This window comes from Beta vulgaris, chromosome 9, assembly GCF_026745355.1.
Source record: "Beta vulgaris subsp. vulgaris cultivar EL10 chromosome 9, EL10.2, whole genome shotgun sequence".
Taxonomy (NCBI): Eukaryota; Viridiplantae; Streptophyta; class Magnoliopsida; order Caryophyllales; family Amaranthaceae; genus Beta; species Beta vulgaris.
This window is the reverse complement of record NC_079210.1, coordinates 227,238-498,696: the sequence shown is the minus strand read 5'-3', so window position 1 is coordinate 498,696 and position 271,459 is coordinate 227,238. Positions and strand designations below refer to the sequence as shown.

Below are 271,459 nucleotides of genomic sequence, written 5' to 3'. Positions count from 1 at the left end.
CGATTGGAGATTATTACCAAACTCAACAACTCGGAGACGATGATGATGCTTATGATGATGATGATGAAGATGAAGCGGACCAAGGTGGAAAAGGTAAAAATAAGATACTAAAAGAAAGGTGGGGACATGATGAGGATATAGCATTGGTCTCCGGATACCTTAATTGTGGTGGTGATCCATTAGTGGGAACAGATCAGTCAAAGGCAAAGCTTTGGATAGAAATCAAGCGCATCTACGATGTTGAAGTGGTAAAAAAACCATCACTCATCCACCCAAGGACCATGAAGTCAATTAAAGCGCACTGGAGAACCATCAACCGACTCGTGACTTTGTGGGTATCGCAACTCGGTGAAGCCGAGCGAATGAAATCAAGTGGAATGGCTATTACGGATGTAGAGGCTAAAGCTCATGAACTATACCAACAAAAACAAAATAATAAAGCTTTCAAATTGTACCATTGTTGGATGGGAATGAGACACCTTTCAAGATGGCAACCCGGATACGATTCAACTGTTGTGAGTCAATCAAGTTCAAAAAGGTCAAGTGATGAAGTTGTATCAGTTCGCCCGGATGGTCAGAAGGCTAAGGCACAAAGAAAGATGAAAGGAGTAGCTACAAGTTTAGATGATTTCAACAACACTTTAAGTGAAATGCAAGGTGAACGAATTACAATAAGGAAAAATATAGAAGAAATGATGGATTACCAAAAGCAGCGAGATGAAAAGAAAATGAGGTTCAAGATGTATCAATTGTTGATGACCAAACCATCTCTTGATGCGGTTGAGTTCGAATACTATGAGAAGCTAAGAGAAGAGTTTATGAAGTAGTTTAGTTATAAGGTTGTTTTATTTAGTATCCTTAATTCTTTCGTAATTCTAGTATTTACTATCCTAGTTTGTATTGTTTTAATATTTTTATCTATTGAGAATCTTATCTTCTGAAAAGTGGATTACAATCTTATCTATTGAGAATCTTATCTTCTGAAAAGTGGATTACAATCTTATCTTTTGAAAATCTTTTTTTTGGGATTGTGTAGTCCTTTCTTATCTTCAGAGATTGCACTCTTATCATCAAATGTCTATAAAAGATGAATTGGTTGAATGATAACATCACACCATAACACCATCCTTCTTTCTACAAAAAATATCATTCTTCTTCCTTCAAACCACTTCATTCTTCTTCTCTTCTTGCAACAAAAGGAAACATGAACTTGGATTACAATTCTTCAAGTTCAAGTGATGACCAGTTTGATGATATGGTCAATAACATGATTTTATACAACGCGTATCTTGAAGAACAAGAAGACTACGTAATTCAACAAGCTGTTCAAACAATTGTCGCTCCAATCATAGAAGCCACTCAAAGAACATCTCCCAAAAAAAAAAAATTATTATTCCAAGAGACCGTGCTGATGCAAATCAAAGGTTAATGAACGATTACTTTGTTGATCGTCCTCTATATACCGAAGACATGTTCCGACGCAGATTTCGTATGCGTCGTCCTCTTTTCTTTCGAATTATGAACGCAGTCGCTGCGAAAGACAAATTTTTTCAACAACTACCAGACGCAACTGGGAAGCTAGGTGCATCCATTCATCAGAAATGCACAGCAGCATTGAGGTGTCTAGCATATGGATCAGCATCTGACGCAGTCGACGAGTACATCAAAATTGCTGAATCAACAGCAAAGGAGTGCCTTGTGCACTTTGTGCAAGGAATTCGAAAAGTTTTTACGACCGAGTACTTAAGGAGGCCTACAGTAACCGACTTGCAACGCCTCTTACGTGACGGGGAAAGGCGGGGTTTTCCTGGAATGATGGGCAGCATAGATTGCATGCATTGGCAATGGAAAAATTCCCACGAGCATGGAAAGGGTTGTATCAAGGTAGGTCCAAATCTGCAACGGTAATTCTAGAAGCCGTGGCCTCCGGAGACTTGTGGATATGGCATGCATTTTTCGGAACACCGGGAACTTGCAATGATATCAATGTATTGGCACGCTCTCCGGTGTTTGATGATCTTTATCAAGGAAGAGCTCCTGAGGTCACATTTAATGTGAATGGTAATACCTATAATAGGGGATATTACCTAACAGATGGGATCTACCCTAAATGGGCAGTGTTCATGCCAGCAATTCGACTCCCACTATCTCCCGTCGATGAGTTGTTCACCAAACGTCAAGAATCAGGTTCGGAAAGACGTCGAACGTGCGTTTGGGGTTTTACAAGCACGCTTTGCAATAATACAAAGGCCATCATCATTTGGGATGAACACTTAATGTGGGAAATAATGCTGGCGTGTATCATTCTTCACAATATGATTGTCGAGGATGAACGGGATACATATCTAAATTATCAAGACGCATCAGACTTCGAGCAAGAAAATGCCTCGATTGCTAGTACTTCGTCTAGCCATAGGCTTGAAACATTCTCTGTTCAACTGGTCGCTACAATGATATAGGGATGCAACAATATTTGCAAAATAGAGCTGATGCGTGGGATAGAGATGTTCACAACTCCTTACAAAAGGACTTGGCTCAACACATTTGGCACAATTGTCGCCAATCAACCAATGATGAGTGAATTATTGTTTGTAATATTAAGTGTAGCCATTGTTGTAAGAAATCTCAATTAAGTAGCTTAATTAAAAGATGAGCATAAATTAACGATTTATCGTTTTAATAGCGTGATTACCAATTTACATAGCGTAATTAGCAACTACCGAATTTAATTAGTGTTCAATTATTTATTGATTAATTATGAAATTAATGAGGATAATTACGATTTTTTTATTTAATTACAAAGAAATCATGTTAAATATGGAATATATAATCAATAGATAAAATATTGGTGGGTATGGGAAAGTAGGAGAGAGAAAAGGTGGTGGGGTATAGGAAATAAGAGAGAGAAGATAAATGGGGAGGTAGATGAGTGGAGGTATGTGTTTCAAATTTGAGTAAGGTAAAATGGGGAGGTAGTGGAAAATGAGGTGGACAAATAAGGTGAGGAGAGAGAAAAAATGAGGTGCCCCATGAATGGAGGTGCTCTCAATGTTGAATCTGAGTTGAAAGCTGAGACTCAGGGAGTAGTAATCAATAATCAATATCAGGATGTGTTTGGACATTTGGTTTATCGATAGTGGCTTTTTAGGAAAACCATTTGCCAAAAGAAAATTTGAATCTAGATTGTTATTCCATTGTTTGGTAGCGAGGAAAGTATGGAAAATGAGTGAGCCCATAGTAAAGCTATAGCTAACCCTACTAAGAAAAGAGGCATCGTAAGTTCCACTAGTAGTTTTGTATTTAATACACATTTTATAATTCTATTTAATATTTTTCCGATTCTAATATATGTAAGAAAATTTGGTGTAGTGTGCTCAACAATGGGGAGGAGATGAATGCGGCTATTTCGTGATAAGATACATGTTTCTAATTGTTCGCTTTCTCTTTAAGTCAAATGATTTGAATGAGGTATATAATATATATGTGTGTATATATATAATTTATATTATAATATTTAATAATATATATATATAATATAATATATATATATATATATATATATATTATATATATATATATACGTGCGTGCGTGCGCGCGCGCGCGTGCGTTGTATACTTTTAAAGGTTATTAACTAAGTTAACATATTTATAGGATTTTCCTTCAAGTCTTGAGTCATACTCTATAGATGATATGGACGAACTCAAAGACTTTTTTGCGCATCACTTTATACGGCTCGTTGAAGAAGAAAGGGTCAAGTAACTTCTTTTGGCGAATGGTTTCTTGTCAAAAAAAAAAAAAAACTTCTTATGTTAGTGTTTGTAGTAGTTGTACATTATTGGTTAAATTGGTTGAGTATTGCAACATTGGTTGCTTGCTTCAGATGGTTTGAGATGTATTCAAACAGGTTTGTTTATATAATATAATATATATATATATATATATATATATATAATATATTATATTATATATATATAGGGGCGAGATCACATGAGAATGCTACTTACATGAGAAATGAGAATAAATCTCAACCACACGATTGGATTAGAGTTACAACACTTGTTCATTAGAGTTATACCTCCCTAAAAAATTTTGAGCCCAAAAATAAAAAAAAATTTTTGAACTTTTTTTTTCTTATATTCATTTTTTGGAGTTACATCACTTTTTCGTTAGAGTTACATCACTTATTCATAAGAGTTATATCGAATAAACTTTATTCTCATTTCTCACATAAGTATGCATTCTCATAGGAACTCATTTCTATATATATATATATATATATAACTTTTTCCCAATAATTTTTTAGGTTATCCAGATTACAAAGGAGACTCTGTCGAATTTTTCGCTCCAATTGTTAATATAAATGTTTGTTTAGTTTTGAATCTTCGGATTTAGTAAGGGACATTCCTTTATCCTGTTATCGTGCTCACCACACTTGAAACAACCGGAATTAGTAGCACTTTTCTTAAAGTTAGAGTAGTGCTCTTATCTTTTTCAATTTCATCTTTTCTAGGATTGTTTTTTTGTTCTTTTTGAGAAAATTTTTAAATCTCCTTGTAAGAAAATCAATATCATAATCACTATCACTATTTTCAATTAATTTCCAATTCAATTATCAAGGCTATACCTTTACTTTTTGGTTCATTAGTTTTAGAATCTAAGACAAGTCCATGAGTCATTAATGATCCAATAAGTTGTTCTAGTGAAAGTTTAGTCAAACTTTTAGCTTCTTGAATAGCGGTTATTTTTGGGAGCCATCGATTTGTTAAACTTCTTAACACCTTTCTCACTAAATCTTCAGAATTTTGCCTAGAGAACGTAATTCATTAGTGATTAGTGTAAATCTAGTGAACATCTCTTTAATAGATTCGTCCTTATTCATAGTAAACAATTCATATTATTGGACAAGCAAATCTATTCTTGATTGTTTTACCTCATTCGTACCTTGGTGGGCCAATTTCAGCGTGTCCCATATTTCTTTTGTTGTAGTACAGCTGAGATCCTTGAGTATTAATTAGGTCCAATTCCATATTGGAGAATACTCATAGCTTTGAAAATTTTTTCGGCTTTTGCATAGTCAACTGAGTTGTAGTCATCTTCATCTTTGTCGAGCATCTCTCCTTCAGCATCTTTGGTTTGGATAAGGATCGGTCCTTTCCTTATGATTTTCCAGCATTCATAGTCCAATCCTTGAATTAGATCCTCATCCTAGCCTTCCACCATCCATAGTCTTTTCCATCGAAAACTGGACACTTGGAGTGTCTTTCTCGAGAGTCGTCTTGCATGTTCATGATTTCTATACTCTACAGATTAATCTTATGAGAATAGTCTGCTCTGATACCACTTGTTGGAACACAATGTGATATTCAAGAAGGGAATAGTTGAATTGAGTGACTAAATTTAATCGTTTTCCGCAAAAACTCGGTTATGGCACTCTGCCTGGCACTGTGCTATTCGCTCATAATTCTCCGATTCGTATTTTTGTGAAAACTATAACGTAACAAAGTATGAAATTAAAGATCAAACACAAGATATAATGTGGTTCAATCTCACTTCTCAGATCTACATCCACACAAACCAAACTCTTTTATTATTTGAATCCAAGAATATCAACCTCTTGATACAATAAGATTCCTTCACTACTAACCCTAGTAGTGCTCCCCAACACGTAACAGATCTAAGTGTTGCCACTCTCTATAATAATGAAATTACAGAAAGAAAAGATCCTCAAAAGCGTGCTTGCTTCTTATTCAAGCAAATTAGAGGACAATTACAGACTTCGAATAGTTACTCAATCTGACTAGGACTATGTTATACTCTGTGCCTTATGAAATTGTTTTCAGCTCTTGAAATCTCCGATTTTTATATCTGAAAACGTGAGTTATGAAACTAAGTTTTTATCCCTTATATAGTCTATGTTGTGTACAAAAATCCTTCTCTAAGTGATGATTATCTTTCACTCCTAAGGATAAAACCTTTTCTTTTTAGAAAACAAACTTTATCCGTTTCATCTTTATCCTTATTTCTAAAAAGATAAGTTTTCATTAAATCAATGTTTATCCATAATCTTGATAACTAATTTGATTTCCTTTTCATCTCATATTCCTCATTTATTTCGAAATCCTTTTTATCAAAACAGTTTATGAAAATCTTATTTTCATAAAACTATTTTATCTCAGTTTATTTTATTAAACCCGATTTTTCGAAAACTCTTTAAATCCGGTTTTTATAAAATCTTTTTATAAATTGGTTTTTCTTTATCAATTTTTTTTTAAAATTCCAAATCACAATCTAAGGTGTCGTCTGGTTCACTGCTTTTGGGTTTTAAGAAACGGAATCAATTACCGATTTCCTTTCTTCTTGTTTGGTTCAACCCCTCATCAATCCCTTACCATTACTTGATGGTAATGGATTCTCCCAATTTGTTACCTTCCCTCCCCCTCAAGTAACAAAATCCATTACTTAAATTAATGGTTACCCTTTATTTTCATTCCTTGGCTTGAACCAAACACTCAATAAAGGTAACCATTTTTGTTGTCCATAACTGCCTTAATTGCCCAAAAATATGGTCGGTTCGAGCGTGTGTCGAAATATTATGTCCAAAACTCGCTATTTCGAGTTGGATCGGTTTGATGTTGATCACCTCTAACCCTAATTAGCAAGTTTGAGCTGGCTTTCTACTATCTCTTGTTGGGTTATTGACTCATTGTCCTTTATCTAATCCATTTTTGTGGCATGGAATGAAACGAGTACTAATAAATGATTGCATTAATGTAAACATAAGTCTTAATAAATATTACAATTAGTATATTATATCATTGGAAATTAGATTTCTATTGATTAATGTTTTTTTACAAAATTCGTGTTTTTTTTTACATAATTGTATTGTAAATAGATACTTAATACGTAAATCAATCTTCATACTAAATAACTCATAAAAAAATTAATTTACAAAGAAAAAGCATTGCTCGAAAATTACCTTAATTTGTTAATGATTCTAAGTTTTTTTTTAAAAAAAACATTTCATTTTGTGTCAATGCCACACGATATTGACTTAAGTGTGTGCCAATTTGGCAATATTGAGATGGCCTACTAGAGGTTTTCCCCTTATCGTTTCCATTTCCATGGTCTGCTAGTAATCTTTCCTTTATCGTCTCCATTTCAAAGCATGTCCGTCTCTAGCTATGGGGTTATTTTTTGGAATTATATATCCCCGAACTAGCTAGCTAAAACAATTTTCTTTTGCAACTAATGTTGCCATGATTGGAAGGATAGGGCACATAAATAAAATTACCTAAATATCCTCCCTCTCTATTGTTTGGTATGGTAATAAACAGTTTGTCATACAACATTATTTTACAGAAGACCATTTTTTCTCCTTAATCAGTGAGAAATAACTCTAAAGATTTCAAAAGATCGATGTAAACTAAAAACATATTTTGTACTGAAGAAACCACACTTGATTCCTACGAGGATACAAATAGGCTATTTATAGTACATGATTTTTGGTTGTTTGTGAAATGCATGTGATAAGTTTTGCCGCTTGTAAACAGAAGCAGTTTTCCATTTGAGTTGTTCTGATAACTTGAACTTTGTAACTATTCCTTTGCTGATAACTTTAATTTTTGGATTTTGCTTAAATGGAGCCTTGGATTCATGTGACCTCATGTGGAGTGATATATTTTTGCATGCTCGTGGCTTTTTTTGTATATTTTGGAGAATGATCCATTTGTCTTCTTGTGATATTGTCCTTTTGTGCCTTTGGGTGGTATCTGGTGGACTCGTGTCTGCCACGCAGCTTAATGTACATCAAATGTTCTCCAATGAACATGTGAAACTAATGTACATCAATTGTTCTCCAATGAATATCGAGATCTCGACGATTCTCCTTTGTTAACCTTTATCTTTATGTTTCTTAGTTTGTTTATTGCAAATATTTATTTGTTCATTGTGGTTTCTTTGTCTGTTCATTAAGTTGAGTTGTTATTCATCAGATATTTCCTCGTATTTTCATCTTTTTTTTCTTGTTGGTCATTGCTGATTTAGATGTTCATTGAGTCTCATGTGTTGTTTTTTTGTTCTCTTGTTAAGTTTGTTCATTGCGGAGATTATTTTCTTCATTGTGTTAAATGGTGCACACCATGTATATGATAAACTTGTGTCTACCATCTCATTCACGTTATTCACGACATATGCACGAGGTAACTTGGCACTTATATGTGGGCAGTGGGGCTAAACGTAAACTTCACGTCCATTAATTTTCAAACACGGCAACAAAACAAGAAGACAATTAGACATTGAAGATAGGCCGTTGTCAAAACGTTTAAGGCCAACCTCGTCATCACTTTGAGTGGGGCTACGGGCTGCTAACAGCAAATCGAAAATAATTCAACCAAATATCTTTGTGATTTGAGATATAAATATAAAAATTGTTATTAAGACTTTTAAAGTTTTCAGTCGAATCTGGTTTATTATCAAATTAAAGTGGAAGAGACTTTTAAAGAGTTGGGCACAAGAGCACTATATATCTAACAATTATAGTTGTCTTATCACTAACTCAAATTAATTACATAAGTTACATGATAATGAAGGTCTAAACATCATCATGTACACTCAAATATAATGATTAAGGCTTTCGCACGGGGCGAGAAACTTAAGTACCCTTTTTGTTACACTAACTGAAATAAGTACCCCTTTCAGGTGTTTAGAGGTTAATTAATGTTATAGACTTGAAGCTACTCTAATTTTACAATGTACAAGCTACCCTTTTTAAGTGCCCTTTTTGCCAAAAAAAAAGAGAGGATATTTTATGTAACATGTTATTTAAGTCCTCAACCCTAGCTCTGAAATTCTACTTTTGAAACTCTCGGTTCATATAATAATAAGAATTCACAAAGTTCAGGTCCTTATTGAATACGAGGAGTGATAAACTACCGTTAATTTCTAGTCCTTCTGCCCACTAACAATTAAAAAAATGTTACCAAGTAATATTTAGTTTAGTGGTTTGGTTTGTTGTCTGTTGAGGTTGTGGGATTAAATCTCTTTAAAGGTACTTTGGGAGTGGAGATTTTCCCTTATTACCATTCCCCCTTACTCCCAACAGGCCTTGCCCGCAAACCCGGGCCATTCTGATCAGGACGTCTTCTACCTACCTTAAAAAAAATTAAAAAATATTATAAAATTAAATTTTATAATTAAAAAAGGTTAATTTGGTAATTATTATCACAATGAAAAGACGTTTCATATACATTCGTTATCTAAAAAACTCGATATGGCACAAGTTTGTTTTTAAAGAACACTACTAGATAACAAGGACACTATCTTACAAACATGTGACAATATTCATTAATTCGTAGCTATTCATTACATGGACCATGGTACTGGTTTGCGGGTCACGCGGAAACTGATTCCTTTATCTGAGAGACAATCACCAAAATTGTGGCATATGTAGTCGCTTATTTAAACCCAACGATGGTGTTGGCTAAGGTATACTTTCACATCTAGCTTGTTAAAGATAATATCTCATTGATTTTCTTTCTTGTCGTCATATACTGCAGCTTGTAGCTTGTTGAGTTGGCACAAAGGTTTGTGTTAACCTTATAATTTTTGTTAAGGTTCTAAGAATTTCATCTTACACTGTTTTTTAGAAAGTAGAGAAAGTAATATCATAATCTTTAGCTTGCATTACTTCTATAATTTGAACTCCCATAAGATAAATCTTTTTAAATTTCAGCGTGGGCCAGTTCTCTATCAATTATAAGCATTTTACCCTATCTATCTCCTTCATTTCATTCCCTAGTCATTATAAGTTATAACCTTTTTAATATCTTGATAATATAATTATTTCTTTTAGATTCATTAAGTGTTCTCTAATATCTGATCTCAGTATCATCTTCAAGGTTTAATTCAGAAAGAAATTGATGAAAGGCATCAATAAACTAGCATGCATATGCCTAATTTACTGACCAATAATACACAGAATTCAAAATATTCCGGTCAAGATTAATATATGAATAGTGCAAAATCCGAAGTGTTGTAACAAGTCGACAGTAGAACTAGATCGTAGAAATATTTGATGGGTTGATATTAATTTTTTCGCTTCAAATAAACTATACAACGATTGCATTGAACATGATTCCAAATGTTATACGCAGATTGAAAATATGAAGGCGCGGTGGCTTGTGTTAGCAATATCAATAATATGGGTTGTTCTTCAAGGAGTAGTTTATGCAGCAGATGTAACTTTTGACCTTGAAACAGCTTCAAAGACAAAATATGGCACTTTTCTAAGCAATCTACGCAACATTGTGAAGGATTCAAAGCTAGTGTACGAAGGAATTCCAATGCTCCCTGCACCCATAAAACCAGCAAAATACCTTTTAGCCGAGCTAAAAGCTAAAAAAGCCGGTACTGACATAACCATCACACTTGCTGTTAGTAAAAATGACTTATATGTAGTGGCTTTTACTGATCAAGTAGCAGGTAAATTACGAGCTCATTACTTTCCTGATATTAGTCTTGCTACTGCAAAGGCCATTTTTCCTACAGCAACGCAGTACATACAAATAGGTTACACTAGTAATTATGTATCAATTGAAGGTGCTGCTGGTTCTAATAGAGTGAACTTTCAGTTGGGATTTGTGAAACTTAAAGAATATATGCTGAATGTCTATGGGAAAAATGTTCAGGACTCAGATTATAGGAGAAGTGAAGCAAGGTTCCTTTCGCCGCGATTCAAATGGTTGCTGAGGCAGCGCGATTCAAGTATGTTGAGAGCAAAGCAATCAATAATGTTGTACCAGATTATAAGGTGCCTAGTTTAGAGAACAATTGGAGTAAAATTTCTGAAGGTATACGAAAAGCAGTTAAGAAGGTCATCAGTCCACCAATTGAATTAGTGAATGCTTCGAATGGGAAATGGACTGTGAATCAAGTGAGTGATATTAAACCTGACATGGGAATCCTAAGCTATGTACCTTAATTACTTGTGCTGTTACTTCTTTTCAAGTGATGTTATGTACGTGTGTAATCTTGTGATGAGGATATATTGGGATTTCTACAACCCAATTATCCCCTAATAATAGAGTTTCATTGTATTATTATGGAAGATGTCAAGTAAATAAAAGCACAGCTTTCTATGGCTATCAGGCCATATGCATGTTTGGTAACATTAGCTGAATTATAGCCTAATTGATAACTTACCTGAAATTAAAGAATGTGATGTAGCTAAAACTAACAAGTTGCTAAAATGAATGAAGTTGTCAATTGCATGAGTGGTTTTGGTCTGATATTTGGAAAGTAGTATTGGATGATAAAATTAAATTGTGTCTTTACGTGATAAATATTGAAATGCATGTGCGTCTAAAGATTACGCAGGAAAAAAAATCCAGTAGATAAAAATAAACCACCAATAAAGGGAAAAAAACAAGATGAGGGTGATTCTTGGATGTTGATGGAAGACGGACAGATCAGATAGCTTATATTATGGGAATTGGGGATAAAAGATCTCCGACATTAATTTTATGAGATTTATTTACAACAACCTCATGAGAATAATGAGATTATGATAGTAATTACGAATGGACTCATCAGGGGCGGACCTATTAAGGGTCCTGGGTGGCACGTGCCCCACCAAAAAAAATCGGATTCTTTTTACTTTTAAAGGTCAAATAGATTTTTACAATAGGTTAAAATTAAAACGCGCGTAGAAAATAACATATAATGCAACTTGGTCCAGTGGTTCTCTTAGTAACATATTGCTGCCCCCAGGTTCGACTTCCTGTACTTGCTGCATTGTCTGCTTTTTTTTTTTTTCTTCTTTCGACATTATTCAAATATATTAATTATGACCAATATTTATTTACAAATGCTTCAAAATAAATTTTACTATTTTATTTTATTTTTTATTTCTATTTACATTAAATAAATTTATATCAGCTCCTTATAAAGTTTAGTAACAAATTGAAATAAAAGTTGCATCTGTTGATGAATGTGAAAGTCAATATGTTAAATATACTAAAAATGGAGATAGTATTGAATACTTAATATTATTTATTAAGGTTGTGAAAATTAAAGTGTTGCATTGTTTTAAAATATGATATAATGATTTTTCTTTTGTAATTTAATGCCCCACCAAATTCGAAATCCTGGATCCGGCCCTGGAACTCATCATTTCTGCTACATATTGGTAAGGCTTTCACGACTCGTAAGTCTGAAAAATAAATAAAAAATACAAATTCTCGTATAATGTAATAGTAAATCAAGGTCGATCCTTACAAAGAGAAGATTGTTCTATTAAAAAGTAACATGCGTAGTAAAACTAAACAAGAGGATATTGTATGATAGTTGGTGAAGCTAAATTAAGTAATTACACTAATATAACATATATATAAGGCTAAGTACTCTCACTAGCATGAACTTTTGACCTCATCGATCAACCAGTACTGGTTACAAATACCCCTCTCTCAAGGCATTATTGCTTCTCTAATATGCAACCAAAGTGAATGGAAACATGGCTAGAGTTCAACATAAGCTAACCCTAGATAATAAACTACTCGTTTATATTATAAGAAATAATAGATCAATTAATAGAAGTTATAAAACACATAATGATAACTAAATAGAAAAGAGGGTATCAAAGGTTCAACTCAGCAAAAAGTTTAAATTGGTGGTTGAAGTCCCATAAATAATTTATACTCTATCATGCCCCCTCACGGGATAACACATTAGGCTTGAAGTGTGATATATCACAGACCTTCCTCATACCTAGTGTTAAATATCCCATTTAAAAGAAAGGATGGATGAGATTTGAACTTGTAACCATCATGTCAATCTGATTCTAATATCATGTTAAAGGATCAACTCAACCAAAAGCCTAACCTGATGGTTGAAGTCCCTTGAATAGTTTCATATTCCATGAGAGGTAACAAACATAAAAATAATGCATAAATTGATAATGGTTGATGAATTTTTGAAGAACTAATGATGGATCTAGGTGTTTCCCTATTAAAAAAAAATAAAGTAAAACAATACTTAAATTGAATATTATTGTAGATGTATGCATAATGAGCAAATATTATATAGTATTTGCTCATTATGCATACATCTACAATAATATATTCCATCACAAGGGCCACATACATATGAACTATACAACACTTCATCAGCTAAAACTCGAGGAGTTTCGTTTACTAACAACTCGTACAATTGAAGTTCAGCATGGGTAACATAATGTTGAACAAGGATACAACCCCGCCAATCATCATTGTTGTTATAGTAGTTTTTCAGATGTTCTGATATGAAATTAGGACTTGAAATTATAGCATACCATGATTTGCAAACACTCTTGTATTGTAACAGATCTTTCACTGACAGCCATGACAGAATCTCAATAATCAGATTTTCAGGCAAATGATCCAACTTGTTGATTGCAATTAACATTGACCTCTCTTTTTCATTTCTAATTCTGAAAAATACCCAAAAACAAAATCAGCTATTCTATAGAAATTACAATCACATACTAATATGTAAGAAGCAAACCCCACATAATCTTTGATTTAAAACAAAAAGCCCACAAATATAAATCCAGAAAAAAGAAGAAAATCAAAGTAGAAATTCAAATTCCCACAAAAAGTATTGAAAGTTCTGACCTTCGTTTCAACAATTGGGTGAAAAAACTGTCGTTATATGCCCAAGTGAAACGTTGCAAGGAGAGAGCCATTGCTGCAAAACAAACAAAATAAAACAACACTAAGGCTCCGTTTGATAGGGCGTAAAACGTTTTCCCGGAAAACTGTTTTCCTCTATTTTCAGTTTTACATTGTTTGGTTGGCAAAAGAGTGTAAAACCATTTTCCCTTGGGGTAAAATTACTCTCCCAAGGATGGAAAACTATTTTCCTTTCAAAATGAAGGGAAAACTATTTTCCTTCTCTCTCTTGTACACTCCTCTCACTACCTCCTTACTTTCCCTTTCATTTTCCTTTCATTTCATCATTTTTTTTACATCGAACCAAACAACGGAAAACTAATTTTGGAATTGTGTTTTCCATTGTAAATTGTTTTCCATGAAAATCATTTTACACTGAAAATATTTTACGCCCTACCAAATGGAGCCTAAGTAATATTCGATTACTTGGCAGCAGAGGATAGTGAATAAAATTTAAAATCAAAGTAAAAATTAAAATTAGAAATCAAAAGCAGAAAAATGAGTGAAAATAGTACGGTTCAAAGTTGAAGGAATAATCAAAGAATGTGCTTAAAAGTGACTAGTGTTTGTCTGTTTTTCAGTTTTTAGATTAAGAGGTGGTTTTCACAAGATCCCATTCCTATATATATGTTGTAAATTCGTTACTTTACTTGTATACTTTTAAAGGTTATTAACTAAGTTAACATATTTATAGGTTTTTCCTTCAAGTCTTGAGTCATACTCTATAGATGAAATAAACGAACTCAAAGACTTTTTTGCGCATCACTTTATACGGCTCGTTGAAGAAGAAAGGGCCAAGTAACTTCTTATGTTAGTGTTTGTAGTAGTTGTACATTATTGGTTAAATTGGTTGAGTATTGCAACATTGGTTGCTTGCTTGAGATGGTTTGAGATGTATTGAAACAGGTTTTGATATATATAACTTTTTCCCAATAATTTTTTGGGTTATCCAAATTACAAAGGAGATTCTGTCGAATTTTTCGCTTCAATTGTAATATAAATGTTTGTTTAGTTTTGAATCTTCGGATTTATTAAGGGACATTCCTTTATCCTGTTATCGTGCTCACCACACTTGAAACAACCGGAATTAGTAGCACTTTTCTTAAAGTTATAGTAGTGCTCTTAATCTTTTCTAGGATTGTTGTTTTTGTTCTTTTTGAGAAAATTTTTAAATCTCCTTGTAAGAAAATCAATATCATAATCACTATCACTATTTTCAATTAATTTCCAATTCAATTATCAAGGTTATACCTTTACTTTTTGGTTCATTAGTTTTAGAATCTAAGACAAGTTCATGAGTCATTAATGATCCAATAAGTTGTTCTAGTGAAAGTTTAGTCAAATTTTTAGCTTCTTGAATAGCGGTTATTTTTGGGAGCCATCGATTTGTTAAACTTCTTAACACCTTTCTCACTAAATCTTCAGAAAGATATGTTTTGCCTAGAGAATGTAATTCATTAGTGATTAGTGTAAATCTAGTGAACATATCTTTAATAGATTCGTCCTTATTCATAGTAAACAATTCATATTATTGGACAAGCAAATCTATTCTAGGTTGTTTTACCTCATTCGTACCTTCGTGGGCTAATTTCAGCGTGTCCCATATAACATTCCATTGTATAGTTCATATGTATGTGGCCCTTGTGATGGAATATATTATCTGTATCAGTACGACTCTAGTGATCGTGCCTTGTGGAATCCGGCCATCAATGAGTTCAAAACCTTACCTAAATTGATCTGTAAGGCCGATCTTCCGTCTAGTTTGACTTATGCAGCTAATGAAGTTTATGGTTTCGGGTTAGATCCTATAACTAGAGACTATAAGGTGGTTGTTATTAAAGGTTATTGGAGTAACAATGATGAAGAAACTGATGTTAAGCATCCTTTATCGGTCCTTGTATACTCATTAAGTACTAATTCGTGGCGATATTGTGGAGATCTTGCTAAGGCTTATGATTTAGAAAGCAATAAATGTTACTTGAATGTGAATGGATGTTGTTACTGGTTTGGATCATTTGAGTATACTTCTGAAGTGATTGTTTTCTTTTGACATGTCTACTGATGAATTTAAAGACATTCATGTTCCTGATTATGCTCAGCCAAGTTCTAAGTGTTTAGGAATATATGATGATTGTCTTGCATTTTTATCACTTCATGAGAGTGAGAAAAATCTTGAAATATGGACTTGGAATGAGGGGTCTTGGACCAAAAAAGCAACTGTGGGACCGTTTCCTGATGTTAGGGGTCCTATTGGTCATTGGAAAGATAATAGACTCATATTACAATGTGAAGATGGTGAGCTAGTCGTCCTTGATCGAGGTTCGCAAGAAGTACGGGATCTTTCATTTCAGAATGAAAGGTGGTGTGGAGGAGTTTTTGCATACATGGAAAGTTTGGTTTCGATTAGAGATAAGACTGAGTCACGGCAGGCCGAGGAAGTTGAAGCATAAGATAACCAAGCTCAAGTCTTTCCTTATTTTCTCCACAAGCTTCCTAGTGTGTAAGTATCTGTGCTTTTAGTGGAATAACACCAGCCTATATGTTTGAGTGAGTAAAGGAATTTCTTGTCTTGTATGATCAGTGTTGCATTTTATGTTTTACATGCAGTTTGTTTGTCTATAATTATTCTCCTTCAACATGCATACTCTAACTCAATAATGTTAAATCTAAGTTGAAAGCTGAGACTCAGGGAGTAGTAATCAATAATTAATATCAGGATGTGTTTGGACATTTGGTTAGATGCAAAACATTTTTTTTATCGATAGTGGCTTTTTAGGAAAACCATTTGCCAAAAGAAAATTTGAATCTAGATTGTTATTCCATTGTATGGTAGCAAGGAAAGTATGCAAAATGAGTGAGCGCATAGTAAAGCTATAGCTAACCCTACTAAGAAAAGAGGCATCGGAAGTTCCACTAGTAGTTTTGTGTTTAATACACATTTTATAATTCTATTTAGTATTTTTTCCGATTCTAATATATGTAAGAAAATTTGGTGTAGTGTGCTCAACAATGGGGAGGAGATGAATGCCGCTATTTCGTGAATAAGATACATGTTTCTAATTGTCCGCTTTCTCTTTAAGTCAAATGATTTGAATGAGGTATATATATATATATATATATATATATATATATATATATATATATATATATATATATATATATATATATATATATATATATATAGGATCTGCTGAAAACCACTCTTAGGCTGAAAACTGAAAACAAAGTAACTTTTAAGCCCTTTAGGGTAACTTTTAACCCTTTTAGGGTAACTTTTGTCCGTTTTGGGGTAACTTTATTATATTAAGGATAGTTCTATGTATTTTAAGGGTAATTTTATTTATTATAAGAGTAACTATTACCACTTTTAAGGTAACTTTTTACCTTGAAATATATGTTAGTGAGAGGGGGTAATAAATAGCTTTAAAACAGCAACTAATCACAATACTTTGGCAACTAATAACAATACTTTGTATGAATTTCGCCAAATATATGTTAGTGAGAGGGGGTAACAAATAGCTTTAAAACAGCAACTAATCACAATACTTTGGCAACTAAATCACCTACAACTTCCCATTTTCATCACTCTCAGTTTGCATTCTTCGTTTTCTCTGTTTCCGAACTACGATTTTTTCTTCGTTGTAATTGTCTTCGCTTTCAGTTGTCGATCTTGCGGTCTTCGAACTATTGCTGTGCTGTGGTTGCCTTTCATTATCGATTAAAGAAGTTGCAATGAGGTAACTATAATATAACTTAGTTGTAATTCAGGCTTATTGTTTTTGCAGTTGACAAATAATTAGGGTTCCATACCGTTACAGTCGGTATTACTTCTGAATTGCGGCGAGCTGCCATTCCAACGCCACCAATCCCCGCAACTCCAACACAAACCCTACTCGCCACAATTCTCGACGCATTCGAAACAACAACATCCGCGAACAAAACTACAGCAAACTCGTCGGAACTCAGCGTTCCTTTCGCCGGAGAACTCTTTCGAAGTGATTGATACGCGCCGTCGACTTGCGCGCGTGAGGCGGTGAGGGACGCCACGTTTTGAGGATAGGGAGGAGAGAGAATTTCGGAGGGAGGTGTGGAGGCGGATGGAAGCGTCGGAGAGTTGGTAGGCGAAGATGTTGTTGTGGGAAGTTTGTTGAGTTAAGGATTGGAGATCGGAAAAGATGGTGTTGCAGGAAGAGGTGAAGTCTTTCACTGTAGAGAAAAGAGAAGGAGGAGAGAGAGAAGAGAGTAGAGAAGGAGCGACATTTCAATTGTTTACCTATAAGAATAGATCGCGTCCGTTAGATGTAATCCAATGGTTAGGATTGTCTGTTTTCAGTTTTTAGATTAAGAGGTGGTTTTCACAAGATCCCATTCCTATATATATATATATATATATGTTGTAAATTCGTTACTTTACTTGTATACTTTTAAAGGTTATTAACTAAGTTAACATATTTATAGGTTTTTCCTTCAAGTCTTGAGTCATACTCTATAGATGAAATAAACGAACTCAAAGACTTTTTTGCGCATCACTTTATACGGCTCGTTGAAGAAGAAAGGGCCAAGTAACTTCTTATGTTAGTGTTTGTAGTAGTTGTACATTATTGGTTAAATTGGTTGAGTATTGCAACATTGGTTGCTTGCTTGAGATGGTTTGAGATGTATTGAAACAGGTTTTGATATATATAACTTTTTCCCAATAATTTTTTGGGTTATCCAAATTACAAAGGAGATTCTGTCGAATTTTTCGCTTCAATTGTAATATAAATGTTTGTTTAGTTTTGAATCTTCGGATTTATTAAGGGACATTCCTTTATCCTGTTATCGTGCTCACCACACTTGAAACAACCGGAATTAGTAGCACTTTTCTTAAAGTTATAGTAGTGCTCTTAATCTTTTCTAGGATTGTTGTTTTTGTTCTTTTTGAGAAAATTTTTAAATCTCCTTGTAAGAAAATCAATATCATAATCACTATCACTATTTTCAATTAATTTCCAATTCAATTATCAAGGTTATACCTTTACTTTTTGGTTCATTAGTTTTAGAATCTAAGACAAGTTCATGAGTCATTAATGATCCAATAAGTTGTTCTAGTGAAAGTTTAGTCAAATTTTTAGCTTCTTGAATAGCGGTTATTTTTGGGAGCCATCGATTTGTTAAACTTCTTAACACCTTTCTCACTAAATCTTCAGAAAGATATGTTTTGCCTAGAGAATGTAATTCATTAGTGATTAGTGTAAATCTAGTGAACATATCTTTAATAGATTCGTCCTTATTCATAGTAAACAATTCATATTATTGGACAAGCAAATCTATTCTAGGTTGTTTTACCTCATTCGTACCTTCGTGGGCTAATTTCAGCGTGTCCCATATTTCTTTTGTTGTAGTACAAGCTGAGATCCTTGAGTATTCATTAGGTCCGATTCCATATTGGAGAATACTCATAGCTTTGAAAATTTTTTCGGCTTTTGCATAGTCAATTGAGTTGTAGTCATCTTCATCGTCTTTGTCGAGCATCTCTCCTTCAGCATCTTTGGTTTGGATAGGATTGGTCCTTTCCTTATGATTTTCCAGCATTCATAGTCCAATCCGTGAATTAGATCCTCATCCTAGCCTTCCACCATCCATAGTCTTTTCTATTGAAAACTGAACACTTGGAGTGTCTTTCTCAAGAGTCGTCTTGCATGTTCATGATTTCTATACTCTAGAGATTAATCTTATGAGAATAGTCTGCTCTGATACCACTTGTTGGAACACAATGTGATATTCAAGAAGAGGGTAGTTGAATTGAGTGACTAAATTTAATCATTTTCTGCAAAAACTCGGTTATGGCACTGTGCCCCTGTGCTATTCGCTCATAATTCTCCGATTCGTATTTTTGCGAAAACTAAAACGTAACAAAGTATGAAATTAAAGATCAAACACAAGATATAATGTGGTTCAATCTCACTTCTCAGATCTACATCCACACAAGCCAAACTCTTTTATTATTTGAATCCTAGAATATCAACCTCTTGATACAATAAGATTCCTTCACTACTAACCCTAATAGTGCTCCCCAACACGTAATTCTAAGTGTTGTCACTCTCTATAATAATGAAGTTACAGAAAGAAAAGATCCTCAAAAGCGTGCTTGCTTCTTATTCAAGCAAATTAGAGGACAATTACAAACTTCGAATAGTTACTCAATCTTACTAGGACTATGCTATACTCTGTGCTTTGTGAAATTGTTTTCAACTCTTGAAATCTCCGATTTTTATCTCTGAATACGTGAGTTATGAAACTAAGTTTCTATCCCTTATATAGTCTATGTTGTATACGAAAATCCTTCTCTAAGTGATGATAATCTTTCACTCCTAAGGATAAAACCTTTTCTTTTTAGAAAACAAATTTTATCCTTTTCATCTTTATCCTTATTTCTAAAAAGATAAGTTTTCATTAAATCAATGTTTATCCATAATCTTGATAACCAATTTGATTTCCTTTTCATCTCATATTCCTCATTTATTTCGAAATCCTTTTTATCAAAACAGTTTATAAAATCTTATTTTTATAAAACTATTTTATCTCAGTTTATTTTATTAAACCCGTTTTTTCGAAAACTCTTTAAATCCGGTTTTTATAAAATCTTTTTATAAATTGATTTTTCTTTATCAAATTTTTTTTCTAAATTCCGAATCACAATCTAAGGGGTCGCTTGGTTCACTACTTTTAGGTTTTAAGAAACGGCAATTACCGATTTCCTTTCTTCTTGTTTGGTTCAACCCCTCATCAATCCCTTACCATTACTTGATGGTAATGGATTCTCCCAATTTATTACCTTCCCTCCCCCTCAAGTAACAAAATCCATTACTTAAATTAATGGTTACCCTTTATTTTCATTCCTTGGCTTGAATCAAACACTCAATAAAGGTAACCATTTTTGTTGTCCATAACCGCCTTAATTGCCCAAAAATATGGTCGGTTCGAGCGTGTGTCGAAATATTATGTCCAAAACTCGCTATTTCGAGTTGGATCGGTTTGATGTTGATCACCTCTAACCCTAATTAGCAAGTTTGAGCTGGCTTTCGACTATCTCTTGTTGGGTCATTGACTCATTGTCCTTTATCTAATCCATTTTTGTGGCATGGAATGAAGCGAGTACTAAAAAATTAAAAATTGCATTAATGTAAACATAAGTCTTAATAAATATTAAAGTTAGTATATTATATCATTGGAAATTAGATTTCTATTGATTAATGTTTTTTTACAAAATTCGTGTTTTTTTACATAATTGTATTGTAAATAAATACTTAATACGTAAATCTTCATACTAAATAACTCATAAAAAATTTAATTTACAAAGAAAAAGCATTGCTCGAAAATTACCTTAATTTGTTAATGATTCTAAGTTTTTTTTAAAAAAAAACATTTCATTTTGTGTCAATGCCACACGATATTGACTTAAGTGTGTGCCAATTTGGCAATATTGAGAGGGCCTACTAGAGGTCTTCCCTTTATCGTTTCCATTTCCATGGCCTGCTAGTAAGCTTCCCTTTATCGTCTCCATTTCAAAGCATATCCGTCTCTAGCTATGGGGTTATTTTTGGGAATTATATATCCCCGAACTAGCTAGCTAAAACAATTTTCTTTTGCAACTAATGTTGCCATGATTGGAAGGATAGGGCACATAAATATATCCTCCCTCTCTATTGTTTGGTATGGTAATAAACAGTTTGTCATACAACATTATTTTGCAGAAGACCATTTTTTCTCCTTAAGCAGCGAGAAATAACTCTAAAGATTTCAAAAGATCGATGTAAACTAAAAACATATTGTGTACTGAAGAAAACACACTTGATTCCAACGAGGATACAAATAGGCTATTTATAGTACATGATTTTTGGTTGTTTGTGAAATGCATGTGATAAGTTTTGCCGCTTGTAAACAGAAGCAGTTTTCCATTTGAGTTGTTCTGATAACTTGAACTTTGTAACTATTCCTTTGCTGATAACTTTAATTTTTGGATTTTGCTTAAATGGAGCCTTGGATTCATGTGACCTCATGTGGAGTGATATATTTTGCATGCTCGTGGCTTTTTTTGTATATTTTGGAGAATGATCCATTTGTCTTCTTGTGATATTGTCCTTTTGTGCCTCTGGCCTCTGGGTGGTATCTGGTGGACTCGTGTCTGCCACGCAGCCCAAAAAACTATGACGCATGAAACTAATGTACATCAAATGTTCTCCAATGAACATGTAAAACTAATGTACATCAATTGTTCTCCAATGAACATCGAGATCTCGACGATTCTCCTTTATTAACCTTTATCTTTATGTTTCTTAGTTTGTTTATTGCAAATATTTCTTTGTTCATTGTGTTTTCTTTGTCTGTTCATTAAGTTGAGTTGTTATATCAGATATTTCCTCGTATTTTCATCTTTTTTTTCTTGTTGGTCATTGCTGATTTAGATGTTCATTGAGTCTCATGTGTTGTTTTTTTGTTCTCTTGTTAAGTTTGTTCATTACGGAGATTGTTTTATTCATTGTGTTAAATGGTACGCACCATGTATATGATAAAGTTGTGTCTACCATCTAATTCACGCTATTCACGACATATGCACGAGGTAACTTGGCACTTATATGTGGGCACTTGGGCAGTGGGGCTAAACGTAAACTTCACGTCCATTAATTTTCAAACACGGCAACAAACACAAGAAGACAATTAGACATTGAAGATAGGCCGTTGTCAAAACGTTGCCAACCTCGTCATCACTTTGAGTGGGGCTACGGGCTGCTAACAGCAAATCGAAAATAATTCAACCAAATATCTTTGTGACGATTTGAGATATAAATATAAAAATTGTTATTAAGACTTTTAAAGTTTTCAGTCGAATCTGGTTTATTATCAAATTAAAGTGGAAAAGACTTTTAAAGAGTTGGGCACAAGAGCACTATATATCTAACAATTATAGATGTCTTATCACTAACTCAAATTAATTACATAAGTTACATGATAATGAAGGTCTAAACATCATCATGTACACTCAAATATAATGATTAAGGCTTTCGCGCGGGGCGAGAGCCTTAAGTACCCTTTTTGTTACACTAACCGAAATAAGTACCCCTTTCAGGTGTTTAGAGGTTAATTAATGTTATAGACTTGAAGCTACTCTAATTTTACAATGTACAAGCTACCCTTTTTAAGTGCCCTTTTTGCCAAAAAAAAAAAAGAGAGGTTATTTTATGTAACATGTTATTTAAGTCCTCAACCCTAACTCTGAAATTCTACTTTTGAAACTCTCGATTCATATAATAATAAGAATTCACAAAGTTTAGGTCCTTATTGAATACGAGGAGTGATAAACTACTGTTAATTTCTAGTCCTTCTGCCCACTAACAAATTAAAAAATGTTACCAAGTAATATTTATTAGTTTAGTGGTTTAGTTTGTTGTCTGTTGAGGTTGTGGGATTAAATCTCTTTAAAGGTACTTTGGGAGTGGAGATTTCTCCTTACCATTCTCCCTTACTCCCAACAGATCTTGCCCGCAAATCCGGACCAGTCCGATCAGGACGTCTTCTACCTACCTTAAAAAAAATTATAAAATATTATAAAATAATTTTATAATTAAAAAAGGTTAATTTGGTAATTATTATCACGACGAAAAGATGTTTCATATACATTCGTTATCTAAAAAACTCGATATGGCACGAGTTTGTTTTTAAAGAACACTACTAGATAATAAGGACACTATCTTACAAACAGGCCCGTCTCAAATTATATAGGGACCCTGTGCGAACTCATATTTAAAGAATTCAATAATGTAATAACTCATCATCATTCATGATTTTTAACTTCATATAATCATATTATGAAAGAAGAGTAGTCCAAATAAGTAGATAAACATTTTCTTTTTACTACTTGACTTTGTCTATGTTGTGGCCCTCACAATTAAGGGGTTCTGTTCCATAGAACATGTTGAACATGGTAAAAACCGGCCTTGCTTACAAACATGTGACAATATTATTATTCACTTTGATATCATTACATGGACCATGGTACTGGTTTGCGGGTCACGCGGAAACTAATTCCTTTATCTGAGAGACAATCACCAAAATTGTGGCATATGTAGTCGCTTATTTAAACCCAACGATGGTGTTGGCTAAGGTAGACTTTCACTGTTTCACATCTAGCTTGTTAGAGATAATATCTCATTGATTTTCTTTCTTGTCGTCATATACTGCAGTTTGTAGCTTGTTGAGTTGGCACAAAGGTTTGTCTTAACCTTATAATTTTTGTTAAGGTTCTAAGAATTTCATCTTACACTGTTTTTTAGAAAGTACAGAAAGTAATATCATAATCTTTAGCTTGCATTACTTCTATAATTTGAACTCCCATAAGATAAATCTTTTTAAGTTTCAGCGTGGGCCAGTTCTCTATAAGTTATAACCTTTTTAATATCTTGATAATATAATTATTTCTTTTAGATTCATTAAGTGTTCTCTAATATCTGATCTTAGTATCATCTTCAAGGTTTAATTCAGAAAGAAATTGATGAAAGGCATCAATAAACTAGCATGCATGCCTAATTTACTGACCTATAACACACAGAATTCAAAATATTCCGGTCAAGATTAATATATGAATAGTGCAAAATCCAAAGTGTTGTAACAAGTCGACAGTAGAAGTAGGTCGTAGAAATATTTGATGGGTTGATATTTTATTTTTCGCTTCAAATAAACTATACAACGATTGCATTGAACATGATTCCAAATGTTATACGCAGATTGAAAATATGAAGGCGCGGTGGCTTGTGTTAGCAATATCAATAATATGGGTTGTTCTTCAAGGAGTAGTTTATGCAGCAGATGTAACTTTTGACCTTGAAACAGCTTCAAAGACAAAATATGGCACTTTTCTAAGCAATCTACGCAACATTGTGAAGGATTCAAAGCTAGTGTACGAAGGAATTCCAATGCTCCCTGCACCCATAAAACCAGCAAAATACCTTTTAGCCGAGCTAAAAGCTAAAAAAGCCGGTACTGACATAACCATCACACTTGCTGTTAGTAAAAATGACTTATATGTAGTGGCTTTTACTGATCAAGTAGCAGGTAAATTACGAGCTCATTACTTTCCTGATATTAGTCTTGCTACTGCAAAGGCCATTTTTCCTACAGCAACGCAGTACATACAAATAGGTTACACTAGTAATTATGTATCAATTGAAGGTGCTGCTGGTTCTAATAGAGTGAACTTTCAGTTGGGATTTGTGAAACTTAAAGAATATATGCTGAATGTCTATGGGAAAAATGTTCAGGACTCAGATTATAGGAGAAGTGAAGCAAGGTTCCTTCTCGCCGCGATTCAAATGGTTGCTGAGGCAGCGCGATTCAAGTATGTTGAGAGCAAAGCAATCAATAATGTTGTACCAGATTATAAGGTGCCTAGTTTAGAGAACAATTGGAGTAAAATTTCTGAAGGTATACGAAAAGCAGTTAAGAAGGTCATCAGTCCACCAATTGAATTAGTGAATGCTTCGAATGGGAAATGGACTGTGAATCAAGTGAGTGATATTAAACCTGACATGGGAATCCTAAGCTATGTACCTTAATTACTTGTGCTGTTACTTCTTTTCAAGTGATGTTATGTAGTGTGTAATCTTGTGATGAGGATATATTGGGATTTCTACAACCCAATTATCCCCTAATAATAGAGTTTCATTGTATTATTATGGAAGATGTCAAGTAAATAAAAGCACAGCTTTCTATGGCTATCAGGCCATATGCATGTTTGGTAACATTAGCTGAATTATAGCCTAATTGATAACTTACCTGAAATTAAAGAATGTGATGTAGCTAAAACTAACAAGTTGCTAAAATGAATGAAGTTGTCAATTGCATGAGTTTTGGTCTGATATTTGGAAAGTAGTATTGGATGATAAAATTAAATTGTGTCTTTACGTGATAAATATTGAAATGCATGTGCGTCTAAAGATTACGCAGGAAAAAAAATCCAGTAGATAAAAATAAACCACCAATAAAGGGAAAAAAACAAGATGAGGGTGATTCTTGGATGTTGATGGAAGACGGACAGATCAGATAGCTTATATTATGGGAATTGGGGATAAAAGATCTCCGACATTAATTTTATGAGATTTATTTACAACAACCTCATGAGAATAATGAGATTATGATAGTAATTACGAATGGACTCATCAGGGGCGGACCTATTAAGGGTCCTGGGTGGCACGTGCCCCACCAAAAAAAATTGGATTCTTTTTACTTTTAAAGGTCAAACAGATTTTTACAATAGGTTAAAATTAAAACGCGCGTAGAAAATAACATATAATGCAACTTGGTCCAGTGGTTCTCTTAGTAACATATTGTTGCCCCCAGGTTCGACTTCCTGTACTTGCTGCATTGTCTGCTTTTTTTTTTTTTCTTCTTTCGACATTATTCAAATATATTAATTATGACCAATATTTATTTACAAATACTTCAAAATAAATTTTACTATTTTATTTTATTTTTTATTTCTATTTACATTAAATAAATTTATATCAGCTCCTTATAAAGTTTAGTAACAAATTGAAATAAAAGTTGCATCTGTTGATGAATGTGAAAGTCAATATGTTAAATATACTAAAAATGGAGATAGTATTGAATACTTAATATTATTTATTAAGGTTGTGAAAATTAAAGTGTTGCATTGTTTTAAAATATGATATAATGATTTTTCTTTTGTAATTTAATGCCCCACCAAATTCGAAATCCTGGATCCGGCCCTGGAACTCATCATTTCTGCTACATATTGGTAAGGCTTTCACGACTCGTAAGTCTGAAAAATAAATAAAAATACAAATTCTCGTATAATGTAATAGTAAATCAAGGTCGATCCTTACAAAGAGAAGATTGTTCTATTAAAAAGTAACATGCGTAGTAAAACTAAACAAGAGGATATTGTATGATAGTTGGTGAAGCTAAATTAAGTAATTACACTAATATAACATATATATAAGGCTAAGTACTCTCACTAGCATGAACTTTTGACCTCATCGATCAATCAGTACTGGTTACAAATACCCCTCTCTCAAGGCATTATTGCTTCTCTAATATGCAACCAAAGTGAATGGAAACATGGCTAGAGTTCAACATAAGCTAACCCTAGATAATAAACTACTCGTTTATATTATAAGAAATAATAGATCAATTAATAGAAGTTATAAAACACATAATGATAACTAAATAGAAAAGAGGGTATCAAAGGTTCAACTCAACAAAAAGTTTAAATTGGTGGTTGAAGTCCCATAAATAATTTATACTCTATCATGCCCCCTCATGGGATAACACATTAGGCTTGAAGTGTGATATATCACAGACCTTCCTCATACCTAGTGTTAAATATCCCATTTAAAAGAAGGGATGGATGAGATTTGAACTTGTAACCATCATGTCAATCTGATTCTAATATCATGTTAAAGGATCAACTCAACCAAAAGCCTAACCTGATGGTTGAAGTCCCTTGAATAGTTTCATATTCCATGAGAGGTAACAAACATAAAAATAATGCATAAATTGATAATGGTTGATGAATTTTTGAAGAACTAATGATGGATCTAGGTGTTTCCCTATTAAAAAAAAATAAAGTAAAACAATACTTAAATTGAATATTATTGTAGATGTATGCATAATGAGCAAATACTAGATCTAAGCTTTTCTCCATAAAATGAAAATCACGAGAAGTAGAGATGAAAAAGATGGATTTTATATATGGATCGGCCATACCTATAAATATAAGTGTCATTTACTAACTTGTCACACATACTTCCTTTGTTATGAAATAAATGAAACACTTTTCTCTTCTATATGAGAGATTTTTGAGAGAAACGATTCATTATTTCAAAATGAAGGAAAGATAAGAATTGTGCATAGTTAAACATAATTGTATACCAACACATGCTTAGATCAACTGGTAAGGGAGTTGTTCTAGCTTAACCAGAGGTCTCGAGTTCGAGCCCTGGGAACGCAGCAGAGTGTGTTGGGAGAGCTTTCCCCCCAATTGGGGCCTGACCCGGCTCGAATCCGGATTAGTCGGGATCCAAAAATGGATTTCGGAAACCGGGTATGGTTCACCAAAAAAAAAAAAAAAACATAATTGTATTGTATTGGAAATTTCAAAATGTAATAATTAGATATTCATCCTATATTTAAATAGAAAACAATCGAGCATAGCTTATAAATTAACTAGTATGATTGCAAATCTAAAAAAAAAAAAATTGGTTACCTGCCATAACCACGCAAAATTGGCATTGGCTAGTTAGTAGCTAGGCTCCAAATCGCAAGTTTGAGGTGGCTTTGCTAATTTTCCAAGGGTTGGGCCTTCATTATGGCTTTATCCAATAATCCATTTCTGGAACGAATGACGACCATCCTTAGCTAAAGACAATTTCTCTTTACAACTATTTTTTGTCTATTTACCCCCTCACATTTATGAAGTATTTGTCTATTTGTATATTGATGCTTATCTCGTTCTTCACTTTTCCTTGAAGTAGGGAGCAAAAACTGTAAAGATTAATTGCAACGGAGGCAGAAACTCCCAACCACTAAACGAGCAAACGTGGGAGTCCAAAATTGACTCCCAATAAACAAATATTATCTTGTTTATCTTTTATGCGTTTATTATTTCTAATAATATGGTTGTTATTTCTTAAAAAAGGAAATTCATTCATGAATGTCAAATGGCATCTACGATAGTCTACAGTTATTGAGAACAACAAAATACAATCAAATAAGATCAAATAGGTCCTTTATAATGCTGTCTCAAGCAGTTATTAATGAAATTGTTAATCATTTTGATATAGTTTGGAAAAGAATATTCTTAATCTAACCATGTTGATTGCATCCGATCTTCCAATACATTCATATTGAACTTCAACCAATGAGAACAATTTTTAAAATCTATAAAGAAACAAACTAAACTCACAACTTACATAGGAGAGAAGGAGATCTCCACAATAGAGAAGACCAAATTTTTCATATCTGGGCACGAGAAACTCTCATAAAAGAGACGAACTTATTCAAGAAAATAATAGGACAAACTAAAAACTGAAAATAAGAGAGAAGTACGTACACACCATGAATGAAAGTATCCATGACAACTCCTAACTGATGAAGGAAAAGGAGAAAAGAGGGGTTGCTAGAGAGAAAAGTGGGTTTATATCATTAATTGTTGGGTGTTCGGAAGAGGTCATTTTAACACAAAAAGTGCTTTAATTGATATTTTTGGTTTTATAAAAAAAAATGATCTTACAATACTAAGGGCCACCTTGAAGTACAATTCCTACCGAGCGGCGGGTTGAATCCTTTGCAGACGACTTAAATACGCGACGGGGTATTGTAAGTGGCAGAGTGGCCTTGCTGCCACGAGCCACTGAAATTCAGCCCTATGTCGCTTCGATTCGTTTCTTTAAAAAATATATATATATATATATATATTGGTACAAATTCTATAATCTTCTAAATTTTTTTAGAAAGTGTTTAATTGATAATCACATGATACCAAATACTCACGTGGTTCCAAAATAAGCTCTCATATCTCCTAAAAAAACTCTTGTGTGTTTAATATTTTAAAAGACCAGAATGCCCCCTCGCAAAATTCACTAACCTCTCGCAACTACTCCCTCCGTCCCATTATATAGTGCTTGTTTCTTTTTTACACGGTCTCTAAGACGTAACTTTGACCTTTAATATCTTCAATTTCGTTTTAATAAAAAAATATAAAAAGTTGATATTATGAAACTACATATTGAGACGAATATAACAAGATCTCACATGAATATGTTTTTTTATACTTCCTCCGTTTCAAATTAGATGTTACACTTTCTATTTTAAGAAGTTTCAAATTAGATGTTGACTTTCATTTTAGGTAATAATTTCTCTCTATCTCTCTCCTATCACATGGGACCCTTTTGTTTTCTTTCTCTATCTCTCTCCTCTCCAAAAATTGTCCAGGAGTCCGTGATTTTAAAAGTGTAACATCTAAATTGAAACGGAAGAAGTATATACAAATGAGAATATTCGGTCAAAGATTTTAAAAGTTTGACCCACCAAAAATAAAGTAGACACTATATTAAGAGATGGAGGGAATAGTTGCTAAGACAAAGGGGGTGCTGGGCCTGGGTTCATGACTTTTGGTGGCTTTTTTATTGCCTTTTGACTTTTTTATATGGTCAAAGAATCGAAAAATTGTATGATGAATGGCTTTTGGACTTACCAGCTTCAAAATGGTTTTATTACCTATTTAATCAACTTTTGACTTTTGCATTTATTTTGCATTTAACTTCCAATAACGTATTTTACCAAAACACTTTTATTTTTTTTTGATAAGGAAAAGGTCAATAGTCCAACAACCATCGTACAAAAAAATACTCCATAATCATAAAAGAATTTAAAACAAAAAATATGTTCTAATCTTCCCCCAGCGAAAATAAATCTAGTACTTCCTCTATTTTCTTCTATTATATCATATGAGTTTTTATTACACAACTTTTAACATTAATATCAGGCTCGGCCTTGGGCGAGAGAGCCCGTCTAGGGCCCAAAAATTCTGAAAGTTTGGCCTTTTAAATTTTTTTTTATATAAAAAGGAGAGAAATAGAAGAAAAACGCACAGCAAGTTTTAGGTGTTCTATTCTTCCTTTTTTCTTCTAGTTTTCAGCGTGCTGTGCGTTTTTCTTCTATTTCTCTCCTTTTTATATAAAAAAAAATTCTCAAGACTTTGCCGATAACAGCATGGTTAGATTTTTATCAAATCGGTTGGAGGCTCTCCTTCTACTATTGTGGACCACAAAGAGGTTGTTTTCAATGGTTCGAAATAGTGCCCCTTTGGAAATCGCCCAAACCTGATTTAGAGTACGTTTAAGCGCTTCGAAATTGAACGACCTTACTGTCACAACCTTTCCAATCAACGCTAGGGCAAAGTCTTGAGAGTTTTCATTATCCGGTATATCATCAAAGATTATGGATTGGTTCTCCTCCGCTGTTATTGTATAAAACTCTTTTCACAATAGTAGAAGGAGAGCCTCCAACCGATTAGGTCAATCTTGATTTTTATCTAAAAGCAAATTAGTACTACATAAACGGTAAACCTATCTATATCTATATCTAAAGCTCAAAGTAAAAATATGTCATGTTGCTACATGTACTCTCTCTCTCCCAATTAATCAAATGAGACATCAAACCATAAAAATGTGTGGTTCAAGACTCGAAACATGACATCTCATTTGAGTTACTAACTCACTCACCAAATATTCTATAATCTCATGTTGGTCTTTGTTGGGAAAAAAATTATTTAAAGACAATATAATATTTCTAGTTTTAGAACAATTATATACAAATGAGTATATATTAATATGCATTATGCTAATGCTAATAATAGCGTCTTCTACCTCTCAGTACTCTAATTTTTTTTAAAAAAAAAAGCTCTTCGAATTTTATAAGCTTTGTAGTTAACACTATCATACCATTGAATTGTATCGGTTATATTCTTACACAATAACATAAATTTCAAAAATAAGATTGTATTATATTCTTTGTAATTATATATATATATATATATATATATATATATATATATATATATATATATATATAATTATATATATATATATATATATATATATATATATATATATATATATATATATATATATATATAATATATATATATGTTTAAGTTCATATGAGAACCACCCTTATGGTGAGAACCACTCATTTTTTCCTCATTTTACGAAGATTTTGATCATTTCATAACATTTTTGCTCATTTTTTGTTTCACTTATTTTATGGTTTTGCTCATTTAACAATTTTGTGCTCATTTATCAACGTTTTTGCTCATTTTACATTTTGCTCATTTTACTTTTTTTTCTCATTGAACATTTTTATGCTCATTTTACGTTTTTCTTCTTTTACATTTTTGTACATTTTACGTTTTTTATAACTTAATGTTTTCTACTCATTTTATGTTTTTTGCTCATTTGTTAATTTTTTTGCTCATTTTAGGAAGTTTTTGCTCTTTTTAAGTGATTCTCACGGTTCTCTCCATAAGAGGGTTCTCACTAGAACCCAACCTTTGTTCCACTTCACTCAAGTTTTTGCTTTAAAACTTCAAATACACATTGGTAAATGATTTGAGGTGTATCACCCAGGACAAGAACTAGTATTTATCTGAAAGTGAAACACGTTATACTCCTTTTCTTGCCCCAACAACCCCATCTCTTCTCGTCCATCTTTTTTTGGTGACTAAAAACAATGTTTTTTTTTACAATGACCACCTTATAAAACTGTATAACCAACTAATTATATCAACTTTTGTTTAGATAACCATATATCACCTAAAGCAATTTAACCACTTAAAAGTTTACGTCCATCAAAACATTAGTGGAAAGAAGTAGGGGGTGAAGGATATTCACTTATATTTGGTTTTTTGTACTTTTTACTCTATATAATGGTTGTACAACAAAAAAATAATTGCATAGTATAGGCTTTGATCCCATGACTTTAATTTCATATAGTAAAGTCTTAACCACGCACCAGACCAAATAGTGTTTCGATTTTAGTGTTATCATTAATAAATGAAAATTTTTCTTACTCGGGGCTAGAGCTGTCGATTTATTTACTCGAGTCGGGTTCAGGTTTGGCCATCTCAGGTTTCAAGTAGTCATGTTCGGCGAGGTCGTGCCAAGTCATTAAATCAAACATGTTGGTGCAGGTCGAGTAATTCAATCGGGTCTGCCTCGGTTTGTTTCTTCTTTCAGATTCGGTAGGGTTCGACAAGATCAATTTCGGGACAGGTCATCTTTTGTGGTCATGTGATGTAAGGTCGGGTTTGTTGCATGTATGTAGCGGGTGCATTCAAGTTCAGGTCATGTATGGGTTGGATACTCATCAGGTCAAGAGAATAATGCTTTGGGTAGAGTTCGAGTCAAGTTCAGGTTGATAGTTATCGGGTTGTGTTATAATTGGGTTTGCCATACTTGGCTTCGGGTTGTGTGGCACTACTTCAAAATTCTATCATTATTTAAGATTTCATTGAAAATCAATGCTTAAATAGTTCATCTGATTATATGCCTTTTTGCAGTAGTGTTAGTTTATAATTTATGTTACTATGTGGTGAAGTTAATAACAAGTCGAGTTATCAAAATCTAACAAGTCGGGTAAAATCAAGTAACATATAACAACAAGTCGGGTAAACCCATGTACCAGGTCGCAACAGGTCTGAATCAAGTAATTGTTCGCAACAGGTCGGGACATAACAGGTTGTGTCGAGTTATAACCGGTTTCAGGTTCTAATCATGTCAAGTGTCGAATTGGGTTCAGATCATTGTCAGGTCAAATCACTTCGGTTATCGGTCTTTTTTGAATGGGTGTCGGTTCACTTCAGGCCATAGAGTATTGAGTTAAGATCAAGTATCAGTTGTTATCAGGTTGGGTACAGGTCAAGTTACAGAAGACCTGATTTACCAAATTTCAGGTGCAAGTCAATTACAAGTCATTACAAATTCAAGTCGAATTGTCGAATCAAATCATTTTTTTACAACTCTATCCGATACATAACGCGGACCCAATAACTACTTTAATACCAAATCAGGAAATATGCGCGAAGGCTTTCCCCTAATATCACGTCTTTTTAATACTCAACCAATGGACAGCTAGCCATTAAGGATACGGCAGTACTAATAAGTCATAAATTTAGTTTTTGTTATTTTTCTTAAAAGAGGGTCATAATAACATTAATTAAGATGGGCCTATGGAATTATTTGGTTATATCACTATATATATTATTGTATTCATTTCACTGATCCACTAGAGCGAGGCTAGCGGCTGCTAACAGCAAATCAGCAATAATTAGACGAATTATGATATCAATAATCTATCCCTCGTGGGAGTTGGTGTAAAGAAATATAATTCGGATATTATTTTCTGTACTTCTCATTAATGTGCCAAAGCAATATTTATATTACTAGTTTTGAAGCCCGTGCGTTGCACGGGTTGTTTTATATATATTTTTTTGTTATTTTTTCTTAACATTATTGATTTTGTGTGACTGTAAAATGAGATTTTTCAACACGATTTGATTTACATACTTCATCTGTTCTTTTTCCATTGCAATAATCACCACTTTTTTTTTTTTTTTTTTTTTTGAGCGGAAATTAGACTGGATTTCATTGCAAATCATATTCCGCCAAAGTAATAATACTTTGCGGAAGGGGATCCATACAAATAAGTTCAGAGACACCATGTGTATCCCATCTTGCCACCAAATGGGCTACAGTATTTCCGGTCCTTTTCACATGTGAAAAAAGACTACTAGAGAAAGAACGTAACATCATTTTAATATCATTATAAATCAGCCATAGAGGGGAGCAACCATCATCATCTTTATGGATTGCCTGAACCACAGCCAGAGCGTCACTCTCCAGCCACACCTTGTCATAGCCCACTCTTCGTGCAACAAGCAGCCCGTACCGGGCAGCTTCCGCATCCGCCATCGTGGAGTCTTCCCCACTCGCAAGTCGCTTGGTAGCCATCATTTGTACACTACCTGAAGCATCACGCACCACAACACCCATACTCACATATTGCCCAGCCAGTATATGAGCATCCACGTTAATTTTTGTAACTCCAGGAGGTGGTTTTTGCCACATAGCAGCTGACAAACCTGCATTCATGCGAGGGAGAGTAGGCGAAAATACTTTCTGGGCATAAGTGTTGTAATCCTCAACGAGCCGTAAAAAATTCGTGGCCATCACTTGTTTGTCCATAGCTTCGTGAGCATAGATGAGCTTATTTCGACAGAACCACATTGCCCAGGCTACCGTCATCACTTCACGTACTGCTGACCTGCTCATATGATTCATCCACCACACTAGTTTGGACGCAAACGAACCTTCGGGTGCCGCTAGTATCAACCGGCGATGCTTATGGTTCTCCCACACCTCACTCATGGTCTCACATTCGAAGAGAACATGATTAATAGACTCAGCCTCGATACCGCAGCATTGACATAATTCATCCTGTGCTATATGGCGCTTGAAAAGAATTTCTTTCACTGCCATGTTATTCCTGCAGGCTTGCCAAACAAAGTGAGATAGTTTTGGAGGACCTCCCAGACTCCATACATAGCGCCACAAGTCGTGGGAAGTATCATGAGCTGCGTGTGTACCCAATAACCCCAACCAATAACCGGATTTCACCGTGTACATTCCGTCTTTCGTCAAGCTCCAGTACCGCTTATCTTGTGCGTGGAACAAAGATAACGGAGTTTTAAGGATGGCCTTACCATCTTCCTCCGAAAAACACAAGGATATAATGTGAGTGTTCCATGATTTCCCATCCTCATTAATACAATCTGCCACACAACTTATTCTTTCTTTTGCGTCTATTGAGACGGGGGCAGGGGCTACATCCACATTACAAATCCAAGAATCCTCCCATACATCTATATTACGGCCATCACCAACACGCCATTTGAGGCCTTCGCACAGCAGCGATTTTGCACCCCATAAACTTCGCCACGAGAAACTTGGGTCGAAACCTCTATTGGCATGAAGGATATCAGAATGTTTGAAGTAGCGGGCTTTTAAAATTTTGTGAAGGAGCGACGAAGTGTTTGCCTGGAGCCGCCATATTTGTTTTGCTAACAAGGCCTGATTAAAAATGTGGAGATTTCTAAAGCCCATTCCACCCATAGCTTTAGGCTTGCATAACGCCTCCCACGTACACCAATGCATTTTTCTTTGTTCACCATTTGAGCCCCACCAAAACCGAGCTAACATGGAATGTATCTCATCGATGACCCCTGCCGGAATCATAAAAATACCCATCATGTAAGTAGGGATGGCCTGCAACACTGCTTTTATCAAAACTTCTTTGCCGGGCTTCGATAGTAAACTCCCATTCCACCCTTGAACTTTCTTCCAGATTCTTTCTTTTAGAGAGGCGAAAATAGTCTTCTTCGACCTTCCAACAATTGTAGGGAGCCCCAAATATTTTTCATGCTTCGGTACTTCTTTTACTCCTAAAATGTGCACAATTTCGTGTCTGCGAGTAGTAGTCACACATTTGCTAAAAACCACATCTGTTTTATCAAGATTTACACATTGTCCAGATGCTCTTTCATACTTTCTGATAATATCAGTTAACACAGAACATTCGTTAACAGAAGCTTTAGCAAAAAGAAGGCTATCATCAGCAAAGAAAAGATGAGAGACCCTCGGAGCTCCATTGCAAATTTTTGCCCCATGAATAAGGTTCCGATGAGCAGCTAGATTAATAAGAGCAGAAAAAGCATCAGCCACCATGAGAAATAAATACGGAGATATAGGGTCCCCCTGTCTGAGACCTCTAGAGGGAATAACATGCCCAGACACCTTTCCATTAATCTTAAAAGCAAAAGACACACTAGAAAGGCAGCACATTATTTTCGACACCCATGATTCACTGAATCCCAATTTGAGCATTACTCTTTCCAGAAAACACCATTCCACTCTGTCATATGCTTTTTTCATATCCAATTTCAGAGCAAAAGACCCATCTTTACCTTCTCCTTTCCGTTTCATAGCATGAAAAATCTCAAAAGCAACTAGAGCATTGTCAGTAATTAATCTCTTCGGGATAAACGCACTTTGATTCTCAGAAATAATGTCACCCAACAGCGGTTTCAGTTTGTTAGCAAGAGTTTTAGAGAGAATTTTATAGATTACATTACAACAACTAATGGGTCTAAATTCCGTGATGCGCTTTGGGTTTGCACATTTCGGAATTAGAGCCACACAAGTTTTATTCACCTCCTCCAAACCTACAGAGCCCCTCCACCAATTTTTCACAAAAGCAATAACATCATGCCCAATAATATGCCAAAATTTCTGAAAAAATAAAGCATGCATACCGTCGGGACCAGGGGCTTTATTTGGATGCATTTGAAATAACGCATTTGTGATCTCCTCGTTTGTAGGCTCCATATTCAGCATGGTGTTCATCTCTCCCGTAACCCGCGTACCAAGTCCCTCGAGGGCTTGCTCTACATTCACAGGACTATCAGTAGAGAAAAGGTTTCTAAAATAGCTAGTAACAATTTCCTCTAAGTCCTTCTCTGACTCTCTCCAGATATTATTGTCATCAAATAACCCCGAAATCGCATTATATTTCTTCCTCTGACTTGCTTTCTGGTGGAAGTATGTTGTATTTTTATCGCCATCCCGTAGCTCATTTGCATGTGCCCTGGCAAACCAAAACGACTCTTCTTGTCTATGGAGTTCATCCAGTTCATGAGAGAGATCTGAGCAGGAACGTAACATAACCGCATCCGGGACACGAGTTTGGGCCTCCTTTAGCTTCTTTTCAGTATCCCGAATCTTTTTCTTAATGTTGCCAAAACTCCCTGCTGCCCATTGAGATAATTTTTCCGCACATTTCCCTATACGAGTGTCCATATGCTCACCCCTACTATGCTCCCAAGCCTGTGACACCACTTCACCACACTCTGGCTTCGACAACCACAAAGCCTCGAAACGGAATTGCTTACAGTTTCGGCCTCTATCATGAGGGCTCCATGTCGACAGTAGGATCGGGGCGTGATCCGATCTATACTGGGCCAGATGTCGAACCATATAGTTTAGGAAGAGATTGCACCAGTTGATATCCGCAAGAAAACGGTCTAGTCTTTCTCTCACCAAGGTTGTGAGATTATTCCCTCGCTTCCAAGTAAAAGGGCTCCCCTGATAACCCAAATCACAAACCCGACATCTATCTACTGCATCCCGAAAAGCATCCATCTCACGCTCTCCTCTTGGAACCCCGCCTTCCTTCTCACATTGAGCCAGAATTTCGTTGAAATCCCCAAACATTATACATGGGACATCGCTCATCATTTTTATTCTCACTAGCATTTCCCAAGTTCTATGTTTGTTTTCACGCTCGGGCCAACCATAAATGCCTACCGCTCTCCAACTTAGGTTATTACTGTTATCACAGACATCCGCAATGAAATGATGAGTCGAAAAAGAAAAAGGAATAACATTAATATCCCTCCACCAAAAACCCATACCACCAGCCCTGCCATTACTACTTAAACACACACCGTTCGCAAAACCACACATGTTACGAACTCGTTCCAATTTAGTTGCACTAATCATAGTTTCCATCAAAAAAACAATATGCGGCCTCTCCCTCCAACACCACTCGCGGAGGGCATTAACTGTCCAAGGATTGCCAAGCCCTTGGCAGTTCCAGCTCAGAATTTTCATTGGTCTTCGCGGGGTTGGTGCTGTCCAACCTCCGCTACTGTCAAGGAACATAAATTCCCGTCAAAAATATCGCTACTCAGTTTCTGTTTCTTCCCATGTATATCCATCTCATCCATCCTAGTATCATCACCATCCATCTCACTTTCCAGCCAACTGGATTTTCTTTTACAAAACTCCATGCCATTCGCAGGTTGAGCAACAGTACGTGGCACTACCTGCCGAGGTTTTTTAGCACCCTTCTTCACCTTCTTTGGAGCTTCACCTGCCCCTATGGAGAAAGTAATGGGTGGAAAATGATTTTCCACCTCTGCTACTGCATCAGATCCTAGCGGAGCGCTAACCTCCTCACCCAAAGCACCCTGCTCCCTCGCGCACTTTGGGCAGTTTTACTTATCTATTTGGACCAATCAACTTTTAGTAAAAAAAAAACAACTTTAATTGTCAATATTACCTTTACTTTATGTTAATAGTTAGATGGATTATTGGCTATGAAATTGCATAAGAGATTCTGATTTGCATAGTTGATTCATAAAGCTAGTAAAATTCATACCATTATAGGTATGAAAGAGTATAATCTTGAATAAATTATGGGTTAATTATCGTTCGACGTCTTTTTCTTGCTTCTCGTGATAAGTATGGATCAGAATATTGGTGAGCCATTGTTGTAAGTTGTAGTGTTGTAAGTATATGAAAATGGTCAATTGTTAGCTAAACATGCATATTTATAGTAGAGTGAATCATAGCCGTTAGAGTGATAAACTCTTATCTCAAACTCTAACTTTTATTATCTCTCAAACTCTAAATTTTATTATCTCTAAATTAATAAGATGACTGTGCAATTAGATAATTTATTTGGGATATGACCATGAGATATTTTTGATGAGGTTTCCTTTGATTTTTTTTCCAGTTGAAACAAATGATAATTTGATTCTCATCATTTGAATTTATTGTTGTGTAGATATTTCTTTAGCAATTGAAACGCAAACAGAAAAAAATAATTGAAATAATATGAAAATATGTTTATATTTCTAATAAAACTAAAAAATATTGAAATAGATAAAGTCTTATCTCTCAAACTTATCTCAAATTTTATTATCTCTCAAACTCTAAATTTTATTATCTCTAGATTTTTATCATCTCTAAATTTTATTATCTATAAATTAATAAGATGACGTCATTATCTCTAAATTTTATTATCTCTCTAAATTTTTATTATCTCTAATTTTATTATCTACATTATCTCTAAATTTTATTATCTATAAATTAATAAGATGACGTCTCTAAATTTTATTATTTGTAAATTAATAAGATGACGTCTCTAAATTTTATTATTTGTAAATTAATAAGATGACGTGGCAATAAAGTTTTATTATCTCTAAATTTTATTATCTATATTATCTCTATATTTTATTATCTATATTTTATTATTTGTAAATTAATAAGATGACGTGGCAATCCTAGGTGGCGCGCTCTATGCTCCCGAAAAGTTCCTCCTTTATATATATATATTGATTAGGAGGTTTCCTGAATATCTTTTTCGTGATTATAGGCATAGGTTAAGGAACTTGTTATTATAAATATTGCTTTGGCACATTAATGAGAAGTACAGAAAATAATATCCGAACTAGTTATTAGGCCCGGGCTATGTCCCGGGTAAGAAAAAAATCATTTATTAATATATAACACTTTATGATAATAACACTAAATATAACTTAGTCTAGTGGTTAAGACTTTAGTATATGTACTTGAGGTCTTGGAATCAAATTCTATACTATGCAATTTCTAAATTTTTTTAATGTACATGGATTACATGAACTAAAACTCCCTAGGGAGAGCGTCACGTGGCACATAGACATTCTTTCGCACGCCTTTTAATATATTTGTATAGATTATATTTCTTAACAGTTGGGGCTATGGGTTTGACTTTGTTTGTTGTGTATTTACTTATCTTATGAGTCTACCATACACACTAAAGAAGAATATGTATCACGCCTCCAACCAGCTAATTAGATTGGATTACTTTCCTGTGAGCTTCACTTCAAGTCCCCTAATGGCTAGTACATCGCATGATTGAACCCCGACACAATGACAACTTTATTTTGGAGTATTATTTATTAGAAAAATATTTTGGTTTAGTGCACGGTAATTGGTGGTGAACCACCATAAGGAAATTCCTGGATCCGCCATTGCACGCTTAACTGTAGAGTAACTAAGGAAACGAGCTCTCTAAAATTAAAGAAAGACACATCTTGTTGGAATGAGTAGTCTGCTAAAACCTTTTAAAGCAATCATGAGGAGTATTACATATACCCCCCACTTGAGAACACCAACACCCTCATTGCGCCAAAGGACTCCACATATTCGGCATAAAGCATATCCCGCCCTGAAGACTGATCGTTGGAGACTCCAGATATTTGGTCTGACGACCTCTAGGTCACTCATTATGACAATACAGCCCCAGGATCCTCCCCTACTAGACGCCTAAGGACTCATAATATTCGACCTTACGGGCATAGGGTCTCCTCAACACGCGGTTGCAGGATTGCTCTGATACCATTTGTAACACTCCAACTCTTCCGGAGACGAGTATATCGTCACCAATGCGCATCCAGGGCCAACAAGTGTCCTTAGTAACAAACACAAGTTCTCCCGACATATTTTGTCCTCACTCATGCGTACCCCGAGAAATTTTCTAGGAGGTCACTCATCCTTGGACTACTCCCAGCCAAGCACGTTTAACTGTGGAGTAACTAAGGAAATGAACCCCCTTAAAGAAAGATGCATCTTGTTGGAATGAGTAGCCTGCTAAATCCTTTTAAAGCAATCATGAAGGATATTACAGATTTTGATTGTCCTACGAATCGCTACTACGACTGCAGTAATCGAGGAGGAGGCGAAGGTGAATTTGAAGGGAGAGAGATAGATTATAACAAGCATATTCGAGGGCTTAGCAATAGTCTACCTCCTCATGCACCTCCGTGTTGCGGAATTCTAAATCTAATTGAGGCAACATAGGTAAGAGTCAATGCATATCAGCAAGCTTCTCGTAGTGGTAATAGTCGATGCATAGCAACGAGCCTCCGGAAGGCTGGAGGAAGGGATGCTGGTGGTCGAAAGATGGAAGAAGTCGGCGGTGCAACAACGCAGTATTTTGTGGTGGTGCTTAGTGGATGACGAAATAGATCAGGAGATAGAAAGGTGTTAGTTGATTTAATTGAAGTTGGATCTGTTTTTTTTTTTGGATGTGGTGTGAAATGTGAAAAGTTTCATTGATATTATTATGGAATTGATGACTTTAGGGAAAATGATACAAGTTTGTTGAAAAATGACATAAAAATAACTAATATTGATATCATTTATTTTATCAAATGATAACAGTTTATGTAATAATGATAATACGTATATAAAGATTTGACACATAAATAGGTGAAAATGATACAAGTTTGATATAAAAATGAGTAATAATAATATCATTTCTCTTATATATGATATTAGTTTGTGTAATAATGATAAGGTATATAAATAGTTGAAATAGGGGAAATGATAAAAGTTTGGTGAAAAATGACATAAAACAAATCCAAAATAATATGAAGCACTCCAATGATGACATGAAACAGTTATAGTATTTCTCAACTTCTCACATATGAACATACACACTAATTTATGGTGTAACATGTTACACTCAAAACGCATTCCTCTTCTTATTATGCATTTATTCATTATTTGCAACCCATACCTTTTGCATTTATTCATTATTCATTATTCATTATTCATTATTTGCTACCCAATTTTAGTTTTTAGTGATGTAGTGTACATTGTACAATAATATTCTCAAGGGTACAATAATTTTTTGCGTTTATTCATTATTTGCAACCCAACATTTAGTTGTACACTCGACCAAACTAGTGATAAAGGTTTGGCCTCATGACTTCAAGGTCATGAGATCAAACCCCACTAGGGGTTTTTGGAGGGTGAAATTTACCTTATTATCCCTCCTCCCCCTCTCAAGGAGTTCGACCTGCAAGTCTGATTGGTTAAACTTGAGCAAAGTACCCACTAAGTAGGGTTCTTCATCTTACCTACCTAAAAAAATAATTTAGGCGTACACTCGGTCAATCTAAAAAAGGAGAAAGCGAAAGATGTTTGTATACGAACTTCAATACTTCCTACATACTATTATAATTGTATGTTTTCTATATTTTGCAAAGTTTCACATAAATTAGTTTGGTTTAGTGTATCTCTCTTCTATTACATGTGTTTTTCTTTTCATCTTTTTAAATCAAAAGGGAGAGAGCATATGATAGGAAATATATGTAAAATTAAGGTGTTAAATACAGGTGAAAATTCACTTAATATAGGATTCATCAAATATCCAAATAATATTAATATCATCAAAAATGTTTTTGCCATTGTTTCAATGTATCACCCCGTTTTCTTTTACTTGCAACTTTTGAGACTTCAAGTTTTTTAATGCATAACTTTAAGCCTTTATATCTCTAACTATAGATTTGACAAAATTATAAATATTAGATATTTTGAAAATATACATTGAGAAGAATTCAACAAAATTTCACATGGCTATGTTTTGCCTTACATATAAATCACCAAAGGTAGTCAAATGCAAGCAAGTGAATATTGCAAATTCTTAAAAGATGCAAGTACTCTCTCAATTCCGCAATTGACTTCCCAATTCAAAATTGACACTATTCATTTGCAAAAAAAAATTCCAATATATAAGAAAAAACTTATTCATATAGATTCTTATTTGATTTGTCTTATTATGTACATTATGAAAATAAAACTTTTACTCCCTCCATAACGTCGTAACAAAATACTATCAATAATTAAATATTTTACTTCTTACAAATAATACCAAATGTTACTAGTAATTCATTTAAGATGGAGTGTAAGTTTTACTACTCCCTCCGTCCCATATTATAGTGCTTCTTTCCTTTTAAGGTGTCCCAAAATATAATTCTTGTTTCCATTTTTTATTCCACACATTTCCATGATTTTCCTAGAAAAATTGTGCCACCATTATTTATTTGCTTCTTGGAAATAGTTTTTTTGCTTTGTTTATTCAACTCAGGCTATGTTCAGTTCACCTTATTTTTGCTTATTTCAGATCTAATCAGATCAGATCAAAAAAAATAAGTTCAGATCAGATCAGTTCAGATCATGCTTACATTTAAAAATCATTATATCTTTCATTACATATTAGTAAAAATTATAATAATTGAATATTAATAAAGTACTCATTGAGACGAATCAAACAAGACCCCACATGATTATATTTTTTCTTATATATTGAGCAAAATCTAAAAGATAAGATCTTGTAATCAGAAAAAATAAGTTCAGATCAGATCAGATCAGAAAAAATAAGTTCAGATCAGATCAGATAAGTTCAGATCAGAAAATTTCAGGTGAACTAAACATAGCCTCAAGGGTTGAATGAGTCATGCATTTAATGCTCTTTCACCACATATGGTCACTTCTCTCTCCTAAAATCAGCTTTTCCCCATACATTTATTTTCAATACACAAACACTCTTTACCTTTCTCTTAGATTCTATTTACCTTAATAAACGTGAAAAAATAGAATCAGGCACTATAATATGGGACGGAGGGAGTAATATATAACTAATGATACAGAATATATATTGGCAAACGTGAAAATGAAAAACAGAAAGTTTATTAAGGAATAGAGGGAATGATTGAAAACAAAGGAAGTATATTCTCCTCCATCGTAAACTACTCCCTCCGTCCCAAAATATAGTTCCCATTTCATTTTGCACAGTCTCCAAGACGTACCTTTGACCTACGATATTTTCTATTTCTTATTATAAAAAAATAGAAAAAGTTGATATTACAAATTTATACATTGAGACGAATCTAACAAGACCCCTCATGAATATGTTTTTTTGTATACATTAGTAAGAATATTTGGTCAAAGTTTTTAAAATTTGACTCCCAAAATAGAAATGGGAACTATATTTTGGGACGGAGGGAGTATAATATTAGCTATCTTGGGAAAAAGTAGAAAGAAAGTTAGCAAAAGTAGAAAATTAACCATAACGTCAAGTAGATTTTTAGTGTTATCATTATGCATTAAATAGGGTGAAATATGGAAATTTGTTTTATGCATATGGTCGCTTATTTATAGCCAGCGATGGTGTTGCATAGCCTATCGCTTTTTCTCAAAAACATATCCAATTTTTCTCTTTCTTGTCGTCATATCCTGCAGGCTGCAGGCTGCAGCAGTGCAACTAGTAGATTATTGAGCGGTGGGCTGGTGGCGCAAAGGTTTGTTGAGCTAACTTTAAGCTTCTCGTTTTTTCTTACACTGTTAAGCTTTTCATTAGTTTTATTCTACTCTGTTTTGTAGTGACTAGAAAAGAGTGTTCCCAGTAGTCTCGTAATTAAGGTTTTTAATAGTTGTGTTCTATTTTCCTATATCTTCTTATAAATTGGATTTTTTTTGGCGTGTTTTAGTGTAAATTAGTAGGTGCACACGTTCGTATGGTGAAAAAGGTATGCACGATGAACACAAACACTAGGTTATGAACATAAAGAATAACACCAATGAAAATATATACTAACAGAGATTACATATGTTTATTTGGCTTGTTAGTCATATACATGTATTCATTTGACTTGTTATTGATGTACTTTTGGCTTGTTAGCTATGTACATATGCGCATCTTGCTTACCATACAGACGTGTACACCATCTATGCATTGGTGTTTTAGCTAGGATGAAAGGTCTCAATAATCAATATCTTTACCAAATAGGCATTATTTTATTTACTTTGTTACGGGTTATTCTCTCTGCAAATAAGGTGGCATCACATGATTTACATCACTTGGCCCTCACTTCTTCATGACTAATGTGGGAGTATGAGATGTTCATGTTCACGTTATTTTTTTATTAAAAAAATAGTCACACCAAAAACTCGTAACTGAAATTTAATAGTTATAACATTTCTTCTCCTTTTTAAGATAGCCTAATTAATTATCTCCTTTCTATTGGTAAAATAGTAGATCTAGAATTTCATCTTTTATTTCTTTTGGTGGGAGAAGAAATTTATCATAAGAAATTTCTTATATTTTAAGATTCAATCTAATACTCAGCCATCACACAATACAATGAAGATACTCGTACAACTTATATAAGAATCCCCCAATTAAACTTTTAAAACAATAAATAGATTTAGGTAAGCTATTACTCCTGAATAACAAGTAATATTATGCGATTTTTTTGTTGTTGATCCGTATGAGCCACGAAGGCAGTGCAAAGTACAAAGAAGGGGAGGGGGATTTGAACTTATGAGTTATGACCTAACGTTAACAACACCTTAATCTTAACCATTAGGGCGAAGACATCCTTGATAGTAATATTATGTGATTTGAATTGACATATTTTATTCTATAGGTGAAAGCAAGGCAAGAACATGACGATGTTACTTAGGCTAGCATTATGGGTATGGTGCATTATGATGGTGTTGCTGGTGAGGCCATCAAGAATGGAAGAAGAAGAAGTAGGCTCGAGCTTGCAGAGTACATCCACGGTAGGCTTCAGAACAGAATTCGGTAATAGTGGCTACAAGGCTTTTATGAGAAGACTGCGCAACAAGATGGCAGCTCCAGTAAGCCCTTGTGGTATACAATCAGCTCGAAAGAGTCCACTCCCAGGAGCAAAATACATTGAAGTTGAGCTCAGGAACAGCAACACTGAATGGGTGACACTAGGAGTGGATACCATCGACTTGTATGTGTGGGGTTATCAAGATAGAATTACTCGCCGCCAATTTCGTGCAAACTTCCTGCAGGGTACTCCTCAGGAAGCCAAGGACAGTCTCTTCAGAGGGCGAAAACTTGAAAGGACAACTTCTTTTGGAGGCAGCTATACTGAGCTTTCTAGAGCTGCTAACATTGGTAGAGATCACCTTGAATTGAGCGTTAATAAACTGCAATTTGCAATCACATCAGTGTATGGCAAGGACAATGTGGAGGGAAGAATCGAGGCTAGGTTCTTCCTTATTGCTATTCAAATGGTTGCGGAGGCAGCACGATTCAAATACATTGAGAATTTGATCGCTGATAGTGCTGGTGTGATACCGCCACCATTAATGTTAGAGTATGAGAATAGGTGGAGTACAATCTCTGAACGCATACATAAAGCAGATGCTGAAACAGGGTGTACAACTTTAAGCCCACCGCTTGTATTTTTACAATCTACTGGACACCCGACAACGGTGAATCAGGTGTCTCAGATAAGGAATCACTTAGGCCTTATCAAGGCAAAAAAGTAACAGGCTCAACGATCAGCATTGTTACGTTGTTATTTCATATTCATGGCCTCTGTTGTTTGATGCTTGGCTCATCATCGATGGAAACCTTGCCGTTACTTATAGTACCTTCCCTTATGTGGGCAGTTGCGCACCAATCAATCCATTAGGTGCATCATATAATAATTAAGTACCACTGTTAGTATTACTACTATCTTATTGGCCTTGTTTGGTAATTGGCGGTTGGCGGTTGGTTGTTGGCTGTTTTGTGTGGCTGGTTTGACTGGCTGTTTGTATTGGATGTTTGTGTTGGCAGTTTGACTATTTTTATTTTATAAACATGTTTGGTAAAATTGTATTTGGTTGTTAAACTATGAAATGACCATTATGGGCATTGATTTTTTTCATCCAACTTATGCCATAAGGGTATATTTGTAATTTTATTATTAAAAAGCCAACAACCAAGGAAGAAAAACTACTTGGAGTAGCTTTTGGCTTTTGGCTGAAAAGCCAACAAAAAAGCCACAAACCAAACATATTTTTGGCTGTTTGACCAAACTAAAAAGCTAAAAGCCAAAAGCCAAGCAAAAAGCCATTTACCAAACACCCCCAATTGTCTCTCACTTTGCTGTGAAGATATCCATGTACCTTTAAGTGGCCTAAATAAATGTATCAACTGTAAAATTTATGGTTATTGCATCTCGTACTCTACTTTGGTAAGTAAAAATATCATCATGAAAGGAGCCCTTTTTAGTAACTAGACGACTTTTATGAAACACCCTAGTATAAACAATTAGGTCAACTATGTCTATATAAGACCAAGTACTAAAACAAAAAAAGATCCCCATAGATGCCTTATCCACATCATATCAAATCACTAATTTTCTTCTTAACAAGTTGTTAAACTCTAGCTCTAACTAGTGCTAACTTCGTTCCGATTTGCTTGCAACACTAAGATTTCCACGTATTTCAATATAAAAGTTTAATCAGTGATATCTTTTGGTATCTATAAATAAAATTTATAAAAAGTTAACATTTTGAAAGTATACATTTGTTGGTGCAAAATCAATTCGTTGACTTTGCAAACAAGCCAATGGACATCCAATAATTTAGTATTGAATGTCTTGAGAGACTTAGTCCATGGCTGTTACCGGTTTTAATTAAATAAAACCTTGCTAACATACTCTATCGCAATTTAATTAATGATCAAACTACGACAAATGAAATTCAGGCAAAATGTAATAAGTAGAGCAAACAATGATCACACTTTTAATTAAAGTGTAGAATTCCCATACATGCCATAAACTCAGAGATTGATTTTACAACACACATAGGAATATAGGATTAGCCAGGTTGGACAACTAGAGGGGAAACACGAAGGCTTTTACCTCCATGATTTCTTGCTTCAATCGGAGAATTTGAGATCTTGACTAATGACGCCAGAACATGCTCGGATGTCAAAGCTAAATATAAAGAAACTAAACTATAACCCCATAAGGGGGTTGGACTAAGGATAGGAGCTAGCTCAAGTGGGTAGAGCGCTCCCCCTTGGCCCTTGAGGTTAAGGGTTCGATCCTTACCCCCAGCATTATGTTGGGGTATTTCCTTAACATGCTATGCATGCCTTACCAGCCAATGTGTTGGTAGTTCCTACAGGCTAGTAGCCTGGTAGGGGTTAGCTCTTGGGCTAACTTAATTTCCTAATCAAAAAAAAAAAGGGGGGGGGGGGTTGGATTATGCTAACGCTAAGATACGCTAAGGAAAGAAATGCTAGTGTTTTGATGAGTTGTTCTTGTTCTTTTCTTGATGGTTGTTTCTCTATTTATAGAGAAACTGACATATAACTTCCATGCATGCTTAGGAGGGAAAACATTTGAATCGTATGTAATTCAAATCTCAACCGTTTTCTGCACTGAATAACTGTTATTCTCTAGTGCACGTTTATCTTTATGTAAAACCATCTTTTGATTATCTTCCTTTGATTACTGTTCTCTTATTGCCTTTGACTTTCATCTCTTGATAACCTTGACGATCTTCCTTTGATGACTTTGACCTTTGTTGAATTCGCTTAATGGGGGTTATGTTTATGTTGGCTATATTGGGCCATCATGTTAAAGCGTAAATCAAATCTTTTAAGGTTTAATTTAATATACCATAATAAATGTTACTTGATATCCGAAAGTGGTAGTAATAACATCAAATATATTCAATAACATCTGACATGACTATCTTTAACCTTTGGTATTTTGAGAGTATTTATAAATAAAATTTATAAAAAGATATCGCGTATCCTGTACAGAAAAGAACTTCTCACCCTGCACAACAATGTCTTGGTTTAACAATTAAGTTCTATTTCTGTAAATGTGTCCCCTTCCCATCAGTTATATACTAATTTACTTTATGTGATGGATCTCATGCATCCATGGAGCATGTGTCTAAGTATGAACGATTACTTCTCTTTTTTTGTTCTTCCTACTTTCTCCATTGAGATATTTTAGAAAATTCTTCCTATAGGAGAAAATTACTTTATTTGAACGAGTAAGAGAAAAGTGCAAATAGTACGAGAAAAGTTCCAAAATAAGAGAGAAGTTCAAAAAAGTACAAGAGAAATACAAAAAGCATATTTACCTTTGTTTTTTCTTATATTCCATATACGAAAAAAGATAAGAACCGACGGATTATTATAAACCTCATACAATATAGTCTATCATAAATGTGATATCCTCCAACTTTCAAAGGGTCTCATTATGAGTCACAAACTCATAATCATACAATTACAAATATGACCTAAAGTGAAAATAAAAGTAACTTATCCAACAATATGCTATGATTTTATTGTTATTGTCACTAATAAAAGTAACATTAATAGTTTGAATTACGGCTGACGACCTTAAAAATATTCGGCAAATTAAAATTTGGACTTGTTTAAACATTGAACTTAGCACGCCACTTTAGTTTGAGGCCAAGTCCAACATAAATAATTATTGGGATATTCCATTTGGTACCATTGTACTTTTGGTTTTTCTATTTGGTACCACTACTTTTCAGATATTCTACATGGTACCACTATAATTTGATTTTATTCTCTATTGTAGAATTCAACTAAGTAAAGTGTTAATTTAAGTTAGAATAGGCTAGAGTTTTACTTTGATTCACATGTTTTAATTTGCGTTAAGGTTTCAGTAATCGTTTTAGTCGTTAAGGTCAAAGTTGAGGTCATATTTGACAATAAAAAGACATAGAATATTATGATCATTTTTATGAAATTTTGACTGAAAAATAGAGCTTTAAGGGTTAAAACGACACCCTAAAATCTTAATTTATTAAATTTTTGCAACTGCAAATAGAGACATGCAAACCCAAACAAAATCGTATTCTTGTTCAACCATTAACTAACATTTTACTTAAAAAATGGTATGATAAAGATTAATATTAAATTAGAGTGGTATCATGTGGAATTTTAAAATAACAGTGATACCAAATGGAAAAGCCAAAAATTCAATGGTACCAAATGAAATAAACACCAATTAAACTTGGACCGGTTTGGGCAGTTCATCTACCGTACCCTTTACTTTTGAAAAATAAACACCCATTAAACTCGTGTTCGTGTACATTACTTACTGCTGCTTCTTTTTGGAATGCAAAGCAAATTAGAAGCAGTTTTAGCAGTTGTGTTGCTAAATTGAAAAAAAGAGTGAGAGAGAGTGAGAGTGCGAAGTAGAAGAAAAGAATCGATGTTGGCGAGTTCAAGTGGCGGCGACTGCAATGGCCACTCTACGACCACCAGTCTCTCTCACCGAGACAGGCTCAGAAAGGCGCGTCGAAGATCACGCGACGCCGACGACGCCGCTGCTGCCGCCGAACCAGAAGCCGACGCTCCTCCTTGCACCGACTTCGATGTCGCCTACTTTCAGTCTTATTCTCACCTCGGCATTCATGAGGAGATGATTAAGGTCTCTTTCTTTCATTTCTGTTTTCTTCTGCTTTTTATTTTTTATTTTTGAAGATTGTATTTTTATATTATTTTTGAAGATTGTATTTTTGTTCATGATCATCTAATTCAGCTTAGATATGACTATATCAGTATCGTTTTCAAATTGGAGCTTTGAGAAATTAATTAATGGTAATGTTATAGGCAACTAACCTAAGCCTCAAATGTGATAATTTGCACTGAAACAAAGTTGTAGTTGGTCTTCTTGAGCGGTTATGTTGATATTATTGATGGTTTTGTTTGATAACCTAGCGAATTCGCGTAGAATGTTAGCAATTTGTTCACTACACTTGGGGTGTTATGTACCCTCTCCTAGCTTTTTGAATGTAATTTCGAGTTTAAAGTATAATGGAGGGTCTAAGGGTTAGTGACTTGCACATTGTAAATTCCAGGCAACTCTACAAGATTTGTTTTGTTCGTATTCGAGATTCTCAGCTTTTGGTTATGCCCTAGGCGATAGAGGAAGCTTAATTTATGTTTTGAATCTGTTAACACAAAAGAAATGTAGCATATTTGAAAGAACATTACTGTTTGTTTGGGAGTTGGACCTCTATTTTTGTGTTATTATACTTTTTGGTTGTCATTTGGATGTGAATGAGTTCTTCACTGTTCACCAATCTAGGCTTTTTGGTGAGAATAATTTTTGGATGATTCCTGTAGAGGTCAGGGTGATCAAGGATGTTAGGAAGAAGGTTAGAAATTGATTCAATGTTGGAAAAGTGCATCACCATGTGTTATTATGTTAGTTAGAGGTTTAAAACCACTGGTGTTGAGGAGATGTTGTTAGTTGTTGAGTTCACTTCATATATCTGTAAGATGGGATAAGAACTACAAATTAGAGTTGGGGACTAAGATGAATCTCTTATGTCGAGTGCTTGTAGATTAAATGTCTTCAAACAGGGGATTGGAGGTAGATTTGGCCATATGGTGTCTGAAAGTTACTTTGGAGAATAAAGTGATGCATTCTTCTGTGAAATGTGATGTTGTATTAGGTGTTTGTGAATACAAGGATGTTTGCATAGCTCTTCAAAGTCTGCGCAGGCTTATTATCCAAGCGTCTCGTCACTCTCATGTACACGTAGAGCTGGAGTTACACACTATTTTGGGAGGGCAATGTTATTTTCACTTTTCAGTAGTGACATTCATCTGGTTATAGTGGGTATAGCTTCCTTTATTCTGGTGAAAAGCTCCTATATGAAAAAGAAATAGTAAAATTGTGATTCATGAATAAGTGATAAAGTGAAAATGCCATCCACCTTTCTCATGCTTCACAGCTGTCAGGCCCTAAAATGAGGCATACCGCACTATTAGGATCTTTGATATTTCATCACAAAATTCCGAGGAAAATCCGTCGACTTTAAAAATCGTGAGGGTTCAAGTCCCTCTATCCGCAAAATATCATTTAAAAAACCATTTGACATTTTAACATGTCTTTTTCATTTGATGAAGACTATGTGGAATTAAATTTGTGCAATTATATCTTACTTATTGCTGTATTACTTATTATAAATATTCTCGATTCTGTTTTATCTATGCCCAGGATCATGTGAGGACTGACACTTACAGGAATGCAATTTTCCACCACCAACATCTAATTGCAGGCAAAGTAAGGCTTCTATTGTTGGCTTTTGTTTATTACTGTCTGTGTGGTGTGATCTTTGATAATTAATGCTAAAATGGATTATGATTATTAACCTTGCAAATGATGTTCATGGTCTGATACTTGAATTTCATAGCATAGATTAAGGAATCTTCTTTTCAAAGTCATATTAGGTTTTAACTGCTTGCCTCTGTAACTGTAATGACAATAAGCTTCTATGGCCTATGCATTCACAGGGAAAAGGAGCTTATGCAGGTTTCCTGTTGATGTTCTTTTATTATTTATTTATTCATTTTTATTTCATTTACTTTTTTCACTTTTTTTGCAGGTTGTTGTGGATGTCGGCTGTGGGACAGGCATTCTATCCATATTTTGTGCACAAGCTGGAGCTAAAAGGGTAATTTTCTTCGAGATTCGTACTTATGCTTTATATTACTTCCTCCGTTCCATAATAAGTGAAACATAGGGATTGGGCACAAGATTTAATAAACATCACTTTCAAAAGCCAAAAAGTCATAAAATAACTTTTTATTATCAAAAAGAGGAGAGAGAAAAGCAAACCACTCAAGTTTGTGATGGGCACTCTTGTCATTTTATCACTTTCTTTTATCCATTTAAGGTATGTTTCACTTATTTTCAAACGTTCTAAAATAGTAAGTGTTTCACTTATTATGGAACGGAGGAAGTATCTTGGATTCATGCCCAGGATTTTTCAGCTGACGGGAGGATTGATATGAAGTGCAGAGTAAAGGGTTTCTTGAAGTACTCTTTAATGTTAAACATCATAGTGTATGTCAATTGTCATTATAATTTTTGAGGCTTATGAAGAGTTGCTGTATAGAACTTTCCCTTTATTGCTTCTGATGTATGGAGCCATACTTGGAGAAGTCTTTGAACTCCATGCAACCCGATACTTCATTAATCAGGAAAACGCCATTACTAACAGTCAATTGGAGTATACCTTCAGGCTCCGAATTAAATTTTGAAGGAAAGTGCTGCAAACTGAGGATAGCATCCTTTTTTCTGTCCTCTTGTAGTCTTAAGAGGGATTAATTTTGATGTACAAGTCAGTATCGAGCTCTGACTCAGATTTAAAGGAGATAGGATTGGGTTACACTAGTTGTTTATGTGCTTATGTTTACTTCGTGAAGGGGTCGTACTAGTTTTACATACTAAAAGAAGCCGACAGGTTTATGTTTTGTCCTCGTCTTAAGATTCTAAAATTCTTCAAACACATTAACAGCTTTGATTACTCCCTCCTTTTGCAGAAATTCTAAAGCTTATATAGAGTATAGGATATATGTAGTATACTTCCTCCGTTCTAAAGTAAATAAAAACTTACCGTTGTAGCCGTTTTAAATAAATAAAATGTTACTCTATGTGGCATTTACTTATCTCTATCTCTCTCTTCATCACATGGGTCCCTCTTTTTATTTCTCTCTATCTCTCTCCTCCACTTACTCCCCGTGTCTCCACCCTACATTTCATTTATTTTAGAATGAAGTAAGTATTATTTATTGTATCTTCTGATTCTTTTTCTTTTGTCAGGTTTATGCAGTAGATGCCAGTGACATTGCAGTACAGGTACTTTGTTTAGGTTATGCTTCCTATTTGTAGTCAGTTGATTTTGATATTTAAAATTTGGTTTTCTTATGTTTATTTTTTGTGGTTCTTGGCTGCTTGCTTAGTTAATTTGCTCTCTGGAAATTATAATCCTCCAATTTTTTTTCCTGGCATCAACTAATAATCTTTGATTAATGAAACTGAAAAGATTTAGCATGTCAAATTTTGAGCATTCTATGACCATTGTTAAATCAAATTTCTCACCAACCTATCCTCTTAACACTTTTTCCATCCTGAACTTCTCCAAAAGGTCATGATCCGTCATGTATCTCTGTTGCCTGGTTTTCTATGTGTTCTGGCAGACATACTTTTCGAACATTATTTATAATCACTCCATATTGTGATTCTTCAGTGTTAATTAGTCTGTATTTTTTTTGATATGTAATAAAATATCAATTTTTTAGTTTGATAATTAAAATTTTGCATATCTTAATAGAATACAAGTAAACAGTGAAGGCACTTTACAACGGATTTCCCACCTAAATAGCAAAGTTTTTTTTCGTTTCATCAGAAAAGACAAAGCTATAAAGTCGAGTTATTGTTCTCCTCAATTATATGGTTTCACATGATTCTCCCCAATTTAAAACTGCGTAAGGAAAACAGAATGTCAGAGAGGGGGCAAGAAAACATCATAAGGAGCTAAGGAAAAGGAATGATTTTCATCTGACTTTTTTATTTTTCAGCCTCCCATCTGTTTTCTCCAATAGAAAGAGGGAAAAGAGAAAGAGAAGCAAAGGAGAAAACTATAGTAGGAATAGTTATTGGTGGTAAGCAATGAGAAAATCTTGTAGCCATATCATATGGAAGAAAGTCCCTAGACATTGCATCTTCAAGATAGTAGATTAAATTTTCAATTTGCAGATTTAGGGCTATACCATACAAACCTAGATGTGAGGGTATGCCTTGCTCTTATGTACTGGATTTGTCGCATGTGTCCCAACACATCTAACATTCCATTTATTTTGGCAAACCAATATGGCAATACTCTTACTTGTGATTACATGATGTGAAGGTGACTCAGGGCTGAAGAGTAAGTCACCTCAATCACCTGCTATAGCAATTGTTTTAGATACCAATCTACAGGCACTTGACCTCCTTTAATATTAGGCTGTCACACCAAACGACACTGTATAAGATGGTCCTTTCTCTCACCACTAGTCTAGGCACAAAAAGATCCTACGATCATTTCTATTTCTTATTGCTGAAAGCGATCGGAACCTTAAGAGGTGAAAGATGTTAGGGAGGAATACGAGATAGAAAGGGTTGCGACAAGGTTTTTGTTTACCACTTGAGGCGAAACAAGTCTTCTTCTACCTGTCTAGGCTCCTCAAAATTAATAGTCATTGGTTTCTGAAGTCTTTCCTGGTCAAACCTCATTGAGCAACAAACTTTCTAAGAGCATTGTGATCATAATCAATCTCTGCTAAGCTGCATTGTGAGAGTTAAAGACCTTTCAAATCGTGAGAAATTTTGTAAACTGTAATAGTTAACAACCAATAACAACATAGTATTGTCAATTTATGTAAAAGGGAAATCTGGACCTCCTCTGTCCTCATTTTAACTTGAATTGCTCTCTAAAACACATCTCTGTCTAGCATTTTACCAACCACATCAACGACTGTGGATAAGCCTCCGTTCATCTATACTATATATGTAAAGGTGTTCCTATCAAAGGAACGGTGCCACGTGGTACTATTCACTATATATGTGCCACGCAGCTTCGCCACGTCATCTTATGTGCCAGGTAGATCGTTACGTCATCTTACAAAATAAATATTGTTTGCTATTAGATTTGAATGTGCGACCTCTTGCAAAGAGAAGTTTGTCCTTACCATCTCAACCAACTTTTTTTAGTGCTTCATAAATCTACATAATGTTATATATTCATTGCAAACATAAAGTAAACTAAATGTTAGATTTTTTTAAATTAATTTTTCCAAGAGTGGAAAAAATACATATTAATTGTGAAGAAGAAAAAAGGTAACACCCGGGTCAACGCCTGGGCCAACATAGTATTAGAACCAGAAAAGTAGTATCATCAATTTATGTAAAAGAGAAACCTGGGACCTCCTCTCTCCTCACCTTAACTTGAATTCCTCTGTCGAATACACTAACATGTTACCAAGCATATTAACTAATGTGGATAAGCCTCTGCTCATCAACATCGGAAACAAGCATGAGACAAGCAGCACTTGATCCAAAATCTTGCCGTCTGTTCATTGATTTAATTTATACTGTCATAGATTTGAGCCATGTTTTAATCAATGGTGGATATGTCCCCAACCGATGGGAATGAATTTCATAATGACGTTGGATATGACCGTAGAAAGAGTTGAAAAATATTTTTTCATTTATCCAATTTGTAGAATTTTCCCTCATAGGTTGAGCACTAGTGCGATCCACAACCTTATTAGAGGTGAATATTGCAACGCGTTTTGATATGCAAACCGAGCCAACAACACACACCGTCAAGGTGGTTCTTTCTGTGCTCTGAATTTGTTCTGCGGTTACTGGCCTTGTTTGTTAAAGAGAGTTTTGGGGCAAAATTAGAGGTTTGAACTGATATTAGAGGATTTGACTAGTCAATCCTATTGAGTGTTTGGTAAAGAGAGGTTTCAATTAACTGATTGTCCTCAAAAAGCTCTTTTTGAAAAAGTTAGGGGGAGGAGCTTTTTGACATTAGAGGTTTGAGAATGAGTGGGTCACTTACATTTATGTCCTAAAGTTGTTGAAAATTACATTTATAAACAATAAAAGGTACAACAATAAATTATGCACATGTCCTTATTGGTCATTTTACACAATTATGTAACAATTAGCTATCATCAACTTACCAAACACTTTTATATAAAGAACTAATACAATCAGCTAGTCAAATTAGCTAATGCAATCAGCTATCAGCTATCAGCTAATACAGCTAACAACTATTCGCTAATTGCGAAACATGGCCATTATTTAAGTAGGCATCATCAAGGATGTATGAATTAGATTTGTGGGTTGGAATAGTAGATTTACTTGCTTTTTCATGGACAATTATACGATAGTTTTTGTAAACAATCTTTGTAAGCTAGATGGCCTTGATAATGTCGAACCTTGGTGGTGTATTTATTGGAGATGAGAAATATCCATGTTTTTTGTGTGCTGCATTGCCCATGATTCTATAAAAAAGGGCATGCTCTAAGCTACAAAGTTAAGACATCCAAAGTAGTGACATCTAACATCCCATTTATTTTGTCTCCATAATTCCAACTTACTTTACACTCCTTCTTTTGTTCCATCAATCAGCACAATATCATCTCCAAACATCATGCACCAAGGTATACCGTCTTGAATTAACCTCGTCAAGTCGTCCATGAGACCATGACTATAGCAAAAAGAAATGGGCTAAGTATGGAACCTTGATTTACTCCAATCGTAATGGGGAACTCTTCTGTCTTTCCAACACTAGCTCGCACACTCGTGCTAACTCCCTCATACATGTCTTTAATGATGTCAATATATTTCAGCGAAATTTCTTTCCTACTCAAAGCCCACCAAAAAATTGTCCTCGATTCCTTATCATACGACTTCTCCAAATCAATGAAAACCATGCGTAAATCCTTCTTCTTATCTTGATACTTCTCCATTAGTTGTCTTATAAGATACATGGCCTCCATAGTCGATCTCTCGGGCATTAATCCTAAGTGGTTCTCTGAGCCCTTCACACTACTCCTTCATCTTTGCTCAATAACTCGCTCCCGATAGTATGGCTTATTAGTTTGGTTCCTTGATAGTTGGCACAATCTTGGACGCCACCCTTGTTCTTGTACAAGGAGATGATAGTACTTCTCCACTCTAATGACATCCTATTACTTCCCCAAATCTTGTTGAAAAGAGTTGTTAACCATTCGACCCCTCTCTCCCCGAAAGCATCTCCAGGACCTTGATAGGTATGCCCTCGGGGTTCACTGCCCTCTTCAATCCCATTTCTTTCAACGCCATTTTGAATTCTTTGCATAAACTCATATCCACAGGGATACTTGTATGTCGAATATCGTGCCCTTGATCTCCATTCAATAGGTTACCTTTCCTGACACCAATGTGGGAATTAATTCTGCGTGGACTTTAAACTGGGATTTTTTTAAGGTCCTATTTAAGAAAAATGTTAAGGATGCAGCCGCCCTAGAGAAATCAATAGCAGGAGATGCTACACCATAAAATAAGGTGTCATTGTATTCTTGATTTTACTTTATTCGCATGGCTTGACAGCACTGTCCTGCTCTGGAAGAGTGTCACTTCTGTTGGCTGGGTTGTATATAAGCTAGGATTGAATCAATTGACAGCTTCTCTGAGACTTGGTTCCTTTCCCAGCAAATCTCTATTTGTTTCTCTGTAATTAAGACCAGATCTGAATATTGTTTCCTATATTATTTATCTAAACAGCAACGTATTTGAGAACTCACCGCTTTTCTTCATCTTTAGATCAATATGATCTTATTCAGGGTATGTGCTTGGTTTTTCCCTGTTTGGCGATATTTTGTTTGATGCAAAATTGTTAGGCATCTTTGTTATTTTGTCTCTTTATCTAGTTTTAAGCAACTGCTAACTATTTATACATTTTTAACAGGCAAATGAAGTTGTCAATGCAAATAACCTATCTGATATTGTGAAAGTATTGCATGGACGAGTGGAGGTATGATTCTGAAATAAACGCTCTCTTTTATCTTCTAAAGCTATGAAACTCTTAAGTCTGTAGGGTTGCATTGCTTGTAGTATAACAGAGTTTCTTTTCCAGAGGGTAATTCTGTTCTAGGTCATGAATGTTATCCATGTTGAATTAGTTTGAAACTTAGGCCCATGCAACACATCTGTAAGTTTTGTTACAGTTATAATGAAAATATGTGATATGGCAGCAAAAACTCAACTTAGTTTGGATTTTTGGGAAGGGCGGGATGTATGTGCTTTACAACATTCAGTGATATCTGGTCTTCCTAGCTTATCTTCGAGTGTCTGTTAGTAGAATTCTTGATGTGGTGACTTTATCTCCAATCAGAAAGCGATATTTGCATGCAAATTATTGTAAAATTACATAGAAACTGGTCCTTCGACCACAATACTAGTGGTATACAGGTAATAACCTTGCAAATGCCAGCTGCATGTGCCTTAGAGAAGCCATTCTGTCTCACAAATCTGTAGCTCTGGTTGTTCAAGGTACTCACTGTACTGTCCTTATGGGAAACAACCATGGCTGGTGAAGGTGGGTTGGTGGTGTTAATTTTGGTGTGTGAAGGGTCAAAGGAAAGGGTGTTTTGAGGAGATGCGGCTCGGTGTTCTGGAGTGTTTTGGTGATGGATTGGATTGGGTTAAATAAGAGGTTTCCTGATTTGGTGTTAAAAGGGGAGGTTCCATAACCAGATTTTGGGGTTTGTGACTTTGTGTTGGTTGACCTTAAGTCAAACATAGATTTATCCTCAATTTTGAGGGCTAGATCCATTGCCACGTCCAAGTTAGGAGGCTCATGGAGCCTGATCTCAGCTTCAATATGCCCTGTGAGTCCATTTATGAATTGACTAAGAACCATCTCCTCTGAGTTATCATCCGAGGGAGCTGAGAGTTCGATGAAGCTTTTGTGATGCTCCACCACTGATGCAAGTTCACCTCACAAGCTCACTACTCTTTTTGTCTTTTTATATTTAAGAAACAATAATGAAAGAAAGCAATAAAGATAGGCTCCCAAATCTGGGTTTGGAGAGGTTCTCTTGAAGTCGCGGCTCAAGATTTACACACAGGATCGCAGTCTAGTGCATTTCGAGTTGACGACTCTATAACAAGCTCAAAGCTCACTATTTCATTCAACAACAATACTACCTTACATATGAATACCTTAAGAGTATTTATAGAGTTCCTAAACCTACTAAACTAATAAACAAAGCAAAGAAATACAAAGATCTTCATAGCTAAGTAACCAGGAAAAACCGGCTGGACCATGCTTCAAAGAACGAGGCTCTTCTTCTATTGGATGCTTGAAATCAACTTGCAACCAGTAGAAACGTTTCCTACAGTTGAAGATTGATCAAACCAAGGTAGAAATACACCAATTGGATGCAAAAAGGCTGCTGCCCAGAAGTATACAAAAGCAGCTCTGTACAATCAAGCTATGCCAAAACCGTAAAAAATGACGTCTCAATTGGAAGCCTACTGTGACTTCGTTTTTTCATGAAATCTTACCAATTGGTAGGATTAAACTTCCAGATGTTACCAATCCAAAAAAAAAAAAAAAATCACGGGAAAATGATTTGTGGATTGCTCAAAATAACCAAAAAGATTTCGCTGCGCCAGATTCTCTGGATGAACGTGAACATCTTCACTTCTCTTCTACTTTCTACTTAACTTAAACAGCTCTAATCAACCCTAATTACTTAAATAAGGAGGTTTACATACTACTTACGAGTCTAATTGTATACAACTCAATATAATACAAAACAAACAAAAAACAGAAGAAGAAATGCGAAACCATTTCGCATCAACCACACTATCCTCCTGGATGAGAACCAACCATTGCTCGTGAAGAGAGACGGTCTGGGTGGTGCAAAATTGACGATGCAAAGTCTTCAAATTCTCCCACCTCTTAATAGATTTCCGCCTTTTTTTTTTGCCCACGGGCTTCCCCTTCCAAAGCAACCACCACTTTCTCTACTTTTTCCTCCTCCAACAGTCGATAAATATCAAAGTCCTGTTTTGCCCTAAGAATCCAGCCATCTTGGTTCATCCCCTCAAATAGTGGCGTATCCAAGTTTTTTAATCCTCCAATTAGATCCCCAGTTCCAAATCCCCCTCGTCGTGGATGAGGCGGTCAATTTTATGAACTTATGAATCGGAAAAGTTTAATCAAACCTGATTTTGGAATTAGGTTTGATCCTCAATGAACTTCGCCATCCTTGTGTTCATATGAGTGATTTCATCAAGGAATCGTTGCGGAGTTTGTTATGTGCTCGATTCGACCTGCTCCGTTGAACTCCGACTCTCAGCAAGTTCCTGTTCCATTGAACTCCGACTCTCAGCAAGTTCCTGCTCCATTGAACTCCGACTCTCAGCAAATTCCTGCTCCACCTTTTCCACCCTTTGAGATACATTACTAGGAGCCATTAAATCAGCCAGGTTACTGCTCAATGCAGTTGATTAATACTAGACAGAAGGAAAAGAGAAAAAGATAGGTAAGATTCGTAGTGTGGTTGTATTCATAGACTGTAAATTGAGTGTCTAATGAACTTCTGCTTTCGGGAGTCTGATCTTCTCCTAATACAAAAGACTTCACAATATTTCTCAATGCCTTCCTCTCTCTACTATTCTGCTATTTATACTTATTACAACTATAAGATGCTCTACTTCTCTCTAAATCATTTGCGTGTTTCGCTTGCTATCACTAACTTCCCATACATCACCTTCTGCTCTCCAAATCCAACTGAAAACCCCAGCAGTAATTACTTAAGTGCCTTTTCCTTCTGCTACAGGTTAAGCATATAGGACGGTGCACCTGTGGTTGCATTGCAATTTTCCTTAGATGGCACCTGAAAATATATAACTGTTTTGACATTTGATACTTTAAAGTTTTCTTGTTTAATTTACCAGTAGCTGTTCTGAATTTTCTGCATTATATGATTATATTGTCCAATTTGAAGCCAAAGTTCGAATGCCAGAAATTTAAATAACTTGTTTCTTAATATACACTTATCGCGATGATCCTAATACGAGTATATTAATATTCTTGTCTCAGTGTCTGAAATCTGAATATACTTTTGCCCTTTTAGTTCTGCAAACAGGTACTTCTTAAGTAATGCCTCGCATTGTATGTTATTGCAGGATGTGGAGATTGAGGAAGAGGTTGATGTTATAATATCTGAATGGATGGGGTACATGCTTCTTTATGAGGTTAAGATTTGTACATGCATGTAACAGCTATGATATTCTTGGTTACATGTGTAAATTTTGTATTGAGACGTTCAGTTCAGATGTTTAACCTCCAGGTTTCAGATCTCCAGGTTTTGGTGTCATTCACTGTGAATTAAATGTTGTATTTCTTTCTGTAGAGCATGCTGGGAAGTGTACTTACTGCTCGAGATCGCTGGCTGAAGCCTGGAGGTCTTATTCTTCCTTCACATGCAACTGTAGGCTCTTTTCTGTTCTCTATATCTCTAAATTTCCATCATCGAACATTCTACGCTACTACATGAGTTTCCATTGTTGGAGTATGAATCTTTCACGACTGTATCCAACATCTGTTTTGCAATGTGATTTTGTTGCAGCTGTATATGGCACCTGTTACAAATCCTGATCGATACAGTCAAAGCATCGAGTTTTGGCGAGATGTATATGGAATCAATAGTTAGTACTCATTAAAAACCCCTTCTCCTGACTGAATATTTCAGACTTATTGCATTTTCGTGGAAAAAGAATGGTGCTTTAGTATGTCCGTTGGTCATTGGTTGCTTCTTTTTTGGAGATATTTTCTTTTGTTCTGTATCTCATGTTCGAACCGCATCATGGAAGATTTATGGTAAATGTGTATCTTGAATTTCATCTACATTTGATCTGATGACTTTAGCTTGTAGCATAGACATGCAATAATGAGTAATTTTAAGTTGGATCATTCTTGTAACTCTTGTTGCTTCTGCTTTGTGGACATATCTTACTTCTGATTTGGGGACATTTCAGCTAGATTGGTGTGGGAATACATAAAGCTTTCAAGGAAGTTTGTCGAGTAATATTATTCCTCTTTCGGAATGTGGACTGTCACACCTGTAGGAGTGGAATCCCTGGACCTTATTCAGCTGAATCTTACAGCCTGTCTCTTAAGTCTTAACTGTTGGAAAATCAGTCAATTATGTGGCTATCATACATTTACATTTGCACCAACTCATACTCCTTGATTTGGAGGCCCTTATCCAAAACATACTTTGACTACTCATCACTCATTTCTCTTGGATATGCAATTTGCAAACACATGTCCCTCATATGAACCTTACATACTTTGACTACTCATCACTCATTCTTTTTTGTGGGAATGGATAAAGGGAACAGTTTCGATGGCACGTATTAACCCTGTTTGTGAAGCTATATCTTTTGCTCACTCCATGCGGTACACAGCTTCCTGTTTACTTTAACACTTGGTTGAAAATAGGGTTCAGCATTGAGTTGCTTAAATAAGATTCTAAGCAATAGTTCCCTTTCACATAAAAAAAGGTGGTCCAATTGATTGCATGTTCTATGTGGACACTGTTAAGGGAATTAATCTGCAGTAACTTCTTTTTGTGAAGATATTTTTTTAAATGTACAGTGTCAATTAGGCATTAATTACTATATACTTGTATTTGCTTTATCTCATATCATATTGCTGGGTAAACGTTATAAATAATTAGAATTTCCTTGACGTCCCATTTGGTAGTTGTTAATAATTTGGGATAATGGGAATGAATTTCAAGTGTGATATTACAAACGAAGCACCCTTAAAATCTCTATGGAGAGACAATTTCAATACCCAAGTTTGTGTTTTTTTCTCCATGGGAAAACAATCTCACCCCTAAGTTGTGCTTTCTTCTCCAAGAGGAAGTAATTTTCGTTACCACTCATTACCACCTACAAGGTGGTATTGGATGGGAATGAAAATTTAAGAAGAAAAGTAGACGCTTTAGGATAAATTAGCATTACCATGGGAATGAACAATGATTTTCTTACAAATTTACATACAAATTCATTTCCATTACCACTATTTATAACCAACTACCAAACGAGCAGTGAAAGTATCCCATTTGGAATGCTAGGAGAGCTTTCTGCAGTGCAAATGTTTTTCAGATCTTTTGAATTATGTCTATTCTCCTCATTAACTCATCTCTAACTGTTTGTTTTGAAGAAAGTAAGTTTCCTTGAAAATTTGTACATCCAGTGATGCTGTACAGAAGGAGAACAATTTGAATTTGTATTCTAATTTTTTTTGCACCATACATGTCTTTACTACTTGATTGATTTGCTATGAGACTGTTGGTCGTGCAACTGGGAACATATTTCTTGCTTGATCTGTAAACCTTTTCTTGTCTGTTGATCCTGCATCTCTTGCTATATATTTGTTAATTCAGTTATAATCTCAATCAATTGAAGTATCAAACGTGCAAGGATCTCCGCGTGCACAAATTTTAAACAATGGCTTCATGTACAAGGTCAAATTGACAGATAGGGAGCTATGCTGCAAGTTATCCAAAAATATCAATCATATTGTCAGTTTGTGGACCATTAGGGGGCGTTTGATTGGCGGTCACAAGAAAAGGGAATCAAGTAGGCTGACCCCCTTGTTTGTTTGATCCATTCAATCGTTCTCTTTACCCTTGGTTACCCCCAAACTCCTCTATATTGGTTCCCCCTCCCCCCAAGGGTTTCACTTACCCTTTCTCTCCTCTTACTCCATGGTCACCGTGACCACCACCGCTTTGCCACCGGAACCACCTCTACAGCACCTTTACCACCACCATCAACCCTAAACGCCACCCCACGAGGCCACCACCACACAAAGTGATGAAATTACCCCCACCACCACACGAAGTAACCCCACCATTACTCCACCACTACCTAAACAACCTCACCGCCACCTGAGGGCTGAAGCAAGCCCACTGGCCGCCACAACCAACAATCGAAACAACTCCGCCACCACCTGAGATAGCCCCACACGCTCAAAACCTCAACCAGAAACATCCCCACCCCACCCGAAACCACAACCCTACCACAAGAAATTACCCCTCCACCCAAAAAACGACCACCTTCCACCCAGAAAAAACCACCAACCACCCGAAAATCACCACCATCCACCGAAAACTCCTTCCTCCAAAAACCACTAGATCTACAAAAAGAGAGAAGGGGAGAAATTTTGATCAGTCGATGAAGGAAAGGGGAAGGGGGCAGCGGTGGGGAAGGGAAAGGGGGCTGCGATGGGGGAGGAGAGGGGAGAGGATAGGGGCGGTGGCAGAGGAGAGGAAGGGCGGCGCCAAAGTAGGTGCAATTTCGTATTAAGGGTGTGGTGGTTTTAGGGGAGAATTTATGGTGATGGTAGTATTAGGGTTTCTCTTTGATAAATTTAAACAAACTTAGAAAATCAATGGTTAAACCTTTCCATTCTCCTTGTAACCCTTTCTCAAACCTTTTCCGTTTCCTCTTAAAAAACCGAACGCCCGCTTAGTTGTTCATTGAAGCTATTAATATAACTGCTTGTTTGTTACGCAATAGCATATGTTGAAAATATTCATGAATTGTGGTCCATGATAATGCTTGTCCATCTTCTAATACCTCATTTTCATCACTACTTTTTATTACTATCCATTACCACTTTAGGTTGGTATCAAGTAGTAATGTTGTGAAGAAAATCACATGTCTGTGGATGAAGTCATTTATCACATGCATTAACATATACTTTCTTTACAAAATTCCATGTTATTTTATTAGCATTACCACCATATGTAACCATTACCAAATGGTTCGTAATAAACCATATGGTTAGACAATGGACAATTAGTCACTGCTTTGATTACCCCCTATTTTTTCAGGCCTTTCTGTTTAATATATACTCTCTTTCTGTACCACCAGTGTCAGCCATGGTGCCACTGGCCAAACAATGTGCATTTGAAGAGCCAAGTGTGGAGACTATATCGGGTGAGAATGTCTTGACATGGCCCCAGGTGGTGAGTACTTTCTCTCTCCAATCATCATGCTGTTTGATGTTAAATGTTATCAAATCTGTTTTTAGGGAAGAGTCTCAGCATGAATTTATATCACAGCTTGACACCCATTATTATTACTACATTATAGTATTGGCGGGCCAAACTACCAAATTGGTATAGATTTAGGTGGGTGTTTGCCAAATTGATATAAAAGAAGTCACCATTGACATGGTATAAAAAATAAAGGCACCTTGACAAATTGGTATTAAAAACAACTAAGGCGTCATATAAGCCTAAATTTTTACTGGATTTAACTTTTTTCATCCAGATTTGACGTAACTCAAATGTAACATTAATACATTATTATAAAATTGTATTTTTACCTTTTTTGCATCTTAAATCCCTTATTATTGTTTTTCTTAAATACTCCCTCCGTTTCCTAAAGATCTTCCCTCTTTCCGTTTAAGTGCGTTTCCAAAAGATCTTTCCTCTTTTACTTTATTCCTTATTTGGAATTTTTTTTCACCTTTTTACCCTCTCATTCCCTATCATATGGTCCACTATTACATTATTAATTCAATTTTACTCCCTTTCTCTCTCCTACTTTAACCCCTTTTTATTTGTTTATTTATTTTCACCCATTTCTCTCTCCTACTTTACCCACCCCACACAAGTGGATCCTCCTTGCTATCTGTAGGAACGGTAACAAGGAAGATCTTAGGAAACGGAGGGAGTACGCTTTATCATTATGGTTATTGTTATTATGTCATATAAAAGGAGAAAGAGGGGGGAAATATAGGGAAATGCGGTTTGCAATAGCTTTTTTTATTGTTTAATTAAATGAAGCAGCAAAAAGTTATATCCGGCAAAAATTTAGGGCAATATGATGCCAGAGCTGTTAATACCAATATGTCGCTGGTCATTTTTTTTTAATACCAATCCCTCAAAAATCCCTCTTTTTTTCTATACCAATTTGGCATAGTATTATTGAAATTTTGCGATTACGCGTAGTTGTACTATTGAAGTTTATATATAACAAAACTCCTCACGTATTGATTTTATGGTTTGTGGTTTATACTTGATTGAAATCTCTCATTTCAAGAAAACAAATGGTATAAATGTATGTTTTCAAAACTTCAACTATTAGAATAGGAAAATTAACATCAAATAATCTTAACTTTGAAATTTTCAAGAGTAATCCCTAATCTTTTTTTTTTTTTGGGGGGGGGGGGAGGGGAGGTTCTCAAATTATCTAATTGATTTTCAGTCTCTGGTATATATGAAATTTAATAGTTCATATTATTTGAGAAGCCACCCCTAAACTTTGGATTGGTTTTAAAAGTTGGGATTATTTATGTCAGTATTTCCAAAATTATACTTCATTCGTTGTATACTAATTGCAACATCTCCCTTATTTGGAATTTTTACATTAATTGCGATGTTCCCCTTATTTGGTAATATCTTCTCTCAATCTCTCACTTATCACATGGGTCCCACTTCTTATCGTTCTTTATCTCTCTCCTCTCATGTAGCTTTTTTGATACCATGGGGTGATGTTGCAATTATCTATCTCTCTCCTCTTCACATGGGTTTCTTAATACCATGGGGAGATGTTGCAGTAACTATTGAACAGAGGAAGTATGAGCCAAACCTCTTGAATTAACCTCCTCTCAACTGTCAATGCCTTCTTCTTTTGACACTTCTCGAATATCGTTTATTATCTATTACCCGTAGGCTATATATTTATTTGTCTATTATATGCTCTATATAGATAATGAAGTTGTTTATATCTTTCCAGTATGTTATATTGCGTCGCATAACACTCACCACTGCAACTTTTGCGACACTGCAGCCGTTATTGCGATTGTGTCCACGACTGCAACCTTTTTTAAGGTCTTAGCAAGTGATTTATTTTTTAAAAATTCAATATTTACTCTTACGTTTTTTTGGTCAAGTTGCTTCTCCTTTCAATGATTTTTATTCTGAAATCATGCGTGCCTAAGCAGTATTTCCTTGTCTTATAGCTCTTCAGAAACTTTTTCAGTGTGTTTGCTTTGTCGGCTAAGATGTACTTCCAAGCTGGAAGTTATCATCTCTTTTACCCAAAAGTCTCAATGATACTGGGAAGACATATGAAAGATAATGGAAGCAGAGAAAGTGGAGACTAGAGAGAAATCAATGCCAACGAGGACCCCAGTGATGCTTTAAGGTTTTCTTAAACAGTGCCTAGGTGAATTTTCTCAACAGTGAGACAGGGAAGGGGAGAGAGAGAGAGAGTGACTGAGGATGGTCCACATGGTAGAATCTCCGTCAGATCTGACCTCATCTTTTTATTTCTTTTTCCTTCTAACTTCTGGGCAAGGAACTGAACGCATGAGGTTGACACCCAGTTCGAAACATGACTTAATGCTTCACTTGCCAGCTTGGCGTTCTTTGTATGTTTCGTATTTGTTGTTGCCTGTTTACGAAATGGAAGCACTTCATGCTGAAACTCCAGGGTCTTTGCCTTTCCATGATTCATAGGTATACTATAACGTTTGCTGGGTAATCTATACTGAATCCAAAGAAAGATCCAACTTTCAGAAATCTTGATGGCTGATCCCACATATATTTCAAATACTGGTTAACACTTATCAGTGGACACTCTCATTAGCAGCAACTGATGTGGAAAATCTATGATATTTCTTGTCGAATTGGTCAAATGTCTTGGGAAACGTAATGAATAGGGAATTTGGAGTTTTATTAATGCTCGTGTCATTTCTGAGTCTTCAGTTTTCAAGCTTTCCTTTAGGGTTGTTTTGAAACTAAAGTCTGTTTTAGAAACGACTTTTTATGTGATGCATAATTTGTTGCTTCATATGAGTAGGAAACTGCAGATAAGCAGCTTATCTACATGTAATTTTCATTATTTAAAGCAGCCCATAACATGTCATTGTGTATCCCCCCCCCCCCTGCTGGTTTCTTATATTTGAAAGTGTCAGTACTGTCAGATGAATGAACAGTAAATCTCTGCTGTGTCATTAATTACCGATTGCTGATAAGCTTCACTTTTCCAGGTTAAGCAAGTAGATTGTTATACTGTTACATTGACAGAGCTGGAAACTGTTGCAACAAAGTTCAGATTGCAGTCTATGATGCGTGGTAAGCAATGGTGGTTTGTCATCCATACATTATTCAAGTCTTTACCTGTGAAGATCATGTCTTATCTATATAAAATAATCTATATGTATATACTGAAATAGTTCTTCGGTTCTTCCTCCACGTGACGCTCTCCTTCATCCAATAAACTCACTCCATGTGATCCACATACGCACAGGAGAAAAACATGTTCATCAAAAGACTTGATTCTCAAGTATGAATATCGGTAACTAGTCCATTGATCCAATGTATTCTTATGGCTTTCCTCTTAAAACCATATATAGATATAATTGAAAATTAAGGACCTATCAATTTTCATAATTTTAGCTTGCAACTTTACTGGTAAGGTTAGGTCTTAAGTCTTAACCATTGTCCATCTACCAACCAGGACCAGCCCAAGCCCATGAATTATGGTGCTCTCTTCATCTTAAAAAATAAAGTTTCAGGTTTAATAAGTTCAGATAAGTTCATATTAGTTTTAACACCTTACAAAATAAACTTCAATAAGTTAAGATTAATTCATGAGAATTCAGGTGATAAGAACACAACCTCAGTTTTCCTGGAATTAGATGTTAAGATCTTGTCAATCATTAACTTAGTTTGCAAGGCTTTCATGTCTCAAATTTTGCTCTTAGTTAGAACCTTATTATTGTACTTGCAAAATGATGTACCCTTCAGATTATTTGGTAGGCAGCATATGGGCTAGGTCTTGGTTAATGAGAAACCCCAATCACCATATAGGAAGAGACCAGATAATAAGGATCGGAATATGGGAAATTTACACAAGTTTGTAATAGATTTTTTGTTCACTTGTCGTCTATAGTGGACAGATCATATCAACAGATTATTTGAAGAAATGGACTGTTTAATTTTGAACTCTTAGACAAAGTCACAAGAGCAATTCCTTGAAGAGAGCTTAGAAAAAAGGCTGGATCATTAATTTTGTTAAAATTCCCAGTTATCTGGTTATCTATGCCCGTAAATGGAGAAATAGGTCACTGTCGTTAATTCATCATTGAAATTCTTAGTCAGCAAACATGTTTTCGGACTTTGGAGATTTTGGCATCTCTCTCCAAGAAACGAACTTCCATGAATATATAGCAGAGCAGTCATGAAAGAAGCTTCTTTTCCACATTTCTCATCCTGTGGCTAGATGTAGTGTAAGAGACCCCGTGCTGTGGCCTGTGGGCACACCCAACCTTTCCCGCTGCTTTAATTAAAAGGCCTTTCTTTTTACTCAAGCATCAACTTCATATTGTAGACTAAGGTGGTTATATCTGCTGTCAATACTTCTTTTTTTTTTGGAAATATATGCTTTTAGTCATAGTAAGCAAGAAACATTATGCAGTTAATTTTTGTCATTTCTTCTATTTTCCTGTGCATCAAAAGAGAAGTAAAAGTTTGAAATATGGTGCCTAACATTTTTCAATTAGAAGGTATCTCCTAGATTCCTGTTTATACAGGTAACTAATTAGATGAGGGCCTTGAAGGCATGAACTGCTGCTTTGCTACGCCATTGAACTTAAGTTAAGGGAATAGTACTATAATGCTCAGTATTGGGTTTGGGTGTCAGACTCGGGTATAATCCAAGTGTCGGACTTCTGAAATTTAAAATCAAGGAGTCAAGGACATGTTTTGCATGGATCCAAAACTTGGATACAGACTTGGTAGTACAGGCTCTTTATATCTTATTTTAGCATGGGCAGGGCTTCTTTTTCACATATGCAGGGACTCTATAGGTCCACCATGGTATGATAGGAATTTTCACTAAAAATTATGACCATTTGAAAAGTCAATGAGGCAAAGTAAAAAAAATAACTCAGTAGTTTATTACAGCTTACCTATCAAAAAGCCTAGCTGATTACAGCTCTTTAGGTTACAGTACGTGTGGGAGGTAGTCTATTATGTTACTGGGAACATGATATTCTCTTTTTTATATAATAGGCCACGTCATGTGCTAATCACATGACCTTATGTGAGAGGAAAACACAATGTTTCCAGAGAACACCTAATAAATATTGGCAAGGAAGGAGAGGTTAAAAAAAATCGATACAAACGTCAAACCACAAAAAGGAAAAAAGAACAAAAATAAAACAAGGAAAAGTCAGAACATTTGTTTGGTATTTTTTTAGTAAAGGAAGGGAAAAGAAAGGAAAAGAAGAGAAAAGAAGGTGGTTGTAGTTTTTCAATGTTTGGTATAATTGGTGGATTTAAGAGGAATCACATGTTTGGTTGTCATTAGTAAAGGAAAAGAAAGGAAGGAAATAAAGAAAACATAGGTAAAAAGCTTGTTAGTTTTCTTTCCTGTCAAATTCCTCCGATTTTGGGAGGAAAGGAAAGCAAGGATTTAAGAGTATTCTTTTCCTTCCACTTCCTTTCCTCTCCAATCAAACCCCTCTTATTTTCTTTTACCAAACATGAGAAAGTTTGTTTTTACCTTTCCTTTCTTTTCTATCCAAATCCTTCCTACCAAACATAGCCTCAGTTGCTTCTACTTATCCAGTCAGGTAGAGAAACTTTCGAGTTTTCTTCCATGGAGCATGCCTGAGCTTTTTCCCATGGTGGAATCCTAAGCTTTCTCTCATTTTTCAGATGAACAGATCTGTATGGGAACAGGATCTTCCAGCAATAGCAACGATTCCACTTATTCCCTCAGGGTTCAAATCTGTATTCTGTATTCGCTCTGGGTTGGATCAGGTGGAAAGTATTACGTCAAGGTGATTAGGAGAGTCTGAGTGTATCAGCTTTAAAATCATACTAAAAATAACTGTAATTGAGTTTTGCTTAGAACATGCTTTGAGAATTGCAAAATGTGTTTTGTCAGCAATTGAGCTATGACCCTAAACCAGCTGTTATGTCTCTATGGATCCAGCTCCTCTTCATGGGTTTGCCTTCTGGTTTGATGTTGAATTTGGAGGACCTGCCAATTTACTAACCAACAATGGTACTCCCTCCGATGATAAAACTATCAACCGTAATTGTGAAAATGGTGGACAGAGAAAGAGGCGCACAAATCCTAGTGAAGGACTTATCTTATCTACTGCCCCTGAGAATCCACCAACACATTGGCAGCAGGTATTTTCTTTCTCTATTTTACCTCTATTTTTTTTCTGGGCATGGTGGAGGGTGTATAGGCTGGAAGCTGGCGTTTAAATTGTTGAGCAAAAGTTGCAATGTAGAGTAGTTAACCCGAGGAAATTTAGACACCAAGGATCCTTATACGTTGATCCTATTACCAATTATCCCTGAATTTGTATTTATGTACAATGATATCTGGTGTCTATGTTTGATTAATCTCAAGTATAAATCCAGTGACCTAGCTCTTAATACACTCTTTGTATTTGGTTTTGAGATCCAGATTCCTTCTTGCTTGTTTGTGGGTTCCCTTATGAATTTAGATACTCTTCTTTGGAAGGTTCTAACATTCATTATTTTCTTCTTACTCATTTATGTTCCCTTAAACAAGCATTTCTAAAAGGTTTGATGGAAGAGGGCTTATTTCTCATCAGGCAGTCATGCTATGCTGATTATTTCTCTCTCTCTCTAGCGTCTTATCCTTTCTTAAGATCCCTAGGGTTATAAAGATGAAAGTTATGAGCGACTTATATTGTTAGGAATGGAAAGGGATAGGAGATTATTTAGTAGGTTAGGAGCTTGTGCGAAAGCCAGGAATGAACGAGGTATGGATTTGGGGAATATGTTATGATGTCATAAACATCTTTCTGTAGTGGGAAAACGGTGTTGGTGGTTTATGTTAACTCTCTTTGGCACAAAAGTGACTAAAAGCAAGTATAGACTTTTTAACGAATGGATGGATGTGATGGCAACCTCGCAGTAATCATCTTTTTTTTTTTTGTGCATTTCCTTTTTTCTCTTTTTTATTTTACAGGTTTCTCCGCTGTCCTTTCTCTTTTTTATTTGTTAGGTATGAGGGGGGCGGTAAGAACCAAATATTTCTTGCGCGAGGGAACCTCTTAGTCTAACATACCTTTCTTTCCCCTTTTACCTCAACTTATCAGCTCTCTCTGTTGCATCCCCATAGTCTTAGTTACATGGACTCTTCAATTCACCTCAAGTACCTGTGTCAGATCCTTGACACTCGGACGTGGACACGGTTGTAAGCAAGATATAACTCAAGAAGGGGGGGTTGAATTGAGTTATGAAAATTTCGAAAAAAATCGAACTTTTAAGATCTATGGCACTGCACTGTGTTTCAACTGAAAAATTCAGTTTTAGTTAATGTTGAAACACACTGCATATACAAATCACTTATGAATGAATGAGACATATATTTTAACGTGGCTCGATCTCCAAGAGATCTACATCCACCAAATCCACTATAAGCGAATTCCTTATACCTCACTCAATGTACAATCAACCCCACTACTAACTCTAGTAGTGCACCCTAACACTTAGCTATAAGTGTTGCTAGATCAAATACACATAAATGTACCCAACCCAACTCTCTCTATGATTGTAATAATTACAGAAATGTTCCTCGAAATGTGCTTCTTATACAAGCAAATGGAGGTCTGAATAATATCTTAGTTAACACCTTTAACACTCTCAGATCTACTGTGTTATTATCAGTGGTATATGTCTTTCAATCTTTCTCTCACAAAAGCTTCGATGTTTAAAAGGAAAAACTGTATATTTTCTTATCATCAGAGATAAATCTTTTATAGAGCAAAAATCTTTTTGGTCAAACTTTGTAGTTAAGAGATAATTTAGGATCAGTTACGATTGAATTGTATCTCTAAATTATAGGAACAATCTTAATCAAATACCATATCATTCATTTAATTCTATCCTTCCAAAAAGGATAAGATATCTAGATGATATGTTATTTGAATAAGATATTTTCCTCAAATATTCTTTTTGAAAAACTCAAAAAGGATAAGATATCTAGATGATATGTTATTTGAATAAGATATTTTCCTCAAATATTCTTTTTGAAAAACTCTTTTTTTTTCGAATAGCAGATTTCATTTTAATTGCTATTCTATGAAAATTTTAATTATGAAAATTTTAAATATTTATACTGTTAACTCTATACTCATAATAAATACTCCCTCCGTTTTTTTTTTTTAATTGTTACACTTTGATTTTTTACACTATTCACAAATTTCACTTTGATCATCATTTGTGATTTATACGCGGATGAAAATATAGTCATGTGGGATCTTGGTTAGATTCATCATAACATGTATTTTATTAATATATACTTTTTATAATTTTACAAATACAAAACTAAAAAATATATGCTCTCAAAGTTTTGCATTGGCATGCGTGAAAAGTGTAAGTATTTAGATTAAAATGAAACGGAGGGAGTAGTTTACTCATAGCACATGATTTGATATTGTTAAGAATGATTACTTTTACAACTCTTCTACTAAAAAATTTAGCTACCCTTGAACTTGATAATAGTAACTCTTGAACATGAAATTTTCAACTTCGAGTCTTCAAGAATTTCTTGGACTAATTTGTACCATTAGCATTTATACATCGAGAAACAAGATGTGATGCAGGATAACAGATCCTGCTAAGATAGAATAGAAATAGAAGAGGTAGAATAGACTTTGAGAGAGAAGAGAGATTAAGAATCCAGAATTCAGAATGAAAGAGAAAGGAAGAGAGAGATAGAAAATAACAGGAGAGAAGAAGAGTGAGTTTATATTTCTGAATAAATCCTCATACCAGATTTTACAGCTATTTATACAGCAATTAACAAACCCAGCAAGCTAACAGAATAACAGAAAGAGAGTTAACAGAATAACAGAATTCTGTTATTCTGTTACTTAACAACTTTTGGCTCCTAACATTCTTTATTAAAAATGCATTAAATTCTACCCTTATCATACTTTCCCCCTTAAAAAGACTTGTCCCAAGTCTTAAGTAACCACAAATGTAGGGTAAGCCTTTTCAAAGACTTCAGCAATTTCCCAAGTAGCTTCACTGGTAGAGTATCCTTCCCATTGCACCAAGTACTGAACTTGGGGTTTATTCTGAAATTTAATCACCTTCCTATCTAAGAGATGACAGTATCATGTTGTCCTTGAAACCACTCTGGTATATGTGCAGCAACTGGAAGAATACCATGGAACCTTTTGAGTTGAGATACATGAAAAACATCATGTATCTGGGCAGTACTTGGGAGCTTCAATTTATAGGCAACCTTGCCAACTATAGTGAGCACTTGGAAAGGACCATAATACTTCTGAGAGAGTTTATTATTGCTGCGTTTCTGTACTGAAGTCTGTCTATAAGCCTGTAGCTTTAACCATACCCAATCCCCAACAAGAAAAGACCTCTCTGACCTGTGTTTGTCAGCTTGCATTTTCATTCTGTTCTGAGCTTTGAGTAAGTGACCCTTAAGCTCTGTAATCATAGCTTCTCTTCTTTGCAAACTCCTATCAACAGTAGCAACAGCAGATTCTCCAGCCAAATAAGGGAGATGTAGGGGAGGTGGTTGATTATACACCACTTCATAGGGAGTTAAATGAGTGGAGGAATGGACGTGGTGTTGTACCACCACTCAGCCAGAGGTAGCCACAAACACCAGTCTTTAGGCTGATTGCCACACATGCACCTTAAGTAACACTCCAAACATCTATTTACTACCTCTGTCTGACCATCAGTTTCAGGATGGTAGGAAGAAGATAGTAAAAATTCAGTGCCTTGTAATGAAAATAACCCTTTCCAAAAGTTGCTAAGGAATATAGCATCCCTATCACTCACTATACTTCTTGGCCATCCATGAAGCTTGAAGATATTATCTAAGTAAGCTTGAGCAACTTGAAGGGCTGTAAATGGATGAGCCAAAGGAACAAAATGAGCATATTTGCTCAATCTGTCCACAACAACAAAGATTACTTCATACCCCATAGATTTGGGTAGACCTGTGATGAAATCCATGGATATGTCTACCCATACCTCCTCTGGTACTGGAAGAGGTTGTAATAACCCAGGATAAGCAGAAGAGTCATACTTAGCAGCTTGACAAATCACACAATTTCTGACAAACTGCCTAACAGTTTTGGTCATCCCTTTCCAATAGAAGACACTTTTGATTCTTTTGAGAGTTAAATCTCTCCCTGCATGTCCTCCCTCAGGAGAGGAGTGATGCCATTGGATCAATTTGAGCCTCAAATCTACATTATGGCCCACTACAATCTTGCCATGTCGTCTTAATAGACCATCCTTGAAAGTGAAAGAAGGATGAGTTTGTTGTTGTTGTAGTTGTTGAATCATATTTTGCAAAGCTGCATCATCTTGATAACTATCCTTGATTTGTTCTTCTAAGTTAGAAGAAACAATTGAGATAACCATACATAAAATCTCAGAACCTTGCACTCTTGAAAGAGCATCTGCTACAACATTCTCTTGCCCACTTCTATACTGTATTTCATAATCAAAACCCATGAGTTTTGAAAGCCAAAACTGCTGAAAGGGTGTTGAAATCTTCTGTTGCAAAAGCCATTTTAAGCTTTTCTGATCAGTCTTGATAATGAAATGGCTACCAATAAGGTATTGTTCCATTTCTGAACTGCAAAGACGATAGCTAGGAGCTCCTTCTCATAAACAGACAATTTTTGCCATTTTGGACCCAAAGTTCTACTAATAATGGCAAGAGGATGGCCTGATTGCATGAGAACAGCCCCAATACCAGCATTGGAAGCATCTGTTTCCACAATGAACACATCAGAAAAATTAGGTACAGCAAGAACTGGAGCAGATACTAAGGCTGTTTTTAAAGCTTCAAAAGCGAGTTGAGCTTCTGTATCCCAACAAAAACTACCATGCTTGAGCAGTCCATGAAGAGGTTTACAAATAGCAGCATAGTTTTTGACAAATTTTCTATAGTAACCCGTCAAACCCAAATAACTTCTAAGCTCTTTCACTGTTTTAGGAGAAGGCCATTTAGCAACTGCTTCCACCTTCTTAGGATCAGTCTCCACCCCTGCTGCTGAAATGAAGTGACCCAAGTATTCAACCCTATCAATGACAAAACTACATTTACTAGCTTTGGCATACATTGAATTATTCTTCATGAGCTGAAAAACAGCTTCAAGGTGTTGAATATGCTCCTGTTTATTCTTACTATAGACTAAAATATCATCAAAAAATACAAGCACACATCTTCTCAAAAGAGGTCTGAAAACATTGTTCATCCAACTTTGGAAGGAAGCTGGGGCATTAGTTAAGCCAAAAGGCATAACTAAAAACTCATAGTGGCCTGTATGAGTTTTGAAAGCAGTTTTATATACATCATCTGAATGAACTCTAAGTTGATGATAACCTGCCCTTAGATCCAGTTTACTGAACACAGTTGCTCCTGCCAACTCATCTATAAGTTCTTCCACAACTGGAATAGGAAATTTGTCTTTTACTGTCTTGTTATTAGCTCCCTATAGTCCACACAGAGCCTCCATGTACCATCTTTCTTCCCAACAAAACACAGGAGAAGCAAAGGGACTGTTACTAGCTTGAATTATGCCTCTATCATACATTTCTTGCACCAATTGTTCAATCACATCTCTTTGCTTTAAAGGGTATCTATAAGGCCTAATGTTAACAGGAGAAACATTAGGGAGCAAAGGAATTTTGTGATCAAATACCCCTCTATGAGGTGGAAGGTCTGTTGGGTCCTCAAATACTAAGCTATACTTCTTTTTGAGTTGCTCTAGCTCAACATCTTCACACTGTAGTTGATTAAATTCATGGAAAGAAGACTGAACAGAACAGTCCATAAGTTGAAGAAAACAAAGTTGAGCAGCTGTATTAATAGCTTTCCCAGATGATTTACCTTCCAAGATCTTCACTCTACTGGGTGGAGTACCTTTTAACACAAATGATTCTCCATTCAAAGCAAAACTCATCACCAATTTCTGAAAATCCCAACTAATCTGCCCCAAAGTGCTCAACCACTGCACACCTAACACCATATCACACCCTCCTAAAGGTATCAACATCACCTCAGCCACAAAATCTTTCTTATTCATTGTCCAAGCAAAATCTACACACCGATGATGACACACAAGTTGATTGCCATCAGCTACTGTAATAGATTGAATGGGTATAGTTTCCAGCGTACACCCTATCTTTTGAGCTAAAGATAGGTCCAAGAAATTGTGTGTGCTTCCAGAGTCAATCAAGATATGCAAAGGCTTATTGTTCACAACTCCTACCACCCTCATAGTGTGAAAATTCTGATTGCCAGCCAAAGCACTAACAGATATCACAGGTTCTGTCAACTGCTTATCTTTCTCAACCATTTCTTCATCTCCCCATCATCTGATTCATCAGAATCTCCAAGAATTCAACTGTAAATAACTGAGGTTCCTTAAACTGACATTTATGACCTCTCACAAATTTTTCATCACAGTAAAAGCATAATCCCTTGGCTATCTTTTCAGCTCTCACATCATGGGGAACATGTGTTTTGGTTATAGCTTGAGATGGTTTAGTTTGTGGAGTGGGTAAAAGAGGTGGTTTATTGGCATTGTTGTTGTAAGGAATGGCTTGTAAAGGTTTTGGATTATAAATTGCTTGTGGGTGAGTGTGTTTATAGGTTTTAAGGAAATTTTGAGATGATGCTGAAGCTTGTTCTTCTGCCAATCTAGCATATTCTACAGCTTTGGCAATATTATCAGGTCTGAAAGCCCTCACAAAAGGCTTGATGGATGGTTTAAGACCTCCTATAAAGCTGTCTAGAATATATGAATCAGGTAAAACATGGCTACTTTGCATCATAATGGATCTCAGGTTCTCAAATTCATCAAGATACACCTCCAAATCACCTAATTGTTGCAGTTTATTGAACTGTTCTACAACATTTATACTCCTAGTATCTTGAAATCTAGCAGACAAATCAATAATGAAATCATCCCAATCTACATGTTTTCTTACAGACAAATAACTAGAGACCCAATTCTCAGCTTTATTTGTCATATAAAGGGAAGCCAAATCTACTCTTTGATCATCCGGAACTTTGCACAGATTAAAGTACCTCATGCATTTTTTTATCCAATTCCTAGGATTAACTCCATCAAACTTAGGAAACTCAAGTTTGGGATTAATACCTTGAATATGATTTCTGGGTCTTGGACTAAACTCAGAACCATCATTAGATGCAGAAGTTGAAGCAGCAGAATCTTTTAATTCCTTCACCATCTGCAACAAGTTTTGCATCGTTTTGGCTTGATCTTCCAACTTTTTCTCCAATGATTTCACTTGTTCTTCCATAACTACAGACTTCCTAGTAGCAGGCGCCAGAATGAAGAGTTTTCACCACAATTCTTCTAATCTTCACTTATGCATTTCATCAAACACTGAATATGCATTTAAGAAATAACAATGGCTCATTGAATCGAATTTTGCTCTGATACCAATGATGCAGGATAACAGATCCTGCTAAGATAGAATAGAAATAGAAGAGGTAGAATAGACTTTGAGAGAGAAGAGAGATTAAGAATCCAGAATTCAGAATGAAAGAGAAAGGAAGAGAGAGATAGAAATAACAGGAGAGAAGAAGAGTGAGTTTATATTTCTGAATAAAATCCTCATACCAGATTTTACAGCTATTTATACAGCAATTAACAAACCCAGCAAGCTAACAGAATAACAGAAAGAGAGTTAACAGAATAACAGAATTCTGTTATTCTGTTACTTAACAACTTTTGGCTCCTAACATTCTTTATTAAAAATGCATTAAATTCTACCCTTATCAAGATGTCACTTTTATTTGTGTTTATTATCATCAAAAGCCATAGGGTCATAACACACGGATACTTGGACACTTCATTTTGGGCCAAAATCATTTAAAATTTTCATAGAATAGCAGAGTTAGACATGTACCCATATCAAACATGGGTATACGAGTCCGGGTAACATAGTCCATAGTAGTGTGGAAATTAGTGATAAGTTGTGTATCCGGTACTTCAGTGGCCATATAAGGTGCTATCCCTTCTTTTATGGTATCCAGGCTTTTCTAGTGAAGAGACAGGTATTCACCTCTTCTCGCATTGTGCACGGGCTACAGACTTTTGGCAGAAGATACTTAGCATGTTTAGGGTGAAGTGACCATTTTGTGAACTTTTGGAGTCATTTGGCCTGTAGAATTTTGTGTCAATTAGCCCTTTTTTGCTATTTTGTGTATTTGTTTGGAGAGAAATGATTGGATTTTCCGATATCGAATATCAAATTAAGTGTTTTGTTAAAAGGGTAGTGATTTTCAAAAATGACTATGGAACTTATAAGTGTTTTTTCTTTTGAAATAAAATTGATTTCATTGAAATTTTTAAGGTGGAATTGTAATTTAGGTCCTTTACTCCTTTAGTACCTTTTTGGCCTCTCTTTGTTGTTAATGTGATTGGTTCTTAGCATGTTCCCCGTACCCTACTTGGATGGAGGATCACTTGTATTTATTGGTATTAATCTATTTTCATTCATTAATGGATTTTTTTTTGTAAAAATAGTAGTACCCTACTACATATTTGATTTCTCCTTGCTTATGATTTAGTTAAGAAGGCCACCACTACATATTTCATTGCCCCACTCATTTCCTGTAATTGTCTTGCTTGGGTTTGTGGTTTGCCTTCAAGTTCTTCCCCCACTCTAGAGGGTTTCGATCAAACTTTACACTGGCCCATCACAGGAAGTGGTCATTATTATATCTGAGCTTTTGTGTTCTAGTTCTTTCTTCATCTATTATATTCCGCCCTTCCTGTTGTAGCTTCCCAGGCTAAGAAACATGCTTTTAGAGGAGCCTTGGACCTCTAAATGGTCTTAAGAAGATGTAACACTCCGTCCTTATGCAACTAAGCTATTAATAATTAGATATTTAGACGTTAGTGGAAATAATGTCAGGACGGAAATGCTACTCTAGTAGGACATAATCTGTAACAAAAATGACAAATAAAGATAATTCCCAAACTTATATTTAAATATCCTCGAAACACCTGAAAACATTATAAGTTTCCAATAATCCAAAGAAACACCAAATTCATAATTATCCAACATTTATAAGCATTTCATGAGACATGCAAGTCTCCAAACCAAAAGTGGTCTAAAAATCCTTAAGTCCTAGCATAATATAGGACTTCCTAACATTGTCCTAAAACTCATCCACTAAGAACACAATAAGAAGCTTCCTCACACCACTAACTCACTTCCCATGGTTCAACTTTCAAACAATTTGCTTGGCTGTATTCTCTTCAACTTCCCCTTTGAAAGAAGTCATTATGGTGGTTGAAACTCAAGTCCTTCCTTGTCTTTATTATGTGGCCTGTTTTAGCTCACATGAAAAGACAAGGTGGATTTTGAGTGGATGGCCACCCCTTCCCATGGTTCAAAAAAACGGTTTCGTTCACGGTTGCGGAAAAGTGCTGCAGTTTCTCGGGAATGAAATGGATACGTTCAATGCAGATCGTGTTGCGATTTCGCCCACAAATTTGGTATTATTGTCCTTTTTAGGTGTTTTGTATGGTTATACTCCAATATTATAATAGTATAGTAATAAATTGTATGCAAAATTTAGTAGAATCTTTTATATCTCCTAGTTCATCATACTCTTATTTTCACTATTATATTATAATATAAACTTAAATAGCATTTTTTTTTTCCGCGCAATACCACCATAGAGGTTGTGGTTATTTCTTTGCCTCTTCTTCTCTCGTATCTATTTCTTTTTATGTTGATTTATGCATCCTTGGAGGGAGGTCTAGGGGGCAGTGTGTAGGAATAGTGCATAGTGAAAATATCTATGGAAAAGAATCTGAAAGGTAGCGTCTTGATACGGAAAATGTGGACGAAATTGTCTTTTCACAGTTGTTGGGCCAGAATTTCAGCTTATTTAAATCCACCAATTTGAAACGGTCAAATTCAGTTCGTCTAAATTGAAAACTATTCCACTACAGGCGAACCGAATTAAGTTGGCCTCTTTTTTCTAACCATGCTCCTTTCTCTTCTGGATGACCTGGATTTTTCAAGCTGATTTGAGTTTGCATGGCTGCTAGATATGATAGGTTGCCTTGTCGACTTCGATCAAGTTCTCAACACAAGAATAGACCCGAACAGTTCCATACTGGCATTTTAGGTGGTGAAGATGCCAACACTGCATAATTTGACCTAAGACAACCAAGCACAATATTCACTAGGCTGCACAAAGCCGGTTTGGGCCAGATGGAACTATATCTATGTTCTTCAGGGTTTCAGGCTGTCACCCTTCCCAAGCCTTGCTTTGAATATGCTGAGTATTTTAATTTTTGAAGCAACTAATCCTTTTGTCCAATGGAAAGTCCAGAGTTTGCAAGGAATCACATCACTTTTCACATTACCACTTGCAATGTTGCCTGATGAATGTGAGGTTTTAAATGGAGTTGAACATTATTAGGTTTAGTGTTAAAATACACCGCAAACCCTCTACAAGTTAGTTGGGAGGTTTGAAGAGAAGCATAATTATGAGTAACACTATTTTGCTGTAAAATTTTTGGAATTCACTAATCTTGAGGCACTGTGAAAACAGTAATGTCCCAAACTTGGATCATTGCATTAAGCAAAAATCACTTCTATGGAGGAAGCTAATCGTGAGCAAAGGGAGAGACCTAATTATTGGTTTCTTGCTGAATAGTATGGCTTACTTCTTCAAATGGGGTAGCGACCTGTGTGCACCATTCACTAGAATTTATTACTTTGCTATTGAAAAGGCATCTTCTTTTTTCTTGATGATGTATATATATATATATTTGGATGGTTTTCAGGCATTGATTTACTTTTATGAGCCAATAGAAGTTGAGCAAGATCAACTCATCGAAGGATCTGTGACCCTAACGCAGAGCAAGGAAAACCGCCGGTTCATGAATATTCATCTTGAATACACGTGAGTTACTTGATGAAACCCTTTAATTGGATTTAGTTTTTAGTGACAAGATATTAGTGTGACTTTATATTCTTCTTTTGCAGATCTGGCGGCCGGACATTAGTGAAAGAGTCTGTCATGCGTTGAGCTTATGTTGAAGACTTGTAGCTCTCCGTGTGTTGGTAATGTAAGTGCACTGCTACTTCTTACTATGCTCAACTATGGCGGCCCATGATATTCACTTTACAATTTAACTCCACACCTTATGACAAATATCAAAGGCAAATCTATTTAAATGACATCAGCTCTCTATCCTACCACAGCTCTGAAAGATAAGAAACAAAAATGTACTGGGTATGGATTGTGGAGCTGATGATCTCGAGTTTTTGATCGTAGAACTATTAATTGTCACCAGGCGATCATATTCTTTCAAACCAGAGAGCCCTGTATTAGAATGATAGTTTTTCATTTTGTATTAGAATGATAGTTTATATTTGTACATTTTCTAGTAAACTATCTTATCTTGGGTTCCGCTTTGATGTTGTTTTGTCCATTCTTGCATTCTTTTTCTTTTTAGAAGAGGAGGGTTGATACCAAAAAATACTAAATCAATTAATTTAAAAATAAGTGTCAGTCCCCTTTCCTTAATTAATACTCATATATGCTTCTTATCCTATGTTTGTGGCAAAGGACAGACACATCCTACATATTGAGACAGTTTTTCAACATTTCAAACTTTATTCATCACTAATATTACGGGATCAACTCCTAAATCTTTAGCTCAAAGCTTATTAATTGCATGACCAAAACATTTATGGTGTATCTAAAATTCATCAGATAAGTTGACTTGAAGTCCATGATGTATCTGTTCCCTTTCCTCCGTTCTAATATAACCTTTCTTGTGTTGCTATAAGTAATGAGGCATTCTTTATTTCGCAAAATTGTGAAATCCTAAAGAAATTGTGGTTTAAATCTTTCACATCGAATTGTGCTCTAACCATTTCAATACTATACACTGTCAGTAGAATACAACTTTGACTTGTTCATTTTACCAAATGTAGCATTTTACCTTACTTGGACGGTGGGTTTAAGAGAATTAGATGAGTTTTCTATTTTAGTTTCGTATGATGATTAGGTGGCATTAATATGAGAGGTGAGAGAATATAAGGTCTAAGCCTCTAAAGAAGTGGAGTGGAATTTGGGATGATTGATGATGTTAGGCGTAGGTTTTGGGATTGGTGGAGAATTATAAGATGAAGATGACGTAAGTAGTGTTAATGAGAAAAAAAAAAAGTGAAGATGATGTGGCGTGAGATGAGTATTTAGATGTTAAGGATGAATGTGTGTAGCCATTTTGGAGGTAGGATATTCGTATTAGCAGGTGAAAATTAATATTAGGCGGTGGAGAGAGCTTCTTCTTTTTTTGTAAGGAAACAACGTAGGCTTAAATTAGATTAAACCACCAAGCATACAAGTATTCTGATAGACAAAATACATCCAACAAGAACTAAGCATATTACACAAACTACACAATCAAGCATCCACCACCAACTAGATTGAGGCGAAGGTGGAAGGGACATTCTCTAGATCCCTGGCATAGGCCTCCCTCACATACTCGGGACTGGAGCCATGGATTGACCACTCTTTCGTCACTCTAGAACTCTGCTTGCGCAGTCGTAAAAGGTGAGCCACCTAGTTTGCGTCATGTTTAATATGGAAAAGTTCCACCTCCCAATTCCTACCAAGCAGCATGCAGATGTCATGCACAGCCACACACATGGCATGCTTCTCAACGCGCTCTAAATTTTTCAGCAAATTAACCACAATCCAGAACAAGAGCATCACATTCAACTTCCAACTTGAGACAGCTACAATCTCAGGCAATTTGAAGGCCCTCCCTGATTGCCATCAGCTCAGCAGCTTCACAGGAAGGAGCATCAATCTTTTTGGAGAAGCCAAATTCCCCTGAAATCCTTAAAAGCCCCACCAATCCCAGCAACAAAAGGATTATTATGCCAAGCTACATCAGTATTAAGCTTCAGAAAGTCCATCTTCGGGGGCCTCCAGCTAGCCCGACCTATCGTTTTTAGAAGTTTCTTAGTTGGACCTGAAATACACTTAGGTTAGTATAATAATCAGCCACCACACTATGATAGTGAACATGGTGGTGGTGATGGCCTGCTGAAAAACAGCTTTGTTTTGCTGCACCAAATGGGCCAAATGGAAGTAGAATATTGAGGTTTCCAGAGATCATCTTGGCCAAGATTAAAACCAAACCAATGTTGCCAATTTGACTTGAAAAAATTCAGGAAATTAGGAGAAACGAAGCCTTGAAATGTCGGTTTCAAATGATGGAGGCTGAAGGGAAATCCCTAAAAAGATGGAGCAAATCCCCCCTAGTCCCATGGCACATAACACACACAGCAGAGAAGGAAAAAAAATAAGGACAGAATGATGGTGGGCAGAGGGAAGAATTTTGTGTTTGTAGTCTCAAAGCAACATCTTATATTTATAGGGAGCTTTAAGCTTCCCAGTGATTTTCCTGCCTTCAGAAGAGAAACTTGGGTTGTAGCTAGAAGTGGCAAGAGCGTAAGCAGATTTAACAATAAAAGTGTCATCTTCGGACTGGTGTCTGATATAATCATCCTTAGCAATTAGCACCAACACAACAAGGACGGGCTGTAGCAAGAATTTGTTCAATTAGCTGCTCTCGAAGGAACTCAATAATAGCTTGGACATCCAACTTTCCCTGCCTAATCATATTAGCCACACGTCAATGAGAAAGGTACTTAGGATCCTCCTTTATGACAGAATTCAGGAGAGAAAGAGCGCTAATAGGGTGAATTAGTTTATACTTGCGAGGAGAAAAAAATCCATTGCCCAAGCCGTAATATATATGCCCGTTTTAAGACATGAGAGTCCTTCAAAATGATCTACAATGTCCATAAGAGGCATCTCATAGCCTTCGGTTACCTTCAATTTTGGCTACCTCCCATTGCCCAAGCCTCCGGTTAATAATAAATAACTTTGAAAATATAACTTAATCAACCAAAAGTTAAACCAACACGAAGTCAAAACTCAACTATAAAAGTAAAGGTCAAATAATATAATAAAGTTAACACAAGCTCTCCACGAAAATTCGAGCCCATGATGCATCATCTTCAAACCTGAAATAGATTGTGCTCTATTGATCTTGAGAGACTGCTCACCAAAAGGGTCATCACGAGATCATATGGCATAGCATGATCAACACATACACACGAAACACGTAATCAGCAAAGTTGAGTACTACATACTAAATAAATATAAAATCTATCATGATACTAATAAACATTAATCAGTGATAAATAATAATATAGTAACATAGCAGACTACTATTACTGAACTTGACTCCACAACCATTAAGTTAATTAATTTATATGGAATAGACAATGGAAAGAGTTGTCCAAACCAAATCAATATTCAATTTAGAAGACGAAGTACGGGTGCAACTTTGTACTCCCCTATCCTACGATACGAGGAACTTTTTAAACAAAAATATGACACTGTGATCAATCCGCTCCGAAGAAAAGCCATGGGCTACCACCATGTACTCCATCTTGTACTAGTTCGTGCACAAATCTAAAGCTATTGCTATTAACTTCCCACTTTAAGTGATTAATAAATTATATACTTGCTATGAATCACAAAGTAAGACAAACAATATAATCATCAAGGATACACAAACTTTCATTTTTATTTTAGGATTAAATAAGGTGATTATCAACTTAACAACCCAAGAATAATTCCAATATGCAACTTATTTTTTGATCCAAGTCAACAACCAACCAACCTTTCATAGGAGAATACCAACTTACCAAATAAGGTCATCGGTGCTCATAAAATAATTAAATAATTCAAAGGGAACAACATGATCCAATTTATGATCCAATAACAATATAATTATTAATCCCTCACTTGAATTAATAAAATAAAGTTCTCGATCATATGCTTGCATCAATCATCCATAGAAACATAATATAATCATTATAATCAACATGTTTCACACAACGGCATAATACATGCAATTTCACTTGAATGTAAATCACATATGGACTATAAATAGTTCCCTATACATAACACTACATAAATCCCATCTTTAAGACATTAACTAGTCCAACACACACATAGTATGTACGTACCTTGTGTAGACAAAATGCGAGTTCACTTTAACAAGCTTAGAAGTGGCTTAAAGAGAATTCTCCACCTATCAAATATCAACATAACCACAAATCAATATTCTAATAAATTTCCAACAACTTTAAAATACTTTACACCCTCTTTAAAAGTGTTTAAAAATATTTCTAATCATTAAAACTTTAATTATTAATACTTCTCAATATAGTAATATCATACTAGCTAAGTCATTAGAACCCTCAAAAACTCATACTTCGAAAATTAAAACTCTATCATACTCTAATAAATAATTTCAGCAATTTATAATGTATTTAAAACTCTTTAAAACATACTTAAATATAATCATAATCATAATCATAATAGTACACAATTACATAAACTATAATATAATACTATGATTTTTCAACTCATAAAACCCTAAAAATTCATGCTTTGATACTTAAAACCTTAATTTAAACATAATAAATAAATTTAAAATTTTAATTACTTCACTATATAAATTACATAATCGGAAATTTATATTTAAACTATCAAACTATAACTTTAATCATAAAAACATTAAATCAATCCTTAAAAAGTGGCTTAAAGAGAATTCTCCACCTATCAAATATCAACATAACCACAAATCAATATTCTAATAAATTTCCAACAACTTTAAAATACTTTACACCCTCTTTAAAAGTGTTTAAAAATATTTCTAATCATTAAAACTTCAATTATTAATACTTCTCAATATAGTAATATCATACTAGCTAAGTCATTAAAACCCTCAAAAACTCATACTTCGAAAATTAAAACTCTATCATACTCTAATAAATAATTTCAGCAATTTATAATGTATTTAAAACTCTTTAAAACATACTTAAATATAATCATAATCATAATAGTACACAATTACATAAACTATAATATAATACTATGATTTTTCAACTCATAAAACCCTAAAAATTCATGCTTTGATACTTAAAACCTTAATTTAAACATAATAAATAAATTTAAAATTTTAATTACTTCACTATATAAATTACATAATCTGAAATTTATATTTAAACTATCAAACTATAACTTTAATCATAAAAACATTAAATCAATCCTTAAAAATATAAATTTAACATTAAATAAAAAAATATAGGAATAAAATAACCAAAAGAGAGCAAGGAGGGAGAAACACGGCACAAGGGGGAGGAAGCGCGGCGATGGCGCCGGTTGCTGCTGTCGTCGGTGGTGGCGGCTCCGATCGACGAACGAGGAGGAGCCGAGAGAAGAAAACGAGAGAGAGAAAGAGAGAGGAGGAAGGGCAAAAAAAAAGAGGGAGAAGGAAGCGAGAAAAAATAAGTGTGGAAAGAATTTAGTGGTTTATGGGGTTTATATAATTAACCCTTTTTGCGCTTAGAAAATTGTGTTTGGGCTTTATAATATTTAATAATTGGGTATTTGGGCATAGTTGTGTTCCTCTAACCCATTTTAAAATCTTTTTTACTAAACTCAAAAATGTTTAAGCTATTTAAATAATTTTCAAAGTATTATTAAATAAATATTTGATTACTTAAAATCATTTAATAATTCTTTTGACTTTCAAATAGTCAATATTTTAAGAAATAAATCATTTAAACATTAAAATATATATAATATACATTAAAATGCATTTATAAAATTAATAAATTATAAGGGATTACATTTTCGGACTTATACTGCCCGGTCATATTTTTCCCTAGAATCTTCTAAGGTGATTTGATATGCGTTGTTATGTAACCCAGGTCCTTGCATTGGGACCCTTTCCATTGCCTCAGAATGCCTCTAAATACCCTATTTATGTTTTTGCGATACAACCCCGAAATAATCCTGGAATGACCGTGAAAGTCGTTATATGTCCGTTCTAAGCAATGGGAGTCCTTTAAAATGACCTACCATGTGTGTAGGACGCATCTTATGGCTTCCGATTACCGAGCCCCTGGATCATCAAAAAGCGTGTATTATAACCTACAATTTGGGTTGTTTTAGGGACGTTTTTGGACTTCTACAGACTTGTCATATTTTTTTCGTAAATATTCCTAGGGTTCTGATCTGCCTTGTAATGTATCCCGTGTGCGTAGGACCCTTTGCATTGCCTCGGAATGCCTCTAAATATCATATATATTATGCTTTTCTGGTGTGCCCTAGAATGGTCGTGAAAGTCGGTATATGCTCGTTCTAAGATGTTGGAGTCCTTTAACATGAACTCCCATGTCCACAGGATGCATCCCGTGGCCTCCAGTTCCCGGGCCCACGGAACGTCTTGAAGCGTGTATTTATAATCTTCAAATTTAATTGTTTTCGTCGTTTTTCTGAATTCTACAAGCTCAGTCATATATATCACCATAAATCTTCTTAGGGATTCAGTATGCCGTCTAATGTATATCGGGTGCTTGGTACCTTTTGCTTTGCCATAAAATAATATCCTGTTTATGTTTTGAGGTGAGACACCGGAATGGAACAAGAATGGCCGTAAAAGCTGTCATATGCTCGTTCTAAACCTTGGCAGTCCTTTGGAATGAATTTCATGTCACTAGGAGGCATCCCATGTCCATTGCGTGCCCGACCCTGGGAACGTTCGAAAGCGTGTATTATAACCTTCAATTTTAACTGTTTTGGGGCCAATTTCGGACTTCTTCGGGCTTGATCATATTTTTCCCTCAGAATTATATCAAGGGAATTCGGTATGAGTTGTCATTGTCGTTGCATTGCCATAAAATGCTTCTAGATACCCCCATTTAAGCTTTTTCGGTGCAACCCGAAAATGGCCCAAGAATGGCCATATAAGTCGTTACATACTCGCTGAAATAATTCAAGGGAAAACAGTATGCATTATCATGTATACCGAGTGCTTGTGACCCTTTGCATTACCACAGAATGTCTATAAATACCCCATTTATCCTTTTCTGGTGCAACTCAAAAATGGCCCCGGGATGGCCGTAAAAAGTGTTATATGTCAGCTCTTAGCCATTATAGTCCTTTAAAATGACCTCTTATGTCCATATGAGGCATCTTATGGCATCCGAATCTGACCTCGGGAACGTCCCAAAGTGTGTGTCCTTCAATTTTGGTTGTTTTGGGGCCGTTTTTCTACTTGCCTGTCGTATTTTTTCCAAAAATTTTCTAAGGAATTCAGTATTTGTGCTTGTTTTACATTTTGTATCGCTATAGAATGCCTCTTAATACCCCATTTATGCTTTTTCGATGTAACCTAAAATAGCTGTGAAAACTGTTGTATATCCGTTTTAAGCATTTGAGTCCTTTAAAATGACATGTCATGTTCGTAGAAGGTAACCCATGGCCACTGCGTGTGCCCAGTTTTCGAGAACATTCAAAAGCGTGTGTTATAACCTTTAATTTTGGCTGTTTTGGGGTCATTTTCGGACTTCAGTCTGGACATATATATTTCTCCCCGAAAATATTCCTAGGGGCTTTGGTATGGCTTGTTATGTATTTCGAGAGCTTAGCACCCTTTGCATTGCCTCAGAATGCCTCTAAATACCCTATATATGCTTTTCTGGTGCGACCTGAAATGGCCCTAGAATGGCCACGAAAGTCGGTATATGCCCGTTCTAAGCCATAATAGAATTTTAAAATAGCTTCTCTTGTCTCCAGGAGGCATCCCATGGATTTCGTGCTCCCGGGCTTTGGGAACGTCCTAGAGCGTATATTATGACCTTTAATTTTTATTGTTTTGGGGCTATTTTCGGACTTTTATGGGGCCTTTCATATTTTTCTACGGAATCTTAGGGGATTCGATATCCTTGGTTCTTGTGGCCCTTTCCATTGCCTCAAAATGCCTCTAAATACCCCATTTATGTTTTTCTAGTGTAACCCCGAATGGTTGTGATAGTCCTTAAATGCCCGTTTTGAGCCACGGATGTAACACTGAAGGATCTCGCTAATAGATATTGTCCTCTCTGTGCCCTAGTTTGTAATGATTTGCTTTGGTGCATAACCAAAGTCCTATCTAAAAGGCTTCTATAGGTTGATATGTTCAACCCTATATGAAGAAGACTTCGTTCTCCTCAACTTTCGATGCGGGATATATAGCTAAGATCTTCCGCACCTTCTTCACTCCTTTAAAGAGTTTGTGTTTTTGTACGCACTACTGAACACCATAATGGTCCCTAGCTCTAATACAATCTGTAAAACCTTAGGAACCAATTCACGAATCCCAACTGCCCATTTGGGTGTCGTTAATATGATCTCATAATATGAATTGAAATATTTATGAAGTAGGACAGTTTGGATTCGTGAATTGGTTCCTAGAGGTAATGTTAACTGGTGTCCTTTCGTCCTCCGCAATGGAGTTTGGATTCTCGAGGTGTTAGGTTATGTGTTGGTAAGAAGGATATATTAGTTAGAGGTCTTGGAGGTTATTTTGTGAGTGTCATGTCAAGAAATAGAGATCTTGAGGATTCATAGCATACTTATCTAGTCACTTTTAGCGACTCATGTTTCTCGTAAGCAATTCACAAGTCCTTCGCGACCGCATTATTACTATTCTTCCGTTTCTCTTCTTATTTTCCAAGTTCTACAGGTTTTCAAGGGCCTTCATCGTTTACCCTCCCGAATGGAATCACTACTAGTGGCTTTGGCACTCACGCTTGAATTTTGTAAACAAAATAATATCAACAATCAAGGATCCAACAGAGAAGAGCTTCCTTCCCTTTTTGTTTTTAATAGGTTGTTTTTAGTTTATTTTGTAAGTGTTGCAAGGGTCTCTACTGTGAATATATAATGGCGGTCATAGTATATGACCTTTCTTTGTTTATTTATGCAAATTAAGCCAATGTCAAAAAAAGTGTCATGAGATCATCATGAGGTATAACATTTGTGGTTTATTTGGGTTAGGTTAAGAATTTGTTGGAAAAATAATACTCCTTTCTTTTTATTTATTTGGTTTTGTTGTTTTGAATTGCACTTTTCTTATGCATAAATTTGACCATTTATATCTTTAAATATCTATGATATGGTCAAAAATCATAAAAAAATTACTACTTTTAATATATGCATACAATAAATCCTACATATCAAAATTTGTTCTTAACCATTAGTCAAAATCTTTTGAACAAAATTCGTTTATAAATAATATGGGAGCATAAGTTTTTGGTGGCCTTTGCTAGTTAGTAGTTACCTAGGGACTCTTTTTCTTTCCTTTCCATTTTAGCTGAGAGTTCTTTAGAATCAAACTTATCACTCCAATTAAGACAGACGTACACAAAGATTAGACGAAAAGCATAAGAAGTAAAATAATGTGAATGGTGGTCATAGCATCCAAGACAACAAATAAAAAGAAACCTTGGGTCACTTTTCTGAACCGAAGATGATATTGTATTAAATTATGAGCAAACTTTTAGGTGCTAATAATGACTCAATTATTGATATAACTTTGTGTATGCCAATTGTATTCTCAACTTCAGTTCAAGTATGTGTCATTCTTTTATAAACCCTCAGTCCTTGGTGACATTCCCACTTAATTATATAATATAATAACAAAATAATATAATCCTACCGTTTGGTAAGTTCTTGTCGTATTTCCATGCAAATTGATCAAGAATTTATATGATATTGGTTCCTATCGTAATCACTAATCACAATTCAATTGCTTGCTTTAATTTGGTTGTTTTATTAGCCTTATACTGATCTCACCATATCATGCATATTATATGAAAAATTCTAAGTGGAAGTTTTAGTAATATAATTAATGGAGGCATGCATGCGCAAGCTGCATTATTAATAATTAGCTTTATGAGATCATATGTGTTGTAATGGAAGACACTCCTTTGCCAATTATCATACTGCTTATCTTTGCAGTTTCTGATTTTTTTTGATGTGCATATATGTATGTATATATGCATGAACTAACGTCTAGGAGTTAAATGTGAAGAAGTAACGCGATTTATGGATTGGATGTTGATGGACATACATAGTATTATTTCATCTGTGAATCACTTCAAGTTTGCAAGGAGTACCCTGCTCATGTCATACTATACAGTATACATGCACACACACCAGCCAAAGGAAACGCCTTCTTCCCTGTCCATATGTAGATCATGTGTGTAGTGCACTTGTGTACTGTGTGTGTGTAGATATAGATGGCTTACCTACAGTGTACTAATACACCCCCAATCCGACCTTCTATCAAAAAAAAAAAATGCGGATTATGTTTATGAAACTTAAGTTGTCCAATATGTAATTTGTAGGATACGTTTAAACAAAGGTTGAAAATATTATATGCTATAGACATCTGATCTGAACTCTATTTTTATTAGGTCAATTGTGATCGTTGGAAATATCTCTACTAGCATGATCTTATTTTGTCGTAAAACCAAAAACATTTTATACATTACTTTGTTCAACGTAGTCCAGAGATGTAGTAATTAATTAATAGATCCTCAATTCAAATAAGAGCACACCTCGTATTTGTATGATTTTTTTTGTGTTAGAAAATATTAGGAATATTAGAGTATAGTAAAGATATGATAACATCTTTAGGTTATAATATTATTTTATGGAAATATTATCTTACCCTGATATTCCTAATAGAAAGTGACTAAGAGTGGTAATATTGACGGAATTTGATAGATACTGCCTCCATTCCTCCATAAAAATTTTTAACTAAATTAAATGCATTAATACTTTATATTTAACTTGTATGTAATATAATTCTTTTAAATTGAAAATATTTTGTTAGTTGTTTTAGCTGGCTAGCTAGTTCTTGAGAGAATTTTAAAGTACAAAAAGAAAGGGAAAAAAGCAAAAGAGAAAAAAACAAAAGGAAGACTGATTGATAAGAAGTTGGGTCAGGCAAGTAGCATTTTAGTTAGGGTTATAAAGTATTGGATTGTTCAAGCCATATCAGCTTCTACAAACTAACTAACCCCCTACATTGATTGAGAGGCCAAAAAAAGGTGGTGTAAATAGAAAAACATACCTTGATCCATTATTTTACTTGGACTTGGCAGCCATTTTGTCAACAAAAGATTTCCAACTTTTCATTTTAGATAACAACCCGTTTATTTATTAGTAAGGGGAACAATAAAGTTGGAATGTGATCAACTTTCACTTGGAACATTTATCTAATGGTGCGAAGTGTCTTTATCAACTCTGCCAAGCAATTGTTCAGCACGTACATGTACAAAGATCATGCAACTACTAAAGTAAGTAGCTATATTTCAATCATCATCTCGCCTAGCTCGTTGTAGACTGTAGGTGGTGCGTAAAATATTGGTAATATATTACATTCGCAAACTATCTAGATTTCTTACTTAGTTACTTCGTGGTAGCTATCTAGGGGCGTGAATATATAAAGGGTCTTAGGCCGGGGTAGCTATCGGGTGTAAATGAGACAAGATAGTTCGCGCACTACTTGAGATCGACACATCAAAACTCGACTGGTGTAAAATCAATTCGTACTTGAGCTCGACTCGTGATGTTGGCGAGTCGAGTTGAGAAATTCAAGACTCGTGACAAATTCGAATACTCGATTTTTAAAAACTATCAAAAGCAATATTTAGATCCAATATATCGTCTACCTTAAGGATGCTAATGAATAAGGCATACATTTGCAAGCTACTCAAAATCGACTCGAGTCTCAGTTCAACTTGAGTTTGACTTGTAATGCTAACGGGTAGAGACAATAGAGTCGACCTACCTCAAATTCAAACTTGACTTGTATCATTTACAAGCCTAGTTATAACAGTTCATTTTCAGAGTTGAGTACATTGAATTTTTGGATTTTTGTAAATAATGTAATACGGATATTCACACCAAATTGGTAGCATAAACAATTTAGTTCCCTTAAATTAAGTTGGTATTATTAGATCATATGTATCAACATACAAATATTTGTCTCATACCCTGGCCAAACGTACAGGAGCCACTTTTGAAGAGTTGGAATTAGGCATAGAATCCCTCTGAAGAACAATATATACTCAAAGCTCGGCCTTGCGAAAGGCTCACTACTCACTAGGCAAGCTGGTAGTTTCGTCATCGAACGTGCAACTGGGCTAAGAGACAAACATGAACGTGTAGGTAACCAGTATCTGAACAACATCTTTTATCATACACCCAGCCGTAAAATCTAAATTATTAATTCCCGTATCTAATCTCAATTGAGTTGACACAAATCATTTAGGTATAACTCGTAACAGGAGTGGAAAAACAGAGAGAAAGAAGTAAATGGACGAGTGTAAAGCCAGAGAAGAAGTCGAAAAAATCGTCTTTGAAAAATAATATGTTACAACTGAATTAGGCCAACCCAAAATAAATGACATTATTCCAACTAATTTGAGACAGTTGATCGAGTACGTGAAACATATATATATATATGTGTCTCTCATAATATGTGCATGAAGAAATTACATGTAAATTTCGTGTGTTATCCTTTTGTTGCTTTTCCTTATGCATGTAGAATTTGAAAAAAAGGCCAAAGCCAATTTGAGATGAGTGAGTGGCTTTGTGTTGTAACCCACTCAAATAAAAGAGTAGTGTACTACTGTAGAGTAGATGAGGGAAAGTGAGAGCAATACAGCGGTATTTCGTCTTCATCCCCAGACCCCAGGTTTAGGTTGGGTAAATAATGGACCACATTGCATACTTCATCAAGTGCCAATTTCTCAAAACTACTGACTATATATCATATATGTCGTCTTATGCGTACAACTACGTCGTCTTAATTCTTTTTTGGGTTTATATATTGCTTTTACCTAACTCCATCCATACCCACTTTCACATCTTCTTGTCCTCCGCTTATTTTTCAAAACAAAGATTAAATTTCAGATGTATCTACTTAATTTGCTTTGGCTTTTTTTAGGGAGAAAACTTATTTGCAACAATGATTTTTTTGTCATAAACAGAACTTCCAATTTCATTGAGTTCAAAAGATCTATTTAAGCACTCCAACTATAGTTACTACTTAGTACTAGGGATGGCAATGGGTCCTGGACCCGACCCAGACCCGCCAGGACCCGACCCATTTATAAGGGTCTGGGTCTAGAAATTTTAGACCCAATGGGTCCGGGTCGGGTCTGGGTCCCGAAGAGCGCGGGTCGGGTCTGGGTCCGGGTCCACATATGCTAGACCCAGACCCACCCCGCGGACCCATTTACATATTAGAAATTTTTTTTTTACCTAAACTCTAAAATTTTATGAGAGACATTAACTTTATAAATCGTAACATTTTAATATTTTATCAGTTAATTCTTAAAATTTTATTTAGAGAAATCTTTAACCATGGATACAAGAACCTATATATATTAGGGGGAAAATTTTTAATTACATATATTTAAAAATGTGATGAAAACTTAAAATTAAGAAGGACCCAGTAAGGACTCATGGACCCGCTAGACCCAGCGGGTTTGGGTCTGGGTCTGAAAAATCTAGACCCAACGGGTCTGGGGCGGGTCTGGGTCTGTGAAAAATAAACGGGTCTGGGTCTGGGTCTAGGTGGACCCGACCCAGACCCGCCCCATTACCATCGCTACTACTTACTATATTGGTTTATAATCACTTAGCTTGTTACAGTAATTGACCACTTTGATTAAAAAAAATGTAATGTCCCTCAAACTCATTTACCCTTTAACTCATGACCTAAAGCCAATTCATCCAAAACTCGTATAATGTTAACCCTACTCGACAACCACCAGACTCTATATTAATTTAAATTGATATCATACATGCCCAATCCAAGAAACAAAGAAAAATGTATATATGACCAGTTCCATATCTTATTATTAATCTTCGATGGGTCCTACTAAGTATTTTCAGGTGTCTAAGTGGTTTTAAAGGTGGGTTTTATGAGGAATACCAGTTATTCTCGTATTGAGAAAGTTTATATGGTAGTATATGTACTTAACATACGTCTTACGTTATTATATCTCCTATGTTAATTAGTTGCCTATATCATAAAAAAAAGTGTGTTAGTTATTTATTCCTATTAGAAATAGTTTAGTGATAATTATTTACTAATAGGTCTAATTATGTTTCCTTTAACCATGTATATTTGTCATGTACGTCACATTATTCCTCAAGAATCAAGATTATTAATATTTCTCCATCTTTAATCAGATTTCTTTCAAGTTGCAAGTGTGAAGAAGATTGTCAACTTGCATCTCAGGTTTTGAAAATTGTTTTGAAGCTGGAAAAAAAATCTCAATAGAGTCGCCGCAACTCGAGCATCAATAAACTTGATAATAGTTTATTGGATCAGAATAATCCAACCCAAATAATGTCCAAAATTATAGGACTCGGTACAGGTTAAATTATATTGAGGAATCTCAAAAAAAGATGTGGCTTACATTGAATTTTTTTATTATTATTATTGCAGTAGCTACACGCTATTCATAAATGCCGCAAATTTGTAATTTAGATATATCTATACTAATATATTAAAAGGCGTTCCTAAGAACGTATATGTGCCACGTGTCACCATCCCTCATTCAATAACATTTTATCTACGTCTTTCTCATATAATAAAGAGATCCAACCATTACTCCACCATACCATTATTATTGTTTTTTCAATCAAAATTAATAATAATGATATATGAATGGAAAACTTTTAAAATCTATACAATGAATGAGATAACTTTTTCAAATGAAAATGATATGACTTATTTAACTACTACTAATTGTAGCATAGAGAAAACCCGGAGCATCGCCCGGGCCCATATACTAGTAATGAAGCTAAAAACAAAACATTTGTACCTATCGTAAAGAAACTATTGTTGTAACATAGTAAAATTTGGTATGTGAAACAATTTTGAAAGTGGTCATCTTTTTTTTTTTTTTTGGTGAAAAGGGGGATTACATTAATAATTAAGCACTAGAGTCATACATCTCATAAGAACTAGCCATACTTGGCTCCCTAATAATACATTCCGCTAAATATTTGTTCATACAATAGGAAGGTGGTGAAGTGAAAAACTCGGCTGCTCCGCTATATGGCGCCAATTCCGATGATTTACTACGATGTTTGGCCATCATGTCCGCAAGCTGGTTGTGCTCCCTGCTGCAGTGAAGGACCTTGAGATTATCAAATTTCGTGCTTAGCTCCCTGCATTTACCAATCACATTAGCATATATGTTAGCATGGGTTACTACTTGGTCTAGAAGTTGGGTGGCCTTTTTGCAGTCGGAAAACAACACCAGATTTTTAAAGCCGTGATCAAGGGCGGTTGATAGCCCCGCCTGGATACCCTTTAATTCAGCCAATAGGGCGTCCCTAGCATATGTATTTTTTGTATAGCCTAATAACCATTCTCCAATATTGTTGCGAAAAACTCCCCCCATCCCCGAAGGTTTCAGATGGCTATGAAATGATGCGTCGACATTGAGCATGGTCCAGGAATTAGGCGTGTGGTCCATTAAACTTGGTCCTCGGGTTTCCTTTTTTCGTTGGCGACTAGAAGAAGTCGCGTGTACAAAGTCTCTTGCATTTCGGCAAGCCTGAGCAACCACTGTCGCGGCCACTAGTGGTGGTACATTCGGATTAAAGACCCTATGGTTTCGGCTTTTCCAAATCTCATAACACAAGAAGGGGAAGAGGATGGGCCAAGCTATGTTTCGGAATTCCAAGTTTCCTCCCAGGTTTGATTTTATCCATTGGGATGAATTCATATCCCTTTGATTAGTACAGGGTGGCACGAGCGCCCATACCTCAAGAGAGTGAGGGCATGTGCGAAGAATATGGTGAGAGTTTTCGATCTCTTGGGTGCACCTAGTGCATTGATTTGAGATGTTAATGTGACGATCACTGAGGAGTTGGCCATGTGGTAGCCGGTCTTGGCAAACAAGCCAGAAGAAGAACTGAATTTTCGGGGATGTATGGATGTCCCATACCCAGTCAATGTCCGGGGTACCGCTGCCAAGGATTTGAGCTTTATAGGCGGTGGAAAGAGAGAAACCTTCTGGAGATAGGAAGAGGGGGGTGAGGGTATCTTGTTGATCTTGCTCCTTTGGGGCCTCTAAGTCTAGGATCCTATTAATAATACTATCGGGGAGTTTAATAGATAACTTCTGTAAATTCCAGTTCCCGTCAATACTTACGTCTTTCACTTTGAACTCACTTTCATGCTTGTTTAGTGGTCCCTCACATACCTCTCTAATGGGACCTATCCCTAGCCAATCATCCCCCCAAAAGTTAATACTCTCTCCATTTCCTAGGATCCATTGGCTATTATTCGCTAGTAACTCCCATCCTTTCCCAACACTCTGCCATACTGGCGAACCTTTCCTGAAGGAAGTGACATAGTTTTTATGGACATACTTAGATGTAATGCACTTCTGTGCAAGATTGTCCGGACCTTGGGACAGCTTCCATCCTAGTTTGGCCATGTAGGCTTTGTTCATTAACGTTTGGTTACGGATTCCTAAACCTCCATGCTCTTTCGGTGTGAAGGTTTTCTCCTTCCCCACTAAGTGAATCTTATTCTCGCCATCCTGACCCCCCCAAAGAAAGTTGTTGCACACTCTATCTAAATCTTGAAGTGTCGTTGCAGGAAGGAACGTGGCTTGCATGTAATATGCTGGAATGGTGGCAAGCGTAGAGGTAATCAAACATAGGCGCCCCGCCCTAGACAGAAACTTGGTTTTCCAATTTGCGAGTTTCTTTTTAACTTTATCTACCACAAACTGGACTTGACTACGTGACGGCCTTTTGTGTGATAGCGGGAGACCTAAATAAGTCCCCAGGTCCTCATTCTCCTCGATGTTCAAGGTGTGCTGGAATAATTCTTTGTGGTCCCTTGGTGTGTTGGGAGAAAAAATGAGGCGACTCTTACTTTCATTGATTTTTTGTCCCGAAATACGGCAGAATTCTTGTAATATTTTCCTGACTTCAAAGGCCGTATCCTCATCAACTCTCCCAAATATCAGCAGATCATCAGCGAACATTAGGTGGGAAACGGGGACTTTGTCTTTACCTACCCAAAACGGAGTCCATTTCTTGTCTAATGTTGCTTGATTAATCATTTGGGAAAGAGCCTCCAGACATATATTAAAAAGGTATGGTGACATGGGGTCACCTTGTCTGAGCCCTCGCGAATGGTTGAAACTTTCAGTTTTCCTACCATTAATTAAGATAGAGGACGAGGATTGTGACACACAGCTCATGATTAATTCAATGGAAGCATCACTGAGGTCCAGGTTCTGAAGACACTTCCTAACAAAGCTCCATTCAATTCTATCGTATGCCTTTTCGAGATCGATTTTTAGGGCAAACCACCCCATTTTACCTTTTTTCCTTTTCAGTGAATGAAGGATTTCCGATGCTACCACAATGTTAACCTCCGGCCCCCTCCCTTTTATAAAGCTGTTTTGATTTGGTGAAATCCAGTAGGGAATTAGTGGTTTCAGTCGGTTAACTAAAACTTTCGTGGCCAGTTTATAGAGGGTATTACAAAGACTAATAGGTCTCAGGTGTTTCACTGTTTCAGGTGGGTGTTGTTTAGGAATCAGGCAAATGACAGCATGGCACATCTCCTTAGGTAACTTCCTTTGACTAAACCACGACCTAATGTTTTGACACACGTCCTCCCCCACAATATCCCACATTTTTTGGAAGAAAACCGGATGGTATCCATCAGGCCCCGGGGCTTTCATGGGTTTCATTTGATTCAGGGCCTTTTTTAACCAACCAATTGACCCTTCCAGCATCTAAAGTTCTGGGCCAATTACTTATGTTGTTTGTACTTGTTCTCACAGCATGAGCTATGGCTAATTTGCAAAATAGTTAGCCAACATAATCTTACAATATGGAGAATTGGAGATAGTTCTTTTTTTATACTTCTACTAAAGTTTGGCTTCTTTCTCTTGCCAAATGTTAATTGTTGATCACAAATTTTGTAGTCTACTTGCGTTATTTATCAAGCAAGTTAGTAGATTTTGTCAAGTTCATGCGGTGTTGTATATCTAATAGGTTAGTCGTCTGGTTTAATTTTACATTTTAAACTCCATTGTAATATTCTTATTGACTTTCTAATTGAGATATTTTTCATTAAAAATCATAGTGCACTCACTTAAAAAGCTTTATTCATAGTGGAGATGTGTGATTCATACTTGTGAATTGTGATTAATTCTTGTGTGCGTAACTTCTCTTTGTACCTTTCTATAGACCAAAACAAATGTTCCAACCTTACTATTAATCAAACACGTACAAATAACATTTTATGAATATTTCCTCTCTTTTTATTCACAATACCTGGAATCAGACTTGCTAACACGCAATTGTAGAATTGTGATGGATAAGGTACTAACTACTAAGGTAAACAATTAATTTGTTGAAATAATTTTAACACTTGATGACCCAATCAAATCTCTTGGCTCTTAGCAGTGTTTGAATTGTATTGACTAATTCGTCCAATTACCATCTCCTACTCGATCATTCAACCCAATTATACTTCTTTTCGCTCAACAATGATAAATGTGATATCTCACAACTTATTCAAAAAAAAATTATTTTTATCGAGTTTGACTATATAATGTAAAAAGTCTTTTTTACCCCTACAGCCTTCCTTCACGTCACCGTCCCTAGCAAAAACTAAAAATCTTCTTAAATTGGACCCATCATCAACAAAATTAACAGAGAGAAAGGGAGCCCATCAAAGTCAATAATGATTTTCCCTCCTCTTTTGCTTTTTACTGTTACCAATCTATCGAAATCCAATACCAATAAATTCTCACTCCTTCCTCAATTTATCTCCTCAATCCTCATCCCCAAAACTGAAGTTGAAACCAAATGACACTCCACAAAAGAAGACCATTATTTATAAAGACTATAATATCATGTTTATCCTTCAACCCTTTTTCTCTCCAACTCCAGGTATTGGCCACACTACTGGTGTTTCTCCACCTCTCACATGCTTACGCCACCCATAAAACCATCAATCATGTGACCACCTACCCAAATTTCCAACATTTGAATGTTCCTAAAGAACTTAAATCCATTAAACTCCACAGTAAACATTATTCTCATCTTACCAGCAACTTAGATTCTGATGATCATCATCCTCCAAAATTCAATGAACAAAAAACCATCACATTATCTAACAATAACAGCAATAATAGTAATAATAATACTAATAAGTCCTTAAGCTTTAACCTTAAGTTCAACCTCATACACAGGGATAAACTATCACTATCATCAGCTAGATCTCACAAGTACAACCATGACCATAGCCACCGATTCTCGCAGCGGATACAACGTGATATCAAGCGTGTTGGCGGCATCATTCACCGTGTATCGAACACTAGTAGTAGTACTAGTGTGGATGATTATAAGGTTGTGGAGTCATTCGGGTCAGATGTGGTGTCAGGTATGGATCAAGGGAGTGGAGAGTATTTTATTAGAATAGGTGTAGGGAGCCCTCAAAGGAAACAATACATGGTGATTGACTCAGGAAGTGACATAGTATGGGTCCAATGTCAGCCTTGTAAACAGTGCTACAAACAAACAGACCCTGTTTTCAATCCTGCTGAATCAGGCAGTTACTCTGCTGTTTCATGCTCATCGTCGGTGTGTAATCGTGTGGAGAATTCCGGGTGCAGCCACTCAGAGAGATGTAAATACGAGGTACTTTACAGTGATGGATCCTACACGAAGGGGAACCTTGCCTTTGAGACAATTACAGTTGGTGGGACAGTTATAAGGAACGTTGCAATGGGTTGTGGACATAGCAACCAAGGGATGTTTGTTGGTGCAGCAGGTTTGTTGGGGTTAGGTGGTGGATCAATGTCATTTGTTGGACAATTGGGTGGTCAGACAGGAGGTGCTTTTAGTTACTGTCTAGTGAGCCGCGGATCAGGGTCCAGCGGCTCACTAGTATTTGGACGGGAAGCAATGCCTGTAGGGGCTGCTTGGATCAATTTAGTCCACAGTCCCCGAGCCCCAAGTTTCTATTACATAGGACTAATGGGGCTCGGGGTAGGCGGAGTTCGGGTACCAATCCCTGCTGGTGTATTTAGTTTCACTGAATCAGGGGATGGTGGAGTAGTCATGGACACAGGTACAGCTGTGACAAGACTACCCAACTCCGCCTACCAGCCATTTAGGGACTCTTTTATCACCCAAACTGCCAACCTCCCACGAGCCTCAGGTGTTTCGATATTCGATACGTGTTATAATCTAGCTGGGTTTGGGTCGGTTCGAGTCCCTACTGTTTCTTTTTACTTTACTGATGGGCCAATACTGACCCTGCCAGCTCGGAACTTCTTGATTCCGGTTGATCAGTCAGGTACATTCTGCTTCGCCTTTGCACCTTCACCATCAGGATTGTCCATCATAGGAAATATACAACAAGAAGGTATTCAAATATCTGTTGATGGTGCAAATGGATTTGTTGGATTTGGCCCAAATATCTGCTGATTGATTCTTTATCAAATCATCAACCAACAAACACCACTCTTTTTAAATTACCATTTTTTTAGTTTAATTGTATACTACTACTAGCTAGTAATAAATAGTACAAATAGTAGTAATCTGTAAAAAAAAGCGGCTTTCTTTCACCTTGTCTTTTTGAATTTTGGCTTATATTTTCTACCCTTTTTAGTCACTTTTAGTAACTGCTATGATTGTATTGATAAATGTAAAATGTGATTGATAAATAAAATGTTATGTAATATAGTAGCATGATTTGATACGTACACACGTGAGATTTTAGTAATATCAGAAAACTTAAACTTTGTTAAGTAATTCAGAGGGAAGGTTTTCTATCAGTAGGTCAGAAAAAAATTGCAATGTGAAAGGAAAGGGAGGGTTCAAGGAAAAAGGAATGATAATTGACATCTCTTGTGTGTTGTGTTGATGTGTTCCCTTTATTTTCACCTCTAGGAAATGGTAGGGACGATGGACTAGGTAGGAACTAGGAAGTTGCACATTTGAGAGAACATGTTATAATTTGTGGGGCCTTTAATAACTTTCCATGCTAAAAAGAGTAAGTGGTGACTTGTTGTGATGTTTAGAAGGGAGAAAGGAATGAGTAACACTCAGTAACTGAGCAAGATTAAAAGATTGATGTGGGAAAAGTTTACTGTTAGTCTACTAGACAGTCAAAGAAAAGAAGATGCAAGGCAATAATTAAACGAGGCTCTTTTTGAATTTGTACAACTGTGAGAATCCAAAGGTTATAATTACAATAAGATAGAATTCAGAACCATATGTTAATATGTAAACTAGTTATATTCATGTGCATCTAAATATGCAAAGTACCATTCTCATATAACTTGAAATGTGAATGATATGGATGTAATTCTGATATATAAATAATAGTGTGGCAAGAACATTTTTACCATTCTCCAAGTACATTAATGAAAATATGAAATTTATAAATACGCAAGAATATTATAAATTGGAGGATTAAGAAAAATTTTACTTTAGGATCATACATTTTTTCTTTTTCTAAATTTTTCCCCTTTTCTAGTTTAATAACGGAACAATGTAATAATTAGAGAGGAACCTTATTGCATGCAATAATCCATGCAATTAGTACTAATTGATAAAATTGCTAGTACTAGTAGGAGTAGACTTACATGGGTTTATACTATAATGTTAAACTGACGGTGAAAATGAGTTGGATATCTTAATCTAAATCTATAGATCATTGTCTGAACGCACTACCTTTCTCTCTTGGCACTTTTTCTATTGAAATGCATATACATGAAAGACATAAAAGGGAAGGTTGTGTATAGATTGGTTTGAAAAGGATGGGTTTAAGGGAAGCCACAATTTTATTTGCTCCATGTGTGTCTACTGTCTAGTACACATGTGAAAGAATAAGTGCATGATATTTGGGGGGTAACTTCACGGTCTTCTGCTGCATACTTGGAGTAGAGTCCCTTCAACCAATGTCTTTCTGCAAAGGTACCACTGACTTTGGCTTCTCTTCAATGACTTTCACACTAGAGATTTTTAGACATACCTATTCTTCTACTAGCATGCCTCTCATGTGTCACGATACACGCTTAGATGATGGTGCGATATTCAAGTAACCATATTTATATCAACAGAATCTCCCTTATACCCTTAATAATATTTGCCATCAACGCTTAGATTATGGTGTGACATTCAAGTAATTATATTTATATCAACAATATCTCCATTATACCCTTAATAATATTTGACATCGACTTTATATTTGCATTGCCGATAACTTATCAATGAATAAGCCATATAAAAATATCTAAATATACAAATAACCCTATTTATACATGTATGAGGAACATGGGGGCACTAACATCTATTGTTTTTCATAATAATGCGACCATTTTAGATACATGAAAACAACATTAATTTCTACTACATCTTAATACTTGCAACATATATAAAATAAATGAGACAAAGATCAAAGAGAATGAGAAAGAGTGTTATAGTCCGTGGAATTAAATAAAGGTTTTGCTATGTATAAAAACCTATCGAAAATAGAAATGTCGAAAACAGGAGTATGAAACTTGTTGAAAAGATATTTGTTGCAATATAAGTATACAAGCATCAAAATATAGAGAGTACATTTTAGAGGTGGTTATGATCCGAATGGGGGTGGATTGTAGCATCACAAGCCACACAGGAGCCCCTCGGCCCACGGAATGCAAGGATATTTTATGTTTGAGTTGGACAGAAACAAGTCATAATGACTTTTGCGGCCCTGTGTCGATGCTTTATCAAGCTTCAAGTATTTATCTGTCATGTTTGTGAGGAAACTTGTAGTACAAAAGTAAATAAATAAATTACAATGTAGCCATAAGATTGTCACAAATTTCTGCAGTTTACCTTTTCCATTATCGTCTCTCCGAATTACCAAACATGGTAAAATTATTTATCCATAAAATGGTAAATCTATTGCTAAAAATATGCAGGAGTAGGACTATCTTCTAAGTTGAGCAATAATAAAAGAAACAGAGCAGCCCTAAATATTTTTTACTAACACTAAAATTAATTAAAAATAAATATGCAATATTTACATATAAGTATGCTAGCCTTCCCACTCCCATGAATCTAGTGGCTAGTGACTACCAACAAAAAAAAATCTGTTCAAAAGATGAAAGAAACTAACCTAAAAAGTTGCCACCAGAACACCTGAAGACCATTGCTAGAGCCACCATTGCCAAGGCTCAAAAGAGGCCCCAGAAGCCACCTATTCACACAAACTACCAAAAGATGGGAGGGGAACAATTGAAAAATGAATCGATACAGTTTTGCTACATGGATCGACTCCCCAGAAATATATATTTGAGATCGTCAATGGTTAGACGAACTCCAGAACCAGCTACATGGTCTTCACCAAACGCAGATGCCACAATCTTCCTCTTCTCCTCCTGTACCACAACAATTCATCAGATTGTCTGTAGCTTTTCTGCAGGATGGGGGTGGGGGGGTGGGGGGATAAACAGTCTGATGTTGTCATAGCGTCAAACTCATAATATAGTGTTTGGGTTGTACAATATACGGTCCATGTAATTTGATAGTGTTTGTAGGGGTGAGATGGGCAAAAATTGGTCGATTCCGAGAGTTGTACAGCATCATCACTCAGACTCCCTCAATACACTCCATATTTCAGAGCATTCACACCCATATTTTATGCCATGACATTTTTTTTAATAGGTAAAAACAAATCCTCCCTCACACAAGACCCCACCCAGAGGCCCATTACAAGTCAACAACTCCCAAACATCTCTCTTCCTTACATACGCTCAGCTGTTTAGTGCAGTTTTTCAGGTCAAGTATTTCCATGAAAATACACTAGATCTATAAATAGAGGTATTGAATGAGAGCCAGCTAAATGCAAAGCTTTTTACCACTTTAGAGAGTCAACTGCAGATGTAGATTCTCTTAATCTGGTAGTGATAGGTTTGTAAATGTATACATTTTTACTACTATTTTGTAATTTTGTCTATAGGAAGATGAAATTCGTAACAATAGTGAATTTCACCACCACTCGGTAATACGGAATTAAAGTCCAAAAGTTTGGGTCTTCTCACATGTGCATCCCACAGATACTTTCAGCAAAACGGATACTTTCTGGACACGAGTTATTTCTATTTTGTCATTTTGTCTATAGGAAGACGAAATTCGTAACTGAAATGAATTTCACCACAACTCGGTAATATGGAATCAAAGTCCAAAAGTTCGGGTCTTCTCACATGTGCAGCTCAAGGATACTTATGTTTGTCCAAGCCTAATATTGGCTCTATAGTGAAATCAGACACATAAACCTTGAAGGTTAGCAATCCACAGTTAAGAGCAGCCCAATGTTCATCTCCGTGGAAGATTTATAACAGCAAAAGCAGAGTTCAGTTGGAGCTTGGAATTCAAACTTCAAAGGAATCAAGGAAGCAAGAGGGATCACAAATTTTAATTTAAGGTTTTTATTTTAGTACCGATAGAACCAAATGAAAGAAGTGGACTAGAAGAGCAGCAGTTATAGCAGTGAACATAGAAGAGATCCAGAGCAAGTGTAACACAATCTTTCCCGTGATGAAGTCTGCTCGTCAATTCATCTGGATTTTGGTAGTTAAGAGTTTAGTTTAAATTATATGTTACTAAGGATTTACTTTTCTCTGATTCGTTACTTCAGTAGAATATTCAATTGCATATTATCAGTTATTTCCACCTTGTCATGAATTTTTTACTAGCTATTATTATTAACAAAATTCTTAATATACTTAGCTAATTCTTATTAGCATAGGGAGATATATTCAGCATTGGATTATTCAATTGTCAGGATGTGAAAGTTTTGATTTTTCTTATTAGATGATTAATTTTATACATTGATTGGATTAAAAGTTTCTTGTTATTGCCTTAAACTAGTTGAATAATATTTTTGACAGCCATCTTTACTGTAATTCGCTAGTATGATTGCTAGGATTCAACTTGTGATGTGAATCACTCTTGTTAATTCCAATATAGCAATTAGGTGTTTGATTGGTGACTTAAACATGTCATAATACCTTTGGCTATTATCTTTTGAGTTGCATAATTCAAGCTTGTTTAATTATGGCTCAAGTTAACTGATCCCGAATCGTTAATTTTGCTAATTAGTCGCGTCAAGCGAGCTTATTCTATGTTGTTAGTTAGCTAGTTAGACAATATTCCTAGAGCTTCTTTGTTTTATTTGCAACTAAGGGAAGTTTAGAGTGTTCTATTTGTGTTCATTGGTTAACATTAAGGTGTATGTGTGATCTATCTAATTTATGTTCATGACTTGTGAATTTGATAATCAACTAATTTTCCAGCGTCAGCATATATCTTCAGATCCACATATTATTAGTTGATGTTGTCTCCTAGATTTAGTTAGTAGTTTATTTTCTTTTACACAAGTAGTTCTCGAAACTCTCAAGTATAGGGGTTTCTAACTTACTCAGAAAAGCATAAGATAAATGTAGTTTTCTGTAGGACTGACCCTGACTTTACCTACTACATTGTTATAAGATTAGAGTTAGGTTATTTTTGATAGGCCTAGAACAGGTAGTTGACATGGATCACCAGAAAAAGACAAGACAAGAATGCATTGAGGAAATGCATACCCCCAAAAAAAAGTAGTCTAGTAAAGCAATTTTTATCTTTCATCGTAGTTGTAACCCCCCCCCCCCCTCTTTCCCATCCCCAAAAAGAAAAATGCAAGGAAGTTGTCCCTTAGACTCCCTCCATCTCTTATAGTACGCAAACAATTTCCAGTTCTATGCCCTTATTTGAAGTTAATTGCAAGATTTCCCTACTTGGTAATATCTTCTCTACATCTCTCTCCTTTCACATGGGAGGCCTCCTTTTACCCATTTCTATCTCTCTCCACTTCACATAACTTTCTTGAGAAATGTGGCAAGTGGTGATGTTGCAATAATAAATTAACGGAGGAAGTATATAACATGTGGTTCCACCATTTCACTTTTGCGCCAACTCCACCCAACCAATTAATAGAAGTTATACCAAATCCACATGGAGTATACTTATTCTCTTAATCTGGCAAAATCTAAAAATTTATGAAAATAACTCTCAAAATAACATTCTAAATAACTAAATTCTCAGCTCCCTAGTCCCTAGTCCCTAGTCCCTATATCCCAACTTTTTAGGAAAATTGACAATTTATCATTTCCATTTTTATATCAATATCCATTTAAATGATACCAGAAATATTAGTACACACAATTTGTCCTAGACACTAAAGCAGTGGTAAACACATAAAAGCATAGATTGAAAAATAAAACAGAATTGTATAGGGCACCAGCCACCGAACCTGAAGAGCCAAAATACGATCTTCAACAGTGTCTTTGATTGTAATCCTCGACACTGTAACAGGCCGAGTTTGACCAATACGATGTGCTCGATCAATCGCTTGGTCTTCTGTAGCCGGGTTCCACCAAAGATCCAAAAGGATAACATGGCAAGCTGCAACCATGTTCAAACCAAGGTTTCCAGCTTTAAGGGACATCAGCATGACAGTGACCTACATAGAAGCCCAAAATTTAAGTCTACAGTCACAGCTAAACACAAGAGCGCAACAAGGTAAACCATCTCGAAAGCTGCAACAATAAACACTTCAACAGCATATAACTAAGTGTAGGATTATAATCTGCAGAACGCATAAATCTCAGGCGACTGCACAAAACAGCACTATTTGTGATGTAAAACAGAACACTTACACCACAGAGATTTGGAAGCAAATTTTTAATAATACACTTTTCTAATAGATTTAGATATTATAAACCCATAGATTTATACATGAATACTTAATAGATCTTTTGGAAGACTAAAAAGAAACTTCAGCAGCAGCCACAGTGTTTATTATTTTATTAAGGGTAACTCAAATACTTCGTAAGAGACAAAAGGAGAAGTGGAAAAGACCAGTATATTCAACTAATCCACACCATCCTCTCCCACCCCCAAAAAATACAGAGGGTACAGAGAAATGCTTAGTCCAAGTGTGCAACAGTAAAAGGTCATATCACAATATCTTCCATCATAGCATATTATTCTAGATCATTGCCAATAGTGAATATATACTTAAAGACGAGCATCAACTTTAAACCAATACCTCAAAAGAGGCTACTGACTGAGAGGGATATTGGGGGTCGGATGTACACAACCATTGCCTTGCAGTGACAAAGACGTCTTTTCCGAAAAAATTCCTCAACCCAACACACAATAATCATCCGCTAATTTACAATAAATAATAATTGTCGACAATTTAATAAGTATAATGTGATCTTATGGGACGCCTTCTCACCATCATTATGGCTCCAAAAACCATTAAACTCTAAATCACCTGTATAGAGTACTTGATGCACATCATTGCTAAGTGAAGCCATCAATTTGAGAGGCAAACTGTGAACGCGATGTGGAGGTCCGGAAGATTTTCAACTATTTTAGAGAAAAAAGGACAATCACAATGAAGATTGCAAGTCTTGTATCAGATTACTTGGACTTGGAAACAGGAATTGTGTAGCTCTGCCCATAAAAAAGCCTAAAGAGCCACTCATTTCCATGGTAGATACCCAGCACCATAATTTTACTTCACTCTTAGCATACAGACATTAGCTAAGGCCTAAGAACAAGAACCAAAGCAAATGGGTGTGGGGAAGGTACTTAAAAAGAAACAAGAGAGGGAGAGAGAGAGAGACAAAGAAATATCGTGAAGCTTTTAATCTCTTTAAATCTAACAAAATAACTCAATGACAGGAATTTACTTGGAAAAAAACTAGGATTTATAGATAAACTGCAAAATAGAGGAAAGCAAACCTCGGGATCAGTATTGAACTCTCTGACAGCCCGATCTCTTGCAGCCAGAGACATACTACCATCAAGCCTCCGATACTGGATGCAATACAGATTTAAAGAATACTCGAACAAATCCAGCATACGAGTCCACTGAGAGAAAATAATGGTTTTTATTGGTCCTTCTGACGACGAATTCTCCACTTTCTCAGTTCTCACTTGTGCAGGCATAGAACTTTCTTTACTTGTCTCCCCTAACTCATCGACCTCTTCACATGGACTGTTGGATTTACAATTTGAAAACAAAATCTCTAATGCCGCCTTAATTTTAGAGGAGCTATACTCATTACTGAGAATTGATGAACTCTTGGAGCTACCATTGTCGTTAGAAAAATTCCCATCAACATCACCAGAAACACAATTTAATAGAGTAGCTTCTGAAAAAAGGACGTCATCAGTTAGGTGTTCTTTGCATCTTTGAGCAGGACACATGGTGTCATCGCCATTAAGATAGTCTGCCACACACTGGTAGCAGAAAACATGCCCACAAATGGTCACAACAGCATCCTCAGCTGGATCCTGCAAAAATCACCGCAGAAGATAGAAATATTACTCCTCATTTTGGACCAACGAAAGCTTCGAAAAAAAAGGCTAAGAAAATGTATTCTTCTTCCTGTTTCCTTTATTGATCCATGTTTATATTTACTTGCAGTGCTTGAAGAACATCATGCACAACTCGTGACTCAGATAATTAGATGATTATGAGTCCGTCATCCAACAATGACATTTGGAGATACGTGCGGACGGTTGGAAATTAGAAGTTGTTTCCACGGAGAAGAAAAGGTGACCAAGAGTAGGAAACATGAGCAAAGACAATTAGTGATGGCAATATAGCCAAGGCACTAAAGAACTTCACGCTATGTTCCATTCAAACCTTAAAGGCATTACATTGTCAAACCAATTAAGATGGTCACTGTTCAAAATCATGTATTTCTTATCCTTGTTTATTCTTTAATTCAAAATTGAGACAAACAAAGCAGATAACACTATACAAGTCAGGGGAGTCCTGAGAGTCAATCAACTGTACAAAATGAAAGATTAACGAAATACTGAAAGGTGCATTCAGGGAAAGCAACTTTGGCAAAATGCAAGGTGACAGAAACAATAACCACAACCAAAAGCATCCCTGAACACATTTCTGGCTCTAGAATATTCTCAAGTTAGCCAAATAACCCATATTGTGACAAGCACTACGTTCCTCCAAGACCATTCCATCCGTCATGAAACAAAAGCCCACTAAACACTTACTAGTTTCAAGTTTGCAATGGACACAATTCACAACAACTCCAAAACAGACTCTCAAAAGAATTAAGCTCAGCAAAGAGTGGATTCTCAGCTGTTTTACAACTAACCACAAGGAGCAATGTTCAAGGATTGCGCCTTTCTCCTGTCATTGTCACTCTTAAACTGACAGACATTAGTTAGAGCTCTCTCCAAAAAAAAAAAAAGTCGCCAGTTTCCCTCTTTACAACCATCACCCTTCAATTATTTTTTACAACATTTCTACCCACCTAAAACAACCTTTGGACGGAGGTTAATCCCCAAAACCACCCTTAAGAAGAGATTTACATCTTATAGGGAGTTGATCGTCAATTCATCCAAGCTCCCAAGTCCCAACTCCAAATCAGAATCCAAAAATCGCATAACACAACACCATTTGAACCAAATTCCAAAAGGGGTTTTTACCAGAGGTGAAGTTCTATCTCCACCAAACACCATTTGAACAAATCATTTCTATCTCCACCACTTGGTGAAGTTCCTCATAGCGGTTACTTTCAAATTCTGCCAACATTTTCACACCCCACTGGTGTTTTGCAATTACTCTTGTTATAATAAAGCAATACAAATTCACTTCAAGGATGAGTAGCCAAAAGCCCAAAGCCCTCTCAACTCAGAAAAAGGATCAAATTAACGGGCTCGGCATGTCCCTCACCCCCCCCCCTTCCTCACCATAGAGCACAGGGAATGGCACTTTGCCTATCATGTCGAGGGCAGGCGAAGAGAGAAGAGACAAATATGATAGAAAATGGGTGGACCACATAAAAGTTGAGGAGACTTAAGTAGGATTAAGTCCATTAGTATTCAATTTGAAAATCATGGATCCCAACAGATCCGGAGTAAAGAAAAACGGTAAGCTGGAAAAAATCGGTACAATATTTACTAAGGGTCTGTCCAGCTGTTTAGCCCTTCTTCATACTCCGCGTGGCTTATTAAACCAGATAAGAACTGTAATGTACCGTGCAACTTTCTAAACCTTGGTCCCACGTGATTTCACAAATCTACAGACCCCTTCCTTTCTCAACTTCCCTGAAATTTCACCTACACTTAACATAACTAGGGATTATACTCAAACCTCAGATCTCGAAATAAGTTAATAAGTTTAATAACTATCTATCGATGCAATTGATCTCCCGATTGGATGAAATTGATGGTGTTTGGAGAGAAGGTAATTGATTTTCTCTCTATCTTCTATGGTTACTCTCTTCCCAGATCTACCAGTATCTTCTATTGAAGTATCTGGCCCGCATGCTCCACCTGGATCCACGTAGGGTCGTATCGACACTCTCGTACACCAGAAAATATGTGAGTAACATAGCACATACTATCAACATCGTATATTGCAACTTTATTTATACACAACAGAAACAATAGGAACACAATTCACAGATTAATTATTGAATAGGATGAAGCAACATATACATCGAGTTCAAAAGCAAATAAGATTTAAAAAATAAAGTATTCCCGATTCCGGGCAGAACATACACTGCAAATTAGACAGATTGCAGAAGCTGCTTCCAAATGATTCAATAATTGCATCAAGACACGCCTAGGCAGTTCCCTGGCCTTCTCCAGATTAGTTCTTCTACCAGAACCTGAACTAAATCCTTTAACGAGAAGTGGGTGATCACAAGCCTGGCGAAGCCGCAATATCATCAACAGAATGTTGGCATAGTTTTGATTAACTGTACCAGCAGCAGCGTAAGCCTGCAAGACAGATGTTCCACTTCAGAGCCTAACATAAAAGAAAAAGGACCATGTTTCCCTCAAAGATTAAGATCACGCATGATTCTATAAATTAAGGGCTGAAATTCCTTATCTGTAAGCTTTATATGTCTTCTTATATCCTAATACTATCATGTGTTAGCTATCAAATAGAAGGAACATACTCACATGTCCCTCGATTCGCTTCAAAAAGGAAAAAAAAAATGGTGCAAGTAGTAGAATGAAGAAACTAGGTGTTCCTAGCATTGTAATTCCATCTATGAGGTCAGAGAGAGCTCGGAAGATTTCATCCATGATAAGATATCATATCACTGTCAGATACAGCATGTTGTTGGGGTGTATTATTTGCAGCAATAAGTTTGTCTTTTGATTAATTAACGTAAGAGGAGCATTGAAAGATATACAAAGCCAATTAAGAAGGAATTTCCCAGTTGTCGACGACATGCAAAAATGAGAAATAGAAAGTGCATCTCTCCCTTCATTAAAGTATTGGGGATACAATGGTAGTAAAGTCACAACACTAACTAGGCACTATACTAGCAAAAATACTGCTGATAATAAAAAGGGTAGAACTCCATGATTTCTCCAAGCTCCATCCTAATCACTAGATTCTAGACAAGGTAATGACACTGAAACCATGATAGAGTTGGAAACTTGGAATAATTATGAAGTCTACAACTAGTGACCAAAAATTATGGAAATCATGATCTAATGCAGGTGCAAAAACAGCAATTAGTACAGATGCTCCGACATATTTAAGAGAAAAGGAAACTGCAAAACTCAAAGACGCTGCCACATATTCAGTTTTAAAATCAGTGGTGTTGATTTTGTAATTATGTCTTCTTCATACACTATGTGTAATAGGAGGCCTACAAAGCATTTAGTCTCCTACATCCCCACCACTGAGACCACTGCAGCATCACTCGGAGCAGCCGCCAGATTGGTGGCAGACAATGTCCCCTTGATACCTTACAGGAAAAACCCTCAGTGAGGTTGGCATCATTATTCTCCGTCAACAAGTGGCTCGTGCTCAGATCTAACCAGAAAAGAAATAAATGATTCCCCCAATCATGCATGCCTAACCATAGGTGCTCTGAAATTATCACCTATCAAGGGTCGCGAAAGGCAGAATCTGGGAGACAGTATGGAGAAAGGTTAAGGGAGTGTTCGGCAACAGCAATTATGGTAGTAGCTTTTACATGTGAGAGTAACTCTTAGCTGGTATTTGTTAGTGATTGGTATGTAGTTGTTAGCTGTTAGATGTCAAATAGATGTAAAACAAGCTATCAAAATAGTTGTTTACAAAAAACTTGATAAAAACTCAAACAAAACTTCAATGTATAATTTATACACCACTAAGAGCTACCCAAAAGCTACAAATTGTAGCTTTTGACAGACACTACTAAAACACTATTTATACCACTAAAAGCTACTTATACCACTATTTAACCAAACACTACTATTATCTTAATTAGTGTTTTGACCTAAAAGCTACTTCAAAAGCTTGTGCCGAACACGTCAATACGCCCTAAGTCTGCAAGATACTATTGCTATTGTTAAAGAGGCTTCGAAAGGTGGCAAGAGTGCAGGAGAAAGAAAACAAATTAAAGGGAGTACAAAGTAGATTCACATAATACACAAATCAATCTGGAACGCAGAACGAATTCAGGATTAGAATTCACTACCCCTAGGTAGATTTTGTTTGATTTTGGTTCGTAGTAACTACTAACTTTAAGAATTAGTAAATTGAGAATTAGGGATAATTAATTATATAAGTATAATATTTGTTGATCAATTGTTGACTTATATTTTATAATTATTTTTTCAGCTGCCAACTTTAGAATTATTATTTTCTCTTTTTACTTTCTTACTTTCTTGCAAGTAGGTAGTAGCAAGTAAAATTATTTTTTCTAACAATGAGAATTGGCATCTTCGCATCAAAGGACGTCATGATTAAACTTTTAAGCATTCACCTAGTGCTACACTTTCTTGAGAATAAGCAAATAACTATTGGAAAAAGTTAGTAAGGGACAAAAGTCAAAAAGGCAAGATATTGGAAGTTGAAAAAAAACTGCCAACCAGCAGGCAGCAGGTACCGCCTGCTCTCACCGGAAAAGGTTGCTAGCAATGAGCACTCATCAATCATACCCAAATGACTCGCCTCACCCTTCTTAATAAAAGCCCCAACAATTAAGTTATTAACATCTACATTAAGTGAATTACGTCTTCAATGTGAAGATCTAGCCATCTACGCTTTACCATTTAAACCCTAGATCTTAAACTTTCGTTAGTTCTTGCATTTCTCCTTGCAATTGATCTTTCAACCATAGACAAAAGATGACGTCTACGAGTAAAGTATGCAAATTTAGCCATTCCAAACTTCCAGCTCGTAAACCATGTCGATGTGGCATGCAAATGAACCGCGAATGCAATCGAAGTTCGTCAGGGTCCTGTAGGGAGTAATTTTATATTTCTCTTGACATGACTATAATTGACAATTGATATTAAAGGACACATCATGATTCAATGAGGACACAAAACCCACCTACTATTCCAATAGACACTAGCAGAGCCCAAGGTTCACCACCAGAGTTTCAAAAACGGCAAGATACTTTCTCTGCTAGATGCCCAGAAGCATTAACCAGCCTATCTTGCTGTTAGATTGACAAGTGATTAAGTCCAGCAACACAATTTAATTTCGTCAATCCTGAATAGAAATTTGTTCTATCTAAACAAGTAATTAGCAACGCATTTGATGTAACCATTCAATGACTCAATTGACTCATAATTAACTGGCATGAAATAATTGTGAATCTTTAACGATGTCAGCAAACATGCTCTGCTTGATTAATATATAAGAGACTTGATTTTATAAGTCAGTTATTAAAATTTGTTGTTTTCTGAATAAATATTATTCCACTTCTATAATAACTTTAGCAGTACACCAAGTTATTGCTGGTGGGTCACAAAAAAAAGTTAAAAAATACTTGCTTGTGGGTCACACTGTCATCTATGATGATGAAGGAATAAGGATGCCATAGAACTTATGCTTGCTTCCAATGATAGAATAAATCAAAGTATTAACTAAGGAATAAGAATGCCACAGAGTGTATACATATACTTGCTCCGAAGATTGAATAGATCAAAGTATCAACATCAAATTCCTTGCACCACAAAAAATAACATCTAGGAAGCATGAAAATATAAGCTTATGAATGGAACAACACCTTGAATTGTGAACGCGATTCAGCTTCCAGTTGAGCATAAAAGGCCCGCTCCTCAACACTGAAATTCACAGTGTTCATCTTTATGGTTTTCGGAGGTAAGCTTATAATAGGCTCTCCATCAAGTAATGTCTCTGTACTATGTAAAAAACATACTCAGGAAGCATTCTACAAAAACATAACACAAAGTACAAAATCCAAGAAATAGAAGAACTGAAGACATCATCTGACAAAATTCATTACACACTACAACTCTAAAGAATGCGGGTATAAGCAGAAAGCTATTTGATGGAGAGAAAAATTACCCCCATCCATGAAACGAAATTCCATGGAAAGAATTGATTTCCTAATTTTTTCTTTGTATTGCATGCAGTCTATATATATGTATGTATATATATATATATATATATATATATATATATATATATATACATACATACATACATACATACATACATACATATAGACTGCATGCAATACAAAGAAAAAATTAGGAAATCAATTCAACTTTCCTGAAGTCCCACTATTTATTTCATACCACAATTAAAATATCGATAGTCCATATTTCCTTCTGATTTCAATTTTTCATATAAAAAAAAATGGATGATTACTGCACAGTGAGGATATATATTACTCCCTCCGTCCCATTTTATTGTTCCCGTATTCCATTTTGGGTGTCCTAAAATGTTGTTCCCGTTTCTCTTATTTCCATTTCTGAACATCACTTTTTACCCTCTCTCTCCACCTTTTCACATGGATTTTTGACACCCTCAGTTAATGTTCCTTAACTCTCATTGATTGGGTATAACAAAAAAAAATTATTCTCTCTCCTCTTTTCACATGCCCACTCATTTAACGTTCTCATTATTTTCATTTTTTTTTACAACAATTCCAAAAGGAACAACTCCCCATGCAAGTACGTAAAAATCATTGTTTCCTTAATTCCCGTGCCCAAAATAAAAGGGGAACTATAAAATGGGACGGAGGGAGTAGTAATGTTCTCATTATGTTATGTTGTAGTTTAAACTCTAGGCTGCTCTATGCCTCTTTCTCACTACATTTCTACAAGAACAAGCCTTCAGTGCAAAAAATTTGGGGTCGGCTAACATAATGAATCATAAGAAATATTTTTTGTGACAAAAGAAACAATAATAGTAATAAAAGGAAGTTCAAACAAAAAAAAGAGATAGTGAAAGCAAAAGGAAAGAAGAGAGAAAACATAAGGAAGCAAAATAAATCTGACAAAATTGATCACCCAAAATACAAATATCATCAGTTTTGTACACTACATAAAAGCTATATCGAGGCACATACAGATGCAGGGAAGCAAGCATGTCAGGGGTTACAAGATGCACAGAAGCAAGTGAGTCAGCAGTTAAAAGATGCGGACAACTTACAGACAAATCATGTAACTAAGAGTACAATGCTTAAAAGCCAATGCAATCTCGTCAAACAAATCACCTTTTGTACGTCGCAGCAATAAAGTCCTCAGTACTGCTTGAAGCTTCTTGTAGCCTATATTTGGGTCTCTGGAAATTGGGTTTTTTATTCCATCATAAAAGTTTTTGTAACTAGAATAAAAGTGATGACGAAGAAACCTGAAGTAACTGTACATTTCATCCACTGAATTCTGTATGGGGGTTCCAGATAAACACCACCTTCTTTTTGCTCTCAATCCACAGCAAGCTCTAGCTGTTTGTGTTCTATGGTTTTTTATGGTTTGCGCTTCATCTAGTACCACCCTAAACCAATTCACTCTGGCAAGAGCACCAGCCTGACTATATAATGCGCTATCAGCTAATTTCTTGCCTTTCTTTCCTTTTTTATTGGTGGTAGATGGATGCTTCCTCTTCTTACTACCAGAAAAATCAGATGATAACCCGTATCTATCCCCAGGTTTTTGCTCACCATCATCTTCATCCACTATAGGTTGCTTAGGCACCTCGTTAGTAACTATAGCATAAGTGGTAAGAACCACATCACAATCCGCCAGTACAGAAGGATCCTTGGTCCTATTGCCCCCATGGTACACCAAAGTTTTGAGTTTTGCTTTCCAAGCAACTTTTTCATTTAACTCTCTATGCCACTGCCTCAAAACAGTTGCTGGACACACAATCAATGTACCTGCAGATGGCCTCTGCTTCTGAATTGTGTGGTGTGAAGAAGTTGACCCTGAATTACATTTTAAACCATCACCATTTTCCATTTTCTTGACAGTTTCAGCAGTGGCACATCCATTATCATCATCATCATCATCATCCAAATTCAACGTCTCATATTTATTCTTACCGGCCTCCTCTGATTTGCACTTCTCAACATTAGGAACTTCTGTATTATTTCCTTTGTTGTCATCATCATCATCATCCAAATCTAAAGCTTCAGCATTGTAATTTTCGTGTTTCTTTGATTGTGACTTTATCTGTGCAGGCCACTGTTTTAATATCAGGGCTATAGTTGAAATTGTCTTACCCAGTCCCTGAAAATTTCATAAGTTACCATACTCAATGCTAAATTGGATAGAGATCATGAAATAATTACAGCAAAAGGACCCTCAAGGGAATTTACCAGAAGGGAAGATGTTAAAAAGACATGCATGCAAAATACTGATATATAAAGTACATATACAAATGCATTTTGCATCCAATGTCAATATACAATTAAGCATCACACCACAAGACATAAGCACATAGAAGTGCAGGGAGGGAAAAGACGAGACACATACCTGATCATCTGCAAGAATTCCACCCAAGCAATGCATAGTTCTTGATTCCTTCTCAACCATCCATGCTAGAGCAATTTTCTGTAGAAACAAAAAGGATCCTTTAAGGCAGATAGCATATTCTTAATACAAGAGACATATATTAGGAAGACGGCGAAAGGGGTGTCACCCATGTCCAAATGACAGAAAGCATTGTTTGTATAACTGAATACAGGAGGACACAGTGACCAAATGATAAATTTTCAAAAAAGCCCTTACCCTTTACTATCAAAATTAGGAATTACAAAAATGGCATTTGAAAATCCTCCACAAGGTGTGACATATATTAGGAAGACAGCGAAAGGGGTGTCACCCATGTCCAAATGACAGAAAGCATTGTTTGTATAACTGAATACAGGAGGACACAGTGACCAAATGATAAATTTTCAAAAAAGCCCTTACCCTTTACTATCAAAATTAGGAATTACAAAAATGGCATTTGAAAATCCTCCACAAGGTGTGACATCTCTCCAAACCCCCCTCCCCCCTCTCTGTCTCTCCCCCTCTCTCCACCCCCCACCCCCCCTCTGTCTCTCCCCCTCTCTTACAAAGAGTAGACGTTCTAAAGGAAATTTTGTCATAACAAAATCTTTATATGTCACTTTTTGCGAGAAACAACCTTCTAATTTTTTTTGGTAACTTAAGACCTTCCTTAGACCACTTTAGGCATCATTCCACTGAAGGAATTCAATGAACAACCATCTTAAACTGCAAGCATTCATTATTCTTCTTTAAATTCTGTTATGAATATTTCCTCTTTTGTGAAATAATTGCCTTAAAAAGGATTGGTTAATATCTGAAAGCGGCCTGACAGCATAAGGTTGTTTCTTGCAAACAATTTCCTTTATACGGTCTTAAGTTGCCAGAATAAATTTAAAAGGTTGTTTCTCACAAAAAGTAACACATAAAAGGTTTGTTGTGACAAAAGGTTTTCCTACTTTATATAAACACATAGAGATGGATTAAACAAGATCACAAACGACCATATTTTAACTTTTTATCGTTAATACAAAATGCTCAAAATGTAGTATGTGAATAAGGGTAAAATGTCCCTGTTAAAGAAAGCAAAGGGAGTAATAGTTAGATATATATGAATAAGTGTTCTTTTATTACTCACATAACATAAATGTTTGAGATATGCTCTAAACGTATCAAGATGGACTTGGGTTAAAAATTTTGACACGACAGACGGTTTATGGTAAATTCCATTTGGTACCCAAATTTTTTTTAAATTCTATATTGTACCACTGTAGTTTAGACTTATTCTCTACCATAACATTCAATTACATAAAAATTAGTTTTGGGTTAAATAGGGTTAGTAGTTTGCCTCGTCTACGTGCCTTGGCATCGAGAATAGTTCAGCTAAGGTTTAGTAGTCAAAATTGAAGTCGAAATTAGAGAAAAACGACTAGAACCTCGTGTTGCGTATCAGGAAATGCCTACTTTTTGTTTACCAAATTGGACCTCAAATTTGGTCGTTGAGGACAAAAATGACTCCCAAAACCTTAATTACACAAAATTAGACAAACTCCTAACCCTATTTAACCCCCCAAACTAATATTTTGTTTAACACAATGGTACCATATAGAATCCAAAAAAAAATTGGGTACCAAATGGAAAAGCTCAAAGTACACTAGTACCAAGTGGAGTTCAAGAATAATAATTGCCTCAAGAGTTGCCATAAGATCATTCAAACATATCATCAAGGATTTGTCGCTCTAAATGAGTGCATTTGTGGTTGTCTTCTGTTACGTGTTTGAATTCCAAAATATAGGCCTTCCACATATTCGCTCATATGCTACTTTTCTCGACAACATGACAAGTTAACCACTAACAAATGACTATGGTCTACTGTTATTTTTTAAAATCAGTACTAATTATGATCAAAATGGCCTTTGTTACTCAAGGATTTGATCAATGAACCATGGGGACAGCACCAAAGTAACATACCTTGTCTCCAATTCAGATAGAGTACGGGATTATTGTTTGGTTGACAGGATTTACTCATATTTCAGTGCTTGTTTGCTTGATCATTGACAGTTGACTGTTGACCATAAATAATGGTGAAATGTGACTTCATGGGAATTTATAGACGGGAACAGGATTATTGTTGTTTGGTTTGGCACCAAAAGGTAAAAATTGACAAAATGGAAATTCATGGGAAATTAAGTAAGCACTCTCCCCTTGGTCTATTGAACCTGTGTTATTCAAACTCGACTACAAGTGTCCACTAGGAGCGTTTTCGGTATCGACCATTTCGTAGAGAGATGTCAAGTTTTTGATTTGAAATAAAGTATTAAGGTGTCACGTCAGTGTCCCAAGTCCAACATGAGTACATAAGGAAATAAAAAGAGTTGGAGTCACATAGAAATATATATTCAAACTTCTAATAAACTGATCAACAAATGGTATACAGATAAAGATATTATTTCCTTACCTCTAAAACCGAGATCGATGATACGACCATCCTGTCTAGATATTAAAAAAATCGAACAAATTCAAACAAATAGTTTTTGTGTTAAAGCAGTTTTGGATAGAGATGGTTCTACCTCGTCGGATATTTATTTTGGTATCTATTTGAACTATGATTCATATTTAAATTCAGAACTCAAGATCGGATACTCATTTCTTCTTCTTTTTTCTACTGCTCTTACTTTATCTTTGTTAATGACATCTATAATGTAATAGTTAACAAATCAAAAACTTCAGATTGAAAATATTCTTAAATCAAATTCATTTATGCTAATCAAACAAATGAAAAAAAATTTCCTAAAAAATGTATGCAAGAAATAATTTCCCATGAAAACAACTTCCCTTAGGAATATATTTCCAATCTTAACTAAGAGAACACTTAGATTTTCTTGCAATGTACATAAGATTTTGATGATGTCAATTCCCCTAAATACATTGGTAAAAGTACACTTTATAATAGGAAAAATTGTCAAGAATAAGTTAATCTTTGAGCCCTCTTCTTAAAATAAGTCGAGAATTGGATGAACTTAGAATAAATAAAGCTTGTGAGGTGTCTACTATTAATGGGTCCAACAGGTAGTTTACCTCTTGTTATAGATTACCTGTCCATGTGTCATTTGTATATTGATTTAATTTTATTATTATTATTAATAATTCTACACAAATTATTAGAATAGGCGATCTAATTTTAACATAAAATTAAACGATTCAAAGCTACATTCTCCAACAAGCTTATTCTATCTCACTCTAACCCAATATTAACCCAAGACATCTTGCACCAATTTAGTCATCCCTTCTCTTCTCCTTAGCTCCTTTGTTTCCCTTTGAAGCTCGAACTACAAGTCTACAACATACAATTTAAAAAAATTACCCGACAATTTTACCGAATGGATTAAACTAATCACTAAATAGATTAAATTAGTCACTAAATGGATTAGAGAATGTGATAATTGAATAGATTAAACTGACAACTAAACAGATTAAAATGGTCACTAGTCACTAAATTCATAATGATGGTATGTTCTCTTCTTAATATTGGGCTTGGGATGTTGCCTAATTTTAAACTAAAAGTAGGTGGTCTCTTACAAGACCAGCGGTTAATTCTAAACCTCCCTCATGGCCCCATCCCATATTCCCATCCCATACCCTCGTGATGCCCAACTCTAGCGCCCCAGCTCCATCTGTCATCAACCTTACCTGCCTTCAAACTCCCCTCCCCACCCTCTTCTACCCCCGCCCCCTCCCCTCACCTCCACTGACCCAGCTATGGCGATCACGGCTCTTGAAAAGAATCCCAAAACCCCTCTTTTTCCTGAAATGAATCCGATCACGGCTTCACAAATTCCCCCGCCATTCTCCCCACCTGCAACCCCAAAACCCCGACAAATTATATAGTACCAAACAAAAATGCAAAACAATCAATGAGAATCGAAATGGCATCTTGACAACGGGGACCTGGCCACCGTACATCAATTTGCAACAAAAAAAGAATGAAACATTGCATAACTCAATAATTCAGCCTTATAGTACCAAACAAAAAAAAAAAACTTTAATTAAAAATTGAAGTAACCTAAACGGCTCTTGTTAGAGCCATAAAGTGGGTTCTGAAGAACAAGATGTAGGGGCGAATTATTGAGACTCAAATCAGTAGAAAAGAAACTGGGTTGGTGAAGGATGGGAATGGGAAAGAAGATGGGAAAGTGGGTCCTCTTCATTTGGGTTTCTATGCAAGGAGGGAGTGTGAGAGAAGAGAGAGAAAGAGTTTTCAGTATAACTGGCAGCCAGCAGGAGATGGGCGGGGTTTAACCGGGAGGAGAGGGAAACTGGGTTGGTGAAAGACTGAAATGGGAAAGAAGATGGGGTTGCTGTGAAGATGGTTATGAGGTGGTGTAGGATTAGTGAAGATGTGGTGTAGATTAAAACGCATAAACACTTTCCGTTATTTGACCATAAAAAAAAATTACCTATTGTTCAAGTCAGTGGTCATCTGAACTCATTTAAACTGCGGACACCTTCACAAGCATTACTTATTCTAAGTTAATCCAAAGGCGGACTTATTTTAAGAAGACGACCCAAAGGTTGACATATTTTTAACAATTTTTCCTTTATGATATTAGCTTACACTTCTAGGGTTACACATAACCACACTTTATAAGCATTCATACAAGAAATTGACTCTGCAGTCTGTATATCGCACATTTAAGCTAGTAATCAAAAATACTTGTGCAAGTAATTAAAAATACTTGTGCACGTAATCAAATTTAATTATGACTTTGGGCTATAAGATCAATAGAAACAAACCTGGTGTCTCAAAAGAGAGACAGATAAGACCCCTTGAGGAACATCAAGTTCAGCTAGTGGCTGGCTAAGATCCTACATATAATTACAAACAACTATGAGATACAGAATCAACTGATATGCAAGAATTACTAAAACAAATAAAAATATGTGATACAAGTATAGATCATAGCAGATAATATTTACAACAACCTTCCTCCAATTCTCAGACAGAAGATCTTATCCATAATAAAACCCAACGAAAAAGTGAGTTTACAACACTTTAACTCCTTGCAAATCCCGTAAATAGATGAAGAAAGAAAATCATATACTAGCTTAGATTACAACCCAGTACAACATGAATTATAGGCAATAATTAAACAATGAGAAATTTAAGCCTCGACAGTAGGGAAAGCATTTGAAAACAATAAATATTTTTTTCAAAATTAACTGAATCCTCAAAAAGAAACGCCAAAGAAAGCAATCAAGCAGACAGAAAGCCAGCTTCAAGCCTCTAACAAACAAAACTCATACAGAATGCAGATCAACATACAACAGAAAAAAACCTTACTTTTCCAACTATGTACAATCCAACTAATACATCTCTAGTAAACTATTAACACAATCAAAAAGATTCATGATAAAATCCTTTATACAGAAGATGTGACCAAACATCCGGAAAAAGAAAAATCTCTTAGTGCTAACAGAGCTTTGATAAACTAGAGGTAAAAACTGATAGCAATTGTCACAGTTCCACTCTGAAATAAAATCCACCATTTTTAATTCACTCGAAGTAATACCAAACTTTGGAGAATGTCTTCCCAAATTGGTGCTTAGCGATCTTTGATTTCAGCAAGTAATTTCTATTTACCAAATGACCAATATTCCACCAAGTAATTATATGCCACTGTGTGTGCGTAGAGAGAGAGAGATAATTTTAGGTTCAGGTGAGCAAGTTGCTTAAAACGAGAAGAATGAGAAAAATACATAAACGGATATAAAATTGAATTTGAATCTATTTTGAGCTAGGTGCAACCATTTTTAAATGCGATATTATATGCACCTTTTTAGTTACTGAGTTACTTATTAGAAGTTGTTTCAGTTTGAAGAAAAGAATGGACATTAAGTTTGTAAACAAGCCGAGATATAGTTGCAAAACAGCTTGAATCAATATTCAAATTGACTTCTTCCACCAAACCAAAAAAAAACAGAAATTCTACCACACAAATATATCATTTAATGTACCAATCCTCACAGTTCCAAATTTTTATATTAGAAGTTTCCTGTCTACTACTGATAGAAAATGTTCACGTATATACATGCATAGTTTTGATAATTTATTTTACTTCCTCCGTTCCATTATTAATGCAAACATCACCCTTGGCATATTTTTTAAGAGCGTCATGCGAAGAAGAGAGGGATAGAGAGAGGGGGGAAATGTGGGACCCATGTGTTACGGGAGAGAAAGAGAGAAGGTACTATCAAATAAGGAAATGTTGCAATTGAAGTAAAACTTCCAAATAGAGGTAAAGTTGCAATTAGAAAAAGAGCGAGGTATTTGGTAAGGAACACAATGGGCACCCTGCTGGAGTCCCATCTGGGTTCGCCATCAAGGGATTAATGCCTGAAGGGAGGTGTTAGGTACTGAGAAGTTGAGCCAAGGTGGAAAGGTGGAGGAAAAAGCCAAACCCATTTTAGTGCCTTGGATGAGGCGTGCTAGATAACATGAATCTAAAAACTTGGCGAAGCAACCTACAATATGACTCGGGAATGGTGCCTCGCGCTGCCTCTGGCGAGGCATTGGGCACATCACTACGGAAATCTGAGTAAAAACATAAGTCTAGGCATTGGGAACATCACCGTGGGAAATCTAGTAAAAACATAAATTTGACTCAAATATTCTCAAATAAAGGATTAATCAAGCCATTAAAATAGCATCTATTTGCTTTAAACTTGGCCCCAATCGAAACCCCTATGTTGATTAGAACCCTACTTTGCGAACTTGTCAAAATTGGGTGTCATTTGTCGTGTAAAGTTGTAAAGTATCACTGAAATCCTTGATCGCAATCAGCGATTATCTGGTGGTCGTCAGCTTATCGCTGGTATATCTTTTCCAAATTTGACGATTTCTCCTCTTGGTTTTCTCTTTCTTCTTGCTTCAATTTTTTTTGTTTACTTGCCTTTCTCTCACTAGGTGCCACAGAAAACGAGTTTAAACGCTCGCCGCTTTTAGTTACTCACTAGGCCCTCTGACCTCTGCCAACTTTTGAGTGTCACTTTACTTTTTTGTTGTCACTTTACTTTTTTGTTGTCACAGTGTCACTTATGTATGCTTTTCCCACTTAACTAAATCGGAGGCTCGTTTGAGTTTTGACTGAAATGTCATACCACAAAATCAAAAAGAGAAAAAGTAGAGGTGTGGCTTGCGGTATCATACAAAATTGAGTTCCACATAACATTTGACTCCAACTTCAGGGTTAGGACCTTCAAGTCACGGGTTGGACAAAAGCCTTGCAAGTAAAATTTTCAAATTTGTTTTATGCGAAATCTATAATGCCACGTATATATACAACAGCTGCATAGGATATTTATTATATTCTATGCCACATAATCTACAATTAAAGGTATGAACATATGGCCTTGTGCAAAACAATTAGGGAAATGACCGCATTGCAATTCAACTCTCAATATTAAATCCTATCCATTTGATCAAATTCAATTCATATAGTGTTTCGCGCTCCAATTGTAATATGAAGTAATTAACTAAAAATTTTAAGCAAAACCATATATCTGTATAGGATATATAAAAGAATAAATAAAACAAAGAGGTAATATTAAAAGAAGATGATGATTACTATTCTTTAAAAAAGATGACTCTTCCCACTGGATCCTATAACTGCAAAACACTATTAGCTTTTATTTTTCATTTGCTTTCTTGGAGATGTTATCACGGTATATTAATGATCCTTCCCATGCATCAAATAAAACTAATAGCTAGCAAGGCAGTGAAATAGGAGGCTACATCTATTCTATTATAAGACAGGCTTAATTTGCATGACAATCTCTCTTTGCTCTACATTTACTCCATCGAAAGCAAATCAAATAAAGAACCAGAATCCAATGATCAATGAATTCTGAAAAGAGCGAACTTGAGAACAAAAATGGTGATAGCTTTTACGGAAAAAGCTCACCAGGACAATTTCATCCATAATACCACTATACAAAATAATTTAACAAGTCTAGAGACCCTTAAAGAGTATCAAGAGTACCATTTTATAAGGCACTTTCTATGAGCTATATAAATGATGGCCAAATCATATAGGAGGCTGTCTCAATATAACTTATTGCAAGGGTAGGTGATTTTCGCTATTTGAAGAGGAGACTTTTTTCTTTCACTTTTGACGTCTTACAATAAGTTAGTGAAATACTACCTCGCCCAAGACTTACTCCAACATGAATATGTGAAAGGCAAATACAAATGTCAAGGAACTAGAACACACACCTGTAGTGCCGCTTGATAGATCAATCTTTCGTCTCCTAAAACCCTCTCTTCCCCAAACCCCACATTCTGGTAAGGATCACTTGCATAATCTCCGGAGGAACCAGGTTTGCCACGTGCCATAGTATGAGGAAGAATACGCGGAAAATTATGGTCATACATATAAGCATCGTCAGCGCTACCTTTACTTAAATACCCCCGATTGTTGCCTAAATGATCCCAAGGGTTTTGATTAGTACGTGACCCAGACCCAGACGGCTGAAAAGAGGACGGAATAGCCCTCTTATTGAGGTGTTGTTCAGAGTTATTCCAGTTAAACTTTTCATCATTCCTCCTTGAGTGAAAATTAGTTCCATTGGATGGTTGATTGGCATTGGCATTGCCAATGCCAATGCCATAGCTAGTGCTAGGAGAGGATTCAGCCTGAAAGCGACGGGCACCACGTGAAGATGATGTCCCTCTGCTAGAAGATGGCTTTGGAGGTTGCATATGAAAACCTACAACATAAATTAATATCCAGATAAAAAAAAAAAAGTAGTGCAAATACAAAATATAGCTCCTCTGAGTTGAGTACTGACCATCACTTCTCCTGAGTGAATCTGGTAGAATCCTGCCACTAGCATTTGATGGACCTGGTTGAGATACTTCCACGGGGTCATCATCACCATCCGAGCTCAATCCAGAGTCACTGACTGATGATGTAATGTCAATAGTTTCCATTTTATTCAAGAAATTGGAACTACAATACCCTTGTTCCGAAAGGCTAGACGGAGATTTAACCTACAATGTCATGCACAACATAATTGTCAACAAAAATGTTATAAAAAAACAGAAAGATTAAAGGTTGATCAAGGATTGAAAGTAACCAGAGAAGCAAGGTGTTTAAAAGTTAAGCTGCATATCCATCCACTAAAGAGGGAATAAAATTGCCGAGTTGAATCAACAATTCCACGTTTAGAGTCCGAGTCTTCATCCTCAGGCATCTAATAAGCTCATTGATACTTGCAAACGACGCCGTTTCCGCATGCAGTGCCGTATCCAACCACAAGGGGTTTTCCTTTCCCTCTAAATCTGCAAAAAAGAATGAAAACTCAAATGATCAACTACAAAATTTGTATCTTGAAAACTTACGACATATGGTAGAGTTAGTCCTAAACAAACCTTCGTTTTTTTGGAAATCGTCGTCAATTTCTTTTAAGTTGAATTGATGCTGGAAATTTCGAAATCGAACTTTTTAGATGGAAACAAAATCTGGAAAGTGTGGATGAATATGAATGTAGAGCGCAATCTGTAATCTTTTAAAGAGATGGAATTTGCCTTGTAATTGCAGGGAAAGTTTACAGATTGCAATTTGGAGGGTTAGGGTTTACAAACTTCTTTTAGTAGAAGAACGTTATAGAGAAGACAGAAGAGTGATGTGATGAGAGTATGTTTCTTCTTTTTCGTTTATTTCTTCTTTTTTCCTTTTTTTCTCTATCCTAAATCCCAAATTCCTCTTTGTTAAAATTGAGGCCTTGGGGTAGACTGGACAAACTCTTGGTAGTAGGGAAAGAAAAATCTCCATGTAGTGTTCGTGATATATTTATTTCATTTCAAATAAACATCTGAGAATTATCCAGCTTATTAAGAAAATGTGCACAAATAGAGAGATGCAACACATGAGGGAATTAGTAGGAGCAGAGGGGTAGATGAGGGTGTGCAAGGAGCTCAACAGCACAGGGCCCTCAAAATTATAAAGGCCCCAAAATATATTATTTTGAAAATTTTACTTTATATTTGAAGAAATCTCCCTTGTTTTCCATCCTTAATAAATTTATTAATGATTTATCTTTAGATTTTCAACTTTTCATCTTTAGAACTTTAACCTTCCATCTTTATTTTCTATAAATTTAGGGGCCCAATTTTCATGTTAGAACCGGGGCCCCAAAATCTTCAAGACGGCCCTGAGTAGGAGAGATGATAAACCTACTTATATGCTGCCACATAGATGTTAGATGTTTGGCAAATATTTAGTAAAAAAAGGTTTATCATTTCTGAATTAGTAATGGGATACACCCACTCAATCAATCAAAGTAAATTTTTAGTGTCTACAGTGAGTATACCTTGAATTGGTTGGATGGGTGCAACATATGGACCTTTAGTGCTTTCGAAAAAACTCGAGAAGATTTAAGTTTAGCATATACTATTTATGGTTAGTTCTACTAAAACATATGTTAACAAGTTTCAAATTATTTAAGTTAAAATATGTTTAACATAAATTCCTAATCTAACTTAAAAGTCAAAATTATTTATAATTTTAGTAATTAGCTCACTTAAATAAGTTTAATTGATAATTCTAATACTATAATATGGTTATATGACCAAACTATAGACAGTACCTCTAATTTGATTTATAAGTAATATCTATGAATTTTCAAGAGTTAAGTATTCAAAGGTTCCATATAAATTGTTATAGTACTACAATATTAAGTATAAGTTATTCACACTAATAAAATCAATTATATTTCAACAAATATACATAACTAATTTGTAAACTATAAATCGTACATTGAACAACATTACGAATGTATACTTAATCGGATATAACTTATTACAAAATGCTCGTATTGGAAACTACAAGAACTCGTTATTCGGAGCTTAGTAAGGACGGTCTCAATCAAGGACCTAAAAGAGGCCAGGTTTATATTATACTAAAATCGAGGTAACAACTATTGATAGTATCTGAAATTTCCTTCAAATATGTTTATGAAAATATGAGTATATAGTGAAATGGTAAATATGTTTACGAATATGATTAATTATTCTGAATAGTGGGATGATACTTATTACTTTGATGCTATTTATGAACTATCATGAGTTGTGGAATCAAGATATGATTTTGCTTCCTCGGTTATCGAGGCAGAGTTGAGATGAATGATTGATGATCATTTATCACATATGAATATTAAAAGTTATGAAATATAATAAAGTCAAAGTGTAAGAACTAGTTTGTTGAGTTGAGTGGCGGTCGCGCACGAACCGAGTTGTTTATCAGGGCACTGGCTAGTTACTTATTACTAGGTTACTAACCCTCTATTAGTGTAGGATACTGGCCCATTACTTATTACTAGGACACTTGCCTATTCCTTATTACTAGGGCACTGGTCCTTTGTTAGTACAGGGCAACGCCCGAACAATAGGCCCTTGCACAATTGTGCATACATATGGCTGGGAGATGTCCCAGAGTTGACTGTTTTTGCAGCAACCAGAGTTAAATGGATGTAAGGATTAATCGATGATAGAAGTGATATTAAATATATGTTGTTTTCATAAATGTTTGAATTATTCTTTCCATATGTTTGCAAATAAAATGAATTCAAATGAATTTACGTTGCTAGAGTAGCTTGTTACTGAGCTTTGGCTCATAACGTTTTGTATTTGTGTTTTAGATAATGTTGGGGACGACGGTACTGCCTAGTGTAACACCCCAAAACTTTGGTTCTAAAACTTTATAAAACATTCATTTTTCATTAAAATATCTGACCAAACCTTTAGGGTGTTACCGCCACATCTATTGTTAAAAATAAATGCAAGGCTAATTATTAAGAATAAAAATTTAACTCACAAACCAAAGTATCAAAATAACCAAACTAAGTTGTCTAAAACCAAAACTAAACAATCTCGAATGACAGTTACTGTAATGTTTATTAAACTAGGTGAACTTAAAAACTATAGGTTCGCTCATTCCTGCAACGTAGTCCCTTTCACCAACATGCACAACATAAATAGGAAGAAAACAAAGGAAAACAAAAACACAAAAATTAGCGAAAGCTAAGTAATTACAACTCCATCCCGTAAATAATAATAGTTTTTATAACATACATACAAATATAATACAATGCAGACAAGTATAACATAAAACAAACATGTATAACGTAATACAAACAAATATATAACACACTTAATCAATTTAAATACTCCAAGTTTATATGATCCACACAACATCAAATTTAATTATTAGAGGGGAATCGAACGTCAGTAGGCCGGGACTAATCCCAGTAACCACCTACTTCAACATGGGTCGTCACCCAATTATTTAAGAGCAATGGCCAATATCGTTTTGCAGAACGTCCCTAGTGTGCACACCCCTCACTAATCTAATGGGTATCCGCAATGCGCACCAATAGTATTAGGAGGAAGACAGTAACGAGTTGTAACAGAATAAAAATCAAGTACTGTTCATTATCTACGGAGGATCCAAGTCCACAGGATAATTCCCTCAATAATATTTCCACTTTACGTGATTAATAGATTTTAAAAGTTATGACACATCAAATATCACATTAACATTAACATGAACGTCTTTAGTTCAAATAATATTTTCACAACTTAGCCACTTAATAAAATTATAATAATAATAACGTCCATAATTTATAGTAACCAATATATCCATCACTAGAGCCTCATAGAGTCACAATATATATCAACTTATAATACCGTTTGTTACATCATTAACATACTAGTTATACCCATTAAGTACATTACCAATATTAGTATAATTTTAATACGATGGTATAATTAGGTACATAAAAAAAATCCAAGTTCATAACAACAATACTAGTAGATACATATATATTGTACGCAGGGATAATAGTACTATATATAGTAATAATAATAATTTTAGTCGTAGAAAGTACTATACTATTCTTGTCACATAATATACATATAACATAAACATAGAATCACATAACCACATGTATTACACATAGCACATACAATTCCTAACGGGATTCTAGTTGTTGATGGACATTGTGAATTACCTCGCTCGCGTCCCAAGTATAGCAATATCAACTAAAAATCGCCTTCTACGAAGTTTCCCTCTACAACAAGTAATATTACCTAATGTTAGTCACTTAATATAATATCCCGAAAGAAAAATTAATCAAAGCTTACAAGGTTAATAGTTGACAAAATTAAATAACCAAGGTTGAAAAGAAAAAAAAAATTAAAAAGCTTTTACTTGAAAAAAAACGTGACAGCATCGTCACAGTTTAAAAGGAAATTTTTTTTCTTGAAAATTGTTTCAACTTTCATGTGACAGCAAGTCACGAATCTCTCGTGGACTTTGCTGCACATGTAATCCTGTTCTTTTTTTTTTATATATAGAAGTAACTGAATAAGATAGTATGGGAATTGGGAACTTCAAGTTCCTGTAGACAAAGAAAACAAAGCATGGAACTACAGAGGAAAATAAAAGAAAGCAGCGCACACGAAGAAAGAGGGCAACGAAGAAGGAAGAAGAAGAAGATCGGCGCCGGACTCCGGCCAAGTCGTCGGAGTCGCGGTGTCGGGTTTTTAAAAATTTATTAGTTTATATTATTTTTCTGTTTAAAAACCTTCGAAAATAACAATGGTGGGTGTAGATCTGAAATTTAGAACTTACCAAAGAGATGAAGAAAGTGAATTACGTGGGAATTTATGGGTATTTGGGTATATATATATATATATATATATATATATATATATTATATAATAATTATATATATATATATATATATATGTAAATCTAGGGTTTCACCAAAAGATAAGTATTTACAAAAATCTAATCATTTTCCAAAACCAACTAAAATTATAATTTCAGAATTTTCTTTCCTCTCTATATTTCTATTTGAACGAAAAAAAATCTGATTTCGAATGTTTTTTTTTTAAAGATAAAAATCTGATTTAATAAATAAAACAGTTTCATAAAAATCTGATTTATTATGATTTTACTTATTTTTCAAAATTTTATATTTATAAAATCTTATTATAACAAAATAAATTTTATAAAATAGTTATAAAAATTTGGGATATTACACCTAGTGGCAAGGACCACCACCTCATTAAATCATCTAGTAGTAGTGCTACTAATTTGTAAGGTTAACTTAACTAAGATATAAGACCATATACTTGAATGTAAGCTATTGATGTTATATAAAGTAACGTTAACATTGTTCTACTTTAATATAATATAAGTTGTTTAAGTTATCGCTATTATGTCTCACAATGTTTAAATATGTTATATGTTTGTAGCCTTGTACCTTCTTTACCGAAGGTGCGACAATAATATTTCGACCAAATAGGCATTCCGCTGCTAGTTAGGCCATCTTAAATAGTTAATTAGTGGTTGGGGCACTACAAAAGCAAATGTTGAAAAAATACAAAAAAAAAATTATGGATGGTACTTACATGAAATAAACATTGATCTCAAACTATACGTAGCAATCAAAACATTATTGATGTTGTAACTTCTTTTTTTTTACAAAAAAATGTGTGTCTCGTGGTAAATATTAGTCGATTATTAAAATATTTTTGAATTATCATGAGAAATGTACATTACTCTTAATTAAAAGTAACAATCAAGTCGTCAAAATCGTGTAATTTTGAGTTTACCTTCCTTTTACATAAAAAATGTTCATTCGGCATACAAGGAAGTACATGTTTATGGAGTTTTAGTCAAAGTCATTTGGGAACTTTAGGTCCAATTTATTCAGATAAGGTCGAGTACATTTCGAGTTAGTACATTCACACGTGTTCTCATAATTGTGGAATATCTCTACATATGTTGAGGTTCATAAGTAATTTGACGTGTCATTTAACTGACTGATGATAACGTCGCCACTACATACATATTCGTCCACTCGATTTGACTTGATCATGTCTATAAAATCGAGTCTCTAATTAAGATATTTGCTACTTGAGTTCAACTATTTAAGTTCACTCAATTGTTTTTTCTTTTTCTTTACACAGGAAATATGTGAATTTATAATTTGCAACTTTGATTACTATGATTACTTATTTGGAAAAATCATAAAATGTGCATATTTTTTTAAAGTCGTATATTGTGAATAAACAAATCAAATGGACTATGTTTAAAATTTAAAATACGTGGTCTCTTACAAGACCAATTAATCAAAGTTCGACTTTGCTTCCAATCGTTATTTTTATGGTTTAAATTAGATCCCAAATGTGATTAGTTTTGCTTGGTGTTTTTGAAATGAAGAAGTTACTCTCCGTAATTTTGGACTGAATTGAATTTATCTTAATTTGAACTAAATCTCCATTATGCTTGAACATCATTTGTTAAGAAAATGACCCAAAGGAATAAGTCCAATATACATGGTTGGTTGGACTTTGTAGTGTGGGCTTCTATGTTAGCCCATCTATCTATATAATATTTCTAGGCTCCGTTTGGTACGGCGTAAAACGTTTTCCCGAAAAACTGTTTTCCTCTATTTTCAATTTTACATTGTTTGGTTGGCAAAAGAGTGTAAAACCATTTTCCCTTGGGATAAAATTACTCTCCCAAGGATGGAAAGCCATCTTCCTTTCAAAATGAAGGGAAAACTATTTTCCTTCTCTCTCTTGTACACTCCTCTCACTACCTCCTTACTTTCCCTTTCATTTTCCTTTGATTTCATCTTTTTTTTTACATCGAACCAAACAACGGAAAACTAATTTTGGAATTGTGTTTTCCATTGTAAATTGTTTTCCATGAAAATCATTTTACACTGAAAATATTTTACGCCCTACCAAACGGAGCCCTAACTTCTAAGACAGCCCGCAAGTTGCAATGCCGTTTTTTGTGTTTGAAAAGAGAGAGAGACAATTTACAATATTAACCAATCTTAGGCGTTGATTTTAGGGGAGCATAAATCTAACGGCAGAAAATAACGCCAACTCATAAATCCATGTATTACGAAGCGGGAGATATAATTTCAATCGAGCGCCAAATTCACAAAAAGAAGAAAGAAAACGAAACTTGAAATTGCAATTTTGGCTCTTTGGAATTCACTGGGAAACTCAAAAACACTCTTTTTCTTTTCCCCGCCCATTATAATTCACTCATTTATAAACCAAATCAACCCTTTCAAAAACTTCAATCACAAAATCCAATTACTGAAACATTTTTCTCTCTCTACTTTTCTCTCTCTTCAGTTTGAGTTTGAGTTTGAGCAGTAAAAATGGCAGGAGGAGCGACGAGCAGCAATCCGCCAAAGCAGAGGAAGAGAGTAGAAGCTGATACTCCTACTGAGGCTTCGTCTTCTGCTGCGATGCTTTCGCTTAAGCGTGCTAAGGATGGAAGTGCTTTTGCTCGTTGGTATATTATTCTCTTTCTCTCTCATCGCTAGGGTTTATGCCTTTCTTATTGTGTTTTCCTACTTTTTCTCGTTGTTGAATCCTAATTTCTTTCAAATCTACGGAGATTTGTTGATTTCATTTGATTTCTGAAATCTGATTTATCGTATTATAGTCTCTTGTTTGCAGTAATATCTAGCTGTACATTTTTAGTTTGAGAAATTCGGACAAAAAAAATTGTTTCGTGAGAGATCCAGTGTTTTTCTCTACTTTTCTTTTTTCAGAAAACATTTTGATTGATTGGACAAAATCAATTTTATTTGATTTGTTTTGAAAGTTTAAATGGATGTCTAGTGATTTTGTTATAGTTTCGAGGAAAAGTGAAATTTAATGATGCTATTTAGCTGATAGAGAGATTGCTGAATTTCTTGTGGTAATTGTGTGTTTTCTTAGCTTACGTGTGTGAGTACGGCTGTGATGATGTATGTATTACAGTATTAGTGATAGTTTTTTTTAGTATGTTGATGAGAAAATGGTATGATTTAAAGTCTGCTTGATATTGACAGTGAGGAATGCAAGAGCAGTGTGCCAGTAGCTCTCATTGACATGCACAGCTGCAGTCTTGAAGCTAAAATCAAGATGTCTCTTGGTAAAATTTTTGTTTGCGACTGATCGAATATAATATCTTCTATTCATAGATATATTTCATGTTTATGATGATTGTAGTGTTGATATTATGGTATATTTCTGATTATTAGATGCAACTGTTGTGGAAAAACCAGCTGAGGTTAAGAAGAAAGCTGAGAGGTTCGTTCAATTATCATTGCTCTTTTTCAATTTTAGTTTTAAGAAATTATGCTTGTATTGATAAGTTTATATGCACTTGATTACAGGAAGAAACCAGCTTCATCATCTGAAGCAGGTTCCGAGTCAAAGAAAAGAAAGCTAAGCAAAGTGAAGGATCCTAACATGCCTAAGCGCCCTATGACTGCTTACTTTGTCTTCATGTATACTCTCTAATTTATTGTGTATGTAAATGTTTGGTAATACTATAAACTTGTAAACTTGTGCTTAAATGCTACTGTATTCTGATGCTGCAGGGAGGAGTTCCGAAAGGTGTACAAGGAGGAGCATCCTGAATCCAAGGGTGTGAAGGAGGTATAGTTTTGTTCCCTTTCCATTTTCTCTTACGGTACTGAATGTCTTCTGTATCTGCATTTCTTACAGTTTTCTTATCTGTAAACTATATGTAGTTTGCCAAGGAGGCGGGAGCAAAATGGAAGGCCTTGACTGACGAGGTTAGTTTTGGTGTAATTTGAAGTTTGAGGGTGCCTTTTTTGGGCTCCTTGCTTAGTCTTGTTTGACGGCACTGAACTGTGTTTTCTGGTGACTGTGCAGGAGAAGAAGCCATATCAGGAGAAAGCTGCAGAGCTCAAGGTGGAGTATGAGAAAGCCATGGAGACTTACAATGCTCAGAATGAGGAGGTAAAAGATAACAGCGATAAATGTTACATTATTTGTGTGGTTAACTTATTGTGCTGTCTCTCCATTTTAACACTTTGCATCTTTGCTGTTATTCAGGAATCTAATGATCATCAAGCTGAAGAACTCTGTGACGAAGATGCTTAGTTGATAGGACATGATGTTTAGAAGCTTTTGGAAGTAGGATTTACTTTGGGGGATGGTAATGGTTAGCTTGTAAATTTTGTCTCTTGTTTCTGTCTAGGAAGTATAGAAGTGTTTATGAAGCTTGTTAGAATCATTATTTGTTACTTTTAATGGATGTGCTACTAAATGCCTTGCTAAAAATGAAATGCACATCCTTCTTAGTTTGTGATCTATCTTTATCCTTTTGCCCTTTATGCATTATCTCCAATTTTAGGTTTAGTACCATTAGCTATTGTTTAGGCTAAAGGTACCAAATATGCACATCATTTTGTGCAATACAATGAATTGAATTTGACATATCATGGCCATTAGAATAAAGTACAATATAGTTTTCTTTTCATAAGGAAAGCATCAAGAAAGAATGTGGGAGAAAAACTCAAAATGTATGTGCTGAAGGAACATATCAAAGTCTACCTTATGGTATTTATCTACACACTCTGTTTGCCCTAAAGCTTGCGTGTCTGAGACTTGTTTGCAATTCCAAGCAAGCTGTTTGGAATGTCTCCTATGAGGCTGTCACAAGTCCACCCATTGCAGCTTCATCACCAGGCTTGCCTATACTTCTCAGAATGATCCTGCCTATGGTAATGGTTATATTGTTTTCACAATTTAAACCATTTCCATGCTACATAGTTGGCCATAGACTCGTAACTTTTACGCAATAAAAAGAATGTTTGCACATTCAAACTAGAACATTTAGATATATTACTATTTTCTAAAGCAGAAGTGATAGTTACAAATCTTAAAGCATTTAACACCTGTTCATTGCTAGATAAATACCTCTATAATAAGATAATTTGACACACCTTGGAGCATCCACACGCTAGCAAGATGAGAAGCTTTGATCCACAATCTAAAGATTGTATTAGTTTAATCTCCTTTTATTCAAGTACTAGCAAACATCAAACTGACCCAACTTAGTTGTTCTAAATATGCCAGTGATCGGAATTCATATGACGAGACCCAAGTTAAGGATACCAAAAGAAGTCTGAGGCCAAGACCTTTCCTTTGCTTTCATCAGCAGAACTCTTGTCCAAGCAACCCAACCTTCCCAGGACATCCTCTTATCCCATGGACTTCCCCATTCCAGCAACAAAGTTAGCCCTCGTTCTGCCTCTCTTTCGGCTTCCTCAAACCTTCCCTTGCTTAAATACAATTGAGCTAGAACCACATGAGGCTCCCCAACAAATGGGTTCTTCTCAATACTCTCTAAAAGCAACTCCTCTGCTTTCTCTGACCCTGCCTTTTCATAGTCACATACAGCTTCCCAGTACAAGTCCCTTGCTTTTCTTTGCTCTTCCGCGTCCAAAACTCTAGTGCAATTGCTAAAAGTTGGCGGTACCACCAGCTGTATATCTTCATCTCTCCCTTCTACCTTTGTTTCTCCTCCTGCCCTTTTCCTCTCTTCTATTATGATCTCTTCCTCTCTAACAAGGAGCATATAAACTGCCGCCATCTTCGACAGCGAGTTCATCCAAAGTCCTGGCTTCCCATCTCCAGGCCACAAATAATGAATATTACTTCCAGAAAACTCAAGTCGACCGTTGGAGTTATCAAACAATACATCTTGGAAGTTAAAGAGCTGATCACTGAAATCAGCTATAGTCATCAAAACAAAAATGGCAACAATCCTCCTCGAAACCCGAACATCTTCTCCTGTCTTAATGTGCTTCACTACTAACCCATCTTCAGGAACCAAAGAGTTAATCTTTTGTCTCCATTCTTCATCTCTGCTCGATAATCCTTTGTCTTTGATGTTTTGAAGCGAATTCTCCGACATTTTCAACTGTTGAATAAGCTCAGACTCCGAGTAACGAAAAATGAGTTGATCATGGATTAAAGGTTGCCTTGGGACAATGCAGAAGAGATGGATAAGGCTCTCGGCTGCATCACCAACATAAGCACGAACAGTATCACGTCCAGTTGAAGGATCAAAGATGGCAAGATTGACATAAGAGTTAGAGTAAGCAGAGTGAAAGAGGCCACAAAGACAGACAGCATCAGGAGCACCCCAGAGTTTGAGTATACGGTAGATATCGACGAGGTGATCAAGGAAGCTGCCGTGCTTATGCCAGCACTCCCCTGCACCAACTGATCTGAGCACCGCCACGAGGGAAGGGAGTTTAGGATCAACCTTCTCGAGTTCTCCTCGGAGAAATGGTCTGGCTGATTGTAAGAGGGTATGAAGGTAGGAGTTAGTGCTGCTGCTGTAGGTGTTGCTTTGGTCTGATGAAGGTGACATCTCTAGTTTTGGGAAGGGAACAGAAGACAAGAGAAGAGAAGAGAGAGAGTTGAATTGTAGAGATGAAGATAAAAAGAAGGGGGAAAAACAAAACAATTTTGAGATTTTGATTCCTCCTTTTCTGTATTCGATTTGCTTTTTGCAAATATTGTTGGGAAGTGATAAGGTTGATACCTTTCAGATTAATTCTGGCCAGTCGCATCACAAGTGAGTAGGACAGCATAACAAGAAAACATATACTAGTAATTCTGCGAGTTTGCCTGTGGGTCCAATGTATCACGTTTTCATGCACTTGGAAGATATTTAGAATATGAGTTACTTTATTTGCTACTTTCAGCTCTTAGGTCATTAGGTGTTGCTATAGATTTAAAAAATAAGGAAGAATAGTTTCTGACTCAATCAGCGAAGTGGCCGGTGTCAAATTGACTTGAGAAAACAAGTGTCTCTGTCCAAACCTATGTACTTACTAGTTACTGTATCCACAACAAAGCTGGTCCTCACCTCCTCTTTTTTGCAACATACAAATTCACAAATCACAACAAACATATTGGAGATATCAACACATCAAGCAAACCTTGGAAGACAGGAAATGAGATCTTTGATGATAGCAATCTCAAAAAAGTCTTAGTTTCTTAATAATGTAAAGTATGTTTAAATTGCAGTTGATCATCTTCAACAGAAATCCTAATCCTATTTAATAAATATTTTAATAAAAGATGCATCCTTTGTTCATCAAAAATTGACAGGTCTTAAATAACTTGCAAAAAAATTAAAGATCCTAGTCCCTAGAACTCCGTTGGAGCAATGCTGAGCCCTAAAGCTTGGGAGCTTTGCTGCTAAATAAGTAGTTATGTCGAGCCAGCAATCATCATTTTCGAGAGCAGGGAAGACGATCACCTCCAGAGACATACTAGACAGCATGGATGCCCTTCTGCAGACAAGCCACACAAGAGCAACTAGCACCCATGGTCATCATTAAGCCGTTTTCGGGGCAGGAATCATGTTTAAAATCTTGAACAGGAATGTGAATGTGAAGGCATCTTCCTGGAGTTTCTCAAATCTGAAAGAACAGTTGTGTATTGGATCAGAAAAATTCATATGTATTCGTGATATCCATGACTGAGATCATAATGGCTAAAAGTAAATAAGAAACTAATGACACCGTTCTTACATGCTCTACGATTTTATAACTGCCGCCTTTGCTATATAATAAACCACATCTCTTATTCAGATCGTCCCAAAATTACAAGCTAGTTCTAAATTTAGTAAAAGTTAAAACTTCGTACTTTCCCCATATTAACTTGTACCTCAATTCCACCCTTAGTTAAGATTCCCAAAGGAAATATTATGGTTTAGTGTCCAGGCAGAGGTTTATCAATGATTATAGTGTAGAAGATTTGAAGTTGTCAATAGAAAATCATTAGGTACCTACGTTAGACCTAAAATGGCTGGCCCAGGTGATATAAACGGGTCTCCAGGAATACAACGAACTCACTATTATATAATTGCTGTCTGCTGAGGTAATTCTCCACAATAAGTCCAGTTCGTTCCTAATTCTGACATTTTAAGTAATATCCAATCTGTAAAAAGAATAACTAGTCCTAAAGTAAAACAGATGGAGATCTGGTGATGAGTGTAAACCTAATCTAAATTTTAGCTTACAGACATTCATCTAGAAAATACGCAAGATTACCTTCCCGATTTTGCGAAGTGCCCTGCGCCAAATTCGCATTTAAACAAGAGCGTGTTATCATCAGTCTTTAATTCCCTCAGTTTTGCGACAAATTTAGCAGGTTCTGAATACATCACACGTGGATCTGCAGGAGACACAATATGAATTAGATTTGGGAGTGGGGCAAGCAAACTCTGCCTAAGAAAAAAAACGAGAGAGGGATGTTATGGCTGTCGATGATATTTTGAAATCAAGCCTCCCACTCTTTGAAAGACAGGCCTCGGAGAGGAATATATTTTAACAACAAACTCCAGAAGCAGAAAGATGTTTAAACATATAAGCATGAGAAATGGCAAATTGTCTGCACAAGTGATTGGTGAAAGGGAAGTTAAAAAGATCATAATTCATACACTATAAGAAACAGAAAATAGGTCATTTTTTTTGCTCTCTCTTAAGGTACTCTAGCCGAAACAAAGAATAAAAAAAAAACCCAGAAAGCTTTGAAAACAATCGAAGCTCTTTCACAAACAGTAGTCAAATACAGTAAGACACCATAGGAAGCTGGCGAAGTTCTGTCCATCACACATTTGTATAATGGACTGACCTCCACAAGAGGATGAACAAATGGCTCTTACACACACTCGTGAAACAAAAGGCCATTGACAAACCACAAGTCTTGAAACTTACCATGTAAGCCAGCTGTAACCAGTATATGGGGATAGTTTTGCGCTTTAACCTGTTCAAAAAACAAAACAATCAGAGACAACACCCAGGAATCAAATCGACTTGCCAGTAAATCAAAATGGTACTCCTATAAAAAAATATACAGAACTCACATTATCCACAGGAGAATATGATTTCATGTAGTAATAGAACTCCTTTTCCCGAGGATCACCCCATTCCTATAACAACATATAGAATGCTACAGTTACTTAAAACCTTTAAGAACTAGGAAGAACTAAACGATAAGAACAAGGATATGGAAGACAACTACTGAGTACATAATCAAAATTAGAAAAATAGATCAAAAACTTCTTAGTATCGATCTGGATGTATAAAATAGCATTATTTCGCAGAAGCTTAAAATCAATTCTGACATGCAGGCCATAGATTTGCATATCTTAAGTGATTTAAATTCAGAACATAATTCAGACCTGAGTTTATTTCAGATCTCAGTGACATTTGATCAGAAGGCAGTCCTTTGACTTTATTCCAAACAGTGATAAGCCCAACTGCCTCTAGAACTTTAACGATGAACAAGCAAAAAATGATTTTTTATCCAGTTCAATCAATAAGGACAGAAAAATTCAATTGGTAATCATACAGTATAGGCCTACACTGTCCGTTATATTAGCTAGAAGGCAAAAACAAGGGACCAGTAGACACGCGTGCATGTGTCAATTCAAATGTAGCGGAGAAGGTCTTGTTTTCTTATATGGTATGTAATGTTAAGAAAGAAAATATTAACATTACCTCCCACTCTGCAGTTGTCAGAGGAATTGTTGGATCAAGCATGGTTGTTACAACATCAACAAAAGGTACACCGAGTACGGCAGCCTTAAATAAATCAGGTCGCATATTTAAGACGCTACCGATTAGTAATCCTCCCGCACTTCTTCCATGTATGCAGAGCTTTTCCTTTGAGCAGTACTTATTTTCTATAAGATACTCGGCACATGTTATAAAATCAGTGAAAGTGTTCAGCTTCTTTAAAAATTTTCCATTCTCATACCATTTCCTCCCCATTTCTCCACCACCACGGATATGAGCTATGACAAATATGAAACCACGGTCCAACAAAGATAACCTTGATGCCTTGAAGGTAGGATCTATGCATATCTGCCAAGAGCATATTCAACAAATGTCAACAAAGAACTTTTCCAACTTAAAATATATTAATGCAAATCTGTCAAACATTAGCGCGTATCCAACAACTATCTGGACAGAAACTCTCCCTGCAGGAGGTCTTCATGATAATATATGATGTCTCATATATGCAAGAATATGCTATGAATTGGCATAGCTTTGACACCATTAATGTCAGAAATTAAGGAAGAAAAAGAAGATTTGATTTATAAACTGAAATTACAGCAAAATAAAGTGATAATTACAAGCTATCGAGAGGCTTTTTCTCTCCCATTGGACTCCTAAAAGCTAACTCACATACTCATCAATACTCAACATGTTTTTCCTCTATCCAACTTTCACTATATATACTAATTTTCCTCTAATATACTCCCTAGCTTATTTCCCAAGCTACCTAAGCTAATTTACAAGATAATGTCTATAGCACCTCTTCCCCTAATATCAGTTCAATGCAAAATATCCCAGAGAACAAACAGCAGCAATAACTATATATTCCCTCCTTCAACATAGTTGTAACATTGTGACTGCTACGCTTGCCAACACACAACTTTGACCAATAATATCTTTAATTTATCATTTACTAAACATTCTGAAAATTTGAAATATACATTGAGATGCATCTAATATCTCACATAATAAAATATGATTCTATATACTAGTAAAACTAAAGGTCAAGGTTAGTATATGAATAGTGCAAAACTAAAAGTGTCAGCAAATATGGGAATGGGACACAGCCACACAGTGCATATTGGAGGATAAATAGAACAAAAAGACTATGTTACAGTTCAATATATCTCTGTGATTAATAATATATCCAAAAGGAGATGGTAATAAAAGCAGCTGATTAAAGATTTCCAGTGAATAAAAAAATAAGAAATAAAAATGGCTACATCATAGCAAAATCTTACCTCATATGATCCATAGCCATACAGTAACAATGGGTCAGAACCATCAAGCTTCACAAGATCCTTCCGATAGACAACTGATAATGGAATCTGAGTACCATCTGAGGCAGTGGCCCACTTTCTTTCTGTCACATAGTTTGATGCATCAAAACCACCTAATACCTGAAGAACAAGTGAAATACTTGGAATGATAAATACCATCTCATTTGGAAAAACAAAGTGAAAACAGGTATATTTCATAAGAGGAAGAAAAGTAAAAAAAGACAATGAGAATGAAATGGAACAAATTCCCCTCATCCCAAACATTGGACATGCTATAGGTTCTAGTATACAGAAGAGCCAGAGAAGAACAATCTTCCTGCTTCAAGATTTGCTCAACTCTTAGACAGATGGCTGAAAAGTGAGGACACAGAGTTTGGATTCTGAGGTACATGTATATAAAATCTTGTGTCAGATACTACCTTAAAAAATAGAGCAATCAGAAAACTTACTGTATCAGATTTCTTCAAGACGCACTCGCTACTGTCCATGTCATAGTCATATACAGAATGTGGGGTCCTCAAAGAGCTGTATGAGAACCTTAGTACATTGGAGGAAAATTGTGATTCCAAAGAATGGACATCATATACAGGATCAACGAAGTCAACATTGCGGCCCCCAGAAAGGTGTTCAAGTGGCTGATCAATGGCAGGAAGACGATAAACAACTACTTTAGCGAGACCGCCTTCACGCTCAAACACGACAAGATGATTCTGAAAAAGCTGGAAATTTCTAAGTTTTACACTGCATAGAAGTGCACCAACCGTCAGGCTCAGACAAACAAGATATATACTTGTAAGGATAGATAACATCAGAGGTACCAAGATCTAAACAATGCTATCCTTTGCCTTTCATTTATTTCCAAAAAAAGCAGAAAATATAATTTTTACAAACACAGCACCAGGATAACCATACAAAACCAACATAAACATCAGATTACTTTTTTTCTCTATCTATGAATCACACGAGGAGTAGCATAATCAATTGATAAATACCTGAGTTGTCAGACCCTCAATTTTACTCGAAAAAGAGCTGTAACTGGCTAGTGCTCCACTAACTATGAAGTACAACAGTCATCACTCGACAAACACAAAGCAAATAGGTGTTTGATTTCTCTCTAATCATATATAAGAGCCCTTGTTTCTCAAGGAAGCATATCTTGACAGTACTAATGCAGGACAAAGCTGTTAAGACTTAAGAACCGCTATTCTTAGCAAGACCAAAACAGTAAGAAATTGCAAAATAGAATTAGGAATAATAGGATAGATGTATTTGGATAAAATCAATGTAATCTCACAAATAGAACTCTCATCTTCGGAGAGGTCAAGGTCTCTCCCACCATGATTTCCTTTAGCTCACTTTTCTGGATAATCACATTCCTTGTACATCAGTCCTTTTTTATCACAATGCATTCTACTTTCTCATCAATCTCACTTCATTGCTACTAACTCCAATGCAACTAACTTTCTGTTATGACTCAGAATATTCCCTTCCACAAATCATATCTTCTCTGCTGCTATTGTCTGTTGGTGAATGACTGCTTTGCCCTTGGTGCCTAGATGCCTTTTCTTTCTAGTATACGCATACAACAGTGGGTAGTGTAGGTGATGTTTTAGCAGAAGCAATCATTGCTTTCGGGTAGATATAAAGCATGCAGAGTGAGTAGTCCAGTAGTTAGGTAATGATGTATAATTACAAACTGATCCTCTGAAATTGAATAAAACCAAAAATGTCATGCTTTTTGCCTATTATCCATTTATATCTTATAAGCACACTAGAAGAAATAAGAATGATAGAACATTATGAATAAATGGAAAGAACATGCTGTAGCCTACAACTAGATGAGGTGTCAGCTTAAGTCCAGTGAAACCACAAAAGTCGTGCCTACAACCAAGCACAAGACACTATAATACTTTCCCGGAAAAATAACAACAAAGAAAAAGACAAAAGGGAGCCTTGCCTTTCCCTATGTGGGAGAAGAAGTGTCATAGCTGATGGATTTTCCACTGGACAAGCTAGCAATTCCGAATTGAAGCACACATCAGTCCTCCTTCTAATAAAGAAATGGTCACCACGATGACTGGCATACGTGGATACACCTTCTGTCCGAGGAGTCAAAACTTTGAGTCCTTCTTCAGGTTTGGATGTGTCAAGATAGAAGATAAACCTTGTAGTTTTACTTCCAGGTGCAACAAACAAATATTTTTCGCTCTCAGATACATTAAGATGAAGAAAGAACTTTTCATCCTTCTCATGGTAAAGACAAGAGTCACTTGATTGTTCCGTTCCCAACTTATGTAACCACACCTGTCAATTTATTTTGCAAGTTGCACAAAAGAGGCTCATTAGCTTATTCTACAACAAAACAAAATTTGGTTAAAATCAGAATAAACGAATGGCAATCATAAAGTACTGAATGACCAATAAACACTACAACAAATCCTAAATATATTATAAGGATAACATACAATGTCCACATATGAAAACCTAGCAACATATCCATCCCAAAGATTATGTAATAGACCCAGCCAATCAGCCAGCCCAAACAAGGCCACCAGTGAGAATTACCTATTCTAGGCGCCACATCAGCAAGAAGAAATCTGAAGGAATACCTAATCCTGTCACATGACAGCTAGGTAGCTAGGTGGGATGCTGTGAGTCGGAAGGAGCAGAGAAACTTCTTGGGAGGAAAGAATAGTACTACTGCAGTAGTACAAATATAGAAATAGTAATTAAGAGGAAATCATCCAGAAATTAATTGTCATTATATCATTAGGAGTGTGAGGTCACTCGAAGATCTCTTTGTATTTATTTTCCTCTGTTGAGTGATACAAGAAAACCTGTCTCTCTCTTCTGCTCATATTTTCTCCATTCTTCTCTCTTACATACTGTTATTTTCTGTGCTACTGTGAGAAATCTGGTGGAGCAGGGGATTCCTTTACAGATTCTAGTTCTGGTCTGCAACAGACCAACAGTACCCAGCATACATGAGAATTCCTAATCCCAAATATCTTAGTTAAGTATCATCAACAGAATCACGAATTTTTTTTTGCTCCCTGATATAAAAGTGTTAGTGAAGGCATGCTTCACTTTTTTACTACTACTCCTACACGACACATACTCAATAAGCAGCTTTGATGGCTCTTCAACCTAGCGATGTCAATAGGTTGTGCCGGTGGACTGGTGAAGCATGATGGCCCCTTGCTATGTCGCAACGTTCAAGAGTCAGGCTCACGTGCCAGGAAACGCTGTGCCGCCGGTCCTAGGCTTAAATACATGATTTTTCCATGTTGGTTCATGTCGTGCTGATTGCTTAACCCAATGCCAAACTTACCTCTAATCAACAAGCACCCAAATGGATCTTGTTCGGAGAAAACAACGAAAAACAACCTTTTAAGTTTTGCCTATTAGGAATATTTCGCCTTCCAAATGTAAGTGAATATCAAAAGATTGAGTTCTCAAGGCCATACTGGATGATAAAAAAGGGCTTTGTTATCAACCTCCAATATTTTACTAAAACCGCCTGTATTTTTAACGTATTATGTACTTTTTATTCTTTAATTTTTTTTTTAAAAAAATTATAAATATTTTGGCATGGAACCTCTCGTTTATTTCGATTCCACCAGAATGACGATTTTTTTGGGTTAGTGGTGGCGACGGACTGGCGGTAGTGGACAAGGAAGGAGAAGAAAGGAGGAGAAGAGAGAAGAAAGGAAGAGGAGGAAGGAGGAGAAGGGAGGAAGGAGGTGATGGTGCTAGTGGTGGCGACGAACTGGCGGTATTGGTGCCGGTGGTTGTCATTGTGGTTAGAAGGAGAAGGGGAAGGAGAAAAAATAATACAGTATTAAAAAAACACGGGAGGCAAATAGTGTCACATTAAAAAAAAGGGCGGGGGTTCTTGGACATTAGTTGTCTGGATTTAACATACCCATGAAAAGAGGACAATGGATTCCGCAAATCCAGGTGGCTAATATTATTGTTATGATATGTCCACTAAATTCATGATGTACAGATGTAGTATACTAGTATGGATCCATTCATTGTTCTTAGATCAAATCGACCACATTCCCTTACATGATAGAAAAATGACTATATAATGTCTACTACATTCATAATGTAATATAATAGTATGGATCCACTCATTTTTCTTAGATGAAATTCACCACACTCCTTTACAAGATAACTTGATAAGAAACTGACCATCTCCAAAATTGTTGCCCTAGACAAGAAGATTCCAAAGCTCTCACAGTTCACATGAGGGCACATTAAGATGCTACTAACTCGCGTTAAGACTTAGAATAGAACCAGAAGCGGTTGTAACGAATACTTAAACGCTAAAAGGAAACGTAATTAAGCTCAACTAAAAATGTTGATACCTTGTCTGGTCGAAGGATCTCATCCATTGTAACGTACAACAAGGCCCCATCGCCTGCCCATTCAACATCACATGTCACACCCACTAGAGGCTTTTCAACGGGTTCTAGAGTGTCAGCATCGATGATGTGAATAGTATAAATCTCATCCCCTTTAGTATCTTCCGCATATGCTACCAGCTTATTGTTTGGACTTACCTAGAGAAACAAGAGCAAATAATATGTTACCCTTATCCAAGTGTGTGGCCAAAAGCCCAAACTAACAATGGACGAGTGTGAGAGCAACAATATGCAAGCTTACCTTTAAAGCATCAACGCAATAGTACGCATGCTGCTTAGCCTTAACATTCTCGTCCAGTATTACATGTTCAGGAGGAGCGTCAGGTCCAGTTGGCATAGTATCATGCACAGACAGTTGGACTCCACTGTCTGGAGCAGCACGCCTGCAGTGTCGCACATACTCCTCCCCTTCTAGGGTCCTTTCATAGTAGTAGTAGTTCCCTTTCCGTAAAGGTACAGACATATCATCCTCCTTTATTCGTCCTCTAATCTCTGCATACAGCTTTTCTTCAAATTGCTTGGTCCCTGTATAAAAATAATGTCTGTGGTGAGAACTATTAAATACTAACTGGGGAGCCCACAACCACATGTTGAATAGTGTCTTCAAGAACCTTAAACTAGAGTAATTTCTGAAACCAAGTGAAAGTTCAATAATCACTGAATTTTCAAAATCTACCACCATTTTTTTAGTGAGAGAGAAAACATTTAGAAAAGTAAAATTGAAAAGATAACTCCAAACGTATTCGGACAATTTACTTCTCCACAGCTAGGAATGGTAGTTCGTTGTGGAAGTAGAAGTATCAACTTTAATCTTATGAAGTAATAAGCTTGCACATATTTTTCTTCTTTTACAAACTAAAAGAAGTAAATCTGTTTTTTCTACAGCTTTAATTTTTCTTTTCTTTTCCTACTTTCTCATTGATAAGCTTTCCAAATCCAACCAAACCATACTCCATCTATAGATGATTCATGGTAGCCTCTTAAATTGACAACCTCTTACATCTTTCTTTGACTTAAAAATCGCCGTATTCAACTTTTAACAAGCAAACAATACTAAAATTTCATTCTAAAATTCTAAACCTCAAATCAATTCCACAACTTTTTAGAGAGAAAAAGGAATACACTTTAAGTTCCGACTTCTGATGGCGATAGGCCAAGAAAACAAAAAGAATCAACTTTCACGCAGTAATATTCAACCTATTTAACCAGCAACAACTAAAATATGCAAAATCAGCATCAATACTGAAGATGAATCATTCTTTTAGACTTTTAAAAAGATGAATCATTCCAGATTTAGCAAAACAGCAACTGATTTGAGCTTCCAGAAACATAATACATTCCCTAAACGAAAAAGCGAAACAATTGACAGATATAGTAAAAGCTAATTTGACGAATCCAATACAAAATTGACAGATTGAGTATAATTGCAGTAATAATAATGAGAGAGAAATAATCACCGGACATGATGAAATCAGTGTAGGAATTTTCAGCACGAAGATGAGAGAGAATATCGGCTTTAGAGCGAGAATCATCCCGAAGCCAATAGTAATTATCAGTTCTGATGTCGCCGAACATCTCTATCTCATGTTTCTCTTTCTTTGCTATCGGCGGCACAACCGTCTTCTCTCCTGTTTCCGACGCCATTGATGAACAACAACAATGGAAGTTGGAATTCGATGTGAGAGAGTAGATGTAGCAGTGATTGAAGTAGTGTTTGAGTTTAGTGTTGACACTACTACTGATTCCAACACAAACACCACGAAAGTTGGGAGTCAAGCAATTGCAATTGTGGGAAACTGAAACTCCTACTAATGATAATAATGGGGATTGAATTACTCGTGTCAGCATCATAAACAACTTACAAATAATAATTTACAATCTCTTCAACTTAATTACTTTTTATTTTTAATATTATCATCAGCTTCAAATCCGTAAATTCGTTCTTGCATAGTTGCATACAGTACCAGGATAATTTTTTTTTTTTTTTTTGGTGAGGAGGATAATTTTTTTTTATATGTATGTATTTATGGTTAAGATTAAAGTGCTGTCAACGATTGGCCACAGGTTCGAATCTTCCTTCTCTTTTTTGTCCGGCCTTCGTTGCTTATTTGAATAAGAAAAAAAATATATATATAATTATTCTTTAACTTCAACCCTATGTTTTTTCAACAGTTACGTATTGTTTGTCAATATATGTTTAAATTTAGTGAAAGTCGTGTCATTACTATTGCGTTGGATAGTGACGGATCCGATCTTTGTGCTTTTATAATTTTAATCACAATGATACTTAATTGTTCTTTTTCTATATAAAAAAAAAACATATAAAAATGTTGCAATTAACTTGGAACAAAGAAGGTATATTGCAATCTTTTTATTTATATATATTCAACACCTTTTATCTCTATTACATAAGGGAAGGGGGGAGCCACGGTGTCCTCTTTTGAACTGACTATTCTACCTCCCCTTCCCTTTCTAAATTACAAAAGGAATCTTAACAATACCAACATGGGGCAAACAAAGCCATCGGAAATTAATTTTCAACAATCACTCAGAAATCACTTATATGAGGAAACTTTACAAATCACTCATAGAACGTATTGAGAAAATCACGTCGTAAAAATCACGCAAATCACTCATAGAACGTATTGAGAAAATCACGTCGTAAAAATCACGCAAATCACTCAAATGATCAGGAAACTTTACAAAAAACTAAAAATTTAACTTACAAGCAAAACTAATATACTATGACGTCAATACATACAAACATTCACAAAATTCACTTACTAATCATTGTTCTCAATAACCATTCACAATTACATGCTCACAAAAATTACCTATAAACACAAATCTGAGAAAAACATAAGATTTTGACAGTGATATCACACATTCGTCCATCGGCGATTTGGAAACTTTCAAACAGGTACATAATTCTTTTAATCTTCAAAGTTATTTCACATTAGTCGACTATTATGTAGTTGAAAAAATGGAGATAATAGCAATTAGTTGAAGAGGGATTTTATATAATTAAACTTAAATTTGATTCATTTTCATATAAAATCAGAAAACAAGATGTGTATGAAATTTGATTCATTTATGACACATTTAGTTCTTTTTTTAAAAACTTTCAATGTAAAATTTTTGCCCAAAACTTTTGCAAAATATCCATGTTCAGAAATAAATTTTGAAAAACAAAACAATATCAAATCTTTTTGCGAACAACTTTTCAGGAAAAAAAAATTACATTAATTTGCGAAAATCATTTCATGCGAAATCAGATTGTGTATGAAAATTTTAAATTTTCATTTCACATATAATTGAACTCAAAGTGTTAAAATTTAGAAAAGGAGAAAAATTAAAAATGCATATTTCATGCGAAATCATATTGTGTGTGAAAAACTTAAAATTTCATTTCAATTATAATTGAAACTCAAAGTGTTAAAATTTAGAAAAGGAGAAAAATTAAAATGACCATTTCATGCAAAATCAGATTGTGTATGTAAAATTTAAAATTTCAATATAATTGAAACTCAAAGTGTGAACATTTAGAAAAGGAGAAAAATTACTCTACACCGATTTAAGTGGCAAATCTCAATTATATAAGGGAAGGGGTGAGCAATGGTGTCCTCTTTTGAAATGCCTATTTTGCCCCCCTTCTCTTTCTAAATTACAAAAGGAATGTCAAAAATCAAAATCGACACTCAAATAAAACTATCGAAATTAATTTACAACACTCACTCACAAATCACTTAAAAGAAGAAACTTTACAAATCACTTATACAATTGAGAAAATCACGTTATAAAAATCACGCAAATCACTCAAATAATCGGGAAACTTTATTAAAACTTAAAATTAACATACAAACTAAAACTAATAACCTAGAACGTCAATACATACAAACACATTTACAAAATTTTACTTACAAATCACTATTCTCAAGAACCATTCAAAATTAATGGTGGGTCATGATAAAAAATAGAGGTGTTTTTGTAGTGAAATCAGAATTTAGAAGTTAGACAAGGAAAAAATTTATTTACTTTTTTTTATAGTGTTTAGAATTTAGTATTATACTTAATTCAAAAATCAACTAAAAAATTATAATATTATAAATCATAAATAAATTCAATAAAATTCTATTTTGTTCATAGAATTTAACTTTGAAAAGTAAAAAAAAAAAAGACAAAAATAATGGTGAGAGACTTAAGTGACAGAAACTAAACCAATTAAATTTGCAACTAAAAACAATTATATTTCATACGTCTAATGTTCAAATTTTGACTCTTATGCCGAAAAAATCGAGTTTCTGTTTCGAAAAAAATTCAAGCACGCATCGCGTGCAAAAAATTCTAGTAACATATTATAAGAAGTAAAGAACATTGGATACATTAAAAACTAAGTCTCAGTAGTCCCATCAAAATTTAAACTGTATAATACTAAATTGACTTCCATTTCCAAATTCTCCCACAAACAAAATGGTTCCCCTTCAAAATGTATAGACTTGAACAAATACACTAGGAGCATCAGAAATATAAGTAGAAATCTTAATACTTATTCGACAAGCATTACAATGCGCGAATTGAAAAATTCAACATTATTTAATTAGTGGTCATATGGCCAATATCTACATCATTTAATTAGAAGTTAGATAATTTGATCAATAAATTAAACGAATCGAACATTGTATATATATCACCTAGTACGGTTATAAACTAAAAACAATAAATCATAACTAAGACCCTGTTCTTTTAATCTTTGAAAAAACTAAACTGAATTGAAAGAAAGCTGAATATGACAAAGTGTCTGAACTGAAATAAAAGTAACTCCAAAAGAGCAAGACCTAACTAATCACAAATAGGAATACTACAATTTACATCAAATATTAGAATAGTACGAAAAGTCTCAAAGTTGCAACTCCTAAAACACTTTCAAAAGAATATGCTGCTTGCTCAAGAATCTTAACAAACAAGTACACCCATGATTTATGCACCAAGCATATGAAAATTTCACTTGCACCACAACTAATAACATGACAGTTTCCAGTTAACCTAAGCTTCCTATCAAGTAAAAATTATGCTCCATAAGAGAAACAAGAGCGCAAATAACCTGTAATAGTTAAAGAATAGTTGACGGATCTTTAAAATAACGAAAATCATGCAAATATACGACTAGGAACAACCAAAAAAACGTCAAATACATTATGATCTGAGTAATCACAAAGCAAGACTGAACAAGAGGGCTTTTTTCTGGCGTAGCAAAAGCAGATATGACATAAATGAGCCAGCAGGTAATTACCAAGAATTCATTCCCCCTCACCTAAAAATTTAAAATATGATAAATCACGTCAATTAATAATTATACAAGTCTTTTCAACTTCTGAGAGACAATGTCTATAAGAAATATGGAACCCCTGTTCTTGGCCCCCTCATTTGATTGTTTTCTTCAGTCTCTGTGAAGAACTTCACTTCCCTCTCCTGTTACACATGACAAAATACCACTTTTTAAACCGTGATAGCGTGAGAAGAGAAAGACGTTACATAAACTTTAGTTAAGCCTTTCTTGTATCACCACAATTGGGCATACAGAAAAGAGTGAATATTTAGCTAGATCTTAGTAGTTAGCTTTTCCTGAAAAAAAGCTTAGTAGTTAGCTAAATTTTGTCTCATGAGTCTAGTGGAGGTTTGTAATTCACTTTTTGCAGGGCCCATAACCCTCTATTTGATTATAAGCTAACTAAAATTAGCCAAATAGAGTGTTTCTACAAAAAAAAGCTCAAATATCACCCTCAGCTTGCAATCAGAAAACTAAATCACCTAGGTTTTCCAAGAATCAAGCTACTAGCATGACTTTTTGCACCTTTTTGGATCCTGGTTGCTAAATTGCCCTGTATGAAACAGGCAAGTGCATGTGTGTTTTGAAGATCCAGAGTCCCATTTCATCAAAACTTTATAAAAGGCCCAGGGAATCATTTGCAGATTATTTGGCATGGCTTACAGAATTGAAATTTAGCTTTGTTTGTTGGGAGGTAAAGTCTGCAAGATGAGTTCCAATTTGTAGTGCAACGCGAAAAACTCTTTCTTTTAAGTCATGATCCACAGAGGAAGCATCAGGTATAGAGGCCCATGGCAGAAGCACCATAAGTATGAGATACAAAGAGACGAGGTTTAATCCTTTATGGTAGGCAATGGAGTAAACATGAAACTATACATATAGAGAGGAAATCTTGAACTAAATCATAATGCATGGACATGATTGCGGCTGTAGTGACTGTATACAGGTTTCCATGACAACGCATATCCAAGTGCAGTCACCAAAGTAAAAAACACTAATATTTAAGGATATGTGGTTTTAATGGCTTCATTTACAATCAGAGGTTGGTTAAGAAGCTGGAACAATTGAAAAATCTGCAAGCAGCCAGATGTTCTGTATTTCCTTTGTATCTGAATGGAAGGTTCATCCTTGAATTTGGCCCAACTTCCATAGTATGACTATTAGGTTGTTTAAAATCAAATCAAGTATAAAGTTTGGCCCAACATAAGAGATGAGGGTTAGCCAAGGCAAACACAATGCTACAAGTCAATACAATCAAGCAGTCAAGTTATTTTGCCACTCAAGATAGTGAAACAAGGTAAAGTATAGAAAGGGAACTGCAGTGAATAACCACATCGAGTCAGTTAATTCACATATATGAGTACTAACTTACCATATTGTCATTGAAACTCAAAATAGAAGCGACATTCCCACAACGGTAACAGTAATTTGGTGCCGACCACACCTATAAAGCCAGGACAAATTAATTATGAATTTATGATAAAATATCAAAAGAAATAGGCAATCCAAACAGCAATTTTACCGTCACAAGGCCTTTATCTTGAAACATGTACTTGAGACCTTCTTGTACAAGCTGATGAGCCCGACAAACTAAATCAAGATTGTTTATGTGGTTGAACTGCATACACAAATTCACAGGGGCTTAGTCCAAATATCAAACATCCTATTCAGTTCATGTCACATCACAAACTGATACCTCAGAAGTCACTCTTGATCCAAAAAGCCACCCTGCACCACGAGGACTGACAGCCCATGTTTCAATATCTTCAGGATCACTCCACATAAGGTCACAAAATGGCCCTTCGTGAGGAATTTCACAATTTCTTTCTATAACCCTTATCTGCTAGATGAAAAGTCAAAGAACAGAAATGAAAATGGAGTTCAATAGAACAAAATTAAGGTACATGTACTCATGCATCTACACAGCAAAGAATATAACCAAAGATGGAAAAAAAAATTGTATGTGTTTCTCCACCAATTTGGTAAACTGTGAACCTAGATTCCTTAAAATATTGGTTAAAGAAATTTGATCAGGAAAAGGAAGCTGGAACTCTCACATGCTACAAAAAATAAAAAGTGCAGGCATCACATTAAGCTTTCCAGTCCTATCCAGAAAATGTTTAGCATTAAAATAATGCATATGAAACTAGGCTATCACAAATGACATTGAAACTATAAGTACAACAAACAGAACCTGATCAATTGTCCGAATATCAGGAGAAAGACCACCATGAACACATAGCACCTGCACGATTAAACAGAGATGAACAAGGTAGGCAGGGAGGAGAAACACAGATATTCAGTGTTATAATTAGTATCAAATGATAGACTATTCTGGGATCAATAATTCATTGGCAACAATAATTTCAATACAGAGGAGTAAATACAAAGAAAAACCAGTGTGATGCTCCTGTCAAAAGAGGGATATGAGCAATATTTTCATGACTTAATGCTATTTCCTTTTTTACCGAAAAAGGAAGAAAGAGTGGATATGGGCAGCATCAGATACATGCAAATTCACCCTTTTAACAGAGACCACTTTCTGCAACTTAAACCCTTCACCACCTGGCCAAAATGAACTTAACGTAACATTGCACCAAGATTGTGAAGCAGAAAAAGAAGCTTACAGTTCCATTTATGATTGCTGAGAGAGTTAGATAATCAAAAACATCTGTGCAGTATCTCCATGCATTGGCATTTCCATACTTCCTCTGGCATTCATCATAGAACCCATATACCTGAGAAAACAATGTCAGTATAGCCTAAATCAGGACCAACCTACATCCAAAAAAACATGTGATAATAAAAGGAACACTGACCCAGGCTCTAACTACCCGTTTGGTTAGTGGTCATAAATGGTGGTAATGTAATTAAGTGTAAATTTGTAAAGAAGTTCTCAGGTCAATGACCATGGTAAGGAAACTTCATCACAAAATATGAGTTTTCCTATATAAATTCCCATTACCACCCAATACCACCTTCCCAATTGGTAATGGATAGTAATGAGATTTTAGGAAGAAAATGGATGTTCTCGGATCAAGTAGCATTACCATAGGTGGTAATGATGTGGGATTTCCTTTACAAATTTATACTATAATGCATTACCATTACCATCATTTATGACATCTAACCAAACGGACTGTTATAAGTGATAGCTTGCATCAAATCCACATCAAAAGTACAGTATTAGAAGACAAGTTATAAGCAACCCAAACAGTTAAAAGGCAAACAGGCTAAAAACTTAACTCAAAAATATTCTTAGAATACAATCTCATTCTATGAGAATAAAGTTCCAGCACATAAACCACCATGATAAACTTAGGGTCTGGGGATTTTCAAATTAGATAAAATTCAACTCCACAACCTTAAAAGTCCTATACATTGAAAGAGCAAAGAATGTATTGCATATAGACTTTCAGCCAAAAGAACACAATAAATTTCTCCAGACCATGTAGAGCAACTTATTCAAAAAACTCTGGTTCCCCCACCTAAAACAGCATATGTCCTTCAGCTTCCTCGGATTTCAAAGCTTTTAGTTTTAATTTTCAAGTTTTATATTTGAAAGAAAATAAGTTTCTTAATATTTTGAATCTCAGATTGTATTTGATTTAAGTCGAATGATAGATGACCGAGTAAAAGCAAATTTCGAAATACTGAAGCTGTACTGTTGTTCTTTGGTATTAGTTTGGTCCTTTCATGCGCAGCTTAGGTGGAAGGCGAAAAGGCCCCCTTCCCCGATCGGATGGGGGTAAATCCTACGAAAAGATAACTTAGATTAATGAAGGCTTATTTGGATTTAACCAAGTACCCGATCGGCCAGAAGTTCGATTCTGTCTGTTTCTTGTACAGTACACAGCCCAATTTACAGTTGCACAAAAAGATTATTCATCTCATACAGGTCTACTAAAAATGCTAAAATAATCCGTCAATAGAAGCCTAAGCAGATGAATAGGGAGAGAGATGTAGATAGCAAGTCTGATTAGATGGAATGGAATGATACGGGGATCCGTATAGAAACATAGTTTGGCGAGTTGCATAATAGCATTTATATAAGACTCATGAAATCTGAAGGAAGAAGCCCAATAATAAAAAAGGAAGGCACCTAATAAACAGAACCCCAATTATTTCTATCATCACCTTAAAATGAAAAATAATAAAAATTAGATGAGAAAGGTAACATGTGATATATCATAAAGCTACAAAGAGACAGATGGAGAATGCGCCTTATCTAGTCAGTTTCCAAAAGTATGGCTACATCACTAACAGTGTGTTTGGTCGGGAGGAACTAAATAGAAAAGAAGAAAGGATATAAATTAAACGACTTTCTTGTATTTGGTTTTAAAATTATAAGGGATTCGACAGGAATGGAAGTGATGGGAAGAGAATTTTAGGACTTCTCCAATTCCCATTCCTTCCATTAGCCAAACATTAGAAATTTTGGTTCCTCTAAAAACAAGATGTAAATATTACAACTGATGAATATCCTTCTTCAGGTCACAATATATTTTACCAAAGAAATCAGAAAACTAAATATAGAACATACAAAATCATGGCAAAAGCACTTGCCAACCTAGCTCCATGGCCATACACCCATATTCTACATGACATGGAGGTAGGGGAAGATGCTAAAATATGAAAGTGTCTTTAACAACATCCATCTCTTCAAATAAAGTACTCGTCGACATACTAAACATTTAGAACTATGGCTTCTCAATCACAAGCACAACTTACTCCAACGGTATCATTGAACCAAAGTAATTGATGCGCTAAACTTTGTTTGACTCAATATCTTGCATTAATATCATCTGATATAGAGGTCTCAAAAAGTCCAATACAAACCAGTGACCAAATTGGAGGGTCATTCAAAAGGATATCTTAGGAAAAATCATCGAACACTGAGAAATTTAGCACATACTTCAAGCAACCATATCCTCAGTCCTCACAAACTCAAGAGGGAAGAAAGCAAGATCACATGAGGCCATTAAAGAGATAAACACAGACAAAAGCTGCATTTAGTCATCTGTATATACACAGATGATGAAGACCAACATATATGCTACCCAATTTCATCCTCATATAAGTCAGACCGTACTTCCTGTGAAACAACAGAAATCAGCAGCGTTCTAAATGTTCTGTCTCTTTCCTCAAGAGATGAGAGTCTATGTCGCCAACTAACCTTCTCTCAAGCACAACAACTCCCTCACTTAAAAGAAACATGAACAATTGCTTCATAAAACAAAAATCTATATTGTCACCTGAAAATCCTTAAACTAATGCGATCTAAACTTTTTCAAATTTGAAAATAATCTAAACTAATTATTTTAGTTGTAAAATTGAACTAATTAGCCCCTTTCTAAATTTATTAGGCACTTAACTAAGCCTATAAGGCCTAAAATATTTATTTTAAAGTGAAAGGAAAGGGGCCTGAATTCATATCAACTATCACACTAAGATAGACACATGGTAACACGCTGTACAGTGGGATATAGACCAATCAAGGCAAGAGTTGCATTAAGCCTTTTACAGCGTACATAATTCTTTCATAAATAAGTGCTCCAAAAGCAACACTGTCACAAGTTCTCATGTTACTTTCTAAACTACAAGAAGGCCATAACTTCAACAACTTTTGCCTCCTCAAGACATCGCAAGAGAGAACAAGAAAAGCCGAAGGTTGAAATAAGAAAGAAGAAGAAATAGACCGTTGGGCAAATGAGAGACATAAACAAAGAAGACATATAAGCAAGAAGAACTGATAATTGAAAGGAGAACAAGACATTTAAACAAAAATATGAGAAACCTACCTGAGTAAGCTGCCTGCTTTCATGATTCCCACGCAAAAGAGTGATGTGGGCAGGATACCTGACCAAAGAGAAAAGTAAATAGTTGCTGAAAAATGATTAAATCAATAAAGATGCCTTTACAAATAGTTCACCAAAAATAACCACAAAACATTACAATATCCTGCTGAAATTAGTCACTCAAGAAAAAGGGAGTTAGTATAAATATCAAAAAAGATTTTTTCCAAGGTTGTAAATTCATAGCCATTGATTGGAGAAGTAAATAAATTCTAGGGAGAGCAATGCATCAAGGGCATAAAGATTAAAGATAGCAAAGTTGCTCATTCACTCCCAGGCAGAATCTTAATTGCATTGCAATATCAGGATGAAATGATACAAGGTGCAAACTTTATCTCTATGCCAAAAACAGAGATGTTTAGAAAATTTGATCACTTTCTTCCACAATTGCAAAACTTTCCTTACAAGTACTAGTTCTGATATAAAAGTATTTGTTCGAACTCTTTCTTAGTGCCAAAAATAATGATTGGATACATTAATAACTACAAAAATATTTTCATACTCTCTCTTTAAGCAAGTTCACAAGACAATGGATATACAAAAACATCATGAATATGATACCAACGGCCCAATGCATCATAATATCTTCTCCATAGTTCTGTTAGCCACATTTTATTCCTGATAAAAGTGATTCATCCTGAATTATGAACGTGTCATACTGGTTCATACACAAAGCACTTGAACTGTTTTATGAGTTATAGAACTAAGTCTTAATTGTGCGAGGAAGGTATATCAGAAGTTCAGAACCTCAATAAGAATGCACAGAGCCACAGACCAATCACATGATTATAAAACTCAATTCGTAATTAATTACTGAACAATGGAAGTTAGGATCGGATATTTGTCCAAGAAATCGGCACCTCAAGCTACATTATAAATTCAGGCACCTCTTCAAAACACACTATAAATTTCTGTCAGCAGCAAACAGACTTGCGACCATCCAATTTAATATGTTGGCCCAAGGGTTCTCTGCATTCATAAGATATTATATGGTTTTGAAACCACAGGGTGGTCTAAGTTGACATGTCAACTGTCATAACAGTTATCTTATCCTCAGACAACAAATAGTGTCATTCACAAAGTCTTCATATTTGCCTTTCCAGCGACAATTGAAGTACAACCAGTCCATCTCCATCAAACACCAACTTCTCATTCTATGATAAAGCACCATATATATTAAAAGTTCCTCAAAAGAAAAAAAAAAACTTGAAGCAATCACTGTCAGTATATTTATCATCAGTTACCTAGAAATCCAATAATAAAGGGCATCCATATTATTCGCCTACTCTTCCATATATTCCAGGATAATTTCCTCCAAAGGCGTGAACAACCAAAAGCTATTGTGACAAAAGGATCGCATATTTATGCATATGATCACCACGACTTCAGTCCATTCAAGTTCTACACTTCTACCATTAAGTTGCTTCTATATACTTCCTCAACACGTTTTCCTTCACCACAAATGCTAAAAAGCTCAAGTACATACTTGTTACTGACAATTGGCAAGACCTTTATCCATTTCAAAACCGACAAATCATACATAATATATACCACAGTTCAACACTCTTGGGACCCTTACAGTCTCTTCAAACTACAAATATTCAGGAGCCTAAAAGAATTGGTCATTTAAAGTACAAGGATTGAAAGAGCCTTTAACTTTTCTGGATACTGCAGATGACGCCACTACTACTCCTAAATTGATGATTCTGCTCCATAATACCACAATGACTCATATTATCTGATAAATCTGATCTCTGTCTTAATATATGTCAATCTTCAGCACTAATGTCTGTTGGAGTGCTTTTCAGCCTGACAGGTTATCTTCGATCGCTCACACGAAAATGACAGAAAGCTGAAGTGAACAGCAAAGGCAACAAAATGCATAAAGCCTCCAACACAGAATAATAATAATAACTTGCTCTCAATACCCTTAAACACATAATCGAGCATAAATGGGAGTTGACAAAAGAATGATGAAGGTGAATTCTTTAATAATATGGAGATGGAAGTAGCTATAAACAGCAAAGAGGAGTGCCAAAACTGGAGTGTAAAAGTCTGAAACCTATTACTTAGACAGAGACAAAGCCATCAAAAAGAGTGTCATAACAAAGAGGATAGCAACATGGAAAATTGTGGTCTAGAGCATCAATCTTACAATTAGTCAATTATGATTGTCTTTCTCAGGAATAGGACTGCATCCGAAACCTGCTGGTTTTACCACAATTTTTGAATCAGCACAATGCTGCACGCACATCATTTATCCAAACCACTATGACTGTCTTACTCACATAGATTAGAAAACAGAAATCGCTAATAAACAACTGAAACAATAGTTCAGTGGCAGGAATGACATGCATTCATTTGTTTTCAATTAAAGATGGAAAAATGCAATAACACACAAGCAAAATTACAAGGATCTAAGCCAAAGTTAATAGGCAAATCTGTCTACATTATAGATGAAAGGCATACCTAGCTTTAAGAAGCAAAAGGATTGTGAAGACTTCAAGACTATTGTAGCCTCGGTCAACAAAATCTCCCTGACAAAAGATTTCAAAAATTATAGGTCAATGGAGCTAAACATAAGAGAATGAACGTAAAATCCATTGAGCCATATCAGCAGTTGTAGAGTATTATTACCATGAATATGTAATTGGTCTCTGGCACGTGACCTCCTGTTTGAAAGAGCTTCATTAAATCATGAAATTGACCATGGATGTCACCACAGACAGTGACTGGACTATTGACAGGCTGCACATTTGACTCCTCAATAAGTATCTCTTTCACCTGAAAGATTCCAATTATGCATTTACGAAGATATATGATCAGTATGAACATAGAATTGACAATATAATGAGCAGTTACAGAAGGGAACAACTTAAAAGAGACAAATAAGAATAGAAAACATGTAGGGTTAAATCCAGCTAAAACAAAGTGAGAAAGTAGATGTTCTAATGGAAACACCCCCAAAAAAGAAAACTAGAACAGCAATATTAGATGGAAAATCATCAAAATAACACCAGCTTTGAACAAAAGAAACTTGTACACACTCTCAATTGGGATTTGCAAGCTAGTAGATTCATTCTTGATCTAAGAAACAATGACTACAAATTTCATACTCCACATAATTACAAAATCCAACAAAGCCTAGATAAAGCACAAAAACTGCATTAGACCTTTCTCAAGCAAAATAACCATTACAAACATGTCCGAAATACAAACACTTGAAATTCGAACCAAAACTTCTCAGCAGACTTCACCTGATATCAAATCAACCCTCCTGGCTGGTAGACTGACCATCATTACCCAAAGTGCTAATTCTTTTTAACAAATTTGCGGATTTAGCGCTAGACGAGCTGCTCCCAAAAGTGAAAATGGAAATATCAAATGATGAGCTAGGTTTTTTCTTAGGAATTCTAGAAATTGCCAAAAAGATTGTACCAACCACTTTGTAGACGTCAACTCATTAAACAGATAACAATTACTTGAATACAATGGGAAAATAATCTTTAGCATACAAACAGCATTTGTCATCAATTCCCTTTCCCTTTTCTCTTCCACCTAAGAATTTTACTAACTATCCGATCGAGAAATCCAAAGTGACAAACAATAACCCTGTCACTGCCAAACCCTTAAAATTACTCAATCACCAATAGCTATAACTACAAACAGGTCTGCTTGCAATTTCGGAAAACCAGTTATGTGGAGCGATATTGTCATTTTCTTAAAATGAGTCTTGACCTGATTTCAGTAACATTAACCTCAAAGTGCTAATCCTTTCAAGCAAAACCTCGAATATTGGAGCTCGACAGTGTATTTGCAAAAGTAAAAGATGGAAGTACTAAATTCAGGAAAACTTTCTACTAGAACATGTATTATTATCATAAACACAAATGCCATTATTAGTTCTCATGATTACCTCAAAATGTTACTCGATAAATATCCCTATTGCATAAAAGCAGACTCTTGAGATTCCAAATAACTACACTAATATCATATCCAGGTCTTCTTGCTCCACTAATTTGAAATAAATAACACATGTTGGCAATTGAAGCAAATCTAGAATAGAGGTAAACCTTAAATGAAAATTGACAAAAAGGATGTTTACGACAGAACAATTAACGATTGGCAAATAAATACATATTCACAAAAGAGATACAAAAAAATGGAAGTAGAAAGAGTGAGAGAAGGAAGATAATTACATATTCGCAAAGAAGTTGAAGCTCATCTTCGGCTAAATGCTGGCCTTCTTTAACCTTAGCGATCCATTTGTCCAAATCCATTTGTGATTTGATGTATTGTTGCCTAATTTTATCCCTATAAATCTTGCTCAAACACACTCTCTCTCAATCAAATCTTGTTTTTAGGGTTTTCGTGTTGGTTCACCCAAATCACCAAATTGAAAGAGAGAGAGAGAGAAAGAAAAACAGAAGAGTAGCCCTTCGGAGATAATCAGGAGATCTTGTAGATTGTAAATTGTATTTTGTAAATTGTGTGTGAGAATAGAATGTGAGATGGTTTGGGTGAAAATTAAAACTTCAAATTGGGTTTTTGCCGGCACTCGTCTCTCACGCCGTAAATGGGCTGACAAACCACCACGCACTTGGCAAACCCCCCTGCACCCTACATTATGTCATCTTATTCTTATGTTATTATTGTCACAAACTTACCAATTGGTAGATAATTGTAGACACGGACCAAAACACAACCCAAAAAACATAAAACGCGTAAAATTAATGTAGATCAATTTTTCTCCAATGAACTAGAGCTGATCATTTTGGCTCGGCCCAGCCTGGCCCGATTTAGGGTAGATTTTTTCGGACCGACCCGAATTTTTTTTTTGGCTTTGGACAAGCCAAAACGACTTCTTAGTCTATTTTTTTGACCCCGTCCGATTTTGACCCGAAATAGCGGGCTTTGGGCACAAAAATTCGATCCGGCCAATGAGCAATGTATTTGTCGCGACCCGGCCCGACCCCGGCCCATGATCACCTCTACAATGAACAGGTGAAACTAATGTACATCAACTATTCTCCAATGAACATCAATCTCGATGATTCTTCTTTGTTGACCTTTATCTTTATGTTTCTTAGTTTGTTTATTGCAAATATTTATTAGTTCATTAGGTTGAGTGGTTGTTCATTAGATATTTCCTCTTATGTTCATCTTTTTGTTTCATAGTTTGTTTATTGCAAATATTTATTTGTTCATTGTGTTTTCTTTGTTTGTTCATTAGATTGAGTGGTTGTTCATTAGATATTCCCTCTTATGTTCATCTTTTTGTTTTCATTGCTGATTCAGATGTTCATTGAGTCTCGTGCATTGTTCTTTTGTTCCACTTTCATCTTCATGTTGCTTAGTTTGTTCATTGAGAATGTTATTTTGTTCATTGTATTATAATACAAAACTGTATAAAATGGTGCACACCATTTAAATGGTAGACTCGTATCTACCATCTAATTTGCGCAAACTTACTCCTCCAACTCCCAATTTTTATGTATTGAGTGATGAGATATTGATGCCAATATTTGGACAATAATTCACCTCATCCATCTTTGTGGGTAAAGGTTCCTAATTTATGTATTCATCTTACCTATTATGCATATATTTTATGTCATATCATGATATTATTGCTTCTATTAGATTGGGTTTACATGAGTTTAAATTAAATCTGCAAAAATAAGTTCACAAAAGGCCGAAAGAAAAAGGGAAAGAGTCCAAGGCTGTAATACTCCGTATTTTTAATACTAATTTCGTACTAATTAAGAAAATATAAAAGAATTAATAAAAAGGTATTTTAATTTATTTACAAATTGATAGGAATAAATTATTGTTAGTATGAATTTGTTAGGAATTTTCGGAGTTTTAAAAGAATAACCTAATCTTCACTTGACCTAGGGTGACTATCTTTTGAAGGGAGTATAAAAAGAAAAGGAAGGGAATTTCAGAAAACCCTAAACCCTCTTCTTCTCCCTCTCCTCAGCCGACTTTCTTCCTCTCTCTCTCTCCTTGGCCGACTTTCCTTCCCTTCTCTCTCTCAGATTTTCTTTCTCTCTCTCTCGGATCATCTCTCAATCGATCGCTGCTCTTCCTCTCGTCTCTTCCCTCTCGTCGTCGGTATTGTGCGTGGTGTCGCGCGCGAGGGTTGGTGCTGCAAGTGGTGTCGCGCGCGAGGGTTGGTGCTGCGAGTGATTCTGCTCGAGGTTCGTGCGCCAGGCTACGGTGAGGGTGCGCGAGGGATCGAGGTCGTGCGAGTGTGGCTGCACGACGTTGCGGGAAGGCTTCGCGGGTTTCGTGCGAGTGTGGTTGCGCGACAGATCTGGTCGCATAAAAGGGTTTGGGCGACGAAACGAAGAGGGGTGCGAAGGGGTTCGTCGTGTGTGCGCGAAGGTGTACGAGCGTCGGTCGAGTGTCGTGGCCGCGCGTAGGAGACGGGAAGTGTGCGCCGTCGCCGGAATTCTTGTGCCGGCGAAAGTCAGTGGTATAATCTTTGTACTTTAACTTAGTATGACAGTTTATTTGTTAGGTTTATATTTACAGTTTTCATAATTTCGTAAGGTTTGTATTTAATAATTGATAATTAGAGTGGTTAGTAAATTAGCAGATTGTTTAACTAGTTAAAGTTATTATTCTGTGGTTAAGTTAAAACTATGGTTAGGTTTGTAATTGGAATAAGATAAAAGCAGGAGATGTGTGTATTATTATTAGTTACAATTATTATCGTTTCATGGGTGACTTGTTTCACGGAACCTAACTTTGGGACTTATGATTACCTTTTGGACATGGAACTTACCTTTTTGGACATGGAACTTACTTTTGGACATGGAACTTACCTTTTGGACATATGACTTACTCTTGGACATATGACTTACTTTGGACATATGACTTGACTTTTGGACATAAGACAGGCTGGACTTATGACATTTTGGATGGTAAAACAGTGGACTAATGTTACTAATAACTTAGTTACTCACTAACTCTGACTTCTAAAAGACGTTAAATTCACTAGATTAGAATTATAACGAAAGTTCTGGAATAAGGTTTTAACTATTGCGTAATTCGAATCTTAGATCGTTATGGTCTTAGTACGTAGTAGTTGTTAGTGTTATCAAGGACGTAACACTAAAGCTTTGTTTTAACGATTTAGGTCCCAATTTCATAAGCGGCTCGTTCTATTAAGTCAGCGAAAATTCTCCGCTACAAGGTACGTACGCGTACCAGTTTACTTTCAAAGCTTAGTATCATGTTTAGGTTGCAGTTCATGTTATTGGAACCTAGTACCATGATAGGGAACATTTGATTGTGATTGTTTGGTTAGACGTTTATAACGTGAAATCAATATGATGCATTGAAATATGTTGCATTGAAATGCGAAGTTCTATCGTAGTGTAACATCAGCATTATTAATCTGATCTATAGAGTAACAAGAGTGTTACTAGGGATAAGATTGAGTTTGGTAATTAAGAGAGTATGTAAATGACTCCTTAAAGTTATAAAAGAATGATTGGTAATAAAAGAAGATTATGGCGATACTTGTAGTTGGACTCCCTACAAGTATAGAACAATGGGGGGAGTGTGGACTTGTTCTACACTCCTACGCAGGCCTACTGTGACGACAGTAGTGTCCTTATATTTTGATAACTCAAGTAGGCGGAAGGTTCCGTTCGATCTTGGGGTATGCATACTAAGGTGATGGGTGTGAGACGGAACAAAACCGTATTTGCATTTCATCTAATAGACCAAGTTGTCTATTAAGGATTCAGTAGCCCGTATGATTCTAGTAAGATGACGGTGCCCGTTCGATGCCAAATAATGAAAGATTAAAGGATGTGAGATAACGTAGGTTACATATAGCAGTTGTAATGTATGCATCATTTATGTTCATATAGTTTCAATGGTTCATTACGTACTCAGCATAGCTGACTCTGTGTGTTATTATGTGTTTGTTGTCCTGTGATGAACTATTGATACTTCAATGGGGAGCAGACTAGGTGAGCTGGTGCTGCTGCATGAATCAAGCATAAGGGGGCTAGACTGTAGTTTGAAGTTAACTTTGGTTTGATTATTACTGAATTTTATAGAACATTGTTACATGGTTTGAGTTTGAATAAAGAGGGGTCAACTATGATTCCCGAGTTGTATTTACATTTTCTATTCCGCTGCAATTTGGTTTTGAGACAATGAATTTGAGTTACCGTATTTCTAATTATGCCGTGCGTTCCATCGCGGCGGTAACACTCCCAAAGTCGATGCGACGTAGCATTAGACGTGTATGGATTTTGGGGGTGTTACAAAGGCCACTAATAAGGCTGGAATGATAATCATTCACACAACATTACCTATAATTAGTTCATTCATGCTTATTAGATAATCTTTGAAGATAGTTGAGACGACGATAAACTACCAAAAACATACACTTAGCATAATCTCCTAAGACCAAGTATTACAGTACACTTAGATATTGTTTGGTTGACAAAAATATCGTGGAAAATAGAAAATCCTAATGCAAGTTGTTTGGCTAACATAGAATTCGCCACTTCTTAGGGACTTCTACTTTCCACAAAATTGACAAAATTATTACTCCCTAGATTCTGCTAGGTAAATGGAACTTCACTTGAAAGTGTTAGTTCATATGATCAATTAGACACAATTTTGCACTTTCTAGGAAATGTTATTACATGTAAGCCGCCTACAGTGCACTCCCCTTCTCCGTGTGCAGCCTATAGCGCAATCTCCTCCTCATTATTCCTTGACATTCAGCGACACTCGATGGGGGAGTTTAGCAAAGGGTCGTCACGTTGACATACATATCCTGGATTTTCACTGCTTTTCTTTCACGTGATTATTGGTGGGAAATTTGGCTAGCCAGAACTGTTGTTGGAGTTTATCTAGGCATCTATTAGCAAAGCCTCTATAGTACTCCTAGAAGCACCTGAAACTAGATGTTTTCTTCCATATTTTTTGCATGTTTATGTTTGCAAATTTTACCTATTGCTAATTTGAGCAAAATACATGACAAATGTGCAAAAAAATATGCCTGATAACATAGCTGATAGTTATAACTTATAGGTGCTCTCTAGAGCACCTAAAAATTTGCAATCTATTAGTTAGATGTAGATTGGAATCAATCCCTTCAAATAGGTACCATGGAAGCTACATAATGTCTTAATACGATACCATGAAAGCTACATAATAGTTTGAAAATGGTACCATGTGGAAAAGGGTTGAATATCAATCTCAGTTTCATTGGTATCTAAAATCCTTCCAAATGGAAAATAGTACCATTTTAATGATGTTTTAGTACCATTACATTGTAGGTCTGTAGTATTGATTTCTTTACCTTATTTTTCTCGTTAATGGGTAATGGCTGATTTCGTTCCTTGCAGCGTGACTTTTGCTACTTGATTTGTTAATCATGTGATTTCCTGCCATAACATGACTGATCGCTTTATTTGCATTGGTTGCTTTAGTTATGTGATTTGCTTTATTCACATGATTTATTTGATTTCTAAATATTAAGTTTTTTTTGCCTATATTTACCATAATTCTTGACATAATTGCTACAATAATTCGGATATTTGATAAAATCATATTTTTATATGGGCAATTCATTGTTTCACTATTTATTTGAAACGTTTGAGCTAATTGTGATATTAAAGTATTATGGGTTCTTTCCATTTAACATCCATGAAATATTGATGGAGAATCAACCAAATGAGGCGCCATTAGATAAAATTGTAACAATTATTTCTTAAACATAAAAATAAGTAGTTTTTATTGTGGACACTAAAATAGAGAGACAAATATAAGTATCTACACCAAATCTTTTTGCTTTGCATGCATGCATGCAAAAAAGAGAAACAACATGAAATTTTTATGAGGAAGGATATCCTAGAAAAATCCTTAACTTTTGAACTTTGAAGGTACTAAAACACAACATGATCCTCTAGATTCATCATTTCCACAACCATAACAATAAATTAAGATAAACGTAGATCAAATATTAAGCTATGAATAAACGTAGATCAAATCCCTTTGATCATGTACAACCATTTAGTCAGAGTAGATACATAATTCGAAGAACGATTGATATATAATTTACTTCTTTCCACAACACTTCAAATTCCTTGAAACCAAAAGCTATTCCTTTTCTTTCTTCATTCTACATGTGACCGGGTATGGTATTTATATAAGTATTGTCTGATCACTTGCACAAAAAAAAAACCACGACCTTGATGAGCCAATCAAGGACATGGTTGTTTTAATCTTCTTCTTAACTAGGAATGGCCCACCGCTGTAAAAAAAACTTATTTTGCTTTATTCATAAGAGGTAAAAATCGAACTCCTAATCTCTTTCTTAAGAATGAGAATTTCAAACCATTGACGCTAACCATGGGTTTGGTGCCAATTGATGACATTAACAAAGAGCCAATTGGTGGAAAAATAACATACCCTTAGCCAAAAGGAGCTACCTAGCTAGGACCAAAATACTGAGCCTAAGCCATTGAAGCCATTCATATATGAAGTCAATGATTCAATAAATGGCTACCTTATTTGTTTTGAATAGTTGACTTCATGAGATCTACCTTCTGTTTAACTTTTCTGTAAAATTACACAACCCATTGCTTGGGAAGCCAACAAAAAGTGGCTAAAGGTGCGCATGGACCTAACGCACATACAATTGCCAATTTGCCATTTTTAATCCAGCTCATTAAGTTTTGTATTTACAGATATCAACTTCTTTTTTATATTGTTGGATCAAATTCCATTAATAAATAATACTCCCTCCGTTTTTTTTAAATGTAACATATTGACTTTTGACACTATTCATCTAAATCACTTTGACTGCGAATTGTTATTTATACGTAAAGAAAAATATAGTCATGTGGGATCTTGTTTGATTCGTCTCGGAATACACTTTTCAAATATATAATTTTTATAATTTTTGTACTTATGTATTTTAAGATATTATTGATCAAAGTTGTGCCTCGACAAGTGTGAAAAAAGAAGTGTTACATCTATTAAAAAACGAAGGGAGTAATACCTTGGTATGGATATTTCCCTTACCCTTCTCCCATATCTTAATTACATGGGGTTTGCTTTTATAGTTAGGCCAAGTTGACCTTAGAGATTTTGGCCCAAGAACTCTTCATCTTTCCAACTTTTTTTTTTGACACGTACTTGTTGTGGTTATGTGCCTACTTATGGGAGGATTAGAGTGGAGAAGCTTATATTACACAAAGTGTAGGTTGCTTAAGATCTGGTTCACACAATACGAGACTCTTTAATTTGGCCTGTTACACTATTTATTGCATTACAAGTCTATTTTTTCTGCTTTTACGGAGCAATTTAAGACTTTATCAACATGTTCATAACTCATAACCTCAAGAATAACATTCCTACTCATGCTTTTTAGTTTTTAGTTAAGAATTAAGAATTTCTCTTCAATACTTTCGCTCTTCCTTATTAGCTTCTATGGTAATCGCTTTTGTTGATTAATTTCATTCATTCATTCATTCATTCATATGGTTGTTTAATTAATTTGGGAAATAATACAATGGGATTTCAACAACAGCAACAGCACAAAACATCAGCAAGCTCTATGTCCAAATTTGTCTTCTTTTTAGTTGGTTTATCTGTAGGAATAACATCCTGTTTTTACATCCTGAGTTTTTATTACGTTACCAACCAGAATCAGTTACTAGCATGCACAACATCATCATCATCATCCTCACCTGTAAGTGTAACTCATGTGTTGGCCTCACTGTCTACACCCTCGCCGCCTTCATCACAACTTCCTTCGCCACCACCACCGCCACCACCTCCTCCTCCATCCTTGCCTCCGCCAGACGATGTGGAGTCAGGGGAGACGCTACTACATCATATAGAGGATGATACAGAGTTGTTATGGCGTGCATCATTGGTGCCTCAAATTCCGGAGTATCCATTCCAACGTGTTCCAAAGATTGCCTTCTTGTTCTTGACAAGAGGACCCCTGCCTTTAGCTCCCCTATGGGAGATGTTCTTTTTAGGACATGAAGATAAATACTCCATTTATATTCATACTCATCCTAATTACACTGACCCTATGCCCAAGGATTCCGTCTTCCATGGTAGAAGGATTCCTAGCAAGGTATGTTTCATGTTTGTTTGTCAATTAGTGATATCAATGATTAGTTATTGTTTGAAATTTCTAATGTTAACTTGTTATATATATATATATATATATATATATATATATATATATATATATATATATGGAATTCAGCAGTTGTAACTTTGTAAGTGTTGCACATATCATTTTCCTTAATCTAGTAATTCCTACAATTAAGTGCAGACTGTGGAGTGGGCAAACATATCGATGATCGATGCTGAAAGACGGTTACTAGCATCAGCACTCCTAGACTACTCAAATGAAAAATTCATCCTCCTCTCCGAAGCTTGCATCCCTTTATACAACTTCACAACAATATACGACTATCTAGTCATCAAGACCAATCTGAGCTTTGTCGGAGTCGAGCCGGATCCAAAGAAAGCGAGCCCTTACAGATGGAGGGGGAAGATGAACCCGCCCCTCCAGAAATGGCAATGGCAAAAGGGTGCTCAATGGGTGGTCATGGATCGAGTTTTATCTGTAGACATCCTGTCGGACACCAAATATTACCCGGTGTTTCGAGATCATTGTAGTTGGCCTTGTCAAAATCAAGATGAACATTATGTTCAGATATTGGTTATGCTTCATCATCCTGAACGGAACTCGAACCGTTGCTTGACTTGGACTGAATGGAAGGGGCACAGACATCCTACTATGTTCGGGCCAAGGTCCAACATATCAGTAGATTTGATTCAGAGGATGAGGTTCAGGGATAATTGTACTATTGCTGGCCAATTTACTAACATGTGTTATCTTTTTGCTCGCAAATTTGCTCCTAACAGTATTAAGCAGTTGTTGGAGATGAGTTCCACATTGTTTGGCTGAATACTGAATATAGATTAGGGTAGCTACTAGCTAGTAAGGGATTTATCTTTATTATTGTTTCTTACATTGCAAAGTTTATGTTCATTCATTTAGCTCATTTGATCATCGATGTAAGAGTATATTCATTTAAATTTATAGTAGTTTTGTTAAAAAGGGACTTTGTTTCATGAGATAGCAATGCTCAGTTCACTCAAATCCTCATATTAATGAAAAATTTCGCTCATTATTTATTTTTCATATTTTAATACGTATATATTTTTGCTCATTTAGTTGATAAAAGTAAAACTGCGCTGATTTTTGTAGGATGATATTGACATTATGACATAGAAATGGTTTAAATTATTTTTTACCAAGGTTATATTTTCAAATAAAACAGTTTATGTAAAGCAGAAAAAGTGTTGCTTCATATGAATTAAGAATATAAAGAGGAGGTCCAATTCTGAATTCTCAGCACCGCATCTTGAAAATAGAAAGAGGCGGGAAACAACAAATCCATTCTGTTACGCTCTAACTACCCTCTCTTTGTTCACTACATATATTCTCTCTTTCTTTTCCTCTGTTTCTCTTATTCATCTTCACTACATTACATATATGATATATTCTCGAAGATTGCTTGCTGTTAGTAAACTGCATTCACTTCATCCTTTTTCTATTGATCAAATTGCTGTTCTTCAACTACTTGTTTTTAATTTGGATGCAAATAAATTTACTTGATCGATCATCGTTTTTCCTTCAATTTCTCTTCATCTTAAACATGCATGCTTAGATCTTTGTTCTCAAGCTAGATAGGTCCATTTGATTTCTGTTTTCCTTCATTTTGATATATTCCTGTCAATTATCTGTTTTTTGTTTTCGTTGATTCTTGATTGTTATCAAGAATACTTCACTTCATGCTGATTGTAAACGAATCCGGAGTATAGTTTCTTGACGACAAAGAACGAATACAAAATTTTGATATGAAATTTATTGCAGAGGATTTATTTCAATAAAAGATCGAATGGAAGGTGCAAAATTGGCAATAGTGATGGTGATTCTGATGTCTACGATGATGTTGGGGATTGTTTCTGCAACAACTCACACCGTCGGGGGTTCGTCTGGCTGGGATCTCTCCTCTAATCTCACAGACTGGTCTTCTTCCACTTCTTTCTTTGTCAATGACTCCCTTGGTTAGTTTCTCTCCAATTTCTGTACTTTGAAGCTTCATCAACCAAGCTTGCTTTTCTTTTTCTTTTGTAAATTTTTATTTTCATTCATGAGATGCCATTTTTGTATATCCTAATTCAGATTATTAATTGCATGCTAATAAATTTGGTTTATTGTAATGGTGAGTTATATATCTTTTTAAATAAAATACAGATTCTTAAATTTAAACTAGTCCGAAAGTATCTTGGCACTAGGTCTCGAATCCAAGTTTATCAGAAACAAAAAATAAGTTATTGTTTGGTGGCTGAATCAAACATCTTCGCCTTTTGTAATCAAACATATTTTTGCAAGAAACCGGACAATAGAAGTTATATATTACCATAGTCCATAGAATATACAAATTATATTCTACTATGACTATCAGTGATTTGCTTTTTCTAGCTAGATGTTGCATATTACTTACAAGTTACAAGCTGCAAGCAGTGTAAAATTGGATTTGATATTGAAACTGATTATTGTAGTCGGTAGAAGTATAGCCTACAATATCCTGATATAGCTTAATAGTAGTTTGGAATATATTTGGGATCAAAGAGCTAATTTATGTGCTGTTGCATTACATTTGGCTATCCAGTGTTCCTTCACAATACACAACAAAATTTGATTGAAGTCAGCAAACCAGAATACGATTCGTGTCAGATATACAATCCTATAGCAACCTACAATAATGGAGACACAGACACAGTGATCTTTCTGAACCAACCAGGACCAAGATACTTTGTTTGCAGCAACCAGTGCACCCTGGGCTTAAAGATGCAGGTTCAAGTTCTTGACGACTCTAGCTCTCAGTCTCTGAACTCAAGCCCACTGCCCAGCAATAATTCTGACTCAAACGGTACCACGTACCACAGACCTCCCTGGCCTTCCCCCAATTCAACTCGAACTACCCGAAATCAGTGATCATTGCAACAAGCATGGTAGGAAAAGGCGTTACAGTTGTACGCAACGGGGACATCCATCCAATGGTTACAGAAATATCCCATTTGGCAATTTCATACTGTTACGGGTGCTGCAGGACGCCATGACCATTACCATCTACGTTATCATGTTTCGCACTTTGTTGGACATTGATTACCCAAAGGCCATCACCATCACCGGAATGTGGTTAATGATCAACATAATTTTCCGCACTAATGTGTTGGTTTGTCTAGCCATTGCAGTGATTACCCAAAGGCCATGACCATCACCGTATACTGTTACAAGTTTGGTAATTAGTAGTAATAGACTGATAGTAATAGCAGTAGTGAATACTGATATAAGATAAATCTGATGAATTAGTGGCAAGTGGGCAACGGCCAATTGCTTTGTACTTCTAATAAATAAGGAAATCCTACTGACTATGCTCCGCTACAACTTACAAGTGCAAATGTAAAATAGTTAATAAGTCTAGCTAAATCCTTTTGTACGCTTCTTTCTGTTATATCACTTGAAATGATTAACCAATTACTGTGCGTTCACATTTGTTCCTCACTATTGCTTTCTTTTTGTCAAAAAACTAGGCCAACATGGACCGAGCTCATTTTTAGGAGAAAAAATATTACTCAAGTTAAGTACGTACTTTCCTTATATGGTTGCCTACTAATTTTGAAATTACATGGGCTAATTAACGCGATACATTAGGACTTGTGCAAATTACATGAGGATTATAAGATAATAAGACTTCCATTTTATGACTTTTTTTTTTTTTTTTATTGTGGTATAGGAACATACAAATAATTATGATCAATATTTACATAGTAGTGACACACTTACACAATACCAAGTTTGTAATTTTAAGGTATAAGGTCGAATTCTCTCAACTGTGATGCTTGGAGATAGGGATTTCCCTTACTTTTCCCTTTACTCTCAAGGCCCACAAATACTATACCAAGAGGCAAGAACAACATGCAAATTGAGGTCTGAATAGAGTTATTTTCTTTACTATCTAAATAAAAGTTACACAATAACTTAGTAGTGTATTACTATTTACTTATGTATAAAAGAGAAGATGGACTACATTATCTATTTAGGTAAAAGATAAAAAAGTGTGTAATTTCTCTACCAGGGGCTAATAGCCTAATCTATCAAAAAGATTTAAGAATGCCCGATCTGAATCCGACATGATTTTTGTTTGTCGGGAAATACTATCAAATTAAAGCTTGCTGAGCAAAATGGAAATTGATCACTCCTAATTACTATTGGTTTTTTTACCGAAATGAAACAAAGAATAGAGATATTCCTAGCAACTAGCATAAAAGGTCAACCGTGAATCTTGGATTTGTTTCTGCATCATATAAAGCCTTGCGAGTATCTGCTTGTATATACTAGCAATTAGGCAATTAACTGAGCACACAAACACAATCGAGCAGATAGATCAGCAAATAGGAAAAGAATGGAGTCTGAGATTAAGAATTTCATGAAGATCTGGTTATTCGCAATTTGTTCAGCTTGTTACTCCCTGAGTTTATCCAGAATATTCCACATCCGAAGCGGCATTCCAAGGTTACTCTTCATCCTCCCCATCATCTATCTCTTTACTGTTCTCCCTTTATCTCTCTCTTCTTTTCATCTTGGTGGTCCCACTATCTTCTTCCTTGTTTGGCTTGCTAATTTTAAACTTCTTCTTTACGCCTTTGATCTTGGTCCTCTTTCTACTAATCCAATTACAAACAACAACAACAACAACAACAACAACGTTAATTCCCTATCTCTCTCTCATTTCATTTCCATTGCTCTTCTTCCCATTAAAGTCAATCAACAACAACCATCAAAACCCACAAATAATAAGTGGAAGTCTGTTCTCATCATTGCCTTCAAATTACTGGCATTTGCTCTTGTCATCAAAATCTATGACTTTACCCAACATTTACCCAAATTTCTTCTATTGATTAATTACTGCTGTCATCTTTACCTTGGTGTTGAGGTAACTTTAGCTGTTGTTGCAGCCATAGTTCGGGCCACTTTGGGCTTGGGCCTTGACCCACAGTTTAATGAGCCTTATTTGGCCACATCACTTCAGGATTTTTGGGGCCGTAGATGGAATCTGATGGTGTCAGACATCCTACGCCTCTCCGTTTTTAACCCCATCCGACGTGTCTTCTCTCCATTGGTTGGCAAGAGGTGGGCCCTGGTAGTTGGAATGATTGCGGCATTTACTGTGTCTGGCCTCATGCACGAGCTCATCTTCTATTATTTCACACGTGTGAACCCCACGTGGGAAGTCACGTGGTTTTTTGTATTACATGGGATGTGTACGGCGGTTGAAGTGGTGGTTAAGGAGGCAGTTGGTGGTCGGTTGCAGTTGCATCGGTTGATTTCGGGGACGTTGACGATTGGGTTTGTTGCAGTTACGGCGTGGTGGCTTTTTTTACCTCAAATCATAAGAAATGGTGTGGATGTCAAAGTCATTAATGAGTATCCTGTAATGTTTAGCTTTGTCAAACAACACATTTTTTTTTGTTTCAAAAACTGATTCAATTTTCGATTGTTTCTCACTACAATAGCATGCTCAGTCTTGGAATGCTTTCAGTACAATAGTTCAGTTTTTTTATTATCTAAGTAGTTTCTTTTATGATGTAATTTTTCATCTTAATCATAATTCAACTTGGTTGCTTCATTTCAATTTTTAACTTAATACATTTTCTGTCTTTATATTGATTTGTGATATTATACCCTTTCTTTCTTGCAAATATTTACAAGCTTCGCGACCTTTGTCTTTCTCAAAATTGGCTAAGGGATAAATCTAACACGGAAAAGGATATCAAGGTTGGGTCTCGTGCCAAGGCTACAGAATGTAACTCCTAGCTCAAACGAACTAATTGAGTTATTTCATTTATTATGATGCGCATTTTAGTTTTGACTTTTTAACTACTTTGAGTCCTGTCATATATTTATTGGTATCATGATTGAATCATGTGTTTCCTTCTATTACTCCCTCCGTCCCATAATATAGTGCTTGATTCTATTTTTTCACGGGAATTAAGATAAATAGAATCTAAGAGGAAAGTAAAAACTTTTTATTATTAAAATAAATATTGTGTGGAAAAAGGTGATCTTAGGAGAGAGAATGAAGAATAATTGGTGAAAGAGCATTAAATGCAACCCTTGGGTTGAATAAACAAAGCAAAAAAACTATTTTCAAGAAGCAAACAAATAATGATGACACGATTTTTCTAGGCAAATCACAAAAAATTATGGAATTAAATATAGAACCAAGCACTATATTTTGGGACACCCAAAATGAAAATGAAGCACTATATTATGGGACGGAGGGAGTATTATTTTCACTACTCTATGAGGATTATGGGGACTATGGGTCTTATTTGGTAAGTTGATAATTTTTTACCTTGAAAGGTGTAAGTTGATTATTGGCTAGGTTCAACAAATAAGAAAGAGTGAAATAAAAAAGGAATTAATCTTAGGTTGTAAGTTGTATGATCACTTATTTAATCCAAAGATAAAAATAAAGTTGTGAATGTTTGATCATATATGATATGTGTTGCTTGTGTGTCATAATAAGTAATAATTGGTAAATCATGTAAAATGAAACTTGGATAGTAATAAACTTTAGACTGGTACACGTCTGAAATTAGATAATCATGATTTGGGATACATGATGAGCGGGTCATGGCTTTTTCTGGGAATCATATTGATCATCGTTCCTATTTTTATTTAAAAGGTTCATCGATATCGTAAGTCATGAAAATACGGAGTCGCACCGGTATTTCGTCTTCCAAAGGTAAGTCTAGTTTTTAGTTAGACAACTCGGTCCAATGACTATTCCATTAAAGTAATAAAAAGTGTTGTTAAAGTTTAGTTTAGTAAAAGTTATTTGCATATTGTGTTGTTGTTATCTATTCCTGCTTAATATTTATTAGTATCATGTTATGAATGTTTATTTATTATTATGTAAGACTCAGCTTTGCTGACTACGTGCTTTGTTTGTATGTGTTGATCATGACTTTGCCTTATTGATCATGTGATGATCCATTCCGGGTGAGCAGATTCTCTAGCGCATTGTCATCTACAGGTGTGCAAATGATACATCATAGAAGTTCGAGAATGGAGAACGTGTGTAGCATGTTGATTATTTATTGTTTTATAGTTAATATATTTATATTTAAGTTTGGTTTGAAGTTAATGTTGTTTGGTTTTTAACTTTGTTATTTATTGTATTTCAATTCTAAAGTTTAGATATATGTTTTTCGTTGCAAAATTCTGAATAAGCCGATACATTATTACATGGGCGATAATGCTTTGATAATGATTCTCTAGTTTTATATTTGAAAAGTATTTTTGGAAAAAAGAAAAGTATCGGGGTGTTATAATATGAGGGAGGAACTACTTATGATGCTCATATATTTAATTTATGGGATTACAAGATGACTTTGCTCTCACCTTTTCTAGAATAGCCATATCTCATCATTGCATTTGCTGCTCAACGTTACCTTTTGGGTTATTGAAGCTACGCGCCGGGTAATCCCAACGGGAATTTATCGGTCAGGCATTATTTTACCAAGCTCTGTGTGCCAGGAAATCAATCTATCTCGTTTGAGGTTTAGAATTATTACTCCTTTTGTATTTCAGATTAATGTAATGCAACTATGCAAGTCTTAGTAATTTTATTAATGTACTCCTGCGTTTTAATTCATAATGCTTGTTTCTCGTATCGATTAAGAAAACCATTATTTGCTTTAATTATTTGTAGTACTTGTATAGTTGTATTGGGAACTATAAATAATAAGCGTGTTTACAATTTCTTTCACATAAAAAGTAAGGATAAATATTAAATGTAGACAATGTGGCTACAACTTTCTATATAAAGTGAAATCAAAATAAGAATAAATTTGTTTGATGATGACATTTTAGAATAAATATTAATTGGAAAGTACCATTTCAAAAGTAGAAATAAAAAGAAAATATTTTAAAGACGCACAAAATAAAATAAAAGCACTATAAAGATTAATGGAGTATTTAGGAATGTTGATTGCTGAAGTATGAATTATTATGATATATTATATCGGATGGGACAATATTCTTGCTTATTTTTTTGTTGAACTAAGTTTATCTGACCTTATTAGTCTTACTTAAACCTTATTTTTACTTATAAATTATAATAATGTGAAAAGTGGGGTGACGGTAAGTCGGTGAGCGAGTATCCGGAGCAAAAGAGTTGAATGGGGGATCCCGATCCCGATCAACCGAAAGCTTTAGCTGCTCTTGATTCCTCTAACATCGGATTTCAGGTTCGTCACTTTCGATTATTATTTTTGTTTGTGTAATTGTGTAATTGTGTTATTAATTTGTAACTCTTGAAATTTTCAGCTTTTGAAGAAGCATGGTTGGAAGGAAGGAACTGGTCTTGGTGCTTCTCAACAGGTTCCCGTTCAAAACTTTTGATTTAGAAATTACAAGTATCTATATTATGTTTTTATCGATCATTGTTTCAGTGTTTCACAAATTCACAAATTCTTAGGTTTCTCGTCTTCAAATTCACTCGTTTGCTAAATACTAAATACTATAAATCTACCAATTCACTAATCAATACATTCTTCACTTTATCTAATTTCTTTTATTCTTTCCAGTGTTATAAAGGGAGGGTTGTGATATCATTTTGAGCTTTTCATATGAACTATGGTATTGAAATCTTTTTACGGCCCCTTTGGTAGTTGGTTATAGATGGTGGTAATGAGAATGAATTTATGTGTGAATTTGTGAAGATTATATCCTTGCTCATTCCCAGTGGCGGATCCAGGAATTTTTTAATGGTGGTTCACCATAAATTACCGTTCACTAAATCAAAATAATTTTTAATAAAAAATACTCCAAACTAAATTTCAATCGAAAAGAAGATAAATATATAACCAATAATTATACAAAATACAACCAAATAGTACTAGAAAAACCAAATATCCAAATTATACTACAAAATACAACCAAATACTAGTAAAAATGATTACAATTGCTCACGACGAGTTTTCATGTTTTGATATCGATTTACAATATCATTCATGCTAACATTCAAAAACAAATCATTCTCTAAATAAGTAATCAAACAATCATTCAACATTTGATCTCCCATACTATTACGCAATTTGTCTTTCACTTGCGTCATTCCAGAAAATACCCTTTCTACACTTGCCGTTGCAACGGGGAGAAGTAACACCAATTTTAAAAGCAAGTGACCTATCGTGAGTTTCAGACAATCCCGTCTCCACAAGTTTCATTGAAAGCTCACTAAGAGTCTTCAAATTCCAAAACCTTTCATCCGATCTCATAGCAACAATAAAATTCTGAAGTGTATGGTCAAAGAATATCAATTCTGAACTTGAAAATTCATTTGGATAGAATTTTGCAAGTTCAATCAATTTTGCTTTATCAAAAGAAGCAAACCGATTAGTTGGATTCAAACAAGACATACACACAAGTAAATCTTTACTTATCTCAGGGAATCGATTATCAAGTTCTTGCAACTGAAGATCAATGACACTCAAGAAAACTTCCACTCGAAAATGATGTAAATTTGACACTTGTGGGCCCTTACCTCTAAACAACCTTCTCCCCGGGACAACATATTTCCCCTCCATGCTAGGAACCTCAATGTCATACTTAGCCATAAAAGAAATCACCTTCTCCATATGAGAATCCCATCCTTCATCTCTCATCTCTTGCAAATTAATCTTGGTCACATTAACCATTCGCATTGCATTTACAATGTCTTGATCACGTTTTTGTAATGCCACATTCAAGTTATTTGTTATCCCAAAGATACCAACCATCAAATGTGCCACAAATACAAAATCAAAAGACATCAACAAATTTGTAATAGTTTGTGCTTTGTTAGAATCAAGTGCATCAGAGACTTCTGCAATGTCATCAAGCGACCCAAGGATGAAGGATATAAATCAAGCACATTCAATATTGTTTTGAAATGAGATCCCCAACGAGTGTCACAAGGTCTACCTAACCCACGTTCTTGATTTAAACCCGACCCTGTTTCAAGTTCACCTGAAGACAATGCTTCCACAATTCTTTGAGCTTGTTTTTCACGAATAAATTCTTTCCTCTTTGGTGAACCTCCCACAAAGTTCAAGAGAGGGGCAAGTACATCAGCAAATAACCAAGCACAATCAGAGTTTTTTTTAGCAAGTGCAACTTGAGTCAACTGAAGTTGGTGAGCAAAACAGTGGACAAAGTATGCTTGTTTACATTCATTCTGTATTAGAGTCTTAAGGCCATTAATTGAACCTTGCATATTACTTGCCCCATCATAACCCTGACCTCGTACTTGAGAGAAAGACAAAGAATACTCCATCAACAATGACTCTATAGCAGTTTTAAGAGTCAAAGAAGTAGTATCGGAAACATGCACAATACCAAGTAAACGCTCCCAAACTTCTCCCTTTTTTATTCACATATCTCAAACAAAGAGCCATTTGTTCCTTATCAGAAACATCAGCAGACTCATCAGCCAAGATAGTAAAGAAACCACCATCAATATCTTTAATGATTGCTTTAGTTGTCTCTTTTGCACATGCATTTATGATATCTTTTTGGACAATTGGAGAAGTAAGTTGACAATTACCAGGAGCATTTTTAAAAACAACTTTTGAATATTCAGGATCTTTTTTTGAAAGAAGAGTCAACAACGAGATAAAGTTACCTCTTCTCAAGGAACTTTCTTTTTCATCGTGACCACGGAAAGATAATCCTTGGAGTAGAAGCCATTGTATAGTTTCGATCGAAGCTTCAAGTCGTTTCCTATAAGCACTCATAGTTTCCTTTGTTTGTTTTGACAAGGCAGAGGAGATACTTGACTTCTGTTTCTTGAATAAATCCATGGCTATCACTGCTTTGTTGTGAGCACTCGTGTGTTTCCCGACATGATTTTTGATCGTATCTAATCTATTCCAAGATTTGAACCCCCACTAACAAAAGCATCACCTCCAATTGCATTCTCATCCTTGAATAAATAATAAATGAAACAATAGGTAGCATCCTTTTCCACACTATACTCAAGTCAACTCCATGTTTCAAACCACTGGCAACAAATCGACGGTTTTTTTTGTGCAATAAGTGTTTGAGGAAATAGAAAGTCTTTGGTTGACAAGGTTTTCTCTCAATGTAAGTTCTCCTCACTAAATCTCTATCATTTTTATGAAAATCACTCATCTTTCTCCTTTGGGTCTTGTGGAAGATTGGCGCAATCAATTTCACTTAGTCTTTGACCAAAGACCGGAGCGCTAGGAGGATTATGAGGGGAATTATGAGGGGAATTTGGAGGGAATCATGAGGGGAATTTTGAGGCGAATTTTGAATTGAATTGTGTGATGGAGAGGAATGTTGTTCGCTTGCTAGTTGAGGAGACAAAATTTGTTCACTTTGTGTTGGATGTGGAGGAGAATTTGGAGTTGGATTTTTCTTAGTGAAGAAACTAGCAATGTTTTGCATTTTGTTTGGAGTACGTTTTTCTCATTATCAAATCTGAAAATCAAGTAACAATTGAACTAAATTTGATTTATCTCACAAAATGAAACATGTCAATTTGTCATAACTCATAAGCCATAAACTATCATCAACAAAATCAACAATAAAGTGATAACAGTCAATTTAAATATAATGTAATTCCAAATACAACAACAAAATCAACATTTATAACAATTCTACATTACATAATCTGATATATAAACACCTATAACAACTGAAATTGCAATTTATTTTTCAATTCTCATGAAATTGATAAACCCTAATCTATAAAGTAAAACAAGAAATCAAGCAAATTGAGTAGATTAAGATGTACCTAGAGTAAAACAAGAAATCCGGCCACTGTCGTCCACCAAGAAATCTGATTTCCGACCACTTGAAGAGTTGAAGCCACGAATAATTCCGACCACGTACTTGAAGCCACGAATCGCCCAGACGCGGAGACGCCCACTGCCCACGACGGACGAAGCCACCAGCCCACCAGCAGTGACGAATCGACCACGAATGCGCCACCGGTGAGGTCGCCGGACGAAACCAGTCAAGCCAGCAAGGCAGCAACGAAAACGTTTGAGGTTTTATGAGAGAGAAAGAAGTATGCGATTGTGAGTGAGAGAAAAGAAGTTTCTGACTGCAGCCCACCAGCGTGATTTTTTTGAAATTTTTTTAATTTTTTTTTTTTTTTTTTTTTTTTTTTTTTTTTTTTTTTTTTTATTGCTGGTGCACGTGCACCAGCGTGGTATAAGGTAAATCCGCCACTGCTCATTCCCATGGTAATGCGAATTTATCCTAAAGTGTCCACTTTCCTTCTTGGTGGTATTGAAAATTGCTTGCCCTTTGGAGACAAAAACACAAGTTTAGGAGTGGGATTACTTGCTCATGGAGATAAAATGTCTTCCCATGGAGATTTTAGGGGTGCTTCCCTAATAAAATTACACTTAAAATTCATTCTCATTACCGCAATTTATTAACGACTACCAAACGAGCCGTTAGGAGTTGCATACTTAGTTGCTTATGCTTGTTGGTATTGTCTCGTCTTTTGAAGCTTCATAACCCAACATCCAAATTACAATGAGGAATTGGACAAAAAAGAACCACATGATTCACTTGAATTATTAAATCATATTAACCGAAGTTTTTGATTTTAAAATTTAACGTATTAACTGAAGTTTTAGTTTTCAAGAGTTAAAATTATTCTTTCTTGGTGATCTATGATGCTCACAGGGTAGGTTGGAGCCGGTAGAAACATATTTTAAAAAGAACAAAAGAGGTGTAGGAGCAGAAAAGGTGAAAAAGAAGATCTTGCATTTATCCACCACCACCCCTAGCGACAAGGAGAAACCAGTAAGTTTCAGCTGCTTCTTTTACAGGTCTCGATCCTGCTTCATTGCACTGAACTACTTTTGTTTGCAGATTAAACCATCTACGAATTTTAAGAATGCTGTCATGTTGTGTGATTGCCAAAATTATGACTATATTCTATATTGTGTTCTTTATGTTACTACTTGCTACTTAGGTGTAGTGTACTAACTTCTCATATCTCATCGTTTTTAGGATCTGTAGATAATGTTCTTGCTTTTTAGACAAACATATAAATACCTTCATTATTAATGTTATTGCTTTTGTTGGATGTCAAAATATCAATAAAGAAGATTCAACTTTTAAAGTGAAGCCTCTTTTTGGGAAACAGTCCACAGAGCAGTGACTAGGGTTTATCAGGACCAACGTTACTTATTACTAGTGTGGTTGTTTTTTCTCTTTAATAGATGATGTGCTACATCGATTTGTTAATATGTCGTTAAGTTATATGGTACATTTGAACAGGCTATATTATGGTACAAGTGTTTTGTGTTTTGTCTTACGTGAAGGTTGCTATGCTGGTCCAAACTGATGTGTGAGGGTCCATAAAGTTGGCTGTTAGCTTGGCTCTTATAAGCAAGGAAGTGAGCACAATGATTGGTACATGGGAAGATGTTTGTAGTGTTGTCATCGATAAACTGGCAATTAAAATGAGATTTGATCATAATTTGGCTCTGTATGTTTGAGGGGAAGTAGTGGTTTTTCTTTTTATCTTAAAGGACATTGGAGTATGGTCTTTATGAACAAAGGTGGGGCTTTCTACTTCTGCAATAAATTGTGCTAGAGCTGTTCCGTTCGATTTTAGTGGGAGATATGTGAAACATCAACTTGACCTTATTTAATTTTTTTAAAAAAACTTTTTGTGCTTTAGGGAGTGATGTTTGCGGAGTATGATACTGCTGCGTGCTTTTTAATATTCATTTGCACAGCTGCTTCAACCTTTTCTGTCATCAAGATAGTTATCGATTCCAAACCTACTGATTGTACAAGTGAATACATGTGCGTGGAGGCTGTAGTGTACCTCTCATTTTAAGAGAAATAATAGCACACTTTTAGTAGTCAGCATCTGTGTTGCTTGGCCTTTTATATGGGGACTAGGATTTGCTATGTAGATTGATTGCATGTTAATACCGTGCCATTTCTTTGGAAGATTTATTTTGTCCTGATTTAAATTGACTTTGGGACAGAATAACAGATCAAGATCTGGGTTGCAATTTCGACAACCCTCAGTTTTTAATCATATTTTGTTTAGCAGCTGAACAAGTTATGTCCTTTGGCACTTAGTTGGTGATTGGTCTATGCTTGCAATTGCTGCCATCTCTCTAAATTGTAACAGAGATTCAACCAGCGTTTCATAAATCATCATAGGATTTCATTTAATATTGATGAACCTGATATTATCCGTTGGTTGGGAACCCTAAATCATTGAGTTCAGACTTGTCTGTTGCTAACTCTGGCTATATCTTTGCCAGGAGAAAATGTCAAAAAAGGCAAAAGCATTATCAAAAAGGATGCGGAAAATGCTGGATGAAGAAAAGCGGCGGCAAGAGATGGATCTTCGACAAGCATTCTTTAGAGAGTTTTGGCCAGATAATGTCTGACATTGGGCTGACAAATGCGACTATATGCTTTTTGTTACGTGTCCGCGATAGAAGAGGCATATTCACTAACATTCTCTACTGATAAAGAGAGAGGAGGGTGGTGTTTGGTGGTGCACACTCTGAGGTGAAATTACACAATTAATTCTTTGTTCTCGGCATAACGTGCTATGTAAAAAGCCAAATGTTTTGCGATAGCTTGTACAGGTCTTTCATATACCAGAATTTGCTCTATATTATTGAAACAAATTTCTGGGAGCTAAAGTAGAGAATCATACAGGATATTCAAGAATCGAAAATGTTTGGAATTTTACAAGCTTACATAGTCTTGATGAACTGCAAATTTATCTAATGAGTGCTCACATAGAGTTTCAAATGAAGACATGACATGACGTTGAAGTGCAGTGAAGATGTATTTGTTATCATTATCCATGTTCCATGCTGTTGAAGATTTCGATGGGTTGTTTTCTAATATACAACTTGGCGAGTGTTAAAATTTCTTATCTTGTAAGCTGCCGCCGAACATGCTGTACTCGAATCATCTGTCTTGTGAAATGAGTATGAGCGTAACAATTGCTCCTTGTTCATTAATCCTTTCTGTAGCCTATTACTATTTTCACTTGTTTTAATTTCAGCCAGTTCACTGAACGCCTTTCCCATTTTCTGACATGGATATGGTTGTATTACGTAAGGATACTATGCCACTTATTGCTGGGATAAAAATTATGGACATAGGAAATTCGAGTTGGACACTTGGAATGGAAGATTGGACATATGTGTCCAATACGAGGACACGATAATTTCAATTGAAATGTCAAAGGCTTTCATAATTCATGTTGACAGAGTGTTTGATGGTACATAAAGTACGTTTTTTTTTTTACATCGCAAAAGTTTACATAGATAAAAAGGAAAGGCTCTTACAACACTGATAAAACAAACTAAAAACACATTACAAGAAACTAATAGCGTAACAAGCGCTTCTCCAATGTATCCTTGATTGTTGAGATGACTTGGTTGACAACGGTGAAACTTGCCGAAGCCATCCAATCCGTAGATTATACACCAAGGTGTAGGATGAGCATCCTACACCTTGTCCAAAACTACGTAGTTTTGATGGTTTTAGGGGAGCCAAAAGTTGGCAGACTTTTGGTAGTATTTATGAAAGTGGGCCAGTTCTTTCTCTCTCATCATTCACTCATTCCCTCCCTTTCTCTCTCATTTATTTTTCAAGAACCATTTCAATTCTCTCTCTCTCATTTATTTTGTTCTTCATTTATTTCTCCCTTATTTTCATTCATTTGTATTATAAATTTCCAAATGTTGATATTTGATTTTATTTTATGTTTTGCATTTTTAAAACTTTTTTTGATGTACAAATGCATATGGTTTGATGTACAATAATATACGAGTGTACATTTGGGGATTTTCAGTGATCAAAGTAATGACCACCAGTGTACATTGTGATTTATCCTTATTTACGTTGGTTGCGGTACCTTTTTTTATTATTATTAGCTCCACCTACAGTTGCATGTACATGCACGTACCTAGCATGTACACTTTGTTGACATTCATGTACATTAACTGGGTTAACGTTACAATCATGTTGTTATGTGTTGACCTTTTGTTTTAATACTCGTATTGAGTTTTTTTTTTTGTTTTGGATGTCTATTATTGTTCATTGTGTGTTATTGACGATTTTATGGGGGGATGTCATTGTACATTTTGATTTTGTTAATGAACAACCACGAAGCCAAGAATGTACAAAGAAACATAATAGAATAAAAGTAACCCAATTCCTAAAGCTGATGTCAAGTGAGTAATTTGCAATCTTTGTACACTGGTGTGTTGATGTTTGTTCGCTAATGAAATTCAATATGTACAATTACAGTCCTATACCTCATAGTGCTCCAGGTGCCACAAAAAAAACTCAATATGATATTAAAACAAAAGGTCAATACATAACAACATGATTGTAACCCAGTTAATGTACATGAATGTCAACAAAGTGTACATGCAAGGTACGTGCATGTACATGCAACTGTATGTGGAGCTAATAATAAAAAAGGGTACCGCAACCAACATAAATAAGGATAAATCACAATGTACACTGATGGTCATTACTTTGATCACTGAAAATAAGGATACATTATTGTTTGATTGAATGTTCACTGGATATGACTCAATGTACAATTATTCTAGCAAGATTGTTCAATTATTAAGCCTGAATGTACAATGTTGTTATGACTGAATGTTCAAGTTATTTTATAGAGCTGACTTTGTTCTGTGTACATTAAAATTGCATTAATGATCATTGTGTATGACTAAATATACATTAGCTTCACTAACATGCATGCATAACATATTCTATAGACACAAACAAAACAAAAAAAAACTCAATATGGGTACTAGATTAAAAGGTCAACACATAACAACATGATTGTAACCCACTTAATGTACATGAATGTCAACAAAGTGTACATGCAATGTACGTGCATGTACATGCAACTGTAGGTGGAGCTAATAATAAAAAAAAGGTTCCGCAACCAACGTAAATAAGGATAAATCACAATGTACACTGATGGTCAATACTTTGATCACTGAAAATCCCCAAATGTATACTCGTATATTATTGTACATCAAACCATATGCATTTGTACATTAAAAAAAGTTTTAAAAATGCAAAACAGAATATATAATCAAATATATCAACATTTGGAAATTTAAAATAGAAATGAATGAAAATAAGGGAGAAATAAATGAAGAACAAAATAAATGAGAGAGATAATTGAAATGGTTCTTGAAAAATAAATGAGAGAGAAAAAGAGGGAATGAGTGAGTGATGAGAGAGAAAGAGCTGGCCCACCTAAAAATTCTGCCAAAAGCATGCCAATTTTTGGCCCTCCTAAAAGCATCAAAACTACGTAGTTTTGGCCAAGGTGTAGGTTCCTCATCCTACACCCTGGTGCAGGATCTAAATTGCCGAAGCCATCAATAGTGATTGTAATATAAGAGATTTGAGCTCCAGATGGACGGATAAATCCTTGAGGACCAGGGAGTTCAGAAACCAAGAAAAGATTCGGAAGGGTAGTGATACTAATATTTTCAAGTATAGATATTCCTAATTTATATTTTTAAGAACGAAATATAAGTGTGGAATATTAATCAAAAGTTATGGCTAGGAAAGACTTGGTACTTAAATTGACCGTTTGTGTTGTATCTCTCTTTTTTGGGAACCCGCTCGACTAATTATTCATATACTATGAACCTAGTACTCAAATAAATACTTTTTATTATGATCATATACGTATTTTTTTGAAAATTTCAAAAGAAAAAGACTTTTTAGAAAAATTTAATCTTTTCCAATTCATTTCAAATTACAGTTGGAAGTTTATTTTTATTCTGAATATTCTGGCAACATGTTATTCATATTTTACTTATGTATCTATGTATTTTTTTCGAATTAAAAAGCCAAAACTTTTTTTTCAATGAATTATTGTAAATTTTCTTATATGAATCGTTTAGTTATTTATTGTTATATTAGCAATATGATTATTATGAATATATGTTAAGGAAGTGTGACCTATTGTCAGGTTAATATAAAAATCTTTGTATCTTCATAAGTAAAAGAAAAAGTTTATTATTTATTATAAGAATTGAGTTATTATTTTGTCTTTCATGAGATATTATTATTTTTCTTACAATTGGACTTTTTAAGTCTTAACCCAGTTTCGCTTGATTAAAAAAACAAATTCTTAATTTAATTGCGGAGTATATTATTGTGAGACGGGGTTAATTTTTTTACCTCAAATGGGTCATTTTTATAGAATTGACATTTTAAGGTATAGAGTTATTATTTGTTTCAAGCTTTCTTTAAACTTGTAAAATAACTATTTCGACTTAAAAGTGACATATTTCAAGTAAAATTAAATCAATTTGACAATAATTTTATCGTACCCTAAATGTACACTTAAAAAACAACTAGGTAAAAAGAAAAATAAATTTGGATGCTTCATGGGCTTCGAAGGGGTGGTTAGGAATGAGAGTTGTTGCACGTGATGAAAAAGGTGGAGTGTTATTTGCAGCAACATGTCAAGTTCGAGCTTGTGGATCTTGGAAATCCGGGAAGTAAAGCTCTCCTTCTTGCCATAAAGCTTGCTAGGCCTCATGGTTATGATAATATCATTTTAGAGTCGAATAGTCAAGTGCTAGTGACTAGACTTTATAGAACTGTAGTTTATATATTTGAGTTTGAATAGGGTTCTAGAGGACATTCTTTTGGTTAGGGCTAGTTTTTTAGTTCCATCTCTTGGTCTCATGTGAAAAGAGGTGGTAATTATGTTGCTCATCATTTAACTAAGATAGTGTCATTTGGGTTAGAGCAGGTTCGGGAGAATCATTATCTTTCGGAGATTTATCCTTATATACTTTCAAATGCTTTGTTCATTAATTAACGCACTATTGAGTTTTTACTTAAAAAAAAAAAAAACACATATATTATTGCATCTTAAATAAAACAGTAAAATTGAGTAGGAAACAGTAGAATGTAAAGTGAAAATTCCATGTAAGATCTAAGAAACCGCATTGAGTCAACCGGCAAACTCAATTTAGATTTGAGCCCCATCTGTAGCAGTAGACAGTAGTAGTTCTGGAAAATAAAAACAAACAAAAGAAAACACACTCAAGACTCTCCTTTCTCCATCAATTTGCCCCAAATCCAGACATCCCCAGCAATCTTATTCATTAAATTGCGAATCCCAGATTTTAATTTCAAAAAAAAAAAAAAAAACTATTATGGGTTTCCTCTGATTCAGATACTCAGACAGCGGCAACGAAAATCAAGGAAAATTCTATGGAAGGCAAGTATGTTGTCCTTTTTGTTCTGTTTTGCATTTGTTTTTCTATAATTATTGATGTAAATTGTGCTACCCCTTTACTTGAAACTCAGCTCCTTCCTAATTGCAATTGCAATCCTGAGACTCATAAAGATAGCATTTTTAATGATGATAATTTGTTGTATAATCAACACCAAGCTCAAATTGATAAGTTAGAAGAGTTAGTTAGGAATTTAAGTGAGCTAGTGGGAAGATTAGAGTCCAAACTTGATGAATCTAAAAATTATAAGAGTTTGGAAAATGCAAACTACTATTATACTACCAAGGAAAAGGGTGATAGATCAACTTATACTTTGGGGAGAGATATTGGCATTCAAGATGACGGATTTAAAGGTAAGACTGCTCAAGAGAATCGATTAAAAACCGGTTCGATTACCAAGTACAGCCCATTTTGGTCTGAGAAATTCCAGTTTATGTCAGCAGTCAACTTGGATTCAGTTGCTACAAGTGTTAATGTTTTGCCCTTTCGAGATTATGAAGGCAGCAGTAAGTATATAGCGGTTGGTGATGATCGAGGCCGAGTTTATGTCTTCTTAAGAAATGGGGATGTATTGCTTGAGTTCTACACACTGTCTCATTCACCTGTTACTGCTATGCTTTCGTATATGTCAGCGTATATGAACGAGAGTGTGTTGGTTACAGGACATAGTAATGGGATCATTTTGGCTCATAGACTTTGGGAGACTTCGGTTTCTGAGGATCTGAGTTCCCTTCATATGGAGCATCATGTGGCTTTGGATACGGGAGAAACTGGGTCAGTTGAATCATCAATCTCAATCTTGGAAGTCCATCATGTTGGAAGATCCAGATACATCTTGTCTGTGGAAGAGAGTGGGAAAATCAAGGTTTTTAGAGAGAATGGTACTCTGTATGGGTTGGCTGTGCCAACAAGCCGTCCCTTGGCTTTTCTAAAGCAACGGCTTCTGTTCTTGATGGAGAAGGGTGCCGGATCTTTAGACTTGAGGACTATGAAGATCAGGGAGACTGAATGTGAAGGTTTGAATGATTCGTTGGTGAAAAACTACGTGTTTGATGCTACTGAACGGTCAAAGGCATATGGGTTCACATCATCTGGCGATTTGATTCATCTATTATTATTAGGTGATGTAACCAACTTCAAATGCAGGGTTAGATCCAGGAAAAAGTTTGACATGGATGAGCCTCTTGCTTTTCAAGCAATTAAGGGATACTTACTAATCATCGGCCAAGAAAAGATTTATGTGTACAATGTTTCAACTCAGCACTATATCAGGTCTGGTGCTCCTCGTCAGACATTTTCTGCCGGTATAGAGGAGATCAAATCATCTTTTTTACCTGGTCAGACTGTGGATGAGAGCGGGAAGGAAAAGGCGATACCACTAATTGCTAGTGATCGTGAGAAGCTTGTTATTCTTGGTCTTGGAGGAGGATACGTTGGAATGTACCGTTCAAAACTTCCGATTACCAAAGGAGAGTCCAACACAGTGCTGTGGACAAGTCCTGTGCTGTTTTTCATCCTCTTCCTCTTTGGAGCATGGCAGTTCTTTGCCAAGAAAAAGGAAGCACTTACATCGTGGGGCCCAGATGATCCATTTAATTCCACCTCAGTCACAAGTGGAGCCCCATTAGGATCTGGGTCAGGAGATAGATCTTTTACTGATTCATCATCAAGAAATGCTGATGTCATGGAATTGAGGAACAATGGTTTAAGAGGTCCATCAAGAAGGTATACTTCTCCTTCCCGATATCCTGCTGGTGGAGGCAGTACCTTTAGGCCAAGTGCCGTGGACACCAGCTCTAGACCATCCTCTGTCGATCCCAATTATAGAACAACCTCAGAGATGAAATTCAGAGGTTCTAATCTTGACTCCTCCTCTGCTTTCCCAAAACGAAGAGAGAATCTGTATGATGATGGAAACTGACTTGTAAAATAACATTCCTGGAAGTGCTACCTGCTGGAGGTGTTGTTACTGAATTTTGTTTTTGTGTCTCGTTTATTACCCCCATAGTGTTCATATCATCATATGCACCTATTTCTGTTTGAGCTTGTACCCTTGTTGTAATTTTGTGATCTTCGGTTGTGAAGATAGAACTAATGTAAGAGCTTACTATAGTATTTTCCAAGTATACAGGAGTTGTGCAATTGTGCTTTTCATTGTTCTCTAATCTATATTACTGGAACTTATCACTTTACCTCAACCATTTGCCACGACATGGGCATGAGAACTTCGACTTTTCATTTTGGGCCAAAATTGGAGAACTTTCACGAAAAAGCCGAATTGGACACATTCTCATGTCCCGCATGAGTAATTGAATCTGAGTAACATAAGTGATCTTTCTTTGGACGGCCTAAATATAATGCAGTGATAGGCCCGTGATTTGTGGAGCCATAGATCCAGAGTCCTCTCAGAAGGGGCTCTTTTGAAACATCTTGGCATGTATAGTAGTGTAGTGATGGACAATTGATTTTTATTTCCTCTTTACTTGACTACTATAGTTAAGTCTAAGATTTTTTGGTTGTTGGGTATATGGTAGTATATGAGGCTCAATGGGGTGTATGGGTGTGGAGAAAGGTTGCGTCGAAGAAAAAACGGTGAAGGAGTTGAAGGTAGGTGACTCGAGGGGTGGCTCGAGGGGTGGCTCGAAGTGGCTCGAAGATGGCTCGAAGATGGTTGAAGATGGTCGAGGGTGCCCGCGCTTAAGGCCTGCGACCGCATGTTTGCGGGATAGAGATGAGCAGCTAGGCTGCTGTTCGCCCGCGCTTGAAGGCCTGCGCCCACCCCGCGCCCGCAGCGATGAGCTGCAGTTTTCGTCGTCATGATCTGTCCGCCCGCGGGATGTCGAGCGCGGGCGCGGGTTGACGAGCCAAACTCGTTTTTCCGGTTTTTTCCTTATTAATTAATGAGGGTATAAATATAAACCCTAATTATGTTTATTAATTTTCATCATCTTTAAACACATAGTTTGAGAGAGAGAAAGCTTTAGAGAGATCTCTTGGGTGCTTTTGTAATCTCTATCAAACATTCATCGATTCCTAGTGCAGATTCGTGGTTTTTCTCCCAGTTCTTGGGTTTCCACGTAAAATTTCTGGTGTGTTCTTTCCTGCTTTATTATTTGATATTCTATTATTGTTTGCTATTATTCTTAGATTGATAGTCAATAGAACTTACAAGTGGTATCAAGAGCTAGGTTTGATTATTGTCTAGATCTAGAATAATTAACAATGGAGGATTCAAAGACTAGAATTGAAAAGTTTGATGGGACAGATTTTGGATATTGGAAGATGCAAATAGAGGACATCTTATATCAGAAAAATCTGTATCAACCTTTGTCTGAAAAGCCTGCTGAGATGGAGGAGGCTAAGTGGAAAGTACTGGACAGACAGGCACTAGCGGTGGTGCGTTTGACATTGGCTCGGACTGTGGCGTTCAATGTCAAGGATATCAAAACAACGGCTGAATTGATCAAAGCACTGTCAGATATGTATGAAAAGCCCTCTGCAATGAATAAGGTATATCTGATGCGCCGTTTGTTTGGTTTAGAGATGAATAATGGTAGTTCTGCTGCTGAACATATTAATGAATTTAATTCATTAATAAGTCAGTTATCTTCGGTTAATATTGCCTTTGAGGATGAAGTGAAAGCCCTAATTTTGTTGTCCTCTTTACCTACTGCTTGGGAAACTGTTGTAACTGCTGTTAGTAATTCCTCTGGTAAAGAGAAATTGGTTTATGATGTTGTCCGTGATCTGATTTTGAGTGAGAGCATTCGAAGGAAGGAGAGTGGAGAATCATCTGGAGCATACAGTGCAGAAGGTAGAGGGAGGGGAAAAGGGAGGAACTTTCAGGGAAAATCAGAGTCAAAGGGGGACCGGGTAAGTCAAAGGCAGAGTAGTGTTACTTGCTGGGGGTGTGGTAATGAAGGACATTAAAGAGAGATTGTCCTAGGAAAGAGAATGGGAAAGGGAAGAAGAAGGTTCAAGAAAGTGATGATGAAGAAGATGCATCAACTAACTTGATTTCGAGTACGATTCTGATGCTTTGATGGTAAGCATGGATATCAGGAAGAGTTGGTTGGGTGCTCGGGATCATGGGTCTTGGATTCGGTTCTTCTCACCATTCCTCACCATGCAAGGAGTTGTTTCGGAATTTCAAATCCGGAAAACTTGAAAAGGTCTACCTTGCGGATGGCAAGGCAGTGGAAGTCATGGGGAAAGGTGATGTGAGTGTGAAACTCACTCATGGTGGCTCGTTGGAGTTGAAGAATGTCAAGTTTTCCCAAGGTTGAAGAAAAGCTTGATATCGGTAGCCCAACTTGCTACATCGGGTTACAAGGTTGTGTTTGATGGTGGTTCTTGGAAAATTGTCAAGGGAGCAATGATCATAGCTCGTGGGGCAAGGACTGGAACACTTTACACCATGAGGAGCACAACAAAGGGATCCGGGATTGGGATGAGAACTTCATGTAAGGTGTCGTTTGGTCGGAAAACTATCGATAGTGGGCTAAGGGATGAGAACCGTGGTGAAGCGGTATCCCGGTGGCAAATTGACCGGTAAGCGAACAAGGTGAAGACGGCACACAAGCATGATGTGCCGGAAATCCTAAGTGGAACAAAGGGTGTATTGTTCGAGTGGGAGCAATGTGAGTTTGTTTTCATAACAATGAGAAGCTTCTTTGGCTTAGGTGGTAATTGGTTTTATTGAAGTTTGATGAGACTTCAATGTGCTTCTTTGGTTGGAGAGGAAGTGATTGTCTTCTTTAGCTGTAGAGGAAGGGATCTTCATTTGGTTGTACTTGTCTCTAAGGTGATCCGACCTCCGGGGTAGGAGGGTGTGTAGGTTCATGGAGTGATGGTGCAATAATTTGGAGTTTAGTGATTAAGAATCAAAGTCGGTGTAGATTTTGATGTCTTTGAATTGGAGTTGGTGCAAACTTCAATGTCAGTTTCCTTGGTGTAGAGGAGATGTTGTCATGGGATGCTTGAGGTATGTCATGGTTTGGACACAACTAGAGATTGCTTTTGCAGTGGGAGTTGTGTGTAGGAAGATGAATGAGTGGATGATGAAGGTATGAAGTTTTCTTCACTTACACCTATCTCCAAGTGGGAGATTGTTGGGTATATGGTAGTATATGAGGCTCAATGGGGTGTATGGGTGTGGAGAAAGGTTGCGTCGAAGAAAAAAACGGTGAAGGAGTTGAAGGTAGGTGACTCGAGGGGTGGCTCGAGGGGTGGCTCGAAGTGGCTCGAAGATGGCTCGAAGATGGTTGAAGATGGTCGAGGGGTGCCCGCGCTTCAAGGCCTGCGACCGCATGTTTGCGGGATAGAGATGAGCAGCTAGGCTGCTGTTCGCCCGCGCTTGAAGGCCTGCGCCCACCCCGCGCCCGCAGCGATGAGCTGCAGTTTTCGTCGTCATGATCTGTCCGCCCGCGGGATGTCGAGCGCGGGCGCGGGTTGACGAGCCAAACTCGTTTTTCCGGTTTTTTCCTTATTAATTAATGAGGGTATAAATATAAACCCTAATTATGTTTATTGAATTATTCATCATCTTTAAACACATAGTTTGAGAGAGAGAAAGCTTTAGAGAGATCTCTTGGGTGCTTTTGTAATCTCTATCAAACATTCATCGATTCCTAGTGCAGATTCGTGGTTTTTCTCCCAGTTCTTGGGTTTCCACGTAAAATTTCTGGTGTGTTCTTTCCTGCTTTATTATTTGATATTCTATTATTGTTTGCTATTATTCTTAGATTGATAGTCAATAGAACTTACATTGGTGTCAGGGAAATAGGTGATTGTGAGCAAGCTATGATTTTCGCATCCATTATACAATTGTCATCAATTCTTCAAGGGACTGCTTTGGACTCAGAACTAGCATTCTTACTACTGTACGAGGTGAGCTATGCAAAAATGTTTTCCCCTGCTCCGGAGTTGGTTTAATAGTAGAGAAAGAAAAGAATCAATCAAAAAATTAAAATTGGTGATGTTTTTGCGCCAACCCCACAATTTATAGTGCTAAAATAGGTTAAAACTTTCTTTTTATTTTATAAGCCAACTCATGAGTCCTGAGGTGTTTGGTGTTTATGTAAAAGACTAGAATGTTATCGCTCACATAATAATTAGATTGAATTAGTTTATAAATGATTCAAACATTATTTAATCAATGATTTCGCTCCATATGCACATGTTTATCTAATATTTGCTAAACAGAAATAATGCTAAATTTGAACTAGATGAACTTTGTGAACAAGTTTTGCGTACCTATTATTTGAGGTTATTAGATCGTAATAATAAACTTTGCTTTCTGTTTACTTTTGAACAATTGCGTGCATAGAGGATTATTGTTAGATTATTGAAATGGTTCTTGGTATTTAGATTGTTTTGAGCTCAAGTCCAGCTACATCTTTAAAGATCCATTCACATTATCTTGGTATTTTTTTTTTTTGATAATGCACCATCAATCGACTCACATTATCTTGGTATTTGGGAAATGTAACACTGTTTAAATAGTAATTCTTGGTGGCACTTAGCTTAGCAACAAAAAAAAAAAATAGATATCCAAATGTATTTATTAAAATTCAACCAAAGTAGAAAAGATGCTAAATAAATTTAAGTTGGAAGAACAATAAAAAGCTCTAACCATAAAAAGTCATAATTCAATTTTTCAAATAGCACCCTCTAGACCCTTCCTCTTTTTACGTCTCATGTTCCATAAGGTAATATATCTTATTACTTATATATTCTTTGTTTTCTTTTACTTGCACCTATTTCCACCTTGGGACTTTTACTTATTATTGCACCATTTCTATTTTTGACAAAGATATATACACTTTTTTTTTTTTTTACTATTTCCATTTCCCTAATGATAGAACTGATAGATAGACAAAAGAGTCCAATTTCATTCTCTACTCTTTTCTTAAAATTTGTGCAAAAATAATGCAACTAACAATAGCAGAAATATATGTCTCATCTAGCGTTTCAAATGGGTTCTAAATTGCCAATCAATCAAGTACCTACATTAGTTTAAAATCATTAATTTTACTTTGATGAGGTGGCATAATTAGAAAGGTACAAAACACAAGAAGATGGCAGACATAATCTCAACCTTCTCAAATGAAGATACACAAAATCCTAGATAAGGCATTATGCTGGGCCTTATTGCTCAAGAATAGCACCGCCTCACCATTATTTTGTATCAGGCTCGAGCGGTATATCTTTATTTGGTACAAGCTTGGGTTGCTTGGTGTGTTCACTGTTCATCTTTGTTTACCTTTTTTCATTTTATCACAAAGTTATAGATTTTTCTTTTTGTGTATACATTTGGTGAACCGTACACAGTACATCTTAGTAAAATCAAAGATAACACAAATGTCATTTGTTGATACAAAGTGAAATGGACCCACCGATGGCTCATGCTGCAGCCCGGTCATGATTTAACCTGGTAAAATCGTCCGGCTCAAGCCTCGAAATCAAGTCAGCCCCCACCAAGACGGCAAGAGCGAAGCTTGGACCATTGCCAATTTTATATAAAAAGGGCTACAAGTATAGAGTGACCTAAACTCATCTAACACGGGTCCAATTAGTCATATGTTCATAGGCCCGCGCATTCTCAACGATTACAACTTCTCTCACGAAAAGGAGACCACACTCTCTGATACACAAGCATGATTCTAACCCAAAGGCATACAAGCAGAATAACTAAAAAAAAAGGGAAGACAGAAATATATCATTTTTCAAAGACTGGATCTCTTGTTTCAAAATGTCAAATACTGTCAAAAATAATAATGCAGCAGCTACTATTCACGCGATTCTTGGACAGCAGTTCTGAAGCCTACAAAGGATATTAGTTGTCACGTAATCTAAATGCAAAGGCTTCTTGCAGCAGCTCAGCAGTGTAAACAAGTTTATTGGTATAGCCGAATGTGGTTATTTCCTTTTCTTAGTGTCATCATGCTTGATGAGCTGAACAGGAGCAGCAGGTATCCCAAACCACCACTCTCTTAATCTCCTAAACCACCTGTAACTGCTCTCTCTTCTCAAAGGCATTTCCCTAGTGTAGGACTCCATCAAAACCAACAGGATTATAATTCTCACGGGCACTAGCATGAAGAATGCCGCTGTAAGAAGTAAAAAGATGGCAACCGTGCAAGTGGCCTGAAGAACATAAAAATAAAAATAAAAGAAATCAAACACTAAGATAAGAATGGCAGTTCAAACAAGTCTATCCATGCTAGCTACATAAACGAAGAAGTTAGAATTATAATTTTAAACAGAAAAATGGTGGTGCACTTCAAAGTTCAAACTCACTTTGTGAGTTTGTGATACAAGGCCACCAGGCACAGGTCCCATCATAAGAGGATGGGCACTTAGTGCAAGAAAGTTGGTACGAGACCAACAATTTGTTCATGCACAAAGGGAACATGTCACTAATGGCAGCTTAGATCACCAAAGAGATATGGCTAATTTCTCCCACATACATATGCAACTGTGCATATTAGTCCATTCAGGGAAGTGTACGATAGGCTCATTCCGGGAAGCATAGGATTTCTTGTACTTCAAAGTCCGCACAAAAGATTTCAGCGGATAGCTTATTTCAAAACATCCGCATAAAGATCTTTGTCCCATCATGATACTAGTCCAAGTTTCATTCCAAGTTCAAAATTGTACTCTTCCTCGGAGTCTAGCAAAGATAATCAACAAGAAAAATCCGCGTGCAACATAGGTAACTAGAAACAAGTTCCATTTTAACAAAAAAAAAAATTAACAAATAGAAAATTCACCAAGATAAGTTACTTAGATGGGAAAGATACCTCCGGAAGTACAGCAAACAAAAGGGCCCTCATCTTTAAAAGAACAATATTCACAGCCTGAACCAGTGCTTCTACCTGAGAAATTGCTTCCTGCAATGTAATTAGCTGCTCCACAGCATTCCGATTGGGCGGTGCTGTAATTCTGAAGGCATCTACCAGTTTCCCTTTGTTGGCCAGTCGGTGCCAGAGCATAAGCACCGCAAGGGAGATAAGAGTGATTGGCAGCACAAAACTGAACCATCCACTGAAAATTTATATGATACACTCTAGTTAAACATCTGAGTAGACAAAGGACAAGGTTCTCTAAGACTTTTCACGTAGCAGCATCTATTAGCTTTAGCATTTTGTGGTCTACACTCTACATTATGGGAATTTTCTCTATAGGTAAATCTCAAGATCCAAAGAGCAATTTAGCATGGGAAATTTAGAAGAGATATTAAAGGTCCTAACGAGGTTGATACCAAATGCTTAGCCCACACTCAAAAGAGAGTTTCTATTCTTCTAATGCTCGTGATTGTGAAAATGAAAAGCTAATAACCAAAGGTTTGGCTTATCCTCAATATGTTGATAGAGAAGCATGTGACAAGCTACAAGGTGGATATCCTATCACAGGGTAATTTGTAGCCATAATAACATGATTATAAGCATGATGTCAAGGATGGAAAAAATAGTACATGAATTGCCAAGGGATAAGTAGCACGACTTCCTCAGCAAAAAGTACAAACTATAGAGCCCAAAAAATGCCACACAATGCTTTAGTCACGAGGACAGGGACTTGTGAATGTTGTAATGAGGAAAACACTCCTAAATACGGGGCATGCAGAACTTTAGTTTGACGCAAGAACTCAAAAACCACTTAGAACCATGATAGAATGTCATTATTTTTAAGCATTACCAAAAGTCTTAACCATGGAAACTGGGAACAGCTTAATTTAACTATCTTTGGGGGGTGAGGGAGGGACAATTTTATCATTTAACTTGAGCACATCATCTGTCAAAATCATTTTCAATTGATGCAGAATTTGGAAAGTGTCACTACTCAGTGACCACCATTCCAATCGGTTCTATAGATGTTTGGCAGCCAAGAGGTAAATCCACAGAACCCGTGGCTTATGTATAATGGAGAAAAAATTAACCTGAAATTGTGATGCCATATTAATAAAACTCTTCATTACGTGCAAATAATCGATATTCAAAGTGGTTGAATCATTAAAGTATGTTACACTAAGTGAAAAGTTCAAACGATAGATACTTTATTATGCATGAGATTAGAAGTTTGTCATTTTGCAAATTATGAACGTCTTAGATTTTCTACAAAAAATGGATGAGGGTTGTTGCAATTTCAAGGGTCAATTAGCTCATGATTAGACATGTTTCTTGTTTCCCAGGGACTATGTAACTCATGTTAGCACATGTTTCTTATTGTGCAAGTAGTTGAGGATTTTGCACGAGACATGTACAAAAGAATGTTAGTAATGCTAAACAGCATCACGATAAGTTTGCATGCCAATGAAAGGAAGCGGAGAGTTGCAGCCTATAAAGGCAATTACAATGGTAGCTGGTGCAATTGTGCTGCAGGCAATTAAGAAGTATTCTGTTTCTAGTCGATGAGCACACCTGTTCAACTGCACAGACTGATATTTCTCTTTAAGATTTTGCATGATTATTACTTTGGACAATGTCCTAAACTCCTAACTAATACCCTAGTCACTTACATGGTCATTAGGGACATTGACTTATCCTCCATTAAAAGAGGACATAATCATTGTGTGAAAGATGATTAAGACATTTTCTCTTGCCAAACACGAAATAATTTGTACTTAGAATTTGTGACATTCATCACAAAGACAATACACGTTGATTCATTTTGAAAAACTAAAACCAATCGTGTCTTCATCGTTATCACAATAGTTATCATTTATAATTATCTGATGCCAGTGTCCTTTCTGCTCAATCTTACGGAATTTGTGATACACTATAAAACAAAACCCAAATGCTGAAGCATGGTCATGGAGGTTTGGCTTTTTGGTAAGACAAAAATTGAGGATATAGACTTAGCATAAATTATATTTACTTGGACGGGTTGAACAAATGTGAAGGTTTTATTATGTGGAACATTAGCTATTGCAAGTTTGCACATTAGTCAATAAAATACAAGACTTCAACATTGTTAAAAACTGTCACAAACTAAACAAAACTAAAAAATTCTAGTAACTCTATAACCGGTCAACCCAATATTCGATTACAGTTAAAAGTTAGGGGCTGTTTGGTTCAGGGAATCAAGAAAGGGAAAGAGAATCAGCCTCGCCAATTCTCTATGTTGGTGTTTGGTTGGTAACTTTTGTCATTCACATTCTCTATTTATCAGAATCAAGTTACCCCAAATTGGGCTTTGTCACTCCCCTCCCCCCACGGTTTCGTGAAACCCCAACTATGGGGAATCAACACACTCTTTCCATGGCTGACACACCACACCACAATTCGCTCCCTGACCAAACCACCGTTCCTCCAATCACTGCCAACACCATGACCCACACTAGCGACTCACCCAGCCATAACCCACAGTCCCTGGCAAACCCCTACCCCTGTGAGCCCTACTCTCCCTCTCTGTAAAATCTCCCCTGCCAGCAGCCCGACGTTGGCCACCACTCAACTGTCACCAACCACCATCACAGGTAAGAATTGAAACAAAAACCAAAATTAAAGAAAAAATGCGAATAAGAAGAGAAGTGAAAACCCTTTGGAGGTTAACACATGCAACTAGATTGACTGTTTTCATTCAATAATCGATGTCATTTGATTTTTGAAGTTTGTCTAAGAACTAGATTTAGAACCTTGGAGGCTAAAGCTGAATTCCTTAATCATAATAATACTAATGAGATGAAGAAAGTTGTGGTGGTGATGGGAAGATGAATAAATTGACGGTGGTGGAGGTGAGATGAAGAATGTGATGGAGGTGAGATTGGAAAAATATATGGTGGTGGTGGAGTTGAAGAAAGGAGTGAAGGTGCGTTCGCATAGGAGCAGAAGAGAAAAAAGTGGGGCTGTGAGTTTCATAACCTAGAACAACCAAACACTAGCAAAGAAGTTTCAAACCCATTCTTTACCCCGACCGAACACATAAGAGAATTCGGGAGTTTTGGATTACTTTACTTTCTTTTCCCTTTCTCTAGTGTCTAACCAAACAGCCGCTCAGGATATTTACTAACCCAAAATACCAAGTAATGAAAAAATTATATACCAATTGTCAAACGAAGCAGACGCTGGCCAAGAGATACTAGTGGCACAGAAAGCTTGCCTATCACACCGTGTCGACTGTAATGCACGATCTGAAGTCTGAAAAATTCTCTTGAAGCCTGAGTCTAGACTCTAGAAAGCCTAAAGTTCTATTGGTTAAGATTTTAAGCTAGCTTAGCTCTCACAACTAGATACAAAGACCAAATTCAGTCCTTTTTGTAAAAGAGCTCATATCTGATAAAATTTCTAATGGAAACATACATTTCCAAGCATTCAGAAAATTTCGAAAGATTTAAGAACTAGTTAAACACTATCACTCTTCTGAAGTTAATACAGCATATATACAAGCTCAGCCTAGATCGAGATTACCTCACAAACACGTAGCACATCAGCACTAGGAATATTGTTGATCTAAAAGGTTCTTCCCAAGAAGCCAAAAGTTGAACACGCCTAGCTATTGAAATCAGTGGAGAAAGCAACTCCTACAGAAAGATCAAACATTGTTGCTATATTAATCCATTAGAGCATGAAGAAGGTAAAAGGAGGCAAGCAATCCATCATCTACACAAATCAAAGAAGTAATAACTTTCATGAAGCATAATTAGCATAAGCAAAAAAAAAAAGACAAGTAATTTATGTCTAGGAATTTTGTGAAGGGGCAAGAGAGTTACAATATATGTTGTAGGGAGGCAAATTGTTCACCCACAGTCGGATTTTTGGGGTCGTGCTTAGAAGGGTGTGGGTGAGGTGGTTAAAGAAGCTAGTGTTTCAAGAACGAGTGGTAGTGGTGGGTAGACTGAGGAATACAGAGAGGAATTAATTAGAGATGAAGGGTGGTGTGTGATTATCATGGCATTGTAGTTGGCAGCTGGGGACATTAAATCTGCCAGTTGAGGCGCTTGAGGAAAGGAATATTGTGTGTACTGAGTCAGGAGGCATATTCATTACATAACGAGGAATGTCAAGTGGCGGGTGACGAGGCATGTGAGGCGGCACATACACTAACGCATGAAGAAATTTGTCTGGCAGTGCGTCAGATCCATGATTTTGATCGCATGTTAGTGTCGAACATGGTGCAAAAACTAAATAATTTCGTTCAGGTAGCTGTGAGTGATACATTTCTGGGGATTTCACAAGGTTTTCCAATTAACATTTTCATTGATATGGATTAAATTCTGAGGTTTACTATTTTAGAACAGTATGGTTTAAGGAGGCCCTTAAACAAGAGAACAAATTAGTGCTGCTCCACATACTGGAAGGCCGAAAAATGACAAAATCCTCAGGATCAGCATTCCTGTATTGAGCATTCCAGTGTTTAGCTGTAGTTTCCAATGCTGATAAAAAGGTTAAAGGGAAGGTGAGTCCACACATTTCTTCTAGCAGTACTGGAAGTTCATTACCAAGAGCAATGCTAATGATTCCTTTGTTCAGATAGAAACCCAAACTAAATTCAAGTCATTGTTTTCTTAAAATAGCGGTAATGATTTCAAGTGTCTCATTCTAGGCTTTCTAACTAGGGCAGTGATAATTGTTCTTTAAAGGGTGATAGATTGATGTTCAAGAAGTTTTGACTTTCTCATGTAATGGAAGCAAAAAACCAGTGCTACTTTCAAGGAGGTTGAGAATTCAACTAAAGTGCCAAGAGTAACTGTTGTTGAGCAGGCATTTCGGGTTATCTTGTTAAGGAGCCTCAGGACAGTGAGGAAGTGGTTGTATTTCTTCTCCAGTGGCTGGTGAAGGTCTTGATCAGCTCAGTGGTGTTCTTCTTGGATTCAAGGACGCTGGTGAAGGCCTCAATTATAGAGAATTATGGCAAAGACTATTAGTCCGTAAGGAACCAACATGTCCCTTGGTGGCTATAGGTTGTGTCATCACAGCAGACCCCTTCTGTGAAGGTACTTTCATGGCACATCCTTTCACACATAAGGCCCAGCAACCAGCAATGCAATGCGTCTCTCATATAGCATCTTGATGCATGCCTATCATCTATGTCAGTTAACCAACATGCTTATTTGCATACCATCATCTACGTCTGTTTGCATCCTCGAGCATAAATCATGGCTAGGCGCGTGACAGACAAGCGCCCCATGTGACTTTCACAGGGCCCATATCAAAACTCACCACGCGCACGTCACATCGTGCACACTGAAATGATGTCTTAATTAAGTGTGAATGTGCATTTTCGTCCCTTGATAAAGGCTTAATTAAGTGTTACTGTTCTATTTCTTATTTCATGTTTAGACCACTTGCCTTTTAATTGTACTTTTCTTTGTGTTTTCAAGAAAAAAAAAATTGTTTTACCTAATAATATGCATATATGAGATTCATTGTCATAGTCTACACCAAAGGTTCAAAGAGTCCGCCACCAAATTTATCAACTTTAAAGTAACATCAAAAACTCTTATCCAAGAGCCACCACTCAGTACATTTCGGCCGTCGATGTAACTAGGAAGGTCCCGATATATGCCAGCTTACCTCTAACCAATACAACCTAACAGAAACTTCTCAAAATCTATTAGATGCTCAATCATCAGAGCAATTAACAGGAAATTTTATTTGAGATTTTATTACAGAAGATTTGAATTGTCGAAATACGAGTTTCCATTCCTAATAGACCACTAAATCTACAATTCTCAGTGAAAACAAAAGATAGTATTTAAATGTGCACCAAGAATATCACTGAGTCTCATAGGTAAAGCTCAAAATCTCCCTAAGCATGAAGATAGGAAGTCAGAAGCAAGTAACTGCACTTAGATCTCAACAGCAGTAAACTTCAAATAACCAAATAAAAGCTCTTCCAGCTTATATAAAACTAATGAAGGAAAAATAACCTCTGTTTACCTTCATGATTGCCAAATTTGCGTCGATTCCATCTACTTTAACTTGGTTGACAGTCAGCTGCGCTGCTTCAGCCTTTCCTGTATCCAATTTTGATTGTTTTACAGCCACTTCCAGAGGATCTGCTTCACCCACACAAATATATCCACTAACATGTTTGCCTTGCTCATCGCATTCTACATCTTCCTGAAGGATTAATCCAAATCTCCTTAGTGCTACAAGTGAAACTGGATATACTGTTTGCTGCTTCTCTGTAGAGACACTCCCATCAACTTGAGCACTAGTTCTCAAAAGCGCTAAACAATTTGACAGAGTTTCTAAAATTGCATCTCCTCCAGGAAGATTCTCAGCAAGGTTAAATAGAAGTAGTGTTTTATAATGTGATGAGAAAAAGTGGAAACCGTCTCTAACTGCACGACATCGAAATATTCCCAGAATAGCCCTTGCAATTGCTTCAGATTCCTGGATTCCTTTAAGATAGTACTTCCTAACAAATCTGTGAGCAAGCAATACCTCCAGAGTGACATCCAACCAGTAGTCTCTTCTTGAGCTTCCTTTGAATTCAGGGAACTCCAGAAATATGGGCTCCGTTCTATAAATGACAAAGGTTAGAAGTAATATGTAGGCTTTACTCTATATCATTATGTGCAATTTAAGTTTTACACTATTAAAACACATAAGACTCAGTTACGTAAAAGAACATAAGAGAGTCACACTATAGATCTATAATTCAGTATGAAATCACTTAAAATATCAAGTGTAATCATGATACATACAGTGAGATTGATTTGTACATCACGGCTTTGTCGAACAGCCGAGCACCAAGTGGCCCAGTCAATTCAGGCTTTATGACCTGCTTCAAGTCCCTCGAGAGATCATATTCTGCAGGTTTATCATATTGACCCACTCCCAATGACTCAAAATACAAAGCTTTACTACTTAGGGTCAACCTTCCTGTAAGAAGTAAAAAAAACATGTGATCAATGAGCCCAAAGATGAGTTCGAAAAAGGAATTTAGAAGCCGATGACTAGCCTATAAAAAATCAGGAGCATAGCCTAGTGGAGAGTCTACACTCTACATGTTACGCAATGATAGAGACAGCACTGTCGTCTTGCCCTGGTTCACAACAAGACATGAAGGATACCAGGGTAAAGTCATTATAAGAACTCTGAGATAATGGCAGCCATTACTGTAGAGATAATGTTAACGAGAATATAGCTGAGGCCTGATAATGATTAAAGTCTTTGATTTCTCTCCCTCCGCCCCTTTGGTTCATGCAAACACACTATGTTTCATAAACTTGGCTACAAGTATCAAACACAAAACTAGTCCAAAGATCAACTTGCAAAGTTGGTCATTCCAGAAAAAGATTGGTCTAGAGTTAGAGTTCATATATCAAAAGGCAGGTTCAGCATGCACACCTGACACTAGACACATAACGAAACATGTTTCCTAGATGTGCATAGATCTCAAATGGACACCAAGAATAAGACACACATATATAAGATCGTTTAGCAAGAATTTCAAGTGTGCGCAAGCATAATACATGTCACCTGGACAATAAAATAATCAATCTCAGCTGAACTTACTTCCTTAAACAGTAAGGCCCATAACTTAGCATGAAAACCTTTGATTCTCAGCAGTCTCCACCACAAACTTTAATTAAGTAACTACATAAATTTAATTAAATTAAATACATAAATTTCACACTTCATTCTCATACTAAATGGAAGCTTCCTCTTTCATCCAAGAAAGAATAATGGAAGGATCATCTATCATCTAATCATCATGTGGCACATTTTCCATGAAGGAAAATGACTCACCAGGCCATGCAGAGATTCCAATGTGCTGGAAAATTGGCTGGGTAGGGACAGTGCCATCGACATCTATAATGATATCCCCATTAGCAATTTCAAGGTTTGTCAAAGCTGATAACATATTCTTTGAACTCTTGATCACCCTGCAAAGATATATCACCAACAATCAATTTTGCACCGGGGCAGCAAAGATATAAGAAATTCAAGGCCATTAACATTGCTAAACAAATCTAGAGTACATGGCACATAAGTAATAATGAACTACGCCAGACCATAACTCCAATTCTCCATAAGTCTAACAAACAAAACATCCGCTAACATTGTCTACAACTAGAATAAAATCGAGATGGACCAGAGCACACATTTAGGTATGACTATTTAAGGGATTTGAAAGTAACGACAATCTAGATGGTCAACATTTAAAAAAGCTCTCATTCTCATAAATTTAGATAAGCACTCTCTGATTTCTCCCAGATTTTTGTTAGTTTTCTCAATACAAAGAAAATTCAAACATTGCCAACAACAATACTGCAGGAGTGTTTGCAGAAGTTGGAAAATCAGGCAGCCGTTAAAGCTATGCATTTTTTCAAGAAGTTGAAAAGAAGTCGGATGGAAGAATGTCGGGTACAAAGTAAGAAGCACCAATGAACCGAGTACTCGGTGGCCGGTGCATGGAAAAACGGATAATCAACCTTCTCATTTCCTTGGTTCAGTGAACTCATGGAGTAAGGAAATCACTGATCATGCTCATATCTAATAAAATATACTTCCTCGGTTTCTTTTTACTTGCAACATAGCTAGTTGCACACTTTTTAAGAAAGAGGAGAGAGAAGGTGAAAGGGATATGTGGTCCCATTACTTAACCAAATTAATTACACATCTCAAACTCTTATCTCAACCATACAATTAAACACATCACACCACCCTCACCAGAAAATGAGCACTGACAGCACCACCGCCACCAATTACTTCCCCCATAAATCAGAACCCTCTCATCTTCCCATCTCCCTCTCTCTCTCTCTTCAATGGCAGACGAAGCGAAAGCCAAAGGAAACGGTGCGTTTTCATCTGGCAACTACACTGACGCTAGTAAACAGTTCACTGACGCAATCTCTCTCTCCCCCACTAACCACGTCTTGCACTTCAACCGATCCATTTCGAACCGACGCTATTAAAAACTTGATTTTCGTTGGCCATGGTGAAGCACCCTCTAAGCTTTGGGCTTACTGCCACGGCTCTTAGGCACACCTTTAGAGTGCACACCTTCGTCAAATCATTAAATCATAAATATTCTCCTCTTTAACAGAGGGTACTTTTCCAAAACGTGATCACAAATGTGTTAGAAAGCTCTTATTATCAAACTTGGAAATTATTTATCCATACCTTATAGTCTCATCATACTTGTTAAGAGGCAAAAGGCAAAGTCTTTGTGCCACCGGATATAACATAAAGAAGCCAAGGTATTAACTTCATCACTGTGAGTGTCAAGGATAGCCAAGGGTAAGTCAAACATACGGATGCACTGACATGGAAATATATTTGTGCACTCTAAAAGATAGAAGACTCTGATCTTGCATATGAAAAGTAAAGGAAATTCTTTAAAATATCAAAATAAGCATAGGTTTTGGGAGCTCACCCGGGACTTAAAGGTACAGAAGAAATTTAATGGATCCTGAGCTGGCAAATGTACTTATAGGGAAATGCACCCCTAGCTATCGAAGTACTTTCGAGTAGAATGTGCCTTTATTAAATGATAATGTGCAGGCAAATTTTTTTTTTTTTGGACAAGAGCGACATAGCTCATGGCCAACGTCCATCAGTAAATTTAACGTGTTGTACTTTGACTCCCCCCACAAAGCTAGGCAGGATTGTGCGCAACTCATTGGCACCTAGCAACGGAACCTGCAAGGCACACCATGAGCCTAGAACCCAGATTGGACCCATAAGCTAGTCTTATTAGCATGTGCACACGGTTAGAACTCCTACGTGCCTTGTATTTCCTCAGTGCTTAGAGAAGTTTGGGAAGATGAAGGAAAGAGATAAGTGAAACACACAAGTGTTGAAATGAATGCTCTAACTCCTTACTCAACAGTGATGTACAAACAATATCTTATGCCTATTTTTAGGGTTACACCTCCTATCTCGAATGTTCCTACCTCCTTACAATGAGGCTAAAATATGCTACATGCCAGACTAACAACCATACAAATAAATACTCCCTAGCACAAATTCTAGCTAACCCCTAGAATGTTGAACACAATTACATACATTAATTACGTTGAGAAGTACTTTAGAACCCTACTCTCAAAGCTCCTAAAAACATCTAACACAAGTACGTCTGTTAAATGCTTCCATGCATAAATTCTGGACTCAAATGTTCAAGAGCCTCCAAATCCCAACTTGCTAGCTCGATTTGTACAGCTCACAAATAAATTTAATGTAATGTTTTAACTGAGAGCCTGAGACAGCATGTCTGTTGGTCTCTAGCGAGCACCCCAAAAATAAGCCTCATTAAAGGGGATATGTTGTATGTGTGATGAACTGGCATAGCTATGGCCGATTAAGAGAGATGATTAGCAAATAGAACAGATTTTGGATTGATAATATGAAAACGGACAGTAAAATAAAGAAAATTTCAAGCATTCGAGAGGCTTGAGTTGAATCTCTCCTAAGAACAAACTAAGACTCTCAACAATATTTTCCATAATCTCTCTCTCTCCAAACTATTCTATTTTTATAGTTTCTTTCCCACTAACCTTCTAGCTTATTCCTCAAGCTAACCTTACATGACACATCTAAAATGCCCCTCCCCCTTTGTATCAGTCTATTACAGTATGAACTATCAAGGTGCCACTCAAGCACTCCTACAGGTGCCTTTCAGTCTGAATCCTTAAGGCACCAAGATAGCAAGATTCTTGTAAATCACTTATTTTGTACCAAGTTAAAAGGAAACAACCTTCATTAAATTCCTATATTACGCAGGACTTGAGTACTTATGTCAGCACGATGTGTAAGTGTCTGATGCCATTATTTTACAGAAAATATTCCATGATTTTGACCCAAATTGAAGTGCTGAAGTGTCCATATACTTAAGGATAGTAGTAACATAACTTCTCTTCAAGAACAAATATGAAGACCAAATAGCTTATGTAAGCTCCACAAAATAAGATAGATTCATCAACAATAACATCTTCCAAATTATCTCCTTTCTTCTTTAGTTACAACTCCAAAAAGGATTATCAACATACTCTCTTGAAGTCTCTCTAACATCATTAACATACCCATAGTGTAGACTAGGTTTCGCAAATTACACCACTATATGACTCCCAAGTCCCATCGTCAAACGAACCCGATGAAGAAGTTTTTATCCAAGTAAATTAAAACTGAAAAATGCAGTACACAGCAGAGGAAAAATAGCGACACTCAAAACAAAAAAGCCGTGTAATCATCATTTTCAGCTAGCTTAACAAGCACAGCCACAAACATACCTATCAAGGCTCTGAAGGTACTTATCATAGATGAGAAAATGAAGTCTATTGCCCGAAGTATTTGTCAGTGCATCAAAAAGATTTTGGACAGTTGCCACATCAGCTATAACTGCACAACCAGGTGCTATTCGAGCAAATGCTTCAGGACCAACAGTTTTCTCATTATCAACCTGTTGATGAAGGCAACAAACTTTTATTTTCGAACATTAAAAGCGAAGAGGAGACCACATATAAACGACCAAAAAGCAAATTAAATTCGTCAAGACCATGTTGAATCGAAGCATGAAACACTCAAATAAACAAAAATAAGCAACTGTAGAGTTCTTAGAACCATTTGGTCAACCTGAACAGCCATATCAGTGGAGCTCGAATAGAATAAAGACCATCCTTCATCATCACTCTGCATGTTACTGGGAGAAGCAGTTTCCTGCAAGGTTAGCAATGACAAGATCGTCAAGGCCGAATGAAGGAGAACTCTAAGTTTTGGCGTCTCAAAGAAATTTAAGTTGTGGTGCCTCAAAGATATTATCGATCATGCAACATACTTGACTATCTAATAATACAAGGTATCTTACAAAGATCATAAGCTATTTGTTGTCTCACTTTGTATATTGTTTCACCCTCAATCCCTGGGGCTTCCCATGCAAGCATCATATCATAGGTCAAACGACGAAATTTCTTATCATTCAAATAATCAGCACGAGCAGTCAAAACATTAAATGCCTTGAATGAGAAAAATTCTATAAAATTCCTAGCATACGTCATTGTTTGCTTTCCACTTTCACTGGTCTCTATGTCGAAACAGCTACACAATTCTTCCGTAGACATGTTCAAAATCCTGTAAGCAAGTAATAATTTATCAAGAGATCAAATGAGGTGCCCAATTCCTCTATCAAAGCAAACGCCATAAAAAGTAAAACCCAATCAACTCTAAGAATATGCCAATGTGGACTCCCAAGAAATCTCCATTGTGGCAAATTACCAGAAAATAAAACGGGGGAAAAGGAAAAGAAAGATCATAACGATTCATCCTGAAAGCCAAAAATCAAAAATGAGGTATAATCTGTTGGAATTTCCAGCACATTTTGAGGGTGTGATTTCTTAAACGTTATATTCAATTACATTGGTAAAAGGACATGAGGAAATGTAGGAGCCTAATATTGTTTTACGAAGTTGTTTGTTCGACCTAAGGATGTTTGTGTTTGTTCTAAATATAACTCTCATGCTAGAGCATATAAGATATCATTTATCCCCTTATAATATCAAAAAGTAATGCAATAAAATCTAAGCCAAGTTATATCTTTCTCATATAAAACAATAAAATATATAGTGTTAACCTATTTTCTCCACAAATAAAGAGTAATGTTATTGTTTTTCCAAATCGGTATCCAAGTGAGGTTTCGTGAAAGCAAGTGTCAAAGCAAATAAAAGAAACAACCACCTTCATATATTAGTTTATTTAATACAATCGCAAGGTTGTTAATCCAACAATACATAAATAATTCATCAAAGTATTTTTCAAAATGTAGCACGGCTAGCACCAATGTTTTGAACGCTCTGGAAAAAGTTGTGATAAATGTACTACAGATATAGCTATTTTAACAAGGAGGTTAATCAAGCTTAATATAAAAGACCAGAAAAAGTATGGCAAAACACATGAAAAAATTCCAACGTCTTAATAACCAATCAACTGAGTTAGAATGACATGTGAAGACCAAGTTCAAGCATCGCTTCTTTCAAAATAGTTACCTCATAAGTAGAAAACTCTAGCAATCTCTTTAAGCAACTCAACTTCGAATGGTGAACTCACGATGAACTCAGTGAAAAATTCATATTGATAATAATGATGCTATCTCTATTATATATTTGAACACCTGAGAACTTTGGTGTCCACCTGAATTCCCTTAGATACCCTTTTATGTATTTGTTTTTCCAAGATCTCTATTATATATAGGAACTCTTGAGGACTATGGTGTCAATCTAAATTCCCTTAAATACCCTTTATGTATTTGTTATTCCAAGATAATAATGAGGGCAAAAAAAGTCATGGAAATTAAAAAAACTCTATTCTAACTGCGGTTTTTTTGTTGAGTGAAGGTAACTTCCCAAAAAGAATATGTACAATACTACTGATGAGTCTCAAAGTAATAATTGAAAATTTCTATTTAATCCTTATTCATTATCTATAGAGATATATTTATACATTTATATCTTACGAGTAGGTTTTCAAAAAAATTTACTAAGCCTTTTTTGTTAGATATATAGTTATATACTTAATAATTACCTTTTAAGCAACTTTTAACCCAAAATAATAAATGAGGATCAAATCGAATATTTCAAAAAGTCACACATACACGATGTCATGCACGCATTGCGTGCAAAATACTAATAACAATATATTACAACCAAAAGCTACATATTTGTCAGAAAATAGAAGTTATATCAACCTTTTCAAATAATTCAGAAAGAGGGAGTGTCAAGAGTTAATTATTTGAGGAGGTGAAATTCTACAGGTTAATTGAGATAGAAATTAGGATGATGTATATGCCTCTGCATAATATCAAAATGTAAAGCAACGGAAAGAGAAAGTTATATTATTCTCCGAGGCACCATATATAGTTTGTCAGAGTGATTTATTCACTCATTGAAGGGAAAAATCATTGCTTTCCCAGACATAATTCTCCATTTTAGAGTGAATTCCTAAAATGTATCACGGACTTCAACTCATAAATACTATAATCAAATACATCCCATGTCAATTTTTTTGGAGACAAGCTATGCTGCCTGTTTTACACAAGGAGTTCTGGAATAAGGTTCAGGGAAATCTTGCAAAAATTATAATTCTGGACAACCTGGAATTCCTCTTTAAAAGTTGCTAAATCATTCATACGGACCTATATAACATAGAAACAGCTCAGGTTTGTTTACCTGAGGTTCCAACATTTCCAAGCTTCGTTATATTGGAAGCTAATGAGTTTTAGGTATAATAACATTTTGGGAACAAAGAACTGGCCTAGAAGATTTTGTGCTTCATAGCCTACGACAGGGTATAGAATAAACTGGCAGAAAACATATATAGTGGAGAAAAAACATGAACTGACATAGTTTTTGATGTGTGTAATAGGTTATAACAATTCGAAACTTTGAGTTTCACTAAGAAAAACCCCTCCACAGGGTAAATTAAGTTAAGTAGAGTCTAATTCAGATAAGTTTTATTGCAACAAGGCAACAACCGTTTACTTGAACATTTAAAAACAAGTGCATAAGTAGTACTGCATCTTTAATTTCAGCATTTGAGGTGTCATTTCGACAGTCGGTGCCTTTGCCTATAATATCTATCTATGTCTTTATCATCCAAGTTCCAAAGACACCCTCAAAACCACTACAACACGTACTTAATACATCGCCGGAAACATGAAAAGAAACGATCATAAATGGTTTAAAGCGAAAGCAATAATTGAAAAGGTAAAAGAGTAGGAAGGTTACTTGGAACAGCGAGCGACAACAGAGTTAGCAATTGGAGAGAGAAAAGGAATTGATTTCGGGGACTCGGCGCCGGCGGAGAGGGGGGAACGCGGACTCGAAGTCCGCCGTTGAAAAAGCGTCATGATGTTGTCGATTATCCGGGGATTATTCTCCATCTTTCCGACACCACTCACCACACCACCTTTCTATTTCAATGTCAGTTGAGTTGGGTTGCGTTGCGTTGCGTTGCGTTGCGTTGCGTTGGTGATTACTCCTCAGCTCTCAGCAGGCCAGAAACCGATAGAAGATTTGGCGGTATTCAGTTCTTCCGCAAAACGCAAGGTAGTGGGGGAGAATAATGCGTGCATTGTGCTCCCGGGACCACAATGAGAATTGTGCTCCAACAATATAAAATAGAACATTTACGAATACGAAAACGAACATTTACGAATATTGTGGAAATAGAACATTACAAAATTCATTTACGAAAATGAACATTTTATTGATGAAATGGAACATTACAAGAATTCATTTATGAAAAAGAACATTTTACTGTTGAAGTGGAATATTACCAGAATCCAAATACGAAAATGAACATTTTTTGTTGAAGTGGAACATTACTAGAATTTAATTACTTAAATAGAACAAATGCTTATCAAATATAGAACTTATTTTTAGTGAAAATAGAACATAATTTTTGGTGGAAAATAAGTTTTAAAAGAACATTTTTTAAAATTGAACATTTGTTTATCGAAAATAAAACAGATTCACAAAATATAGAACATAATTTTTTGCTGAAAAATAAGATTAAAACGAACATTTGTTGAAACAGAACATTAGTTTATTGAAAATAGAACATCTTTTACGAAAACTAGAACATAACTTTTTGTTGAAAAATAAGCTTAAAACGAACATTTGTTGAAATAGAACATTTGTTTATTGAAAATAGAACATCTTTTATGAAAATTAGAACATAATTTTTTGCTGAAAAATAAGCTTAAAACGAACATTTGTTGAAATAGAACATTTGTTTATTGAAAATAGAACATTTTTTACAAAAACTAGAACATATTTTTTTGCTGAAAAATATGCTTAAAATGAACATTTGTTGAAATAAAACATTTACTTATCGGAAATGGAACAAATTCACTAGGTGCATGGTGTGCACCGTGCTCCCGAGAGCACGATAGAATTTTCAGGGGGTGAAATGGGAAATATATCGAGTAGTTGCTATATATACGCTATGATTAGTATGGAGTTTTTTCATTAGTGTATTAGAGAAAACTAGTTGTTGGCTCGGGTAATATCTTTGATCATTTTTTCCTTCTTTCAAATTTCTACATATATAGTAAATTATAATACTTCCTCCATTTCATATTAGATGCCACATTGTTGTTAAAACGGACTCCTAGGCAAAATTTCCTAAGCATGTTTAAGTAGTATAAAGTGAAATAGATTAATTGTAGTGGTCCCATGTGAAAAGGAGGAAAAAAAACTGTTGGGGACCACATATAAAGTGAAGTAGATTAGTGTACTTAAAACAAGTTAGTAAGGGTAAAATGGTAAAAGTATAAGGCAAGAGTTACTAAATAAGGAAAAAAAAAACATTGTTGCATTTATTTTGAAACATCAAAAAATGTACAATGTGGCATCTATTATGAAACGGAGGAAGTATGAATTATTCTTCAATATAACATTTTGGCTTCAAGAGAGTTTATATACCATTCTTCGATAGGACCGAGTTCATGTGAGAAGGATATTAGGGTGAGAAGTGAGAAAAACTTTGGATCGTTATATCAGCAGAACTTAATAGTCGAAAAAAGATTTTGCGTCACTGATGGCAAAATTGTAAACAAATAATATGATACAATCTTGTTTTTAAAACTTAGGTTAATGTGAAAGAACATAACTAATGTAATTAAATGGTGTAGTAGTGTTTTTTTTTTGCTCGGGATCTGTAGTAGTATTAATTCAGAAGGTTATAAATTTAGAAGAGTATTTTTTATATATAAGAGTACTCAAATTAGAACATTTTATTAGCATTAGCTTAATGAGTATTAATATATACATTTGTATGTAATTGTTTCAAAAATATAAATATATCTTTGTCTTCAAATAATTTTGTTTCTTACAAAGATCAACATGAGATTGTAGATTAGTTGGTTAGGTTTCATTTGCCTCTTAAAGGAAAGGTCATGGTTTAAGTCTTAATACACACATTTTTATAGTCCAATACTCTCATTTGATTGTATGTGAAAGAGAGAATACATGTGGTAACATGACATGTTTTTGTCTTTTTTTTGCATCTAATACTAACTATATACATATGTATTACTACTAAAATTGGTCATCATACTGGTAGGACACAGAGCACGCAACCTAATGTGGGGTTTTTTTTGGGTGTATAGTGTATTTTTAGATGGATGCACCATAATGCAATGAAGGTTGATAAGTCTCACATTCAAGATTCTCAATGATAATCTTATTAATATTATGTTAAATATCTATAGTTCTACAAAGTTAATTTTAGCGAATCCGAAAGGTAGGAAGTATAGGTGATCTATGTCATACATGATGTTGTTATATTTTTCTAACTTTAAGTTAAAAAAATTGTGGAACTGTATAGATTAAGAAGAAACGCAAATAGTATTACATCTATTAGCATACTAGGGCTATGTTTTTGAACCCAATTAAATTGAGCTTAAACTATCTGAAATAAATTTAATTGAATGAAAATTGTGAGATAAAACTAACTAAAATGAACTGAATCTGTCTAAACTAAATTTTTATTAATTCGGTTAAAAAAAGGGTAATGTTATATATAGCTCTAAGGGCTACATATAAGCATTAAATACATGTCTTAAAATGGAAACAGTTTATGAATTCATGACAAAATTTCACATCATTTAAGGTAATAAATGCTTGATTCAAATTTTTATTTCTATTTTAAGCTTGTTATATATAGCCCTAAGGGCTTCGTATATCATTTTCCAAAAAAAAAAAAACATGGCTTGGCTATGACATTTTGATAGACATAGAGATAGATACTAAAGGTGAAGGTGGGTGTGAGAATTGAGAAGGATGGCGAAAATGGTATGGTCAAGCTCAACATCAACATCGGAATTATGTAGAAGAGGAGGCATACGCATACGCATGCCTATTCCTGTTTCTCTCTCCTCAAACTCAAATGGCGGCTCTCTGCTCTCCTTTGTTCCTATTCACCAATTCCGAGGACAACGGCCCATTTCATATTCAGCCATTTCATATTCAGTGAAAACGCGAGCATCAAAAAGAGAAAGAGAGATTGAGAAGAAACAGGAAGCAGAAGAAGAAGAAATAGAAGAAGTTGAAGAAGAGGTTCCATGGATACAAGAAAAGGCTTTGGATTTAGTGGAGTTTACTGGTTCTGTTACTCAGGCTATTCCTGGCCCTAGAGTCGCCCATACATCTTTTCCTTGGTTTCTTGTTCTTCCTGTTGCTTTTATTGGCTTCACTTTTGTAACTAGCTTTGTCAAAACCCTCAAAAAGTTATCTTCTCCAAGAGAACAGCGTCGTAAGATGGTATTCTCTACCTTTTTTCTTCTTCTTCTTCTTCTTCACTTCATTCATACTATACTTATACACTTATACTGCATTCATTCCATTGCTCTCTCTTCAGGTTAACAAAAATGCGATGCTAATCAAGTCAATTGATCAACTCTTTGAACAAGGCAGAGATGCTCTTCAGCCTTCTGCTTTGGACGATATCGTCAACAAGGTTGTAAATTATTCAACATTGTTTCTGTCATAACATAACATAAGAATATAAAAATCTTTTTTTTTTGTCTTCTCATCTTTCTTTGTCACATCTGCTAATACCAGACAGGTTTTGGCATGGACGATATTCTGCGCAAGTACATCCGTTACGCATTCAATGATAAACCATTCAATGGAGACACAGTTGCAGACTTAATTCAACTAAGGAAAGCCTCAATGTTGACTCATTCTCAAGTTGCTCAAACTTTAAATGAAATTTCAAGACGAATTGTCAAGGACAAAGGTATTTTTTCCAAACTTTTACCTATGTATCCTTATATTCCTTGTAATCTTTAATTATTGTCTCAAAGACTCGATTAAATGCTCATCTACAGTTTCTAGTTACACATTCATATCATTTCCTACCTCAATCTTTTACATCAAAGTTGTTCATTTCACTTCATTGTTGTATATGTAAGTCGTGCCTTCTGTCTCTTTATCTATTGTAATTCCCGAATACTTGATGTTGCCTGGACGCTGGTGTACTGGTTGATAAGCTTGTCCTATTGTGTTCTTGGCTAAGGAGTTGGGAGTGTAAAAGACATCAAACATATATGATCACTTCTCATGGAAATTCTGAATTATTGGGTTCTTGTATTTGTGGAAATTGGGAGGTATTTAGTGCTAGAGGATTGAGTATCTTTTAATTATTATAGCGTGGTCATGGGATATCAAGAGATTTAGGGAAGGAACTTACACATGTATTTGACACTAGCTAAATTTGGGGTTTGTGCTATGTGATTCTCACAAACAAGGGAGGAACTACTACCAAAGAATGTGAGAGATGTAAAATCACTAAAGTGTGTGAGACCACAAAGGCACCAACTCCTCGTGTGCAAGGAAATCTGGATGTGGACAATGAGCATTAACAGACAATCTGATGTCAGAGGCTTTGGGTGGGGTTTGTGGGTAGGACATCGTGAATTGTATGCTAGAGTTGGCTTTCAACTTCTCCCTCCACATCTTGGTATTCCAACAGGGCTGAGGCCTGAGTGCTAAAGATCATAACAGTGAGAAGTTTTCTTTTTACCTTTGCTTCCTACTTGAAATTTAGTAGATAGAGTGTGCTCCTGTGATTTTCACCTAATTGTGAGAAGGGCTTGTCCATGTGAAATTGTGGATTTGTCCCTTTCTTGTATGTGTATCTGTATTAAATCATACTTCCATCTTTCTTAAACAACTAGATGTAAAGAATTTTGTGTTTTATCTAATGTAGCCTCTTATAATCCAAAGCTGGGTTACTGCCAGTAGTGATCTTCAATTTTGTTACTGTTAATATATGTGCCACAATTGCATGTCTGTCCTCTATTTAGTGTTACTTGGAACACTTTTCTATGCATCTTCGAAAATTGTGTTTCCACTTTCAACATGATGTGATAATGCATCTCGTTCTTTTAGGTCCTGTTGTCATGGATGCTTCGGGTTATACTGAAAGGGGTTTCAAGAGAAAGCTTGCAGTTCAGGCTCTCTTTGGGAAGGTTTTCTATTTGTCTGAGGTGAGCTGCTTTCTTGTAAATTTACAAGCTTTCATCTGTTGTAACCAGTTCTCAGATTTTATTGGCACAGGGGCACGGTTTCAAGTGAATAGTTGCCAAACCCCTGAACCACTCTCCAAGAGGAAGAAACTGTCGTTAGAAAGAATATATTTTAACTTGAAAGCAAGTTATTATGATAATTGTGAGATCAAGTAGGTATTTTGATATTTATAGTTATAGATTGATTTCTCTTTTCGATGTATTTTTTTTAGTTTCTGACTTCTGATTAAGTTCCTGAGTGCTTCAGATATTGCTGCTAAAAGAGACATCTCAACTAGATTTCAATTTTATGATGAGATTTTGAAGGGGTAATTTGGCTTAGAACTTCATTCATTCTCGTAAATGGTGAGGGCTTGTTTGGCTTGTAGGATCCAAGTCCGATAGAATTAAGGGGATGAAAGAAATGCCGGATTGGATTGGAGTGGGAGACGGGGGTTGCTTGAACTTTGACCTGTCCTATTAAACCTAAGGCATATACGGTTGTCAAATGAACCAAAGAATAAACAATCCCTTAGTTATTACCCTTTTTTCGCTAAAAGACCATCCATAGCCACATCAGTTTCCAACTTTCCATACATAAACTTTTCTCGCCCTTGATGAATTTGTTAACCATTTCCCATTGAGGGGGTAAAGATTAGTATATGCAATTGACTTGCTGTTCTAAACATTCTAATATGCATATTGGGATTATAGGTGTCTTTCCGCACAATGCCCATGTTCTGGTTACATCTCTAGACACTTTAACAATTACGAGATCCTTGTTAAGTATGTTGCCATGGGCTGGATATGGGATGTCTTGATGTAACTATCTGACTGTTTGCTAGAACCCTTGTGATAATTTTTGTTAGATGAGACATGTAACTCTAGTGTGTGATCATCAAGCACAACAACCTGTTTAGTTGGGTCGGCTTGACTTGTGAGAGCTTCTGGTCCAATTGGGCACTTAATCTCGCCAACTTGATAAAAAAATGAGAAAATAAAGATAATGTAGTGTTTAAATTGTAAAGTTGCTTCAATTTGCTTAAAATATTAAGCTTTGAGAGTTTACCACTATCTAACTGCTTGTTATCCCATATGGCATGTAGTGAATAGTGTTATTGCAACTTTTAGAAGTAACAAGATGGTTGAAAGGTTACTAATTTGCTGACATTTTCAACATGTTCTGGTACTTTGGCCACAACAAATTCCTATTCTAGCCATGGCCTCTAGCCATGACAGGACCGCTATCTATATGGAAACTGACCTTTTTCATGCCTTGTACTCTCGAGTAATTTTGCTTCGACTTTGATGCAGCTGCCAGAGTTCTGTTCAAGAGACAGCTCTTTAATTGTGAAGGAAATTTTTGGGGTTACAGAGTAAGTCCCCTGCTCGGATGTTGCTGATTTCAGCTGTTCTTATTTATTCTGTTTCCTGATTTTCTGTTCCTGATTGTTGCAGTGAAGACGCAGAAATGCTACGGATACACACTCTTTCTAACTCTGGAGACATAGAAACGCTTGAGAAGATGATTGAAGATAGATCTGATTCAGATGATAATAGTGAAAGCTGAGCATAATAATTTAATATAATCTAAGTGCATATTGCTATGCTGTAAGAGCTTTTCAGTTCCTTATGATGGCTCTCTAAAAGTTGAATCGTTCTAGAAGTCTTGTGCGTAAGATTTAGGAAGAGACCTCTTTTCTCGAACGGATCTCCGGCCAAGTTACACTTTTTTTATAAACCAAATTATAGATTCTTCTAAGTTCAGACCAATAACTCAAATTTTGATGTACCATGAGAAGTCATGGACTTGAATACAGTATTGATTGCCTCGAATTGCGGGACTTTGGAGTTGGTTTTAGTGACACCTTTAAGGGGATATTGGAGGTAAATTTGTAGGTGGACCAGAGAGCATGATGCTCTCTGTGCACCTGTTACATAACGGCGACGTTTTGTTAAGTATGTGAGTGAAATTTATTCCCCTCAAAGAAATTAAAAAAAATAAAATTTGCTAAACAAAAATTGCTGATAGTTTCCCACCAAATTGCGGCGGTGGGGTAACTACTCATATCTCCTCATATTTGTATATTGGTGGAGTACATCAAACTTTACCAAAAAAACTACTATTATTATGGTTTGAGTAAACTTTCAAAATATTATTAAAACTATATTACTCTCTCCGTCTCAAAATATAGTTCTATTTCATTTTGGGTGTCCCAAAATATAGTTTCTCATTTCCATATTAATTGCAAATGAATACAATCGTAAAAAAGAAACATGAATATATCAAAGAAAGAACACCATAATAATTATAAAAGAACATGTTTATAAAGTACTTGAGAAACGAAAGGCTTTTTAAAATTCATAAACATGAAATAAACCTAACAAGAACATTAAGGTATAAAACAAAGAACAACATACTAATTGCAAATGACATGTGCATATAATACTTGAGATTCGAAAAAAAAAATTATTAAAAATCACAAAGATTAATAAAAACATAAAAGAACATGACGATACCAAACAAAGAACGTCATATTGATTATAAAAGAACATAAACGTATAATCGCTGAGATACAAAAAACTATATAAAAATTCACCCGAATTTTTTGGGAGTTCTATCATTTTGTTTTTTTAAAAAAAAATTATTATTATTTTTAAAATATATTTCCCTTTCTTTAAATTGCATTTGATATCCAAGGTCATGCATTTTGGAGTAGGACCACGTAGAGGAAGGTGGTCTCTAGTCCACCATCCACGCTTTGGATATTGGTTGCTTAAAGTTTTTTTTGGTTGTTAGAGAGTGACTAAGTGCAATGATGTGGATTGATCTCAAGTCTCATGTACCACCTCTATAAGCTTTTGCTAACTAAGCTAGACAACACGCACCGTTGCTAAAAGTTGATAAATTGGTAGCATTATTCGTAGCATCACAGGTTGATGCTAATTTGGAAGGGATTGCTATCGGTTTGCTTATGCTTTAAGTGCAAGACCAAGTTTAACTTTGGCAAACTAGCGAAAATTCAAATTATTCAATTTCATTCATCAATATCCTACAAAGAAGCTTAAATCAAAAACAAATATTGATCTTAGGGAACATTGAAATTGCAACAATATAATCGTGAATAAATAAATATATACTAGTGCTAGAAACATAGTGTAAATACTAGAAAGCATATAATAAAACTAATACAAAGATAAGATAAGCTAAGGTGAATCTAACACTATTCTTGATTTCCTATTACGACTTCCACAAAGAAACGATATACTAATGTGTAGATGGGTATGAATTACTTCAAACTTTATTGAGTGAAAGTTAACAAAGATACCCTCATTCTCTCAAGAGAAAAATACTAGTCGAAAATAAGATATGGTATTGTTGACCTACATTATAGAATGAAGTTATGAGATGTCATCTAAGGGAGACACAACAACTCTTTTGAACCTTTCTCACCATAGTCACCAATATAAGTCAAAGCTTATAATTGTAATTAATTTTTTTAATGATAGGTACGTAGACCTAGGAATGGGCGGGCTTGGGGCGATGGGGGTCAGGCTTGGCCCGAGCCCGTGAGTGGCAGTTTGTGCCAGGCCGGGCCTGAAATTTCCAGATTTTGTCTACGACTCGTCTAGTCTGCGAGCCACGCTCGTGCCTCCTACGGGTTTGGCTTGCGGGCCATATAAGCGGGATTGTGCTGGGCCGAATCTAAATGTAGCGGACAACGGACTATACCGGGGCGTGGATTATGCACTAGGGTGTACAATGCTCATCGTACACCCAAAAAGAACATAACATTTATATAAAAGAACACGAACTGTTTTCAACCACTTTTCAACTTTAAAAAAGAACACACAACTTAAAATTAAAGAACATAGGTTATAATGAAAAAAACATATGGTAAATAAACATATATGCTTAAGGTAAAAGAACATGTACCTTTTAAATATAAATTTGAAAAATGAATCTTTAGTTGCAAAATTTAGGAAAACAAATAACAAATTTTAAAAAATTATAAACTCTAAAAATGATAAAACGACATAGTTTAGAAAAGGGAGCACCATTTCTTTCAAAAAAAAAAAAAAAAAAAAAAAGGGAGCACCATACTATGCACCCTACTTATTAAATTGAAATATTAATGCATCAATTTTGATGAGCAAAGAAAACATGCGTGAAGGCTGACTGAAGCAACTTAGTTATACATTACCGGGGTCCGGGTGTGAAGAGTGTTTGTGTTTCCGTAGAGTGGAGCCGGTGGAGAGAGAGAATGGGAAGCGTGGCACAAATACCAACGAGCTTTGGGCATGAACTTAGAGCTTGCCTTCGCTGCAGGCTTGTCAAAACCTACGATCAGGTATTATAGATTATTTTCTTTGGTATGGTTAATTTTAGGGTTTTTTTTTTTTTTGATAGTGTATACAAGTATTTATTGTTTCTTCTTTCTGTAATGTCGTGTTTGATTGCTTGCACTTGCACTTGCACTTGCAGTTTAGAGAATCAGGATGCGAAAACTGTCCCTTCTTTGGTTTGGATAAAGATCATGAGCGTGTTGTTGAGTGCACTACTCCTAATTTCACTGGGTCTGAGACTGGGTTTCTTTCTCTTCAATTCAATTAAAGCATGCCTTTCTGTTTCTGATTTTGTAGGATTGGATTTTATGTTTTTGGGTTTTTCTAGGTTAATTTCTGTTATGGATCCAACTAGAAGCTGGGCTGCTCGCTGGCTACGAATTGGTATGTCACATGCCGCAATATCAGTTTTTTCGGTTTATTTTGTTATGTCTCCATACCCACTTGAGACAAATACTGCTGCTTTAACATCTATTCTGTTATATAGCAATGTAGAGGCTTAACTAGGTGGCTCTCAAATGAGTGCTTACTTTGTGCCCTCCAATTAGGTATTTACGTGTGCTATACTACTTGTGCTTTTACACCCTTTTGTGTAGATTGAAGGATTTCTTTTGTTTTTCCCCCTACAACTGAGAAGCGGAGTCTTTGTTAGGTATAAGGAATATGGTTTGTTAATGAGAATATTCTTCCAATTCAACTCGACAAGTAGACGAGAAATCTGTAAGAGTAAAATGAAGTTAAACTCGAATGGTAGATTATGAGGGGTTGGATTTTGTGGAATGGTGAGATGGTCATGATCCCCGTCGCTAAGAATTTAGGGAAGTACTCACTAGTCACTACTCAGAAAGGTAGTTGACCAGGCCGTGAATAGTGGTGAGGGTTTTCGTGATTGATGTCTAATAGATTTTCAAGGGTGTGTCTCTGTTTTCTTATTCATATCAGAGTGGTGTTGGTTCAAATATCTAGGTTGTAGAGGAACAATTGATGAGGAGCCTGTGGCTAGAAGACAAAAAAGTCGAAGCTGGCCAACAGTGGGCTCTATCGGTATTTCACGGATCACAAAGAACAGTTAGGGTTTAGGAATGACCAATGGTACACACTTGAGGTATGAGAACTGTCATGTGGAGGCGTGAGGATGTGGTGCACTCGATGTTACATGAGGTGACTATGAGATAGTAGATGATTCCCGTCATGTGTTGGTGCATGAAACATTGCTAGAAGTATGTGTTACGGAATCCTTGAACAATGCAATTTGAGGATCTGGAAATATTGTCCAATAACATCTTTTGTGATATGGGAGAAAATTCTTGTGATTCGTGCAAATCATAAGAGTTTTATAGTTAGGAGGAATAATGAGAAAATTCTTGTGATTCGTGCAATAACCCTTCCATCCATTGGCCCGATTTGCTTCTACAAATGGCTTCCATACTTGCATGAAGGTTAGCAATACAAAAAGAGGCATCCATTGTTATAGTAAAATCATGATTCGGGGAGATTTGAGGTGGTTGCGGAGTTTATGGATTGAGGTTAGAATAGGTCTTGAGTAAGCATATTCATTGCCTCTGTTTCCTGTTCACTTTATTGCAGCTTTATGCTCTTTAGTTTCCGTGATATCAATCTTGACAATCTACATTTATTTGTCATTTTTCGCATGTTGACGTATCATATGATCTATTATGGGGAAGCATTCTCTTTCGTTTTGGATTATTTCTATGGGTATAATGATAGGGGCCTGAGATGACCTGCCACGGCCATATACTTTAACATGTAATAATTTAGTTCTTTCCAGTGCTGTTGATGGCAATTATATGTTGGATTATGCTTGTTCTATGGTTTTGCATGCTCTATGTAACTTGGAGTTGGTTCAAACTTTAATGTACAGTGACCTAGCGTATGATCCACTGTGGGATCAAATCCCTTCTTCATTGATTCTAATCGCAATGCCGCCACTGCCAATTGTTATGGGTATAATGTTACATGCCTGCTTCTGAGACTCTGAGTTACCTTTTTTTTTGTTGAGTCTGGTTAAGCTTTTCATAGTTTCTCATGAATGTCTTGTTAGCTACTTAAATAGTTTAATTACAACTCTGGATAAGCAATTCATGGTGCTGTGTTTGGCATTTTTATGATGCGTTTCTGTTTGATGTGTATACATCATTTAGTTGTGTTATTTCAGATAGTATCCGAATGACTAAAGCTGTGGATTAAGATATGACAACTTGTGATTCTACATTTGCAGGCAGATTCGTTCCAGGCTGCTACACTCTTGCTGTATCGGAGGCACTTCCAGAGGAATTCCAGGTGCATTTTGATATTTGCATCTTGTCATCATGCCCTTCTATAAATGCCTTAGCTTCTTGGGATTCCCGTTCTGTGTTGGCTTTTTCTCCTGAATCCATATGATTTTAGTCAAATTTTTAGTGTTTGTAGTGCTTTCAACGAGAGTATGTGTTTTTTTAAAACTTTTGAAGATTAAGCAATTGCACATTCGGCTCTTAAATGGGACTGAATAGGGGATGTACGATATATTAAGCAATGCATATAATTTGAAACTATTTTAAATGTTAGAAAATGGAAATTAAAATGCTCCTATTCTCTGAATCCACTTTTACGTTCTTTTAGTTTGAGTATCTATATTTCCATCACTTAGGGCTCTCACTTTTCAGAACTCGGCGTTTTTTGTTCTTTTTCTAAAAAACATTGATGACCAGTTATCACTCTTTGTTTCCTGTCAACAGAAAAATTATAATGTTGGTTACCTCGGTGATTCTAATGTGATACCCTTTAGCACTTAATATCATTTCATGGACTGAAACTTTGTTAAAGATCAATTCGTAGATGGTGGACTAGTGTAGTGTCTACCATTCTAATGATAGACACGGGCCAAAACGCTGCCAAAAAACATAAAATGCGAGAAACTAATGTACACTGCCCTTCAATGAACATGTGAAACTAATGTACATCAAGTGTTCTCCATTGAACATCGATCTCGACGATTCTCCTTTTTTAACCTTTATCTTTATGCTTCTTAGTTTGTTTATTGCAGATATTTTTTTGTTCATTGTGTTTTCTGTGTCTGTTCATTAGGTTGAGTGTTTGTTCATCAGATATTTCCTCTTATGTTTATCTTTTTTTTTTCATTGCTGATTTAGATGTTCATGGAGTCCCGTGTGTTGTTCTTTTGCTTAGTTTGTTGATTGAGAATGTTGTTTTGTTGATTGAGAATGTTCTTTTGTTCATTGTGTTGAATGGTGCGCACCATTTAGATGGTAGACTCATGTCTACCATCTAATTTGCGGTTAAAGATTGTTGTTGTAAGTTGTATATCCAGGATAAATTTAGTTTATTATGTTGATTGAGCTGTCATATAGGTAACTATGGGTTACCTTTTGAAGTGAGGGTACATTGGATCTGAAGCAAAAGGGAGAACAGAGTGGGGAGGTTTGGGGTGAAGGGTGGGAAGAGGGAGAGCTGGGGGAAGCGGTGGTTGCGGGGTTGAGGGTGGAGCTAATGGGTAGCTAATATGATGATAGTCAGATGGTGGTTGACTTGTGATTAGGCAGTTGATGTACGATTTTGGATGGTGACCCTTAAAGGTAGCTAAGTAGATGAAAGGTCGTGTAAGGGAGGGAAAGAAGATAGCAGTAAAACCTGTGGTCCTAATGTCCCATCCTGCCGAGTATGCATTCGGCTTGTTCTGTACTTCCTAATTGCTGTTACTGAGGGATGATAATGCATTATGGATCATGTTCAACTGAATATTGCTGTTACTGAGGGATGATAATGCATTATGGATCTTGTTCAACTGAATTGCTGTTACTGAAGGATATATAACATTTTGCTTCACTGAATATTGCTGTTACTGAGGGATGATAATGCATTATGGTACATATTCAACTGTTTCTGTCTAAGGAATGCGCATTCCTAGTCCTTTTGCCTATCCCACGTTTCAATGTAATATGTTGAAGGGGAAACTAAAGCTTCTTTTTCTTTTTTCTTATGCAGGCTATTTGCGAGGATGAGCGTGTTCAGTATGTACCTCCAAAGCGCTGATAATATTGTAGTTTATAGGTTTGTAGGTTTGTAGGTTTGTTGATAGTTATCAATGATGATGCAAGGGAGGTTGTACACAAGCTAACACTCAGAGTTGCTGACTCCAACTTTTAACTAATGTGTGGCGAAACTAGTTATAACATTCTAATCAATCTTACTCCTTGTTTTGAAGGGAGACATCACTGCCAAGTCTTCGAGAAAGTTTGGTTTTTGAATCTTCTCTTTTATGGTCTCAGCCTAGGGCATACAAGTTGAAGCATTTCCATCCTTTTTCCAGCCCAATTACCAGATATCTCTTTAGAAAACGGTTCTTTGACATATATAAAAAGGTTTCCGGGTGACATTTGCATAAAAAAGGGTTAAGTCAAATAAATTTTGGGGCCAAATTGAAGTTCTTTTGCCTGATTGAACTCTCTAATTTTTTGTTAGATTAACTCGACTCAAACATTCCCATGAATAGATGAAAATACTATAAACGGTTAAACATCTTTGCCAGTTTTCCTCTTTTCTCAGAATACATTGTCATTATTCTTGGTATTCAATAATATCATAGAAAATGATCTTGCTCGAGTTTAAATTAAATTCACCCGTAATTTAGCTTCAAGTGGCAATAGAGTTGCACCAATTCGTCATACACCTTCTTTCATAAGGAATACTAGTTTAACAGATAGGATCAAGCATCTCAATATGGCAGATAGGAGTACTATTTTAGCTCTTAGTGCATGCACAAATTGCTTTAATATTTATGTATGAAAGAGGACGGATATGGAAGAGAATCAAGAGATATTTGTTAAGTGTACTTTGGAGCTCAATGACCATTGTTTGAAAGAAACATTTGGCAGATAGGAGTACTAGTTTAGCTCTTTGCGCCTCTTCTCATACATATGGATAAAATAGTACTAGGTACTATTTTACAGGTACATTCCGAACACTGTTATTCACTCGCTCTCTCTCTACCTTGATATCGACCATATATCTAATTTAACCATTGGAAGGGGTTTCCTCAACACCCCTAGATAGTTTACGTTCGCTGTCTTGCAGGTTTCCATGCTGCCGCATCTTCCAACACAAAGTAGTTACCCATTTCACAGCCGAAACAATTGGTATTTGTTGCATTGATTTAACTAAAGATAGCTCTAAATTTGAAAATCTAGGAGATTTTTGGTTTCCGTAATTCTGTTTTTAATTTTCAGAAAAAAATGAAAACAGGGTCTATTTATGGAATTTGCAAAAATTTAATTTATTTTTTTGGCAAATGATACATACTCATAATTAATAATTTCGTTATACTCAACATTTAAGGTAGCGCCATTCTACACCATCCTATCAGCTTATACTACTATTGTTTTAGATTTCCCAACCCCAGCATTCAGGAAAGACTGATCAACAACTAGTGCACGAAGTCCATGACATACAACGAGCTTTTTCTTTTTCTTTTTGATACACAGATGGGAAAAGAGAATTAAATGCACCTCCTCACATGAGAAACCACTTGTTACAGAATATGGCATAAAACTGGGTTAAGAGGATGGTTAACACACGAAAAAATAGATAGCTTTTTGATCCACAAGGCACAAAATGAAGCAGCGGTTGCATTGTAAGTGACTCTAGGAGGCGGAGCTAGACAATCAGGTGTTCTCATCAATTAACCTTCCATCTTCAGTTGCCATGACGTATAAACAGAAGTATAGGTTAACGCCTTTTCAATTTTCAATTTTCAATCAGCATGTGACCAGATACACACAAGCTTAGACAGCATAAATTTTGATGCTGCAGAAGGGTATTTGACTTGTAAGAGTAAGGATCAGGCGCAGAAATTTCATCAATTGAATACTGTCAGACAGGTCGGATCTACATCAACCATCATTCACAAGCGCCACTTATTGCTAGATTCAGCTCCTGTGCAGACTTCGCAACTGAACCCCCTCTTCTATAGAAAAGCAAAAGCAGTTGAGTCTTTCAAAAGGAAACTAACAGACAGAAGAGTGAAAGCATTTCCAGATAAGATTCTAACCTCATAAGCGCTGGCAGGCATAGCTTAACCCTTTCAAGTTCAATGTAACAAAGGTTGCAACGCTCCAACCTAAGATTTCACCAAAAGCAACATATTTAAAGTCATTTGACAATTCCTCAACCCCGAATCCAGCAACTTCACATAATCCTCCTTATGTTTTCCATCGCTCAGTGGCATTTGCTATCTCTTGAAAGTATACATTTCAGGTGCCAACAGATGATTAATATGAAAAACAAGATGAATTTTGCCCTTTTCGCACATTTTATTAGAATAGATGAAAGGAATAGCACAAATTTCATAAAAAAAGCAGCAGGATAGACAATACTGTAAGTCCGTGAAAAAAATGCACCTCTGCTCTGCCTCAATATCTACGCCCACTGAAGATGATGCTGATACTGTTGAATAGATGACAGAACCAAATACTCTCACCAGCTTTACCAGCATATCAAGTGAAATACATAGATGCCTGAGTAATGATCCAATAGTTATTTTAGGGACCTCTTATCCAAAATATTCATGCATAATAACATTTGTGAAATACACATTTTATACTAAAAAAAAACTTCATTGTAAAAAAGCTAATGGATACTTGTTCTAAAGAGCCCTTTCACATAAAAAGTTAACTAAAGGAAATGGAAGCATTGGGATCCCCAAGACAGTTTAATTTAAGTTCATCCAGTTTTTGATACACTACCACAACCTTGACTTCAACTTTCCTTACCAGGGGTTACCCAAAAACATGCCACAACAGCCTAAACTCGCTAAAATATCCTCCAGTTAGATTATGGAGCTCTCAAGCCAACTGTGAGTTCAACTTTCCTTACCAGGGGTTACACAAAAAACATCCCACAACAGCCTAAACTCGCTAAAATATCCTCCAGTTAGATTTTGGAGCTCTCTAGCCAAGATATCTCAAACAACAACATAAAGGCATGTAGCAGAAACAGCCACATCACCATATCACCAAAATAAGGGTACTCTCTGACATCAATCCAAACAAAAGGCTATATAACAAAAAATATGGCTACTTGAAACTAAAATCTATAAAAGGAGATCACATACGGAAACCGAAAGGTTTTGTTTAACCAGGCAACTAAAGGTTCTTACATCTAGCCACCCCCACACACAAAATGGGGAGCTCTCCTCACTAACAGCCTTCAAATCCTTTCTACTTCACTGTAAGTGCAACCCGATAATAAGCAACAATTAATGAGTATAAAGTAGTCCTTTTAACATGTTGCCATGAGATAAGAAATTGCTACTCACTCAGGGACATCATCCAGTACAACAACACTGACGTGGATGACACAAAAAGACAACAATAAAGAAGTTCAAGATCAGCAAAGTGGTGGTTACAGATATCTTTGTATCTTCAACAATAGTTTACAATTTGCCTAGGCATTCCCAGGTTATCAGGCTAGTACATCAAAGAAAAGTAGAAAACTACTGTAGTTTATTACGGTTATTTTAACGAAAATGGTTTCTTACGAAAAATCAGGCCATAGGACTAGTTCTATAATATACATGTAGCTCATAGGTCAGATAGTAGTCCATAGAATTGTTCTCCAAAATTTAGGACAATAGACTTTTTCGACCATAGACTTTTCAATTACGGTTACTGTTTCCTCCAGGGGTATGTATGGCCTTGGATGAGTGTGCATGCAAACAGCCACCACACAACTATTTTCAAAAGGACACCAAATATACACTGCTCAAATTTGCTTCTCCACTTTTAGTTCTTGTGTAATACTTCTATTCTTTTCCATTATGATAGGCAGATTCCTTGCAATGCAATTAGATATCGGAAAATTGCCAATATATAACCCAAACTACTGAATAACAGCTCAAACTTATGCATATTTCAGACAGCACCAAACATAATCTTCGCCCATTTCACAGGTTCACAGGTAGCCAATTCGAGGAACTTATTCCACATGCAGAAAAATTAAAATATTTATGAATACCCGTTTCACTCTCAACCACCATAACTCTTGCCTCAACCCCACCCGTTCATCTTTCTTCTCTTTCTCTTCCACCAGCACCACCACTATCTCCTGCCTAACCCACTCGTTCTCTCCCCTCTCCCTGAAATCCTACACTCAATTCGTCCCCCCACAATCAAATCCACTGCAAAAGGGAAAGTCAAAGTCCATAGCGAAAAACAAATTCCAGAAACCGATTCCGAAGGAACAAGATAGAAATCTAGAAAATCCCATCAAGACAGATAAACAATTAACAAAATCAAAAAGCAAAAAACACTAAATTCTTTGAAAAATTTAAAGGGTAGCTACTAAACACAGAGAATCATCATGAAAGATGAGATTTAATCCATGAAAGCTCGACTATACAAGTTAGAGATTGCAAAAGAATAGGGCACGCCCCTCTGTTGCACCAAAGCAATAAAAAAAACAGAACACAAAAGCAAAAAATATCAAACTTAACCAACAAACACGGATGGGACATTACATACACAAAACGCAAAAAAAAATTCACCACCATTGCATATAAGATTCAACCCCAGAAAGCTCAAGAACAAGCAGAAAACACAAAAGCAAGGGAATTGCACTAACTTCTTTAACAACTACATGGATTTATATATAAAAGAAGAAAAAGAAATTTCTCTTGGCCGAGATGAAAACTACTTGAGTAATACAAATATAAGAAAGAGAGAAAATGAATTCTGAATATTTGAAAAAAAATAAATTGAAGGGCTATAACATCAAAGAGAGAGACAGAGAGAGAGCAGCAAAAAGGAAGGAGTACAGTGCAGTGAGAAGTCCATACTCGATCATGAATTCCTTCTTCAAAAGGGCAATACAAAATCCATAACCTGACTCTGGTAGAAAAGGTCATTTCTAGCGAACTCTTTTTTTTTTTTTAGCTTCTAGGGTAAAACCTCTACTAGACTGGACTCACAAGAAAAGCAAGATATCTCCTAGACCAACTACTTGGACTTGGGCAAGACAAGGTGCTCTAACACCCAAGCAAAGCCGTGTGCAACTCAATGAACTCTCATTGAGTTCACTCGCCTTTGTATTGAAGAACTCTAAAACCGTTGCACATGTTTGGAATGTTCCACAGACAATCTCCATCATGGCATCATCCATGATGATATGGATCTAAGTAGCTTTGGTCAACACTCAAAGGCAACATCATTTTCAGCTATTTTTATGTGGAAGTTATTGGTTGGTTTTATTGGCTATACGGTTATTTTGAAGGGAGGGTGCTTGGGTTGCAAAGGACGCTTAGCATGCCACGTGCAAGAAAGCTACTAGGCATAATCCTAGTCCGGTTAGGATAAGTCATATCTTTTAATGTTTTATTAGGATTCCTACTCGGTTTTACTAGTCTCTGTAGGATTGGATTTTACATGTGGATAAAAGATGTATCTTATTTTTGTTAGGATTCAGTCTTAACAAGGGGTTTAGGATTAGATTTAGATTATTCCAAAATATATATTGCGTGTAGAAAGGTGTTATTAAGTGAAGTCGTGAAGATATGTGATTGAGATTAAGAGCTTTAAGTACTGTGATAAAACTTATGAGTAGATGACATGCTTATTCGTCCAATCTAGTGTTTCTCGTTTGGTTTACAATTTGGTCTGTCTCATGTCTCATCAGATTGTTCAGTTTGTTTAGATCCATTCGACTCTATATTAACAATCAGGTTTTTGTGAAGTTTGTTTGACCTAACAAAATCATAACATTTTACATCATGTGACCATGTTAAATGGCAGTTTCCTTGACCAAGAAGCAAAGTACAGTTCAGGAGTGTGTTAAATGGGCGGGGCGGTTGGTGAGACTGGTGGTGGTGTAGGAACTGGGACAATGCCTGCCAAACTGGAGAGTTAGTATGATAGTGAGAGAAAATGAATCGGTTATTATAGGAACCAAAGTTGTCCGTGAATTCTTTCCTTGCGGGTCAATCTCCTATGAGCATCAATCAGTGTTTTAATTGAAAGACATTTGTCATATGGCATTCAATTCAGAGTAAGTTAACAATACCCGGAACTTAAAAAAATTATATTCATCCTAGAACATAGACAAAATTTAAAAAGTAAATTAATGAATTAACACAAGCATTCAACACCTTGATACTTCCAATCAAGTGGTGCCATGTTGAGTCTGAATAATGCCTCTTCATTTTACATGCATTTAATTGCTAAGAGGACTAGAATGGGCAAAAATAAAATATTTAACTAAGCCTTTACCTGTCCATGTCACTTTCAAGAAGGCTTGCAAGTAGTGGCAAGAGGCACGCACAAATTTCCAACGTAACAATGTCAGTTTTCTCAGTCAAAATGCTAACTACATCAGCAATAACCTGCATTAAAGTGTGAATATAAAATAAATATGCAGTGTCTTCTCGAGAGGGTAAAGAAAGATCTTGTGAGAAAAAAAGGGGGAGAAAAAGAACGGATAAAAGCTCCAAAAATAGAAGCCCTACACTATGATCAGCCATCTTCTCCATAGCAGCTATTGCCCCTTTTACATCATTGCGGTCCCAAAATCTACGCACTGCCTGAAAAGCATTAGGAAGAAAGGTCAGACTGACAATGTCAGCAAAAACAAATGTTGGCGGAAATGCCTAGTTCCAGTTCTGTGCCGACAAACTAATCAGTGAACAAGTACGCAAGATTTCTGCTTCCATTCCATAAAAAGTTGGAAGTCTCAGACTCCCAGATTCCACCAATTTACGAGAGTTTTTTTTTTTTTTTGGAAGGATTACCAATTTAGAAGAATTTGTTGGATGTCAAACATAAGGTGATCTGACTTTGAATCAAACTATAGTAGTATAGTCCTAATATTTACACCGAAATTCTTTATAAGTTATAACCACCAAGCCATAAGAGTTGGATCCAAGGACATAACTCGTGTATTCTCAAGAAAAAGGGATCTCGCACGGAAGATTATACAATATTTCTTCATGATATCTTCCCACAAGTATGCAAGATATCCTACCTATCATCAACAATATATGTTCTCACTGTGTCACTCGACAGAGTACTCACATGTAGGAGAAACAATTGCCTTTGAAATTTTACATTAATAAAATGTGCAGGTTACTGTATTTGGGAAAGAGACACACAGCAAGAATAGATTATTGTACTTCATCTTTGCATCCCCCCTAACCTACACTCAAAAACATGCACACTCACACCCACGCCCAAGCGCACGCGCGCACATACACACACAAGTAAACCTAGATGTTCTTAGTGCTCACATAAAGTATAAAATCAAAAAGTGGCCATAGAAAAAGAAACTAAACCAATTATTAGAAAAACCAACAATACGTCAGGACACAAAAAGTTCTGACAAATACCTGTAATTTACCCAACCGTGATTGCAAAGAACCAAGAAATTGACCGTGCCTTCCACTTATCTGGGAAATGATATCGTCATCTGCAATTGAAGGCACATCCTTTTCACAAGACATAGAGGATCCTCGCGATTTAGATTTCTGTGGATCAGCACAAGAACACCTTAATATTGCCAAAGTTGTAGAAAGCAGAAAAGAGAAACAAGGAGAAAGAAGAAACGGCATAAATTAATATATAACACCATAAGCTAATACAAAGTTCACGATGTAGCACTCCCATTTCTTCAAAAAGATAAAGTTTTTCTAGCAACAAACAAAAATGAAAAGAAAAACTTAAGGATATAACAGCAACAAGTTGCAGGAGGATGTCAAGGACAAAAATGAAATTCTTCATGATTGCCGAAAATTATCAATTAGTTAAAAAAAAAGTAAAAAGTTAAAAAAAGGTAATAAGTTGTTGTCAAATATGTCATATCTATTCAATAATCTTTAAAAGGAACTAAATAGTTACAAAAAAATACTCAAAGTTTAAGAAAAAGAAATTACAAAAGTAAGTGGTATATTACACTATTACAAAACGCAATTTACGCAAAACCCGATCTCCGCAAACTGCTGCCTCAAGTGCTGCTTTTTAAGCTCTCATTTATTTAAGATACTCAAAGGTGGGTTTGGCTCATTCCAACCCTAGGTATCAAATTATTTAAGATAAAACATCTTGTTGCACAAAAATAAAAAGCCGCTCATCTTCTTCCTTGTGATACTGCTGCCTGCCGAAGCCAGGTACTCCATGTTTTTCTCTACTTTCTTCTATTGCAATTTTTTTTTGTCTTTTAGTTCTTAATTTGCTTGTGTGTCAATTACACCAAGATATTTGTTTTAACCCACCCTAAACATATCGATACTTCCTTCTTCATTAATTTTGATACAACAAGATATTCCTCAGTCGTTTGTTAATTTTGTCATAGTGTGCTGTGTGCATGTTTTTGTCAATAAATTTTCTTTTGTCATAGTGTGCTGTGTGCATGTTTTTGTCAATAAATTTTCCTTTAGCCCTTTAGCATCTTATTCTGTATTTTTTGTATGCTCATTGATTCTCCTGCTAGATTAATCATGAGCTTCTATCTAAAGAACGTTTGCGTGGATTACTCCACAGTATACTGAAATTCTTGTGTGTTAGGTTCTTAATATTGGTGTTATTTTTTTTTTACAGAATAGTAAGTGATCTATATTATTTGTTGGTGATAATAGTGCTATGTTTTTTTTTTTGACACAATAATAAGTGCTCTATATTATTTGTTGGTGATAATAGTGTTATGTTTTTTTTGACAGAATAATAAGTGCATATATATTATGTGGCAATTTTAAGTAGATGATTTAGTAATATATGACTATTAGTCTTGTAGAATTTCAGATTTATTCTTATCCTCGTTAATTCATCAAAGTTAATACTTTTTTTTTTGACAGGTAATACTTACAACTACTTATAATTATGTATTTATGTGATGTACAAAAATAATGGAGGAATGTGGATTGTTCTTGAGAAGGAGGAGGAGACAAAGGGAGCTACTTGTAACTTTATTGGTTATTATAAACATTGCAATTATCATGTATCTAATGCTACGTAGTATAGCTGTAAATCTACGTAGAATGCACCTAAATATTGATAAAAAAAACGTCGTAGATCAGATAATTTGAATGCATTGATCAGGGATAGTGATGTTGCTTGTAGGAGTGAATTGCGAATGAATAGACACACATTTAATGTACTTTGTGAGATGGTTAGGGATATTGGTGGATTACGAGCTACTCGAAATATGAGCTTAGAAGAGATAGTAGCTATGTTCTTGTATATGTTGGCCCATCATAAAAAAAAATAGGTCACTAGCAACCTATTTCCTTAGAAGTGGAGAAAGTGTTAGTAGACAATTCAATCTTTGTCTCCTTGCCGTTCTAAAGTTACATCATCATTTATACAAAAAACCTACCCCAAATCCAGAGGATTGCGAAAACAACAGATGGAAAGATTTCAAGGTACATTTTATAATAAAAAAATATTTTTTAAATTTTTTAATAAATAACATTGTTGGGCATATAAGTATATAAACCTCTAAAAATTGTCTATTGTAGAATTGCTTAGGAGCCCTCGATGGGACATTTGTTAGAGTCCATGTAGCAAATGAGGAGAGGGGACAATATCGAACAAGAAAAGGTAACCTTGCAATGAATGTCTTAGGTGTATGCACACCAAATATGGAATTTGTGTTTGTCTTGCCTGTTGGGAAGGTTCTGCAATGATGGTCGTGTTTACGAGATGCAATATCTAGACCTAATGGTTTAAAAGTGCCTCAAGGTAAATATTATAAGAATAATATTATTATTTAATAATGATCTCCTCAACTAACTATATTAAAGTTAGTAATAAAACCCTTTTTTTTGTATTTCAAGATTGTTACTATTTAGTAGATGCTGGCTACACTAATTGTGAGGGATTTCTTGCCCCTTATCAAGAACATCGCTATCACTTGAAAGAATGGGGGGATCGACAACCAGTAAGTGCAGAGGAGTACTTCAATATGAAACATTCAAAAGCAATGAGAGAAGTTTTGGCTTGTTAAAAGGAAGATGGGGAATTCTAAGAAGTCCTTCCTTTTTTCCAATCCGCACCCAAGGTCGTATAGTTAGTGCATGTGCTTTATTACATAATTTGATTCGAAAATGCATGCCCACAGATTTTGAGGTTGTCGAGGATAGTTCCGAGAGTGACAGTTCCGAGAGTGATGAAAGTGATGATGAAGTTGATTATATCACTCAAGTTCAATCATCAAATACTTGGACTACATTTAGGAACAACTTAGCACAAACTTTGTTTAACTCATGGAGAGCTAGATTAGCCTAGATAGACAGACATGGTGTTTGTTGTTTTATTTTTCTTTGTAATTCTTAGAATATTTGGTTTTTGTTTAATGTTCTTGATATTTAATAATGTTGAATTATAGGACTTCAAGAAATTATATTGTTCCATTATGGTATTAATTTTATAATAAATTCTTTTTCATCATATACTTATTTAATTACTCAAGTTGAAGCAATTAGAGCTGCGAGTTTGTTTTCATCAAATCCAAGCCAAATGGATGTTTTCTTTTCAAGTCCTAATGATGATTGGAAGAAAGAAGTGGTACTTGACTTATTAAGCCGTAATGCCTAATTTTTGAAGAATCATATTAGGTAGTTGTTTTTTTGTTCTACAAATATATTATTAGTGGACCTTTGTTAGGATTTTGGGAATAAGAGGACAATCTTGCCTAATGATTTGTCTTGTAGTTGTGAACATTTGTAGTTTGAAAGTTTGTTTTTAAAATGAAATAATTTTATTCGGATTATATGCTCTAATCTTCTAGTATTTTAAAATTTTACAATAATGATTTTGGATAATTAAAGAAGTCTAAAAACAGAAAAACATTAGAATTGCTTTATAGTATCACGGCTGAATTATTCAAAACAAGACATAAGACAAAATAAAATAATATTAATTTCATTCCTGATTCCAGAGACATTTTAAACCAAACACTAGGTATGGGGATAATTTTGATTCCAGAACTGAACCAAACACATGGTATCAGGAATCAAGTTCCAACCCCATACCACTCTTATTTGATTCCTGATTCCAAACCCATACCAACCTACGAACCAAACTCCCCCTTAAGGGGTTTCAAGATTGGACGGTTGTTGAATGTACGAGGGTTTGAAGTCAAAGTCAAGGCGTAAGGTCAATGATGGAGGCTCAATGTCTGCCCTTACACAGCTGTGAGAAAGAAAAGAAGGAAACTAAAAGGAAAAGGAGGGTAGAAAATTAATAAGAAGGCAAAAAGGGAAGGTATTAAAAACCGTTTTTGTCAAAAGCAAAGCAAAGTTAGGCCCAACGAGAAATAATCGATAGTTGAGACTCTTTATAGAAGACTATTAATAGTTTGGACTGGACTGGTGGTATCAATTTTACCTTTATTCAAATGTTTTCATTATAATACTAGTATGGGAGTATTGATGAGGTTTACCTAAATGAGTGTAAAGTTTCGCCACTTTAAGGAGATTTATGGATCACTCCGAGGCACTGATGAAAGGTAAATGACAAAGTTGTCAGTTCTTACTAAATCTTTGGGAGATACAGATCTTACGTGTGACTTGGATTTGGTAGTCAAAAAGGATCGCTGGTTCAATGCATAGTCTACCATGTGATCTTGCCAGTTTGAAAAACAAGTTCACTAAGTAGGCGTTCAATCGCAAGATACCTCTATTTATGCGTACAATTTCCAAAACCACCATTAGATTGGAAATGATGGTGGGAGGGGGGGGGGGATTATTGGAGTATTTCCAACATGAAAGAATGGCATACATCCCATTGTCCCACATAGGAAGGATAAGGAGCTGATGTGTTTATTATACCTTAAACTTGTACTTGGTTAATGACATAAGATTAACTATAGATTTTGTGCAAGTGAAGTGGGCTAAATTATATATATATATATATATATATATATATATATATAATCATGACTTAGCAATTAGCACTTGGCAAGAGGCACGAAGATGGTTTACAAAAGGTTCCATACAGCTTTTATTTTATGTTATTATCAGATTGAATGAGTTAATCAATCACGTTTGATTAATTAATAAATTAAATGATGATAATGACAATGGGTAACCGCTCCTTATCTGAACAGACATATTGCTGGTTCTATTTACAAGTGTTCTATTGACAGAAGAACGTGCATTCTGTTCTTTTCTCCTTTCTGACAGTTTCCAATTCTCTCAAATTACTTTTTTTAGGGGATTCTCTCAAATTACTTAAGTGTCCTTTAATCACTAGTTTTAACGGATTTTGGAGTTGGTTTCTTTGTATCCCAAAGACATATTCTCAAGCCGTGATAGCACAGTGGGGAGTATAACGTCTATAGGAAAGTGTACTCGTACATGCCTAGAGGGCTTTTAATTGATACAATCAACAACACTGCATTCAAACAACGCAAGCACAAATAATATGTGAACACAAACTTTAAGGGATAGAATTCGAAATTTGAATATGCAAAGGAAGGAAGGAGGGAGTTACATATATTGAAGGTAAGATAAGAGAGGATTGGCAACTTTGGTTTAGGCACATGAAATGATGGAATTCTTGGGATTTCAGAAGAGATCGGGAGAGAGACCCAAGATGACTTGAATAGAAGGGATTAAATGAGATATAATGGGTTTGCAGCAGCATACAACACTGTATAGAAACAAAGGAAGGAAGAGGATCTTTGTGGACAACCACAGGAAATAAATTCTTGGTTCAAGCAGCCAGCGCAGCAGCCTCATCTTTGGGATTAAAGCTTTCGCGTTGTGTATTGAGATTCCAACTTTTTGGAAGAGTGACCTGCTCCCAACTGTTTAATGACAACTTAATAAATAACTTTTGACTTCTCATAATTGCACTAATATCATGGTTCTGAATTCAGTAAAGCAATTATGAGCAGAAAGTTGCTTCCAGAATAAATAACACACCCTATCTACCAAAAGATAAGAGGCTGTCCAAACTCAAAGTAAACATCTCACTTCTGCTAAGTCTTGTCTCTACTTGTTCTCCAATGTTGGGACCTACATCCCCCCAACTACAACTTTCTTCTCTCTCTTCACCCTCTTTAATTTTCATGACCCGTACTAAAGTTGACTTTCGACCTGAGATGGAGGGAGTGCCCAAGTCTTTAACAAGCAGCAAAATGTTCATTACAAGAGCAGAGGTGACACTAGTCACATACATACCGTCTCAGCTAGCAAGGAATTTATCATGCAGCAATTATAAGTTTATAACTAACTCAGTGCTATTTATGTAAGCCTTTGGACCAAAATAACAGAATTACAGAAAACAAAGCAGCATCCAGAGATCTTAAGAAAGGAAAAGCTGGCAACAAAAGGAGGGAGCACAGAAAATATACCATATTGATAGGGAAGGAGTCCACAACACTGCTGGCAACAGAAGTACAGCTAGTAGTAGGACCTTCAGAAGAGGGAGATCTTTCTCTCTGCTCCCAGTTTGCAACCAATGAGCGTGTTCTTCCTAGATTTATGTTGAAAAGAGCAAGTGTTAAGAAATACAAATTACCTTGCTGAAGGACAGCTATTACAGAACATTATCAGGGACATTAAGCAATACCAGCCCGTTGGCTTTCCGTAGAACCAGCATCTTTGCTTGTTTTAGGCACCCGAATTTCATCTGGAAGGAAATATATAGCATAGAATTACTTATAGCATGCAGGTTGAGGAAACAGAATTCCATCATATCTAATTTCATACATATTTATTAAATTCACATATTGCTGATTCCCATGGTTTTTAATATTCAAGAGTAAAGCTTAACACACTACATCACCATTGCATTACTCTATAGTTTATCTTGCTTCAACCCTATGACGTTCTCAAGCAAGGCTTCCAAACTTTTAAAAATGTCATATATGTGCAATCCTATAATTCTTTTATTCATCCTGCCATACTCAAGCCTAGCACTTAAACAACATTAAACACAAACAATTTGCAATTGTACACAGATTGTGATTCTTCAAATATATATGAAACCCAGAAGAATACAGATACACCCATGCAGAATACTTCTCATGAGTCTTGACCCTTTAGAGAGGAGCTAAAAACCACAATACACACTTTTGATGAAGATCATGGAAAGATTTGGCTTGTCCAGTCACCATGTGACAGATTTAAGGTCGGCAAAGTCCCTGCAGGCCTGGACAGAGAAAATTATCCCACACTTGAAAAATTTGGATGATCATAAGTGAAAATAACACAACCCGCATCAATGATGGAATGCAAGTGTGCAAAAAGGATCCCTAGATGAACCTCCAAAAGCAATAATATGCTTTGGCAAAAGAGTTCCTGGAACAGGATCAAGCTCCAAATCATATTAGCAAAGGGAGAGCTAAAGATCCAGAAGTGCCACCTGAGTGCTCACCAGGTCCGATATTATCATACCACGAAATATAGGTCTAGGGATATGTCGCTTACAAAAGATTTCAGAACTTCCAAGTGCCAGGAATACAAAGATGGAATGAGGCGCAAATCTTGCCAAATAAATGAAATCAGTGTTTAAAGAAGGTTTTAACTTTTAACTATGCTTCAACCACAAGATATCTAGCCCAGAAAACCTAAGCCATGTAGCAATGCCAGATGGTTCCCCATTGATACTAGCAGTTGATCCCCCACCACAAAAAAAAAAAGCAGCCACAGCTCAGACAGAAGAGAAAGGAATTATCAAGACAAAAAGAAACAACACAATATTTCTAAATGCAAACTCCTCTCTCATCTCAACTCTCATGATCTAAGTTCTCAATCAGTACCAACTACTAACACCTTCTTCACTCTTCATTTAACATGCCACTAAGACTCAGGGGAAAGATATAAGAAATGGGTGAAGATTCAAGTGATAAGATTCTAGAGTCCAGAGTCTAGTCACTCAAAGAAAAATTAAGCGACAAATCGCCATAGTCAAATGGATACCAGAATTAGCCTGACTAAAGCAAACATTCTACAAAAATAAGTGTTATGCACAAAGCATGCAACTGTAATCTGCATTAAAGTTCATTTATATTGATTTCTATTAAATCTTATTTGAATTCGTCTTTATATAATAGACAATAATTAATGTGGTGACTCTGTCATATAAATTTGGTTGCCTTTAAGTGATGAAGTTAAAAGAAGAAGTTTTATTCTACAGATAATTACCCAATAGTAAAAGCTTACAGCCCAAGTTCACAGTTCACACCATAATTTGCCTGTTTGGTTTTTCCATGTGGAGTTCCTTCATTTGCATGATGGAAAGGAGTGAAGAAAAAACAAAGAATCAGCCATCACCAAACAATATGACAATAGTGCCTTACCCCTTACCCCTCCTCTTTTTTTTCCTGTAATTAGCAATGCACAGCTGAGAACCCAGTGATCCAATAATGTCTCTCCAATGCCCAACATACCCAAGGTTTATTGTTCGTACTCTTAACCAGTTAATTCTTCACTACATATAATTAATTTATTTCAAAAGAACACTAGGTAATGCAAAATTTGTCGATTTCCTCTTATAGAGGTGCATGTGTTCGGAATTTTGCATCTAAGATCATGCCCATAAATGATACCGTCCAAACTTCAACAGGTTCATAAGTGATACTCTCTTAATTTTTGGCATACCAATATCTGATATTCTCCAAACTTGACATGATAGAGCAGGGCTCACGTAAACCTCACTTCCTATAGTCTAACCTCTTGAACCAATCTGTTTTGCTTCAAGTATGCTCTCTGAAGTTAATACTTTAGAAGTTGGGATGGAGAGCTTAAATAGTCCACATTTTCATCTCCTGGCTCCTATTATTACATTTTAAAAATGCCACTAAAAGGCACATTGTTTTTTACCAATCGCAACATACTTTTTGAAGAAGTTTCATATCAATTGCAACATTTCTTTATTTGATATCTAAATACACCCAAAAAGACATTTCCCTGTTTGGGATCAATACATTTAATAGAGGATATTAGAGCAAGCAGTCAGAAAACATACAATTGTCAAGGGGGGAGCTGGCAAGAGGCTGCAACAAGGAATTAGATTCAACCTTCATTGAGCCAAAACATCTGTCCTCTTTCTGGTTCCTCTCTGCAACAGGAAGACTAATATTTAGGTTCCTGGTGGAAGGTAATGCACTTTTATTTGCAACACCACTCAATTCTGGTGCCCTGACAGCTGCAATTTCAGATTGGACCGTGATGGTTGGTTCGTCAGATTCTTCACATGCATTCTGAAGCCTTCTCGACTCGGCAGGCTTTGACTGTAAAGGATGAGGAACAGTTCTTCTCGAATAAACTTCTCTTTTGGATTCAGCCTGCTCTTGTCTTACATCATCTCTTGGGACAATTATGGGCGCAACATCAGCTTTACTGTTTGTTGAAGCATGTGGCGTTGACTGGGTTTTTGAGGAATTTCTTTTCAAAACTACTGCTGCTGATGGCAGGCTGTTCCTCGGGCTGGTACTCGGATTGGCACGATGAGGGGTGCCAGGTACAACGCCACGACCTAACAGCAACAAACCAGTAAAGAAACAAAAATTCTCATGTCTCAACAACAGCATCTGAGAGCACATTATGGCTAAGTAGGGTACAGAGGGAAGTACAAAGGGCAGTTATATGGAGCAGTTGACATACTTGGAGAGACTCTGGAGTCTTTGTTCACTTGATTCGAGTTTGCTGGCACCAAAAGCCTTCCAGAAGGTTTAGCATCTTTTTCTACCAGATCCGAATTCTGTGATGTTGACAGCCGGCCCGAGCCAACCTTAGCAGTGTGTTCATTCTGCACTGACAAATTGCCAGTTGAAGCCGACTTCAATTCTGAATGACCATTGGAGCGTGTACGAACAGAATATGGCTCTATCCGCTGGAAAAAAAAAGAAAGTACAGAAAGTCAAAATTAATTAACATCTTCATTTGAAAGATTACCAGCGTTCAAATTACAACTACGCTTACCGAAATGTCCACGACCCATACTCCAACACAGCTCTGGTTATAAGAGCATCCAAGAAGCTTTCCCTCATGAACATTCAGATCTGACAACCTAGACCACCCAACATCCACGGTATCATGGCAGCGAATAGGTTCCCAAGAAAATACCTAAATTGCAAGGGTTAAAGAATAAGTCAATACAGCATGCAATATTGACTTATTGAGTATCCAATTATCCATGGACCCTAGGTTCTTATACTTCAACCAACTGATACAATGATGTTATACCTTTAAGCTTTCATGCAATCCACAGAGCAGGGTCCTCCCATCAGGATTGAAGGCTATACAACGCACTCCAGATGTCTTTTAACAGAAAATAGATGAACCAATGAGTGACTCAAGACCAGAAACTGAAGAATACAAAGAGACATCTACGAACGGAAGATGGTTGAAAAATAAGCCAAATTAAACATAGCACATTTGAACTTTTTACCTCAGGTCCTGCTGAACCAATAAGCTCAAAAGTCTCAAGGTCCCAGAATTTTACCGTTTTATCAGAAGAGCCTATGCAGAGAATAAGCAAAGTTGGTAAAAAGAAGAAGACGAAAATTAAAACAAAGCATGCAGAGCCATATGCAGTCAATCATGTAATGAAAACAATAACAAAAAATAATACTCCCTCTGTTTTCTTTAGTTGTTCCTATTTGGAATCTTTATGTGAGAGGAACTTGGTCAAAGTACGAATAACATTCAAAAACGGAGGGAGTATTGACCTTTCTCTATACGGGAAGGGTAATCCCTTAGTCCCAAATTAGTTAATATGTTCACCTTAGTCAAAATCTTAAGGAGAATGAAATACTAGGGAGAAAGATGTGGGCGCATGGATGTGGGACCCAGCATTAGGCAGGAAAAAAGGCTGAACGAGTAGATAGGGCCTATGTGATGTGCGTATATTGCAACAAAAATGGAATAAGCCAATAAGGAAAATGTAACACCTAATTTGGGACTAAGAGTTTACATAAGTCAACCACGTAGATAAAGCCTATGTGAGGTTCCATCTCATCCAGTTACTGCTGTGTTGACTACCTCATCATAGTTATATGTATGCTCAAAAGCATCTAGATCGTCAAAACAAACTATCACATTGTTCATTATTTCATCATGGCCACCTCACATGAGGTGCCAACCCTAGGAAAAATAAAATATTGCTAACAAAATTGAAGAGGTCAACACGTCAACTTAGCTTTGATACCATGTTGGGTTTTTCGGTTAATGACAAAAAAAATAAAGGAGGGAAAAAAAACTATGTCACATGGGTTCGGGTAAAAGCTATGTTACTCGGATTATTCAATTCTTTCAAGCACCTATGTTGGATCCTCGATACTTGGACATGGATACAAATACTTCGACACTTCACTTTGGGTAGATATTATGGCAAATTTTCGTAAAAAGAGACGAGTCAGCCACTTAGAAATATCCTTGTGGATTCGTGTCTAACATGGTCACTCGACTTCGAGTAACATAGGTAATACATGTCGGTTACGCTGTACGACTAGACATAAGAGAGTTCGATACGGTAAATTAAAATGAAATTAAAAAAAGGAGATATGAGGAATGTCCTAATTTTGGACAAATGTAGGATACATAAATAATAATTATGAGATAATATAATTAGAATCATATATTATTTAATGATTTTAATTTTTAAAAAATTTAAAAGGGTGAAATACTGGCTCGTAAGTCATACTCCAAAGCCTTAGGACCCAATTTACCTGCTACATTAACTTACGGCAAGAGTTCTAGGGAGATTGATATACGAGAGAGAGAAATGTAGGTGGGTAAGCATAGGGGACAACTTTAGAATAAAAGTTCAGAGAAAGAACTTGCAAGAAAAAGGTATGTTGCAAGTAATTTGGGACATCCATAAAAGGAATATGTAGCAAGTGAATTGGGATGGAGGGGGAAAACTATTATTTATGACGCAGAACAAAGCCCACAACTAAAAGCAATAATGACTGAACTTATACCTAGCAGTCACTTGTAAGGAAAGTGGGAGTTAAACATAAAGCAAAGACAGTTGACTGTCACAGGCTCACGCCCTCCGAAGGAAGAGGAGAGATAATATACTTTCCACTAACCACTCTAAGGGAGAGGAGAGAAGACAAGTGGTGCTCAGGCCACCTCAATCAACTCATGTCTCCCTGAACTCACCTCTCCCTGTCAAATTGTTTTCTTGCTTCTTGTGGTGAATTACATCTTCAAATGGCAGATCTACGAAAATTTTCTCAAAGACTCAAACCCTAGCTCTGACAATCCTTTAATTTTGTCAGATATTTGGAAGTCTTAAAGATTGATTCTCATCCACTTCCCCTTTTCCTCTCTCTGATTTCTAGTTAGTAAGATTAGTTGTATTTGTATCTGAGTGCAAATCCCCATACCCATCACATGATCTGTACCCAGACCCATGTCAAGTGTTATTGACACCAGTTACTACAGGAAATATGTCAAGTCCGAGTAATATAAGAAATTAGACAAAAACATAAAGTTATATATAAGGAATTTAGCTCATGAAATGGACAATAACCGGGAGATATAGTTATACATATAGATAAACGATATGCTACTACCAAGTACAACAAACAAAATTACTTTTAAGTTTTAACATAATCTTCTAGAAACATAACAATAAAATGGTCATTGCTCGGCTCGATGGGTACTTCTAGTGGTTTGCCGGACGGAGAAGCTCTTGTTTTCTTTCAGGAGTTGCTTGCAAAAGCTCAAAAACAATATACTTCCTTCGTACTATAAATCTTGCAATGCTTGCAATTTTAAGGTCAGATTTTACAATCTTTGACCATGAATTTTCACCATTATATAGGAAAAAAATAGTCGTGTGGGATCTTGTTAGATTCATCTTAACGTGTAACGTTGGAAACTGAAATTGTAAGTGTTGCATGAATTACTGAAGAGAGAAAGTATTACATGGAAAACAAAGTGATGCCCATACTATGAAAGGATCTCTATTAGCCCAAATCCCCATTTGAACTTATGAATATCCATGTGGTCATGAAAAGCGCATTTGTGCTGTAATTTCATAGGTTTCACTTTCACATGAAGTCCACATTGGACACTCCTAGGCCCTAGCCACTTTCATTTGCTAAATTGGCTTTCTATGTGTCACTTTGTCACCTAATTGACTAAAAGATATACCCCATTCAACCTTGAAATATCTATACTAATATATTAAAAGGCGTTCCTAAACAAGGAACGGTGTCACGTGGCACTCTCTATTAAGATTTTCTTAATCCATGTAATTCACATACAATAAAAGAATATTAAAAAATGCTTTGGATAAGATTTGATCCCGTGACTTCAAGCTCATATATTAAAGTCTTAACCTCTAAACCAAATCATATTTAGTGTTATCATTTTAGAGTAAAATATTAATAAATGAAAAATGCCATTATGCGGGCCATAGCCCGGGCCTTAAAACTAGTTTTAACGCAAAGCTCGCAGAATCAGCCATCAAAAAGCAACTTGCAATTTCTGCACAACAAACAACCCAAGAAATATCGAAGGACGGGGCAAAAAAACTATTCTTATGAAAGTTTCCAGCAAAACACTTATGTACCTTCTGTTCCAGCCAGTTAAAATCGATAAGATTAAATGATCAATAGTAATTAATATTTTACAAGATGTGACACCAAAAAAAATACCCTTCCATTTGTATACATGGATAAGTAAGTGACCTTATTACGCCAAGAAAATCATCAAAGACTTGGCTTTATAAGAAATGGATTGCACCCGTTTTTCAGATAATTTTCAAAAAATTAGCAGTAACCAATACTTTTAAATTTTAATCACACACCTTCAGTCATGACCCAAAACAATTGTTAAACTTTTTGGGCACGCCAACTAACAAAAGCAGAGCAAGTCTAATATACTGGAAGCACCAAGACAATAAGCTACATCAACACAAATCAATAAAGATTTAATGCGACACAAGCAAAAAGTATTCATCTATAAGGAAGCATAATGAACCTGTTGCCAAAAGAAACTCGTGCGGATGGAAATCTATGCACTGAATCTGTCCCTCGTGAGATTTAAAATCATGCATTAGTTTGCCGGCTGTCAGGTCCCACAGCTGCAAAACATTTAACATGGCACTACAGTAAGGATCACACAGTCTGCTTCTTAAACAATCTCACCACATAAGTGAATATGCAAATATAATTTATGAAGTGTATGTACCCCTTTCTTTAAATTCCTACATAAGAACGATGGCAGGAAAGGAAGCCGAAAGAGGTTAGTTGTAGTATATCCACCTAAGATATAAACCTCTTTTCCCTTCTTCAGGAATGCCAGTTATTTTCAATGATCCTACAATTCCAAAGAGATCTTTTTCGTCTACATTGCATGCATCTCCAAGTAGAATTTTTATACTGGATATCTAATTAAAATATTTATAAAAAGGACTGCAAAGGGGGTCTCACCCATTTATCAACAATTACCGATTCCATTTTTGCATGTCTAAATAATTCATAGTGAATGTGAACCTTCCTTCTAATTACAGATGTGGTTCCCAAGTATACTCTGTTTTCCCATAACCAGAGAATAATTTGTTTAATCCGCTAATGTATAAGCATTCACAAAAAGCCACAGATGAAGATAAAGTTGGAAAGAATTTCACACGAAATTCTAAAGACGAGCAGTAATTATAACAGCAAAATCTCTTAGGCCCTTTTCTTTTGAACTTACGAACCTTAGTTTCAAAAAGGGCGACCAAGGGACGCTCAAGCGTAAGGAGGATCCAAGCGACAACCAAATTGCATCCCAAAAGTGAGGCGCAACGACCTACAAAGAGGCGAGCGCTTGTAGCCGCCTCCGATGACGCTCAAGGCGTGCTTATAGTAGAGAGGCGCGGGAAAAAGTAGATTTGAGTTGAAAATTCGGAAGAAGAAAAAATCCAAAAAGAAATTTATATTTACCTTGGCTTTACTCTATTAACTTCGAGCAAAAGCCCTTCATTAATTGTAGAGTTTTTTTGTTAGAAACAACCTTTCATAGTTACTTTTTTGCGAAAAACAACCTTTTTTTTGCAACTTACAACCTTAAACCAAATTTTTTTTTTGCAAAATGAAACCTTTTTCGGATTTCCGTCATTGACCCGTTAACTTTACACCATTGACCGTCAGTTGGTTGTTTTTCTTCTCTTTAACATTTCATTTCCCTCCTTTTTTCCCTAAAGTCAACAAAACAACCCTTTTGTATTCTCTCTCTAACTTAACTCTCCTCCATTATAACAACACTCTGCTACCCTACTCAGCGTGTTAACTGAAACTCTTGCGTAAATAATACCACATGAATGTCCATACCTCACTGCCTCTAACCCCACAATTGCAAAGAGGTCTGTAAAAGCTCATCCCTGGAATTGCAGAGAGCTTGTTCCTCTTGAAAATATTGTAAATGGTTAGCACCAACCAGTTTCTTGATGGTAGACAACACAAGGTTTTTCTACATAGTCTGTTGTTATATTCGCCAGGGTAGCAGCAAGATTATTGTGTGAAATGTAGTACAACAACAGAAATAAAGTAATATGACTGCTCTAATATGATACAAAAGCAAAGAAATAAAACCTAGATGGTCGCTAGCAATTAGCATGTAATATAAGGGATAATCTAATTGCCGTGAACTCTACACCATGAATTCGGACAGAATAAGTCTAACCTTGACAGTGTTGTCCTCACCACCAGATACAACCCAGCGCCCATCTGGCGTAAATCTAATGGCATTAACCCCTCGAGTGTGGCCTTTGTATGTGTGAATGCAACCCTTTCTTCTTATATCCCATATCTTCAAATTTGTATCCAAAGATCCAGATGCAAAGAACTCCCCAAAGGGATGGAAGTCCACAGATATACAGTTGGATCTATGACCCGTAAGCGTTCGAACAACTACAATAATACAATATATTAATTTGATGGAGATTGGAGAATGAAAGCAGTTCTAGAAAAACAATCTAAAACATAATGCATGAGTAATTGGTCTATTAGAGCTGGTCTACATACTCTTTGCCTCTTCTAGATCCCAGAGCTTGATAGTTCCACTTGCTGCTCCAGCAGCAACAAGAACTTCTGAAGAGTCAAAACCTACCGAGTCAATCCCACTTGAGTGACCCGACAAACTCTGCATGAGAAGTCATAGTTAAAGAGGAAGACAAAACTTGATAATGTGAAAGCAAAACTGAAAGATAAGTGAGAAGGAAATACTAGTACTTTCAATATACATGACAGAGGAGTTGTAATTAATTATGAGACATTGCTCTCGCAGACAATGTGAGCAATGCTGAGGAATGTTGAAAGAGATAAAAACCAAGGGACTTGATAATCTTCAAAGAAACCATGAATGATATCATTTTCAAGAATTCCGTGTAAAAATAAACTACATATGTATGATTTAGCAATACAATTAAGAAAATGAAGGCTAGTTATGATAATTTAACTCGAATCCTCGTAACCGATCCTAATCAAAGTGGCCAAAATCCATGGTCCAATCCATTCCAAGCCATTTAAAATGGATTGAGCTATATCAAGTCCATATCCAGTCGAGAAAATTTAAAAAAGATTAGTTGAAATAAGTCCTGCCTTATTGGAAGTCTAGTCGAAATGAGTCCTGTTAAGGTTTGGAAGCAGATGCTGCAGTTGGTCCAGATTCACACAACAGCTCAAAGGTTCCAGGTTCCAGTATGAAGCTTTTGAAGCAATCACGAGAAGTAAGGAAGCAGAACAAAAGCTTTAGTGAGTCTGTTTATGGAATCTGGTTACAGTCCATAATTGAAGTTGGAATGCAGTTGAACATCCAGAAATGATAAGTCTAAAAAGAAGCTGTAGGCACAAATAGATATTAGAATTTAGGAGGAACTAACCAATATGGCATTAGGTTTGCCAATGGCCCAGAGATTAACTTTGTGGTCCTCTCCTCCAGTGACTAAAACCCTTGACGACTTCCTTCCAATCTTTAAGCAATTAACAGTGGATGTATGCGCTACAAATTCCTCTGGGTAGCAGCATCTGTTAAGGGAAACTTGGAACAATCGAAATACACACAGCAATTAACCTATATTGAATTATTGATATTCAGATTTACAGCACAAACATTAAACATTAAACATTAAACATATAATTAAACTCAAAAACAAGGATACGTAGCTTATAAGCACGTTTGGTCGTCATGAAGGAAAGGCGACTGTTGAGGAGGAATATCTGCGACGACGCCGAAATCGAAAAGCTTGCAGCTCCGTCTTGTTGGTTGGAGTAAGACACTTTTTCATTTTAGAAACCTAGCCATTTTTAGAATGTAGATCTCCCCAAAGACACAACAGCGTATAACATATTACCAGAACAATGTTATAGGGAAGGTAATGCCTATAAGTTTAAGTTTAAGGACATTGATTTTGATTTTGATTTTGATTTTGATTTTGATTTTGACTTTGATTTTGTTTCAGGACTCAATACTCTTTTCAGGCACTGACTGACAGACAGACAGATAGGAGATTGGACTCTGGAGAAGAGAGCCTGAGACTCAGAGGAGAGATAAATTACAAATTACAAATTACAAATTACAAATTGAAAGAGAGAGACAGTCGGTAGGAATGAATTCATGATATTCTTTTTACTAGGAAGTAGGAATGAATTGTATACACGTACTCTTCTTGTTAAATCGAAATAATTCACTCCCCGTCTCCCTCCTCTTCAAATCAAAATCTAACAGCCCTACCTAGGAGTGATAATCGTGCTCCGCTCGGTCAAAGCTCGGGTCGTTGAAATTCGGCTCAAGACTTAAATGAGCCGAGTTAGGCAAAGCTCGGCTCGTAAAGCTCGTGAACAGCTCGATTATTATTTTATACTAAATAAAATATTTTATATTAAAAAAATATTTTATATTAAAAAAATTAAATACAAATTTATATTTTAATTTAGAGTACAAATTGTATATTAATTTGTGATCCAACTTCACCTCTACTCCACTGGACACTAGTCCCACCTTGGTTAACAAAACAAGCATCAACCTTATTTTTTTTTATAAATAGCTACTACTCCTTAATTCAACTTAAAGGAAATCATGAAGTATACTTTTAAATATTTGATTGGGAAAAAAAGTCCCACATTGAAATTTTCTCCTTAATTGGAAAAAAAAAACTATACTTTATTTTCTTCACAAAGGAAATGAAGTATATTTTTAAATATTTGATTATTTAATATTTAAAATATTTGATAATTGTTTATTGGGAAATTTCCTCAGGTACCCCTGAGGTTTGGCGTAATTCTCAAATTACCCCCACATTTGGAGAATTCCTCCGATACCCCTGAGGTTTGTGTTTGTGCTCAAAATACCCTTACTATGGATGGAAACCTAACACCGTTAGGTTTTCCTATCCTTCTCCCCAATTTTCTTTTTCTCTCTCCATCCATCATCCTCCATTGATGAACATGGAAGCTTTCTCTCTCCTCCCACCCCACTCTAAAGCCCTAACCACCCAACCCCCACCACCTCCCCTTCCCCCTCACCCCCTGCGTCACGCTCAGTCGCAGCCCCTGCCTCGGCCTGCATCTCGCCGGCCCAAAATTCCGGCCACCCCTTCAGATGAATTTACCGGCACCTCGCCGGTATAGCGAGCCAACGCCGGCAGCAAAGTACCAGTGCCAGCCAGCAGCACGAAGCTGTTGCGCGGTGTGCGTCGCGTGGTGGCTGTTACAGCCACCTTCTTCGTCGACTCGACTGCTCACCGAGCGGCAGTCTGCGTCACTTCCCCTCCCCGGCTTATTGTCGGCCGACCACCGGAGCAGCCACGGTGACTGCTCCTTTTCCTTCTTCAATTTTGTTTTTATTATTTTATTTGAAGGAAATTAAATTGGGGAAAATTTGGAGGATGGTGGGGGATGGAGAGAGAAAGCTTGGAGGTTCATCCATGGAGGAGGGTGGGAGGAAGGAGAGAAACTGAAGAAAGAGAGAAAAAAAGTTAACGGCGTTAGGGTTCCGTCAAGAGTAAGGGTATTTTAGACCCAAACACAAACCTCGGGGGTATCTGAGGAATTCCCCAAATGTGAGGGGTAATTTGGAATTACGTCAAACCTCAGGGGTACCTGAGGAAATTTCCCTTGTTTATTTAAATGCACTTAGAGTGTTATTGGTACAAATATGAATTTTTTTTTCATAGAACATAAAGTCCCACATTGAAATTTTAGTGAAGTTAAGAGGAAAACCAAGTTATAAAAGTATATGTAAGGTGAGCTTTTTTCTTTAACAAAACATGGAGTCCGAAATTTTAACAATGCTAGGAGGGATTTCAATTTATAAAAGCATATGTAGGATGAGTCTATTGAAATCTTAGCTAGGGAAACCATGTTGTAAAAGCATGGGTATAATGAGTTTTTTTTTCTTTAACAAAACATGGAGTCCCACTAGGGGTGTTAATGAGCCAGGGTGGCTCGCAAACTATTCGAGTTCGACTCGGTCAAAATTTGGCTCGAGAGGGCTCGGCTCGAGTTCGGGATCGGCTCGAGACCTTAACGAGCCGAGCCTGATGAGCCTCCCTAAGTTCGACTCGAGAGTTCGTGAACAAGCTCGAAAGTATTTTAGATATTTTTTATATAAGATATTAATGTCCCACATCGACATAGAAGGTGAACAACAACCTTATTTTCATTATAAAATCTTACTACCTTTCACTAAACTTCATTTTAAATTATGTCTTATTTGTATTATTGGACTATCTATAAAATCTTTAATTAACTAGTTTAATTATTTTAAAATATTTATATAAAAATTTATTTAAAAATATTTAGATAAACATTGAACACACTAAGTCAGCAACCACATCTTACAAAAGAAAAAAAAACTTGCATGCCTCTTTCAAAAAAAAAAAATTGCATGCTAGAGCGGTACAGCCTACAGCATACGAAATTGCAAGTGTCCCACATCGGTGAAGTGCAGCGTGTGATTGCAAGCTTTGTTATATGAAATTCCTGAAGTCCCACATTGGTGAGGAAGGAAAGGAAAGAGTGAACCTTTTGCATTAAATGGGCATGTGGATAAAGAGTGACAAACTTCAATGGAAGTTGGGCCTATTTATTAAATGGGCATGACCTGACTTTCATATTAGTTTAATCTTGGCAAAAGTAAATTGGGCTATATTTTTATCAAAAGCCTAATGAATAAAATGTTTGCTGAATTTTTGTTTAATATCTGAAATTTTTGTTTTCGAGCCGAGCTTGGGTTTGCGGCTTTCGAACTCGAGCTGAGCCTAGATTTTTAGGCTTGACGAGTTTCGAGCTCGAGCCGAGATCAATCTCAAACATTTTCGAGCCGAGCCGAGCCTGGACATGTTCGGTCTCGATTCGGCTCGTTAACACCCATAAGTCCCACATTGAAATTTTAACCATGCTAGGAGGGATTTCAAGTTATAAAAACATATGTATAATGAGTTTGTTTATTTCAAACAAGACATGGAGTCTCATATTGAATTTTTAGCAATACTAAGAGGGAAACCAAGTGATAAAGCATGCGTATAATGAATTTGTTTTTCTTTAACAAACCATGGAGTCCCACATTGAAATCATGTAATGCTAAGAGGGAAACCAAGTTATAAAAGCATATGATGGGCGACTGAACAAGCTCACCTACTTTGTACCTGACCAATATGATTGGGTCTACCGCCTAAGTATTGCTTTAGTATTGACGTAGGCCTACACGGTTGGGTCGAAGCCCAACTTTTATAAATTAAGTTTCAAGCCGAGCCTTGAGCTGAGTTTGGACTTTGTCCTCTCAAGCTCGACGAGCCTTAAGTCAAGCTTGATCCCACCATTTTTGAGCCGAATCGAGCCTAAACGAGCTCATGAGCCGAGCTTGAGCCACAAATTCTAATCACGAGCTCGAGCCGAACCCATGAAAAGTTAAACGAGCTTGAGCCTAGCTCAGTACTATTCGGGCTCGGCTCGTTCGATAAGCACCCCTAGCCCTATCGAGTACCACCTTCTCATCCCCTTTCTTAAGTTTTTTTTTTTTTTGGGTGGACAATGCAACTACATTAAGTTATAGCGTTAAATAAGGTCTTACAATCCTCAAGATATACTTCTATACAATAACTAGAGGATGGGGAAAGGTCCTAGTTACAACGCTACTAATATCCGAATGTCTACTAGTCTTGGCTAATATTCCACCACCTTGTTGAGACTTCGACCACAATGTTTAAGCGCGATTCCCAGGAGCTTGGTCTTAAAATTTTTGCATGCACGAATTATACTCAAGTATTTGTCGGTAATATTCACGTCCGCGCAAATACAATTTATAGCTCCCATACAACCCGAAAAAAAATCATGTTAGTGTAATGGTTAGTTGTGGCTTTACTTAGACATGTAAAGATCGCAAATAATTCGGCCTCTAAGGGGTCGTTGGCAAAGCAATGTTTTTCAAACCTAAGAATCCAATTTCCTTTATAGTCTCTAATCACCCCCAATACCTATCCTGTCAAACTTGCTTGAAAAGGATGCATCTACGTGCATAACTAATACATTTTGTGACATGGGAGGAAGAGAAGTCAAGGGGTCACAAGAAGGGTGGTTCGGTTTATGAAGCTGATTAAGAGCATGGATACGTTACACAACAAGTTTTACAACTGAGGATATGATAGTTCTTAAAGTGAAGGATTGGAGTTCTTAAAACAACCGTCATTCTTAAGTTAGTTTTTATCTACCTTTTCTACTCTCGATCTATACTAAAGGTCTGTTTTCCCCAGTTTATTTCAATTTAGCTTAATTCAATTTCATTTAGTTCAACTCTGGACAATACTTTTACTCTCACATATCACTATTCATTTCATTTCAGTTCAGCTGTTTTATGCCGAAGAGAACATACCTTAATATATTTTAAAAAAACATTCTTAAACAAGTATATGTGGTATGTGACACTTTCCTTTTAGTTTTTCATTTCATGTCATCATTATACACATTTGTTTTATGCCGAAGAGAATATACCCTAATATATTAAAAAAAAAAAAAAATCTTAAACAAGTATACGTGCTAAGTGACACTTTCCTTTTAGTTTTTCATTCCATGTCATCATTATACATATTTGTTTTATGCCGAAGAGAACATACCCTAATATATTAAAAAAACATTCTTAAACAAGTATACGTGCTACGTGACACTTTTCTTTTAGTTTTTCATTCCATGTTATCATTATACACATTGAAAAAAAATAGAAACATGCTTCATATAAGATTCGACCATGTGACTTTGAATTTAATATACTAAAGTTCTAACCAATATGCTATACAACATTAGATGATCTTTTTAGCGTGAAAATATTTATAACTTGGGACATTGTCCAGGACTAAAAACTAGTTTGTTTTAGGAAAAATTGTCAAAAGAATAAGCCAAAATTTGACTCCTCTTTTCAAAAATAAGTCAGGCTTTTAATTATTTCATAACAAGTCTAACTTTCATACCCTTCAATTTCAAGCAAGGCAAATGGCGAATGATCAGTTTTACAAGTAAAGACTTTATAATTTTTTGTTTTTTTATACATATTTTTATATATCTTTGTATTTTTTTGGGCACCTTTTCGGAAACCCGTTGTAAGATGAATTTCTTAAGCTACCCTAGCACAGGGCCATTCACCCAGAGGCCCAACAAGCCCCAAACCCCCCCATATTGAATTTTTTGCTTCCACCAAAATTTGAACTTTGATCTCCCATGTGGGAGATAGGAAACCATACCATTGGACCCAAGATTCTTGGTTTGTTATCTTTGTATTATTTTAGGTAGATATGTTGTATTTTTATTGGACCCAAGGAAAGGCAGTAGTAGCATCAGGAAGTCTTAAATGAAAGAAGGAAAGGTAGCAGTAGCATCAAGAAGTATCTTTCCTACCAATGTCGTACAACAAAAGAAGGAGAAAGAAAAGGAGGGGAAAGAAGAAAACAGAAGAAGAAGAGAAAAAGAAGACCAACAGTGTAACACCCCCAAATTTCTCTCTTTTTGAATAATATATTTTAATATAAAATACTTGAGAAACTTGAGAGTATTACCGCCACGTGATAACGTTAAAGGCTAAAACTACTAACTACTAAATTAACAATGCAGCGGAATTAACAAAAATAACTTCTCTTTATTGATAAATAAAAATTTATTGTTTCAACTATGACAAAGGGAAAAATAAAACATAATGACTACTAAACTAAGCTATGTAGTACTCCTCACTAGCTCCCCATATGTAGTATGCATCAATCAACCTGAAAAATCTGCTCACCAAAAGGATCATCACAGGGACAAAGCCATAAAACAAACAAAACAAAATGCGTGTCAGTAAAAATACTGAGTACATGTATATGCGGAAATTTAAACACTTTATTAAACATTCAAAAGAATATTCATATAAACCTTTCTTGAATACTTGAAATAACTTGTATAATATAAAGTATATAACTTTAATAAAACTCCTTTTCCTTGCCTAGGTACCTTTCCTAAAGTGTGCACACCTCCCAAGTTTAGTATTCCTTACTGAGTCTATTACGAGGGGAACTACCTTGTCCACATGACTTATACAAAAAGTACATGGGTAAAATATAATAGCTACCGTTCTTGTTAGTAAATAACAAGCCGTGACCTCTTTATAATTGTGATCATAAAAGATCATATAACTAAGAAAAATCTTTCGGAAATAATCCTCCTTTATTAGAATAATAATTCTTATATATAAAACTTTTGCCACTTAAAAGACATAATATTAATCACTTGCTCATATCAAATAATCTTTGAAAATAATCTTTCTTTGTAAATAATAATAATAGTACTTATAACTTTAGCCAAATAGTGGCGTAATATAAGCAACTTGTTCATAAATCCTTGAAACTGATTTTTTTACCATACTCGAAGATTTGTAAATTGATGAGATCATAAGTCAAATTAACAATGTAATCTGAGCAATATAATGTTGTACTACTATGTTATACTGACGCATGGAATTTCATAAAGTTTCATGAGCAGGTAATTTAGACAAGTGTGCATTAATAAGTTTTAAAGATCAATTACATGATTTAACTTCTAGAATAATAACAGGTTCCAAAGTCCAAAAGATGTACTGCTAGCTTCTTCTAAAAAAAAACGGTTACGTAATATAACATTAGACTAATAGCAAGAATTACTAACATGCTTATGGTAAGTTTATAAATTTAACGCATTCATCAAAACTCATAAATTAAAGTTAATAGTAAAACTCATAAAAATATGTCTTTTAATCCACAATAATAATTGATCAAAAAAAAAAATCCACAATAATAACCCTATAAACATGATACCAAGTATGCAGAATAATATATAGAGATCTATATATACACGCACCTTGAATAATAATAACTACTAGGGAGAAGAGAAAAGGTAGGCTAAGAGGGAGAGAGAGTTTAAACTTGAGAAAAGAGATTTATTTCTCAAATTTGGTGTGAAGAATATGATGAGTAGAGACCCCTATTTATACTAGTTGGGTAAATAGGATAAGAATAGGAATAGGAACGAAAAGATAGATTTTTGAGAAAAGATAATGTAATACTCCGTATTTTTAATACTAATTAAGAAAATATAAAAGAATTAATAAAAAGGTATTTTAATTTATTTACAAATTAATAGGAATAGATTATTATTAATATGAAATTGTTAGACATTTTCGGAGTTTTAAAAGAGTAACCTAATCTTCACTTGACCTAGGGTTACTACCTTTTGAAAGGAGTATAAAAAGAAAAGGAGAGGGAATTTCAGAAAAACCCTAAACTCTTTCTTCTCCCTCTCCTCAGCCGACATTTGCCTTCTCTCTCTCTCGAATTTTTCAGCCTCTCTCTCTCAGGTTTTCTTTCTTTCTCTCTCGGATTCCCTCTCAAACTCTTGCTAACTTTTCCTCTCGCCTCCTCCTTCTAGTCTCCTGTGGTTGTGCGAATTCAGGCGAGGGTTTGGTGCGAGCGACGAGGGTGTTCGTGGTTGTGCGGTTCGAGAGTTTGGTGCGAAGAGTTGTCTCGAGTGGTGCGAACTTGCGCTGCGAGCGACGAGGGTGTTCGTGGTTGTGCGGTTCGAGAGTGTGGGTGCGAAGAGGTTCGAGAGTTTGGTGCGAAGAGTTGTGCGGTGTTCGAGAGTTGTGCGAACGTGGTTCCGTCGGTACGAGTGGTGACGCGACAGATCTGGGTCGCGCGAGTGTGTGGGCGACAGAGACCGCACGGGTGCGTCGTGCGAAACAGTAGCGCGTGTGCGTGGCAGCAAGGGTCGCCGGAATTCGTCGCCAGTGTTTATCGCCGGCAAATTTAGCGGTATACCCTATTATGTACCTAAAATATTATATCGGTTTTATTACTTATATTTACTGTTTTCATAATTAAGTAAGGTTTGTAATTAATAATTAGTAATTTAGAGTGTTTAGTAAATTATTAGATTGTTTAACCAGTTAAGTTATTGTTCTGTTTTAAGTAAAAATTCTGGTTAGGTTTGTAATTGGAATAAGATAAAAGTAGGAGACGTGTGTATTATTATTAGTTACAATTATTATCGTTTCATGGGTGACTTGTTTCACGGAACCTAACTTTGGGACTTATGACTTACTTTTGGACATGGAACTTACTTTTGGACATGGAACTTACCTTTTGGACATATGACTTACTTTTGGACATATGACTTAACTTCTGGACATAAGACAGGTTGGACTTATGACATTTTGGATTGGTAAAATAGTGGACTAATGTTACTAACTAACTTAGTTACTCACTAACTCTGACTTCTAAAAGACGTTAAATTCACTAGATTGAATTATAACGAAAGTTCTGGAATAAGGTTTTAACTATTGCGTAATTCGAATCGTTAGATCGTTATGGTCTTAGTACGTAGTAGTTGTTAGTGTTATCAAGGACGTAACACTAAAGCTTTGTTTAACGATTTAGGTCCCAATTTCATAAGCGGCTCGTTCTATTAAGTCAGCGAAAATTCTCCGCTACAAGGTACGTACGCGTACCAGTTTACTTTCAAAGCTTAGTATCATGATTAGGTTGCAGTTCATGTTATTGGAACCTAGTACCATGATAGGGAACATTTGATTGTGATTGTTTGGTTAGACGTTTATAACGTGAAATCAATATGATGCATTGAAATATGTTGCATTGAAATGCGAAGTTCTATCGTAGTGTAACATCAGCATTATTAATCTGATCTATAGAGTAACAAGAGTGTTACAAGGGATAAGATTGAGTTTGGTAATTAAGAGAGTATGTAAATGACTCCTTAAAGTTATAAAAGAATGATTGGTAATAAAAGAAGATTATGGCGATACTTGTAGTTGGACTCCCTACAAGTATAGAACAATGGGGGAGTGTGGACTTGTCCTACACTCCTACGCAGGCCTACTGTGACGACAGTAGTGTCCTTATATTTTGATAACTCAAGTAGGCGGAAGGTTCCGTTCGATCTTGGGGGTATGCATACTAAGGTGATGGGTGTGAGACGGAACAAAACCGTATTTGCATTTCATCTAATAGACCAAGTTGTCTATTAAGGATTCAGTAGCCCGTATGATTCTAGTAAGATGACGGTGCCCGTTCGATGCCAAATAATGAAAGATTAAAGGATGTGAGATAACGTAGGTTCATATACAGTTGTAATGTATGCATCATTTATGTTCATATAGTTTCATGGTTCATTACGTACTCAGCATAGCTGACCTGTGTGTTATTATGTGTTTGTTGTCCTGTGATGAACTATTGAACTTCAATGGGGAGCAGACTAGGTGAGCTGGTGCTGCTGCATGATATCAAGCATAAGGGGCTAGCTGTAGTTTGAAGTTAACTTTTGGTTTGACATTACTGAATTTTATAGAACATTGTTACATGGTTTGAGTTTGAATAAAGAGGGGTCACTATGATTCCCGAGTTGTATTACATTTTCTATTCCGCTGCAATTTGGTTTTGAGACAATGAATTTGAGTTACCGTATTTCTAATTATGCCTTGCGTTCCATCGCGGCGGTAACACTCCCAAAGTCGATGCGACGTAGCATTAGACGTGTATGGATTTTGGGGGTGTTACAAAACTGGATTCAGAGCCAGAAGCTCCTATTTTCAAAGACGTTTTCGAAACGATTTCAAAACGGTAGTATGGGCTAGGAGCATATAGATCATGTCATGTGCATTAAGTCATAGGATGTTATCATTGCATTTGTTTGTATCTCGAACTTGTATGTGCTCTCTGTGTAATTGAAATGGTGAAAGATTCTTGAAATCTTCAAATGTGACTAGATTAAGAGAGTGTACAAAGATAGGTCTAAATTGATTTAGACTCAAAACTTATTTAGTATAAAACCATTTTATTGATCGAAATGAGCTTGATTTCACTTGTGGATTTCAAAGTTAAAATGAGCATTTACCTCTTTACAAAAACTTAGACTATTCTATTTTGTTTTTACTTTCGCAGATGGTTCACGACATAGGTTGTAAGGACTTTTGATGAAACAAGTAGGGGAAGGACTGGGATATGTGGTTCTTTAAAATGAAGTCTGCTATGGATTACAGAATTATGCAAGGGGAAGCAGTGGTTACGATCTGAGGGCTCTAGGATACACTTCATGCTTCGTTATGTTCCAGAATAGAGCCATATAGATTTGTTCATCGTAGGTATGGGGATATGTGGACTACAGAGGGTATTTCAATAGGAATAAGCATACCTACGGATACCAGAACCTCCTTCCGAAAAGCACTTCCTCACTGACCTTAAATACTGCGAGAATGAGTGGAGGGTTCGTGAACCAGGGGTCAAAACCCTTCTACTTCATCTAAAGGGAAAGTTCGAGCAATAGGGCCGTAGATGGGAATTCTGAGAACCCAGGGGTCATACCTGAACCGCCATCAGCACCTGTGGCAAAAAGGCCAAGATACCAGCCATTCGAGGATGAGTTATTAGCCGATGACTTTCAGAATCTTAGGACAGTCACTTACGTCTCGATGATGAAAGGAACAATAGGACCTTCATTATAGTGGGGTGGGGTCCAGGTTGTACCAGGGTTACATGGGGAGGATGATGATGATGAGCCACCTCCACTAGAGGATATACCAGTTGAGGAAGAGGACCCTGCTGAGAATGAAGACCCTGTTGAGGATGAGAATCCTGTTCAGGAAGAGGATCCCATTGAGAGGAGGATCCCATTGAGGCGAGGATCCCATTAGGAGGAGGATCCCATTGAGGAGGAGGATCCCATTGAGGAGGAGGATCCCATCGAGGAAGAAGCCCCGAGGAAGACCAAGGACCCATACTAGAGGATATATTCTTTGAGGACGGCGAGCCTGAGCAGAGAGAGATTGACCTTGATGGGGGATGGAGGATTCTGGATCAGAGGATGAAGCTCACCGCTTAGCCCATAGTTCTTTGAGCATATATGTAGGATTAGGATTTTTGTTTTATTTTGATCGTTTTTGTTCATTTGTTATGTTAGGATAATAAGGCTTGCATGCCGATTAGGGAGTAACATTATTTGATTATATATATATATATATATGGTATTTCTTTACAAACATTACATTCCCATTTTCAATAATAGTGCATAGTGTTATCTTTTATTGTTAATTGTGGCATCTTTTTTGTGATATTGTAATGCAAGTCAGTACAGACTTAAAGGTGTTCGCAATATATGTTTATATGTTAAATGTGTATTCGTTGAATAAGTTAAAACAAAATTATGTGTAAGTCACTGAAATAGCTACTATGTTAATTTCAGCGCAGAATGGTTCGATCGGGAGGCGCCCCTAACCTCTCTTAACATCGAGCAATCGATACGTGACCTAGTACAGATTACTGCCAACTTAGCCCAAGGTCACAGCCGGGATGGGGACCTATCTGAAAAAGTGGCCCGTAGGAACCCACCTATACTAAATGGAAAAGGGGGACCTGAAGAGTTGGAAACTGGGTTGGGGAATTTGATAAGCTTTTCTTCACCCTATCCTGTCCTGACGAGAAAACGTGCCCTTAGCTAGTTACTATCTGCAGGGGGATGCCCATTTCTGGTGGACCCAGGCTAAGGACAACCTTCTAGCCAACCGGGTTTCGGGTGGGAAACTTTTAAAAAGGCCCTAAGAGACAAGTACTACCCTCCGTATCTTAAGAAACAAAAAGCCCAGGAGTTTATGATGCTGGAGCAAGGGAACATGTCTGTGGAGGAGTATTACCGAAAATTTATTGAACTATGAGGTTTGCCCCAGAGATTGCCCCTACTGAGGAGGCTAAAGCCTCACGTTTTGAATTGGGACTTACCCTTGACCTGCAGGGTAGACTGGGGGGAGATACATTCACCTCTCTGGACCATGTGTTTGGCAAAGCTGCCCACCTTTATGCTATCAGGAAAGGGGAGGAAGGGGGTAAGCTTGGCGAGAAACGTAAGGATAACCCAAACCCTGAGGGCCAAAAGTTTGAGAAAAAGCACAACGGGAACCAGAAAATCAAAACCCTCAGAGAAATTTTGGTAAGGGACCCAAGAATAACCCTAATCCCAACAACAACAACAACAACCGCAACAACAACACCAATAACCGCAGACCTGAGCGTGTATATCGGTGTAGAAAGTGCCCAACAACCATCCTGGTAAGGATTGTGAGGGTAACAAGGTTGAATGCCGGGAATGTGGGAAGATGGGCATAGAGCCTATGAATGCTATTCGAAAAACAAGCTAAACCCCAATGGCCAAAGGAAGGGGAACTATGGGGACAAGCCCCGAAACGGAAATGGTAACGGGAATGGTAACGGGGGAGGTAATTACAATGGGAATTCTAACTATTCCAAGCCCGCTACCAACACAGCAACCAAGTCTCTAATGAACAATGCAACTAGTTCCCAAGATAAGGGCAAAGGGAAGCTGTACATGATGACGGCTAGAGAAGAAGAGGCTCGTAGAGACGTTGTCACGGGTACTTTTCTATCAACTCCACTCCTGTTAAAGTTTTATTTGATTCTGGAGCATCCTTGTCATTTATTGCCCATGCAACTGTTAGAAATTTAACATTGGTCGAGTCTGAGTCGATTTCTATGCCTATAGTCATTCCATCTGGGGAGACTGTTAATTGTTCTAAAAGATTCCTAAAAGTGCCATTAAAGATAGGTGAGGGATACTTTCCCTCTGATCTGATAGAGTTTAACTTATCAAACCTAGATATCATTCTGGGGATGGATTGGCTTGGGAAGTACAGGCTAAGATAGATTGCGATGCGCAAAAGTGGAACTAAAGGACCCTTGGGGAAAAGAGTGTCATATAGGAGAATACCTCGAGAACCAGGAATTAAAGTTATCAATGCGTTACAACTTAAGAACTACGTAGACAAGGGTTGGCCCCTATTTATGTGTTCAGTGAGAAGAGTGGAGGATGATCCGTTAAGGCCTGAAGATGTGCCCATAGTCCGAGAATTCCAGGATGTCTTTCCTGAGGAAATACCTGGTATGCCTCCAAGGAGAGATGTAGAGTTCACCGTTGACCTAGTACCTGGGACTGGACCCATTTCGAAAGCCCCTATCGGATGGCTCCAGCAGAAATGAATGAGTTAAAGAACCAGTTAGAGGAATACTAGACAAAGGGTATATTAGACCTAGCATGTCGCCATGGGGAGCACCCGTCTTATTTGTGAAAAAGAAGGATGGTAGCTTGAGGTTATGTATAGACTACCGGGAGTTGAACAATGTCACTGTGAAAAACAAGTATCCATTACCTAGGATTGATGATTTGTTCGACCAACTTCAGGGTGCGGGGATGTTCTCCAAAATCGACTTAAGGTCTGGTTACCATCAGTTGAGGATTGTTGATCATGATATACCTAAGACTGCCTTTCGAACCAGATATGGCCACTATGAGTTTACGGTTATGCCTTTTGGGTTAACCAATGCACCTGCAGTTTTCATGGACCTTATGAATAGAATTTTCCGACCCTACCTAGACAAATTCGTCGTGTATTCATAGACGATATCCTGATCTATTCTAAGAACAAGGAGGAACATGAGGATCATTTGAGGGTCATTTTGCAGACACTTAGGGACAACCAACTTATGCAAAGTTTTCGAAATGTGAATTTTGGTTGGAAAGAGTGTCATTTTTGGGTCATTTTATCTCTAAGGAGGGTGTATCAGTCGATCCTGCGAAAATCAAAGCCGTGAGTGAATGGCCTACCCCAAAGAATGTCACGGATATAGAAGTTTCTTGGGTTTAGCCGGTTACTATAGGAGATTTGTGAAAGACTTCTCCAAAATAGCAAAACCTATGACAAACCTGATGAAGAAGGATTGTAGGTTTACCTGGAATGAGGACAGTGAGAAGGCCTTCCAAACATCAAAGAGAGGTTAACCTCAGCCCCTGTCCTAACCTTGCCTAAGGGAACGAAGGATATGATGTGTATAGTGATGCATCCAAAAATGGGTTGGGTTGTGTTCTGATGCAAAACGGGAAAGTTATAGCTTATGCGTCCCGACAGTTGAAGCCATATGAAGTCAATTACCCAACACATGACCTAGAATTGGCCGCCATAGTATTTGCACTCAAAATCTGGAGACACTACCTCTATGGGTAACCTGCCGTATCTTCACCGATCACAAAAGCCTTAAATATATCTTCACCCAGAAAGACCTCAACATGAGGCAGCGCAGATGGTTAGAGCTCATCAAGGACTATGACTTAGACATCCAATACCATGAGGGTAAAGCCAACGTTGTTGCTGATGCGTTAAGTCGCAAGTCTAGCCATAGCCTGAATACATTAGTCGTTGCCGACAAACTTTGTGAGGAATTCTCTAGACTTCAGATAGAAGTTGTTCATGAAGGGGAGGTAGAAAGATTGCTGAGTGCCCTAACCATCGAACCTAACTTCCTAGAAGAGATAAGGGCGAGTCAACCTGGGGATGTGAAACTTGAGCGAGTCAAGGCAAAGCTTAAGGAGGGCAAAGCAGAGGGGTTTGCGATCCATGAGGATGGAAGCATACGATATAAGGGTAGGTGGTGCGTGCCACAAAAGTGTGAAGAGCTGAAACAAAAGATAATGAGCGAGGGTCATAACACGACGTATTCTGTCCACCCAGGGGGAGATAAGTTGTATAAGGACCTCAAGAAGATGTTTTGGTGGCCTGGTATGAAGAGAGCAGTAGCTGAGTTTGTTTCCAAATGCTTAACATGCCAGAAAGTCAAAAGTGAACACAAGAGACCTCAGGGAAAGATTCAACCTTTAGACATTCCGACATGGAAATGGGACTCGATATCCATGGACTTCGTTGTCGCCTTACCTAGGAGTCGGGGAGGCAATAATACCATTTGGGTGATAGTGGATAGACTAACCAAGACAGCAAGGTTCATACCTATGAAAGATACGTGGAGTATGGAAGCCTTAGCCAAGGCTTATGTGAAAAATGTCATTCGATTGCATGGAGTACCCACAAGTATAGTATCAGATCGAGACTCTCGATTCCTGTCGAATTTCTGGAAAAAGGTCCAGGAAGCATTTGGTAGTGAGCTATTAATGAGTACAGCCTTTCACCCAGCTACCGATGGTCAAAAGAACGAACTATTCAGACCTTAGAGGACATGTTGCGAGCATGTGCTTTAGAATACCAAGGGTCATGGGAAGACCATTTGGACCTCATAGAATTCTCATACAACAACAGCTACCATGCTAGTATTAAGATGGCACCATTTGAAGCGTTGTACGGGAGAAAGTGTCGTAGCCCTTTGTGTTGGAACGACATCAGTGAGACTGTAGTGTTAGGACCTGATATGATTCAAGAGACGATGGATCAAGTGCGAGTCATTCAAGAAAAGATTAAGACTGCACAGGACAGGCAAAAATCCTATGCGGACCAGAAGCGAAGGGACGAAAATTTCGAAGTTGGGGAAAAAGTGTTGCTTAAGGTGTCCCCAATGAAAGGAGTGATGCGATTCGGGAAAAAGGGGAAGCTAAGCCCTAAGTTCATAGGACCCTATGAGATACTGGCGAGGGTAGGGAAAGTTGCTTATCGCCTGGATTTACCCAACGACTTAGAAAGGGTCCATAACGTGTTTCACGTATCCCAACTCCGGAGATACGTACCTGATGCGTCACATGTCCTTGAACCTGAAAACGTAGAGATAGACGAAACTTGTCCTATGAGGAGAAACCTGTCCAGATCCTAGACCGCAAAGTGCGAGTACGAGGAATAAGGACGTCAGAATTGTCAAAGTGTTGTGGAGAAATCAAACTACCGAGGAAGCCACATGGGAAGCCGAAGATGCAATGCGTCTGAAGTACCCTGAGCTTTTCCAAGAGGTACGTGAGTTACGGGGACGTAACTTTTCTTTTAAGGGGGGAAGAATGCGATAGAATTTCGCGCTTTCACCCTAAAGTATGTTAATTATGTAGTTGTTAATTATGTTAGTTATATGCTAGTTATGTGTGAAAACTGCTTATCTATTGTGTGAACGTTAGAAAACGCTTGTGAAATTTGGGACTTAGAAGTGCAAAAGATCGTCGTTAAGACGGGCTACCTCAAAGTTTCGGGACGAAACTTCTTTTAAGGGGGGAAGCCTGTAATACTCCGTATTTTTTAATACTAATTAAGAAAATATAAAAGAATTAATAAAAAGGTATTTTAATTTATTTACAAATTAATAGGAATAAATTATTATTAATATGAATTGTTAGACATTTTCGGAGTTTTAAAAGAGTAACCTAATCTTCACTTGACCTAGGGTTACTACCTTTTGAAAGGAGTATAAAAAGAAAAGGAGAGGGAATTTCAGAAAAACCCTAAACTTTCTTCTCCCTCTCCTCAGCCGACATTTGCCTTCTCTCTCTCTCGAATTTTTGCCTCTCTCTCTCAGGTTTTCTTTCTTTCTTCTCTCGGATTCCCTCTCAAACTCTTGCTAACTTTTCCTCTCGCCTCCTCTTCTAGTCTCCTGTGGTTGTGCGAATTCAGGCGAGGGTTTGGTGCGAGCGACGAGGTGTTCGTGGTTGTGCGGTTCGAGAGTTTGGTGCGAAGAGTTGTCTCGAGTGGTGCGAACTTGCGCTGCGAGCGACGAGGGTGTTCGTGGTTGTGCGGTTCGAGAGTGTGGGTGCGAAGAGGTTCGAGAGTTTGGTGCGAAGAGTTGTGCGGTGTTCGAGAGTTGTGCGAACGTGGTTCCGTCGGTACGAGTGGTGACGCGACAGATCTGGGTCGCGCGAGTGTGTGGGCGACAGAGACCGCACGGGTGCGTCGTGCGAAACAGTAGCGCGCGTGTGCGTGGCAGCAAGGGTCGCCGGAATTCGTCGCCAGTGTTTATCGCCGGCAAATTTAGCGGTATACCCTATTATGTACCTAAAATATTATATCGGTTTTATTACTTATATTTACTGTTTTCATAATTAAGTAAGGTTTGTAATTAATAATTAGTAATTTAGAGTGTTTAGTAAATTATTAGATTGTTTAACCAGTTAAGTTATTGTTCTGTTTTAAGTAAAAATTCTGGTTAGGTTTGTAATTGGAATAAGATAAAAGTAGGAGACGTGTGTATTATTATTAGTTACAATTATTATCGTTTCATGGGTGACTTGTTTCACGGAACCTAACTTTGGGACTTATGACTTACTTTTGGACATGGAACTTACTTTTGGACATGGAACTTACCTTTTGGACATATGACTTACTTTTGGACATATGACTTAACTTCTGGACATAAGACAGGTTGGACTTATGACATTTTGGATTGGTAAAATAGTGGACTAATGTTACAACTAACTTAGTTACTCACTAACTCTGACTTCTAAAAGACGTTAAATTCACTAGATTAGAATTATAACGAAAGTTCTGGAATAAGGTTTTAACTATTGCGTAATTCGAATCGTTAGATCGTTATGGTCTTAGTACGTAGTAGTTGTTAGTGTTATCAAGGACGTAACACTAAAGCTTTGTTTTAACGATTTAGGTCCCAATTTCATAAGCGGCTCGTTCTATTAAGTCAGCGAAAATTCTCCGCTACAAGGTACGTACGCGTACCAGTTTACTTTCAAAGCTTAGTATCATGATTAGGTTGCAGTTCATGTTATTGGAACCTAGTACCATGATAGGGAACATTTGATTGTGATTGTTTGGTTAGACGTTATAACGTGAAATCAATATGATGCATTGAAATATGTTGCATTGAAATGCGAAGTTCTATCGTAGTGTAACATCAGCATTATTAATCTGATCTATAGAGTAACAAGAGTGTTACCAGGGATAAGATTGAGTTTGGTAATTAAGAGAGTATGTAAATGACTCCTTAAAGTTATAAAGAATGATTGGTAATAAAAGAAGATTATGGCGATACTTGTAGTTGGACTCCCTACAAGTATAGAACAATGGGGGGAGTGTGGGACTTGTCCTACACTCCTACGCAGGCCTACTGTGACGACAGTAGTGTCCTTATATTTTGATAACTCAAGTAGGCGGAAGGTTCCGTTCGATCTTGGGGGTATGCATACTAAGGTGATGGGTGTGAGACGGAACAAAACCGTATTTGCATTTCATCTAATAGACCAAGTTGTCTATTAAGGATTCAGTAGTCCGTATGATTCTAGTAAGATGACGGTGCCCGTTCGATGCCAAATAATGAAAGATTAAAGGATGTGAGATAACGTAGGTTCATATAGCAGTTGTAATGTATGCATCATTTATGTTCATATAGTTTCGATGGTTCATTACGTACTCAGCATAGCTGACTCTGTGTGTTATTATGTGTTTGTTGTCCTGTGATGAACTATTGACACTTCAATGGGGAGCAGACTAGGTGAGCTGGTGCTGCTGCATGATATCAAGCATAAGGGGGCTAGGCTGTAGTTGAAGTTAACTTTTGGTTTGAGCATTACTGAATTTTATAGAACATTGTTACATGGTTTGAGTTTGAATAAAGAGGGGTCAACTATGATTCCCGAGTTGTATTTACATTTTCTATTCCGCTGCAATTTGGTTTTAAGACAATGAATTTGAGTTACCGTATTTCTAATTATGCCTTGCGTTCCATCGCGGCGGTAACACTCCCAAAGTCGATGCGACGTAGCATTAGACGTGTATGGATTTTGGGGTGTTACAGATAATTACTTTAGCTAGGATAAACTATCTTTTATGATAATATATCTAGAATAGAGGAATATTCCACAAAATAATTAGTCTAGATGCTTAATTAACCAAAAGATAAAAGAAACAAAGTAACTATAAGATAAAACAAACAAATTTAACCAAAAGATAAGTAATAACCAATTTGGATGCAACTCACTGACGTGAGTTTGCACCGAATTTGGTTAGT

The 271,459-nt window shown here is 35.9% G+C and overlaps 19 protein-coding genes and 2 pseudogenes across 26 annotated transcripts; 14 read left to right on the top strand and 7 right to left on the bottom strand.

Annotated features, from left to right (window-relative positions):
- The first annotated feature begins 1,844 nt into the window (after positions 1 to 1,844).
- On the top strand, positions 1,845 to 2,459 carry LOC104889982 (uncharacterized). The gene has a single exon (XM_048637381.2). It carries the CDS (start codon positions 1,845 to 1,847, stop codon positions 2,457 to 2,459), a length of 615 nt encoding a protein of 204 aa, XP_048493338.2.
- Positions 2,460 to 9,333: 6,874 nt separating this feature from the next.
- LOC125493235 (protein synthesis inhibitor PD-S2-like) lies at positions 9,334 to 11,156 on the top strand (annotated as a pseudogene).
- A 1,832-nt stretch (positions 11,157 to 12,988) lies between these two features.
- Positions 12,989 to 14,250, bottom strand: LOC104902527 (uncharacterized). The gene is made up of 4 exons (XM_048637382.2): positions 14,220 to 14,250; positions 13,648 to 13,720; positions 13,139 to 13,463; positions 12,989 to 13,000 (listed from the first exon to the last, which is right to left on the bottom strand). The coding sequence occupies exons 2-4, from the start codon at positions 13,716 to 13,718 to the stop codon at positions 12,989 to 12,991; spliced, it is 408 nt and encodes a 135-aa protein (XP_048493339.1). The 5' UTR covers positions 13,719 to 13,720; positions 14,220 to 14,250.
- An 885-nt stretch (positions 14,251 to 15,135) lies between these two features.
- On the top strand, positions 15,136 to 16,247 carry LOC125493853 (F-box protein CPR1-like; annotated as a pseudogene).
- A 7,475-nt stretch (positions 16,248 to 23,722) lies between these two features.
- Positions 23,723 to 25,481, top strand: LOC104902526 (protein synthesis inhibitor PD-S2). 2 transcript variants are annotated; one of them, XM_010690322.4, is made up of 2 exons: positions 23,723 to 23,848; positions 24,468 to 25,481. In XM_010690322.4, exons 1-2 carry the CDS (start codon positions 23,834 to 23,836, stop codon positions 25,293 to 25,295), a joined length of 843 nt encoding a protein of 280 aa, XP_010688624.2. In that variant the 5' UTR covers positions 23,723 to 23,833; the 3' UTR covers positions 25,296 to 25,481. The 2 variants fall into 2 exon arrangements, with proteins under 2 accessions (XP_010688624.2, XP_010688625.2); XM_010690323.4 differs by having other exon boundaries at positions 23,817 to 23,954.
- An 18,650-nt stretch (positions 25,482 to 44,131) lies between these two features.
- LOC104902525 (antiviral protein MAP) lies at positions 44,132 to 46,681 on the top strand. Its single transcript, XM_010690321.4, has 2 exons — positions 44,132 to 44,290; positions 45,419 to 46,681. The coding sequence occupies exon 2, from the start codon at positions 45,438 to 45,440 to the stop codon at positions 46,296 to 46,298; it is 861 nt and encodes a 286-aa protein (XP_010688623.1). The 5' UTR covers positions 44,132 to 44,290; positions 45,419 to 45,437; the 3' UTR covers positions 46,299 to 46,681.
- A 3,207-nt stretch (positions 46,682 to 49,888) lies between these two features.
- On the top strand, positions 49,889 to 82,701 carry LOC104902523 (probable protein arginine N-methyltransferase 6). Its single transcript, XM_010690318.4, has 13 exons — positions 49,889 to 50,227; positions 51,806 to 51,871; positions 52,194 to 52,262; positions 53,414 to 53,449; positions 58,095 to 58,160; positions 61,328 to 61,396; positions 61,555 to 61,632; positions 61,771 to 61,849; positions 65,093 to 65,187; positions 68,223 to 68,307; positions 71,177 to 71,379; positions 82,065 to 82,183; positions 82,267 to 82,701. The coding sequence occupies exons 1-13, from the start codon at positions 50,009 to 50,011 to the stop codon at positions 82,307 to 82,309; spliced, it is 1,227 nt and encodes a 408-aa protein (XP_010688620.1). The 5' UTR covers positions 49,889 to 50,008; the 3' UTR covers positions 82,310 to 82,701.
- An 18,243-nt stretch (positions 82,702 to 100,944) lies between these two features.
- LOC104902522 (protein ASPARTIC PROTEASE IN GUARD CELL 2) lies at positions 100,945 to 102,992 on the top strand. The gene has a single exon (XM_010690317.4). It carries the CDS (start codon positions 101,093 to 101,095, stop codon positions 102,716 to 102,718), a length of 1,626 nt encoding a protein of 541 aa, XP_010688619.2. The 5' UTR covers positions 100,945 to 101,092; the 3' UTR covers positions 102,719 to 102,992.
- Positions 102,993 to 105,250: 2,258 nt separating this feature from the next.
- Positions 105,251 to 128,877, bottom strand: LOC104902521 (hypothetical protein). Its single transcript, XM_019251723.3, has 12 exons — positions 128,511 to 128,877; positions 128,216 to 128,420; positions 127,928 to 128,129; positions 127,353 to 127,846; positions 123,875 to 123,946; positions 119,066 to 119,143; positions 117,805 to 118,819; positions 116,347 to 116,477; positions 112,880 to 113,101; positions 110,081 to 110,635; positions 108,579 to 108,788; positions 105,251 to 105,663 (listed from the first exon to the last, which is right to left on the bottom strand). Exons 2-12 carry the CDS (start codon positions 128,330 to 128,332, stop codon positions 105,547 to 105,549), a joined length of 3,213 nt encoding a protein of 1,070 aa, XP_019107268.1. The 5' UTR covers positions 128,333 to 128,420; positions 128,511 to 128,877; the 3' UTR covers positions 105,251 to 105,546.
- A 6,251-nt stretch (positions 128,878 to 135,128) lies between these two features.
- Positions 135,129 to 137,285, top strand: LOC104902520 (high mobility group B protein 7). The gene is made up of 8 exons (XM_010690315.4): positions 135,129 to 135,468; positions 136,013 to 136,095; positions 136,205 to 136,253; positions 136,340 to 136,453; positions 136,547 to 136,604; positions 136,700 to 136,744; positions 136,845 to 136,931; positions 137,028 to 137,285. The coding sequence occupies exons 1-8, from the start codon at positions 135,332 to 135,334 to the stop codon at positions 137,073 to 137,075; spliced, it is 621 nt and encodes a 206-aa protein (XP_010688617.2). The 5' UTR covers positions 135,129 to 135,331; the 3' UTR covers positions 137,076 to 137,285.
- A 193-nt stretch (positions 137,286 to 137,478) lies between these two features.
- On the bottom strand, positions 137,479 to 139,518 carry LOC104902519 (hypothetical protein). Its single transcript, XM_010690314.4, has one exon. The coding sequence runs from the start codon at positions 139,354 to 139,356 to the stop codon at positions 138,064 to 138,066; it is 1,293 nt and encodes a 430-aa protein (XP_010688616.2). The 5' UTR covers positions 139,357 to 139,518; the 3' UTR covers positions 137,479 to 138,063.
- A 413-nt stretch (positions 139,519 to 139,931) lies between these two features.
- Positions 139,932 to 150,226, bottom strand: LOC104902518 (uncharacterized). Of its 2 annotated transcripts, XM_010690313.4 has the most exons (11): positions 149,729 to 150,221; positions 148,513 to 148,796; positions 148,215 to 148,409; positions 145,799 to 146,145; positions 144,291 to 144,582; positions 143,803 to 143,961; positions 142,502 to 142,867; positions 141,865 to 141,930; positions 141,716 to 141,764; positions 141,050 to 141,173; positions 139,932 to 140,416 (listed from the first exon to the last, which is right to left on the bottom strand). In XM_010690313.4, exons 1-11 carry the CDS (start codon positions 150,120 to 150,122, stop codon positions 140,332 to 140,334), a joined length of 2,361 nt encoding a protein of 786 aa, XP_010688615.2. In that variant the 5' UTR covers positions 150,123 to 150,221; the 3' UTR covers positions 139,932 to 140,331. The 2 variants fall into 2 exon arrangements, with proteins under 2 accessions (XP_010688615.2, XP_057248115.1); XM_057392132.1 differs by lacking the exons at positions 139,932 to 140,416; positions 141,050 to 141,173; positions 141,716 to 141,764; positions 141,865 to 141,930 and adding an exon at positions 141,980 to 142,272 and having other exon boundaries at positions 149,729 to 150,226.
- Positions 150,227 to 153,435: 3,209 nt separating this feature from the next.
- On the bottom strand, positions 153,436 to 164,084 carry LOC104902517 (phytochrome-associated serine/threonine-protein phosphatase). Its single transcript, XM_010690312.3, has 10 exons — positions 163,652 to 164,084; positions 162,090 to 162,236; positions 161,922 to 161,989; positions 159,399 to 159,456; positions 156,225 to 156,335; positions 155,792 to 155,842; positions 155,294 to 155,437; positions 155,120 to 155,215; positions 154,970 to 155,041; positions 153,436 to 153,740 (listed from the first exon to the last, which is right to left on the bottom strand). Exons 1-10 carry the CDS (start codon positions 163,730 to 163,732, stop codon positions 153,657 to 153,659), a joined length of 912 nt encoding a protein of 303 aa, XP_010688614.1. The 5' UTR covers positions 163,733 to 164,084; the 3' UTR covers positions 153,436 to 153,656.
- Positions 164,085 to 170,733: 6,649 nt separating this feature from the next.
- Positions 170,734 to 172,665, top strand: LOC104902516 (hypothetical protein). The gene is made up of 2 exons (XM_010690311.4): positions 170,734 to 171,582; positions 171,787 to 172,665. The coding sequence occupies exons 1-2, from the start codon at positions 171,007 to 171,009 to the stop codon at positions 172,426 to 172,428; spliced, it is 1,218 nt and encodes a 405-aa protein (XP_010688613.2). The 5' UTR covers positions 170,734 to 171,006; the 3' UTR covers positions 172,429 to 172,665.
- Positions 172,666 to 175,279: 2,614 nt separating this feature from the next.
- On the top strand, positions 175,280 to 177,258 carry LOC104902515 (long-chain-alcohol O-fatty-acyltransferase). The gene has a single exon (XM_010690310.4). It carries the CDS (start codon positions 176,000 to 176,002, stop codon positions 177,077 to 177,079), a length of 1,080 nt encoding a protein of 359 aa, XP_010688612.1. The 5' UTR covers positions 175,280 to 175,999; the 3' UTR covers positions 177,080 to 177,258.
- Positions 177,259 to 179,692: 2,434 nt separating this feature from the next.
- Positions 179,693 to 186,635, top strand: LOC104902514 (uncharacterized). The gene is made up of 4 exons (XM_010690309.4): positions 179,693 to 179,852; positions 179,932 to 179,985; positions 184,312 to 184,431; positions 185,919 to 186,635. The coding sequence occupies exons 1-4, from the start codon at positions 179,784 to 179,786 to the stop codon at positions 186,045 to 186,047; spliced, it is 372 nt and encodes a 123-aa protein (XP_010688611.1). The 5' UTR covers positions 179,693 to 179,783; the 3' UTR covers positions 186,048 to 186,635.
- A 3,951-nt stretch (positions 186,636 to 190,586) lies between these two features.
- Positions 190,587 to 193,070, top strand: LOC104902513 (hypothetical protein). Its single transcript, XM_010690308.4, has one exon. It carries the CDS (start codon positions 190,894 to 190,896, stop codon positions 192,835 to 192,837), a length of 1,944 nt encoding a protein of 647 aa, XP_010688610.1. The 5' UTR covers positions 190,587 to 190,893; the 3' UTR covers positions 192,838 to 193,070.
- A 5,272-nt stretch (positions 193,071 to 198,342) lies between these two features.
- On the bottom strand, positions 198,343 to 214,951 carry LOC104902512 (uncharacterized). 5 transcript variants are annotated; one of them, XM_010690303.4, is made up of 10 exons: positions 214,588 to 214,949; positions 211,705 to 211,939; positions 211,445 to 211,528; positions 211,102 to 211,271; positions 207,620 to 207,756; positions 206,572 to 206,749; positions 205,799 to 206,387; positions 203,327 to 203,439; positions 199,721 to 199,964; positions 198,343 to 199,064 (listed from the first exon to the last, which is right to left on the bottom strand). In XM_010690303.4, the coding sequence occupies exons 1-10, from the start codon at positions 214,740 to 214,742 to the stop codon at positions 198,837 to 198,839; spliced, it is 2,133 nt and encodes a 710-aa protein (XP_010688605.1). In that variant the 5' UTR covers positions 214,743 to 214,949; the 3' UTR covers positions 198,343 to 198,836. The 5 variants fall into 5 exon arrangements, with proteins under 5 accessions (XP_010688605.1, XP_048491796.1, XP_010688606.1 ...); XM_048635839.2 differs by having other exon boundaries at positions 211,862 to 211,939; positions 214,588 to 214,603; XM_010690304.4 differs by lacking the exon at positions 203,327 to 203,439 and having other exon boundaries at positions 214,588 to 214,951.
- A 2,600-nt stretch (positions 214,952 to 217,551) lies between these two features.
- On the top strand, positions 217,552 to 221,711 carry LOC104902511 (hypothetical protein). The gene is made up of 6 exons (XM_010690302.4): positions 217,552 to 218,127; positions 218,225 to 218,323; positions 218,428 to 218,605; positions 219,760 to 219,857; positions 221,190 to 221,251; positions 221,334 to 221,711. Exons 1-6 carry the CDS (start codon positions 217,648 to 217,650, stop codon positions 221,443 to 221,445), a joined length of 1,029 nt encoding a protein of 342 aa, XP_010688604.2. The 5' UTR covers positions 217,552 to 217,647; the 3' UTR covers positions 221,446 to 221,711.
- Positions 221,712 to 224,026: 2,315 nt separating this feature from the next.
- LOC104902510 (transcription elongation factor SPT4 homolog 2) lies at positions 224,027 to 228,457 on the top strand. Its single transcript, XM_010690301.4, has 5 exons — positions 224,027 to 224,227; positions 224,362 to 224,453; positions 224,551 to 224,606; positions 226,462 to 226,523; positions 228,228 to 228,457. The coding sequence occupies exons 1-5, from the start codon at positions 224,141 to 224,143 to the stop codon at positions 228,273 to 228,275; spliced, it is 345 nt and encodes a 114-aa protein (XP_010688603.1). The 5' UTR covers positions 224,027 to 224,140; the 3' UTR covers positions 228,276 to 228,457.
- Positions 228,458 to 229,538: 1,081 nt separating this feature from the next.
- LOC104902509 (katanin p80 WD40 repeat-containing subunit B1 homolog KTN80.4) lies at positions 229,539 to 252,849 on the bottom strand. 2 transcript variants are annotated; one of them, XM_010690299.3, is made up of 18 exons: positions 252,332 to 252,849; positions 252,053 to 252,183; positions 251,196 to 251,313; positions 250,855 to 251,081; positions 249,169 to 249,271; positions 245,621 to 245,691; positions 245,416 to 245,490; positions 245,152 to 245,295; positions 244,834 to 245,062; positions 244,196 to 244,705; positions 241,796 to 241,855; positions 241,578 to 241,699; positions 235,612 to 235,749; positions 234,736 to 234,810; positions 234,500 to 234,612; positions 230,639 to 230,755; positions 230,290 to 230,358; positions 229,539 to 230,202 (listed from the first exon to the last, which is right to left on the bottom strand). In XM_010690299.3, the coding sequence occupies exons 1-18, from the start codon at positions 252,357 to 252,359 to the stop codon at positions 230,139 to 230,141; spliced, it is 2,394 nt and encodes a 797-aa protein (XP_010688601.2). In that variant the 5' UTR covers positions 252,360 to 252,849; the 3' UTR covers positions 229,539 to 230,138. The 2 variants fall into 2 exon arrangements, with proteins under 2 accessions (XP_010688601.2, XP_010688600.2); XM_010690298.3 differs by having other exon boundaries at positions 229,539 to 230,205; positions 252,332 to 252,848.
- Between the last annotated feature and the right edge of the window lie 18,610 nt (positions 252,850 to 271,459).

Bases quoted from the DNA above. Each gene is read 5' to 3' on its own strand.
- LOC104889982 (XM_048637381.2), top strand. From the start codon at position 1,845: ATGGAAAAATTCCCACGAGCATGGAAAGGGTTGTATCAAGGTAGGTCC.
- LOC104902527 (XM_048637382.2), bottom strand. From the start codon at position 13,718: ATGGCTCTCTCCTTGCAACGTTTCACTTGGGCATATAACGACAGTTTT. The intron at 13,464-13,647 runs GTCAGAACTTTC...GGTATTTTTCAG, and splicing joins ACCCAATTGTTGAAACGAAG to AATTAGAAATGAAAAAGAGA.
- LOC104902525 (XM_010690321.4), top strand. From the start codon at position 45,438: ATGACGATGTTACTTAGGCTAGCATTATGGGTATGGTGCATTATGATG.
- LOC104902523 (XM_010690318.4), top strand. From the start codon at position 50,009: ATGTTGGCGAGTTCAAGTGGCGGCGACTGCAATGGCCACTCTACGACC. The intron at 50,228-51,805 runs GTCTCTTTCTTT...ATCTATGCCCAG, and splicing joins TTCATGAGGAGATGATTAAG to GATCATGTGAGGACTGACAC. The intron at 61,397-61,554 runs GTTAAGATTTGT...TTCTTTCTGTAG, and splicing joins GGTACATGCTTCTTTATGAG to AGCATGCTGGGAAGTGTACT.
- LOC104902522 (XM_010690317.4), top strand. From the start codon at position 101,093: ATGACACTCCACAAAAGAAGACCATTATTTATAAAGACTATAATATCA.
- LOC104902521 (XM_019251723.3), bottom strand. From the start codon at position 128,332: ATGCCTGAGGATGAAGACTCGGACTCTAAACGTGGAATTGTTGATTCA. The intron at 119,144-123,874 runs GTTTGTTTCTAT...TTGTTTCTACAG, and splicing joins TCTCTCTTTTGAGACACCAG to AAAATTGCTCTAGCATGGAT. The intron at 108,789-110,080 runs GTTTGCTTTCCT...GCTTCTATGTAG, and splicing joins AGTTCAATACTGATCCCGAG to GTCACTGTCATGCTGATGTC.
- LOC104902520 (XM_010690315.4), top strand. From the start codon at position 135,332: ATGGCAGGAGGAGCGACGAGCAGCAATCCGCCAAAGCAGAGGAAGAGA. The intron at 135,469-136,012 runs GTATATTATTCT...TGATATTGACAG, and splicing joins GGAAGTGCTTTTGCTCGTTG to TGAGGAATGCAAGAGCAGTG. The intron at 136,096-136,204 runs GTAAAATTTTTG...TCTGATTATTAG, and splicing joins TAAAATCAAGATGTCTCTTG to ATGCAACTGTTGTGGAAAAA.
- LOC104902519 (XM_010690314.4), bottom strand. From the start codon at position 139,356: ATGTCACCTTCATCAGACCAAAGCAACACCTACAGCAGCAGCACTAAC.
- LOC104902518 (XM_010690313.4), bottom strand. From the start codon at position 150,122: ATGATGCTGACACGAGTAATTCAATCCCCATTATTATCATTAGTAGGA. The intron at 141,931-142,501 runs GTAATGTTAATA...ATGTTGTTATAG, and splicing joins TGACAACTGCAGAGTGGGAG to GAATGGGGTGATCCTCGGGA. The intron at 141,174-141,715 runs GTAAGTTTCAAG...TGTCTCCTGCAG, and splicing joins GGTTACAGCTGGCTTACATG to ATCCACGTGTGATGTATTCA.
- LOC104902517 (XM_010690312.3), bottom strand. From the start codon at position 163,732: ATGGATTTGGACAAATGGATCGCTAAGGTTAAAGAAGGCCAGCATTTA. The intron at 161,990-162,089 runs GTAATAATACTC...ATCTTTTGTCAG, and splicing joins AGACCAATTACATATTCATG to GGAGATTTTGTTGACCGAGG. The intron at 155,042-155,119 runs GTAAAATTGCTG...CTGGCTTTATAG, and splicing joins AAGATAAAGGCCTTGTGACG to GTGTGGTCGGCACCAAATTA.
- LOC104902516 (XM_010690311.4), top strand. From the start codon at position 171,007: ATGGGATTTCAACAACAGCAACAGCACAAAACATCAGCAAGCTCTATG. The intron at 171,583-171,786 runs GTATGTTTCATG...AATTAAGTGCAG, and splicing joins GTAGAAGGATTCCTAGCAAG to ACTGTGGAGTGGGCAAACAT.
- LOC104902515 (XM_010690310.4), top strand. From the start codon at position 176,000: ATGGAGTCTGAGATTAAGAATTTCATGAAGATCTGGTTATTCGCAATT.
- LOC104902514 (XM_010690309.4), top strand. From the start codon at position 179,784: ATGGGGGATCCCGATCCCGATCAACCGAAAGCTTTAGCTGCTCTTGAT. The intron at 179,986-184,311 runs GTTCCCGTTCAA...TGATGCTCACAG, and splicing joins GTCTTGGTGCTTCTCAACAG to GGTAGGTTGGAGCCGGTAGA. The intron at 184,432-185,918 runs GTAAGTTTCAGC...TATCTTTGCCAG, and splicing joins CTAGCGACAAGGAGAAACCA to GAGAAAATGTCAAAAAAGGC.
- LOC104902513 (XM_010690308.4), top strand. From the start codon at position 190,894: ATGGAAGGCAAGTATGTTGTCCTTTTTGTTCTGTTTTGCATTTGTTTT.
- LOC104902512 (XM_010690303.4), bottom strand. From the start codon at position 214,742: ATGGAGAATAATCCCCGGATAATCGACAACATCATGACGCTTTTTCAA. The intron at 211,272-211,444 runs GTTGACCAAATG...CTTCATCAACAG, and splicing joins CCACTGATATGGCTGTTCAG to GTTGATAATGAGAAAACTGT. The intron at 206,388-206,571 runs GTATGTATCATG...TGTCATTTATAG, and splicing joins ATGTACAAATCAATCTCACT to AACGGAGCCCATATTTCTGG.
- LOC104902511 (XM_010690302.4), top strand. From the start codon at position 217,648: ATGGCGAAAATGGTATGGTCAAGCTCAACATCAACATCGGAATTATGT. The intron at 218,606-219,759 runs GTATTTTTTCCA...TCGTTCTTTTAG, and splicing joins ACGAATTGTCAAGGACAAAG to GTCCTGTTGTCATGGATGCT. The intron at 221,252-221,333 runs GTAAGTCCCCTG...TGATTGTTGCAG, and splicing joins GAAATTTTTGGGGTTACAGA to TGAAGACGCAGAAATGCTAC.
- LOC104902510 (XM_010690301.4), top strand. From the start codon at position 224,141: ATGGGAAGCGTGGCACAAATACCAACGAGCTTTGGGCATGAACTTAGA. The intron at 224,454-224,550 runs GTCTGAGACTGG...GGGTTTTTCTAG, and splicing joins ACTACTCCTAATTTCACTGG to GTTAATTTCTGTTATGGATC. The intron at 224,607-226,461 runs GTATGTCACATG...CTACATTTGCAG, and splicing joins TGCTCGCTGGCTACGAATTG to GCAGATTCGTTCCAGGCTGC.
- LOC104902509 (XM_010690298.3), bottom strand. From the start codon at position 252,359: ATGACGACCAAACGTGCTTATAAGCTAC. The intron at 245,692-249,168 runs GTTCATTATGCT...TTCTCTGCATAG, and splicing joins CGAGTTTCTTTTGGCAACAG to GCTCTTCTGATAAAACGGTA. The intron at 230,206-230,289 runs GTTAGAATCTTA...GCTTTTCTATAG, and splicing joins TGCCTGCCAGCGCTTATGAG to AAGAGGGGGTTCAGTTGCGA.